Source organism: Chroicocephalus ridibundus, chromosome 3, assembly GCF_963924245.1.
Source record: "Chroicocephalus ridibundus chromosome 3, bChrRid1.1, whole genome shotgun sequence".
NCBI classification, from domain to species: Eukaryota; Metazoa; Chordata; class Aves; order Charadriiformes; family Laridae; genus Chroicocephalus; species Chroicocephalus ridibundus.
Window position 1 is genome coordinate 57,664,075 of NC_086286.1, and position 250,037 is coordinate 57,914,111.

At 41.9% G+C, this 250,037-nt stretch overlaps 1 protein-coding gene across 3 annotated transcripts; it reads left to right on the forward strand.

Moving 5' to 3' along the window:
- The first annotated feature begins 18,066 nt into the window (after window positions 1–18,066).
- Window positions 18,067–181,131, forward strand: UST (uronyl 2-sulfotransferase). Of its 3 annotated transcripts, none has more exons than XM_063329272.1 (9): window positions 18,067–18,695; window positions 81,437–81,480; window positions 95,735–95,890; window positions 103,602–103,681; window positions 119,148–119,301; window positions 144,029–144,126; window positions 146,365–146,522; window positions 177,407–177,686; window positions 180,628–181,131. In XM_063329272.1, the coding sequence occupies exons 1-9, from the start codon at window positions 18,431–18,433 to the stop codon at window positions 180,683–180,685; spliced, it is 1,293 nt and encodes a 430-aa protein (XP_063185342.1). In that variant the 5' UTR covers window positions 18,067–18,430; the 3' UTR covers window positions 180,686–181,131. The 3 variants fall into 3 exon arrangements, with proteins under 3 accessions (XP_063185342.1, XP_063185340.1, XP_063185343.1); XM_063329270.1 differs by lacking the exon at window positions 180,628–181,131 and adding an exon at window positions 178,063–180,621; XM_063329273.1 differs by lacking the exon at window positions 180,628–181,131 and having other exon boundaries at window positions 177,407–180,621.
- The last annotated feature ends 68,906 nt before the right edge of the window (window positions 181,132–250,037 follow it).

A 250,037-nucleotide genomic window follows, 5' to 3' on the forward strand; every position in this document is an offset into this window, starting at 1 on the left:
ACAGGCTGATAGAAATCATTAGCGGGAACAAAACCTCTTTGCATGTCTATCTGGCACCTGAGAGCTCTGAGGAAGTTATTGTCAGTCCACTTTTGTGGCAAGAAAATGGCTATTTATTACAATCCAGTTTAAACCGCACCCACAAACTGTGCATACTGTGACATACTTTTCCCCTAGAAGTATTGGGAGGATTATGTGTGTGAAATTGTATTTGCAAGTAAATAACGCTCCTCAGCTGCTTCTGAGCAAGCCTCATGGGGTATGTCTGTACTGCTAAATAAACCATGGCAGGAAGCAATACCTGGCCGAGTGGTGCAAGACGGGTCCTGTGGGTCCTCCCAGTGCCTGGCTCCCCCTTCCCAAGCGGGAAACACGTTGTAGTACAAAGCCTGCTAGAATAATGTCAGGGAGGGAAACAAACTTTGGGCAGCCGTGTCCATATTGCCCTTCGGGAGCAATCCATGCAGTGAAATATTTCCAAAAATGCTCCCAGTCTTTCTCCTGGAGAAGGTTATCAGGTGTAGCCCACGAAACAGGGAACTGGCTAGCAACTGGGCAATAGAACTCACCTGAGCTGTGGTGCTAAGGCTTGCTGCGTGGCCTTTTTTTTTTTTATTTTAATTTAGTGGTAGGGGTATGCTCAATGAATCTCAGCAGAGGCCAGGAGCTACGATTTCTATCCTTGCAGAGGTGAACTGTAATGAAGGAAAACAGGCTGCAGGAGGAATTTTGCTTCCCAGCTTCTGTCAGGGATGTTTACTTGAGCCATAGGATGCTATTGGGTTGGGAAAAGAGAAACAGAGATGACTCTTGCAACTTTTAAAAAATACGTACATTTAATATGGTTTTAATGGTGAAGAGAATAAAATACATCTGGGGAATATCTGCCTCAAAAAATCAATTAATAAAACCAAAACAAATTGTAACTGGAGCAGGACATACAAAGAAGGATTAGGAAGTAAACGTACATAAAATATGTAAACATACATTAAAAATAAAACTTTTCTTTCTGCTTTTACATTGTCATTTAGGTCTGGGCCACATTTTCAAAAGCATATTTCAAAAAACTAATCTAATTTCTTCATAGATAACGAAGCTCCTAAATCACTCAGATGTTGCAGAAAGTACTCTGCCCCCCTCCCATTTTCAAATTAACTAATTAGCATTCTGAGAAAAGAAAAGCTTAGTTAAAGAACAGCTTAAGCTAAAGGTTTGCACAGTCTGTCATTTCTTGTAGGGAATAAGAAAGGTTTCCGAAGAAGTGAGAACTATGATTAATAACACTGTATCTGTAAGAGAAAAGAATTTAGAATTCTTTTGTTACATTTCAGGGAAAATGCTAGATGAAAGATTATTGGTTGGTGTCCAATTTTTAGAGATAATTCTCTTAATTAGGACTCTCGCTTCATCGCTTTGCCATTCCCATTGTCTGTGAAAATGAGAAGTTTGGGTCCCAGAGAGCGAAAGGTAGAACCACCTGCCCTGGTCCGAGATCAAACCATTGCACTTACTTTTCAGCAGTACACATAAATATATATGCATACACATATATATGTATACATATATACACACACATACACATTTATATGTACATATACGTATAAAAAGGGAATTGAACAACTGAAGAGTCATAGACAGCAGCAGCAGTGAGCGGAGCTTGAGGAAACATGTGACCAGTGACAAAAGTCACAGGAATTTGGTTTGTTTAGCTTGGAGAAAAGGTGACTTAGAAAAATGGTAGTAACAATCCCCCAGAAATGCTGAAGACCGCCGGGAAAAAAAGAGAATAAAACTGTTCTCCCTGGCCTCTGTGAATAGGACAAACAACAATGATCTCAAACTGCATCAAGTGAGATGTAGCTGAGACATCACCGCTCGGAATAGCGAAGGACCGGGGTGAGCTGAGGCGGTAGGCTCTTTGTTGTCAGAAGTTTTAAGAACACCTCTTCAGATTTTTAAGTACAAACATCTGTCAGGGTGGTCTAGGCACAGCCAGTTCTACCTTGGGAGAGGTGGATGTCCTAAATTACCTTCCTTGTTGACCTACTCCGATCATTCTACTGCTCTTCAAACAAATCACAGGACTCTTTAGCTGTACTTTAAAAAAAAAATCCCTTTTTTGTTTTCTAATGCTGTTCTCCCCTGAGGTCACAAATGATATAGAGATCCTCATGCTGTAAGAGTTCCAAGCAATGCTTTAGCCAAATGTTGTCTGAATGCATCATTTCTACCCCTTCCCACTCTCTACGTAGTCCTAGAAAATTGCTTTACATTTGAGGGGGGCAAAAATATTTTGACACTCAATCTTGACCACAGTAACTTGGAAAGAAAGATGTTTTACATGAGCAAAAACATGACTTCCTTTTTGGAAAGTGTTTTTCACGCTTATGATCTTGGCCACAGAAGCAAAAAGTGAATGATATATAGCTGTACCTGCTGCATGCAGGTTTTTTTCACTGAAGGTAATGGCAGAAACCACAACTACAGCACAGCCTTTTTCTGTTATGTCCTTCAGATTCCATAATTGGCTGGGAATGTTTCTGGAGTCAGTCCATGCCACCTTGAAGCTTACTCAAAGGGACGAAAACTTTTCCTACCCCTATAATTAAAGCCATTTGGCCTTTTATGTTGAAGTATATGCGAGAGAAGTTTTTAAAGTAATGAGATGGATATCTAGTCAGCAAAATGTGTACACGTGTTTTTTGGAATCCATTTAGTTCTTGATACCTGAGCACACTCAAGTGTGGGCCTTGCTGAATCATAACTACGATGCTGTTAGACTTTGCGGGTTCCAAACTATGGAGCTGAGAAGCGTAGTGCTCCCTGATAAAACTTGAATACCTCCTAAACGTAGAAAAAAAATGTGAAAATGCACAGTACAGAGAACAGCAGCTTTATTTTCTTCCAATCTACTTACATGTCTGTAGTCTACACTCTTCTCTCTTTCTAATCCTGCTATGCTTCTTGCAGACTGCCTGCTCCAGCTGACTCAGTCGTTTACTTTTGAAGATCTTCTATTAACCGCTGGTGACTTTCAAATCATCATTCAGCACATCATCTCCTCTGCCATACTGTCCCCTGCTTAATTTTGGTGTCCTTGATTTCCCTCCTTGATTCTATGATTCCTTTTCATTTCAGATCATCTTAGATTAAGATCAAAGCTTTTAAATGTCCTCTCTATCTATCTTAGTCCATAACATATCTACAGCTTGCTTCTGTCCCTTGAAATATCTATCCTGTAGGAAGTGTGCAGATAAGCATCCTTTTTACTTTTGTTATTGTTGCTGGTTTTCACTTATGCCTTTGCTGATCAATTTCTTCATTAATATATATCAGATTCACTCATCTTCTCACACTGTTATACTCTCCAGGGTTTTAAATTTGAAGGTTCAGTAGGATCAGAAAACCCCATGCTGAGGGCAAAAGGACATTTAAAAATGTACCAACTCAGATCTTGGCTACAAAAAGGCATAGATCTCCCAGATGCTCTGCTTGGAAGGTGTGACCAGGAAAGATCAACAGCATTATGCACAAGAGTTCTGGCCAGGGTTAAAAACAGTAAATGGGCCATGAAGCTTGTGAGATGAGCCAACTGTACTCCACCTGAGCGTTTCATTAGGACTGCTTAATGCTGATGGGACCCTGGGTCTTCACATGGAGCTCTAGCCAAGCAAAGGGAAGTCTCTTGGGGCAGAGTTCTGCTTGCACTATGACTAAAAGTCTAAATATTTTGCTTTAATAGATTTGATTTCTTGTCTTCTTTCCAAAAGTCCTTTCTTTCCTTGTCTCCCGCTAGTTTATATTTCCAAAGGGACAAAAATGGACTTAACTCCACAGTTAGTGCCCCATTCCATGTTCTGCTTAAGCTGTGATCAGAGAAGGACAGAAAAATAAATATTACCAAAACTGAGATCCAAAATAAGTGCCAGAGCAGTCTAAGCTGAATGAATGGGTACGCAGAGTAGGTTACAGTGAATTGGGAATGTTTAGATACAGCCTGGTTTGTTGAACCCGGAGGTAACACACAGATGTCAGGGCTGAGAGGTTGTCAGGATGGACAAATACATGAAGAAGAAAATAGAAACAGAACATGTAGAGCAAGATTGAGTTCTTTTGTTCTTTTTCTACTACTATATTAACAGCTAAAGATCCATGAAGTGAAAGGGAGATGGGCTGCAACATTAGCTTGGGCAGGAGATGGATCTGAAGTCAACCTGCAAGACGGCAAACTGACAATAACTGTATTTATGTTCATAGTTCATATTGCCCAGAAACAAGGTGTGGAGGGAGAAGAGAATGACAGTACCACGGAAAGCTGGGGGCACAGCAAGGCTTCTCTGAAGGAGTGGGCAGGAGGGAGAGGAAGGAAGCACAGATGGTTGTGGAAGCCGGGGAGGACCTGGCTTTAGGCAGAGTCAGCAGAGCCCACAGCACCTGACAGGTCACTGAGGAGGAAGTTCTGCACCCAGCTTTGGATCAAGGAAACGGGCATCTGGACCCTGCCAAGAGCAGCCTGCTTGTTCCGTAAGAAAGAACCTAGGTTTTCTAAACTTTTAAAGGAAGAGTTAGTGTTTCTAAATCACTTTTAACCCCCACAGGAAAGGCCCTATGTCAAAGCTAAGTATTACAGTTTAATCTGCATCCCTGACTAATGTACAAGACAAGTTTGGCTTATCACCTATTAATTTATTCTTTCTTCCTATGTTCAGAAACCTTTTACGTGAGAGGGGTATCTGTAACATCAAAACACCATAGGAACTGTACTCCTGTAAACTGATACATCTTTAATCAGCTGGATTATATTCAACTATCTATGTATTATCTGAAAGATATCTGATTATCTGAAAGATTATCTGAAAGATCCGAAAGAACTGATAATCTAAAAGGGGATAAACAAGCTACCTTTTCGTAGTGTAGAGGGAATTAAAATGCAATGCATAATATTTATATGTCCATCGTGTATAAAACTGGTCTGCTTCCAAAACACTAACTCTGCAACTTGAGTTAGAAAAATCCATCCAGTCATTCAGCTACATTAATATTATACAATGAATACATGACATAAAACACTATTGTCTTTTCTCTTTGCTTTTTGCTTCTATTACTAATAACAGTAAGAAGTAAGAAAAACTTGTTATGCAAGGTAAGTTGTTTAGTAAGCTAGTTATAATTCATATGGAAAGAGAGTATTGATTTTTACAGAAAGGCTGAAATGAGAAGATATAAAGCATCCTTTTGTCAGACAGGTTTCAGGGGCTAACTACTTCAACCACATTCAGAAACAAAAATGGCGCTTCTAAAAAGAGAAATCTCTTGATAACCAGACTGCAAGACCATGACACATTTATCTAAGTAAAAAAATTTCTCTGACGGAAATGACAATGGATTAAAAAAAGGAACATTTAAAGCAGGCAGAATGATCCACCGGCAGAAAATAATAGATGCAAGTTTCTAACTTATGTTTTTTCAATGGAAAAATCAATGACCTATGGTGTATAGTAAATTAGTTACTTGTGTAAGATGTCAAACTCTGTAAATGATGTAAGATTTGATTTTTTACAAATCAGTTCTGCCTGTGAGAAGTTTTGCAATAGTAACTACTAGTGATTAAAATGTCAGCATGAGGGACCGCTGCAGATTCTACCCCGTAATAACAGAATGTAATAAAGACATGCTTAGAAAGTCCACATAATAACAAAGTTCAAATTATTTTAAAAAGTGGTTTCAACTGAAAATTAAAAAGCAGCACTGAGGTACAGCAAGGTGGTCTCCATATGTGTCCCTTTTTTTAATCAGAACACACTCTACAGCTGGCTTTGCAGCACATTTACCACCCTGCCAGCCATGTTCGGGGACAGTGTCAGATTGTCTGTGCCTGGCTTTTGCAAAAATTGCACATATTCTGAACACGATGCATTAGCAATTTCTTAAAACACTCTCCTATTCTCAGTTATTTGCATTCTTCATTTCCCAGCAAGCCAAATCCCAACAGGACTTGACAGTTTCAATGACAGCGGTTTCTTCTCACTTACTAGAGCATAACATAAAGAAAACACAGCAGGATTCCTATAGGCTTTACCTTACCTCTTAACGTATGACTTGCTTTCAATATAAGATCCAGTCCTTCATTCCTGACAAGTCTAGTACTACTATTTTAAAGTGCAAAAGGAACGTGTGGCTTCACACAGTAGTCAGCTCAAAACTGAACTTTGCAGTGGCAGTTTAGGTTTATCTGATAGGGAACGTCTTCTGTAAAAGATAAAGCGACATTATGTGTATTTCACATTTACCAGAATGCAGACTGTTGGAAAATAGTGGCAATGGAAAATTTTCTGGGGCTTTGAATGTGGCAATTGTCTTACTGTATTTTTGGTTTTGCATTTTTTTCCTTCCTATAGTTTGCTTTCATTCAGCTAGAACTATGTCTGCTTGCAAAAATACGGCTTGTCCCATTTTGTTGTTGTGACAGATGTGTTCTGCACACTTCAAGAGTTCTGATATTTTTTGCATCTTAACTTCCTTGAAAACTTTTTTTTGAAGCATTGCTGTCCCTAAAGCAACTTCTTTAACAATTTCTTCCAGCTGGACGCACTGCCAAAGCAGGTATGCGATTATTCCTTTTGGAGACCAGGTTATGACGCGTGCTCACAGTGCAAACATCTGGCAGCCTCTCTGAAGCAAAGAGCTGAGTTGTACACGGTATGTTCAGCCTCCCATCACAGCTCCTCGCCACAGACATCCCCAAAGCATTAGCACGTTTTCATATTCACCCAGTAAAGGACAGTTGGAGTTCAAATTAGGAGACACTGGACAAACTTTGGGAATGCTCACCTTGCTATCATCAGCTAATCCTTGCCTTAGCGTGCGGTGCCGCAGGAGGGAGTAGATTTCTGCTCACAGTAGAAATCACACTATGAGTAATTTCCCTTGAAAAACATAAGACAATGATGTAAATGCTATAAAATGTTTCACAGTCACTCTGCCAAACTTCTTTGGGATCTTCCAGCCCTGCTTTAATTTACAAAAGTTTTGAGCTATGCAGAAAAACAGCACGTGGGGTACTCGCGTGCCTTCACCGTTTTCCTTTTAGTAGGTCCCACCATTAAGCAATGTTGTCCAAGCTTTTCTGAAATTATATTGATTTTTTTTTTGCTTCTCAGAGTTTTCCCAGACACAAAACTCCAGTAAATGACTACCTTCACCCCCTCCTAGTTTTTGTTGCTTAGTTATAGGCTTGCTAGAGCAAATCTATTCCGTCTATTAGATGGAAAAGACCTTTAAAGCAGAGCTTGGGGATGAGGAGTAGAGGCATCCTAGGGATTGCAGGTAGTGTGGGGGAATTATTTGGATTTTCATTTTGCCACCTTTCATCTATTGAACAAAACCCAGTGGAAGGAACGTCCACCACAGGAAATATGTGGGACTGTCTTCAGGTGAGGTGTGGCTCTGCCCCAACAGCAAACGGGTTCCCCAAGGAAAGGAAAAGACTGGGGAGAGCAGCCTATAAAGCTCGTAAGCCAGGTTTCATTTTTCTATCGAGTTGTAGGAAGGGGATATCCCTTCAAATATATGCAAACAAAGCAAAGACCTGGAGGCTTATACTATGTGGGCATTTGGTAGCTATTTTTGCAGAGGTTGGACAGACATTTACGTGGGAGTATTAATTAATTAATTGTGCCACCCAAGATTTTGGCTTTCTGTATATCACCAGGAGACAGGTGTGGTAATTAGGAGAGGAAGGCCTGTTGCTTCCTTCCAACCTGAGGGCAACAGGGGTCCTGACTTTCAGTATGCAGGGCAATAAATCTGGGCTTCAGAAGGCAAAAGATACAGGAGCAGGGAGGGATACTGTAAGCTGGAAATATTCCAAAAAGGACCCTTAAAGAGCAAGGAGATCACCAGACCAAATCTCTTACTTAATTGACTCATGCTGTAGATGGCACACTAAACTCATGCACCGAATCCTCAGTATTCCTGGTCTTAGATATATAAAAAGTGATATATAAATAATAATACTTACAGCCTGCTGTTTCAACACTATGGGAAATATCTGGGCTTGTAGTTCTCATGCATCCAAACTGCATGGAAAATGGATTTAGACTTCCATGTCCAGAAGCCCAGAGAAGCTGAAATGTCTCAGCTGTAATATAAGAAGAGTTGCAGTTCCAAGAACCTCAGCTGCCTATTAGTATTAGAAAATTCAAATGATAATGAATAGGTAATAACAGTCTTTTACTCATCTTATATTCCCTTAAGAATTCAGAGAACATCAATGAAAAGCCTTTTTAAAAAGAGAAAATACAGTGAGTTGCAAAAGCGATATAGGAGAGAATGTATCCTCTGTAGTAAGAAATGAATGTTTGTCATTAGCTTAATGAAGGGGCCCCAGAAACCTCCTGCAGCCCCCCATTAGTCTAACAGTTAGTCCATTGTATACATATACAATACACACTCACTTGTCCTTGTGGGGGATCATGTCCGGGGTAAGTCTAAAGGCTAAAAATGAAGCCATTTCCGATGCTTAGACTTAAAGTGTCAGGAATTTTTTTTAAAAAAAAAAAAAGGCAACAAACTTTAGATGTCCCTATTTTTCTAAAATAATATCTCATCACTACAACAAACTTTCTCCTTTGGTTTTGGCTGAGGGCTTGGTCTAATAATGATTTCTTTCCATCGAATATCTATGTTTCCGGTTAAAAGGAGACGAATTTTCAAAGCATTACTGTTTGGTTTTGCACCTACCTCCCCTGGCTTGAACAAGCATAGCAGATTTGTGAAGATAGAGACATTTTGGCCACTTGTGCGAGCAATGCATGCAGTAATGAAGAGTAGGAAAATTTTAGCTTTCCCTCTTGAGAAAAGTTAGAGGTACAAGGCTGTCACTTGGAAGGGGAGTTTTAATGAGGATAAAAGGCGCAGTTTATCCTCTATGTGCTCTGATACATAACTATATGGATGCTGATGGTATAACTCTCAAACAAATAACAATTAAAGTAATTGTTAAAATATCCTCTTGGGGTAAAATTCAACTCTTGCGGAGATCAACAAGCCAATCAAGTCTCTGAATTCAGCAGGAGAATCACACTTTTGACCCTGTATCATAATTTCTTCCGCAGCACTTGCATTTCACACATTTGCAGTACAGTGCTGTAGTTTTTTCCTGACCTGGGATCAGACACATGATCGTAAGAGGAATAATTCTTCATCACGCCATGCTTGGCACGAGGAACCTAGGCTGAGGTCCAGAGGAGTGGAGATGCAGCTGGTGCAATGTGCAGATTTTGGAGAGAAAGCCTTGTCGTGCCACCCTTCTCTTGCTATCTGTCCTCAAGGAAAGAGGGATTTGCATACCACGTGACCTCCGTATGTATTTGGGGGTTTCCATTACGCAATTCGGGGTGAGATTTCCTACCCAGATGCACATCTGTCATCTCCCATCCTTCAGCCAAGATAAGACTCTACAAATGTAAGAAGTCTGTAACTCATCTGAGGGTGTAAGCAGGGACTGTCATACGCAGTCCTTGCAACAGCCTTCTGTCCGTGGATAAATGTGGTTGTGAAATAAAAAGGCAAGGCTGGGGAGAAGGCAATATCACCTTTCTTTTACAGTAAATTAACAAAATTTTTTCATAAAGTTACAAACATACAGCCTTTTTGCTTCACGCTGTTTGAATATGAAAAGGCGACACCACTTTAAGCAGATCTTCAAAAGGCATGGTATAATGTTCTCTTAAATGCAAATGGCATATGGTTGAGCCTGCTTGTGTTAATTTGAGATAAAAAGAGAGGGAAAAAAAGGTGTCATCTTTTGAAAGAGCCTCCCATAAGGGCAATAGGAGCTGCCTTTACAAGGTGTGGTGTTGAAGTCTGGTTTAGCTCAATCAGCAGCACTTGCACAGTCCCGCTGAAACAGTGAAGGTCGCTGCAGCAAGAGGCAGGGAAGTAAAATATAGCAGAGACAAAATAGTGTCAGCAGCAGTAATAGAGTCGATTCTTATTTCATCAAGCAACAGAAATCAGACCAGTTGATTGTAATTGTTGCTCTGGTTTTTAAACTGAAGTCTCTCAATCAGGTTACTCAGTTGAAGGCCCAGTATAATGAGAATACATGCTTTCTTTTTCCACAAGAATTGGAAATAGTATGATCTAAGACTGACAACCCCGGCATCTGGGAGTGCTTAAAGCAATTCATAGTTTTGCTCCAGTCACGTGGCTCTGGACAAAGACCGCAGAAAAATCAAATTGGTCCAGAGGAAGCCTTGATGTTGGGCAAAACTCAATAAATTGAGCAAGGAGCCTTTGATTTATTCGCCTTAATTCATTATAAATGAATGACATTCTTTCTCCTCTTGGAGATGCTTGGCTGCTATTTTTGTGTAAACACTCATGACTATGTTAACCGTGTTGCATCTTTTTATATTTGTTTTATAGATTTTATTACTCTACTTTAGAGGTCCTAAATAAGTGATATATATAGTCCACTTTTTCAACAGACATTTTTGTAGGCGTTATCTTCCAGATGTATTTTGCATAGGTTTAAAAGAAACGCTTACTGCATTCCAGAAATACTGTTGCCAAAGAATCTAATTTAAAAGTGGAGGAGAAATAGTTTATGATATGCAGATCTGCTTGCTGCTTTGTGTACTTCACATTTTAATAGCAACATGAAACTGCAAGAGTAACAAGAATGAATTATTTAAATGACAGATACTCTTTATTGAATTACAAAATTAAAAGGTTCCATATTTACCACAGTTGTTCTGCAAGCTGACACTGAATAAAACTCCTAATCTGACTGTATAGAATCAAAATGAAATTTGACATACAACTTAGAAACTTTCAGGTTTATATGTGCATGTGTCAAGGAAATGATGGGAAGCCAAGGTTATATATGTAGCTGTCTGGGAAATGAGTCAAAACTAAGTTAGAAAAAAAACTCTCTGAGCTGTTGCAGTAAGTTGCCTGAACTAGTGTAAGTCAGCATTTTGCACCTATAGCTACTCGTATATGTGTGTGCATACTTGTATACAGGACAGCGTCTCCATCTTTGGTGCATCACTTTTTTCCGGTCCCTCAGATGAGGGGAGAATTATTGGATATCGTTCTAGCAATTTATTGCTAGGATATTACTCTGTTGGCTTGAGGTTTTTAAATTTTGACCTTCCATTTCAGTTCTCAGCGATGTGTCACCACTCTACAGTTAAAAGTTTGCTGATAAAACCGAGTGCCTAGAAGACCAAGTTACCTACACAGCGAAGGCAAACAGTTCTGAAGGACATTCCCTTTGCTGTAGCTCATGATCAAAGTTTGTATCATCTGAAAAACGGTTTACTTCTAGTTTAGGGTTGGAAGCATCAGGGCACTGGTAGCTGCAGGAAGAGCAAAGGCAGTTTCATACAGCACATGCACTGAGGGGCCACCATTCATGTGGGAGGTTAGGAAATGAAGTGGCCTGATTTATAGACTTTACAGTAAATTTTATCTTGTGGGTCAGTCCCTTTTTTGTACATTGCTTTTTCCAAAATTTGACCTAACAGATGTAATGACATCCCTGTGGCAGATTATACAAAAGCAGCCAACGCATAACTCGTTTTTTGGCTAATGCCACTTTACCAAGTGAGGGATCCATGCTAAAGAGCTTGACATTTGCTGGCTTTTTGATACGTGAACAAACAGTTTTTCTGAAATGCTTCGATTACATGCAATCTGTCTGTGAATAATTCAGTACACTAACTTTCACCTTGTGAATTGTTTAATGTATAAGGTCTGAGAAGACCTGAAGAAACATAGGCCCAAATTTACTGAGGGATTTGGACCCCCTGTTGTTCATACAGTTGCTTTTGAAAATCCCACCTGGAGTCTGAGACTGCTAAGGGTTAAATGCACCATATCAGGTGCTGTTTTCCCCACCCCCCTAGGAAGGAATTTCCTTCTTCTCCCCTGTAAGTACAAATCACCTCTCTACCTTGCACGCCACACTAAGGTGTAGGATCTTCTCTGTCTTCACCTTTGGTGCACCACTCTTTTCCAGTCCCTCATAGGAATCTGCTTTGCGCTTCTTTTTTTAACTTCTTTTCACTTTCGCTTTGCGCCTTCCTTCTCTTTCACCATCTCCCCTGCAAAAACCCTAAAACCAAAAATCAAACAAGTTGGAGAGTCTTCTCCCACTGGTTGGAGCCCTCAACGTGTGGGAAAGAGAGACCGCGGTTGTAGGTCTGTCTTATTTTTTGATAAGACAGCAGTGGTGGCATTACTATTAGAATATTAGGAGTTAGAATATTAATGTTAGGAGGGGTTTCAGAGATGTGGATTAAGTTTTCTTATAGGCTAGACTAGATGGCTTTGTCTGACAAGGTCTGTTTCATCCTCCCATGACATCCCCAGCTGCAACATCAACACACCTCTTGGTGTGTTAGCTTACAAAGTTTTTCTCTATGCTACAGAATGTGATGCACTACGGGGAGCTGTAAAATGGCTCTGGGACTGGCTGGAATAAACCAGTGCCGGGATGGCTCTCTGCCCACCCTGGCTAATCCTGCTGAGAGCCCTGCGCTAACCCGGCTCTGCTGCTCCCTGGTATTACAAGGGCATAGCTCTGCATGGGGCTGCATGCACACACCAGCTACTTTGGAGGTAGCTACATGTTTTTAACATATTTTTGCATTTCCTGGATTTAGACATAAGTGCCTAACTGTCTACTTTAATTAATGCCTAATTAGCACCAGTACTGTATTTTCCCCATGTGACTGTCTCCATCTTTACATGTCTAAATCTGTCCGGTACATCATATGGTGTTACTCAGTTAATTGTCTAAACAAATGTAGCTTTTAATGGGTCTGCTGTCTGAAAACTCATGTTTACACATTACAACTTCTGCCTTTCTATTAGTAGTTTCTGCAGACAAATGCAGGAATTAGACTGCTATTGGAAAATCAATACAAAGAGGACACAAAGTCAAAGGGAACTCAGTTGGGGGTTTCTGAGTGGATATTTATGAGAGAAAAGGATTGATCATCAAGACTATACATTATATAACATCTTATTGCCCCTTCTGAATGATATGCATGCTGATTAAAAAGGAAAGTGTCCTGGTTGAATTCTCATGTTACCCATTTTCTGAGAAAATTAAGCAAACAAATAAAAACAGTGGTATCAGGAGTTTGGATAGCCCTGTGGGTAGCACTTTGTTGGAGATAGCCAGCAATGCCAAGCAATTAATATAAATACCTTTTGATAAATCCATCACACATAGAACACGTTCATGTAATTCCAAATACCATTTCAATTGCAAATTATAAATACCTCTTCTGAAGTGAACCTGCTCCATCAGAGTGTCACTAAGTTGTATCCATCTGGCACACAAGCTCAGTTCCCTGTCTTCAGATATTTACTGTCATATTTTTCCCAGCAATATATTCCTGAACTTTCCACAAAGGACAGAAATTAATACAACCAGCCAGCACAGGGCTGCAATACCGGTCAGTCAAGGCAGATGAAACTTGCAAGCATTCTATATGCATGAAATGAAAGGGTAAGGTGCAGCCTTATTTGATCTCCATCGAATTATCAACTGTTGCTGAATCAAGCAAAATAAAGTCTGTGCAGTTGCCATCAATTACTCTGTTACAGTCTCAACCCCTTCTGAATCAGAGGCTGCTGGAGGAATCCAAAGCTGCGATCTTTCATGGTTGCTTCTCAGATGACATTACATTATGTTATTCTGTTATACAAGTGAACCTTTGCTCAGTGAAGCCTTGCATCTAAATTTTCTCTGTCCTTACTGTCTTATGAAAATTAGGGTGCAGGCTATATCTTATCCCTTTCTAGTAGCTTATACCTTTGCAAAGTGCCTATTCTGAAATATCCCCAGCTGGGGAATTTTGCTTAATGAGTATTTATTTAGAGAATTTATTGAGAAAATTTCATCAAATAATGTTCAGATGTTTCTAGGAATAAGGGAAAGATGTTTTGCCTATGTTAGAAACAAAATCCTACCACTGCAAAAATGCGAAACCGTAGTGCATCTGTTCCTTGGAGCGTTGGCATTTTGTTTTTTAGGCGTGTGGTTTTGCTATTCCCATGGAAGACTAGAGATCCCTGCATAACCTCAGTTTATGTGGGCTCATTAAGAGAGAGCTGCAGCACCCCAGCAGCCTGGTGCAGACATTCCCAAACTAAATACTAGCGACATAGACTCAGAATCATGAGTGCACAGCTCAGTTGGCAAGACGTTACACCCAGGCTGGCTGAGCAGCAGAACCGACTAACCAGGGGGTGACCCATGCCGACGTGGCCAAACGAGTATCTCTAATGAGAACTGCCAGACGCACAACCTCCACGCGCTTTTTATCTCCCTCACTGAACATGTTTCTGAATCCATTCATTTGGAGTTGCGAATCAGCTCCGGAATCTCTACCACAGCATCATTATGGACCTGCTTTGAAATTTTCAGCAGCTCTGTTCTCCGCTCTGTTGATTGTACGGAGCATCCTCTTCCAGCCCTGGGGAAAGGCCTCTGTGCTCGCAATGTCCTTCTTGCTGGAAGGAGGGGAAGGGGATTCAGCCTGAGCAAAAGCTGGACCTAGGCTGGGTAGCTTCCTTCATGGAAGGAAACAGATTTGAGCAAAGATCCTGGAGCTGAAACTGGATCTAGGAGAGAAGGAAAAAAAAAAAGGAGTAGGACAAGGTCAAGGCAGAGGCAGAGGCTGAGGACTGCCGCAGTGAATAGCGCTCTGAAAATGATTGATTCTATGTCTGCTAGCACCACGGCACTCCCGTATGATGTCAAGCAGATTACTTGAACTACAGGTGGCCACCGAGTGCTCTTTTTATGCTGGGTGTTTGGTTTGAGAGCCTGGGGTCTGATTTGTAGAAGTAGTTAGCATTCACGACCGCATCTGAAGTCAAAGGGAGCTATGCTTTGAACATACAAAGTGCTGCATAATGCTAACTATTTCACCAAGGCAAACCCCAGTCATCTGAAGGCTGGCAACCAAAATTAATAGATGCATTTAACCTTAATCTCTCTGTGTCTCATTTCGCAATCAGTAAAATGGTGACATGAGCTACATCTCATGAAAGTAATTCATAAGCATTCATCATATGCTCAAGATACTGTAACAATGAATGCTGTAGAAAAGCCTGCTATGACGTTAATAATTCCACACTACAAGCAGGATTTGAATAGCTTTAAATAAAGCCCGAGGACATATGTTGAACAAAGAGATTAAAAATAAACTGAAAAGCTGCACATACAGTGAAGAGCGTCTGTCCCATGCACTGTACGAGGCAGCGGTCCTCTGAGCAAAACAGTATCATCACACAATTAAAGGCTAAATTGTAAGTCATACCCTCTACAAGTCAAACAAGTTTATCGGAAAAAATCTTACCTTTGGATTATCCTAAAGTGTCAACACTTGACGTTTCAACCGTAATATTCCTTTAACGTGGGGTATTGTGTTTTGGATTCTTTGGGGCTTTGTTGTATGAATGGGAATGTAGTAAGTCAAGGATGTATATATGTTTTAAATGCTTTATGCTATGCATGCAAAATCATACTGTTTTCATTAAAGTAGATGAGTAACAGGGGAATTAAAAATAGGAAAACTCTCGCGCTGTATCAAGCTATAGCACAAAGTAAATAGTATTAATTTTCCTGCTTGTTGTCCTAGTCTGATTTTTGGCATTTAAATTGATAGCATAATGTAGGTATGACAGTTCATATATGTGAAAGTAATTAATTTTACAGCTAATTTATACATTTAAGTATATGTTCCAGCAACAAAAATTTCTATTTCTTCTTCCTCCCAAGAGAATTTTTTACCTGTCGATGCTTAGAAATATGACAAGAACTCTCTCAATGGTAGAGTCTTCCCACTTAACTTTTACTCCATTGATTGGCCTGTTTTTCCATCTTTTATTTAAAAAAAAAACAAAACAAATCCTCTTCCTGGAGATCAAAGGCATTCTTTGCAACCAGAAAAATAAAGATTTATTGATTCACCTTACAGGTGTTGTCTGTCTTCTCATCAAAGCATCCATTTTTCTCAAATGTCCAGTGTAAGTGCTTACCTGTTTCTCATGTGCACAGAAACCAGCATCACTAAACAAATCTGCCGTGTGGTCATTACAAACAAGCCAGTGGATATGGAAGTATTCAAAAGAATATAAAACAATGTAAAACATCCATGGCAGCAGTGCAAGACAAAACGTCCATGGCAGCAGCACACGTTAAATAAGCCCCCGATACTTCCTAGGCAACATTAATGAGAATTAAGAAGCGGTAGTTTAACTGTGCAATTACAGCTAGGACTTTATCTGGTGAAAGCTGTTGGATATTTCTGTTTAAAGTGAACTGTAGTCCTAAAGGTTTACCTTTTGCTGTGACTTTTTTTGGTGCTTAAACACTAGCCCGAAGGGGAATTATTTTTTTTGTATCATATTACTTTTCTGTTTTTCACAAGTGAGGTGTCATTCCTAACTTTGTCTTTGCTCCAGGTTCTGTGTAAGATTGCGAAGGATACATGCAGTGATGCTGTAGAACTCTGTGAAACTAAAACCCGAGGGATTCCTCTCCAAACTATCATAGAAGGTCTGCTCTTTCAGCCAGTGTGTGGGTATTTTTTATGAAGGAATGCAGTGGGATTGGTTACTTATTGTCAGATTCTGGCTTTGTGCTCTTGTCCACACCAGCAAGATTAATTTCCATATTTCAGCAGATGCCCTTTGCTGCTGGACGCCAGCAACAAAACAAAGCCAGTAAGTGTAGGTAAGACTCAGGCATTCACCCAAGTCTTTCAGTAAGTGTCAAAACCATCTGAATTCAGTCTCCTGAGCAAAATTTCCAGCTGCAAATGCGCAAAGATTATGAGTCAGCCCCCCTAAATCATGATGCATTTTTTGAAGCCTCAAAAGGAAAAGGGTAATTGCTTTTTAATTTCTGACCTGGCGAGTTGCACTTAGGTCATGATTTCCTACTTTTCTCCCAAACCACGGTGGACAGAACTTGCTATTGCTTAGAAACTAAGAGCCTCGTGTGGCGCCGTGAGCAGGATCTTGGGGAAGCCCCCACCCCACTTCCATCCAGGTCCATAAAACCACACCATGAACTGGCAGAACCACCCCGAGCCCTCCTCCCTCCACTGCTGCGCTGGCAACGCAGCCCCACCAGGGAAGGAAATGTATTTTCTACTCCAGACAATGCCCAAGGACAAGAATAGCTCCAAATAAGCCATAAGGACATATTGGGGACATATGTTGTGTAAAGAGGATGAAGCTATTAAACAGCTCAGTGCTGAGCGAACGCCATTCACCCTCCACACAGTGGGAAGCGGTTCTCTAGGAAAAAACAGCATGATCGAGTAATTAGAGGCTGTATCATAAGCCATATGTGCAAGGGGGTCAAATTAAGGTTGCCTGAGCAATCTTAATTTTGCAATTTCTGTACTTGTCTAAAGCCATGTCCCCAACAGACAACAACCCCCGCTTTAATCATCCCAGCAAAGCCGCGAGGTGAAGAGCCACCCCGCTCTTCCCGCACCAACGAGCGTAAAGGTGCGGGGACCTTCATGCTGCCTTAGACTGGTCTAAATCACCATCATATTAAACCTTCCTACTGCCGTCATGCCTGCATGGGGAAAGGAAGGGCAGTCGTGTGTGGGCCATTGGAGCACTGGCGAGATGAGCCCCCAGGTCCAGCTCCCGGGGGGGTGTCCCGAGGCCTGCCCCGGGGCCGTGCCCGGTTTTGGGGCAACTCAGCCCCGACGGCTGCTGCCCGTGGCCGGGCACAGCGAGAAGCCCCGTCCCAGCCCCCGCCCCACGGGCACCGGCCCCGCACCCCGCGCAGCCCCTCACGGCGGTAGGGGCGGGCCGGGGCAGGTGGGTCGGCTCGGCCGGGGCGGGCCGGGCTCCGCCGCAGCCAGGGGGATGGGGCGGCGGCGCCCGGCGGCGCCCGCAGGGGTCGCTGGCGGGGAGGCAACGGGCGCGTCGCGGGGACCGTGGGCCGGGGCGGGCCGGGGCGGGCCGGGGGCGGCGGGGCCGGGCCGGGCCGGGCGGGGGGCGGCGGGGCCAGGCGGCGCGCACAAGTCGGCCGCGAGTTGCAGGCGGCGGAGCGCTGGCTGTAACTTGACACCGGAGCGAGAGGCCGAGCGGAGAGAGGGAGCGGAGAGCGGCGGAGGAGGAGAGGAGCCCCAGGGAGCGGGATGGTGACCACCTCCTTCCCCTCCCCTTAGCGGCGCTCCGCAGCAGCAGCCGCCGCAGCGCCGGGGACTCTCGCCTTGCCGCGGGGCCGGGGGCAGCCGGCGATGGGGACGGGACGGGTCCCCTGAGCTCCCGGGAACTTTCCCCGCCGCGGGCAGCCGGAGCCGAGCAGGCGGATGGAGGATGCGCTTTCCCGGGCGGGCTGCGTGACCCGGCGGCGGCGAAGGGGAGGATGAAGAAGAAGCAGCAGCACGGCGGCGGGGACTGCCCGGCGCCCCGGCCCCCCGCGACGACGGCGGCGGCGGCGGGAGGGGGCCCGGGCCCGGGCCAGGGCGGGGGCTGGAAGAGGCGGCGGCCCCTCTCGCTGCTGCCCTTCCTCTCGCTGCGCGACTACGGCTTCTGCATGGCCGCCCTGCTGCTCTTCTGCCTGGGCTCCCTCTTCTATCAGCTCAACGGGGGGCCCCCGCACTTTCTGCTGGACCTGCGGCACTATCTGGGTAAGGGCGGCCGGCGGCGGCGACTTGTTGCGGCTCCTCGTCGCCCCCCGTGGCGGCTGGGCTGGGGCCTGCCTCCGCCGCCGGGGGTGGGGGGCGGCCGCGGGGCCCCCCGGCTTCCCGGGCGGCGGGAGCGGGGCCGGGGGCGGTGGGAGGCCGGGGCTGCCCGGCAGGCGTGGGCAGGCGGGCCGGTGAGGTGTGACAGGGAGGCCGGGAAGGGCCGGGGAGCGGAGCGGGGCGGTGGGGGCGCGGCCCTCCCCGAAGTTAATTTGGGCGAAAGGTGGAGCTCCCCCTTGGAGGCTCTTTCTCAGAGCCCAGACGGAGCGGTGGCCGGGGGCGGCTCTTTGTCTGCCCGGTGACCGTGGGGGGAGCGCGGTCGCCCCGCCGCCCCCGGCCAGCAGGTGGGGTGGGGGGGGAGTGGCGGGGCCGGGGGGCAGCGGTCCTGTCAGCGCCGCCCCGGTGCTCCCGGGACGGAGGGAGGGAAGGAGGGTGCCGTGCCCGGTGAGGAGGAACGGGGTGACCGGTGGCTCACGGCAAAAGGTGCTGTTGTGAAGAAGAACAAACAACAACAAAAAAACCCAAACAAACACCCCCAAGCAAACAAAAAACCCGAACACGTGTAACTGGCGAACCAAGCATCCATCCGTGTGCAGCTGGCTGGCTTCTGGGGAGGAAGGTGTGCTGGGAGCAGCGGCGCTCGAAGGCTCGGTCGAGCTCGCTGCGGTGCACTGCCACAGCCTCCGTGAGCCCCAGGGAGGTGTCCCGCTGGAGCGGGTACGAGCTGCGGCCCGTAGCCCTCATCCGCATGATAACCACAAGTTCGCACATGGTTTTTCTTTGTGCCCAGTTTCGACATCGCTGAATGCCGCTTCCCTGCTTTAAGAGAGAAGTTGTGAAAACCAGAGTGTATCGTGAGGTCACATAAGTACGTCAAACTGGCAGGACTGTTCAAACGGGGAACAAAAACTAAGGGTTTCTCCCTGTAGGAGGATTACTACAGAATAATTTGAGGTGTGAGTTTTTACCGCATTAGTTACTCAGCATTACGTGTCTGCGGAGGTAAGCTTGTGGTGGTACACGCTGCAGAAGGGCAATCCATAAGAGACAGCGTTAAGTTGCACAAAAAAAAAAAATAAAAAAAAAATACAGTACTTGTATTTCAGAAAAATAAGCCAAAAATCCATATCTCTGTGTGCTTATTTTGTGAACATCTTGGGAATACAACTCTGTGTATGTCTGTTGCTTGTCTTTATGGGAAAATTATCCCATGTCTTTAGTTAACTGGTGAGAGCGTATGGAGAAGATACAGCCAGGCTCTTCTGGGAGGTGTGCGGCGGTAGGACAAGAGGCAACAGACAAAAGTGGCAACAAGGAAAATTCCGATGAGATATTGGGGAGAAAATTTTCAGCGTGAGGGTGGTCAAATGTTGGAACAGGCTACCCAGGGAGATTGGGATGTCCTTGCAGGTATCCAGGACACAACTGGGCATGGCCCTGAGCACCCCAATTCAATTTTTCCCTGCTTTGGGGGAGGCTGGGGGGAATAGGGGATAGGCAGGTGAGCAGAAGTCCTTTCCGGTTCATGTTGTTCTGTGATTCTCCTGTAACTGGAGAAAAACATAAGTGAAAATTCAAGTGAGAACAGGAGAACATATTGCCTTTTAGGCTGGAATTTTAATGACTTTTTTTTTCTTCTTCTTTAATGTTACAGTTAGGAAGGAATTTCTCCATTGAAGAGGAAAAGGACAAATTTCCCACCAAGGTGGACGCAGATTTTGTTACAATTGTTTGACTCCTTAATTGGATCAAGCACAGATCTCTATTTTTCAAAGCAAAGTTGATGTCAATTTTTTTTTTTTTTTTATTTTAAACTTCATTGGGGGTGAACGTTGCTTGGTTTGTGTGGGAATAGACTGTGAGAAACACTGGGTTATGCAGCCTCTCGCTTTGTGGCCTTTTGACTGTGTTTGAGGGATCTGAGAAATAAAACTAGGATCTGCTACACTAACCGCTCTAGCCAGTAGTTGTGTGTCTGCTGGAAAATCATCTGAGGCCTGCAGATGAAAGGCTTGGAAACCACGGCATTTTGGTGAACGGGTCGTGATCATTTTTGTGCAAGTGCAGAAGAGCCTTTATTGTGTGTGTCTGAACGTGATGAGCCTCTGGGGAAGGAGTGCAGTCGTCTTTGAAAGTGGTTTGGGGTTTTTTTGAAGTGTCGGCTCCTCTCAGGAGAAAGTAGACAGATCTATTAATATCTGTCCATTAACGAAATTCTGCACTTGTTATATCAATTAGTATAGGAATTTCCTCTCTGTGCCTGGGTCACCTGGGATGTTGAGGGCTTGTCTAGCACCCTGCAGCAGGCCAGTGGCTGAGAGGGAAGCAGAGTCCTTGCGGCTGGAGTCCTAGTACCCACTAAGCAAGTTGGGCCGCTGCCTCTGCAGGGAAGTGGAACCTATTTTGTCTGGATGCTAAGGTGCGTGCTTGCATGCTACTTTCTAAAGTTATTTTACATTTCCTTGGTGTACAGTTGCACTTGAGCTGTCAAAGGAGATGCATGTGGGTGACATTGCTAAGGGCTTTTTTTTTTTTTTTTTGATACTGAGCGTAGGTTTTGCAAGAATGGTGCTCACTCCTTGGGGTACTCAATTGGCAAGGTTTGCAAACTCAACATTTTTTTTGTAAGCAGGTAGTCTGCTTGTTTTCTAGGGGACTAACAGCTATTGGACATCCAGTCCAGTGAACTACCAAAGCCCTACATATTTGCATGTGTGTTCCATACAACAGTTGGACTAGTCAAGTCTCATGACAGTAAAAAAAATAAAACTACTTTTTTGCCCCCCTGAAGCCACAGATCCAGTGTACAAGCAAACTCTTTCCTTCTGGTCCTTCCAACCCACAATTTATGGTGCTAAAATTTAAATCCACAAGCAGAGAGGAGCAGTTCATTTGCAAACCATGTTTGCAACGTGTGAATTTTGCAACCGCTCTTACTGCATTTAAATTTACAAGAACCAAGAAGGACTAGACCAAAGGGAAAATTGATTTCTCTGTTTAATTACTTTGTGGCCTCCACAATGTGGGGAGGGGTCATCTTCTCTGGCTTTGAGTTTTTTATGTGCAAGTTTCAGTGCATTGCTCGTGGTTAGTTACGTTACTCTGGAGGGAATGCTTGGATGTTTTTTACTTCAGAACTTGAAAGGATTTTCCTAAGTAACAACACAAAACTTCAATAGCGATCAGGCTAGAAATCACACCTGCATCAGGCAGGTGTGCGCATAAAAGAAAATCTAGGCAGAGTGAAAACACTGGGGCTGAGAGACTTTCATTTTTTTCTTAGCCTGCATCATACAATGTGGAGGAGGAATAAGTTTATTTTCAAAGGAATTAAGTGTGAAGATTTGCTAATTCTATGAACTTTCCTTTGGTGGTGGTGGGGATGAGTGTAATTTTCAGAATATTCAGACTATTAGTAAATTTTTTTTCTCCTGGACTAGTTTCTCTGGTGTCTTGGGCCAGTTTCTGTGGTGTCCTGTGCATATGCGTCTCCCTTTTTGTTTGATTGGCATGCTGATGGGGGACAATCTATTGGAAAAACATGGCAGCTTGTAGGGAAGAAGGTAGCTATATTCAGTATTTCCATTTTGCATTTCCTTCTCTTGTAAAACTCTCGCAGAGTCATATGGAGGAAATGAGTGTAGGTTAGTAGATATGAGGCTGTGCTTTGGTTTTTATCCCATCCTGACTTCAAGTTTATAATAGTTTGGAGGACAGAAAGGTCTGTGGAAAGCTAATGGTTTCTGCTGTCTGTTCTGGCTGTGATTCACAGGGATGCGGCTCAGGTTCCACACTGTGGCTGTCCCATCAGGATAGATCTAGTGCCCTGGTTTTCAGCATGCAATCAGTGGGGGGCATGGGCATTAGTGGGTTATTTCTAAAGAATCTGTGGAAGATACTTAAAAGCACGACTGTTGCCAGTAGGTTTAAATTTGCTGTATGGGGATGCATACCAGTCCTGGACCATCCGTGCGCTCCAAAAAACCAGAAAGTTTAAAAACTGCCAGGCTTTCCAGTAATAAACTGGAGTATTGGGACTTGCACAACATCTATGAGGTCTTGCTTGTTGATTCTGCCAAGGTAATCCTGGCTTGCTAATCAAAACCCAACTCCAGCAGTGGGAGGAAGTGAGAAGAGTCTTCCCTTAGATGAGTAAGACAGAAATCGTAAATCTTGGACAGCTCTGTGGCTTTTGGGGAACACACTGGGGACTCCATTCCCCTGCAACTGCGGTGGTTTTGCATTGCTTTATTCTTCCCTGCTTTGGCTTGTGATGTATACATGCTTCAAAATACAGAAATAAGTATTTCCAAGGGCTGGTAGCAACCCTATAATGGCCAATAAAAAAAATAATCTTTTGATCTTCAGTATTTGCAGTGCAAACGTGTTGTTCATGTCAATTAAAGCATTTCCCCTGTTGAACTTCCCAGAAGCCTGCCAACAACTACCGCTGGTTTGATTTCATGTGGAAGTTGCCTGTGCTGTGGCTTCCTGTGCAAGACAAAAGACTTAAGTGGCCAGTTGTGTTCTTGAGACATCCCTATGCTGCCCCCTACTCTCACTCTTCATGCCACTGGAAGCTCTCAGGTGTTTTGGCCCGATGTGCTCGGTCGTCTGGAAGTCGTCACAACAACAGTTATGTTTATTTTGGACACGCAGAGGAATACAACCATAATGTTGTCAAATAGAAGAAGCAGAAAAAATTGAGTATTTGGGGAGGCTGTAACAAAAATCTCCAAAATATTTAAAACTAAACACAAAGTGATTTTTTTTTTTTTTTAATTGAGGTAATGTGAATTGACTTTATTTCAGTTGGGTGTTTTAGGTTTGTGGCTGGTTGTTTTCTTTTTTTTTTTTTTTTCCCCCCCTTCCCTGAAGTGTCTGGCTTTTTCCTCTTAACATGTTAAGAGAGGGACAAAAAAGAGAAACTGGCTATCAAAAGCAAACAATGAAAGTGACTGTCAGTGTTTTGTACACAAACTTTATTCCTGATCTGTAGGAGTGTGTGTGGGGGGAGCAACAGTTACGGGGGGGTTGGGAGGTTGGTTTGGGTGGTTTTTATTCTGGTAATATTGCATTTATATCTAAAGTGATGGAAAGCACAGAATTCTTCAGGGCAAGCTTTTCTAAACAATAAAGGCACCTAGCATGCTGCATTGTAGGTAGACAGTATGCCGCTTTTGTGTCCAAAAAGAGTTGTCTCATCCAGTTTTGTTTTGCCCGTGGATCATGAATCCTTTACGGTTTTAAAGGCCCTCCAGGTATGTGAGTAGGAGAAACACAGGCAAGGAAAGACAGTCTGGCCTATGGATGAGGTTTACTGTGTGGTGACACAATACCTGTGTGTATTGAAATGGATATGCTTTTAATAAGGCCCTGGTTATTGACAATTTTTTTCTTATTGTTTTCAAGAACATGTAGTGCTCTCAAAAGAGCTCTTCTGTACTCTAAAGCATTTTGATTTTTCTCTGTCTTTTCAGTGGATTGTTAATTCCATTGCACTTGGAATTTATTACGTTTTAAAATTCATTAACATTGTAAAGAAATTAAAGGTCAGTTTAGAAGCTGCTTCCTAAAGCCTTGAAAAGAGATGGTCTGAACCAAAATGAGAAGTCTGTAGCTATATCTTTCTTAATTAACTTTTTTGTCCTCTTTGGACTTCTCATTTTGCTATTGTGAATGTGATATGTGTTATCATTTAAATAAAATACATTTGGACTACTTCTGTTGCTAAGCTTGCAAGTTATAAGTGAGCTTTTCTGGAAGACAAAACACGTGCCTCATCTCCAAGAAGCTTTTGTTAAAAGCCTGCTTGCTCATCACTCACAGCTTGTCCAATTGTAAGATTAACAAAGCTCTACCTAATGCATGATGCTGTCAAGGAATACTCTATGGAGAAACAGAATACCTCGTTTTATGACCGACTTGAGCCTTTTCCTTTCAAAAAGATGAAGTGGTCACGGGATTACATTATCTTGGCTGGCCGTAAACCACTGTCTACAGTGAAGTCATAGCAAAAAATGTTGAAGACGGTGTGAATGTGTTGTGATGATATTCTAAATATATTTGGAAAATTGGACATAATTTATTCAGAGATGTATTTTCTGCTTTCAAAATCAGGCTCCAGTCCGGGAATCAGGTATTGCATATGTACAATGTGTACATTTTTCTGTTTCATATTGTCAGCTTTGTTGGGTGTGCTGGTGGACAGCCAGCTTAACATGAGCCAGCAGTGTGCCCAGGCGGCCAAGAAGGCCAACAGCATTCTGGCTTGTATCAGGATTAGCATGGCCAGCAGGAGCAGGGAAGTGATGGTGCCTCTGTACTCGGCACTGGTGGGGTCTCACCTCGAGTACTGTGTTCAGTTCTGGGCCCCCCTGTACAAGAGGGACATTGAAGTGCTGGAGCGTGTCCAGAGGAGAGCTACCAGGCTGGTGAGGGGTCTGGAGACCAGGTCATATGAGGAGAGGCTGAGGAAGCTGGGCATGTTTAGCTTGGAGAAGAGGAGGCTGAGGGGAGACCTCATTGCCCTCTACAACTACCTGAAAGGAGGCTGTAGAGAGGTGGGTGTTGGCCCCTTCTCCCAGGTGAACAATGACAGGACCAGAGGAAAGGGTCTGAAGTTGCGGCAGGGGAGGTTTAGATTAGATATTAGGAAGAATTACTTTACTGAAAGAGTGGTCAGGCACTGGAACAGCCTGCCCAGGGAGGTGGTTGAGTCACCATCCCTAGAGGTATTTAAGAAACATCTAGATGTGGCACTTCAGGGCATGCTCTAGTGGCAGAGATTGTAGGGGTTTTTTTGTTGTTGTGTGGGGTTTTTTTTGTGTGTGTATGGTTGGACTTGATGATCTCAAAGGTCCTTCCCAACCATGAAGATTCTATGATTCTATGACAAGGGATTTAAAGAATTAATTCAGTTCCTGATGAGAGGGAATATTACTACAGCTTTTTCAAAAATTTATGTGGTTTTGGTTTACTTTCAGGTTATGTGACAGTGGGGTGTATAGACACGTGAGAGGACAAGTTTACTGGCTAAATGGGTTGCTCCTCTTGGGCTTGGGGAGATAAGGGCGGGCTTCAGTTCCCTGCCCTGACAGACTTCATGTGACGTTGGACAAGTTGTGTGTTAATTCTGTCTGCATTTAATCCCCTTTTGTCCAAAGGGCAATTTCAAGATAAATGTACAACAGAGTATGATATTCTCAGATATTACAGTAATCATAGCCGTAGAAATCCTTAAAGGAAAAAGATACTTGTGATAAATTCTGTTGTCATGAAGGGATTTTGGCCATGTCAAAGAGGTAAGACGGATAGAGAGTGTTAGAAGGGAGCTCCTGCATAGGCTGAGACAAAGTCAGTGGTCCAGCTACTTTTCTTTTAAGGATATTGCCACCGGTCATTAACACAGTCTCTGTGCAGTTTTACTTCAGGAGTTATTGCTATAACACGTTTCTAGAGTGTCATCAAAGGGCATCAATTTTTATGTGTGTCCTCATATAGAAGACTTTATGTCCAGGGGAATGTAACCAGGTCAGTTATTTCTTGTTTCCGGTGGTGCTGCGTAGACTTGATTTGCAAAAATGAAAGTAAAAATACAGTTTCTTGAAGTGAATGGCAAGTACCTTGTCCTCTATCAGAGAATATTCAACCAAAATGAACTGTGGCTGTCATGGGACGAAAAAAGTGTTTGATGCATAGGTTCTCATATTTTCATACGGAATTAGGGAGGAGGAAGATTGCTTTTGCTTAGGGCTTGACAAAGAATGATAAGCATTAAAGGCTGCCAGAAAGGGAGACTCTCTAGCAAAAGTAACTCATACAAACGCTTCAACACTTAATGCTCTGTGGGGAAAATAAAGGCTGTGTAATACTTTTTTTTTTTTTTTTCCTTAACTCGAGTAAAGGATCTGAGACTAACATCTATGCTAGCTCTACTGTACTGATTCATGATAAAACTATTTTGAAATCAATAGCGTGTGTGTCAAAATCAGCCGTGACAGTAAGTGGAAGGTTTGCTTTTGTTACTGAAGTGTAGGTCTATATTGTCCAAATTTGTAGAACATATGATGAAGGTGTAATGGAGGGACTTGATTTTGTTGTGATCTTTTGGTGGGAACACTCTGTAAAATGGTCGAACAGGTCAAATAAGATCCTAGGACTGTTCTGACACAAAAGCTTGAAACAGTAAATAAAATGGGATAAAAAGAACAACACATTTATTTTTCATGTATGTTTCCAGTATCCTTTTCTACCCCCTGTTTCTAGCTGGTAACTGATGCTTTCTCCCCCATCCTGTTCTGATCCCATCATTTAAATTCATGTATTAATAACAAGAGAGAATTTCTGATGTCTTTTGCGTCTAGCAAGAAACTGGAATTACTGAAATTGCTTGAGTCTGTTTTGTATGATAATCATCCCATTTTTTTTGACATAAATTTTGGGCACTTAAGAGATCCCTTCTTTCTGGGTTGTTGTCTTAGCCTTGTGTGAAAATACTTGCACATTGTTAGCTTCTGGCTCCCGCAACACATTCAAGCAGAGCACTTATTTCGGTCTCGTAGCTGTCCCTCTGTGCAAAGGCAAGTTTGCAGGTGAGATGTAAGAGTATGTTTTCATCTTGGACCGGAGAAAAAAGTCTGTTTATTGGTTTTGTTGGAAGTTGTGACTTTGCACCTGCTGCTGACCCCCTGCGAGCGCTGTTTTAAATTGCAGCGCTGTGAAAGGAAGCCCTGTGTGCTTCCGCTGTTATAAGTACAGCCAAGGGGGTGAATAGCCACTCTGTGTGCTCATGCGAGTGTGTATCAACACACTTTCCAAAATAAACTACCGCATTGTGATGCAGGGCAGATAGTTTTAAAGGATGCGTGTATAGCCCTTTCTAATTGGATTGTCTTTCCTGAAGAATTGGGTGGATGGGGGAGGTCCCCCTGCCCCGCTTCTGTGCCGTGGTGCTTTTGGAGCAGTAAGTTTTGGAGCCAGGGCTTGCAAGGGTGCAGGGGCTGCTTATTCTTACCATGGGAGCAATAAAGGGATGAGAATCCTTTTGAAATTGGTGAGAATTAGGTTGCTCTTCGGATCTCACTGTAAGATTCATATCACTCTCAGCTATCTGTCTGTATTTCCTGTCTGATCACTGGGGGGGGGAGCCACTTCCAGGTAATTACAGTTTATGGTAGATGTATGATGCAAGTAGGATTTGTCCTTTTCGGAGATGTCAGTTGTCCATATCCTGTTGCCATTAACTTGGAAGGGGACACCAGGCTTGAGTACGCTGCCGCAGCCACTGCTGCCTTTCCCTGGGCAGTGGAGGTGCTTGCCCATAAAACCTAATCTGATTGGTGCAGCAGTGGCTCAAAAGCATAAGCTAAAAGCCGGTGTGTTGTTTTGTTTTGTTAACTTTCAGAAGTTAAAAAATGATGGAAAATGATGACACATGACTTTTCGCCAAGGAAAGTTTCCCCATTGTTATTGGTGAGCAGGCAAGTAGATTTTCAAACACAGCTTATGTTTATATAATGAGGCATTTGTTTTTCTTTGTTTTAGAATCTGGGATAGAGGATGTTTGGAGACTGAAGGGGTGGATGGGAAGTGGAAAGCAATTATTTGACTGAAATTTATTTTACTCTCTTGCTCTTTAGAGCTGTACAGAGGGAAGAGACCCTCTTTTGTGGAAAATACACCTGTGGTTTTGTTTGTAAGCATGGAAGCACAATGATTAGGTTTGTATTACAGTTTCTGAGTGCTAATGCTTTAGAAAAAGACATTTGGATGCTTGCCAAAGCTTTCTTCTTATCACGCTTCATGATTCAGGGTAGAAGTCATTGAGAGACTGGGATGGAGATCATGAAGCCCATGGCAGTTTGAATAAAGAAGCAGTGCATCTCTGCCATACATAAGCAGTATCTTTTAGCACCCCAGAGAATGTTTATTTTAAAAGTCTCTACTGGTCAAGGGCATGGTTGGTTCAGTTTAATGTATCTGCCCCAGAGAGAGGATGCCAACATAACCTTGTACCCATACAAGGTCACCAAACTGCTAGCAAGTGACAGATCTGTGAGATAACCTGCCAGCGGCTGGATTAAAAGCTGCTAGTCAAGGGGATTTGACTCATTGTTTCCTTTTTTTTTTTTTCAACTTAGAAAGTTCTGGACATTTGAGGGGAGAAGGTGCTTCTTACAGCTGTGTTTGTAGTTTAATGTTACATGTTTCTAAAATACATACAGCAAATTTGTAATGAAAAAGTGAATGTTTGGTGCCTTTTGCCTCATTGCTGCTAGGGTCTCTTGTGTAGTCTCTGTTGGTGCTCGGCATTGGATCAGAGTGGCTGGTTACTTTGGAAGAAACTGATGATCTCAAAGATTTTTACATGATATTTCAGCCCCAAATTGAAAGCTTACTCATTAAATCTGAATTCCAGCTCTGTGTCTTTTTACCTTGTAAGATCTCTTAAACTTTCTTTGGGAATTCTTGTGCAGATTAGAATTTGCATTGTTTTTCTGAATAGATTGTTGGGGTTTTTTTAATTGTCTATTCAGAATATGGAGTTGTACACTTTTTGGTCCATGGCAGTGACTTGTGTTGAAACAGGCACAAGACCTGAAGGCGCTGAGGCAGATGGGGGGATGTAAGAAGAAGCCTTATGACGCTTCAGAAAGCGTTTGAAAATTTGTCTCACAGTATACCAGTTTCAGCTTCAATTTCAGATGACACAGTAATTTTGTGAATGCCTGCAGTAATTGATTAGTGTTATTATGACTTTATTTATCTCAAAGCAGTTAGCAGGAGATAATATCAAATATGGCCACTTTTTCCTTTTTTTTTTTTGGTATCAGAAAGGAGTTAAATACAGTACCGATGCAGTCTGTTTCTTCAGTCTCATCTTCTCTCATCTTATTGCCTTCTAAGATGTGAGCACATGCTTTTCCTTCCACTCGTCTTGTATTTGCAGGTAGTTGCTGAGTCCTCTTGTTAATTTGTTCCTGTACAACACCAGACCATGTTTAGCAGCTGGTGGTTTCCAAACCATGTCTTGCTGGTGGTTCTGATTCCTTCAGCCAGATTCTCTTTCCTCAGCAGCTTGCATTATAAAGCAGGTAGTCTTGTCTCTTTTGTCTGACCTGCATCTAGAGAAGAGCCATCTGAATCTCTGCATTGAAAATCAGAAGTAAGTGGGATCTTAGCAGAAGCGTCCCATGAGTAGCCCATGCTTTTGCATTCTTAAAAGGTAAGGAAAAATGCTAATGAGGTACTTTGAAATACACAGAAAGATCTTGGAGCTGGGAAGTTGGCAGACCAAGTTTGTATAAGTTTGATGAGATTACAGGTAGAAATTGCATTCAGATTGGGTATTACAGTGCCAAGGAGAGATTTTTAAGTGGGAACGAACTAGTGGGGGGAACAGGGGACAGACAGGTGTCTTGATGATCAGAAAAAGTTACGTGATATTTAGACTGTCTGCGGTTCCCTCTGAAGTCAGCTGGGAGAGACAGAGGAATCTCCAAAGAGCAACTCAGGCCACTTGTGTCTTTATGGCAGCTGAGGCCCTGACTTGTGAACAGAGAAATGCTTGAAGTTTGGTGAGAAGAACCTGAGTCATCATGGTATTTATTCTTAGAAACATTGGTTGATGACCTGTGTAAGGCTTCCAAAGAGGTGGAGGAGGAGAGGGGAGAGGAGCCTGAAAGTTACACTATCAAGACTTTTAGATGGATAGGTCACTTCATGTCAGTGGGTCTTTGAAACCTGAGTGCTTAGGATGCCTCAAAATAAAGACTACATAAAGTGCTGGAAAAATATCACTGCAGGGAGTATCTATCCCTGCTTGATGAATGGATTTGATGCCGTGTTTGTTTCTCCCTAAGTCTTGCAGTTCCATGAGAAGGGTGTGCGACAACAGCTTTGATATAATCTGAAACGTTGCAGTAGGTATTGTAAGGCAAAGGCTGTGAAATTGCTGACTTCTCAGTTCCTTTCATATTTACAGCTGATTGTTCTTTCCTAGCAGAACTCCCCATTGAAATGTACAGATTTCTTTTGTGTTGCCTGTTGGGAGATATCACAATAAGTAAATTAGGATGAAAAACAAAATAGCAGGGCCAAAGCCCTACCACCTGTGGTTGAGTTTGGGTTTTTTGTTGTTGTTGTTGTGTTTTCTTTTCTTCTCTTTTATTTTTTTCCAGTTGTGTCATTTTGGTTATCATAGCACACAGCATCTGTACAACAGGGAAAGAGAGGTAGCTGTATATATAAGTGAATAGTAGCAAATGTATTGGCTACCATTAGGAACAGGCATGGAGAGACTGAGAGCCGCAGTCTGAGGAAGCGTTGCCGCTTACTGTCTGAGGAAATGTTGAAAAAGGAAGCAATTTGGGAGGAAAGAGAAGTCTGATGTTTTATGTAAGTCAAAGAGTAGCTGCTGTAGATAAACATCTCCTGATTGTTAAGTATTTCCCAACCAATTTAATTTTCTGTCAGAACTAAATGATTTTCAGCCACCCTCAGAGAATCACAGAGTGGTTGAGCTTGGAAGTGACCTGTGGAGGTCATCTGGTCACAACCCCCTATGCTCAAGCAGGGCCACCTAGGGCTGGTTGCCCAAGACCATGCCCAGATAGCTTTTGAATATTTCAAGGGATGGAGATCCCGTAACCTCCATGGGCAATCTGTGCCAGTGCTTGGTCACCCTCACAGTAAAATAGTGTTTCCTGATGTTCAGAGGGAACCTCTGTGTTTCAGTTCGTGCCCATTGCCGCTGGCCCCGTCAGAGGGCACCACTGAAAGGAACCCAGCTCCATCATTTTCTCCCTTCAGGTATTTTTATTCATTGATAAGATCCCTCTGAGCCTTCTTATCTCCAGGCTGAACAGTCCCAGCTCTCTCAGCTTTTCCTCATGTGACGTGCTCCAGTCCCTTTATCATCTTTGCGGCCCTTCACTGGACTATCTCCAGTATGTGCATGTCTCTTGTACTGAGGAGCTCAGAACTGGACACAAGAGTACTGCAGGTGCGGCCTCACTTTCTGTACAAGGGAACGTGATTTGAGAATGTGAGAGGAAAGCCCTTTGCAAAGTAGGGGCTTCTTTGGAGGTCTTTCTCAGCACATATATGAAGGGGAGAGGAATCCAAGTAACCCACATACTTGCATATTGTCTTTCAGTTGCAGATTTATTTCTTAAATCACTTTTGAGCTGATAGAAGTTTGGGTTAAGAACTGGATAACGTTACTGATGTTACCACTGTCTCGCATGTAAAGTAGCCGTTCTCAGAAGTGTGACTAAATGAAAGCTGAAGTAGTAACTACTTCTTTCTCTGAGAGCTCTCTACATTGCCTCGCTAAAAATGAGCAAAACCAATCACTTAATTTCATCCATTCAAAAATATTTTTCTGGCGAATCAGTCAAATTTAGTGTGAGTTATTCAATCTTCTGATAAACAGCCTTACCCTATTAAGCCGGTTGCATTTCCCCCCCTCCTCTAGTTTTGAATCTGATACTTGTCTCATCAATGAGGCAAGTTTTGGCAGAGCTCTGGGATTCTTTATAGCTCAGCGGTCGTCTGTTTTTTGCACTGTGCTACATGGAAACAGCTGACAGCTTCAATTTTTTTTTCCCCTGGAACATTTTGGCTATGAATGTTAGAAGCTGAAAGATTTTTAAATATAATGTAGCGTCTTTCACCATCTGACCCCAGCTCAAATACAGCTGAGGTTGACAGTAGCTGGATCGTATCACTGTGCTGAGGTGTTCAGTGACTCATGTGCTGTAAGTTCATTGTGTAAGTTGTTGTGATGCCATTGCTGGCACTGCCACTCTCCTCTTCACTCTGCTGGCTCAAGGATATGGCACGTCAGGCCAGCGTGGGAACATGTAGTGGCAGTGGAGGATCCAATGGGTTTGATCTGGTGGGGATCCCAATGGGCTGGTGTTCTTCCCTCCCCGTTTCTGCATGCTGTGGTGCTGGCGTATGCGCTGTCCGTGCTTAGTGCAAGAGGGAAATGCAATTCAGAAAGATGTTACTGTGGGTTATAAAGCTTATGGGGGGCATGGAACCAACTGTACCCAAGGTAAGAGCTGTGCCTGTATAGTGGATTACTTTGTACTACCCTGCTCCATAGTTAGAGGTGTTTGTTTGGAGCTATTGTATCAATGATAAATTTATTCCTTACCAAAAAAAAAACCAAACCCAAACAAAAAATCCCAAACCCGAGCTTAGAATTTCCTGCTTAGGTGTCACAGAACAAGAAATCTCAGTCTTCTGCAAAAGAACCTGCTAAGTGTCTTCTTCGCCTCCTCTTCTCTCTCTGTCACTACTGACTGTAGCGTACGACTTCCTGGTTTTTATCCTCATACAGCAATTTCTGTCTAGCAGGTCAAAGAGGAAGGTAAATATTAAAAGGTTGGCTTTTTTTATTTAAAGGGCACAGAGAGGCCACGTGCCTTTCTTGGTGTCATTTAGCTGATCAATAGCAGTATCAAGAATAAGGCCATGATTCCCTGCACCCTTAGAAGGGCAGTGGTTTCCCTGGAAACGTGTGCAGTGTGTCCAGCAAAACACTGATGCTCAGCAACACAGAAGCTGCTGCTTGCCCTTATCCCAGCACTTTCCTGCCTCTCCTGGCTGGGGTGATTTGAATTTGTACAGTCTGTGGGGCTCATATCTGTGCAACGTTCCTGAAGAGTAGTGAGGTTATTTTTCTGATGGGGCTTCTGAAGCACAAGATGGTTCAGGGAAGTGTGAAAGCAGGTCTACCAAGCTGTGGAACAGCTTTTACCCAGCAGAGCCTCTGTCCAGCATAGGTAAGGGAAACTCGCATTTTCCTGTCTGTGAGTGGCAACTTTTTAGAGTCTTTCCTCACCCAGTTCCCATTGGAAGGGAAGTCTGCTACTGCAGAGCTGTACGTCAGGCTTGGGACTCTCAAAATGACAGGGAAGCGTGTGGGAGGGAGTGATAGCTGGGAGAGGAAAAAGTGGGGTGAGAGAAGGACAGGTTGCTGGGTAAAACTTTCCCCATTTAAGCTAGAACAGCATACCTTTTAATGTATTCTGCTTAAAATGAGCCTGCAAGAGACAAGAATAGTACTGGGGGAGCAGATAAGTGATAAACGACATGTTAAGGAGCCTATTCCCACTGTAAAGTATTTCTTGCTTTCTGCAGCTGTCTTCAACACCTCTCTGGAATTTGCTCACCAAAGCCTCTACTGTGGGTGGAAAAAGTTGTATTTGTGACACGAGTAGATGTTAAAACAGCTGCTTTATGTAGCCAACAGAGCGCTTAAAAGCTGTATAGTCAGCTTCAGAAGTGTTTGCTTAACTTATTTATTCTGAAGACAGAAGTGTTTTTAATGCAAAGAGGTTCATAATGTGAGGGAGTCGATGAGAGGCTCGTGCAAATTTTTATCCATCTCTTGGGCCCTCTGGCTATTTTTGGCTAAAATTTTACATCCACAAATTTCCTTAATTCTGAGATAACGGTTGCACTGTATGAGAAAAATGGCCAGATAACTCGTTTTCTCATTCTAACAGAATAATTACCGTGTCATGAACACAATATAATTATAAAACTGTAAGGCAGATCAGTTGAACAGCTCTAGCTCTTCACTCTTGCGGCATGATTGTGTTTTGGCTCACGAAATATGAAATTTTTTTCTTTTCAGGCAGAGTACTCTGTATCCTCATTCAGGCTTGAATTTTCATTTCTGTAAGCAATAAATGTGGTAGTCTCAGACTATTCCTTTGTGAATGTGGCCAACATCAAAGAAAATAAGAAGCCCACAGTGATTCAATATATAGTTGAGTTCAAGTTAAAAATGACAGGTTTGGCTATTCAGTCTTAATGTGGCCCTGGTTAAAAATATTTCCTTACTCATACTCTATAAATAACATCAGAAGTATGGTTTACACTTCTTTTTTTTTCTCTGAACACCCATGCTTCGCTTCTGTTCTAGACCGTTTGCAGTCCTGATCTCTGACTGTGCTGGTCCTGCTCACTGGCCAGGCATCTCTTATTTTCAGTAAATCTCTTTTATTTGTTTTAGTGGCATCCTAGTGCAGGGAATGGTTCATGGATTGCAGAAACAAGGACTTTTAGTTCCTGATGCCGCATGACTAGATTTCTCAGTACATACCTGTATATTGCATTTGGTCATATGGCACAGTGCTGGTCACACTTGTAGTTTGGAAAATGCTCCTGCTCAACTGTGAAAGAAGGTTGGAGGAAAGAACAAGGAAGAGGAAAATTTTAAGCATTCTTTCTCTTTCCTTCATTCGCTGTGCTTTTGGACACTTAGAACAAATTGATGTTAGCACTAATGTGAGACTTAATGTGTTCTGACTCCTACAGCTGTACTTCTTTGTGAAGCACAAAGAACAGTGTATAGAAAGTATAAACTTGTGAAGTGTTCTTTTGTGTGCTTTTGAACACATTGCAGTTTCTTGGGGGGAGGGGGGGGGGGGAAGCCTTATCACCTTAAAAGTCCTGGAAAGAAAAGGAGTTTAGAATTGGAAAAGCTTGTATGAGGCAACTAAAAAGTCAGAGTTTGCATTAATGGTTCTTATGTGAGTTTTTCCAGCTTCAGTCTGTCTGTGACACAAAAGGTAGGTTCCTGCTGAGAATTACAGTTCAGAAGGGCCTGATGTTTATTTTCTTTAACTAGAAATAACATAGAGTGTGTGACCAAAGTAGGTTTATTATACTGGCATATATTGAAATTTCTTAGAATTTACATTTCATTATTTAATATTATTTTATTTATGCAACTCTATCTTCAGTTTGTTTTATTTGGAGTTCAGTCTGTAGTGCCATATTTTCTTTTTTAGGAGGAAGGTCTGCTAGATCTGTTTCTTCAATAGTACTTTTTTTTTTCCCTGCGTGTGTTCTAGTGTAGAGTTGGTGCAAAGCTTAAATGCTGGGTTACAGGACTTTTTCCATTATAGAAATAGGATATAATCTGCTGCTGGAAAAAACAAGGTCAATAATACATGTGTGTGGATATATGTTTGAAAATAGAAAACGTGTTCTAGGTTACGCAGAGTTTAATCAACATGAAAAGGATGCTGCTGTTCATGCACAACATAAAGCTGAAGCATGTGAAATATATTGTTTAAACACGTATTTTCTGCCTTGCCTTACTACTTGTCGGTATTTGTGTCCTCCCTCTGCATTAAAAAAGAGTAAGGAATGGATATAAAGAATGAAAACATTTACTTGGATGTCCTTTATCCCTGATGTTCAGGTGAGAAATGTTTGATGATGTATCTCCTACATCTGTGGTAATAGATCGCTGGTATTAAGCAAGGATTGAAGTGGTTAGTAAGTTTTGTGTATAAGTTTTTGTGTTTAAGTAGATGGATCCTAAGTACTCTATATTTATCCATTTCATACAAATTCTCAGGATTAAAATGGCCAGGTTGCCTGCAGACGTAGATACCAATGTGCCTATGAAGAAATTGGTCTGAGGTGCAGTTGAAAGTAACTTTGGTTTGTCTGGGTGCTCTCCTCTTGGAATTCAGGAGCTTAGACAGCAATGACTGTGTCTTGCTCCTGTAAAAAGTTGGTTTATACTTCAAACTTCTTAAATATTTTCATCAGTTGCTGCACGTGAACTCACTGGTGACTTTCTGAGGAGATCCTAAGAGAAGTATAGAGAAACTGTTTGAGCATGCGGGGATGGGGTTGGGAAAGCCAAAGCCCACCTGCAGGTCAGTCTAGCTAAGGATGAGAAGGGGAACAAGAAGGGCTCCTACAGGCATATCAGCAGCAAAAGCAAGAGCAGGGAAAATGGCAGCCTGCTGCTGAATGAGGGTAAATTTAGACTAGATATAAGGAAGAAATTTTACACACCATGCCGCGAGACTGTGCACCTGGAATCTAACTGTGTGTGCTGTCCTTTCAGAAGCTTGGCTGGGAGTAGGATGGAAAAGTCAGCTCTAGGGTGAAGTGCAGAGAAAATGCTTCCTCTCTGGAACTGGGAAATGAAAGGGCATAGAAAAAGCATTCATCATACTAATCTGTATTTCTTGCTGTAGATGAGATCTTGTAAAATTAAGGTTTTGAACACTATGAGAAGAGAGTCCGGTCCATGTAACCAGTTTTCACTATGGTATTGTACCTTATGTAGAGTTGTTTAGACTCTATAATGTACGCATGTGGACAAGCTAGACATGTTGCTGATAAGTCGCAGGTCTAGGAACAGAGCTTGGGTCCTAGTATCAGCCTCAACCTAAAGGAAATTGATATGTCAAAATTCATTGATACGTCAACATTCATGAATTGCTTTTATGACTTGATTTTTTTTTTTTCAAGACTTGTGAAAATTATTTTCTAGGAATTGATTAAATGAACATGAAAGAATGTAATTTTTCTGCTGCAAAGGGAAGGACAGAACTACTTGACTGCTAACTGCTTAACTTTGGACACTGAATCTTACTTACTCATTCTTTTCAGCTGGAAGGTGGAATATGCTACTGCAGACTTTTCTTAGTCATGGTGTTCCTTGCATGGGTTTCTTCTAGTAGTTGTGTGAAATCTATCTGTCGTCTTGCATTGTGTCATTCTCAAAGGTTATAGCTACTGGTTAAAGAGAAGTATAAGTAGTGACTTTGGTAATAAACTTGCATTTATGTTTTACAGGCAGTTAAATATCCAGTTGGGCTTGAGCCTTGGAATCAAAATAAAATAATTTAGACCTACAATTTATTGTAGCTGAAAAAATTTTGGAAGTATTGTTCGATTAGCTTCTGTATGTATTCTACAAAATTAAGTTTTTTCCAGAAAAGAGTCTTAGATAATGTGTGTGTCTGAGAGGGAGGGAGAGAGAATTTATAGGAAATCCAAGAGAGGGTATATGTAAATGGTCATGTTGTGAATGGAATGGCCTTAGTGATTCCAGCTATCTTTTACTACTTCTAGTGCAATCGCTCTTTTCCCCTTTTCTTCTTACTTTGTGTGTTTTTCCTCTTGGGTCAGTAGGAGAGCAATTTCTTAGAACAGGGAGGTAGTACAGTAAATCCATTGTGCCTCTAGGACATATTAACTTCAAAAGATGGTGCTTCAGTCTCCTCGCTAAAGTCAGGCAAAATCTAGCCTGCTTGTTTTTGTTTCTCTGACTCCAGTGTGATTCTGTCTTGCAAAGGCATGGTCTGATTTCTTTAAAGTGAAAAATATTGAAGCAGATTTGTTTCAATGAAATTGATACCTCTGGCAAGTTGGATCTAATTCAGATGGCTGTGCCAAGGATGGGAGTTTCAAAGTTTAAGGAGACAAAAGAAAACAAAGAATTTTTTCAATTATAGTTTAATTTTAAAAAAATTATAGCAAGCTTAGCTTAAAATTACATGTGGATTGAGAGTGGAATTGCTGTTGTGTTAATTTATTTACCGAGATGAGCAGTAATATTCTGAGATTTTCCTTCACACACATGACATTCATATTTGGCACTGGTAAGCATTCCTATCTGAAAGAATTTTTCTTGTTTGTTGCAGCACTTTTTCTGCTTCTTGGAGTGAAGGAAGAGCAACTTGAGTACTTCTGCATCCCTTTTCCTACAGTCCCCCTGTAATTATGTATGTTAACTAGATCTAGGTAACTGGTTAAGAAATTCTGAGCAAGTTTTAAAGGAAATCTTTAAAGGGTCAAGACAGGAAGGATCGGTGCTGTTTCGTCAGGGCAGGCGCTGATATCTTTGCAGAGGTTTGACAAACGCAGTGATCTTGCAAGTTGACGGAGAATTCATTTGAATAATTCAAGCGATAGAATTGAGGTGTATAATTGCATTTCACTGATGCTTTCTTCCTTTTTTTTTCCCCACTTTCTTTCCCTCAAATGTCTTAATACATCATAGAAGTCTCTCTTCTGATGTTCTCTGTTTAAACAGATACCAAGTACTTCCCCCTTTTAAAAGGCTTTGCTTTCTTTATTCTCTGTAGCTCTCCCCGCTGGGTTGCCTACAGATTGCCTGAAACTCTGGACGTCTGAGTGAGAGTAGCAGGAAAAGGACAAACCAGCTAACAGCGACATCTCAGCCTTTAACGTGGAGCCTGCTACTGAATCACCCTTGGGTGAGAGGTGAAGGATACTTCCAAAAAAAAACCCCAACACCTCAAAACTAGGAAACAAAGGAAAATAAAAGGGATTAAATACTTAAATGATGACTTGTGACCTTTGTGGAAAGGTACCTGTCTGTTAAAATTTTAATTACTCAAGTAGGTAAAACAAGAAGGCAGCAATTCTCAGATAATAGGCCTGTGTAATTGTCCTTTAAAATTGGCAAAGGCTTTGTTACTCTGGGAGTGGGCACGTGCCCTGTTAGTTGCAGGCCATGCAAAAGATCGGTTTCCTTTAGTGTGGTGGGTTGGCTTGTTTAAGAAAGAAATGAAAAGCTTTTCTGCGGTTTCATTGTCAGTTCAGCTGACTCTGGTGTAAACTGGGCTCCGTGACGTTGTTGGTGGGCATGAACACGCAGACTGCAAGCAAGAGCCAGGCGAGAGGGCCTTCTTGAGAGGGAAGGGCGACTGTGGTACTGCACCGCTGACCAGTGCTCGTTTAAAGCTGATGGTTCTCTGTTCTGAGAAAGAAACAGTGGCAATAACGAGAGTTGGGAATACAGATAAGCATTGATACTCTAAAGTGAATATTCAGTCTTGCTTTATTTTGGTAGACTCGTATGCCGTTTTTACAAAGCTATGCTTTGTTGCTCTGTGGAACCGTACATGCTGTTTGTTGCAAGGAACGGGAATTTTCCCTTAAGTAACCTTTGGGGAAGAGTGGTTTCTCAGCCCTTTGTGAGATGGCAACTTGAAGGTACGCTGACAGCCAGCATTCCCTCATCCACAGTGTTTGCTCTTCCAGTCTACCTTTTCTTGGAATTGAAGGAGTGTAAGCAATAGCACAGAGAATTTTTTCTGAAGTGGCACTGGAAATAAAAATTTATCTCTTTAAAATACATATAATACCTTACACTTTGACGTAATTCTGTTTGGAAAAATGATTATGTGATTTCTTGTTCTTACATGTAGGAGTTTCAAGTTTTTTTTAATTTATTTTTTTTAAGTTGTGCCCCAGTTGGATTGTAATTTCCTTACAAACTGAAGGGAGAACGTTTGAAGTTAAATGTAGGTAATCAGAGAGCGGCTGTAGAAACAGTGCCTATCAGAAACCAACACTAAAAACACAGAATAAATATCTTAAGAATGTTTGAGAGCAGAAAGAGGAAACAGTCGAGGAGACCATGTTCATTATTATTAAATACGAAGTAAACTTCACAAAAAACAAACTTTGACAGACAAGAACTTACAAAGAAGGAACCTTTTATAGCTATAGAGAGGAATGAGAAGTTACTTGAGTTTTAAGCTGTTCCCCGCACCACGTGAACAAATATCTAGAAACAATCAGGAATCAGATGATATTCCAGAAAGTTAACAGTGTTTTAAACTTCAAGGAGGAATGTTTGAAACTGCAGGAATTTCTGTATATCTCTTTTGCTTTTCTCTTAAAGAAAGAATTTGGACATGCATTTGAATCTGGCTTTCTGAAAGTGACTATCAGTATATATTTAGAAATGCATTGTAATTGTCCTCACATAGCTAACATTTACTACTAACATTTAAGAAAACCCCATGATCTAGAGAGAACGAATAACCACTGCTTACTGTTGGACATGCATCAAAACCCTTCTCTCTCTCTCTCTCAGAAAAATGCAGCCGGCTGTAGCTGCCAGCTAATGTACAAACAGAACCGAGAGAGGGAACAGCTGCGCTCTGAAAAATAGCATAGCTCAAAGGCAGCAGTGCCCAACTCGCCTCCTCTGGTGTTTGGTTTCAGGCTAGAATTATATATTTTGGGGTAATTTTACATATGGAAGTAGGCTTTTCTAGGTGATCTGTAGGGTTACTGATTTTTTCGACTGTCCGGGGGGGAAATAGTAATGACATGTTGGTTTTAAGACTAACTTCATCCCATTCTTTTCTACCTTTGTGCTTCTGGCATTTCTTATACACTTGTGTGATAGTCACTGTTTGTCGGATAGGGATTGTAGGTCCAGTATTCTGCAATCAGCATCTCTGAAGCTAATTGTTCAGCGCGTGTTGGCCAAAAAGGCCTTATGCCTGGTTCACCTGCATTACGAGGAATATCATCTAGAAATAGGTGGCAGTGGCCTAATAAAATATTCCTACTTGATGGGCTTCTGCATTGCAGGACCCCTTTGTTAAGGAGCAAATAGTGCGTGTCACGTTTCAGTTAAGACTGTAGCTGAATCTGCACATGGTAGACTTAAAACACGAGAGTAAGTTGTGACTAAAATTAGGGAAACTACACTATCAGAAAAAATTAAAGTGGTGAGTATAAAAAGTGATAACTATGAAGATGTGCGTTCATGCAGCTTTTTGTGTGTATCGTGGTGTGCCAAATATCACTCTGTATCTCACTGAAAAGTATGCAGAGCTTGTCATATGGAAGGAAGTTTTTTACAAACTAGAAACCCTTGACTAACCATCTTCTAGTGAATATAAATTCAATACAGCCATAAAATCTGACTTGCAAGGACTCCTTTAAGTGATTCCAAGTTTTTATATAGTATTATGTACCTCAGTTATTACTGAGAACTGACAGCATTTTGCCTCCATTGCAGTTGTGTTTTGTTCCAGATGCCACAGGACACAGTATTTTATTTTCGAACTCCACAAAAATAAGCTTAACGCTTTATTTGCTCCAAGCCAAAAGAGCACATATGTCCTGTTTGTTATATTTTAGCTGATGTGCTGTATTTTAGAAAGGGTGTAACACTGGCATTTTCTAGGTAGCGTGAACATAATTTGTCATACAGGAAAAAAATTTTGTAGATTGTCTTAATTTCTGCGGTGGTGACTTGTTTCTGGGTTTGTGTTACAAAGCACTGGTTTACTGAGGGAGTAGGGTTTACTCCTCCCAGGAGCATATGGTGTTTTGTTTTCTGCATAAAACCCGGTAATTTTCAAGGGCAAGACAATTGCAACTTGTTTGCTGTTTTTAGAAACTTGGGTGCTGCAGTTGCCAAGCATACAAAGTAATGTTTTACATTGGTTTTTGAATGGACACTACCATGCAGCCAGGATCTGTCTGTCTGCTCCTTCCCTGACACAGTGATCCCGGAAAGTCTTTCGTCGCTGGGAGGGTGGCAGGCAGAATCTGTCCCCAGCCTCGCTGCCCTGGGGTCTGTCACCTCATCTGGTCACAGGGCACCCTCTGGTCAGAATAGTGGCCCTCATCACCGTGGGTAGTTTTGAGCACAATTTGTCTGACGTACTAATGTAAATGATCCCCAGTAGATGGAGAAATAGTGCTGACATGGCCCTTGGTAACAAATCTTTTAAAGGACATGGCAAGGTAGGCATCTGAATTTAGTATTGGCTTCTGTGAGCACTATGATACATTAATGCACTTAATTAAAAGTGTGTTTCGCCTGATAGTGTCCTAAGTGATTTGTGTGGGGTCACATTAAGTAGTTTGGGACAAAATGAATACTCAAAGTAAACTTATTTTTAATTAACACCATCTTTGGTGGTTGCAATAACGTTTTTGCAGCATCTCACAGTTAAAGAAGAGAGGGGAAAAAAAACAATAATGGAAGGCATGAAACTATTAATTTGGGTTTAGTTTTATAGCTCATGTGAGATTTGTTCCATAAATACAGAATATGCTTCTCTGAAGAAAGGTGAGTCACTTTTTTCTTCTTTTCTTTTTATTCTGGTCTCCAGGGGGGGAAAAAGAAAAAAGCCTGACGCTGGCCACTTTTAGTTTGTTTTCTGTGAGAAGCATTTAAAAATGTTATAATGGCAAGTGTGATGTTGGTAGTACCCAAGAAAGGTTGAAGAAAAGAGAAGAACATTGGCAGTAGAAAGATAAAGCTTTGAAGGTTTTTCAGGAATTGTAGCATTTTAGCTTTATTCATATTTTAGTTCACAGATTTTTATTTTTTTTGTGTTGCTTCAGAGTTCTGGAACTGTAGTAATTTATGCATTTTGTCTGTGCTTGGGTTTTAGCATACACTCAGTTGTTTTCTTCTGACATTCTGGAAGTCTAATGCATCCTGGGATAGGCACATCTTTGACAAATTAAAAAGCTCTTCAGTTTTGTGAAATGGTATCAAGAATGTAATACAGATTTTTGTATTAAAGCTTCTAGTAATACTGAACAGCTGCAAAAAATTACAGATGTTTAAAAACCAAAATAAACAGAGCAGATGCAGGAGGATATTGTTTTGGACATGCCGTAGCTATGTCTTCTCTCAGTTGCAGGCCATGTCCTGGTCATGTTGGCTGGTGAACATCTCCTGTAGAGCTGGAAGGTGGAGTGAAGGGTGCAAAGGAAAGCCAGCTTCCCTCCGGGTATGCCAATGGTGTGTGTTGGGCTGGGGAGGTTGCCCTGCCGGAGACGTGATATTCTGGTAGTGCCAATGACTTACTTAGGAATAGTGTAGTAAGTATTATCTATTAAAATATTGAATTATATTAGCTGAGAAATACTAGTTGGATGAATGCCGAATCATCCATGCTGACCATTGCAGAATGACAGGAGATGCCATTGTAGGCTGTGTGTAGCTCTTATGCTGTAGAACACTAACATCAACATTGAAAATGGCTTGAAGGTTGTGGGCGTAAACACACAAGGCCTTTGTGGCATATTGACCAAAGGGTGTTGATTCAGTCTTACCATCAGGAGACCTGATGGACGTACAAAATCCTTGCCTCCCTCCAGAAAGCATGAGCCCTGCTCTGCAAGGTTCCCAGTCTGCACTGGGGTCTGACTGAGGGGCTAGGTCGCTAGCCACTACCTTTCGCAATGGCACTGACTGTGTTTGGACCAGTACCCCGTAGCTCTATGTTAGCTTTTTTTGGGGTGTGTTAGAATAAGTTGTCATGTATTGCAGTGGATCTAGAAGCTGTGGACAAGGCTGTGGGGGTGCGGAGGCTGAAGGAGGTGCTGTTTTGTGCAACACCTGGATGCCTGCACTGGTCCCAAAACACACCCGTGGCGTGTGTCCTCTCCTCCCATCCCAAGCCATGGAGTTACCACTGGTGAACTGATAAACAAACTGAACAAATTCACTGGCTTACTTTGTGAGATATGGAAATAAACTGTGTATTGCCTAAATGAAGAATATGTAAACTATATTTGCTTATGTTTATCCTTAACTTTGTCTTTGGATTTAGATGTAAATGCTGGGAGGCTGCACTTGTGAATTTTCTAAGCAATTAATCTCCTGCCTGTCAAAAGGGACACTCTGGCCTTGATTATGATACCAGATCCCATCTGTCTAGCGGATTTCATCATGCTGCTTCAAATTGTGTTAACACTTGAATGGGGAAAGTAAATGTTTGCTTTTTGTGATGGTAATAAAACTGGCAATTGGAAATTCAGGAAATTAGTTGCGTTAAATGACTGAGCCCAGTCTGCAGATCTTGGAGAATGGTATTTACAAAAGCTGGAGCTGATAAACTGGGTTAGATTTTGGAGTAGCAGTAGCTTTGTGGAAACATTTGTAATATAAAGCTAAGACTGAAAACACTGCTCTGTCATGTGCATCTTCCCCAGATGATGAGAACCTTTGCAATACTGTGGTTAAGATGTTTTGTTTCAATATTTTCCTGTATGTTAGAGCTGTTGACATTTTAGGAATTTTTGTGGCAACAGTTCAGCAGAGGAAAACAGATTAGAGGCTTGGGACAGGGGAGACAACCCACATTCTGTATATGCCTCTACTACTGGATATCTTTGGAATGTTGTTTAAAATAGCTTACCTTTATTTTCCCTTTCGATAAGCATATGGGCTAAGCTGTTTGTTTTTGAATAGTAAGCCACACTGTGGTCGTTCTGGATGTGTAATTACTGGAAAGACTCTGAATATAATCAAACCTACTCTTTTGGCATTGTGTGACCAAAATAAGCAGCTTTTAATAGCACATATCAGCAAACCTGCCTGTTTCAGAGTTGTTGACTTTATCTCTTACACTTCAATTTTAAAATTCAACTGAAACTTCAAGATGATGTGGCATAATTTGCTGAAAACATGAGGGTGGATTTTTTTTTCTGTTTGTTAGCTCTTGTTGCGTTGTCAAGAATGGAAAGTTGTAAATAAGCCAAAAAGAAAAAAAAAAATCTGATTTGTATGTTCAGCAGCATAAATGAGGCACCGTGTTTGAAGGGACATTCCACCTTTCTCGTGGGGATGCTGGCCATCAGCAACAGAGTGCGGAAGCTGCTGTTTGCCAGAAGTCCACAGTGAAGAAATTCAGTTCCCCTATTGAGTGTTTGTGGATTAAGCCCAATTACTAGAAGTGTTCTCTTGTTACAAGTGATTATTTTCTTTTAATGCAGATGACCATACATCATTTGCTACAGATTGAAAAGAACAAAGAGGAAGTGCAAGTTAAAGAGAGAAAAAATTGATGGTAAACGTTTTGGAAGTATCTGAAGTAGGTTTTGTTGAAATAAAGACGAGTGTCTCTGGCTCTCTGGTAGCTGTGGCTCCGCAGTGCATTTCAAAGCGATTGATGCCTCTGTGTATTGATTGAGCTGTAAGGTGAGGGACTGGATTTGTGTGGGGGATGATGTGTGCTGAATCCCCGCTCTGTATGTTTAGACATGTTGCTGGAGCAGTAAGCTGTGAACACAAGTGGCAACAGTAATAGTATTGAAACTTTTGGGTGCAGGTGTTTCATCTTCGATGGTTAGCTGAGGTGAGAACTCTCCCCTCCTTCTTAGCAAGTATTTTTTTTTCTAATCATGGATCACTAATTTTTTTTGATGACTGAGCTTACAAATAGGTTTGAAACTGCAGAGGGATGTTTTTAAGGTAATGTACTGAGGCATCCTTAAAGATCCAGCCTTAGGAATGTGAGCTAAGGGATGAGTACCATTCTCGAACATCCTGCTTCAGTGCACTTTCTCCTTCATGTTTTCTATGTCTCCAGGGTCACTCTGAAAGCTTACCTCCTTTTGGAGAGTTCTCGATCCCAACGTGCATACTCTGGCAACAAAATGAGATTATGGAGGGCGTTGGAGGGGATGGGTGTTGCTCAGCAGCTGAAATCCCTGCCCTTGTGTTTTCTTCTAAGAATATGCATTAATCCATAAACAAATAAAGGTTACAGGTTTGTTCATAAATGGCTGTGTTCGAGGACACTTTTATGGACGCCAGCTGTACTGGGGAAAAAATAACCGATAGTATCAGCTAGGTTGTCAGGCTGCCAAACTACGAGGAAAAAATTGTAGACTGCTACCTGAAGAAATCTCTAGTGCTCTTTTCTTTCTCTTGAGCAGAGCTAGAGGCTTGTGAGCTATGTAATACAGATATTAGGAAGGACCCTACAATCCAATCCCCTGCCATTGTAAGCAACTACCTCCTAGAATCCATTTAAAAAAATATTTTAAAACTAGTTAGGTTTGTTTACTTTTGCATTCCTTCTGAAAGCTTGTTACCAAACAACACTGCTCTGATGTTTAGAAAATTCCTCTCATTTCCAGCTGAAACTTTTCACTCTGGCATCTTTATTCATCTTTGTTCTTGTGCTGCAATCTTTTTATAGTTTAAATAGCTCCGGTTCCTCTGAGCCTGCAAAAGCTAATGTAGCCCTTTCACGTGAACAAAAACAGCACTTCTAGTTCCTGGCAGGACTCCCTCCTTCCCTGATGGTGCTAGTAACACTTCTTGCACCTGTTACAGGGTGAATTACTCTTTCTGGAACAAAATGGGCAAGAATGGTACTCGGTGTTTTATGTATAGTTTCATGAAAGACTTTGTTGATTGGTGTTACTACTTCCTTTCCTCCACTGAGCATAACTTTCCTGGTGCACACTGCATTCTTGTTTGCCTTTCCTAACATTCACTGTCATCTTTTTGTAGATATGGACATGGTAATCGATATCTGTTGTTTCCAGGTGAAAAGCTCCTGTCCTGTTAGGGACTGTCCTTCAGTGTGTTGTTTTGTACTAGTTTCATCTCATTTCTGTTATTCTAATCCTCAGCATCACTACGGTTCTCCGTAGATCAAGTTGTAATCCTCCACTGCTGACAGTTTCTTCCAACTTCATGTCACCAGGAAGCTTCATTGTAGCTGTCCTAACCTTTGTCCCAGAGTAATTACCAAAATTATGCCATTCTGATTATAGATTGCAACATGTCCAAAGTCAGGTTTGTGCAACTTTTGGTTCTTATTATACAGTTGCAAACTTACTCTTCTCTCTTTCTCGGGTAGAAATAATTAAGTTCAGAGCAGAGGGCCAAATTGTTGTGTTTTGGTTTGGTGTTGATCTACAGTCATTATGTGAAACTAACAATTCTGCATTTCTTCAAGTATCAGACTAAGATCAAACAAGCCTTCTCTCTGAATGTGCTATTTCAGTTCCTTATAACTTCAAATGTATTTGTAAAATGTAAACACAATTGGAAATTATGTAAGCCTGAGAAGGATGGTAGCAGGAAACACTCTAAGATTAATTATTAGAACTGGAATACTGTTAGTCTTACTTTTCCCCACTATTTTGTGTGTGTGTTCTGAAGATGCTCTGTGGCAGCATACATGTGAAGTCCAGTGCATTCCTTCCACAACTCTGGCAGAGCTTGCAGGAGACCGAATTCAAGATAAAAGGGTGATATTCATGCATGGGTGATTGTTCTGACTGGATCTTAAAAGACTTGACAAGTCATTAGTTATTTATTTCTTGAGTAGTAACGTCAAATATTTGGAAATTCCCAACATTGTTATTTTTTTATTGGAAAAATCTAATAAATCACTGAACTACAGGTATTTAATATTTTATCTTATGCAATTTAAAAAATACTAAGGTGATATTTTTGACAAATCTCTGTTGAAGGGAGCTTAGTTTTGTAGTCCGCATTCTTACAATATCATGATAAAGAATAAGATTGCAAAACTAACTTAATGGAAGTAATTCTTTTCTGTCATGGCAGTTTCTATGTATGTGGTTTGGATTTAGAGTTAGGATTCAAAAGTTTTGTACCGTAGTGTGCTGAAAAGTCGTCTTGGTGGTATGGAGCCATTTCAACAGTTGCTATAAGATCTGTGGACTTGTTGATTTATTTTATGAATAAATACCACAAGTAAAATCTTAGTGTGTTAGGTGTAAGCTGCTTACCTTTCCCTTTCCATGTGGCAGATATAATGCATCTGACTGCGTATTATTGGCTGCCTTCAGAAGACTTCATTTTCAGAAAAACATGTGGAGTCGTTTATGTGAGATATCAAAGTATCTTCCTTTCCGTCATTTAAAAATGTGATATACTTCTAACTGTTGACCTCTGTCTCCTCCTATATTTTTTGTATGTCTGCTAAAGCAAATGAACTATCACAATGAGGATAGATGTTTCTACCCTGTAAAACCTGTGAGATCTGTTCTACTGAGCAGAAGAAGGACTGCACAGCTGCAAGAGAAACTTTGTGTAGAGCTTTAACGTATGGGTTGTCTGTTTTCCCTCTTGAAGTTTTCCAAGGTACTTGAGCATTTTCTTGCAAAGGAAAGATTTCTGATGTTTTCTTGTGCTGGAAATAGGTAGCGTTTGCCCCTGAATTTGGAGGTAGAGGGAGAACTATGATAAGTTTCATGCTGGGGCACGACAGCCCTGCTAAAAAGACTTGCAAATAGGTTAGGCAGGACTGGCCTAAATCTCCCTAATCGGGATGTAGCCCTCGAGTGGCTGTATCTGCTCTTACTCCTTCTGTTGAATCAGGCAATTGATAACATGGCAATGGCCTGCTTGGAAGGTAACATCTGCTGTTTGAAAACTTTTTAAAATGCCTTAAGTATATTGGTTTTGCTTTCTTAGAGCAGTTATTTATATCCATTAGACAATAAAAAGGTTGTCTGGATGCTGAGAAGTGCGCTAAGGCTTTTGAAGTACTCAAGCAGTCTGCTCAGTACTGCTGAAACTGAGCTGCAGGTTTGTCTGATCAGGTGCTCCCGCTCTCAGTCCTGAATAGGCGGTTAAACCAGCTGGTAGTGTCTTACCTGATGCAGGGAATTTTGTTAGGAAGGCAGTTTAGGCCATTTCGAAAGTAGTAGCTTACATGAACAATTGGTATTCCTAATGTGATCATGGATATGTAGGAAAGTGAATGTTAGACAGATGTTTTTTGGCAGATACAGAATTCAAGAAGCAACTTCTTTGTGAGACTCTAATTGCAATGGAACCTGTACATACATCCAGTGTGATGGATGGCGCTTGGTGTATTTAGTCCCTGGAAATCCAGTCCTCATTTGCCAGGAGTTTCAGTGAGTGCATTCCTACTGCAGTTCTGTACTGTTCCCCCTCACTGATGAGGGCTGGAGGGGATTTGGGTTTGGTTTTCCTCTGATGCCCTGGGTTTTGATTATGTTGCCTTTGTGTTCTGCTGCTGCCATGCCAGAACTCCCTCTAAGAGGCTGAGTGAAATAAAGCAAGTCCACAAAGTAAAGGGAGGATAGCGTGTATTAATACCATGGCCTGTTTGTTCTCTCTGGTCATCTTCTCAACTGTTGGTGTATGTGGATAGCCATTGGGCGCCTGCCTTGAACAGAAAGGGTGGCAGATCAAGACTCAAGGTGGAATAGAAATTGGAAGAGTGACACTGCCCTACAGTGAGCTTCCTTAGCATTGGTGGGTTTTGCTGAAACTCATGGGTAGATGTATTTTCAGCTAAAATGGCTTAATATGTAGTTGTCTTTGCTAAGCAATGCAAGAGAGGCCAGCCATCTTGTATCTGAAATTCTTCATTTTATTCGAGCCTGAAACTGATAGAGCCAAGCAAACTGTGAAAAATGACACTGTGCCATACTTCAGACTATTTAATTTGAAGTTGCAGTGAAGTGGAATTGCAATAACTTTCATGATACTTCTCAAAGCTCGGAGCTGAGGGGAGTAAAACTGTTACAGTTCTTCACTAAGAAACCCCACTGACATTTTTGCCGCTCAGTACAGCACTGGAGGACAAGTCAGCTTCTTGCCTCTTCTCCTAACCTTATGAAAAGTATAGTTTATTCCCCAAAAATGTACCTGAGTAATTGGTCTGTTCAGGATTAAGATGCAGTGGGATATCAAGAAATTAAACAGAGGCAGCCCTTTCTCGAGGAGAGTCATGAGGAAGCATTGCTCAAAATGTGTGGTAAGGTTAATAGAAAATGGTAACTGGAAAAATATTTGGAAAATTTTTCCTCAGCTAAGTTGGTAAAAACAATGAAGAACCCTGTATTTTCCTTTGTATTTAAATTCTGCTTTGGGGGTTTAAAGGGGAGTGATATGAACCAATTTGTGTTACACAACAGAACTTCAGGACTACGAGACAGTGGAGATGGCTTAAACCATAAGAACCAGGGAGAGTCACTGCTGTAGTAATTAACTGGCAGGACAGATGGACGAAAATAGTGGTTTTATTGCATTTAGTTTCGTATCCCAACCCAGAAGTAAGAACGCTAAACTGAAAAAGGTTAGAGAGCAGACAACCCTGTTTGTATGTATCTTTCAGGATGCATCTGAACCTGTTCATCTTTAATGCTTAAGGTTAACAAAAATGACTGAAACAGTAGGAAATTCAGGATAGGATCTTCTGGTTTTTTAGATCTCATATTATCATGTGTATGCCATAAGATTCAGGTGATTAGATACATCTCAAACTCAACATGTATGGATGGATTTTGAGGAATTGCCAAGACGCCCTTCCTTAGGCAGTGGTGACTGCAGTTTTAGCTCATGGGGAAATGGATAATTTTGTTTTGATTGATGAAGCTGGATGGAAGACTTTTTCCGGTATTTGCAGGTACTGTGGTGTCTAAACTTGCAAGTTCAGACAGAAATATTGTAAAGCTGTGTGGCTCATACCATGTTGCAAGGAAGACTTAGGCATGCAGTGAAAGTGAGAAAAAGTAATAACAAGATCTTGGGTTTTAAGGGTCTCCAAGGGGATCCACTGTTATTCAGAAAAGGGAAAAAACATGGCTGTACTATGGGCAAGTACATTTGTCATACAAAAAGCTTACTAAAGTGGCAGAATGCTACAATTCTACTGAAGATGAGAAGAATCAGAGAATAATCTGTAGTCTCCTTAAGCTTTCTTTAGTTAATTTAGTAATTCGTGTACTAATCAGGCTAATGAACTCGAACAGAGTACACTGCTAGTGGAATGAGACTGATGCAATATCAGTGTGGCTCGTTTCCAGGACTAGCTGGATGTCTCCTGCAGGACTTCGCTGGGCAGTGCAAGTGTGACCTAAGAGCTTTCTGCTCGTCTGGCCAGGCTACATCTCAGTTCTGGTGAATGCAGCAATCACCGTGTAGGGAAAAACATTCTTGTGTTTGGTTTGTCCTAGGTACAGTCTGCCTTTCTTTGGCTGTATGTTTGATTTTGCTGGAATGAGCAATATCTTTATCATGGCCATAGTCTGCAAATCCAGCCTTCATGATGGGTAATGGGAGTGGCTCTTCGGGTCTCTCCGAGTAATTCATTCGATAAAGGGAATGGTGGAAAGCGGTTGAGTTCTTTTAGCATTTATCCACTGCTTGTCCTTGGAAAGAGCCTTCTCCCTCCCATCAAATAGTTCTCCCTCAGACCAGATAGCACTTCTTGTGCAAAAAAACTTGAAAGGTTTCCATATCTGTATTCATGACACGTACAAATTAATGTTTATCAATTAGTATAGTGGAGTTACTCATATTTGCACGAATTGGTACTCCAGTAGGTAGAGAGCACAGTAGAGATTTAGTCCTCTTTGTAACAATCTTTAAAGTGTCTGAGCGTATGCAACTGCTGCTTTTGCATTCTTGCTTCCTTACATGCAGGGAGAAGGATTTCAACAGCAGGGAATCTGCATCAGAGGTGTGATGCTTCTGTCAAACAGGTGGAGGCCTCCTCTCTTGAAACAAGATACGTTCTTTTTGAGAGTTGTTATTTCTTCATAATTAGTTTTTCTTGTTTCAAGTGACATGTTTATACCAGAAAATGGGTGGGCTTTGGGTGCAATTACCTTTACTGCTGTTTCTCTGGAAATTATTACTGTATGAAGCAGCAGAAAGCTTTTCTGCTGTTAGCATGGTGGTTGCAGTTGTTTGTGAAGTAGGTCAAAGGGGTTTGAAGATATGCAAAAAGATGAGACACATATGTTGGGCTTTTCATAGTTAGGTGGTTGAGTAAGACAGTTACAATAGCAACAAAGAAGCAATAAACTGTGCTGCATGCTGGAATCCCCAGGCTGCAGGATTTCATGCATGTGCTTGAAGATCTTACTGTTGATTCAAATAACTTGCCTAAAACATCCTTCGTTATTATACAATCCCTATATTACTTCAGTTAATGTTTCCTAGAAGGAAAAATAATTTGGATCCTTTATTTAGGGAATGCCTGTCTCAATAATAATGCTGTCAAACTCTTGTATTCGGGAGGCGGAGGGAAGAAGGGGTTGAATTGGCTGTTGGGGGAGAGAGCTCACACAGATGTGGAAGGAGATGCCAGGAGACCGAGCAGTGGAGAATGTGATACTTGCAGTTGTGGCAGGCCCCTCCTGGGGGGTGTAATACCTTCCTTCCCTTCCCACACCTCCTGCCTACGCTCTGTTTACACAAGTAATTTTATTCACAGTGACAGAGTTTGAGGGCTGCAGTGGTGGTTATCTCATGGCCACTGCTCTGCTAGAGGTACTTGCTGGGGAAGCATGGGAGTGTTTTTAGCCATTGGAAATGGTTAGGAATAGTTATAAAACAGGGACTTCCGGTTTGGAGGGATGGAAAAGGAGATGGTAGTTAATAACCTGAGAAACAGAGAGGGAAGAGAAGCCTTTATGCTTGTCCCATCCTTTCTTGTATAAACCAAAAGACGAGAGAAGAGAATGAAGTCAAGAAATAAATGACCTTTTGAACTTTATTATTTTGCCATCTTCACAAATGAAAAAAAAAAATCTTGGAAAAGTGATTGGTAGGTTTGCAAATGAAGACAAGTTGAGCCTTTTGATATTTTCACCATAGGTAGCTCAAGTCTCTTGTCTGGGGGGTGCTGAGAGTTTTCTGCGTGCACTCCAGTCAGCTCTGCAGGCAGTGAGAGCCTCTCGATGCAGGCTGGAAAATGCTGTGGTGAGCAGGAGCTGGGTACGTTTTTCACCCTGGCTTCTGGTTACGGCCTTTGAGTTGCTTGTCTTGTTAAAGATATGCCTTTGCAGTTTCTTTAAAAGGATACGCATGTTTGTAATGGTTAGAAAAGGGTGCTCGGGGTTGTAACACAGATTTAGATACTGCTTGGTTTTAAGTTTTACTTTCTGTGCTAGATGCTTCATGTGTACACACGTTCTTGTTAGACTTCAGAGACGGAATGCTTATATTAAAAAATAAAAATGCAAATGCATTAAGTATTGACTTTATTATTGTTTGCAAATCCAAAAAGTTAGTGTGTCTCATGTCTTGGACTGTCTTAACTGTGGATGCTGTATCAGAGAGGGTCGCCCTGAAAATGAAAGGGGTGAAATCCATAGTGCTCTACTGAGTATTGATGTCAGGTAGAAGCCATGTGTTTGTGCATCGGTGGCACTTCTGCCATGTTCAGGCAGAAGTACCGGAACTGTTCTGGGTTCAAGTGGTGAAAAATGTGTTCCATTTCTGCCATAGGACTGATGAAGCTGAGCATTATGGAAAGAGGGCTAAGGTTTGTTCTTATTTAGACAACAGGTACAACTTCGGGGGGGCGGGAAATGAACTTCTGTGTTTAAAAAAAACAAAACAAAAAAAAAAAAACCCAACCCAAAACCAACGAAACAAAAAAACCCCAAAATAACCCAAACCAAAAAAACAGTGTTTGCTAGCTGAGATGACTAGTTTGTGAGAGCAGGATTTCTTATTAGCTCTTCAGATGTACTCAATATTTCTCTTCTCCAGTATCTCAAACATCCTGTTTTCTTTTCTGTGCAGCTTGTACATACCCCCCTGCTATTTAACCCACAGGGTCAGTAGGGTACCACACTAAACAGTATTTTCTGGCTTGCTCTCATGAAGTGTGCGTACACCTCAGTGAGATTTATGCCACCTACCACTGGCAATTCTTCACAACGAGATAAAACAAGTACTTTCTCTCTCAGGTAGTCATTAATTGCTATTGCTTGGGTATTTGGTAAGAGAAGACTTCCTTTTTGCATGTGTCAGGTGTTACTTCCTGAAAGCCTACAGCACAAGACAAAGGTTTGATATGTAAAATGCCGGTCGACATGATCAAAGATCTTTCAGTTTCTAAGCAAGTGGGAATGGGACCTGAGGACAGGAGGTGAGTGCCGCCGTTGGTCGTAGGTGCAGCTCACCGCCTGTCCCCAGCTGCCGTCGCTGCGAGGCTGAGGGAGACCAGCTGAAGGCCATGTGGCAGCCTCCTCCGGTCAGACCCAAGCGGTGGTACAAGGCCACACCTGCAGTGCTGGGACACCACGGAGCACACAGAGATGTCCAAGTCTGGCAAGGGCAGGTATTGCCCGCATGTGGGACCGTGGCAGCAGGAACGTGTCACTGGACAAGGCTGTCGCATCGGCAGTGCAGCACACCCTGGTGCACTCCGGCTCTATAGCGTTTTAGTGCCAGTGCCCGCCTGCCGTTGAGGTGATATGCTCTATCTGTTCCCAGGTGTGGCTTTGCTGTCTGTACCACCCACTGTGGGTCACAGAGGTGTCCTCAGTTTCCTGCTTTCATATTGTCATCAGTGCGTATTTTGGCAAAATCTAGAAATGAATATGTTTAAGTGTTTTCTTGCTTTCCACCAGCTTTATGGCCAGCTCTAATGATGCTCATCATTTATTATGAGAGCAACGTGTCAACAAGAGGGTGGTTCAACAGATGCAGGAAAAAAATGCTGTTCTAGAGGAAGAACTTCTAATGGAAATGGAATGTGAAAAAGAACTAATGGAAACCTCTGGAAAAAATGTTTTTCTTGTTTCTGGTTGAAGCAGAGCTGCAAGATTTAAAGGTCTGCCAGCAGATCAGTGAGGAATTGGTGCTTGCAGAGGCATATGCTAATATTTGGGGAGATGTAGATGTGAAATTGCTAGTTCAGTCCACTTGATCTGTATTTAAGAATAATCCGAAATATAAAATCTGTGATACTTGAATACAAAGGGGGAACCCAAAGACCTAAGAACCTTCTAAAAATTCTCTGGGCATCGTCTTTGTTGTTTATGTGTTGAAAGGGCAGATGCTAAGTATTTGTATTTCTTGCATCGTTTTAAAGGCTAAGTCCAGGCAGGAAGTGCCTGTGCACTTCTGTGTACATCTGTCTAAATCATCACGATAGCATAGGAAATTGACTCTACTTATGGAAAAAAAGAGGGGAAAAATCTACAGAATGCTCAAAAAAATTAAAGACAACAAAGAATGTCTTTTTGGCAATGTCCAGTCAAATATTTCTTCCACGAGAAAGGAAGACTCTTCAAAAGTAGTGAAAATATATTCTGCAGAAACATATGTATGTATATACACACACACACATATATATGTATGAGGGGGGAAGACACATTGTCATCCAGTCCTTCTGTAAAATATTGTTTTCATGCAAAACGTGACCAAAGATAACAGATTTCATTACAAAGACACACTTTGACTTCTGCTCCTGTAGACTTAATTTTTGGAATGCAAGATGTGCTATTTGGCTTTGGAAATACTTAGTGACAGTGACCGACATTTGGTATGGTTCAATGGCTATTGACAAAATAGCAGTTTTAAGTTATAGCTATTATTAACTTGCTACAGACATACGTTGCTGGTGTCTATTTAGAATCAGTCAGTACTTGCTGTCTTTTTGACTAAAATATTTGATGTACTCTGTCTGTCACCAAATGGAAGTTAGTCCCAATCCACAGGTCGAAGGCAGAATTTTTAAAGACTAATTCTGAAAATGAGTTGGACAAGTAATACTTGTAAACTCTAATAAACGGTGTTGTCCTTGCTGCTGTTCAGTTTTTCTTGGCTATTAGTATTGCCGGTATCTAGTCATTTTAGGAGTAAAACTTGTTTTAGTTGTTAAAATCTGAAAAGTCCTCTCAGTCTTGCAAAGATAGGCTGGTATTTTATATATTTAAATACCTGTTCATTTTGGCCTAAGCAGCAGTCGCTACATCACTAGTATAGTGTGTGTGCCATCCAGATTTAGAATCCTTGCAAATACTTAAATACATAAAATTACTCACTTGTGTAGGTCAATATTCAAGTTTAAGCTTGTGTTATATGTAATTTTCTGTTTCCTATATATCAATATGCCCTTCAGACTGAAGCTGTGGTAATAAAGGAATAGAACAGTGAGATGACACTTATAGTCTTGTAGTATAGTCTTGAACAGCCATGTTTTTTAGGAGGAAAAAATAAACTGGAGAGTGTACCAGAAAAAAACAGAAAACAAAAAACCACCGACAACAAAAAACAAAGAAAACGCCACAAAAATTATTTGAGGGCTGGAAAAAATACCTTGCAGGTGAAACTTGGTATAGTTTTAGCATAAAGAAGTCTGGGGCATAACTTGATCACAGTGGTCAAGTACCTTTGCAGGGAGAAAATATCAAGGAAATTACAGTACGTGAGAAAGTCATAACAGGAAGCAATAGCTGGAAGCTGCAGTCAGATAAATTTGAACTGGAAATAGCAACAATAATGAGATTATGTGGAGAACTGGGACAATCATAAGATATGTGAAGAGAAAAATCTGTTGTAGAGAATCTGTCTGTAACAAGGTCAGTATCAGTAGCAAGTTCTTCATTAAGAGTTACATTATGAGAAACATTTTGGCTTTCCTGTGCTGTTTGTGTAGAAGCTATGTAAAAAAACCCCACATTTTTTAATTAGGGGAGGAGAAAAATGTTCTGGGAGGTTATAAAAAACATAGGACAAAAACATTTCTTGTGGCAAGGACTCAAAGATATGTCTTTTCTGGAAAAAAAAATAAAAAATGTCCTGCTGATTTCTTCAGTGAATGCTAGAGTTGTAATACTCAGCACTCCAAAAATAAGTTAGTGTTTTACAACTTCATTGTGGCACTTCAGTTTTGAAATAAAACTGGCTGTAACAGTCTTTGACAAAGTGGACCGTTGAGCTGTTTTGAGTGGTATCAACTGCTTTGCTTCTGCCTTCAAAAATGGCAGCTCTCACTGAAAGCAGGCAAACTCTGTAAATACTTTGCAAATACTCTACGGATGGAAGAACTGGGCAGTAATTGAGGGGTAAAATTTCCTAACCTGTTGTATGAGAATAACCTCTCCTGGCCTTTGGGAGGGGAGAGAAGGAAGATGCTTTCCGATTTCAGGAAAGAATCTGAACTTTATGTGGGATTTTTGGCTGTGTTTGTTCACTATACGTACTTTGCCCAAGGGTTAAATTCTCTGTGCTTGAGCTGGGTACTTGTCCCTTTACAAAATGCAGGCGCTGCAAGGCTTGATATTATAAACAACTGTGGATAATAGTTTACTCGTGACATGGCCTTGAAAAAGCAGCTTGTGTGGGAGCCAGAGAGAGGAGAACTCCTGGGTCACCAGCAGACCTACAAAGCTGTCATGGAAAGGAGTTCCCCGTGAGCTCTCTGAACAAGCTCTGTAAGTTTTCACCAAGCAAGTGTTTCAACAAGAACGGTTTCCTATCTGTTTTTTCTCCCACGTGATCCCCCTTTAGGATCATCATCTGTTTTGACTGCAAGGGAAGAAGAGAGGTTGCGGGCGCAATGTGGCTTGGGAGACACGGGGGCAAGGGAGAATGCTTCATTGAGACACAACCTGATGGAGCCGGGTTGCATTTTGCAGATACAGGCAGAGAGAAGGGAACAGGGGAGGAGGCAAGGAGAGCCAGGGAGGCTGGCAGAGGCGCTGCAGAGCACGGCCAGCAAGTGAGGGCTGCCTTCGGCCACACCAGCCGGCCAGGTCTCGCAGCTGACAGCGGCAATGGAGCAGGACTGTCCCAGAAGCAGAGCCAAGCGACCAGTGAAACAATCGTAGCTGCTCCTGGGAAGTTTTCCTACATGCCAGGAGAATGCTGTGCTTGTGCTTTTCTTGGATCTCTGTCTTGAGCTTTTCGTAGAAAACAGCAAGAGGGTTAGCATCAGACTGAATTTGGAGTTTGACCTCCTGGAAAAGTGTAGTTGGAAATCAAAAAGCAAAGCATGTGAATTCTTGTGGTTTAAGAGCAGATGTCCAGTTTAATATTATATACCTCCCCAAAACACTGCATGTTTCCAGACGGTTCTAAACCAGTGCCAGATATCAACATCAGTGTTAGTACCCTGTATCTGCATTGGCCTTGCAATACTTCTGATCTCTTCAAATGGATGGCAGCCAGTCTTTTCTCCTAATGGTAGCTGAGCCTTTTATACTGCTGTTCTTAATGTTTTGAACCTCAGGACTAAAAATGCTGAGTCTTTCCACCTATATTCCTTAGTGTAACATAGCAGGAAAAGTAGGAGACTAGCCCCCTGTTGTAACTGAATAATCCCAGCTGTTCTTCCTCGGTGTTGCTGTCAGTCCTGGGCTTTCACATGTCAGGAGTACCGGTGTTAGCTGTGAGCTGGTAATTTGCTTGAAGGCAGACTAGAAGAGTGCTTTTGCTTGGGATCACCACCAAAATGTCACTAAACAAGCTAATTGTGTATGTAGAATGGTTTTAGAAAAACAAACATACTTGTTCTTGTGAATGTGCTCTTAGGTCAGATGTGTTAGGTAACAATTTGGAAATAAATGTTTTGTCATTGGAAACCATGTGACCTGAGGCACAGAAATTATTTTTATGAACTTAGAGATGACAGTTGCTTCTCACCAAACGTCCCAAAAGACATGGTATTGCGTCTCTTCTCAGCTTTACATGGAAGTTAATGATGTTCTGTAGTGCTCGATCGTCTCATTCGAATGTGCATGCCTTTGTTACAGAGCATGAGCTAGTTTCTCAAATTTTGAATCTGCTTATTTTGAAACCAACATTTGCTACTTTGGAGAAAAAATAACGCCCTAAAATTAGGGTTGGGTTTACCATGGCTGATGGGTATTGTGATATTGTGTGGTTTGAGTATTTTATTTTTTTTTGTAGGCTTTGTGATACGTTTACAACTTCACAGAGGATTCACAGGTCACAAGATACGCATCCCCACCCTTGTAATAAGCCAGCCTTTTGTTGCCATAAAGCTGGAGATCTAATAGGACGACCAGTTTATTAATCCAGGGAAACTTGCCATGTTAAAGCTGGAGGAGAGGCGTAAATGCCTGCATTTAAATAATGGGTACTACAAATGAGGCTGGATTTAGTTACTTTTATTGGACAGTGTAGAGACAACAAAAGAAGCTAATGGGCTCAAGCTGTGCAAAGGAAAGTATTCACGTGGACAGTGCTGGAAGGCTTCTTGCTCTCACCCTCTGCTTGCTGAGATCTGTACTTCAGTCTCAGCCCTTGTTTTTGAACAAACATTTCTGGAAAAGATGTTGGATATGGTGCAAACATCTTTGGGTATATTTTTGTCAGAAAGGAGAATGGTGATTTTCCTAATTATTTTTTTTTTCCTTTTTGCAAGAAAAGTAAAGTCATGGCTCCTGTGCAAGGAACAACAGCCCGAGGTATCTCAGAATGTACAGCCTCTGGAAAAGGAAAGATTTCATGATGCAAAATCTTAAGTACCACGTCAGCCAGGGTAGCACCCCTAAAGAGGCTGGGAAAATAGTCTGTTGTCATCTGTTAGCAAACTAATCGGTGTCGGAAAACGTCTTAAATGGATATTTTATCTGTATTGGATGGCTTGACTGTGTCAGCAGCTAAAATCCCCCCCTCTGCCCTCCCCAAACTACTTCTCTCTCTCAGTGGTAGTAGCAGCCTGCCTCCATTTTAATATCTTTTAGCAAGACTGTTCCATCACCCTCCCATGTGCTGTATCTAATACTACTGTGGCTTTTTGTGGGTGTTCAGCATTTCATGGCTTTCAGTGCATGTTCTCGCAGGCCTCATAGACCACTCTGCTCCTCAGCGTCTTTTAACAGCAACACTCTGTCCCAGGTGGGATTGGGATCCCTCGGGATCGTGGCAGGTTTTGGAGGGGGAGTTGTGTAACTTTTGGTGGTCATTCACACCTCTTAAAGGAAGGCAGGGTCCTTTGGTCTTTGTTCCTGTTGGTCAAGTCCATCCTATAGGTTGTTTATGAGACATACTTCAAATAAAAATAGAGGAGTTGATGCCAGGGCTGTGCTTCCAGAGAAATCCAAATTGTTCATCAGTGACGGCAGAAAGAAGCTACTGACTATTTTTGTGTTGTTGCATCAGAACTTTGTGTATCAATCTCCACCTATCAGGTGCAAAACAATATCTGGAAATGTTAGGCAAAAAAAAATTCTTAATTACATGCATTTTTCAAGTTTATTGATTTGAGTGGCCTTTATATTACCAGGACTAAAAAGAACCTTAATCTATCTTCTGAAGAAAAGTCATTAAAATGAGACAGTTGGGAACAAATTAGCACATCATCTGCATGCTCAAGACTTTGAGGATAAACAACTACCGAAATTCAGAATGTATGAAATAGTAATGGCATGACTGTTGCATATATCACTGCAGTATTTCAATGAGATCTCATTCCATGTTTATTGTGCACACAACTTTTCCTAAGGAGCTATTCAAAACTTGGATTACACTTTTACCATCCCGTGATCCTGACATTCGGCAATAATGAGTTCACATAGTTAAATTTTCAGTACTTAAAATAACAAAACAAAACCACTAAAAAAAAAAAAATGCAACCCCCAAAACAAAACTTCTGTGAATTGAATTCAGATGTCTTGTCTGGAGAACACTCAATTAAACACAAAAATAGGATACTTTTTGGTTCAGCAAAAAGGGTTTTTTTTATGTTTTGTTTCTTGTTTTATAATTTTGTTTCTTACATGTACTGAAAACTGGGTATCTCAGTATCAAGCTTTTGTCTTGCTTTCCTTTTTTCCTGCTCAGTAAAAAAAAAAGAGGTGGTGTTTCCAGCTGTAATTTCTGTGTCTAGCTTGAGAGTCTGTTTCAAAATAGATGTTCACTGTTTTTATGAGTCTTTGTAAATTATAAGACTTCAGAAGGAAAACGTTTAAAGTTGTTCACACATTCTGCAGTCTTTAAATTGCAGAAAATCATGTCATCTTTAAAAATTCACATTAACCTTGTTTTCAACATGACTTGATGCCAGAAATTATATCATATTATGAAAATAATGATTTGGCTGGGGGAAGAAGGCAAGTAAAAGTGAACGTGTTTAGTTGTAACAGTGCCATGTGAAGCTGCAGACATCTGATTGATAGTTAAAATATTGGTGATGTTTCCCTCACCATTTTCATGAAAAGTAGTCACCCTTCTTAATTAGTTCTTCTGTTGTCAACCTGGGAAGGTCAACAAGAGCAGGAGATCTCCTGTGGCCACCAGGCAGTCACTGGGCAGCGTGGTGTGCCGTCAGGACCGCTGCCAAGGACGGAAAATCGGGAGGCAGCATATATTGAAAGTGTCGGTGATAGGTGCCAAGGAGCATAAGTAGAGAAGCCGGAGAATAGGTGCAGGACTCTGTGTTGCCTCAGTGATGCAGGGAGGCAGGCTGCCCTCGGCTTCATCAGGTGCCAGCGTAAGACTGGTCCCAAATGAGGCAGAAAATGGCAGCGTGGGAGAGGAAAACCTCCCACTAGAGGCTGGCATTTGTTGTCTCTGCAGCGGGTGCTCCGGTGGCCAGCTCGGTTTGGTGAACATGTTTGCAGGTGATTGCAAACTGAGTATTCCTTGTCTTCTGGACACCAAGAGGAAAATGTTTCAGTCAGATTTCTGGAAGCTTTAGGTGTGTGAATGGTACGGCTGCGGTTCAGGCAGGATGATTCTCTGCCCTGTGCGTGGGGAGATTGTTTAATGGACTGCTCCACAGCTCCAGCAGCTGCTGTGTACATGTGTACAAGCATTACATGCTTGCGAGTGCTCTTCAGTGGCATGTGTAGCTTGGCCTGTCCTACTAGCAAGAGGGCTTTTTGCCCTGAAGAGCCTTCCTCAGATTAATTACTCCTGTGGCTGCCCTGTGTGGCCGTGGCAAACTCACCGTGGCCACAGGTCTGAGAGTTACTGTAGGACTGCGGTACCTCTGTGTGAGGCAGAAATTCCTGCCGGGTGCCTGTGGGCGTGGGGAACATGAGGTTTTCCATGGTGGCCTTGCACAAGGGTCCCTCACGGCCACGCTTGCAAAACGCTGCTGTGGGGCTGACAGATGGGGCCCTGCGGGGTTTGGCTCTCCCAGGAGCCGGTGGGGAAGCTGTAACAGGCCCTTGGGAGGAGAGAGAGCGTGATGGCTTGGCTCAGCCAAGGACTTCAGGTTGCAGTCTCAGCCGAGTCCCCTCAACTCAGCTGGGGACTCAGCACAGTTTCTGTGTTGAGCAGGGTGGCAGCCGAAGTGCTGGTGGGACTGTAAGGCTGAATCCATGCCCACCTGGCTTGCCCTGTACGCTTGCCATGACTTGTGGCAAGAGGCTGTCAGGAGGTTTAGTTTGATTCATATCGCAAGTGAAGGGCATCTGTAGCGCTTGAGCAAAAGCTGTCATTCTTGTATGCTTGGGGTTGTGGTTGAGGGCCTGCCTTTGTTGTCGTTGCATTAAAACAGCATTCCTAGCAGTTGAAGAAGGTGCAGGATTGTCATGGTTAAAATGTTTACAGGAAATGTAAACATATGATGGAGTATACTGGAAGAGCAATTTAGCTGGTCTTCTGTTTAATTTGGCAAAATCTCAAATATCATTGAGTAGTAGTGGGTTATTCAGCCGTGGCTTTGAATGTTTTTTTTTCTCTGTACTTTTTTCCCCTGTTGTTGCTGATCAGATGAATGACCAAATCGGGAGGAGTTCAGGAAGAAGCGGATCAGCAGCAGTAGTACAGCTCTCCCACTGTTCCATACGGGATGCTCTCGTTGCACCAGAAGTATTTTTTTTTTAATTTTTATTTTTTAAGTATTTTGGAGAGTGGGGATTTTTGCTAAAGTAAAAGCAAGAGATTAAAAGAAAGTGTCAATGTACTTGAGTTTTTTCTAAAAGTGGCAATAGGAAGATAAAGCAAACAGGTTTCAGTTTCCATAGAAACAGAGGAATATCTCAAAACAGCTTGTAATTCCTGTGTCTCCTTTGTTGCTTTAACACTTAACCAGAAGTCTCCAAAGTAACCAGCACGTTGGGAGTCCTACTTCCAAAATATGTGGTTTCAATTCAGGGCTGCTAGGAATGAAAATAGAGTAAAGAATTGTATCTCAATGAATAATTTCACATGTGCCACATTGTAGTTTTGGAGCAAAGCTGCATTTGCAGATTCAGTCATAAACTAATTCAAAACACCATCGTGTGTAGTGTCACACAGTTTGCTATCAGCCAGAAGAACGTTGCTGTTCAAGCGCTTTACACAATACCTGGAGAGGCTGGAGGGCGGCTGCTGCGTGGTGGGAGCAACAGTCTCACCGCAGTGGTTCAGCGCTCGGAGGTGGTGTTGAAAGCCTCTCACGGAGCGGGTGGTGTCACACTTCCCGGTCCCCCTCGGAAGGGACAGTGTCACCACAGAGGTGCAGCTCGGGTCTGGCCACCACGGCTGGGTGAGGTGGAGGGAGGCTGACGCCGGAGGGCACTGGGGGCTCAGTGATGCAGGTGCCACATTTGTGCCCAGGTACAGCTCAGGGCAGGTTTGCAGAAGGCAGGGGGATGAACATGTGCTGGTCGCCACAGTCTCTTGCAGTGCTGAGGGTGCTGCTGGTTTGGAATAAGGTCTGGTTGCTACATGTGGTTGTGTATCATTTAGGGTGTCCTATAGCGCAACACTGCAATTATAATCAGAAACCTGATAATATTTTATAGAAGCAAATTTTCTTTACTTCACTTAACCTGCATTCTCCATTAGCACATACTCTTTATTGATGAGAATAATAGTAATGAGTAAAATATATTTCATATACCATGGTGCTAAGCTATAATGGCAGGTACATATTTAAGGAAGGCGTCTACTAAGGATCGGTACTCTGGTTTTGTGCAACGTCTGCTTTAATGCTTAGGAAGTGGGGAGTTAACATTTTGATTATATTTGCAGATGATTCTGCAATAAAGATATTGTAAAAGCCAGTAAGGGCAGAGATACATTTCAGAACAATCTAGAAAAATTATGTTGACAGTAAATAACAGGTCAGTTGTGGAAAAATATGGAACGGGCATAATTGCAGAAAAACAGTTAAAATGCCAAAATTGCATAATGTTCTAAGTACTAAATAGCGTACTAACAACGGAAGTCAAGTTAAAAACAGGTTGCATGCCAGATTGCAAAGAAATAACTATAATTTCAGCTATGTGAAGACAGTGTTATGTTAGATGTGAAGATATTCTTCCATTTGTAATGGCAGAATTTTTCTAATCATCGAAGACATAGTAATTGGGTTTCTGACATTTCTGTGCTGCCTTTATGAGTTTCCTGAAAAGTGTGAACTGCCTTCGCTTATTTCAGTGCTGAAAACAAATTCTGAAACTGTGAAGTGCCTGTTCCTGTGTGATCGTTTTAACAGAAACCATAGCTCCTCCAGGATATTGGTCAGCGTCTGGGAGAAGTAGAACTGCTTTCCCCTTTGTGATCTTTGAATGACTAAATTATTCCTAGATCTTAGGTATACTATGCAATCACATTTCCCAACCTATCCAAACTACTTCTGACATACAGTGCTGTCCTGTTCTGTCTGGGTGAAGCCGTTGCTGACTAGCAATGTGTCATATAGAGTAATATAAACATGTTAAAGTTCTTGAAGCTTCAGAGTCGCTTTTTATTTGCGTGTTGTGCGCTTATGGATGCATGTATGCTTTGGAAAAGGGTGCCTTGACTGTCTGGTATTTTTATGTTAATATTGTCAGAATATTGCATGGAAAGTGAAGTGTCAGAAATGTCCACCTTATAACAGCTCAGGCCTGTGCAGGAAATCCCTCTTTCCTTCAGGGGAGAAACCATTCTGTGTAACCAAAACTTAGGTAGCTGGAAGTTTTTCCACTGACTTCAGCACGGGCTTCCAACAGAAATAATTTTAAAAATTCATTTGGGTTCTCATGACCCAACTATGTGTTCTGCAAAATGGTTGAGAAATGAACATTAGGAGTCTTTACGTAAATGGTGGATTTGTTTTGGTTTGTCTTTTTAGGTTTTTTCTTGTCATTTGTGGCTAGAGCACCATTATCAAATGTGAAGATATAACCTGTTTGCTTCTCGTGCATCATCTGCCTTAGCCCCAGCAATGGTCCTGATCTCAGTCAATGTGTATAGTCGGCTCTGTTGAATCCTCAAATTGGAGAAACAACTACATAAGTCCAAAAACTCCTTAACAACTGTTCAGCTTACTAATATTTGTTTTCCAGTTCATTTTTGGTAAAAGAGGAGAGGAATCCACCTGATGCTGTAATGTTTCACTCCACGTTTCTTGGGACTCATCCACACTGCCCTTTTTCTGTGTTTGCTACCACAGTAACTTTGAATGTGTTTACATTCAAATGTGTCCAAATTACATGTCCAAAGAAGAGCAATGAAGCTGGTGAAGGGTCTACGGAACAAATCTTATGAGGAGTGGCTGAAGGAACTGGTGTTGTTTAGCCTGGAAAAAGGAGGCTGAGGGGAGACCTTATCACAGTCTACAACTACCTGAAAGGAGGCTGTAACGAGGTGGCTGTCGGTCTCTTCTCCCATATAACAAGCATTAGGACAAGAAGAAGTTGCCTCGGTTTACACCAGGGGATATTTAGATTGGACATTAGGAAAAAATTCTTCACTGAAAGGGTTGTCAAGCCCTGGAACAGGCTGCCCAGGGAAGTGGTTGAGTCACCATCCCTGGAGGTTTTTAAAAGACATGTAGATGTGGCATTTAGGGACATGGTTTAGTGGTGGTTTTGTCAGTGTTAGGTTAACGGTTGGACTTGATGATCTTAAAGGTCTTTTCCAACCTAACAGATTGTATGATTCTACAGTATAAACCAAGACTTGTGATTCCCAGGAGCTGTGGATGTTGCCAGTTGTGAACATTGTCTCTCAGACTCTGTAGAATTTTAACTTAAAAGAAGTGGTCCCGCTGTTGCTGGTAGCGCTCCCAGATTCAGCAGTGATGATGGAGGAGGTTGAGGACACGGCCCAACCCCCTGAAGCAAGGCTGTCATTTGGCAGTGGGGTCTGGGCTTCTCCTTGGGTCCGTGTACCTGCAGCAGCCCAGCTGCCAGAGCAGCCCAGGAGGCTGCAGCATGGGGCTGAGGCTTTGCAATGTCAGTGACAAGGTGCTGATATCCGTGTTTCTGTTTGTTTGTTTTTTTCTTTTCCCGGGGAATTCATAAGGGATGACTTCTCATAGTTAATAGCTTTCAGTCGTAGTACTTAAAATTTGACTAAACATTCAGCAAGTGCCATGAGAATAAGTGGTGAAATTGTATCCTGTCATTCGGCTGCATTATGAAAAAGGAGAATATCATCAGAGCTACGGTTTGTTGAGTGCTAGAAAGAAGCAGTAGGCCTTGAAATCTTTTCCTTGATGGAAGGTAGTGGAAGAGGGTATGCTGAGCCTGCTGGCATCCTTCCCAGCGCAAGCAGAAATATAGTAGCTTAATATGACATGATAAATTGAGTGCAAAGTTGCTTTTCTTCCCATGGAGATTATATGTAGAATAATCTACGATTGCATTACAATAAAGACACGCTTCTAAAATAGCGTGTGAAGGGGGAAGAGAGAAGCAATAAACAAATCAAAACTAAAAAAGATACATGAGGGCAAAGCTGGCCTTCCTGGTTCTGCTGTCAAGCTTTAGGCTTTTTGGTTTTATTTTGGGGGGTGGGGAGATGAGTGCACTGGTTTCCTGCTGTGATTCGTGTTGTAGGCCATTTGTTTTAAAAAAAAAAATAAAATACAAAAGCAATTCAACTACCCTGGTTTCCACCTAGGGTGGTATATGGGAGTCTCTGTCTTGCTGTAAAAATTTGTAATTTTTTATGAGCCTCATATAGCTGCCTGCGCAAAATCCTGTTAATGCTCATTGGCTGCATGTTCCAGCTGATGACATCGTATTTATGCCTCTTCCTTTAAGTTTCCATGAACTAAAATGGCAGCGTATGTCAGGGTTTCTTAGCAGCTAAATGCAAAACTTGTTTACATTTAAGAGTAAGACGCTAAGACAGAGTACACTAAGACAGAGTACAAAGTGTAAGAGAGTGTAAAATCATAACTGTATAAGAAACTCTTGGGGACATTGAAAACTTGATGTGTTTTAGTTAATTGTGAGGTTAGTGAGTGCTGGGCCCTACATGAGCATGTCAGAAGGCTGCATCCTCTTTCCAAAGCGGTGCTAATCTGAAGGCTCAATCCTGCAAGCATTACTGGTGTAAAATTTATTTCATCAGTTGCTCTTATGGGTTTCCAATAACTGCCGTACTAAAGTAACCCTTTGCAGGGCTTTTAGATCTGTTTATTTCTGTAACGTCTCTTACAAAATATATCAAACAATGATTTGGATTTTAAGATGAATCTGAAGGAAAAAATATTTGTGATGTTTGAGGTGACACTGTTTTGTCTTACTTTAAGGAAGAATTGGAAAGCAGTGAGGAGAACTGCCTGGCATGGGAGTAGGAGTTCTAGGCCCTGTTGAGTCATTTGAAGCACTTTATTGCTTGTGCCTTGGCTGCGACCTCACATTTCAGCCTGAATAAATACACTGGTGTCTTCTGAAATACGAGTATTGGTAATCCCAGTGCCATGGCATTTTGTCAAAGTTTCTACCCCAGTTTTACCTCCTTAAGGTCCCATTTTCAGCTTCCTAATTTTCAGCAGGTTGGGCTGGTATATTTTCAGTGCCAGAAGTCTGTTTCAGGCTGACTTCTTTTTTTTTTTTTTTTTTTCTTAACTAGTTGTTGTACTATTTTTGAGAAGGCAACTAGGGGAATTACATTGTTTCTTAGTGTTTGACAAAAATAAGATCTGGAGGGCTCTTGATTGGTAAATAATGTAATACAGTGGAAACTGCTGTGGGAAACGAGAAGAAAACAGTGGAGACCTCTTAAACAGCTTGTGTGAAGTTGCAGCGGCAGCAGAGAGGAGGTATTTTTACAGCTGTATTTTGTTTGGAGTTAGGGGAGCTGAGGAGCTGACACTCTGGCTGACCATAGCATGAGAGCTGCTCATAGTGGATCCATAAGGATGTCAAGATCTGTAACAAAATGACTTGTGGTAGGAAGTCTGAGATGAATTTTTGAGGGCTAGAGAGGAAAATAACATCACAAAAGTCCTGACGTGTCCCAAAGCCTAGAGTCCTGCAGGGTAAAGACACTGAAGCCCTGAGCAATCTGCTATAACCATTGCCGAAAGGTTATTTCCCCTTCATCACAGGGTGGCAAATTGAGCATGCCTGCTGTGTAGTGCAGTCGAATGCACTCCCTTAAAATGTGAAGGCTGCATTCAGATTGAAACAAACTTGGTGTTGGCATTATATGGATTTTTGGATGTTGTTTGAAATAGAATCCCTTTCCCACAAGAGTCCATTTGAAGGACAGTTCGGTATTCATCAGAGAGTACCCCTCTGTCTTTGGATCAGAGGTCAGGACAATCCACGGAAGTGGTAAATTCTCCGTGAGTAACTTACATCGGTACTGCAGGCACCATCCATGTAATTGTCTGTCTGTCCTGATGATTTTTACACTGCAGACCATTGTTTCTGTGTCTGAAGATGTTAGGTTCCTTAATTTTTAGGTACCTGGCTTCAGAAAAATTGGAGCATTTAACCTCTGAAAATGGATTCTTTCAAGATGCGAGGTATCTAGTCTGTTAGATGGCTTTAAAACATAAGCATCCAGAAAAAAAAAAGGCAACACCAAACACAAAGCAAAAAGTGTGAGCAGTGAACACTTCTGTACATGGAATGAGATTTGATTTTTTGTTTCTGTGATGCTTGTATGAACACATCATTACACGTCTCCTGAGTAAAGACTGCCAGTCATGCTAAATGGGGCTCACTTAGGAAAAGTGTGTTTTGCAATATGTTGCTGACTGGAGAACTCAATAATTTAACTTCAAAATTACTGTACTTAGAGAACCTCTGCTGTGAACGGACAGAAATCCAACATGAAGAAAGACAAAGCCATAAGACAATCAATGAGCGACATCTGGGTGGTCTTGCCTTGTAAGAATGTTTTCACTTAAGGCAGCATATAGCGCATAAAAGTAAACCGAGCTATAATTGTATGTAAGTTAATATTTAAGCTTCCAGTACACAGAAAACCACAACGGTACACACTTTTTAATATTCTTGCTTTCTCAGGTATAAGAAAATGAGAAGAACCCATGTTTAGTAGTTAATCATGAACTTTTCATAAAATTCTATTAACAAGTGCTACTGTTGGCGGTTAGATAACATTAAACAGTAGTCTGGCTTAGCTCTAGAGAGTCTTCAGGCTTTCTTTTATGTAAAATAATAAATAATTATCTAGATTAGATTTCTTTAGGTAGATTTCTCTATCACGATTGGTGACCAAATGTCATCTTTCTGAGAAACGTAGAATCTAATACAGAATAAAGAACGAAGAATTGCATTTTTCGTGTATCTGAACGCTGATTTCAGTATGCTGCAATTTCTTTACTCTGTATCTCAGCCAAGCTCAATGGAAATTTGTAGAAATGAAATACTGTCGCTGAAATGACCCTGTGAAATGTTGTAGTATTACACCACTCTGCCTGCTATACGATTAGAACAAAAAGCCTATTCTTGCCTTTCAGCAAAAGTTTAAAAGTACTGCCATAAAGCCGTGGCATTAAAGAAGCATTATTACTCTTACAAAGAAGGCTGACAGTCACGTCGTAAAAATAATACACCACCTAGTAGCATAATGCAATAATACATCTAAGTTATACTGTCCTGTAGTATGTGCCAATATGAATTGCTTTGTTTTAACTTTTTTAAACAACTAATTTCATATTGGTTAGGAGTCTCACAACCATTCAGGTAAAGCAGAGATTGCTGCTGATATATATTTAGAGTAAAAAAATTCTCTTAATGCATGTGTACACTGAGAAGCTGAATTTAGACAATGGCTACTATATTGCGATAGTCTACAAGGCACAGATGTTTTTCATATATTTTAAGATGTCTCTTGTAAGAAGCATGGTCTGCAGGAGGGCTGGTGAGTGGCAGTTAGAGACATATTAAACTACCGCATCTTGGTGGGGACATCCTGATGTGGTTCTCCAAGCTAAATAAAACACAGGAAAATGATATAAAAAGAAAGAGCACGCCTAGGTAATTGTTACCAGTAGTGAGTGTTTGCATCTCAGAGTTCATAAGTGCGGTCAAAGCACCCAAGAGCAGTCCTAAATAAACAGTTATCCAAATGAGTCGAAATGCATTTTAGACCTTCTTGGTAACTTCATTGAGTTGAATTCTTCACCAGTTAGTTAGATTAGTAGTATATATAAAAATGCAAATCTTTCTGGGACAGGCAGAGAGCATGAGAGAAATAATGCCAATTTGAAGACTTCTGCTAAGGTTGATGAAACTTGGACTGCTTGTGTGGTTGTATGACACTGCATCCAGTCTATTTACCTTTTTATCATAAAGATGTTAATGCCGAGCCTGTCATTGCTGACGTTTTTGAGACACTCTTTTAGTCGTTGGAGAGAGCTTAAGGTTGCAAGAAGTAATCAATACAGCTGAAGACTCTTCATGTGTCTGTTGCCTTCCAAATGTTTTTACTCAAACTGTTGAAAATTGAAAGCATACTAAATGCCTGCTAATTGATATCCCTATCTTCGCTGTTTACAATCTGGGAAAAACTGTCAGTACGTATTTGTATTTACTGCTGGATAAATTTATGAGTTGATGAAAGTCACGAGGGTTGTGTTGTCTCTTTTGTACAGGGAAGCCTTGTGTATGTGTTGTGGGTCTTGGGCTTCAGTAATAAGGACAGCATTAGATTTTGAACAGCAAAAGTTTTTATAACAATACGTTCAGTTATTTTTTCATAGGGCATCCAATGTTTACGAATCAATCTAACAAATCGTGCGGTCATACAAAAATGGGGTACGAATCTTGTTTAAAATCGTGAGAAATGAGGCAGAAGGCAGGAGAAGTCATCTTTCTAGAAATGACAGTGTTTGTGCTGGGCACTTGCAGTGCTTTGTAGAAGATGATTCTTTTAGAAACATTGGATTTTAAGTTACCTATTCCATGTACTAAAATTAATCTTTTCTCAGTAAAGGCTGAAATCTGAAGTAGAAGATATGTATTGCAAGGGGTTGGAATGACAGGAACGGGGTTAATCGCATCCTTTTCCCGTTGCAGGAGATACAAAGGTACTGAAATGGAAAGGCAGGTTTAAGCCAAGTCCCAACACTCCGTGGTTGCTAAATCTTGCCTCTTATTTTTAAACATGCTATTTCTATATAGGCGTTCCTAAAATACAGAATGCTTGCACTGAGGAGTCTTTTCATCACTCAAATGCATCTGCTTAAGACAGGGCAGAAAGGAGTTAAAAGGAGTTCATGAACAGAAGCCAGTAGCTGGATAGTGTGAAAATTGAGCAGTTTGGCCAAAGCATTTATAGTAATGGAAAATATTTGTATTAAATCATATTGAAGTCTAGAAAACCATCTCAAGCTTTAGTATTTTTTTGTAATAGAGATTAATAAAACTATGTTAATGTGTCATAAAGAAGAAATAGCTCATTTAGGTACAGTATGTTCCTTATCTGACCTACTTAATATATTCTGTTTTGCAGTTACCGGCTTCTAACTTAGCTTGGCAAGAAATGCTACTTCCAATTTTGTGCCTGTTAAGCCTTTTGAGGATTGGAAGCTAATAATGGTTAAAGAATTTGTAATTTTTTTTAAATTTTATCTTCAGAAAAGAAAGCAATACAAAGATAGCCACTTCTTACATATACTGCTCTTGCTTTTCAAAGGTATATAAATATATGTAAGAGTTTAACAATGATTCCCGTGTGGCACAAAAACGGTAGAGGGGAGGAAAAGGAGACAGACTTGTAAAAAGGCTCTGGTTTTGTTTTCAGTCATACTTTTTGAGATCAGATAGAAAGAGAACCTGAGCTGTGAAGAAAGTGGAAAACTGTACAGACATACAGCTTGATCCTGCAGACTACCTTGTATGGGGGGTCCATTATCCTAAACGCAGCTGCCTTTGTAAAGAAGTGTGACAAAATCATAGCAACCCTATGACTCGAGAGATGTTGTGAAAAGCACACACAAGGAAAACTCATTTGGCTTTAGCACGATAAAAATATGAATAATTCTTTCGAGCTTTATGTAACCAATTGTCTGGGAAGCGTGTTCTTTTCTTCTCCGCTAGGAAGGTGGCGCTGGGGTCAGACCACAGACCTATGCAGCTTCTCGGAAATGTGCCTCCAGGGACACAAACTTCAAACTAAACGCCCAACAAACAAGCCATTCTGGACAGCATTTGGAGTGTAGTACTTAATAATACCAATAATAGTAATAAAAGTCTTCCTTGAATAACTGGTGACTTGCCAGCTGGGTGTTTTCCAAAATTCATTGACTTGCTGTTTTCCAAGATTGCCTGTGCAGGGGGAAGAGAGGTATATTTGAAAATATCTGCATAAATGTAATGGACAGGAATAAAGCTTGCAAGTTGGGTGTTAAGTTTAAATAATAAAATCCTTGTCTCTGGAAAAACGTCACGCGAAAGAACAGAGCTGATGTCTGGCATTGGTGTAATAGGAAACTCCTGAGACTGGTATCATCTGAGAAGGTATCTGGTTAGATACAGAGTCCCTGGAGCTTCTAGCCTGAATGGCAGAGTGAAGTGAGACTAAGAGGCCTCACACGTGACAGGGTCTTCATTGAAGCCTCATCATTATGTCCTTTGTCCAGCCCTCAACCCCACCTTTAAATTGTCGTCACTTCGGTAAGGGGAGCCTTGGAGAGAAAAGGTTTGTCTGTGGAGTTGCAGTCCTGTACTTCAGATGTGCAGGGGGAAGTCTCCTGTGTTTGGTGGGCTGCTCTCCATGCAGGGGAGAGCGTGCGTGTTGAGAGGGGAAGTGCCACCGCCCTGCCGCCATCTTTTGTCCCACAGAGCTTCTTCCTATGCGTCACGCATTCTGCAGGGGAGAGGTAAAAAAGTTTTCTCTGATGAAGGCAAATGGCCTGCAAATATTCTTGCACCTGTCTATCGCTCAGGAGGAAAAGGAGGAAATGGAGTAACCTTAATAATTTCTTCATATGACAATCAATTAAACAGGCTTCTTGCTATACTAGTGAAACTATCACTGAACATTCAGCTGGAGTGGAAAGATCTTCCTGAAAAATTACCATGGAGTGCTCAAAGAGATCCAAAGGAAGTGAATTGGTATTCACATCCCATCATCTCTCCCCATGCTCTTTTCTGCAATTTCCCCTTTGTTTCCATTCTGCTTTTATGAAGATGTTGCTCTTATCCAAGTTGAAATTTTTATGCATGTTTTTTTTTTTTTTACTGAATTGCATCTTGTGTTTTCAGACCATTTCTTTAACTGATCAGTATCTTTCTGTGTTCGCCCCGGAGTTTCAGCAGAGGTCAAATCCCTTCATTTGGTATTGTTACCAAATTTAATACCAGTGCTCTTTAATGCATTTTTTCAAGTCATTAATGAGTGATAAGATCAAGAGGGGGAAGTTTGCTTGATTTAAAAAAAAAAAACAACAAACAAAACAAAACAAAAAAAACCAACAAAAACCAAAACAACCACCAAAACAAAACCAAACAAACCAAAACCAACTATTAAACAGAAATAGGGCTGGAATTGGAGCTGGTTTAATTTGCCTGTCAGTTCTAAAGCAGTGTGGCAACACCTGGGTCGTTCCTGGCAGATGTCTGCCTAATCTGCTCTTGGAGACCTCCAGTGGTGGCCAGTCTGCTTCCCCCTCGCTTACTGCAGAATTTTTCTATTTCCAATCTAAGAGTGTTGGGTTTTGATAAATACTTTCAGAGTATGGTCTTTCAGACAGATTTTAACTCATTCATTCTCTGTTAATTCTCAAAGATAGTTGTTAATGCAGCCTGCCACAGGCAGTTTCCTAGGTATGCTACCTGAGTGTCATTAATTCTAGCTCATGTCCAAATGTCAGATGTTTCTAACTACTCTCTAACTTGCTAGTGTCTGTGCTGCACTGATCCTTTTTGTATTCAGCCATAGTAATTTGACAGTTTCCACTATTCTTCTCATGTTAGCCAGTTAGGAAATGAAGTAGGAGACGAGTCTTTGTGTGATTTCAGTGGGTGGCAGTTTAGCAGACAAACTGTGACCTTTTCCCAACTTGTCCCTTAAATTTTGAACAGCCTTTTTTGTAGTTGCCTAGCTTTAAGTATTGCTTGACCACATGTTTTGGGAGGAGAATTTTTCCCAGGGATACCCCAAAAGGCACCAAGAAACATAGTACTGCGTATATTTATAGAACTGACTCTGCATTTTTGTTAAGGAAATTAAGAAAAGAAGAAAAGAATGCAAGTCATTATAAAATATCTGGCACACTTTGTGACAGCAGGTCGGATAAAAATCTTCTTTGGGGGAAAACAAAAAAAAGGCTCCATATTTAATCAGTGTCTACTTGCGATGTGATACCGGAACAGAATTTGAGAACCAGCGGAAAAGTAGAGTGAAGATGAAGAACAGATTAATGAGGCTTTGAAGTGCTTTTAGTAAAGAACTATCTGGCTGCAGAGATAGGTCACAGTCTTTGTTCTCGTAGCAAAATGCATTCAAATAAAATTGAAATTGTTTAGCTTAATTACACCTTACTGTTTTGGTCATTAGTTTTTTTTCCTGCACTGTCTTGATAGAGAGCTACATATCTGCTTTTCCTTTGAGTGCAGGAAAATACCTGTTGGGACTGGGTTTATTACCTGATTTTATTTTATTTTTCCCTCTCCCTGCCCCCAGTAGTAATAAAGCAGTTTATTGACAAAACAATAAAATGAACGCTTGTCTGTACATCATGAAATGCTTGTTACCTTTCCGTATTAGGTGTGCTGAAGCAAGGCTTAACCACACAGTTCGGAGGGGAGTTGTGATTTTGGAGTAGCTTTGCCTTCTGGGGTCTCCTCTCTTTGCAGGAGGAGGGCCATGCCTGACGCGCACCTTCCCCTGTCCCGCCCGCATCTCTACTGCATATGCTGAAGCCAGGAGGACATCAGTCTCAGCCTCTCAACTAGGGGTAGCTGGACAGGTGGTGCACTGCTGTCAGGTGCAAAAAGGGTGATTGAACCTGCAGAGATCTCAGAGAAGGCTCCTCAGAGGAGTAGAAAGGGGCTGAGAACCAGCAATGCAGAGGATGAGACTGCTGTTTGTAGGTATTTTGGGCTGGGGCCGGTATATGCTGGGCTATGAAGTCTCCTGGGTGCTAAAGGTCAGTACAAGGAAAAAGTTGGTGTGAAATGGTCATATAAGACTTCCAGAGTGAAGATTAGGTACAGGTGTCTAACAGCTGGGGGTTAGGAAAAGTCTCCCAGTAAAAGTCTTGGAGCAAAATACTCAACTGTTTGATATTTATATAGGACAAATACACAATGCGGGTGCTTGTAGTAGGAAACTTAAGAACTTTCTGATGTTGGAAAGTCTGTGAGTTTGTAAGATGGAGGGATTTTTCTCCTTGTTTGAGAGCAGTTTTAGCCAAGAGTTTTCATTATTGAATATTCAGATTCAGTTTCATCTTGCCAACGTTTCTAAACGTTCATTGAAATGGGTCTTTCATCTTGCAGAATTATAGGCTGGAAAGTCTGTCATTAGAGGGTAGAAGCGAAAGCAAAAAGCACCAGGAAATACCACCAATAAACGCAATGTCTGTGATATTTCCATCGTAGTGCTTGCTGTAGATCACATAATTTGGATAGATGGGGTCATATCATAACTTTGACTATTATTTTTTTATTTGAGCTTAACCACTGAAAGTTTTTAATTTCTTATTGATGAATTATAATTATACATTTTAGTAAGTCTGAATGTAACAAATACAGTTAATGTGGACATTGTTCCATAGATCAGTTTCTTAGGAAAAAGTTATCACTGTAGTTTTGAGTATGTTAAAAGGCAAGTGTATTAATGTAAACACTAATAGATTTGAACAAACTGATGCGTATACAGGAAGTCAGTATTCTTTGTTTTCGTAAAGGTATTTTTCGTCATTTAGAATCTTTCTCTGATGTATACTCTGCATTGGTTTAGAACCTGTTATCCAAACCTGTATCTGTGTTCCAGTGATACTTTTATACATACATTACACATGCAGAATTACCAGTAAGTTTTCAGAAACTGTGCTTATGTGTGTCAGTTTCTCTCCTAATTGTGTTAGAAGTATAAAACTGGTAGGTAAACAAATCTGAATTATATCTTAACGAAGTTTCCCAGGTTCAGTTGACTGGGTAATAAAGCCAAATAGGTTTTCTTTTACCGTGTTCCAGGTTCTTTGCTTCATTGCGTGCAGCGATGTAGACTGAATTAAATGTATGGGTTTGGGGTTGGGATTTTTTGTTATTTATAATTCTAAAAATGAGGAATAACCAAAATGTTTTGAAAGGCAAGAAAGGAAGCAGAAAAATCCATTTCAGAATGTTTTTTAAAAAAATAATGCTTACTCTACATTTTTTTTCATGGTCAAAATGAAAATTTCAACAGGATGTTAGTCTTGCACAGAGGAAACCAATTGTAGGTACAGAGCCTTTTACGTATGATGGAAGAAATTGCAATAAGTCATTTTGTATTCCAGTGCAGACTGGTCAGTGGGGTTTTGCTGTTTTGCTATGTTAATCTTCTCTGCACACCTCTGAAAAAGTTCCCTCTGTTAAAGCTGGTATGGCTCTGCTGACCTCAGCAATAGCAGAGTTTTCCTTTTAGGTTGGATTTGACCTGGGCAACATCGTCCTACTGAGCTGGTGGTTTTCAAGTTGTAGTCCCTAGCCCCCTTCCTTCAGGGGCTCCATGACACGATGACTAAGAATATCTTATTATGTCAGATGTGTAAAAATCTATGAGATTTCTAAGGATGTCTACTGCTCCATTAAGAAGAAAAAAAAAATAAGGAAGAAAAAAAAAAGACACCTATAAAACGTAGGAGGTTGAGAATAAACCGCAGAAACTAGCCCCCATCTATTGTTTCTGGCAGTTCTGTCTGGCCTGGGTGTGTGCTGCTGGCCATGGGCATCCTGTTCGAGTTAACGCTCCTGCTGGTGGAGCCTACCCAGTATTTTCTCTACCGGGAAATTTTTATGGTGGAAAGAAAAGAGTGAGGAAATTTCATAGAATAGAATGATAACTGGGACTGGGGATTTTACTCACTGTCACTCTTCATTTATTTTGAAGGTGCAGTTCCTAATGATTAGGAGTGCCTGGGGGGGGGAGTTGTTCTTCAAAGTCTTGATTTCCAGACCAGAAGACTCATCAGGCAACTATTAAACAGTTCCTTTCCTTTAGATGTCAGATGATCTAAGGGATGGTATGCCAGTAAAGGTTGTATTGGCGCCTGGAATTTTGAGACGGTGACCAAGTGAAAAGAACAAAGCAGGATTTTCACAAGACACGTTAAATTTGGCGGTAGCTGGATCCCAGCTCCCTTAGACTGCTGCTTGTGATTCCCAACAAGGGAAAACCCTGCTCCAAGAAAATAGTCAAAACTCCACATTTTCCATGTTGGCTTTCTCCCTTCATCTCTACTCATTCTTTCCGCATGATATCTAAGTTGTTCAAATTGTCCTGTTTCAGTTGTTATCGAAGGGGTCTTCAGTTCATACATAAGCCCATTCACTGCCTCTTCCCTTACTCCCCGGTCATTTTTTTGAAAGGTTTTTTCCAGGGTTGCAGTTATTCTTGTTTTCTGTTGTTCTGGGCTGGACACAGTAATATTTGACCTTAATCCTGGTGACTGACCATCTTTCTCTGTATAAACTTGGCTTGCTTCAAGCAAAACCCCCACACTTCGGTGATTCCAAGAAAAAAGGAACATAACCACAAGGTTTCCCCGTAGATTTTGCATACGCTGATTCACTTAACCTCAAAGATAATAAATTATGGAAAAATTTGGACTGCTTCTGCATATTCACCATGTTCTGTAATAAAGCCGAGGTTTTTTTTATTTTTTTTTTTTCTGACGGACACTGGAGGAGACTGTGTTCCATCAGCTCAAGCGTGCTGTTGAGCATATTTGTGGAATGCATAATCCCACTGTTTTGAGACTTGATTATTCTGTCTGACTTGTTTCTAATGCCTTATACTTTCACGCTATTACAGGAAGGCAGAATATATTGTAAGGCAGAAAAAATTGGTTTTGAAGAATACTCTTCTCCAGGCAAAAAAAAATATCTACAAATGTCTCATTGGGCAACAGACAAGAGCAATGATGTTTTTAGTAAAGCTTTATTAAAGGACTTCAGAGAAGTCATCCTAATAATTTAGTGACATGGGTTGCTTTGGGACAATGGACTAGATTCTTAATGAGGAAAGATGACCTCCTCTTTTATCACTCTGTCATTTCCACCATAGAAAGTCTCTTCTCTTCTTGTTGCACTTAACGCATGCTGTCTCTGCTAGAGCGTATAAAAGCTGCATAATAATGTTCTCCATGTTAGATAAGCTTGTCGTGTTGATGTAGTTACAGTAAACACTTGAGATTATGAACAGTGGTTTCAGTGTTGATGGTATTCATTACCATGTCCCTGATTTTTACTGCGCAGTTCTCCTTTTTGTACTACTTTGTCGGCTCTTAGTAGAAGATATTTCATAGATCGGCTTTACTTGGTATTTCTCCATTGTTGCAATATTTATAATGCTGAATTTTTCTTTTGTTTTTAAGCTAACCTGGTCTGATGTGTATTCTCTGAAAAGCGGCCATACATATGAAAGCAGCATCCTGTCATAAGTTCATAAAATTTGTAAATATCCAACTCTGGAGTCATGCTTAATATGCTTTTCATGGCCTCTTCTCATGTTAGAAAGTCATCGTCTTTCCTGCAGGTTTTCTGCAGAAATACTCTGATCTAGGTGCGTATTTTTTAGGATATTTCTGCCAGCATCAAGGCTCCTGTAGTGTGGCCCCTGTTTGGCAAGCAGAATGGCAGCAAGCCCAATTCTATGATAGGACGATCAATTGAGAGCACGTGCAGGGCTTTGCGGGGTTAACAAACTGGCTGGTGAACCCCAGAGCCTGCCCGCTCCACTCCCCTGCGGCTGGATTTGTGGCATTATTTTAGTGCTTTTTACTTAGGCTATGGTATGAATCATACAGCAAAAGGTTTCGCTTTTATTACTGAAAACAAATACTCGTTTTAAACTCGAACCCAAAAGAATTCAGACTATTGAATTGCTGTCGCATGCTGTGGATGCTGAGGTTGGCTCTGGTTCATGTGCCTGAGGAGCAGAAACAGGAGATGGGGCAGGGGAAGGGAACTGGCTCAGCACGTGGCGCTTGGGGCAGCGTGAGGGAGTGGGGAACGTCTACAGTTTTCCTTTCTCTGCTCTTCGTTTGTAAGCTATTCCAACAAGATTTCAGATCAGTGCTGTTAATTTCCTTGATCATTTATGTTTGTCTGGCAATTAGTTTCTATTGCTGTTCGTTGCTTCTAGGTTTGAGCAAGCAACTGCCATGAAAAAGACCTTTATAAAATGGGCCAAAATTGCACTGTTGTCTTTTAAGTGGATATAGTAGTAGCTAGACTGTGCTGTAAAAAAAAAAATAAAAAATCATTAAAATTACAAAGAAAGGTAAATGCAGCATGCACACTAAGAACATAGATTACTGACACAGAAAGGTGAAATTAGTTGCTATTGGCTCCTTAATTTTAAAGAATATATCAAAAAGATTTCTATAATATAGCTCAGACACTCTTGACACTACTTCATAAGATACTGTATAAACTATGGCTGTAATGATCTGTTCTCTCAAGAGAAGGTGGTAATTCAAATCCTTCCCTACAGCAAAATGGGCCGTGATAGGGGATTGCTGAAGATATAGTTAATATATATGTCGTTAATATTCCTTTTTATTTGGGTAAGCATAGACTGCCTATGTTTTGTGGAGACAAGAAATATATATGTCTATTGATGTGTCTTTCCTAATATCAATTATAAAACTAAAAGTTTTGTTACTCTTTTTAAAAAATCAGTAGTTTTCATATGTTTGTGGCATTTCTAATGTGTTAAGTTGTTTAGAGAACAAAAATGCTTTTTAGCAAACAACACTTGTTTTAGCATGGATCAAGACGAAACGATTTTCCTGACACAATGAGAAAAACATAAGTTATTTTTGTCCACAGTGTCAGTCTTTCAGGTTAATTCATTGCGAAGAGGAGACAGTTGGTATGACCTACATGGTAACAGCCTGATCCTATAGAAAACTTAAATCCCGAATGAGTGTGAAAGAGAGGCACTAACAGAGCTTTGTTTGCTCCCCTTCCAGGGGGATTTCCCTGAAATGCTTCTTCTCAAGTCCATCCCTCTGTGTATGGAGTAGCTATTTTATTGGAAAACCATATACACCTCTGTTAGCAGTCTGCGAACTGAATTACTTCCCTGGCAATTAGAATTGTATCGGAGGACTGGATAGTAGAAATTATCCCAAATATAGGGAATCAGCCATATTATCTATGGCATTAAAATAATCAGTTGGGTTGTTTGAAGGACATGTATTTGTGTCACATGTATAGAAAGATGAGTTTCTGATATGGTTCAGAAGATGATTCAGGATTTCAGATGACCATCGAAAAGTTACTGTTCAGGCTTTAGTAGTTGTGTGAATTCTTGTAAGATCAAGGTACATACATCTGTAAAAGAAAGAGTTTGGGGTATTGGGACTTACCTTTAGATGAGTTGGAGCCTTTTGACTCAAGTTTTCATTACTTCATAACCTGTGCTAGAAAAGTATAGAAGAAACAGGAAGCAAAATACTTCTGCAAAGTAATCCTGACTTTTTATTGTACGTGGAAATTCATCACACTCACTCACACACAAACTTCTCCTTCCTGCCTGTGGGTGTCTGTGGGAGGGTATATTTTATATATCAGTATATTTGTAAGTAATGGTAAAACGTCTGAAATTGTTGCTTTTTATTGTTGCTAACTAAGAAAGGAACCCTTAAAAATTTTAGAAGTTGAGGGTTTTTTTCTGAAGCTTTTAATCTGAATTGAAAGAGCATCTTGAAAGGGCAGGTGTAATTACATCAGAATACAGTTGCCATTCAATCGATACTGTTCAGGAACAAAAAAAGTAGCTTGGAGGTTGGGGAAAATCCCTGTTAGAATAGAGATAGTGCATGCTTGTCAACTCCGTCAGACCAAAGTCTGATGAAGGCCTTTGATACTTTATTATGTAAGAAATCTTTTTGAGGTTAACTGTGCTCACTTGCTTAAAATGTACAAGGATGCATCTGACAGTTTTTATCATGCAAATAATTGAATGCTGTGATTATTTAATTAAAGCTACCTTGGCCTATTTAGTTTTTTCCTAAAATGACAATATGCATCTAATCTTCTATCACAGATGTAGCCAAAAGAAACTAGTTTGGGGTTTATTTCTTGTTAATCAAAAATTAAGGCAGAGGGTATTTATTTTCCTTTAATTATTTGATGCCACAGAACCAGTGGGATAGAACCGTTGGTTCCGTGAATTGGCAAGTTTTGAAGTTGCGTTGGATGACTTTTGTTTATCTTCATCCTTCTTCTTTTTGTAGGAAATTCCACTTATTTGGATGACCACGGACCACCCCCTCAAAAGGTGAGCTGCTGTTATTTTTCATTTGCTTTCTTCTTGCTTTTTTGGTTTTGGGTTTTAACTAATTGTATATTTACTTGTGTGCAAAGCAACTCTGCTGAGTTTACGTCAACAACACTTCCCCCCCCCCTCCCCCCCCCAAGTGTTTTCAGGCATTTGTAAGTAACTTGTGTTAAGTCTCTGTGTGAGTAAACTAACAGACTTTTTGTCAGTGAATAAAGGGGAGGCAGGGTTTCAGTGGTGTTGTGTCCGTCAGCACATTCATGTGAAAACAAGGCACTGCAGTTGGAGCTAATAAGGCAAGTGAGGGTGGCTTTTTGCTGGCAGCAGTTCCTAGAACATGAGCTCTGCTGCAGGTGCAATGTTTTCAAGCGGAGCAGTAGGATACATTTAATGAATGTGTAATGAGTCCTTTTATAGGGATAGGGTACACTGTTCCCGTCACACATAATTGTGCAGCATTGAGTTTTCCCCTGTGACATCATGGCGCCCTGTGACGTTTCAGGTAAGGACCAGCATTGTGATGGTTTCTTGAAGAGGAAAAAGTAGAAGCAGGCATTTAGGGTCTCTTGTTTTCTTTTCCTTTTTTTTTACCCTGTGTTGGTTTATTCTCTAAAATGTATTTTTGGGTACTGTCTTCTGTCTGTCTTTCGAGACAAGAAGGCTATTATAACTCCTTTTCTATAGTAGCTATTAAAAAAAAAAAAGTTAACAGTTCTCTTGCCAAGTTCTAATTTCTCCAGATTCACTTTATTTCGGTAGGTACAGTGTTGTATATTATTGAGGTAAAGGCAGAGACGGGGTGGAGGTAAAGAGCCACTAATCTCTGATAGTAGTCCTCACTCCTCTCTGTTCAAACTGACCATGAAATCACATCCTGAGCCACCAGGCTTTGAGTTTAAATGCTCAGCCACATGAGTGCATCAGTGTGGTGAAACAGTTAGTTTTTAGTCAGTGGAAGGAGGGTAATGTGGAAGGCAATTTGACTTAGTTATCAGTGAAAGCAAACTCCAGTAATCTGCGTTTCTTCACCTTTTTGCTGCAAACTCTGTGGGCAGATAAGATCTGGAATTTTCAGCTGATGTGTGGAAATTTGTTACACTCTTAAAGTTCAGACAGCTCACTTAGAGGGATGATGTACATCTGATTTTCTTCCTCTCAACAAAAATTACGCAGTTTTTCTGCATGCACAGTTACAAAAACAAATGGATGTAGACAGAAGTGACAAAATCTACTGTTAAGTTCATCATCACTAACTGAGATAGAATGGGGGGAATCTAAGGCTAAACAAATGTTTCACACTTAAAATTTATTTATTACCCTCTTGTGCTCTTGAAAGATTTATTTTATTTTATTTTTTTAATTTGGGTACCATCTGCTTCTCTTGCCCAGAAGTACAGCAGCTTGCATGGGTAAAGCATTATGTTTTCAGGTCTCCACAGAGAGCACTGAGCTCAGTAGGGTAAAGCAATGCTTATTCTGGACCTGTATTTTCCATGCTTGCGTTAGCATTCAGAAGTGTCTCGCTGTGCCAGTATGGAAAAGGCTGTAATCTAGGTAAGAGCTTTATTCAGATTTTGGTCCTTTCACTTCAGGAATTTTGCATTACCAATTAATGGTGCTGTGGGTGGGAACTATACTCCAGTGGGCAGTAGCAGTTGGACAGATTTATCCAACCCAGACCCTTTCCTGTTTACATCATGAAAATTACTTTTTCCTATCTAAACATGTAATTTTGGGCTGTGTTCAGACAGCTTCATCCAGCTGCAGCTCAGCCGTCTGTAGAAAGGCCAGCCGATTAGATACCTACACAATGGACTGATTGGTTGGGTAGGTACTCTTTGATTAGCTGCTTACAATCGGTAAAGTTTTTGGGCTTCCTCTGTAATCATCCTCCCTCCCAAAAGCTTGTTGAATAGCTCAGTGGAATAACAGGCTCTGTAGCCTTCTGTAAGTTACAGGTATTTTGCTTTTTGAAGTACTTGCCTGTGTTTAGAAACATTGATGAGTGGACACATTTTGATCATCCCTTGAACGACACGTGGGCAAGCCTCCTTGTTCTTGGGTGGATTTTTGTTTTGTTTTTCATTCTTCTAATCAAAACATGGAGGGGGATTGGTAGATAATTCCTGGTATTTGCTTAGGGTCATGTTTTGCACGAAGATGCTCTTGCTTTGTAAGTCTCATGCATTGCATTATTGGCTAAGTGCAATTATTTACTGTCCTACAGCTTCAGCTCTGAATTCTGAACTCTGCCTGCGTGAGTGAAACTAAATTCACTGTAATCGTCATTATCTTTCAGGTAGCCTCTATTCATATGACATTTAAACAAATAGATGATTAAGGTCAATGAATGGTTTAATTTGACATTTAAAAAGGTGTCAGAAGACGTTAATCCTGAATCCAACACTGAAAATATTTCATTACAAATAGTATTTTCAGTTGTGGTCCTCACAAAGCACAGATAACATGATGCATCTTTCTTTAGTAGCATGTGTAATGCACAGATGAAAAAGCCCTCGATTTGTTTCTTTCAATCCTGGGAGTCACTTAACCCTGGAAAGCGCACTTGTGCCCTGCTGCATTTAACTGTGGCCAGTCCTTCATGGCACTACTACGTGAAGCTCTCCGGCGTTTTCCTAATGCCTGCCGTATTCATCAGAGGGAATTACAGCATGCCCTGGATGAAATGAAAACATGAGAGGGGGATTTGGTAGGTTTAGGAAGTAAGTTTTGGAGTCAAAAGGATTCTAATTTTATATGTTTGCTTAAAAACGCTCAAAACCTAGAAATTGAGATAACGAACAACAGTCCGTTGCCGAGGGTTGAAATGAGTGATAGCTAATATCAGCGGTATGTAGTTAGCTGTAGTGGAAGGCCACCAACAGTTGATATGCACCGGACTGTAGCTATTTTGCAGAGTACATTCCAGTGTTTCGTTGGAAATTGTATTAGTTTTGGCTTTTCGTCATGGCTAGGTGCCAAAAGTTTGGGTTTTTTAAATACTATGTGGAGTTTTTTTTCCCAGTGGAAGAACTGAAAATAGCACTTGTTCTCTGAATAAGGAATAACATCATCATGTTTCAGGAGATCGGGGTACTGGGCTGTTTTTTCAAATGAAGGTGGCAGAGGCAATTTTCTCAGCACAAGCAGAGAAGGAAAGCTTTGCTTACTGCTGTACATGAACATTGCTGGTGTGGTTCTGGTTCTCCCTTTAAGGCCAGTTTGGCCAGCTTTTCAAGTCTTCCCGCTGTAAAGGGTTTACTTGACTGTTAAAGATTAGCAGTGGTTACCCTTAGCAGTGGTATGCATGTTACCATGTCAGTGGTATGAAGGTAATGTGTCTGGCATAGGTCACTCTTCTTTGGTCCTTAGACACCAAAGACTTGACCAGAGATTGACTAATCCTAGATTTTCACGAGTTCTGTGTGTGCTTCTCTGCAGGTAGGTGCAACCCCCAGAAGCGCTAGCACACCTCTGGACTTGCTGGTGTTAGTATGTGACACATAAAAAGGGAATGTAGTTGAGCTAAATGTGCCGTCCTACTCTGTCAGTAAAAATTAACTCTTCAAGTTAAAGTACTTGAATTTCCTAGTTCAAATCTCTGTCTTGCTACCTCCTGGGGTTCTTTATGTGCATCTGAAAACTCAATTTTAAAGCTTTTGCAAAGTGAACATTTGTTTATCCTTTCTCTGTAGGTTGTAGTCTGTGATGCCTATAGACGATGCTAGCTTTTTAAAAAAACACCTGTGAAATTGGTGTTCATTAGTGACTGATGGTGTTCAGTTGATGTATTTCATGTCTGAGCATTTTAGTGAATAAACCGGGTGTATTTTGTTCCAGTATTTGGGTTAGCCATTTCCTTAGCAAAACTTCCTGAGATTTTTTTCCTCCATCCAAGGTGGTGAAGCTGACCTTTGAGGGCAAATGACGTGATCTTTATCAGACCTACTGTTGTTATTGATTGAAAGCTTTTCCCCTGAGAACTTGGCAAGAGCATCAGGATATGTCCCTCTTTTGGTGCAACCGATATATATGTGTAAAGGACCTTTGCACATAGATGACAGATAAATTACATTCAAATGCTCTATTCTCCTTTTCTTGATGGTTTTCCCATGGGATGCCTGTCATGGACCCAGTGTCTTTTGGCAGCTGTTTAGGTGTCAGCAAAGCCCTATGCTTAGGACATGTGTGGCAGTGCTTCAAAGCTTTTAAGTGAAGAAAAAATGCATGTGGGTCAGGATAAGGTCAAAATGAAAAGAAAGAAAATGCATACGCAAAATAAGTTTGATCTGATTTTATTGGTTTGAAGCTGGAAAGTGGTTAAATTCCCTTTTCACCATTCTTTCAGTTGTTACGTAGTACTTATGTGATAATCACGGAATCTTCAGAGTTGGAAGGGACCTCTAGAGATGATCTAGTCCAACTCCCCTGCTAGAGCAGGATTGCCTAAAGCACATCCCTCAGGACTGCATCCAGGCGGGTCTTGAAAATCTCCAGGGAAGGGGACTCCACAACCTCCCTGGGCAGCCTGTTCCAGTGCTCTGTCACCCCCACCGTAAAGAAGTTTTTCTGTGTATTTGAACGGAACTTCCTATGTTCTAGCTTGTGCCCATTGCCCCTTGTCCTGTCGCTGGGAACCATTGAAAAGAGCCTGGCTCCGTCCTCCTTAAACCCACCCTTTAGATACTTGTAAACATTAATCAGGTCCCCCCTCAACCTTCTCTTCTCCAGGCTAAAGAGTCCCAGCTCTTTCAGCCTTTCCTCATAAGGGAGGTGCTCCAGTCCCATAATCATCTTGGTTGCCCTACGCTGGACTCTGTCCAGTAGTTCCCTGTCCCTCTTGAACTGGGGAGCCCAAAACTGGACACAGTACTCCAGTTGTGGCCTCACCAGTGCAGAGTAGAGGGGAAGAATGACCTCCCTCGACCTACTGGCCACAGTCTTCCCTATGCAGCCCAGGATGCCATTGGCCTTCTTGGCGACAAGGGCACACTGCTGGCTCATGGATAATTTGCTGTCTAGCAGGACCCCCAGGTCCTTCTCCTCAGAGCTGCTTCCCAGCATGTCCGCCCCTAACATATACTGGTGTTTGGCATTCTTCCTTCCCAGGTGCAGGATCCTACACTTGCTTTTGTTGAACCTCATTAGGTTCTTCTCTGCCCAGCTCTCCAGCCTGTCCAGGTCACGCTGGATGGCAGCCTTATTTCCTGCTGTCCAATACATTCCCCTCTTCTTCCCCTTCTTTCTGTGATAGGAAGGTATTCATAAACTAACATAGCACAGGAGGAGGCCATAACCACTCATTCATATCCATTCAGTCATGGCCACCTTGTTTATCTTTCTATTAGGAAGTGCTCTATTGTAATACTGAAGTCCAGTTACAGCTGTGTCTTGGTGACCTAAACCTTCAGTGGAAAAATAAAAATCTGCCATTCTGGATAGAGGTAGCATGACAGGGTGTCTTTTGAAAGTGACAAACTGATTTGGTTGATGTTGCTAAGCCTTGTGACTCAGTTGAGTAACACTCGTGGTTTTACCACAAGTCTTGTGTTTGTTGATGCTGTTCTTAAATCCTAAACTGCTACCTTTAAATAGTTATGAAAGAATCTCAATTGGCTTGCAAAAAAGGGGGTGTTTTCTAGCTACGATGTTTGAAAAAAAAAAAAAAAAAGGCACACCAAGTTTAAAACCTGGAACTTGGGATGCTGTGAAGGCTTGCAAAACTGAAAAAAAACTCCATCACCCAAAAAAACCAAATAAGAATTCTAGTATTATTGTGAAAGCCTCATGATTTTGAAGATGAGGGGGTAGGTCCTGACAGTCTTCTACTTGGGCTTTACAAAACTATAAAGTATAGTTCAGGAAATAGTAAATAGTTAATAAGGGCCATGAGCTTTAATGAAAAATGAGATTGTGAACTCGCCTAGCGGTCAACAGTAGAATCAAGACATCAGGCAAAGAGGACAGCGTGTCTTGACTGCACCGAAGGGCTCTGTGTGAGAGTGGCGGTATCGTAATTCAGGGGAAGGAGGAGTTTGGGCAAGGAGGAGTTTGGGCGAGTAATCTAAGGACAGGGCAGGTGAGTATGAATAGGTAGTTCTTAGGACAGCACCCATGACACGCCCCCCATGACACCCTGGTGCCCTAGGGGAGTGTGGAGGCCTTTGCTGCTGGCACTTGGGGATTTTGAGTAGCTGCAGGGAGAAGCTCCCTCCATTGAAATGGAAGAGTCCCTCCATTGAAATGGAAATAGAATTGGTCAGCAAGAATGACGTTTCATTTGCCTGAGCAAACCAGATTAGTCATTTCAGATTGCAGAAGGGTGAAATGGGAGTGCTTGATGCTGGGCCTTGTCCATTATTGCCTCCAGCATGTGGCATCTCCGACACCACAGGATCCCCTTGTGCCTCAGACATGGACCGTGATCAGCTGGGGAAGGTATTCTGGGTCTTTGAGTAATTTTAGGTGACACTGGGATTTCTGCTATGTTCTGGCTCTGCTGGAAGAGTTGGCCAGCAGCGTGTTGACCTTCCTGTAGTTGCTTCTTGGTGTCGCTCCTTTCAGGTGGTGACATTGTCATAAACTAGATTTGAATCTGTTGCCTGCAGAAGCTATGTTGGAAATTCAGTCCCTTTGAGTTCCTCTGAGCATGCAGAGCGAGAGCACCTCGGAGCCAGCTCATCAGTAACGAGCGTGTGGGTTACAGTCCAGCAGAACTGGCCTGTTTTACAAATTAAAATCCAGTTACGGCTATAAACAACCTTTATTTCATACTGCAATTGACTTATAAAGTGCCTGCACAAAGTGCAGTGGAAAAGACAAGCATGCTGGAGACATTAAAATAAAATGTGAAACTGCTGAAGGGAGCCTAAAGTAAAGTGCAGGAGGGCAAACTGAAACACAGTGTGACAGATCCTTGGCAATGGTGAAACTGTAAGTTGTTGCACTGGCTGCAGCAGAATAGATAGGCAACCACAACAGGTACAAAAGGGTTAAACCTTAATGTGCAGAAAGACAAGTGCATACAGAGGAATAAATTATTTAGTCTACCTCTCGCCACATTCAAATCCAGTATTATTGGTTCCCAGGGTGAATTTGTGAATATTGCATTGGAAGGATAGAAACTACTATAAGGTTACTTAAGGGAACACCAGTGCTGTGATGTAGTATAAAAAGTTTTAAAACCAGGCTTAGCTACTTAATATCTCTCATTTTCTAAGTATCCAATATAAACATGTGGGATGGATGTGATAGGATTTATTACTTAAACAGAGAATAACTGTGCCAGTGTGTTCTGAGCACATCCCAGTGTACAAACCCCTGGGCTCAGGAGGAAAACCAGCAGTTTTAAACTTTGCTGTTTCAAGATACATAGACATATAATGTGAAGCTGCTCTGGAGTTAAATCTGGCTTGCACAAATTCTGCAGCTTAAGGGGTTTTTGGTATTACGTGGAAAACCTTCCAGTGGAAAACTGTGTAATTAAAGTGACACCAGAATTCTTAATCTACCTGAACTCATGCTAGTTCCCTCAACAAGTACCAGCGTCAGTGAACCACATCCTTGCATCATTTATCTCCTTTATCTTGTTATGAGGTAGGTGCATACCAGTAAAACGATTTCCACAATGTGATGAACTTTAGAAGTAAGAGATGAAAATACTTATTTTTGCAAGAAAACTAATGAGGGTCTTCCTGTTTTTTTCCTGTTGTGATCTGCATGCGCTTATATAGGGTAAAGAAGAAAAAGAATGGTTGGCTTTACGTTCTGCACTCCTCTCTATACCAGCGACCATATGCTTTGATTCTTCTAAATGTCATCCTGAGATGTTTTAAAAAGGGATGTCTGCAAGGTATGAAGGATAACTGTTCAGTTCTCTCTGGCACTAGGGTGATGATACAGCACTATATCTAATTTTGGTTCCAGAAGAGGTGAACAAGTTGCAAACTGCAGAGGAAAGCAAGAAGAATGAAGAGGAGGTTGAAAAGCATGCTATGTTAAGAAAAGGTGCGGGGGGGAAGATTTGGTTAATCTAGCAGGTGTTGCTTGTGCCCCGTCCCTAAGCAATTATCTGTTTGGTAGGGTGGTTCCCTCTCACCTCCTTCATCCCTGAGAGGAGCCAGAGCTGCCATCGCTGGCGTACAGCGAGTGTTGCTGAATTATTAGAGCCAGGAGTCCTGCTCTCAGCTCCAGAGGCTGCCTAACATCAGTGACCACCTGAAACCACTAGGTGAACAGAGCATCTGCTCTTTACCAACAAGTTTGACTCTTTGTATACGTGTGCTGAATTTGAACGTTGTTGTAACTTCACATACCTAAAATAAACCTGGTTCTGGGCTCTCTTTTGCAGGGAATCCTGTGCAGCAGATTGCAGAAGTAGAGGCTTTGCTCACCTGTGAGCTGCCGTTGTAGGAAGGTAAATCAGGTATACAATATAAAAGGAGCAAAATGAAATGTGTTGACAGGACGCAACCAAAACTTTGAAAACCTGAGCTTTGACCTTTTCTTTGTAATTTTCCCAGGTTGCTATTCATGTTATCATAGTTTCATTTTATAGCCATAGTATCATGTAATAGGACGTGATCTGAGACTCAACACAGAGATTTTACTATGCTTTGGACTGAGCTCTTTTTAGATTTGTAAGGTGCAGTACTTCGTAGAAAAATTATTGGAAGTTTTGATATTGGTTATACAGATCAGTTTTGGGGACACATCAGGAACCATGAGCTTTGGCAGACATTTAATAGTTATGCTTTTCTTAAGTCTTTGTAAGTTTGAGGACTGTGTCTACAACCAGTCCCCTTTTGCTACTTGTGCTCCATGCTTATGTTTTCAATTTATTTTGGTACTTAGGGATGTTGAATCATTAGAGAACACATTTTAACTTATTCTTCCAAATACGTCAGCTGCAAAACAGATGAAATGCATTGCTTAGGGCCGGGGCAGGGGGGGGAAGTCAAGTCATCTTTTTTCAATTAAATTAGTTGCTTCATGAAAATGCAACAGAAGAATCTTCTCTTTCTTCTTCTGCCTTATTTTCAGTGCTCTACTACAGCTATATGACTTTCAAACTTCAAAACCAAACAAACTTCACCCTTACCTTTCTTGTGGTTTCTAGTGTGTTTTCGGTGACCCATAGAGAGGATGATGCTGTCTGCTCTGCTTTAGAGTTGGTTAATTCCAAAAGCTTGTCTCAGTCCAGAGGCATTACACTCTACAGGTGGATCTTGACATAACTGGATCTGTGTGGTTTAGCTGTGGAAGAAGGAGGGTAGCTAGTAATTTATTTATTTTTTCTCTTTTTCATCTTTCAGTCATGTTTTCTGCTGACATATCTTTGTATTAGCAATTCTTTGTTGTAATTGCTTTAAAAGTGAGTAAGAATAAGTTGATACTTGTTTGGAATGAGATTTTGTGCAGCAATTAATGAAGTTAGGTTTGGAACATGTTGTCTCTTAGTGGCCTTAGAGTTTGTCTTTAAATAGGCCGTGTCAGGCTTGTGACAAACCTCAATTAAAAGGAGAGGCATCCAGTGGATCTAAGAAGATCTCAAAGCTGGTGACTGAATACCTGATCTATCTTCGTGAAACTCACAGTGTGAGAATGGATATTCTCTGGAAATGGTAGAAGATGAGATAAAAATTAAATGCACGACAAGTAACAAAATTCTGGAATTTGTTGGTATAGCAGGTGGTGTAAGAAATTCTTCAGGCAACAGGCAAGGATGTGCCTTCTAACATCCCATGTGCAATCTTTGGGAGCACTGAAGGAGGAGAGACACCGGAGGGAAGTGGACTGTTGACAGTGCTGAGGTTTGCAGGTGCCTAACGAGCATCTTCCAGCACTAATGAGCCAAACGGGCCATGGCTTTGACCCAGTAAGCCATTTTTTAAATTCTTATAATTCTGTGTGAGTTGGACAGGGGAAAAATGAAGAAGTTGCACTGGGAAGACGTGATGCTATATAGAGATGTGTGACATCAGCAAATGTTTCATTGCTTTCACAATCTTACCAGTTTTGTCTGTTGGTTGGCCTCATTCATGTGATAAACATGGAGCGCTACGTGACCACAGGTTAGTGTCTGCTCAGAAAGGAGAAGCCAGTTCTGGCACCCACTTCTGGCCCCTCTCATGAGTAAGGACAGGGATCACTTACTTGCAGAGTTGTGAAGATAATGGATTGCTTTCTGGGAATGTGTATTTCTGACATGAGTTATTAGGCTGGGCAAATTGTACCTGGGCTGGGAAATTTTTGGCAAGTGGGCAAAATTATACTGGATCTGGCTTAGTAAAAGTAGAGTAATTCAGGTCTTTGAGTGGATCCCTAAATTGCTGACACTGCAAGTAATTATCCAGCCTAATCCTTTTTAAATGGTGCAAAGGTTTACCTGGAGACAAAGCCACCACTGAAGATGGAAGCCTGGGCTTTTGTCAGACTATCTGAACATTTGCTCTCCTCCTGAGACTGGCAGACCTAGCCTGCAGAGCTGCTTGAGAGTCGTCATCTGTAATGCAAATTCATTTTGGGTTAAACTTGCTTTTTCTTCTCCTCGGTTTCATTCGCAATGGTTCTTGACATCTTATTTAACTGTGGAACAAAAGAAAAAAAACCCTCAGTTTGAACTGACAAGTAAATTGTTATAAAAGTTTCCAAACCCTTGGAGAGAGCTATTTTAATTATACTGTGGGTTTTACTTTTTTTGTAGTCCTAAGTACTAATTAATATAAATCCAAAATGAATTACATGTTTGAATTGTTTATATTACCTCTGGGCTTTGATGCAGTGCTCAATAAAGTTACTCTGTAATTATTTTTAAGTTGCGTATATTGTTACATGAATATCATGTTGCCAGAGCATCACCTCAGCAGTTAGTCAGTCTACATGATACATACTCTCATTGTAAAATAACATGTAATCCAATTAGCATTTTGTAAACCTCCAACTGCTGTTTTCCAGCTTGTTTCTGCTAATATAATAGGAGCCTTCTTTTCAAGTGCCGTCTCTGCCACCATCTCTTACATTGTTGGAGTCTGTTGTGAGTATCGTGAGGGGGGAAAAGAAAGAAGTTCCTCTCTGGAAAAAGTTTTCAATTTCTTGCATTTCTAGATCTGCCTGGTAGAAACTCAGGTTCCTGGAAGAAGTATTTCTTCTTCTAAGAAATTCATCATTTTCTAAAATGCAGAAAGCAGATTTGCAGTGTCCTAAGGGAAGTGGTCACATCAAACAAATACTTGCTTATATACCAAAAGCCTGTGTATTGCATGTCTTCGTGTACTGGGCACACCTTCTGGTGCATTTAGGTGTGTGAGTGCAGTGGTGACGTAAACAGATGAAACACCAGCAAAGCTTCAGCAGTGAATCCCTAAAGCTGGCCACGTTCAGCAGTGCTGCAAGTCAAGTTTTGATTACTGGTAAGGACTGTGCTCTTTTGAAGTGAGCTTTGAGCTGTAGCACTTATCTTGAATCTTGTCTGATTTTACCCAAGTGTATTCAGATTTTACTGAATCAAGGCATTGATATATCGGCCTCTTCTAACCCAAACAGTTGTCTGAAAATAATAGCCCTTCATTTCAGTTTTCTCTATCTGCAGTGAGTATTTGCTTATGTTTTCTTTTTGGGGGTTGCCGTGGTTATCGTCTGTGTGCAGAACAGAATTGTGCTACGTAGGAAGGTGAGTTTCAGAAACAATGGTGAGAACTGGCCGAACTTGGTAGCAGCTGCCACTTTTTTAGCTCGTAAAGTTGTTTGCACTTAGAATAGAGACTTTACAAAGGCCTGCTTTAATTTTACTTCATTTTTAAAGGATGCTATTAATAAGATTCACACAAAGTTACTGGCTAATCATCAGGGATTTAATTATAACTTGAATGTAATCTGGGTGCAGCAAAATTCCACTTGAAATGAGTGAAGTACTAACGAAGAAAAAATTTTGCTCGCTGTGTTGCAAAGTGCAACTCTGCTATGAAAATCAAAGCAGTAAATAATTATGGAGCATTTTTAACTGTTTCCGTAGGCCTAGAAACTCATCATTTCTCACATTTCCAGGACGCTAGGCAAGCACATGCTGTATGTGCTCTTGCTCCTTCACTGGCACTTGTCAGCATCTACTTAACATTTCTCTTGAAGACTTTCACATACTTGCACAGCAAAGTGTGCCAAAAGTGTAGGTCTGAGCAGAGGAGAAACTCCCATTCCACAAGTTAGAGTGGTGGTGTGTGGATAGTGCTGCGGGGCAGTGGCAAATACCTATGCTGGCTTTTGTTACGCAAATAAATGAATCAAAAAGGGGACAATCCAGAATATGGTTCCTGTTCTTGCATAAGAAAAACTTGCATTGTGGTGACCCTGGTGTTACAATCAACATAATAAAATGTGTTCAAATGTTAACCTTTCTGACATCATTAGCAGTTGTTTTGTAAAAGTTTAGCTACGGCTGTAACATAGAGATGTTAAATTCATCACCTTTGGAGTTCCCTCATCATTGAGGCTGGGATTTTGCATTTCACAGGAAGCAAGGCTTCTAAGGAGTAAGGGGCTAGGTTTCTCATTGAAAACTTTAGATAAACATTACAAAATAGTAAGGTTTGGCATGTTATGTGGGTTTTATATGAGCCTCGGGAGGCCCATGTTTACTTGCTGAATTGGCGGATGCGATGTCCTGGAACTTGGAAAGCTTAACTGAGGCCATGAATACCAAATACCTACCCCTTCCCCAGGTAAAGTGGAGAATGACAGCTTCCATATTTATGTTGCAGTGAAGGATATCCTAAACATTGCAACCAGTAAAAACAGTTATGTTCTTTTGGGCATGGAGTGTAATGTTGATAGCAAAGTGCCAGTGTGTTCCCATTATGTATAAGGGAATCCAGATTTTTTTCTTTCATTTTTTTGTTCCAGTTTGCAGTCCTCTTTGAAAGTAATCTGAAGGGTTGCCTGAGGAATCATTTTGCTTCCCTGATGAAGATCTATTAGCTGTTCAGATACTGAGAGAAGTGCCAGAAGTCCATATGCCTCATCTGACTGCTTTTATGTTAGAAATACTCCTGCTGGGAGAACATGATTGCATCAGCAGCATAAGTAACTATAGGTTGAGATAGACCATCACTTTGGCACGTGAGCCATTCCTTGTGCTGAACACATGTCACCTGGAACCAGGGTGCAGACCCCATGTCGGGAAACATTTTGTGCAGTCATTTTAATAGAAAAATGAGCTTTTCATAAGTGAGTGCCATATATGCACTGCTGTGGATAGAACTGTGAGCTCCTGACTATGTTAGGCAATTTAAAAGGCTTGAAAACAGATGCTTCTTGGCCTGTATTATCAGATGTTGCTGCTATATGCTATACGCCAAATATTGTCTATGGCAATAGTGTGACTTCAGAATGCCTTTTACTGAAAGAATTGCCCTTGGACATCATCCAGGAACAGAACAAGCCTGCATCCAGTGTACTTCAGGACAGTGAGTTACTACTCGTTTGTTCTGGTTTCCTGAGAAGGAGAGCATGGTGCAAGAATTCGTGTGGGATGGAGACTGTTCCCAGTGGGCAGGTTGCATGTGACTGTTCTGTTTTGAGGTTTAGTGAATGTTACCTGTACACTGGTGATTAGATTATGCCAGTTGGCCTCCAGGTCACCTGTGGCTGCAGCGTAGTTTATTCCACAAGTACATACCTAGCCAGTGACATGATTTCTTCTCTGAGTCTCTTTGGAAGATTCATGTTTATATATGAAATTGAAACAGTTGGTTAATTTTAGCTCTATACAACTGGTGGTTGGTTGGGTTTTTTTTTCTTTTCAAGCTGAAGTTTTGCAATTCCAGCATTCCTCTTGTGTTATGTCAACTTCATTTTGAGTTGCCAAACTGTTGTGCAAATTCACTTCTGTTCTTTGTATGGGAGGCAGTCAACTAAAGCTGACTATTTGCAATGAGGTTACAAGCAGCAAGCTTAAGTCCATCATCATCTTCACTAGAAGACATCAGCAGTGGCTAAGTGTTTCTGGACTAGCTACCAATCTGCACTTTTACATTAAACTGGATCACGAGGGGAAAATCTTGGCTTGCCACCTCCTGAGCCATGCGTTTCTATTCTAAATCGCTTCTAGCTTGCTCATGGAAGTGAATGCTTCTGACCTGGGCAGGGCCCTAGAAATTCTCCTGTATGTATCTGTTGGCTTACAGTCAAAACATGGTGTGATTCAGAGGTACACAGAAACAAAAATACTGACTCCATTTTTTTTTCAATCTTTATTTAGGTACTTCCTTTCCCCAGCCAGGTGGTCTACAACAGAGTTGGAAAGTGTGGGAGTCGAACTGTGGTTTTACTTTTGAGAATTTTATCAGAGAAACATGGATTCAACCTGGTTACTTCTGACATCCATAACAAAACAAGACTGACCAAAAATGAACAGGTAAGTTACTCCTGTTCATCTTAGATCCTGTTTTCGTATTATGTTCGTGAAACTGAGAAACGAAGGCATATGCTAGCAAGAATCGTATTGAAAAGGTGTACTACTACTTTGACCTGAGTAATCAGCCAGAATTCATCATCCCCTGAGTGGCTTCAGTTAATAGGAGAAATGGGTAGTAGAGCCAAGAGCAACATGATGTGGAAGCTAACCAGAAAAACTGACTTACAGTGAGCCAGCTGTTGAATTCAGTCAGCACAGCAGTTAGCCCGGCAGTGAGAAGGGTTAGTACAAATGAAGTTAGGTGCTAACAGCTTCTGGGACCTGTATTAATGTATCTGCAGGGCACAGCCATTTATCATGTAAGCAGGCCAGCTTGTTCAAACCTAGCTTGGGTCTCCTTAAGCAGAGCAGGAGTACTTAATAGGCAACGGGGAGGGGGGGGATTGCTCACTTTCTTAATTCACTTCTAGTGATCACTTGCTTCAGAAAGTTGTTTCCCAGGACCGTACTAACCCATGTTGCTATGATCTGACATGTCCTTGATCCTATCTCAGCCTCTTGCTCATACGTCTTTTTCACGGTATTGCATAACCCTCACTAAGGCAAGTGAAAATACCACATGAAACTTTTTTACCCGGACGCCCCTTTTCATGTTCCCTTAAAGTTATAGAGGGCATTGTTTTGCAGCTTTGATTCCACAAAAGAACCAGTTATTTAAATTCCCTTGTATGTAGGGTAACCACGTGCCCTCTGTGAGTATCACTGCCATCACTAGATACTGATGCAAGTAATACAAAAAACCTCAGACTCCCAAGCGTACAGATGTAGTCAGATGCTGTACACACGACTGTTGCACACACTGCCCACAGCTGCTATTTTGATCTGCTGATCAGGTAAATGCTGCAATAACTGCCTGCGTCACTCCTAGGAATAGCAGCCTGCAAACCACAAAAGGATGTGCACGATGATGAAAATACGCATGTGGGCCTGCCAGTGGCATTGTGCTGTGATTGGGGATAACTTATTTGTAGTCTGTTTATGAGCATAAGTTTGTGATTTTTAGATACAGCAGTTCATTCCAAATGGAAATTTGGGAGCAGATGCTGCTCCCGCAGGTCCCACCTTCCTCCCTTCCAAGGTGGCCGTCGGGGTCCCACCAGCAGCTGGCTTACCTAACCCCACATGGTGCTCAAACCAGCCCAAGGTGGGGACCAGCTTGCCAGGGCTGCAGCAAAGCCCAAAGGCTTCTGTGCATGGCTGGGTGCAAACCCCCAGTGGAAGGCTGTGCGGGAGGCCAGTGTACCCACTCCCACTGCCCCCGCCTGTGGCCGGGGGAAGGGGCAGAGCCCTGGGCTGCAGCTACTGCAGCATCCTTGTCTGTATCCCACCGGCAGCACCACAGAGCCTGGGGAGTTCGTAAAACGGTCCCATCAGGTCAGGGTCAAACTATTCTATGCTACAGAGCCTGCCTGGGTAGTTTTTCTGCTTAACTGTAGGACATGGGATAGGGGATTTCCATGGGTATGACTGCTTTTGTGTTTTGGGTTGTTTGGGTTTTGTTTTGACTATGTACTTCATTGAGTTTCATCGCTGATTGGAAGATGCATCATAAAACCTAAAAACCTTTCAGGTATTAATAATAACCAGCTTTCACCCTCACCAGCTACTTGGTTTAAGTTCTCTTCTGCCCTTCTCTGGTAGGCGGATTGTCCTTTGTTAAATGTGATGGAAGATCACATCTCAACAGTCTTCTATGCTTTAGTCCAGCATGTGGAGATTCCAGAGAGGCGCACGCTAATTTTTGATGCAACCAATACACAGCCAGAAGATAGATACCTGCATTACTTCTTGCACTGCAGAGGCTGTTAGGTTACTAGACAGCGAATGTACTGGAACACCGATGGTGCTGGATGTATTGCTACAGAGCTGATGATTTACTCTATGGATTGCTCTACTATAACTTGAGTCTCTTTATTTTAATTTATGGCTTATTTACATAGTTACAATAGGTTCATAATTTAATGAGTACTTTTGCTGAAAAGTACCTTAGATGGCCAGGAAACATGCCTGGAGACAGTAACTGTTCTGTTGTTCAGGGTATTTTTAGTTGTCTTCTAATTTTTTTATGAGCAGAATATGAAAACATAAATTATTTCTCCCACCTTTAATGTGGTGTACACAAGAGGAAGTTAAGAGAATGGATGGTCTCAGGCTCCAGGCATTGGAACAAAAGAAAAGACGGCTGGGCTGTAGGCTCCCAGCGTGAGCATGGGCTTCTCGCTGGAGATGATACATCTCTCTTCCTTCTGTCATTTGTCTGTCCTGTGTTTGGTTAAAGCCCTGATCCAGCTAAGACTTTTCTGTAAATATTTAGCTTATGCAGTCTGCTGTTGTTAAATAAATTTAAGCACGTAGGTGTTCTTAATGACTGTGGAGATTGCACGTAACTGGAATCCATATTCTCATTGCCTCTTCCAGTTTCCTTCCTACTAAGAAATTTTCCCAAATTATGTGTGCCTGCCAGCAATTAGAAGTGTAGCCTTTGAACATCTATGGGCATAAGGGAGTGAGTTCTGGAAACAGATGAGTTAATCTGTGCCTTACCATTTGCTATAATGTTTCCAAGTAAATTAAATACAGAAAATAGCATGTAGTATTCATGTATACAAAATCAATCTAATTGATGTGGCTTCAAAATGACACAAGAACTGTTGCTAAATGAATTCTTCCCCTTCCCTGGCTTCTTCCCCCACCCCCATTTTTTTGCATTTGGAAAAGTAAGAATGAGTATGCTTGTAGATATACAAATACCAATCAATCACATGCAAGAGTAATTGATAGTTTGCCCTCACGTTGTTTCCTTCTGCCACCTATCCTTTTGGCCGTGCAGCCAGCCTTATATATAATTCCACACTAAAAATCCATCACTAGCTTTTCTTAAATGCTTTTAAAGACAGAAAATTGGTCATAGCAGCTCGGGGAGATGAAGAAATTCTTGAAACCAATCCAAATTTTTGAGAGTTGAAAATGAAGATCTAGTCTCATTCCTGTGAGTTGTTTATGGAAATGAATACCGAGATGAAAGTGATATACCAAATACCTGTAGATACTTGTGCTTCCTGGACCCTATCTGCCTTCAGTAGAGACTGAAAACAGTAGAAGAAGGTAAAGAACTCACAAGAAAGACAGATACACAGAGATTTTTTTTTTTTTTTGTCCTATTTGGTAGTGGAGACCATAGTGTTACCCAGCTGACCCCACCTGGAAAATCCCAATTGCCTCAGCATACATTTTGACCTTGGATTCTCCCAGTGAAATTCATCAGCTTAAAAAAAGTAATAACATTTTGGCTGTTGCCTGGGCAGGATTATTATCTGATTATTTCTTCTTGTTCCCAGTAGAATTTACCTATTGCAAATCTAGAACTAAATGGGACTGCTCTGAGCAGCCAGTGCATGGAGATGGCCATTTCCAGAAGAAGGAAAAAAGGTGTCCTCTCTCGCAAGCCTGAGTTGAGTTTTTGTGTGGGAACAATGCTGTGGCTGGAGCAAAGCCATCCTCCACGTTTCTCCCCTTTCCGGGAGGGCCCCATCCAGTCTCTCAGTGTCATTTCACTGTGCCATCTGCTGGATTGTTATTTACAATGCAGCAACAGCTGAGTACAAATACACGGATGATGCTGAGCCACTATGGTTTGATTGCTTCAGTATGGCCAACTAAGATCCTACAGTGGTAGTGTAGGACAGCAGACAAGGAAAAACCTTCCCCCTTGGAGTATTGCCTCTTGGTGTTCTTACTCAGATGGGCTTTAAGATTCAAAAGTAGCTTGAGATTTACAGGATTGCCTCTGTTTCTGGGTCTGCTCTTCTTTAAAGATCCTGTTTAAAAGTCAGAGCGGAAAATGAGTTTTGGAGAAAAATTTTGAGTAGAAGCTTAAGCAAGGAGTCACAGTGGTAGAGAGCAAATCAGCATTTAGGCTAAAGACTCCTTCCAATTAATTGGAGTTTGTGGCAGAGGGGTGGAATTGACAGCAAATGAGTGTTGACCACACCACAGAGGTCTTTGCAAGTGCTTCCTGTGGTTTAGCATCTCTGCGGACTCCTGCCGTGCGGTGTGCATGCTCCCGTCTGCTGGGGGAGCACAGAGCACCCAGTGCTTTTGGTTCGCTTTTGCCCAGCAGTCGAGCTGCGCTGATGAGGCTGGGCCGTGCCGTGGGCTCTGCTGGAGGATGTGAGCACAGGGCACGGCGTGCCACCACCTGCCTCTGCCCACACACTCATCGTGTCCTGGCACTTCCCTCCCCCTGGGTCCTTGTTCAGCAGCAGTATCTCTGGTGCGATTTACTTCATTTCAAAAGCAAATTACTATCTTTTCAGCACTGTTTCGCTGAAACAGCCTAACCCCTGCAGAACTCGGGGCAGCAGCACGCAAAAGGAATGGCTCTTTATGGGCCCTTATCCTGGCAGGCATGTGCTCCTTTCAGGCTTCCTCCGGGTATTTTTACAGTTTCTCCCTCCAAACATGGATGTATTCTGGTTCATCTCTCCCCTAGCGGTGTTTGCCAGTGAGGTTTATCTTCTGCTGCTTGTGCCTTTTCATCTCTTTTCAAACTTAGGTTGGTTGAAGACAATCTCCTAGATCATCTGTGCATGTATGTCTCTCTCTCCTTCATCACTCATTCCATCCAAAGGTACTTGCTTTCCTCACCTCTCATCCTCTGCTCGCTTTTACTCTCTGCCTGCCCTCTACACTAACCATCTTATACGAAAACAAAACAAAACAAAAAAATACACTAGAGACCTTACTCTTCTGGGAGACATTGGAAGATTTTTCTTTGCTTTGCTTTTTCTTTTCCGTAACATCCTCTTAAAAGGAAGAGCGGATCACTAGGTATTCCTGAGCAACACGTTTGGTTTGTTAGACTGAAATCAGTTCAGCACAGTGGGATCAGAGAGGCCCAAGAGAAATATGGCCACAATTTGCATGTGGCCATGAGCCATTACAGTTATTTATTTTTCCCTCCTGACATCTGCGTGTTGTTTCTGTTGAGCTTTGCTTACCCTTTTGGCTGGGTTTTTGAAAGAATGTTTTTTGCTTGTTTGTTCATGTGCACATTGCAGCTTTATCCACATCTGCTTACATGTCCAGTGGATCATTAAGCATCTAGATATGAAGGTACTTTAAGTCAAAACAAAATTCTCCATCTCCTTTGGAGTAAGCTATTATCATAGCTCAAGAGACTGAGTTTGGTAGCAAGAGATTTAAAAAAAAAAAAAAAAAAAAAGCCGGGAGCCAGATGCTGTCCTGCTCCCTGTGCATCTTTCCAGACTCCCTTTGCTCCTGAGGCAGACGTGCCTCCGCTAGTCCAGCAGCAGGTCGACACCAGCCTGACACTGACATGGAGCGAAGCGCAATGGGAAACACAGGGGTGGTGGTGTGTGAACCCACCCGGCACTAGCAAATTGGTACCAACCCCAGGGGCCGTACTTTGTAACACTGACATATGCAGCCCCCTGCCCATGTTTATCTAGTGGTATTGGATTAAAGCTGCCTGTCTTTTTGAACTTCGTGGGATTACTTTGTATGGGTATACTATCTTTACATCTCCATATTTATACTCTAATGATGGTATTTCGTTTATTCTAAAATGGAATTACAGTGGTGACAGCAGTGGCATGAATCAAGTTTTTATCCCGTATCAGTAACTTCCTTCTGCCATCTTCCTTCCGTCATTTATGCAGCTAAAGTAACGCAGGTAAAATGCCAATATGTCATAAAGCTTCATACAGTTCTGAGAAATTCACTTCTCCTGTAACTTCTAACAAAAATAGAAGCCAGTTGAGACATTGGATACCCAGCCTCTAGAGTATCCCTTTGTTTCATACTGCAAGGTGAATTAATATAATTTTTTGGCAGAGTTACTGGTCCTGTAGAAATGTCAGCTTGGTTTGCGAGGAAAGCCTTTGTCTCTTCAGAGCATTAACAAACAATACTCAATTACTTTGTGCCAATTATTGCAAAGTTTTCTGGGCTTTCTAATTCTGGTCTGGGCAAGCTCTGCTCCTCAGGTTTATTAATTTCTTGCTCATAGCATTTATATTGTACTGAAGGAGCTATATGAAGACCTGTTTGTACTTGAATCAAACAGTCCAGAGTCCAGATATGACTAATTAAAGCAGGGGGGCTATTCCCTTCCGCTGCTTTTTTCTTTTTTTCTACTTTTTACATACACCTCTGTTTTCTCTTGTTTCTCTTTTCCTTTCATATTGTCTTTCTTTTGGTGGTCTCCTCTTCTTTTTGTTCCGTTCCCTTGGGTTTACAGCCTTTCTCAGACCTAGTATACCTTGATATACAACGTCTGTACCTACTATGCCTTCATGTACTCAGACTAGTTTGACAGGAAAAGGCCCGTCCTGAGGTGATGGACAAACTGAACTGTCTGCTTCAGTGCTCATCGTACATGTATGCGTATAAAAGTGTTAAGTGTTGAAGGCAGAGCAAAAGTAGGGGAAAGCGCATTAGTGTGTGCACTTCTGTATTTGGTCCTGGAAGTTAAAGTGCGTATGAACAAACAGCTTGTGTTGTCTGAAAGAAGGCAGGTTACATGTCCTAGTTAAAAATGGAGAATGAAAGATGGATGAGAAGCAGTACAATGTGACACACAGTGTAAAAAACCATGGCAAAATATCAGTATATCAAAACTGGGATATAGAAGGAAAAAAACTGACAATTGCTGTCCCTTAAACGTAGTTCAATATTTGTTATGTCATAGACATGATTTTCTGCCATGCTTTTGGGGCTTTTAGTGCCTCATACCTATAATTTCAAATGCATTTGTGTTCAGTGTCCATTATATAGCCTGCATTTGAGCACAGAACAGAAAATCTGAAAATAAATCTTAGGAAATTAATAGTAAGGAGGCAAAATATGCGAGGATGTCTCGACTCTCTAGCATGATGCTCCACTAGACATTTTCAGTTTCCTCTAGATCATAGCTAGAGCTCAGTTTACACAGCATTGATATTATATCTGTGGTGTGCGGTCTTCAATATATGCTGGTTATATTATTCCATTTTAATGATCTGAAAATTTAAATAATTTCTTTTTTTAAAAAAAATTAAAATGTTGTGAACATGCCTGAACTAGAACTTAGCCTCATCTTTCTAAAAGTTCCCGTTTAATTTGTACTCTTAATTTGCTATAATAGTAAAAGGAACAGCAAGTGCTGATTTCTGTATTGAAACAGGTGAATCAATCAGTGTTTCGGCAACGTTGGTGGGTTTTATTGTTACATGAAAATGGTCATTGGCTCAGCTCTCACTTTCTGTGACAGTTTCAGGCGTTTTCCATTTTGGCATTCTGGTGAATAGAGCCAGTGTCTTCAGAGGGCAGCTGCCACTTGCAAAGCTCTGGTGCAGATTTAGGCAGGGTTTAGATTTTTCCTTTAGTTTACGCCTTTCCTTAAACTGATACTCCCTTTTGGATAAGCTGCATAATAGCAGGATGGTGTCGGCAGCTTAACCTCTCTTGCTTGGACGTGATATAGTAGCCGTGCTATCTTGATGACAGTGTTCGGGAGGGATAGTGGGGAAGGAGTTCCTGAGTAATTCACACTTGAAAATTACATCATCATATGTTGTTTGAGAGTTAGATTTGTCTCAAAACATGCATTGATGTAACATGGAAAATTTGATTTGTTAATTCTTTTTAGATGGAATTGATTAAAAACATAAGCACTGCGGAGCAGCCCTATTTATTCACTAGACATGTTCATTTCCTCAACTTCTCAAGGTAAGGCATTTTTTCAGTTAAAAGTCTTTTGCATTGATTTCTATTAATTGTAATACATAAACCATTTTCGCCTCCTTTTTTACGTATAAACAATATGATGTACTCTTTTTTTCCCCCCTCCTTTCTGGCGCTGGAAGTCGCATTCAGAAGTTGAGGGTTTTTTTTTTCCTGCGCTCTCTTTGCTACAGAATAGTTCTGTACGGCATGTTTGTGAAAAGCCAGGATGTTATTGCATGCCTTTACCTCCGAGATGATCTTGATTTACAATGTTTCCAGCCGACACGCATGAGATGGTAATTTGGGTCTTCAAACTGTGCACTGATGTTTTAAAAGTGGCAGCACACTGTTGTGAATGTTTCATCTCTGTGTAGCCAGATACTCATACAAGACTGAAAACTCCACTGAGTTCATTAATTTGGTACCTGGAATGACCCTTCGCCAATTTAACCGATTTAATTTTGTTCTGACAAAATAGTTCCAGTTCCACAAGATAGGGAAGTATTTATGAACCATGGCAGAGAGATTATGCTCTGTATCATGGGAGTGCAGTCCCTTCTGGCAGCAATTTAAAAGCATGCAGCAAGACTTTAGAGACATTTATAGTATGGAATGTGAAGAAAATTGAATTTGGATGAAACTTCTGAGGAATTTTTGGAAGGATGCGAATGAGTGATGCCAGTGAGCATTTAGCCAGGACACAGAGGTTGAAGCTGACTGCAGATGGTTATTGCCCAGGCTGTAAATTTAATTTGGAAATTATATTGGGGAATCATGCCATCTGTGCCACTAGGTTGGACTTCGCACATTTAGATAGAACAAATTTGTAAAGTGTGAGTTTTCTGCAGATCTTTGCAAGATCTTGCCTAACTTCACAGCATTTTCTTTACATGATAATGTTCAACGCATGTCCTTTGAATGTATGGCTTCAGGCGTGGGTAGAAAGTGTAGTAAGAAATTACACAATTGGAGGGAGGCAGGGGCTGTTGTTTTGGTTTGTTTTTTTAGAAAATAAAACATTTTGAGCAATTGGAAATTCACTTGCTATATAACTTAACTATGGGCATGATTTTGTTAGGTGAAAACAGCAGGCGTTAAAGAAAATTTTGATCTGTGTTCTCTATTCTGATTACATGAGAGTTCCATTTCTAATGTATTATTTTTAAAGAATAAAACTCATTAGAATAGGACTTCACATATTTCATAAATGATCTCTTCTCTCTGCTGAAATGCAAGATAAAACAAGTAGCAACTCCTGACAGTCAAAGAGATGTTTCTTATTTAAATTGATTTTTCAGAGGTGGTACACAACGTTAGGTAAATGAGAAAAAGGTGAACATGGTAACCTGTTCCTCCTCCCAAGATCCCATTTTCTATACATACGGTTTATCCTTGACACATAGGTAACATCTTTCTTCTGTAGTGTATCCTTGAGATAAAATCTCCCTACATTTTTCTTCCAATACAAATTTGTGAAAATATATAAAAATTATATAAGAGGTATAAAAGTATTTGCAGCTTCCTTTTTGGCTGTTTCTTGCAAACACGAAAAATTTATTTTTTGATTTATTGAAGGACGCTTGGTTTAACTAGTAGCTGTAGAGTAGTGAATAGGCCGATGAGTCTTTTAAAGAGAGACACCATTGAAGTGCATCAACATTGCTTACTATTGGTTTAGCGTTTCCTAGTGTTTTCTGATAAATAAAACGTTTTTGAGAGTTTGTCTTTTGTTTCAAAATTTATTGGCGGTGTTATGACTGACAGTGAAGTACCATGTTGAATATTTTCTCTGTTCCTTAATTCTAGGGTGATTTTTTTAAAAACTGAATTTCATTGGGAACTGGAGTGTCAAGTACCTGATTTTGCAGAAATTTCAAGAGTGTGATTTAAATACACATTATAAATATTACAATATTGTGAAAGCATTTTAGTTTTGCTTGATTTTTTTTTTTTTGCAACTGTTCCTTTGTAGACCATCTCTAGATGATTAGCTGAACTCAAATTGTGTATGGAACACGGTTCTTCTCGTTTGCCCCAGCTTTTCTGCCAACTCCACATAAAAGTCATGTTATACCCCAGAAACTAAAAGAATGAGGGTCAAAGTATCGATGCGGTGTTTCCTGGCTGACAGCTGAAGACCTTAGACAGCAGCTCACCGTGAGCAGCCAGCACGGTGGGGTGCAGGATGGATGCACAGGGACGGGTAGGAGACAGCCGACTCCTGGCCGCAGGCTTAGGGCAGCTTCAGATCTGTGAAAGGCTCAAAAAACAGCTTGAAGATTGAAGTACCCTGCTTTGGTGAAACCCCTTGCTCCTTCCCAAGGAAAGGGATGAGGTTTTCTACATGCCATTGTAGCAGAGCTGTGGAAATCATGAATTTTTGCAAGGGCAGCTATCCTGGGCATTATTAGTCCAGTGACCAAACTTGCTTCTCATTTGGCGTTTTATACCTTTAGAAACCAAGCTTTTGTTTGCAGGAAGGGATAAGGAAGGCTTTATTCTCCTTCCTCCTGCATGTATCGAGCTGGCAGACAGGTAGGAGATAGAAGGCATGTTATCTTTGCTGCCCTTTTGGTAAGCTCGAAGGTCACCGTTGGGGGAAAAAGGAGTCTCTTCCACTTGCCTGGCACTTCTCTGCTTGAGGGCTTTCAAGATCTGTAGGGATTGCATTAAGCCGTTTAAAGCATATCACCAAGGTACTAGGGAAACAGAGAAAATGTAAGCAGAGTCATGCAAAATGTGAGTCTGCTTTGCTTTTGCTTATTGGTACTTCTCAGCTTCCCAAACAGTAGTAAGAAAAATAAACTTGACTGTTGTTTAACATCACTGATGTGAATAGCCGCAAGGACAAATCACTTGGATTTTTACCCTTTGCACCCCGCACCTGCTTATAAACCTGTCAGCACTTAAAGCTCTCTGATGATTCAGAAAAGCATCATGGGATTTACTTATGATGGTTTCCAACTGAAAAAAAGGGGGCTATATCTTCTTTCCAGAAGAAATCTCTAGTGGAAGTGAGCTAAGCCTTCAGTGGTGAATTTGAGCTCATGCATGTTTCTGAGGCACCATTAGTTTTGCTGAACAAAGTTCTGAAAACTTGAAAACCTCATCCTGACCTCAGTGCTTGCCAGGGACATTTTCCCCTCATTTTTGAACAGTGTTTTGGGAGTGCCTGCTGGTTCAGCTGAGTAAATGAATCCTCATTTTACTCTCCTACATCTTTATCTTTTACTTCAGTACCATCTTTTCTCAATCCAAAGTAGTGCAAAGAGGCAGACAAAAAGGCAAATCTTAAAAGGATGCATTAAATCTTCTCTGAATTTTTACAGACATAAATCTAATTAATTGCAGCTTCAAAGAGAAGATAAAAAACTAAGTTTCTCACTCTTCTTTGGTGTGAGTGAATTTCTACATAGCGCTTGTCACAGGAGAAGCTTTTGTTTCCAGTGGTTTGCAGGTTCTATTCCCAGTCTCTCCAGTGCAGCTAGGGCTAGGTTTAGGAGATGGCCCAGTGCGTTGGGAGGGTGGCTACTCCATCCAGTTCATCTTGGGACTGTTTCTTGTGGTGCTGTTTATTGAATTCTGCTTTACTTGTGGGTGAGGCTTTTCATTATGACTCTGGGGTCATTGTCCTGCTCATTTCATCCGAAATGCTGGACTGACCTCTCCATACCTGGCTTTCTTTTAATAACCCCACTTGGAAATGTTCTTATATGCAGAGGTAAATGTTTCGGTGCTTTTTCATTTCATACTGGCTGTTGCTACTGGGGCTAGCCCAGCATGGGATTTTCTTGCTCTTGATTGGAAAAAGAATGTATTTCTCAGAAGTATTCCATGAAAGCGTCCAGGCTGCATTTGAGGGCATTGAGTTACACCGCTTCTGACACTTCCTCGGGCACTTGGTTCCAGTTGTCTATCAACTTTGCTGTCAAATTATTGTGGCTAATTTCTAATGTGAACTTCTCTGGCTTTTGCTGCTTATTGCATGAAATGCTTTTTTTGTTTCCTGATGTTTCTCCCCATGAATCTATCTGCTGCTGCTGTCTCCAAACACCTTTCACTCTTCCAGCAGGTGTTTTCCTCATCCATTTAATAACTCTGTGACTCTTCTCTGAAATTTCTCCAGTAGCTCCATAGTCTTTATTAAGTGGAAGCATCAAAACTGTACTCTGGACCTGGATCAGCTTCACTAATGCTTTATATGGTAGACTAAAACCCCACTTTGTAGTCACCATGCAAAAGCTGTGGTTGCGCCAGAGCAATCTGGGCTTCCAGGGCAAATTGTTTTTCCAGTGTCTTTCCTAGATCCTTTCCTAGTCACTGTTTACCAGGCTGCCATTTCCCATTCTGTAGGAAAGGCCTTTATTCCTTATTCTTAAGTGTATTAACCAAGGGGAAAGAAATGAGTGACATGAAGTGTGCAAAATTACCAGCTGCTGTCCTGCTGCAGTGGATGTTGTGAAGCAGAAAATACTTTGAATAAAAAAAGGAAATCTCACTTGATATGTATGTGTTTTCTCAGAACGCTGAGATCTGTTGTCCTATGTTAAAAAAAAGAAAAAGCAACTTTTTTCTCACATGCCCAAGGAGCTCTAGAAGTTGTCAATCATAACTGCACTGTGGTCTGTAGCGCACGGGGCAGAGGCACCCACCTCCACTTGTGCAGAACTCAGGAATTCAGGAGTTTGCCTCCACGCAGGGATGTGCGCCCGAAAAGGGCGCATTGCAGGACCAGGATGACAGCTATCATTTACCTCTGTCATATTCCATTTACTTTTCAAAGTCAATGTGCATGCATTTAAAAAGATTTGTAGGAGCCATTAAATTAGTAAAAATACTGATACATTTTTTTGTCTCTTTCTGAATTGAAGTTTATATATTAATGTTGGTGGGAAAAGCATCCAAAATGTTAATCAGAAGTAAATATTAAAGAATGTCTCTACTCTAAACAGGTAAAGGATTACATGCTGATACATTTGCTGAGACTGCAAGTCTTGTTGGTAGGTCCAAGCAGTACAGTGAATAGCCTGCAGAGAGACAAAAAGCTATTTCAGGGTAGGTGCAGGTTTTTTGCTGTGTTTCATCATATATGCCACTTGTCATCTCTTTATTTAGCCTGAGAAAAAATGAAGCAGGAAGAAGCTTCACGTTCATGGAAAAGCCCCACTTGACCTCCGAGTAATCTACTGCTGAATTAAGTGACTGTAACGTTCTTTGGGCAGCTACTCAAGATGCTCAGCGTGTGCTCCAAGTGTCAAAGGTTTCAGAGAGGCAGAAAGAATGTTTGCAGGAACGCGCTGGGGGTGGTGGGGCCATGGGTTTGGGTCAGGATGAGTCAGGGATGGGGAGAATTGTGCAACTCCTGTTTTGGACACAGGAAGGCAGCTTTCCTCCCTCCCCAAACTGTTCTCTTCAGAGCACGCGCTCGTGGACACCAGTTTGGGCAGAGCAGAAAGCTTGGTCACTCCCTTCTGTCTTGGGGTAAAAGAATGTTACTGGGGAATGCGTAAAAGCCTAAAGATGCGCCTCTGTCATTGACTGGTAAGTGGCTTTTGCTTGTTTAAAGGCTGGCTGATTAGGTCAGGGTAAATTCATACGAGGGAGAAGCATTAAAAAGACCACCCAGAGAGAGAAACAGGCTCTTTCATGTCTCACTGGAGCCATGAATTCTTTCATTTCTGCAGTAGTCATAGGCCACTGGGGAATGATCTCCTTTAAAATTTCCTATGATGTGGTAAGGAGATGCAGAGATAAAGCATGGACTCAATTTAATCTTACATTTTAATTAGCCCTTATAATTCAGTTCATTATATCTTATTTGTTTGAAGCCAGGATGGATTATCACCCAGCATTAGCATGTGAGGAGTCGCGGTGCTGTCGGGCTGCTGCCCTCTTCTTCCTTGCAGCTGCAGTTTAGTATCTGCGGTGTGTATTTAGGATGTGCTCGAGGGGAGGGGACAACGCTTTCCTTTTAGCATAATTTTCTGAGGAAGTAAGACTCGTACAGCAGCTCCAGCTGTTCCCTGTGTCTTTCCAGTTTCCTCTCACACCTAACTCCTAAATAATTTCTGAACCTGTGGGCCAGTTTCAAACCAAATTTGGAAGGCTGGTAGGAGACCCGGAGGCAACCACAGTGCTGCAGGTACATCTGCTGAGGAGAAAGCCAGGCAAAACAGAGCTGCTGGACCTTCTGCTGGGCCACAGCCAGCAGCCACCTCCCTGTGCCCTGCTTGGGTGCCAGCCCCAGCTCTGCCGTGTTCCTCCTGCTTGGTGCATTGAGGGATGTGGGAGGACAGGTTTTGGGGGAGGAGGGAAAGGTATGTTGGGTCTTCTGCTTGGGAAGGTCCTTGCCTTTAGTCCCCGGAATCAACAGAAGAAATATTTCTGGTTTTCTGTTATTCATTAGCAGAGTTAATGTGTAAAGTTCTTGTTTTTCTTGAAAAACGTTTTTGGTAGACAGTCTGTATCAGCATTACTGATTTTTATTTTTTTTTAATATTACTTTTTTAAACAGACACAATGGCCAACATTAGCTAATAAAAATAAGTAAATCGGGCTGCGATAGCAGCAGACAGTGTCACATGCTGTAGTGCTGATCAGTTTGGACGCTTTCCTTCAACTCTGATCTGAATTCTGATTTACGGGTAGCAGTAAATCACATGCTTTATGAAGGCAGAGATAGACAGAGATTCAGTCAGGATATGCCCAAAACTAAACTTAGTTTCTGAATATTGTTCAGGGTTTTTTGTTACTTCTCAGTTTTGTGTTTTTTCTGATCCAGAAGCAGCTCTAAAAATTACAGTTTAACACAGTACTTTGACATTACAGCATTCCCTGTTCTTAGGCTCCGTAAAATGTGTCCAACAAACAAAAAGGAGGTAAATCTTTAAGATTGTGAATAAGCTGCGTATTTGAAAGCAGAAGCACATTCTGTGCTGACAGTATGGTGTTTGAAAGCCGTGCATGTTAGCTTGTTGATCGTTTGTAAGGGTTGGATGATAAATTTGCAATTTTTTATGGAAAATAAATATCTTGTTTTACCATGACTTAACCTATGTATGCGTCTTTGGTCCATTGACTTGGAAATAGAATTTCACTTTTAATTTTTTTTTATAGACTGGTAAGAGGTCGGTAAAACCAGGGTGATTCTGTGATGCTGTTTTTATTGACTTAAAACACAGTCATGGGATATTTGTCACAACACTCAGATTTATTAATAACTTGAGCATTCTTGTTTCTCCCTTTCTCTGGAACAAGTAATACCACACAGAGTGTAGATGTTTTGCAGGACGTGCCTATTATGTGTTTTAACCGTGCTCCACTAGCTTTTGAAAATAGTGTGCTGGGCAAATGCGTGGAGCTGGAATAACAAGATGCTGAATGCCCATGACCCTTTGAATGCAGAGTCAAGTGTACTTTGTATGGCAGTGGTTCAGTCATCGCGCACTGATTCTATACAGCTCAGCTGTGGGAGGGATTGGGCTCTTTGAATGCCTTCTTGAATCAACATCTTGAAACAATGATCACAGCCTCAGATTATCTACTAAAGTAGTTTCATGTTGTGGATTTTTTCTCCTTAAAAAAAAACAAAAAAACAAACCCTACACACCTAGGAAATGTCATTGAAAATATGGTAACAAGAAAATTATTACGTTCTGGGTAAGCTCTTAAAAGTAGGGAAATGTCAGCTAAACTTATGTGCATGGCCTTAACACTGTGTCTTTATGTGTGTTCATTATAATCTATATTTTTTGCTAACACATCATGAAACACTTTCTACCATCATGTGAGGTCTGCCTTGTAAAGTACACATTTCATGAATGGCCACATGGTGCTGTAATCCCTCCTACATCTTTTTTCCTTTTTTATACTACATTTTTTTAATGATGTGAGTGTGTAATGATGTTTTTTAACTGTGACTTGAGGAAAGGCTAAGCACAAATCTAACGTGCAGTTTGACCTTTGTATGGTCTAAGGATTTTTTTCGCGTTTATTTTTTTAAAAAACATTGCTCTATGGTGATTTTTTCTACAGTTTTTAAGATTATCTTATTTAAAATCTATTTCTCAAGATTTCCCACGTTCTTTGCATGATAAACTTTTTAGCTTTCATTCAGCTGGTAATACAATATTCTCAGAATGGACATCATTGATTGAAATTTAATTACTGAAGATGGGATCAGGCATAACACCTAAATTATCCTATTTTTACTGTTGTTTGGTTTCTGTGCACACATTCACACTGTAGATTATGTTACCAGTTCAGGAATAACTTAATTTAAGAAAGGTGTTGATTACTCCGAAAGAGTCCAGAAGAGAATAAAGAGAATGATCAGAGATATAAAAAATTGACCTGTGGGGAAAGACTGAAAGGGCAGAGAAAAGAAAAAAAATAGAGAAGACTGGGAAAGGGGGGATTGTGATAACACTTTAGAATTTTATATTAAAAGGTTCTGCAGAGATAAAGGGACTATATGGCTCTTTATGAGTAACGGTAGCAGAAGTGGTGGTCTTAAATTGCATTAACAGAGTTCTAGATCAGATATTTAGGAAAAGGCTTGAAAAACAAGGGCAATGAAGCAACAGAATAGATTATACTTGAGTATTTTGGAGCTGGTAGTGGCAATTGCGTAGCTGATCCTGCCTTCAGGCAAAAAGATGGATTGTGGCAGTCCCAAGTCATTTCTTGTCTTTCTCACCCTTGTGTAATGCACAATACAGACTATTTAGGTTTGAACCCAAAACCTTCATCTTTCAAGAAGGAAATTTTAAGTCTTGATTCCAAATCACCAGTAATGGAGCATTTGCTGCCTTTGGCAAATTCTTCTAATACTGCATTGTTCTCTCGGGTTGTAAATAGTGACAAATAGTGAGATTTTTCTGAGAAATCCAATTGACTCCTTTTCCTTGGAACTCAAAGTACATTTTTGCCCACTATGTAAAGATTCCTTCTATCAATTTTTTTTCCCTATGTAAATTCTAATGTGTAATTTCTTACACACTGTGGTGTAGTCACCTCTCGGTCTTCTCTGTGTTTTTCTTCCCTTCTCATTTTCTTTTCAAGCTGAAGATTTTCAGCTTCTTGACATTTTTCCATTGCAAGGCATTTGTCTTCATCCTTGTGACTCTGCAGCGAACTTTGTGCGTGCTTTGCTTAAAATGGACTCTCTTCGTGGTCACATCAGTGCTGTGACGGGTGTTTGCTCTTCTCTGCTCCTGCTTCTCGGCAAAAAGGGAAACTAGGGCTATTCTGGCCTGTAAGGTCTCACACGCTGCTGATAATCTGTAGAGGCGTGCAAGCCCTTGCCAGATGTTGTGGTTTAGGCAACAGGATACCTCAAACCAGGACACCAGAACTGCTCCTTCCCTGTGAGCATCCTCTGCTTTTGGTTCTAGATGCGTTGGGGTTTATTTGCCGTGCTGCAGTGCATGATGTTTGCTTCTGCCTGTCTTGCCCTGTGGCTCAAGTGGCTCCCTATCAGCAAACCGCTCCTTTCATTATTCTCACCTTTTGCAACTTTGTTATCTGAAAATGTTATCGGTAGTTTTGCACTTATCTTCTGAATCACGCATTATCGTGTACGTTCAAAGCCTCAAGCATGATGATATCCACAGTTCCCTCTATTTCGTGGTGATTACGTAGAATTTCACACCTGCAACAGGGCAGCCATATTTTCACTTTCAGTTACATTGATTTTTATATTCTATACATTTTATACATGATATATACCACCAAGTTACAGTGATTTTTTTATTATACCGAATTTACTGTATTTTGTTTTCCTTACGGCCATTTCTAGCATTATCTTGAGTAGCTCTCTGTGACAGCCATTTGCATAGGGCAGCTGGAATCATTTGTGACACTCTTGATAAATGTATTCGTAAAAGAAGTTGAATATGCAGTACCGAGTGCACTGCAACATCCTTTGCATTATAACTTTCCTAAGAAGTCGAGCCCCGAGACTTTATGTGAGCATAACTATCTCAGACAAATCTGTGGTCTCATCCAATTTTGATGATATATCTTTTCTACATACCATGTTTGTTGATGTAATACTTTCCAAAGAACTGTATCAGCTGTTCTGCTATTGCTGGGAATTTATTGTAATCATTTGTAATTAGTTTTTCTGCTCCTCTACATAATGTGCAACATTTGCATCTCTGAATTATAATGAAATGTTAATCAGAGGTCCAGAGAGATCCTGAGCCAGACATTTGGGAAGTCTTGAATACAAGGTATCTGGAATTAAGTGATTTTTAAATAATGCAGAGTTTGACTATAGCTGCTGTGGAGACTTAATGTTTTCTCTCTTACTTGTTTCTAGCTGTAACTTTGCATTACATAAATGAAAACCCAATTAGTATTTCCTTCTCAAGTGTTGTCTTTACTTGGGTTGGGCAACACAGACCCAGGCAGGATTTGTATCAGCGTTGGTGCTGTTCATTATGAATTTATATATTAAACTCCTTTGATATCCTCAGCATAATGAAAGGCGTAGGAAAAAAAAAAACCCTCATTGTTTAGCATGCGTGAATGTAAAAAGCTGACAGAAATACAACATTATATCCTCTAGGATATTTACAGGATAGTGAAATAGAGAAATAGAAGGCTTTCTAGTGTAATCTTTTAGCTATTCACTGGTCTGAGGCAGTTTACTAAGCAATTCCCAGAGGACTCAGTTGTGACTTTTACAATGACATTACCCAGACACATCACTTCAGAAGCTGAAATTTTTACTATTGAAATCACAGCTCCAGAAAGGGTAATTAACGAGTGGAGTGTTGCCAGTTTGCACTATTTTACTGTTAACCTTGAGCCACTGGGAATTTTGGATCCCCGCACACGTGTCCCATTCAAGGCCAGGCCAGCCGAAGGTGCAGTTTTGAAACGAAAAGATTTGTCTCAACTCACTTTCCTCTTTCCCCCCCTCCTAATTCCAAAGAAAAGCTTGAACACATGGCCACAGCATAGAATGAAGGCGCAAAAGCTGTAAGCAAGGCACTACAGACAACAGCAAGAAGATAAATTCCTTGATTTTGGAGGCTGACGATACTATGTAGTCCTAGGGAGGCAGAACTTCAGCCCACTCCTCTGGGAATCTTTGCAGAAAGCGTAGCAGCTAGTCGTTGTCAATGATTCTTGGAGCATCCGAGATGTTCCTGCTGCCTTGTGTGCAGAATAGGGTTGTTTTGCCACAAGTGCATGCTAATATAAGACTTTTTAATAACTTTTGATTTCAAGATACCTTTTTCAGAAGATAGATTTTGATGTAACTGCATCATATTTTAAGTCCTAAAAAGGTGAAAGTTGTACATTAGTGTTTTTATGTGATGTCCCCGCAAAGCCATATGAAGCCATAAGAATTGATGTGTAAAGCTCGCTGGGCCGTTCTGCCCGCAGCCTGTGATTCTCAGTTCCATGAAGCTGTGAAAGGAAACCGTGCTTCCTTTCTAAGAAGGACACAGTATGCCTGTCCCTATTAATATTAGGTGACTGTCTGTTCTTGATTACCTCCGTGATATTGAACTTCTAGCAACCAACTCATTTGTTTAAGGGGAGACATTTTACATTAGAAGAGTAAGAGGCAGCCAAAGTCCTTACGGAGAATAAGTAGGGAGTCTTCTCTTCCTGGAGGAATGTGGTTTGCCTGCAGGGATGAAGCAGCCGGCTTCTGCTTGTGCAGAGAGTTTTGTGCTGAACGGAAACGCAGCTGCCTTCTGAAGTGAAGTGACAGGACTACCTTTATATTTTACGTTTCTTAAAAGTAATTGAAATGAAAAATAATAGGTGCTGAGAGATCCTCCATTTTACAGCCAAGCAAATCACTTTGGCAGATTTTTTTTTTAATTTCTTGTATTGTTTGGGGTTTTTTTAACTCATCTTATAAAGGGTTTGTAAACGGTTTTGAACAAAGATTTTGCTCTTGTAAATAATAAAATTGGAATTCATCAGAAACATTCTTCTAAGGGGCAGACTTGCAACACCTGGCATACCTCTCAGGCCTTTTTTTTCCCTTTTATTAAAAAAAGGATGGGGGGAAATATTATTAATGAACCTAAGTATCATTGATTGAAGCCTGCAAATATGCCAGTTATTTTGATGAGGACTCCAGAAACATACCTGTCACAACACAGCAGTTAAAACTAATGGGATTTAATAATAGACACTAAATAAATCAGGAAAAGCACTGCAGAGGATCGGTGTGTATATTTTCAGCGCGCTGCTGGAGTGGTGGTGTCGTGGCCCACTCCACCCAGTTGCAGTGATGTGCTGGACATGAGAATGATCAAGTACCTTTATCCTGCAGGATCCAATCTTGATCACGCTCAGAGAAAGCAAGCCTTCTGCTCAGGCCTACAAAAATATGACTGTGTCCCTTTTTGCATCTTTCACAATAGATACTTGAGTATAAATAAGATGACATGATGTATAATGAGAGCACAATGTGTTATTGTTTGCAAGAGCATTTTCATGTGGGTGTTGTTAATTTGAAAAGTTTCACTCTGAAGAGCTAAGCAATATTTAATATGTAGTGATTGATGGGTACCTAAAAATATGCAGCGCATACTTGAACAAATGGAGTATTGATTTCCCTTCTTTTCCTCTAAATAGCTTAAGGTTATTGATTTTTAACCAGTAGGATTTTTTGTGCGATGTTGAGTGCTGCATAGCTTCCGTAAAAGAGTCTCAGTATGGACCATAGAAACAAATGGTTGGAATTTGAAGTATTATGAACTATGTTTAAAAAAAAATGCAGATTTGAATAAGAGCCAGAACAGACTTAATTTTTCTAAAAATTCTCTGCTTGTTGCCTGGTGGAGCAAGTGCAGCTGGGTGTAGACCAGGCTGGTTACGGTGTGTAGGAAATCAGAAATTTGAGCTGTTTGCGGGGGAGCGAGGGGGACACAGTCTCCATTTCAGAAATGAGAAGTTCCTCTGGAGGTCTTTGTGAAAGAGTGACCTCCCATCTCAGCTGTCCTCTTGGGACAGACAAGTTTGCATGCGCCTCTTCTCCCAGAGCTATTGGTACTAAATTTACAGTTCACGTGTTCAGGGAGATGACCTTACCAGCAAAAGGATGGGCTTTGACACTTTGGTGGATTAGTTACGCAATCCGGCCCCTCCTTTTACTTCAGAAAAGATAATATGTGTTGAATATTTCCATCTAGATAACTAATAGCTGCCTGCTTTTGATTTTTCTCTCTTCTGTGGGGCGTTTCAGTTTAGCGTCCTCTACAAAACCCGGGCAGGATAACCCTGCTCTCTTGCTTCTTGGAATCTTGTAATCTTTCTGTCTCTATCTTAAGACAACTTGCTGCTGCTGTCATTGCTTCTTGTTGTCTTCATTGCTTCCCCTTTTCTTTGATCTTCTCCGTTCCCTTCTGTCTTTAGATTGCTGCTGATCTGCATCACGGAGCAGGAAAATAACGTGTTCAGTAATTTGGGTGCAACCTCCTCTTGCCAGCAATTTCGTTTGAAAAATGTAGTTTTCATGGCCACCAGCCATTGCATTCACCAAAAGCTTTCTGTTTGAATAAATATTGTCAAAGCTTAATGCTCTCCTTGTCCTATGGTATTTGCAGGAATGCCTTTTTTTAATGTAGGTTTTATTTCTGTGTAAGGACAAGCTCAGAGAAGAATTCAGGATACTGAATTTGGGATACTTCCCTTGCATACCCATGTCCAAACTGGGCTGTGCACTAATCAGGAAGCAAGGAGCATCTGCCTTTTAATTGGACTGTTTTAAAATTTTATGCTGTCTGTGCAATTTCAAATTATGGCAGCGATCCTACAACACTGAGGTCAATGAGATTACTGATATGCATAGTTATTCATGAGACAAGCCTTTGCAGACTGTATTTAGTGGTCTGGGGAATCATGCAGAATAAAAATCAGGTTGAAATTGTATGGGATTTTTCTCTTGTCCTTTACTAGAATTCATATTTTTAAACAATTTGGCTGGCTATTTAATATTTATGAGGAGCCCTGATCTTTTATTATACATAGTCAATTATTCATCTGACTTAAAATATGAAGAGAAGCTGACATGATTTTTTTTTTTAATCTAAAGGGTGTCTTCAGTTTTCTCTCTTCTAATCTAATATTTTACATTTTAAAAGAAAATACATAAATTGTGACTCATAAAATCATCAGAACGGCATTTAAATACTTAAATATGGCTATATCATCAAGCTCCCAAAAATAAAACATAAGCTAGTGCTGCAGTAAGAGTTGTTCTCCTAAATTGTGGAAACAGAAGGGAGAAAGACAATTTGTGTCCTTAGATCACGGAAATTCCCAGTTGAATTTATCCTATGAACTTCTCAATCCAAAAAGGTTTTATTTTATTCTTTATCTCACAGCATTTGTAGACGGTAAGTCTGTTCTGTAGCATAAATGTCCATTCTTCAGTTTTGTCCACAGAAGAGTGTAAACTACTTTAGTTTTTACACTCTTCCAGTTAGGCCTGTTCTCCTGATGCAGTGTATTGATGTAAAATGGCCAGTCAATACTGTGAAAATAATCACAGACCCCTCAAGCTCCCTTTTCCCCTTTACTCTTTTCGTATCCCAGCTATTCAACTGAGGATGTTTGTTGTTAACACCAGGCGGAGGCATACAAGAGGGTAAATTGGAGCTGAGGAGGCTATTCTGGTTTATCTGCTTGTCTTTAAGTTGCAGGTACCTGTGATGCATTTTGGTTTTGTGCAGGGCCTGGTCACAGCTGGTTTTACCCTTTCCTTTTCCTTGGGCTTGTGTGTACTTGAAATTGATACTTAATTTCCTTTTTGAAGCTGCTTTTTTTGAAAAGATCTTCATGAAGTGCAGTACAAGGATAAGGCATTGCATAACCACGAAATAACCTCAGATGCAGCCGGAGCCAGCGGTGCAGGCTGAGGGTGAGGGAGGAAGATCTGCACAAGTTCCGGCAAATATAAAGATGGAAATACCATTCATATCTGTTCATCCAAAGGAAAGAGTTTGAAAAATGCTTGAATGTTGCAAAATCCTGTGCAGGTTACTACGCTTACTGTACAGGTGAAGGTGGTGCAAGGTGCAGTTAGTGTTAGGCGGTGCCTGCTCTCACATAACTTCCCTAGGTGGGAAATGTGTGTTGAGAAGAAGAAAATGCTCATCCTCGGATTCAGCTGCAGAAGGTTCTTCATCTGAAAACAGCAAGGACAAATCTCAAGAAGCAAAACTACTGACACAGTGGAAAAAAATGGTCTTAAACTAAAATGTTTGTAGTACGCGTGTAGCTTTTAACGAGATATCATATTTACCATTCAGCCTACAGAGATCTTACGTGCTTTTACAAAGTTTTGGGAACTACTTGTGAGCTTCTTAGTTTCACTCTTAACCTTGTAAAAGCTCTGAACTTCTGTAGAGGGTAATTTGAAAACATTCAAATGAAAGATGTGCCTGTGTGGAACCTTCTGATGAGATTCACCCATTTTTCTTCCCACCAGGTTTGGAGGAGACCAGCCAGTGTACATCAATATTATTAGAGATCCTGTCAATCGATTTTTATCCAATTATTTTTTTCGACGTTTTGGAGACTGGAGAGGAGAGCAGAATCACATGATCCGTACCCCCAGCATGAGGCAGGAGGAAAGATATCTGGTATGTGTAAATAAAAGGCTCTGGTTACCTACTTCCCAGCATCAGTAGGTAATGCTGATGTTCGAACTGGATGCTTGAAAAGTGGGAGACTGAGGCATCTTGTGTCTTGTGTTTTTTCCTCTGCCTTTGTCTTGCCTGGTCCTTACTTCGGTCAGCTTTAGTATGTAGAGTGTTGCTGATAAATTCAGTGATCCAGTTTGATCTTGTATAAGATGACAGAAAGTCCCCGATCGCCACCGTTGAATTATGGTCCTTTCCCTGAGTTAGATTTGCAGTGTATAGTGGTTAGGCATAATAATTTTGCCTGTATTTATCACTGTGAATATTCAGACAGATTTTTAGGTTGGAACTATGTCTATAACTGCGCAGCCCCAGAGGAAAATTGGGAAATGGAGCAATTCAGTGAGTGCAAGCCCCTAATGTTCTTGCTGGTAAGTTGTGCAGAGTGTTCTTTATACCAGGTCTCTGATCTCAGTTCTTGGTTTGGTGTTGTTGCCTTCTTTTGGATTAAGAAGGTGGCAATAATGCTGGATAAGCTGTTTGTAATAATTTCTAATTTTGCACAACTGCTGAACTGTCATAACGCCTGTCAGCCTTGCTCACAGACCAAGGTCCCATGGCAGTAGTTGTTCTATGAGAATGAGAAATACAGGAGCTAGGAAGGTGGTCAGTTTGCTTCTTAGTGATCTCTGCATGCACACTGGCACCTCCGTAAGAAGACAAAAAGGTCAAATTAATTCTTACTCTCTCTATAAAGGAGATACGGTTTGATTGGACTCCGCCTTCAGCCACACTTGAACCTGAAGAAGGTTCAGTGACACGGTGGTGACAGGACAGCTTGATAGTGTTCTATGAGAAGTAGCAGGCCAGACCTAACTTCAAAACAAGAGAGGGCTGTGGCTTCTGGAGAGCAGAGAGGATGTTTTGTGGGTGTTTTGGGGGGGCAGTGGAGTACAGGATGTGGATGAGCCATGAAGAGCATGGCTCTGAATGACTGCCACACAACACGTTTCAGTCCTAGCTGATGTCAGGTGGATTCAAGAAGGGCCAGAGTTTTTTCTGGATGACAGGGCTGTGCTGATTTCTTTTGTACTTGACTACTGTTGTTTGTCATGTAAAGCCCTGTGAACAGATAAGCCTGTAAATTATGAATGAACGAAGGGGGGGAGTATCAATGTAACCATGTATAGCCTTAAACTTCAGTGACATCTGCTGTACAGATGTAAACTCATTTCAGTAACGTTGCAAAGAGTTTCCTGTTTGCTGTATGCCTAGAGATACCAAAGAGGTCCCTGCATCATCTGAGCAGGTTTTGGCCTCCTGGTGTGCAGAGCTGGAAGGCAGTCCCAACAGCTTTGCATGCTGCGCGCATGGAGTTTTCCTGGGTCCCCGCCGGCGAATGGGAAGGGGCGTTTGCAGAAATGAATGCGGGGTGGGTTTTTTAATACATTATTATTTTCTTAGCGCTGTCGTGTTTTCTTTTCTGAAAATGTTAAAAATGAGCGGTACAGTCTGTACTTCACTCTGAGTGCCTAGGCTTCTCATTTGAAGTGGAACATGCAAGGATTGGCACCTCTCATGACTGACTGACTGACTCTGTAAAAGCTGGTATTAATTGAGTACTGCCTGTGCAGTTTAAGATGTGATATGTACAGCCAGTGAAAGTTTACTTCAAGCAGAACTGAAATGAATAGATCTAATTCCTGTTGTGTTGGTTTAAAAGCTAATAGAAAGAAATCACCTTGCATTTTCATTTGTGTTGGGATGTTCTTTGAGAAATTAATTATTTATGAGCACACGCACGTGAGTACACATATACAGATCAGTACAAAAGCTGTAATGAAAAGGAAATAAAAAATGGCCATCTGAGGTCAGTAGTCATTTTTTTCAAAAGGCAGTTTGTCGGTCTGAGGCACCATCAGCATCCTTCATAACAACTATTTATGCTTTTTTGTTTTGATCTTCTCTGTTGGTAATTCAGTGTTAGAAGCCTGGAAACATTTTTGGAATCTGTCCTCCATCCCTCCTTGGCAGACTTTGGCTGTCACTTGCGCCGCTCTAAGAGGACAGTTGCTCCTGTCACAGTAACATATAGGCCACTCGCCAGTGAAATTCATTTTAACAAAAACCACTCATTCCGAATGTTAAGCATTTTTAAGACTTGGGCTATCCAACCACATAATATATTGCATGACTGCATTTTAATCTTTTCCTCAGTGGTGCAAGGAAATCTGCTGGCATATGTTTTAAAACTCAGGTTGATGGATTTTGTGGAATGGTAGCTTCAGAAGTCTGCTAAATCAATTGCCTGATCTAGCTGTGAAGAAAGCGAGCAGCCGGTTTTACCTCTGAGCATGAGCCGGTGTGGCCCTTTAGCTGATGGCTGGCCGGATTGCTGGCCTCAGACCTTTTGCAATTCTTCCCTCATATTTTTTTCTTTTATTTTAATTGAAAACTCATCATAAAGCATTGCTTTTTTACAGGGGACTATTTGAAGGATAAGCTTAGATGTAGCATACAAAATAGTTTCTCTATTGATGACAGTATTAAACCCAAGTCATTTGGGATGAGGTGTGCCTGACTGCGAGCAGATACGTGAAAGTGGAGGGGAGGATACGAGAAGCTTTTATTTTTCTTCTTCCATCATGCCTCAGATCGTAAGCTAGGAAAATACAAAACTACTGAATGCTCCACAAGGTTGAGCTCATTGCTGAAGAGTGTGAGAAAGCTTTGGGTTGACAGTAGTTATAGATTTACGAAATGGACTAGAAAAGCTGTAAATGTAACTCCTCTCTCTTACCAGGAGAGACAGGTTTGCCTGAGGAAAGGTGTCTTTTGAAACTGGGGTATTAGGGGCTAATTGTGCTTTTCTCAACCATGGTGTTCCTGGCTTCCTATCTCTTGGAAAGTGTTGCGGGCTACTGGGAACCTTTCCAGGCCATCCTGGCGTCTTGATCAATAGCTGCCAGCACTGGCCTCCTCCCTTGAAAAGCTGAAGGCAGTGTGCGTTTTCTCTTAGAAACTGCTGTGTAAAAGAGTGGGAGCTCCGCACCTCTATAAAGCGGGCTCTGAAGGGAGAAAGAGCATTTTAAAATCATGTGTTGTATCTGATGAAGTCCTGCTTGGCCATCGGGTTGTAATATCCTTAATGGAGGCATTCCCCCCCCCCCCAGTTCTGATCCTTAAGAAAAAAAGGGGGGTGAAGTCTCTGGGTGCTGGTTTTTTTAACTTTGAAAATCTGAACTGCTGACATCGCAAAGATGAGAAACGGAGACAGAAATTTTCACCGTTCGCTGATCATTTGAAATTTTCTCTGAAGGGAGCTTCAGGCTTTGACTCTTGTTCCAGAGAAAACAACCATTCATTCAGGAGTCAGGTAAATTCTTTTAAATGTTTTGGTAAATGTCCGTGTTTGCCAAAATTTAGTTGAAAGCCAGGATGGAAAACAAGCCCTTTATTCAGGAGTCAGATATGGCAGAGCTGCTGCAATGTGAGGCTTTCCACCCACATCAGCTACCTCCTGGCCCTGGCCCACCGCTTTCTCTGCTGGCGTGAGTTACTGTCAGTGACCTGCAGAGATCAGTGCCAAGCTTCCCCAAAATAAATAGTGGCAACGCGTTAGTGTGGAATATGTCAGAGAGGTAATGGTCTGAAATGGCGGCGAGCACCTTGGGTCGAGTCTCAAGCACACACTCATGTGAGAGTCACCCTACCCTATGGTCCTGTCAGATGAGATAAAATTCACAAAAGTGAACTTAAATCCAACATAGCGAATGTGTTTCAGGGTGAGCTAGAGTTCTTAGAGTCAGTACGCTTCAATAAAGCAAGTAACCCCTTATCGGTGCAGCTGTGAGTGCTGCCGGTACCAAGCAAAAGAAGAATATGCACCAGATGGTTTAGTTTAAGGCCTGAGAGTGCAGAAGGTAGGAAGCGTACCTGATAAAGAGAGAGGACGACCATAAATATTTCAAAGCTTTGTATTAAAATTGTCATTTCTAGAAGGTTTGTTAGTAATTACCTGGTATTTATTACAACTGCAACGTGAGACATCAAATATGAAAGGTACGTATGGGTCTTCCATCTTTCCTTAATACTTGCTAAAACAAGTATTGCTTGTTTTAGCAACAAAACTTGCTAAACAAATACTTGCTAAGACAGCTACGGCCAAAATGAGTGTGTGAAGCAGTCCAGGCTGTGTATTGTTGACTAAATTGCAGGAAATCTGGTTATATGCAATTCTGATCCCTGTTAGGCTCACAAATAGCATGGCTCCTAACTCACTCAAGTACAAGACCTAAACACCTTTGAGCTAATTTTTCAGAAGAGAGAGGTTTTGTGTAAAAAAGATTGTTTCAGTAAATTAAGAACTTGTCACCTTCCTATAGGGCGTTTCAGATTTTCATTATAATTAGGGGTTAAGTTTGCACCGCATCTCTGTCAGGCTCAGCATAGTCTTTCAACTTCATCTCTGAAAATAAATACGCTTTTCTCAGCAAAAAGTAAAAATATTCTAACAATATTCAGCCTCAGTTATGCTAAAGATTACTCATGCAAGTAATCCCATAAAGGAGCATCTGTCTCTTTGTGTTTTAAATTAAATGTTTAAGTATTTGTAAGAAGTATGTTAGGATTACTGCAAAGGAGGGAAGTAAAATTCAGAGGAAGTCAGGAAACTTTAAAGTCAGATTTCTTAAAATAGGGACCTCTCCTGTGACAAAGATTGGCTTTTCTTGCCAAATATTTAAATCAATGTTGTTTAGGTTATTTCATAAAGTTCTGACAAAATTATAGAAAAAGCTGAACAGTTAAACTCCATAGAATAATTTTTTGTATTCATGAATTTTGAGAATTTCCTGTTATGACTATGTAGTTTTTCATTAACGTAAGAATATTCGCCAAATACATTTAGCCAGTTTTATTATTTATATCCCCAAATCTCTATCTACAATGAAAAATATTCTTTTACCAGTTGCCTTGGTTTTCTGACAGCAGCTAGCTGTTTTAGTTACTGTCTTTATCTGGATAATAGAAGTATTTAACCATGGCTAGTTGTATTGTGGGTTGTCAGCAGTAGTAACACATTGAACTTTCTCCTTCGTGACTTTAGATATGTTTCTTGAAGCTTTTCAGTCTGCCAGGGACATGGCCACAAAGGAGAGACCACGGTGTGGAGCCCATGCCTCCACCTTCTGACTGTCACTCTCATGAGTGTGTTTCTGTATAAAAAAGGCAGTGGGAGAGTTGCCTGTCTGCAGGTTTGGTGGAGGGGGGTTAATTTCTATATGGGATTTTTCCGCTGAGGACCTCACAAGGGGCTACACCTCTCCGCTGATGGAACCTTGGAACTTTTGGGGAGGGTCTGGTGAACTTGGTTAACATTGTTTAGGTTGGAAATCTGAGGCATGCAGGGGTTAAAATGATTTGCCCAAGTCTGTCCGGTGCATATCAGGCGTTAGGGAGTTTAATATATAAATAAAAAAGTACACTTTTCAGTTACTGGGTTCTGAGCTGTAGTTAAGTGACTAAACGTTTTAAGCACCTTCAGTGTTTTCCCTAACCTACCCCCATACGTACAGTAGTCATTTTTGCTCCCTGTGTCACATATCGGTGCTGAGATGGTTTGAATCGGTCATTGGAGGTCCTGAGCTGCAGCGCAGCTTTGCAGCTGTAGGTCTGGTTCCAGGATCACACAGTAGCATCAATCTCTGCGGCTGGGACTGGGCTGCCGGGAGGGCTCTGCTGAAGCGCGGCCACCTGTCAGCTGACCCAATTAGAACAGTTTGCTGCTTCTTCCCTCTAATGAGTGCTTTTAATAGTCTCCAGCTGTTCCCTTTTACTGCATTAACTCTTCACAGCGAAATTTCTGGACCGTTTTTGTAACTCTTCGTCTGTTGTGTATGCTCTAAAGCACCATCTTTCCCTTAGATTCTCCCATTTTGTATTAATAATTCATTGAACCACGAAGTTAATGATAATTCAGGCGTCAGATGGATGATGGACTGGTGAAACAATTTATAAAATGGAATATTAAAGGAAATATTTTCACGGCTGACATCTACTTTTCAGTGACTTTAATTTACAAACCAATATTTTTTAATGTTCCCCTGTGGAGTTTGCATTCCAAACATTGCAGCATTATGCAATTATACGAGAGCAGGAAAATGTGCCGCCTTAATCTGTTTTCATTTACTACTCTGAGTCAATTGCATGTAGTAAATAAGCAGTATACTATTGATTAGGATTGCAGCACTAAAATATTTTATGTAATTCATAGTACATACTTACATTAACAGCAAAAGTAAAAAGATTTGAATTTTATTAGTACCGTGCTTTTATTTTAATGATACCATTCTGTATTGCGTTCCTTTTTGTGGAGGCAGGATATAGGATAACGGCAATATTTTGCTTCAGAATGTAAAAACGTGAGGTATTTTTTCATGCATTGTTGTACTAGTCTGAAAATTTCTGGCTGTTGCTCATGTTAAGAAACTACACAAGAAACCAGAAGCCAAGTAGCAGAAGAGTCCCAAGTGCTAAGTACCCACAATCTTGTTTAAACTTAACATTAGTACAGGGTCTAAGCATCACCAATAAGCAGTATATGGTATTTAAGACACTTGTATATATAGTAATTTATGTTCTTTTATTTATTCTCTTTACCTAGCTGTATTAAGTTGAGAATGACAAATCTTTATTTTTATGGCGATTTTGACAAGTTTGTTATTTGTGCCTTTCTGAACATGACTACCGGATAGCTCTTGATGTTCTCTTTTGTGTTCTTTTCTGGGTTTTGTGTCTTGTGGTAGCCTGGGGAACTAGTTTTCTACATCTTCTCTATAGGAAGCTATTGTTTGTAGAGTGGAAAATCCCAAACACAGAACAATGAGTCTAATGTATTGATGCTGGCCTTCTACAGCCATATAAACTGTATAAGAGAAGAGGGTATGTCCCTGTTGTATTTTCAGGAGATGTATTTTTGGTGGTTGAAACAGAAAGAGCATTCTTGTGTAGCCCGGGCATAAAAGCCAGACTTGCCTTCAGCGAAGGCAGAAAGGCAGTTTGCTGGGGATAATCCTTATTTCACATAGAAAACACTGGATTCTCAACGGACTGTTACCAGTCAGAAATGAGATTGTGTGGTGGATGGTTCTACTATAGCATCAGCTCGGTTCTCAGTAGCAGTCAAAAAAAGGCAAATCAAAAGCAACAGAGAATAAAACAGAGAACTTCATTGTGTATAAATCTGTAGTATGGTTGCATTCGACTTCCGTCATTTGACATTTGTGACCACCAGTTCCCAAAACGGGTTTGGAAGAACTAGAAAATACTCAGAAATGGGTAGGAGCAATGATGAAAGGATGGAATAATTTCCAGACGACTAATGATGAAGATTAGGACTCTTCAGATGAGGAAGTAGTAGACAAGTGGAAGGATATGAGAAGACAAATTCGCAGGAGGCATGGAAAAGTTGTGTCAAGGATGATTGCTTGTGGGCTGTTTCAGTGTGATACCTAGAAGATCCCAGCTGGAAAGGGCAGTTGCCAGATCCAGTTGTGGATCTGGCAAAGAGCAGACAGATGTGATGGTTTGCACAACATACGATTAAGCCATGGAAGTCGTTGCTGGACATTGTTGTGGATAACAGAAGATTATATGTGTTTAAAAAGGAAACATTTTAGGAAACATTTCTTTACAGAGGGGGTGCTAAAACACTGGAACAAGCTTCCTAGAGCGATGGTCGATGCCTCAAACGTGTCAGTGTTTAAGAGGCGTTTGGACAATGCCTTTAATAACGTGCTTTAACTTGGTCAGCCCTGAATTGTTCAGGCAGTTGTAGATGATCGTTGTAGGTCCATTCCAACTGAAATAGTCTCTTCTACCCTACTCTGTTCCACCCCACTCTGTTCTATCCTACTCTACTCTATTCTGTTCAGTTTAAAAAGAGTAAATATGTAGCCCTCAAGGGCTATTAATTACCAAGGCAAGATCTCTTCATCAGAAAATCTCTGATAAGTACATAGCCAGAACCTCAGGGGTACCCAGAAAAGGGTCCTGGGCATACTGTAGATGTTCATAGCCTATACTGATTTTCTGAAATTAGTGACTGCTCTGGGTAACTCAAAAGCAAATTTCGTAATTACATGCTTGCAAATGAATTCTACTACTAGGTGATTTATGTAAGATAGTTACCATTATAGTCATCTCCAGTTAAATATGTTGTATCTTGACTTCAAGGTGATTGAGTGTTCTTGGGTTTATGCCACAGTGGTTAAGGTTTTGTTGTCTTACAGCTCTGCCGATCAAATGAATTTTTGTCATTTCCAAACTGGCACTGAAGCTCTTAATTGTTAACGCTCTCATGACTATTTTTAAATTTATCTTAAAAAGCTAAGATACGAATACATTTAAAGTATGAAATGCATCCATAACCATTATACATTGTCATTAGTAAGGGTACCAAACCAGAAGATGTGAAAATCATGAAGATAGTGGGTATAAACGTGTTTTTTTCAGTGCATGCATTCCAGAAAGTAGAAGTCTCTTAGTTTTGATGTGCAGTAATTTTATGATGGAGTAGTTTCAGGTGTTTTGATAATTTTTGTAAGTCTCGATTTGAGTATTCATGTTTTCAGTTCTCATGTATTTTGTTAATGTGAAAGCACCAGGAAGATTCATCTAAGGAGGCAACACTTAAACGGTTCCCAGTAAGTGATGACTTGGCAATAATTAGCTGCAAGTAACCATTGCAGGTGAATGGAAAACAAGAGAATCTCTGTGTGTTATGAATGTTATGTTCAGTGCATAGTCTCACATTTTGTGCATTGTGAAGGTGAAGAGTAGTCTTTAGTAGTCATCAATTAAAACTAATTATTGATTGATATTTTGTTTGAACTTGGAACAGAATGATTTTTAGAACTGCAATGTTTTATCATCCAGAAGAAAAGAGTGCGTCCAATTTCCATTTCTGTTAGTATAGATTTTAAAATTAATCCTTTTAAAGGATTATACATGGCCTAAGTAACAGAGATGGGGCACTGACCACCAAATAGTCTGTTCTTTAAAAGACGATGTAATCATATATATGTGTGTGTGTGTGTGTTTAGAAGTCTGACTTTTTAAAATGTTTGGTACTATATTCGTGTTTAATTAAAAAATGTTTTGAAGTCTTGTCTAATGAAATCATGGTAACCTTCCCTAGAAAACCTACTAAATACTCTCCTAAGTACGCTCCTTGCTCGGAGTAGACCTGTTGCCTTTTTCTGGTTGCTTTACACTCTCACCACCTTAAATGAAAACTGTTTTATTGGCAGCGTGGTGGGGAAGGAAACTGCAGAACCTCTTAGTCCTCTTGATAGAGGAAAGGCAGAGAGAGGCAGCCCTCCCCTTACTGCCAATGCATTGAACGTGTTCAGGCTGTGGTGTGATAATGTAATTTCAAGCAGTCAGATATTCACTTCACTCTGTAGGTGTCAAAACCTGCAGGAACTGACAAGCCCTGAGAATAAAACTGAATTTATTAGCCCATTTTATTCCTTGTCTGTCATTCTCCTTCCTCTTTCCTTTTTGTGGTTCATACATAAGTTTTCTGGCTGTCAGCACTGCCAGCGAAGTGAAATAAACTGAAATCCGGATCTCTAAAACTTATTAGCTAAAGCAAAGCTGAAGCTCTGAGGTGGTGGATGGCAGGGAGAATTCCCGGTGGTGGGGTTACGAGCAGTGCCTGGCCGTGGTTCATGGCTGACGTGGTGAGGGATAGCGGTGTTTTTATAAAAGCATCCAAGTCTGTCCTGGGCTTAGGTGTCGTCAACAAAATATTTTCCTATCGTGTAATTTTGTTGTTGGTGGTGTGGACTCTTCTGTTGACTGCAGAATGACTGGGTCACACTTGTGAATTCTGTATTTTTAAGACTCTGAAGTAGTTTATGCTGAAACCACATGGAAGCAGAGATGGCATGTTGCAGGAAAAAAAGGGGAATTCAGTGCCCAGGCATACTCAAGACTTAGTTTATCCTAGTTCTTCTGAAGTCTGTAGGGTTCATTCTAGGCTACAGACTAAAATCCTGTGCCTGCCCGCATGGACCCCGGGGCCTGTTGGAGCACAGGGTGCTCCTTTCTGGTCAGCATCCAGGCTCACATCCCTGGAGCTGGGGCGCACGTGGGGTCCCTGAATGTCTCTTGGGACACAGCCGGGGTGAATGTCCACGCCGGGGGTGAATGTCCACTGGGCAGAGCCTGATGAACCTCCACAGCTTCTTGCCTTGCTGCCTTCCCCAGTGACTGCTCAGTGTCTCAGCTGCCTCCGCACACACCCTCACAGCAAGTACTGGTGCTGAAGGGTCACTGCTGAGTTTTCTTTCAGGTGGTAAAGCATCTGAAAGTTAACGATATTGTGGACTCAATATTGTGTCAAATGCTAAAGCATCTAAAGTTCACAATACTGTCAACACAACGCGTTGCATGCTGGGTAGTGTCTCTTTTTTCTTTCCATTTAAAAATGAAAATGACTGTAATTCTCCACCAACCAAACACACATAAATAAAGGAAAGAGCCTTTCACAGAATGAACAGGTACAAACTGGGGAATAGTTTTCCCAAAAAAATAGGTGTTGGCTGTTTAGTCTTGCTATGTTTGCTTCAGTATGCTCCTGTGAAGTAGAAATATGCATTTGTGTCTCTACAAAACAGCAACCAAATGCCATAGGTTTTTGTTGGCAACTGGATTGGGATGTTCTCTCCGGTTGCTTGGCCCTGCCTGGCAAGCGGCTGGTGTGCTTTCCCACAGGATTGCACTTCAGGTGTAAGATATTCCAGAAATTAGATTTTCCATCTTGGCATAAAAGATATTGCTACAGATGCTTTTTGTTTTGGTTTGGTTTTTTTTAGAGAGATTTTTTTTTTCCAAGAGTATAAGTTGTGTTATGAGATTATCAGCACACTAGTAGCTTCAGTTAAATGAACTTTTTAGTATGGAGGCTACAGACTCATATTAGGTGTCCTCCCTTCTCATTGTTTTTCCCCAAAGGGATATGAAAGGATGAGGGGCTTCAGACAGTGAGGAGACAGATTGACGACTTTGCTGGACCGATAAGCAATTGCAATCAGAAGAGCAGTTGGCAAGTTTTGCTGCTTACTGCAGTAATTTTGGGAAGACTAATCGTTTCTGTGCCCTGATACGAGGACTGATTCAAACCACATGCTCTAAGGCACCTTGGCACCATAATGAAATGGAAACTCAATGGAAATAAACCCAGGCACCTGAAGGATACTGATGGTTACAGGGAGTCCTTCAGAAAGCTATGCGCACCCTGATTCCTTCAGCCTTTTTGTTGTGAATTTTACCTGAATTTAAAAGAAAAAATAAAAGCAGTTGTTCATAACGTGGTGAGATGATGATGTCAGAAGAAAACGTGAGGGAACAGACCGTGACAAATTGCAAACCTGTATTTGTTGACGTTGAGTTGGGGTTTGGGGCATTGGTCATTGTTTTCTTATAGTCAGTCAAGTAAGGCAGGGTATGGGACTGCCAGGAAATCGTTCATTTATTTTTTTTCTTTCTTATAATTCCACCTTATTTAAAGAAAGAAATCAGAGAAAACAAGAATGAGGTGTCAGCTGTTTCAAATGAGCTTTTTTTTGTTTTCCTAAGATGACTATTTAACGTCAGATAACCTTATTCAGAAATTCACGTGTCCCTCACCAGTTGGCTGATGATGTTGCATGGTCGTGAGCTATCCCAGGGATGGTGGGGGCCTGTCTGGAATGAAAAGGTGATTCCATCTTTCAGAATAAGCAGCGGACCTTCCATGTTAGTTGAGAAAATATGTTGCCCATGAACAAGGCAGGGAAATGCGCCTTTGAAATAAAAGCAGTGTTTGCTTTTTCTGTTCTTTATTTTAAGTGTTCTTTTCTTTTTTTTTTTTCTTGTTGACTAGTATTTTCAAAGCTCCTCTATCCCTTGTAACTATAGTTGCTTTACGTAAAATCAAAATCAAGACACCAAAGAATCCCCAGCAGAGAGGTGTTTAGCTGATTATTTGTTGTTCCGGGCTCTGGAAAATGGAGTGCCATTGTTTCAGCAAAGCTGCCTACTGCACAGGGAATTACTGAAATGCAGTCTAGTCAGGTTGCCTTGAACACAGCTTTTTCCTACGAACTCTGATCCAAGCAAAGCCAGCCACTATTCATAACTGAGCTTGTCAAAAGTAATTTCCTTTTTCTTGGGGAAAAATCCACTAACTGGTGGCAAATAGGAAACTTTCCGTGGTGAATATGGGTTGCTAAATGAGATAAATTTTTTTTAGAAATTAATTTTCTGTTCTCTTTAAAAAGGAAAAACAAAAATAAACTACCCATCAATGGTTGAAGGAAAAAAAAAATTTTTTTCAGAATGTAATCCAAAGAGATGTTGTCTTTGACAAATGGGAAGAAAAAAAAAGCAAATTTTACACTTTTCCCCTCCTTCCAACAGACATCTTAACCTCTGTGATTTTAGAGTTGATCTTGTTACTTGCTTTACATTTTGCAGCCGTAGCACCTGAAAGGAGGGATTGAGAGTTTCTGGGTTTCCATGTGGGGCGGAGGGAAGCATGGTTTTGTTTTTCATAGTTGTAGTAAAGAGCTTCAGCAGATGACTCAAGGTTCAAAAATAAAAAGGGGGCAAATAGGAACATTTATTATGCCTCCAAATCTTGTAATTTTAGGAGCTTTAAAATACTTGGTGTTATCAATACAGTCAATAGTCTTGTCAAACTGAGAAGTGGAATCAATATGTTTGTTCTGGTTTGTGGCTGCAGTTCGAAATGGCAGTGCTACGAATGATGCAACGTATTAGTACTTTTCCAGTAAAGCATTAAAGCTGTTCAGCAGGGGGAAGATTATTAATAGGGAAATGAGATAGGGGCAGCAGAGCAGACACCACCCCCAGTTGCAGCAGCAGGGAAGCCAGATGCAGCAGCAGCGTGGTATTCGTCCCTCCTCTGCAGCTCCTTTTGCACCTCAGCCCTGAGAGATGAAGGGAGAGTTTCAAAGTCAGTCAACGCTGGGCAGAAGACTGATAAGAAAGCAGAATTAGCACACAACTCACACTTCTAGTGCTTTTCTCGCCATTCGGGAGGCTTGCGGGGGAGTGCCACCACAGGTGTGGTAGGTCCAGGGGACATTAAAGACATTTAGACCTTGCTGCTATGAGGAACCTGGTTATTTTTTCTTAGAAGTCAGTACTGTGCTGTTAAGATGTATCATCTAGCTTAAGAAAATGGGCAAAAAAAATTTGTAATCTGTACTGTATGATGATCATCATATATTTTCTCTTTTTTAATGGAGAGGTCAGCAACAGGATTGTGGTTTGTTTTTTTTCTTTTTTGCTAGGCAGTGTACTTGATGTGACTGGATTATTTCAGGTGCACATCATGAGCTGTTGGATGCAGTCCCTCTCCCTTTAGCATCAGTGAAAGGGAATTGTATCGCTGGAATTCACAACAGCAGATAGTCTAAGCTGTAACTGAGTAGTGTGTTGAAATAAAACTTTTAAGATGCATCAGCTAGCCAGGGAAAATTTTGCTACATCTGCAGATGAGAGAAACTTAATTAAAAGAAATACTGCTTTCCTGAAGCCTTCAATAGTTTTCTTAAATATATTGTGGCATGTCTTTCCTTCTCCATGTATACACTCTTTTATTTTGGAGATTTATACTGAAGAAAGCAAGCATTTTCCTCCCTAATTCTTGTCACGTGAAGTTCTGTAAAAAATATATGGTAATGGAATGATCTCTCTTGCTTGTTCTGCCTCTGTGTTGATGGGATGTACGAAATCAATAATATTCAATGCTCATTATCAGTGAAATTAATTTCCTTTTGGCTTGTGGATTGCTTCTCTTTGATAAAATCTTCAACATTTGGAAGTCTGATGTTTATTTTAATAAGCCTCTTTTAAACTTTCATACTTTTAAAACTATTTTTGTGGGCCTCTACTAAAAACAGTGTAATGCTAGCTTCAAGATGTTGTGACATTCATAGAACTTAAATGTGTTTCTGTTAATATATGCGTTTCTGAGCTTTGGGCTAAAATCTGCTAAGCGTAATTTCTGTGCATGCAGTCATGCTTTAAAGGAATGAGAACATTTGAGCTGGGAAAGAAGGCATGGGAAAAAATGTGAAACTCTAGAAATGTCTCGTTATTAAAATAGATTTTCCTGTATCGTAGCAAGGAAGCAATATTTTGAAACATGTAAATTGCGTGGTATCTGTGTAAGTGATACTGTGTCGTATGTAAAGGTGTGGACTTTCTGCATTAAGGCCTTCTTGAGACGTGAGCACCATCCAGCCCAGCCAAGGAAGACGGTACAAGCTGGGGAGAGGCTAAAGTGTTGCTTCACCTCCGATGTCTTCCCAGCCTTTGATGTTCTTCAGCTTACCAATATCCTGAGCCAGACATTGCTTCCATATCTGTGTTTACTAGCCCTTGATAGACCTTTCTTCTTTGAATATATATATTATTATTATTTGTTTCTTGGTTTTTTTTAAACCCAGTTACATCTTTGTCTTCCAGAGTATCCTGTTGCAAGGACTTGTGCATTTACCAGCACTGAATTTATCCCAGCATTTTATTGCCTAATCAGCGTTATGGGCTCCTTCTATAACCCCTTGAGGTTGGCGTTCTTACCTGCTTTCATTAGTATTCCCTGAAAAATGTGCTACTTTGCTGTTAACCGTTCTTTGCTATGCATGAGAGATGTCTCAGCGCAGATGCTGTGCGGCCCTACTCTGTGTCTTGTTTCACTAAGAAAACTAGTCATTTTATTCCTGTCCTTAGCGTCCTGTCCTTTATCAGCCCCTTTTCTATGTTTTTTTTTCCCCTGAGAACTTAGGAACACAGGACTGCCTTTATCATGTCTTTAGTGACTGAATCAAAGACCTGTTACAAGTTGGAGAGGCACAGCTTTCTCTGCTGATGTTGATTCTTCCCCTTGCTGGTTGTGTTCTTCGTTATACTGTCTTCTAATACTAGCTGGTTCTGGCAATCTTCTGTTCATTTTATCTATTTTTTTTTAAAGCATCTTTGACTGTCACTTCAGTTTGAGACTGTTTTTTTTTTCCTGACTTACGCCCTCTCTAGAGGGCCCTTTTCTGTGTGTGAAAGCATCCCAGATCTCCTATGGTATTTTTTGTGACACGATTTTTCATTCTGAGCAATCTGTAATGCATATCGCTGCTCAGTTGTGGACAGGACTTGCTCTCAATCCAGGACACACTGAGTCTTAAAGTTATAATGTGCTTGGCTGGACAGCAAGGCTTTTGACATTAACAGAGTGGTATGTTGGAGAGGTGATGATGTGCAGCGTATACAATGATTTTCTCCGTATCTTCTCCAATTAGTTTTTTAAAAAATATGTTGCACGAATGGTTTCTAGGATCCAGCATTTCAAGTCAAACAGAAGATGTTGGGTTCCAGGAGCCAGAGACATGAAATTATTCATTAATTTTCTCCCTGGCGCTCTCTAGTTCAGATGGGAATTCACGTAAAGTATCAGCAGGGTCTTTTCTGGTTTACTTGGAGCTGAAAAAGCCCAAGTTAAAAGTGTTCTGGTTTAGGACTTCTAAGAAATTGAAGAGAGTCCAGAAGATGGGCTTAAAAAGGAGATACTGTAGGAAAATATAAATCTTCAGATGAATAAAAATGTGCTGTGAAGCAGATATCCTGCTGTTACTCCTTGTGTTCATCAAGATCAAGACAAAAAGGAGTTTCCCTAAATTACATTGCGGTGTTTTCGTATCAGATGCCAGTAAAGGTTTTCTGACAGTAGGAGCAGTAAAGCACTGTTATGAGTTAGAGTGGATGTGAACATATTTATGAACAGATTGGACAAATGACGGCCCTAGTTCAGATAAACTTGGTTCTGCCTTAGCAAAGGATGGAGTGAAATGCTTCTCAACACCTTGGGTCTTCTGTAGCAGCCTTTCTTGCTGGGACGGGCAGCAGCCAGGGCTGCGCCGCATCCCCAGGTACGGTGAGACCTGGCCAGGAGGACCCTCACCCACCAGCTGCATCTCTGTCCGCTTGCAGCCCACTGACTTCAGCCCTGCAGTCAGCTCCAGGCTGAGGCTGTCGTCTGTCAAAAAATAACTTTGTCTGTGCTCCGGAACTACCTTTTGTGAGCGTAAATTGCTGGAGGTATCTGTTGACTTGCTGCTTTTCTCACAGGCATCTGTTGGGTAGGGTCCAGCAGCGCTGCATTAGGGAGAGCTGAGAAATCCTTGAGTTGGGGGGTATTTCCTGCTCAGCCTTTGCAGAATTGAATATATGCCCTCCCTAATTGACTTTATTAAGGGTCGTCATCTGAGCAGGCTAATTTTCCAGGTTCTTTTATGAAGAGGTGTTAGTAAACAGAATTAACAGATGTACTGTCTCCCTGCTGTTAGTTGCCACTGGGATTCATTCTTGATTGCAGTATAATGGTCTATATTTTTGGTCTTCCCTGGATCTGTGCCCTCTGTAACAGGATGGTTATTTAATGCTTATACACTTCTTCCAGCTGGCAGACGCTCTCCCATTTTTTGCCATATTTTTTTTCTATTTTTTTTTCACGTATTTCCCTTACTAAGACAGTTTGAAGTGAAAAATACAAAAGCAATGGAAAAAAAAGATATGAGAAGATGCCTACTTACAACTATGAAGTGATGCCATTCTAATTGGTAAAACTGGTCTTTGACAAATTGTTAATGTGGTTTCTGATAACAGGAAAGAGAGAAATATATCCACCTACATATTTTCTAAATGTTGTACGTCATTATGAGGTAGAAAATTGGCATCTGCAAATGTGTTTAATGTTTGTTACATCGAAATAGTAGCGTTGTGGGCATCGTTCATCAGCTCTGCTATGTTAATGCCAGCAAAAGTTTGTATGTGATAGAATAATTTATGCCTGCACTAAATGAAAATATAGAGGGCTAGCAGAAGACACTGTTTTGTTAGCTGCTGCTTCACTTGCTAAGATGTCAGGAAGAAGAACTGAATACATTGTTGGCAGAAAAGACAGGCAAATTAGGCCAGCCAAGAGTCCATAAAACAAAAAAAAAAAGGTGGGAATTAAACTTGGCAGCCTATTTGCTTATGTGGTCTGGGGGAGAAAATGAAAAACACGTATTTTGCCAGAAAAAAGTGGAAAGTCAATTCAAAGAAAATCCAGAGTCATCCAAAAAAGAACAAAATCAAGGAAATCTGTGCTGATGTAATGACAGCACAAACTGAATCTAAGCAAGCCATAGGTTACCCTAGGCTAGCTTTAAAAAGTCACGTTTCCTCATTAGAGCACAATTAAAAGAAGACTTCACTGAATCAGCTTTCATATCCTAACATTTGAAAATACTTCTGTCTTTTTCTCTAGATTTTCATAGTAGAATTTTCTCTTGAATAATTGTGCTCTTACAGTACAGGTGTTTTTAATTAAAGAAAAATATCTCATACTGTGAAACAAAATGAAGTTTCATTAACTTGCAAGTATAAATGTCTAGCCTGCTGATGCAGTTACTTGGGAAAAGTATCAAGCTTTGAGGAGAGGAATAGAAGATGTATATATTCTTTGCTATATTATCGCTTGCTGATATTTAGGTTTGATCTCAAGTCATCAGTAGTTGCCAAGGGTTCTGTAAGCTTCCCATGCCCTCTCGCAAATGCAGCATTAAAGTGCTACCTGGGAGCCTGTGAAATAGAAATATTTAGTGTAAGTCTGTAAGCTGTCCTTGGAACCATAGGTAAAGAAGGCTTAGCAGAAAGCTCTAGGGAGTTACGGTGTTGCTGGGCTCAGTGGTGCAGTGCGCTGGTGTGCTTTGCACATCCCAAAGAAATGGGGCAGCGAGGAGGTGGCCATACGTGTTGTCTAGATTAAAGCCATTTTTGTCTGTGAGAACAGCAGAATACTACACATAGATAACAGCAGACATATCCACTCAGACCTTTAAGTTTGGATGCTGCTTTGGGTATGGAGGTAAGTTCAGTTTCGATCTATACATGTCAATTAGTAAAAACTCATTCCCTGGATATGAAACTGCAAAAAGAAACAAAACAAAAAAACAGCTGTTCCCAGGCTTTCCAGGGTTTTATCACAAGTACCAGAAATACTTTTAAATTTTATTTTCTCAAGTCAACTAAGCACTTGCAGGCAGCTCCCTCCACCCAAGATGGCTGGTGGACTTCCCCCTGCCTGGAGGGAAGAAGAACTGTCTGGCCTGTCTTCTCCAGCCATCAGGTCTCTGAGCTGGAGACTCAGAAGAGGAAAGTGTAGCAGTCCTGATCATGAGAGAGTGTGCCATGCTAGAGAAAGAACAAAAATGCTTCTTTTCCTTTAATTTTATTTAGGTTAGACGTTGGAGAACTACGGATTATTTTTTTCAAGTTTCTAAAGTGCATTGTTCTTTAAAGAAAGATTTTTCAAAGCAGAGACCTTTATGTTCCCCACTTTTTTAAATTTTTTTTTTTTTTTTTTTAATACATGGTTGACTGGCTTCAAGCCAACATATTGGTGTGACTTACTACCCAAACCAGTAGTGCCAGAGAGGGAGCTCGTTCTCAGAGAGGGAGCAAAATGTCTTTGGAGCCCTTTGGCTTGCAGTAGCCCAGCTAGACGGCTGATACGGAGAAGAGCTGAAGTGGGGGCACTTGAAGACTGCCTCTGTCCGTAGCTGTCTGTTGTTTCACCAGGACAACTGTGTATGTGGTAATGTTTCGTAAGAGTCCTTTCAGAACCACCCCAGTGAATAATCAGGAAAACCTAGCAGGGTCCAATCCTCCCAGTTGTCCTCATTGTTTCCCGGAGACTCCCCGGGGGCGTTCTGCAAGAGGCTGGGTTGGCCTTGGTAGCCCCTGGCTACTGACAGCATGCTGCCACCGCCCCTCTTTCCCCGGGACTTCTGTCTGCCTGTTGGAAAGCCAGTCATCTGCAAGAGAGAGACTTTCTTGTAGCTCGTAGGTAAACACCCCCACGTGTCAAAGCGAGTGGTTGACTAATGACGTGCTGACAGAAGTGTTGGTTATAGGAAGCATCTGAAGAACTGGAAAAGAGGAGAAGGGAAGAGAGTCTGTTTCCAGATAATAATAAGTGAAAAATTATTTGGTGGGGAGAACCCAATACGTTTGTAAGAGCACATCGCTTTGTTTTACAGGACAGCCTCTGTTTTGAACTAACCTTTAAATAAGATGGCTGGAGGACAGCAGCTTGAATCAAATGAGCTGGCTCTATGGGGTGCTTTTTGTCATCCAACACACTGCTGCTAGGAGTCCTTGAGACTTTCTAAAGGATATTCTTCTGATCTCCTGCGCGGGCTGTTGCACTGCCTCCTTCTCTAGCAGCGCACTGGGCCTTACAGAAGTACAGGTGATAAGAGGGCTTTTTTCTTTTCTTCATTCTCCAGTTGCTTTTGCTGCTGCTTTTTATCAAATATATGATTTAGCTAAAGGCAAAAGCAGTTTGTTGAAGAAATGATAATGAGGGTTTTCTGGGAATTAAAGAGATCAAGGATTATTTTTTAAAAAAAAACAAACGTATTTCAACTCCTGACAAATATGTGGAGGAAAGGAACCTGAATACCTGCAAAGGTGTGAAATGTCTGTGAAGCCTTTCAAGTACTGTACAAAAGCATTCAGAAGTGTATGTCTTCAAAACCAGATGTGCCAAGCAAGAGTTGAAAGGAATGTTATCCGTGACTGAAGACTAGTTTTAAAATGCAAACCTTAGCTCAGCTTTCAAATGTACTATTTGTCAAAGATAAAGTGACATACATCTTGAACTTTAAGCAGGAGAGCGGTGGTTAAAGCCAACGAGAAGTCGTCTTCGGGGATTACAGCCCAAGCTGTTTGGTACCCTGGGCCCTTAGCATAGACAAGGAACAAGTACCAAATGCCTTCAGAATCTGAAAGAAACAGGTCATCTTTCTGCTGTGTGGCTCTAGTTATCCAAATACTTGGTTGAGATTGAATAGGAACATGAAATATCACCCAATGAAGTAAAAACCTCTCTAATTAGGGTTAAAAATGTGTTGCATTGTAATTTATTTTCTATTAAAATCTGTAAATAACTTGTGCTCCTAAATGAGATTTAGCAAGTCATGTGACATTTATATTTGAAAACCTTCATGCCAACTATACCTTGACTTTTCACTGTCGTTCTGCAGCCTTACAAAGTAGGAAGTTGTGCTTTTCCTTCTTTCGTTTCATGGTTATACTCACGAGCCCTTTTCTGAGCTGTCATGTTCACATTTTTTTTTCCCCATCACTCTGCAGCCACCCAGACCTCCCCAGCTGGGGTCAGAGAAAGCAGCAGGTTATTTATTTATTTATTTATTTATAGCGTGGTTGTACTTAGTTCGTATGATGCAACATTGTCCTCAGGATGGAACGGTCAGTTTGACCTCTTTATAAACACCAAGCAAATGTGTGAGAGAATGTTTTATAAGCCGCAAGAGGATTCTTGGGGGCTCTCAGCAGAGCAGAACAATTTTCCTTGGCCGGCCGTGGTGAGGACTCGACTGCACCGCTGACTGCAGCGGCGTATGAAGAACAAACAACCTTGTAAGCAGGAGAGGTCACCGTAGACTGGGCTCACTCACTGGTTTTCCACATCGTTCTATTTCGTTTCCTTTTATGGAAACTTGAGAGGTATTTATTTAGGTCACTGCTTCCTCTGTAGTCTTCGTGACACACCTCAACTTCACATCGGCAACCTTCAGACTTCAGTAAGGAGCGTGCACCGGGGCTGGGCTGTAAGCAGGGCCTCCTGCTTTCACAGAAGTTGCCGTATCCCACAAGGGCAGGGCATGCAAAGACCGTCATATTTTTTGTTTTGATTTTGAGAAAAGGAAAGGCCATTTCTTTGGCTTCCCATAGATTAATGGATGATTAATGGGAAAATATTTGCAAGGCATGTGTGTATTTGAGTTATGATTCCTCATTTAATATTCTTAGGGATACTAAGAATTGCTGTACATCCATGTCAGAATCTCGTGTTTCTGTAATTTTTGGTTGAGACACTGAGGATCAAGTAAAAGGGAATGCTTTGAAGCCCACTAATTATTTATTTAAAGAAAAAACAAAAACGTAGGTGTTCCTTCTACTGGACAAAAAAGGTTATTATTTCCCCCAGTACTCTTAGGATTTTATATTAGAAGGAAAAAAAAAATCAAACTCTCGAATCTACAGTCACATCTTTTTGTATCTAGTACAGTATTTGCAATGAGTTAAAGACATTAAGTAAATTCTTAATTGTTCTAAAAAAAAAAAACTTTAAGGTTTGCTCTTTTGTGATAGCATTAAAATGCCCAAAGGAATTTTGTATCCTTGAAATACTTTTAATCATGTGCTGACTTGTTCCTATGACCTGTATGAACTCACTATGGCAAATAAAACAGTTTGTTTATTATTAAATTCAAAAATACATTAATAACACAGCTTCGATATATTTCTGATAGATCAGTAGTCGAGGTCATTGACTGATTAGGTCGCAGTGTGATTTTCATACGAAAGACAATTTTACAGAAGAAGGAAGTAGACATTACCAATTTACCATTTCAGCCAAAATTGTAACAATAGAAAAATATGGTACTATTAAAAAGAAAGATGGTTTCTGTTGTTACTTGCAGCCCCAGGGCTGGTTCCTGGGCGTCCCCCTGCCCTGCTGGAGACAGAAGCCCAGCAGGACATGAGCAGTGTGGATTGTAGCCAGGAGCTGAGGAATAAAATAAAATTCCTCTTTCTTTATTGTGGAGGTGTGTGATCAAAGTAGCTCTGTTTTTCTTTCTATATCTTTCTTGGCTGTGTTTGAATAATTTTTTTTACAAGGCTCCTCCAGTGATTTAAATGAGCAAGGCTGTCATCTGTCACCTTGCCATTTTTTGTCTCACATAAAAACCTTTCTGCCCTGAAAGATCTGTGTCCTGCTGGGAGAACATGCTCGCACTGGGAAATGTGGCATTAATGTTGCTTGGGCTAACAGAATAACATTGCCTAGAATAATGTAATTTCACCTTAGCTTTTGTGCTCAGAAAAAAAATAGAAATGCCTGTAAGTCCTGCCAGCAACCGAGGAGCAGCTTCCTTCAGCTGTGTTGAACTTTCATACTGACTAGCACACCTCAGGCCAAGCTTTTTTTTGCCCCACCTCTTTCTTAAAAACTCTGATTTCACATCTCATGGAGCTGCATAATTATCATCAAGTAAAATCTCCTCTGAGGGGACGGATGGTGGCTGGTGATTTATTTCCCAAATGGCGAATACATTAAAATAGGAAAGGCGAGCAGGTGTTGCAAATGCGGCGGGACACTCCAGGAGCTGTATTGCTGAGCACAGAGCTGGTGGTAAACAGAGACTGGAAAGGGGCAATGCTCTTATCACGGAGTAAACCAGATGCTTCCGATGTCAGGAAAGCGAAATGTGTGCCATTGTGTGGCAAAAATATAGTAGGTTCCTATGAAAGCATGCCTGGCCTTTATCTTAAACCTTGAGTGCATCAATGAGGAGGGGGGAGATTTTTCTCTCTCATCCTTTTGCATTCCTTCCACAAATCAAATTTGAAGGGAATTGCCCTCGATAGTGCAGGATTTTCCACATGAATTTACATTGCTTTTATTTTCTGGATGTTTCTCCAGCCATATTAATCAAATATTGCTTTCAGAAGGACAAGAAGGTCCCTGTTACACTTCTGGATCAGGGTATTGATACTTATTTATCTCGCAATCTCACTGTGTTCCTTGTTCTTGCAAAGAAACAATAAGGTTCTTTGTTGTGAGTTAATGTCCCTTCACCTTTGTATGGTAGCGAGAAAGGAGGAATAGTTCTTGGTTGAGTGACACTAATGGTTTTTAAATCTTACATAATAATGCAAACACATAATCTTTTTCTGTCTTATAGTTAATCGATTAATTGAGTGGAAGCCAGCTTGGATAAAATTTCAAGTATTGTCAGGATAGTATTTCCAATTTTTTTAAATCCAAGCAATTCATTAATTCGTTGCAGATCTCTGCAGGTTCTTAGGAAAACTGAAAATATGTATCCCTGAAAACATCTCTGGTTGTGTCTGGTGGAGCACAGTAAACCTTTTAAGAACTGCAATTTTTAATTCATGTTAAAAACAACCAACTATTGGGATGATAGGAGGGACACACTGTCTGTGCCGTCACTAGATTTCTTAGTAATATTTGTAGCATTGAGAATGGGGGGCTGATTAGCTTCAGCTCGGAGCCTTGAATGTCAAAATTCAGGTCTTGACCATAAATCTTCTGGTATGTATTTAAGGCAAGCCCTTCTCAGTATGCTTGAATACACTGCGGGGAGCAGGGGAGACGGGTTGTTTGTATCCCAATTGGGAATTTTTATGTTGTTTTATTTGATGGTTCCTCACCCTGTGATTTACTTCCCAGCCCAGCATCTTCTGATGTGCCTATAAAGTCAGATTTACATAAGCGTAAGACAGAGGAGAAAACAGGAATGTACTTTAAAAAGCTTACAGACCCAAATATGACACTAACAAAGTTATGCATGAGGGCTGAAGTTCTGGGAAGAGCTTTTCTGCGCTGAGGTGCCAGAAGCACATGCTGCAGCCAGAAGCCTGTACCCCATGCTGCCTCGGGAGATCAGGGGATGGTCTCCATGTCTCCCACGCTGCTGAGCGCTTCTGTCTTGCAGAGGACACATTGCCCACTGAAGCGTTTTCTATCGCATTTTATTTACTTGACGAAGTATGGATTCGATTAGTCATTGGTTTGATATTGATGTGTATCAAGTCTATTGCATTATAAAAGCACGTGTGTTTAAAGAAGAATGAAGATTGAGTTTGCAAAGATGAGATCCTTTCGTCTTTGCTTGTGTTGTCTTGCACTAGGGGTTTTTTTGCCCTGTACACCTCTTTGGAGTCAGTGGGTCTGCTTGCAGAATAAGGGTCTATTAGACTACATAAGGATAGTGGAATTCAATCGCACTTGCAGGTGTGTTTATTACTGCACTACAGTAAAGCTAGAAATGGAATACGGTTCCTCAGGGTTCAGTAGCTATCCCTAGTCTTTAAAAAATGGTAAACAGCTCCTAATTAGATGAACAATAAATCAGGAAAATTATAAATATTTTCCAATAAGCCCTTTACTCAGTGAAAGTTTACACAAGAGGCTCAGTTCCGAACAAATGAGGAACGTACAGAATTGTAATCAAAAGTGATGTATGTTTTTATATCAAGAGGAAGCTGTGCGAGTTACAGCTTACGTTTATTCATTCCAGTTATTAAATGAAGCAGAATAAAAAAAAAAAAAAAGAAAATAATTGTTGTCTCAATTTGATTTATTCTGACTACTTCAGGTTTCCCCCCAGGGTGTATTTAGAAGAAAGAAGAGTCTGAAAATAATCTCCTGAATATTTTAAATATAAGTCAATATGAAAGTTGATCCACGTGTCCCGCTTTGAATCATGCAGTAATCTTAATATAATAATTGTGTTATTTGCAGCAAGAAGAAGAATGTGAGTTTTGCATTCTAGAACAAAATCACTTTTTTTTTCCCCCTCCTGAAACTTTCTCATGCTATTTAGAATTAGATAAATTGACCAGTCGATGACTTTTACGGTATTTGGTATAGCCTCAGCACAATTCTTTGACTCTGAAATGACCATATAAAGTATGACATAAAGAAAACGCTTGTTAATAGAGAAAAGAAAATGCAGTGTTTAACCCTCTTCTTTTGTTTCCTCCCCCACAGGACATTAACGTATGTATCCTTGAAAACTACCCTGAATGTTCCAATCCCAGGTTATTTTACATCATACCATATTTCTGTGGACAACATCCAAGATGCAGGTAAATATATGCAAGGTATCCCAATTTGGTCAGCAATAGCTATTGCCAACGTTTTGTCAGAAGCTGCTAATAACGAGGCAACGGGTATTTGAAATACAAGAGAAAAGCGTAGTACACTACAGTACACTGTAGTGCCGTTCATGGTAACCATACGCATATCTTTTGGAGGGTAATAAAAATGGACTACTACTCTTCTTTCTTGATGTAATACTCGAATAATTCATCAAATCTGGATGTATTTGTGTGGATTTTTCTTTTCTGATTTGGCAAGGTGATAATAGCAGTGACCGTATGTGCTCTTTACTCATTTTACCTGCGCTGTAATTTTGTAATACGTATTTTAGCTCTGCTCAGGTGCTCATATTAGGTCTATATCTCAGGTTTCTGTGTCCATGTAAGAAATAGTAATCATGCTTAAAACTATGTAAAGTACAGCCTTCTACTGTTCTCATTGAGCTAGCTCATTTTTAGTGTGTCTATTTATGTTATTCTCATATTGCTGTATAATTGATACTGCTTAGTAAACTTTTATGCAATAATATATGAACAATTTTAAATACCTTCTTGTTTTCAAATACTTTTGTATTGTTGGTCACAGCATGTTCTTTATTTGTGTTTTTTTCAACTTCAAGGTATTCCGTTTATGTATTGTCACCGCTTCTCCATAGTGGAACAACTGCACAAGTCATCAAAAATGTCTTTCAAAAGCCATACCTTTTTGTAGCAGTAATAACAAGTGAAAATGTGTTAATTTTTATGTCTCAGTTTTTAAGTATCTTTGCTGTAAAATATTGCTTTAGTTTTTTGGCATAATCGAAGGTATGATTAACAAACAAAACAATTCATGACTTAATTTTCATTACGCCTCTTTTTTTTTTTTTTATTGAATTTATTTCGGCCTCATTTGCAAATGCTTATCTTTGCACACTTAACTTGTATATATGAGTAATCCCATGAGCAACAGTGATATGCCTGAATACTTTCACAGCATATCTCTATGAGATTCCCAGGTAGTATATTGAAATACTGCTTTGTAGCTTATTATAGATCTGTCTCCTATCGTCCTCGTGCACTTCCTTCAGCTACTTCCCAGCCTCACAAGGAGCTGCAAGAAGGAGGATAGTAGTATTTATTAGGACACTCTGCTCTTCCAGAACACGGACCAATGCGAAGAAGGTGGTAGGGAATGAAAAACCTTCTCCAGGTCTGCTCTAGTGGGAATGTAGTGCAATGAGCTTTTCTGTGTGTCATGAGGAGAGCTTCTGACAAATGTTGGAAGTTCGCTATTGCATAGAATGTGCACTAGGCTAATGGGCTCGGGGAAGAGGTGTGATCTCCAGCCCCTGTGAGGTAGCCTGTGTGACTCAAGATGTTCATCATACTGTCTGGACCCTGGGAAAAAGCTGATTTCCTTTAGTTTAGGACACTGGCATTATATCCCTTATCAATATGAATGCTGACTGCTGTTCCCAGGATATAAATTAATACGAGTTCATCCAAGGGACTTAAGTTTCCTATGCTTATCGAACCTAACTGTGCTTCCATGAAGCTATGAGACAAGCTACTGGTGCCCTGCCAGCTTCTCCTGGTGGGGAAAACCCTAAAGTGATCTTCAAAACCAGTATCAGTCAGAGCAAACATAAGCAAATGCTGTGACAGAGCTGCGGGGCAGTCGGGGATAATGGCAGGGAAAGGGAAGCTCCTGGAGCCTTTGGCAGGAGTTAAAATGAAGGACAGGGTGTGAAACAGGCCGGTGGCCTCCTGTGCAGTATTCACTGGGTAACAGCAGGCAGTGGTCACTCACAGCCGTTCTCCTGATGTGGCTTAGGGACCCCGCCACACCTTAGCACCCTTCGTCACCCAGGGAAGTCGTTCTTCTTGTGAGATGGACCATGATTCTGAGTCAAAATATTGAAATATTCAGAAGTGTGAGCTTTTAAACAACTTGGTGAAAGATGTCTATTGAACCAAGTACTTCCATGGAGTGATTAACCTCCTTTTAACGTGATCATGTTTTTACATGCCAAACAAAGTCTAGCTGTTGTGCAGAAAGGCTCGGTAAACCGCTCAAGTTTGATGGGGTTTTTTTTAATGCTCTGTTGGAAGTACAACACTGAATATTTTTTTAATTCAGTTGTGTTCTTGGCTTGAATTTCTGAAGTAAATGCATATTTAAACTCTTTTTTTTTTTTTTTTTTCCCCCCCCTCTCCTCTTTCTCCCTGCTTAATTTCATACAGGGAGCCTGGTGAATGGGCCCTTGAAAGAGCAAAGCTGAATGTTAATGAAAATTTTCTGCTTGTGGGCATTCTGGAGGAGTTGGAGGATGTGCTGCTTTTATTAGAAAGATTCTTACCTCATTATTTCAAGGATGTGCTTAGCATCTACAAAAACCCAGGTAACTTTTTCCATTAAAAAGCTATTCGTATAGAAACTTTGACAAAACCTGCATGGCTGCTGAAAGGTAAGTGTTTATGTCTTACCGAGTCAATGAAGAGATTTATCTCCCTTTTAGGGAGCAGATTTGATTGATGGGAAAGGGTACATATTCTGCTTTTATTCTTAGTGTTACTGTGTGGTTTTCATTCCTGGGAAAGCACTTGGTGCGCCAGTGATCTTGCCACATGCCAGAAAGCTTCCCGTTTACCACTGGAGTGGCTTTTTCTTTTTTTAGTTCTGTCGTGCTCAGCTCTCAAATAATATTGTCAAAATACTCTCAAAATGGTGTCAGCAATATCTACCTAAGTAAACTTTCAAGAAATCGTTTGGGGTGCTGTACACTTTGGGGGATTCTCCAGTACCAGGATATTTATTTTCCCTCAACCTTGACTAAGAGTTGCTGTGAATATTAACAAATTACAATGAAATGAATCCTCCAGTTAAGGTGAGTTTAGGTAAAGTACAAATAGGAACGCGTATTTATAGCACTTAAAGTACAAAGCGTGCTCAGGAGAAAGACTTAGGTGGACTTGAGTAGAGAAGTTAAAACAGAGAGCACTTAATCTAGGCCTTAATTTGCAGCCCCCAGTCACTCTGAAAGGGTTCTCTCTTCTCTGTGTCAGTCCATCCCTCACAATGCTTATATATTGCTGACCTCTTTAGAAGACAGTCTCGCGTGCTATGCCTAAACCAAGAAATACGATGCTTCTGTGGGGCTGTGCATGTCGTTCCAGCAGAACTGATTTCCTTCTTACATTTGGCTGGGCCATCAATATCGTATCAACCAAGGAGGGGTGAAACTTCCCTTCTTGCTTGTTGACTCGTTTGCATTCATGTCAGTGTGAAATGCCTACAGCCACTGAAATGAGTGTTTTATACCAAGTTGTATATCAAAAACACATGGGTCAAAGATCGAATTTTGTTTGTAATCCATGCAGCTGATGACTGGCTTTTGACTGGGAGCAGCTATCACAGTAATCAGTCACTTTGGAGAAATTATGGGTTTCTGTCCATAACCAGGAATTATGGGTGACTGTCCACCAATCCCTGCTTCCAGGATGCATCTTTGAAAATTTTGTATTTAGCAATGATACAGCTATTACAAGGAAAGTGTGGCATTCCTCCTCTGAACATGATTTCAGTGGGTCTTTATCTGTTTGCAGCCGTAGAGTTATTTTGCTCAATAACAGACATAAAGAGAGCATGGTATGGTATTGACATGAAAGCAGTGCCCAGTTTTGGACCAGTTATTTCTCTTTTCTTTGTAAATTAAAAAATAAAAAGACCTATGTTTGTAGTATGTGGAAATCTTCTTAAAGGTTTGCACACTTCAGTCTCCAAGGTTTTCCCATGGGGATGTTAGACAAGAGGGGGGCGGAGGATCAATAGAAGGATGCTCCTTTGCAATGATCAGACTTTTCTTTGGGAATCAATAGGATTTCCTCAGCTGTTCTGAGCACCACAGATTTTCACTTCTCTTACAATGGGGGAAGCTAACAAAGAGCGCATAGGGTCTCGATTTTCATCAGGGTGCCTTAGAAATCGTCACATGTGAAATAAGCAATCTCCCAGAATCATTAAGCGCTGGATAAACTTTCTCTTCTCTGTGTATATTCCAGTATCTGGGGGAGATTTGATCCCCTATTTCAGGACAGTGATTTCCTTTGGGATTTCATGCATAAGACTGGTTTTGTGTCATGTCTGACGTTTCATTTCTTCAGTATTCCCCATGCAGATTACACTTTTGGCTTATTTTTCCCATTCTCTTACTGACAAGGAACAATAGAAAGGAAACAGTTTCCTTGTGTTAACTCTCTCTTCCTCTTTTCATACATGCATGTGTTTGGGGTTTTTTTCCAGTCATAATTATTTTCAGGTTATTTCTGAGTTGGTGCTAATGCTCACAAGAAACTTAACAGAATCAGCCAGAAAGGAAGAAAGGAAAAAAAAATAATAATAATAAAAAAAAATAATCTAAGTGCTATGTAAGAAATCCTACATCGTTCTCCTCAGGGCACCTTAGACCTGATCTGCAACACCCTCTGCTGTTGCATCATGAAGTCCTGGGAAGAAGAGATGTTATTCTGCCTGGCTGTGTGGTGATCCCACAAAGCAGCAGATACTCTGGGCCAAAAGTGACTTTTTTGTTGCATCTAACACTTATGCAATTTATAGTTTTCTGTGCTCACCTGCTGCTCCACCTGAGATACTCTTATGGCAGTCTTTCCTCTTTTTTGTATAAAGAAAGTAAAGCTTTTCCAGAACTTATCTTTTGTCAGTTGAATATATTGAGACAAGAAAAACACAGTGAAGGACCATGTACAGAAAGGTGATTCGCTTCCAGGTCAGTGAATCTCTGCACCAGAGTCCACTGCAATAAGTGGTTCTGGATTAGACACAATTCAAAAATTGGATTTGTAGAGCTGCTTGGAAGCAGAAAGTAACTGAAGGAAAGCAATTTCCATCCAACACTAAAGCATTGCTTTAGTGGATTACATAGATTGGAAAGCAGAGTAGGAAATTGGTGATTGCTGTCCCACCAACATCATAATATAAACCAAATTAAAAGCACCTAAACTCTTCCTGTAGGAAGCAAACTGTTGGATGTTATCAAACCCATAAAGTCACGTGTGCATTTAAGATATGTCTGCGAGAGTTCTGGGTTAAAACCCTTATTCTTCCCAAAGTTGGGACCCTCCTCCCTTGTTACAGATGCTTTGAGCAGGCACCAGATCACTACAGCTCCCATCCAAGCAACCAGCTTCTTATCGGGAACCTTCAATGTACGTTGATGCTAACAGAAATCAGGAAATCTGGAAACTTTTCCTCACCTCTATTTCTTGGAACCATGCAAGCCATATTCAAGCTTCTTTGTTTCTTCTGTGTCTGTAGTAAAATTTCTCATCAGAGACACCGTGTAACAACATTTATTAAGGAACTGTTGCTCAGTGTCTTTCTCCTAGGTGGACAACAAAGCCTGTAGCCGTTTTACCTTCAAAAATACTTTGCTGCTGTTGCTCTGAAGTGGAAGATCAGTAAAACTTTGGCTCTACTGATCAGATAGATAGTGGGTCGTTTACATCAGAGAGCACAGAAGCGTGAGTGCGGGTGTCTGTCTCTATATGTAATGACACGGATAACTGCTTAATGCAGTATGACTTGAGTGCTGTTGTCGGTGATCCTAATGATCTGCTTCACATAAGCTGGCAGAATGAAACTGCGAAGAAAGGAAAAATATAAAAAATTTAAATGAATTAAATGCAGTTGACTTGTTCAGACGTTATCACTAATAGTTGGTTATTGAGATTTTTAATATCTTTTGCTTGCCAGCTGCTGTGTATTTGTTCTGCGCTGACTTTCTTCTCTTTTTGACAATGTCTCATTTTGAAGTGCGCACGAATTTTTCTCAAATTTTGTGAGTTTAAAAAAGTTGGCAATTCTGCATTACAGGAAATTATAGTGTCAGAGGACAGTAGGAGGATAATTTTTTCTCATTAAACTTTATTTTTATTCATAAAAAATGTTGCCTTCAGCTAATCCATACGTCAGATATTTTGACTTACTTGTTTCATAGCAATGTGCAACAAAATGTGAAAGCTTGTTGTGGTGCTAAAGTTTTCATTGGAACCAGTCTGGTTTTATCATGTAGAATACTTTAGAGCTGCAGGCTTCCTGTTTTTCTCCTTTTCCACTCTCTCCTTGAAATTAAGTGTTTTCTTAATGTTGGTATCAAGTCAAGAATTGCGAAAGGGCTCTCTTTTTCGCTGCCTGTCTTGTCCAAAATGACAAACTCTTCCTGCCTTGACAGCCAGAACTGCCTTTGACAAGAGATCGGGGCAGAAGGGGTGGAGGCTGGGGCAGATTATTGGATAGACAGATGGATTAATAGATGGGTAGAATAAATAAATAAATAGTGCGTTTATTAGATTTCTTTGCTAACACAGTAAAATTTGCTCAGAATTTTGTCTTTCTTTTTTCCCCCAGCATTGAAGCAGATAGGGTCCAATTGCAGAGCCTTGGATTATATTTACTTCAAAACTTGGAAGTATTCCTTAACTCTTTGAAAGGCCTGAAATAGTTACAGCATAACTTTACGTGTAAAATCTGTCCTCACTCTCGGGAGCTCAACTGAAGGAAAAACAATTGGTCAGTGCTGTTCATTTTTGCTGGCTGTACCTCACTTGCCTAGCCTGGCTGGTAGCCAGAAAGTGGAAAATAATTACCGTTTCTTTTGAAATGGGCACGTGTGGGTTTTGTATCTTTGGTGTTTTTAAGAGGCAGAAAACAGACGCTATACACAGCAAAACATAGAATTTTCTTCTGCCCTGTCAACTTCTGTGACATGGGGTAGAAGTTAACAGCATCTAATGTAAAAGAATAGGCAATAAAATAGTTTTTATCACCTCAGAAATAGCCCGTATCCTCTCACCTTTCTGCAGGAGTTCATAAATTTTCTTTGGCACCAGAAGCCCTATAAAAACACTTCTTCCCAATACCAAAAAAACCCCGTTGTTTCTTGAGTGTTATATTTTGCATGGAGAATGTATAGATCTTACTCTAAAGCAAGTACTTACTCAAGACTGACTTAAGCTTTTCAAACAGTGAATTTTATTGAGTGCAATGAAATCACTCATGCTGTCAGCTGGAAGAAAATATATTGTTCAGGTAAACTGTAAAATGTGTTTTTTTCAAAAATGCAATACAAATGTGATTCTCCTTAAGAAATGCATTTTCAGGGGGTGTTTTTAACAGTAGTGGTAGTATTATCCAGGGTAATATAAACTTGCTGATTTTCTAAATCCATCTTGTTCATGAATACTGGTGACACAGTCTTGACACTTTCTATTTATGAGCTTCCCCTTCTCTTTAAACCCAGTAAGGAGGGAGATGCTGCCATTTGTCGTTATTGCAAGGCTGGGGTCTTGTAAGGCAGACGATAAAGCCGCCTTTGATGGAGTTAGGAAAAGGGCGGGAAACCTTTGCACCGTGTTGAAGATTGCTCCTGTGCAAGGGCAGCACTGAAGGTGGCGTATGCCTTCAGATGATTCCTGCGATGGAAGCGGAAAAGAGCATTTTCCCGCTCCTTGTCAAAATGAAACTCTTTGCAAGTGGAGAAGGTTGGGAGAGGTTTTTCTTTCTTTCCTTATCCCCCCTTCCCAGCCCATCACTTTCTTCGCAGTGCTCCCCATAGTCTGACTGATACCTTTAGTACCAAATTCTCGTGGCAGCCTTTCTCCCACCCTGTTCTTGGGCTGCTCTGGCAAGACGTGGATGCTATGCATTGGGAAATGTTCCGGAACTGAGAGCCATTGCTGGAAAAGTTGCTGTGATATGAAGAAAGCAAAGGGAGGACGGGAAGATCCTACTGTTCTTTTTTCGCTCTGAGAAACTGGAATGGAAGTCTTTGCAGGCACAACCTCCAAGAGCAAACACTCTGGGTAAGAAATGTTGAAAGAAGTCTGATGGAAGGAGACAGCGCGTTTTGTGCAGTGTCCTTAAATAGTGATCATCTTGTATTCTGCCTTTGTTCAGCACAAAATGAAAGGAAAGAAAAAATATTAGGGCAAGTGATCAGCAGCTTCTAATAGTCTGCCTGCTTCGCCTGAGCTCTGCTTTCTGGAGAGGGTTGTGACTGATCTGTGGAAAGGGAATATCTTGGCTCATCTCTGGTGCACAAATGTACAACCTTTCGCTTTCCTACAAGCATCTGCACTCTTGATGTGAGAATAAAAGCAGCTTGGATTAGATTCAGTTTAAATGCTGGGACTTTTTTGCATCACTTCTTTGCATCTGTTACTTTCTTAAAACAGAATTTGGGAAACCTTTGAACACATTCAAATGTTCAAAAACTTTAGAGACTCCAAACATGCTATCTTTTTTTTTTTTTTTTTTTTTTTTTTGCCTCACACTCTAAAAACAGCTTTGTGCTTTCCCTAGATAATACTCTCAAGAGAAATCACTGTTTATGAAAGTCTTCTACAGAAGAGGAAAATTCTAAATTTCATGTGGAGGTAAAACATGAGGCTGGACTTGGGAAGTAACTTAACTGCATAACACTTTCCATGGCACGTTCCCATCCGTTATGTGAAGCGAGCTGTATGTGCGACTTAAAAATTTGTCCAGAAGGTGGTGTAATCTCCCTGCTTTTTCAGGGCTTTCAGAGGACTTGAACATCGTGCCAGTGGTAATAGCACATGTGAATTTACATTCTGCCTGGGTGGCGTTTTCTTCTTTATCACCCAACATCCTGTTCTGAAAATAGAAAATAAAAATAGGAAATGTGAACAAACCATTCCTTTCTTCTCTCTCTGAAGTCTAAACTTCCAAAATTACATAGAAGAATGCTCTAAAAGAATGTGTATGCTAAAATAGGCAGTTGAAGCTCTAGGAAGAGTGTTAATTGTGGTTTTGTTTCTTGTAAAACAAATTCCCAGTTCTCTGTGTGCAAGAAAGGCAGGGAAAGAGGGAGAGCCACAGCGCGTATCCCCAAAGACATTTGTTCCCAATTAGGTTGAAAGCATCTGGGACATTCTGCACAACTTATCTGCTCCTTAGTTTGTTTTATAAAGCTAAAGGTAGCGTCAAAAGCTGTAGATACGTTATTTAGCTTTTCAGCCATGAAAGTACAAGGTTTGGAGAGCAGGGACAAAACCGGACTCCTGATCTGGGATGCCTTGAAGTTAATGGATGCAGCAATCAGTGATAAGCACAATCAGTGGAAATACCCTGTCTTTATCCAATTTCGTAAAAGGAAAATATGCTGTTTTCTGTCTTTCAGAGTTTTCAAATCCCATTGTGACTAAACTAAGCAGTTTTAAGAATAGGAGCTCTTGGAAGGATTTGAGCACTTCTGGACTTTCTCATGACTCTGTATTTTTCAAAAGGTCTGCTAGGTCTTTGGAAGATTTGTCTCAGAAGCTGAACTTCTCTGTGGCCGCAAAGATTGGCAGCTCGTAACAGCTGCAGTTCTTGTTCTGCTGAGGAAGGTGAAACCACTCCAGACTACGAGTGTGTTGCATGAGAGACATTAACTGTGGCACCAAAAGATTTATCCAAGATAGTATCAGTCTCATTGCTAAAATTCAAGCAACAGTAAAGGTGCGGCAAGAGAGTTTGGCTTAGCTTTCCAAGCCCACATGGAGCTTGTATGCATCCAGGCTCAAGGCTGCTGTATTTAGTGTTCCCTGCTAGCATGTATGTGTTAGATGGGAGTTAGCACGTACGTGCGTGGTTACACAGCAGAGCGTTTGCCTATAAATACATCTTGTGACCCAAAGTGAATGGCACATTTTGAGACACAAAGCGAGGTAGCTGACAGCCTGACATGACAATGGTACTCACTCCAGGCAAACCTGCTCCCTGAGCTTACGGTGCAGTGAAATGCGATTTACAGGTCCATCTGACAAACGTATCACTATGATTCTGCTTTCTCCCAGAGTCAAGATGAGTGGTTGACTTTGTAAGTACAGCAGCACCAACCGTAGTCACTTAGATCAGGTGAGAAATCGATGCATTTCATATCGGCAGGTTGGGATGGTGGGCATGGTTCATCAGCTGGAGGAATGAGGAGGGACAGTGTGGATCCACAGCACCCCTGCCCAGAGCTTATGGCATTCGAGGCGGTTGGCTGCCTTCCAGGTCTCACCAGTGAATATGGCAAAGAAGAATATGGTTTCTCTGCTTGCCACTTACAGTGCAGATCTTTAAATCCGCATTTTAGGCTTGGATTTCCGTGGGACTTGAATTTGTAAAGGCTCTGCTCAGAATGAGCTGTAGAGGAAGGTGAAGTCCATGTTCCCTTAAGTCATCCTTTGAAAAACCTAAATCAAATGTTTCTCTTCTACTGAAGTTTCTGGACATGTGAGCTCATAGACCAGCTCTAACAGCCTACAATGTATTGTAGAGATAGGCTAAGTATTTTTTCATAGAATTACTGAATCTTTCCTTTTTTTGTGCTAAAATGCACGTATATACAGAGCGTGTGCTCTGCAGTCTGCCACTTTTTCCTGTTCTTCTCCACCACCTTTTTCATATTGCTCTTTCCCATCATCTGGCAAGGTCTTTACCTGAAGCCAACACACACTTTATTATTTGCATGCTCTTGTCTGAACCTCTCTGTCACGAGCAGAGTTTCTCGTCCCTAAACTTTCTGTATAATGTGTTTATACCTATAGGGTTATGAAGGCTGAGACCACCTACAGCATCATCTTTGTCTTTTAGTGCAGTTCCAAAGACTTCAGCTTCCAGATTTTGCATTTCATCCCACAGCTTCACGATGCTTGCATTGTTTCAATTTCCTTTCATCAGATCTATTGATGGGCTGTCTGGTTTTGGACTAAACCCACACAGATGTAATTTCATACTTTGTTGCAGTAAAAACAAAACTTATTTGTGGTCTAAATCCCGAGGGGTCAGTCAGCCAAACCCTTGCATCCCACATATCAAGAATTCATGCGTATTTTTTGTGTGTGTCGCAAGATCATTTTGAAGGGTTGGTGCTGGTATCTTTCAAGCAACTGTCGTGTTTATCTAATGAGCATATCAGTCACTAGAGATGTTATGGTTTATAACAGTGCTCCTGCTCTTTATCTGAGTTTGATTCCCTGATGCATCTTTTGAACGTTTCCTGTTCCTAGGATTACAAACTGAAAAACCCAGGGACAAGCAGCTTTGTTAAAGCTCTGGCACAGAGACAAAGCTGCATTCAGATATAGCATTAGCGATATCTCATAAATAATCCGGGGTCACTGATGACAAAACACCACAAACTTTTTAACGACTGACAATTAAAGCTTGCAACAACAGTTCATTCCTTCTTGACTAACTTACTAAATAAAATCGTAATGCTATTTTAATCAGTAACATTCCAGCTAAACCTCTTGTTACTGCTTCTGCTTTATAAATAGCATTTGAATAAGAAGTATAGCAGTAACAGGTTATGCAAATTGCTTCTTTGACAACTTTGACCTCTGATTCAGGCGACAGAAGGCATAGAGGAGGAGGCGGAGGGCCATTAAATCCCATTTAATCTGCCTACTTCTGTTCCCAGCTGCAGCTTCAGTGCATTTGCATAGGTCTTCATTTCACCTATATGGAAACAAGCAAGTTGCATGAGGTGTCTGAGGCTGGAATTTGAAAAACTTTTATTAATAAAATAGGACAAAAGAAACTGAGAATTTTGCTTGATTATCATTGTGTCCCATGGTATGTTTTCAGGGTCAGTGTTTGGGGAAAAACATCTTTTAACCGAGCATATTTGGCATTGAAGGCACAGGAACACTATGGAGCAGATCTCAGAGCTGACTATTCACTTTGCTTTTATAATCGTATTTTCAGTCTTCAAAGAAGGCTACTTTGTTTTTCCCTAGACTAATGGTAAGTCCTGCCCATTGTATCAGTGATAGAATAGGCTACAGGTTAAACTGATCATTCTTATCCCTGAGGCATCTTTCAGGAGCCATGCGAGTACCATGAGACAGTATCTTCAGTGGCTCAGAAATGTTTTGAAAAATATTAAAGGTAAAATAATGTCAGAAATTAAATTTAATTATAAAAAAGCTCTTACCTGTAATTTTCGTACAGTAGAGACAAGCAGCCATTCCTAAGGAATCACTTGGGTTTTCACATAAACATTGCAATTTGAAATCAAGTTTTTACAGTGATACAAATGAGCTGCTATAATAATTAAAATGCTGTAATAATTAAAATAAGGAAAACATGAAAGAGCATAAAGTCTGACAAGTTAGGTGTGAAATTACAGCAAGGCGCTTTCTGGCATGCAGCTTGCTAAAGGCATTAAGTTAATACCGAAAGGTTTTTTTCGACCACGTCAGAACTAGGTGGCCCACCAGAGAGTTGGGGAGAGGGAGAGAGTGGTGGGTGGTGGCACGGAGGCACTCTCAGGGAAGAGACATCCCCAGAGTACATCTGTAAATAGACCGGTGACTCCCAGAGAACACAGTGCATTGTGCTCTCAGTCATCTTGAGACCACTGTTATTATTATTAGAAAAGAAGGGGAAAAATTAGTAGAATAAATTCCAGCAAAGTGCAAGAGTTGGCCCTTGATTACAAAGTTATAAGAATTAAAACGAAGGAAATAGATTAGCAGTGTAGCTCTCAGCTGCTACATAGGAGTCCTTCTGGTACGTCTCCCAGCCATCACTCCCGAGGGGAAACCTGCTCACTTGATGCACAGCCTCACACCATGCCTGTGCTCCTTCTGATGAGCCCCTTTGCTTTACCTGCCCTGGGGGCAGTTTGTGGTGCTGGAGGGCTGACCCCTTGCTCTTCCAAGAGTGAGTCTTTCTTGGAGTTTATGTTCCGTACTTCCTTTCCCAGTTGGAATTTCCCAGCCTTTTTATCTGTCCCTCATGAAAGCTTGCTCTCCAAGAAGCTATAGCAAGAGAAGAGGTTTTTTACTAAATATGGCTAGGAAGATTCCTTTTTTCTTGTTTTTTTTCTGTTCTTGGAGTGGAATCACAAATTTACAAATGTAGTAAGAAAGAGCATCCTCCCCTCCGCTGCTCTCTAGGCTCATCTTCCATCTCCTCCCTTTCTTACAAATTGCATTCCCATTGTGTTCTTTAATTAGTATCTTCTTTCCAGTTGGGCTGCTTTTTCTATCTCCAGCATTTGCACAATTGTTACTGCACTTTATGAATCTCCTCTTTTGAGTTGTGCTTGTGCTGTTTGGACTCAATTTGAATAATTTTTCAGTTACTTGCAGATGCCATCTGTAATACAGATAGCAGATTTGGTGTTAGGGTGTGGCCTTTTTTTCTCCTCAGCTACCTTTCCTCCTTGGCAGTGTCAGAGGAGTGCTGCTGTCAGAGCTAGTATTCACCAAGGATCTTTTTGGATCTGAAATTGCCAACTCTGCTGTTCAATCAGCAGCTGTTTTGGAAGAACGGAAGGCAGTTAACGTGACCCCAAGCTTTTAAAGGGGTGCATTGGTCACCTGGACAGCAGCAGATGAAAGAATCCAATTTACGTACCGGTAGGAACTATAATAAAGAATGGGTTTAATAGACACTTGGGAAAAGTCAGTTTGTAGAGCCTCACAAATCAACCAGTTCCTTGAAGGAGTCAGCAAGCACAGGGATGTGAGATGGTACGGGTGTGATTTTCAGCGGGATCTCTGTCCGAAAGCTCTTCAAGAAAGTAAGTTGTCAGGATATGAGAGAACATTCTTCTGCAGGATAAAATTGGTTAAAGAGGTATGCATTAATTGTTTGGTAGTCTCCCCTTACTTCAAACAAGCCGGGGAGTCCCGCAGGGACTGTGCACCAGCCTGGGATAATTGTTCTTTTAAAAAGATGAGACTGAGGTGAGAGAGGTCACTGCCGATATGAAATTGCCAGGAAGCAACAAGAACAGCACTGAAGTGTTTTAGTAGTCGTAACAAAGCAATGCATTAAAATGCAGCTTACGTGCAGTTCAGGAGGTCTGTCCTCAGCACTCGGGACTGCAGTCCGCTGATGCTCCGGGTCCTGGTCTGTGTCCAGGCTGGTAGGAAAGTGCACAGATTGTCAGATGGGTGGGTATTTTTTTAATGCGTGGGAAAGCAGATCGCCCTCACCACTGGGCAGCAGCATTTCTATGGCAAAGACATTTTTATGCAAAGCTAGATCAAGCCATGGCTCCGTTTTTCCAGATGGCAGAAAATGATGACGCAGGACAGAAAGGCTAAATCCTGGCTAAATCTCAAGAGCAGCTGAAGGAAAGACATTCACATTTGAGGTGCTGCCCCTGCTACAAAGCAGGGAGTTCATACAGCTGTGGTTCTGATCTACATTTAGTTGTAGGGTGGTAGGGAGCATCAGCCCCTGCTCTTGCTCTGATTGATCCTTTCTCTTTCAAATCCATGTTCTGGGTAGCCAAAGGTGGCAAGGATGATAGTGAAGCCAAACAAAGGTAATTTTTCTGTAGAAACAGCAGGCCTCATTTGCCAGCTAGACTTACCAGAAGAAGAAAGAAACTGTTGAGTTGGTCTCTGGTTTTGTAGCAGCGAGCAGCAGCTGTTTTGGTAGCAGTAGCAGCAGCTCATATAACAAATGTTTCATGATGAATGCAAACAAAAGCCAGCCCTGAAATTCCAGCTCCACTATGTACGCATAAAATATAAACCCAGTTCAAAATAACATAACTACTCAACTTAAGGGATTTTTCCCCCCTCTAAATAAATTCCATATGAGCATTAGTGTTTGGTCTGCTTGGTTCTCCAGGGCTCACCCAGAAAACATTTTTATTGAGGGCAAAAAGTAAACATAAAAACAGACCAAGAAAAAAATATTTTTAAAAAAAGTGCACATGCAAAGAGGTGTGTGGTTTGGGGGAAGGTTTTGAGAATACTGGATTGAAATTACTGCTGACGTTTGTGAGTTGGCTGAATTCACTTGCTTCCAAAATAGGTCTTGGAGGAATTCTTCGTGCACCTCCGTGCAATTTGGTTTCTGAAGATGACTTGTGGTTGTAAAGGCATCTACATGTTAGGAGAGTGTTATGCCCTCTAGCATGAATCTCTTCCCAGATAGCTAGTGGGAGGACTTTTGGGGAATCCAAGTTGCTGATGAGTGCATACTCAGGGGAAATGAGGGTATTGAAGAGAAAGAAAAAAATCGTAAATGGAGACTCAGGAGAAATAGCAGCACTATCCAGGGGGCAGTGCCTTAAATTGTCATCTTCCTCCAATTGCTCAAGTTAAAACAACAAGTAAACCCCAGCATTTACCCCTCCCTCCCTGCTTTGCTGCTTGCTGAAAGCCTGGAGCAGCATCTGTTGTCTGCCTACGCAAGTGCTCCCGCTCTGTTCTCAGGCCCTGAAATACTCTCTCTCCACAACCCATTTGCTTCCCCGTGGCTTTCTTTGACTCCTCTGGTCTGGCTTCCCTGTAGCTATGGGATTAATCAGCTCTGGGCACCCACCATAGGAAGAAGCCTTATTTCTTGTGTTCTGCCATATCAATGATAAAACAGTATACCCTATTCTGGTGCCTTTTGCAGCATGATTCCGTCTAATACTTTTTCTGTGGTGAAAATCTTAAATGAGGTAATTGTAGTGGTCTGTCTTCTTCCATAGTGTTTCTTTCAATTGAGTTTCGGAGGGTCTGTGCAGTTGTGTTGCTGTGCGATGTATTGCTGTGCTAAGGGTACATGCGTACCTGTAAGTCATTATGAGCGTTACATTTTTGGTATTACAAAGCATGCAAACACAGGGCTTAGAACGAAATCTGTATACTTGTTTTGGTCTTTGCGCCTTCTGCTGCTTGACTGCTTTGATTCGTTTCCAAATGGTCAGCTACGTTATTTGATTTCTTGCTTTCTGTGGAGCGGAAGGGAGAAAAGGAGATGGATAAAGTGCACCGCCGGACCTAGCAAAAAAAGAGGGGGCTGGGGGTGTTTCATTGTTTGCTTGTTTCTAGTCATAAAGAAGTGCAACACAAGTTACTGGGAGAGCCCGGTGGTGGGTTGTGTTGAGGGAAGACGTGGAGCGCGCTGGTTTTGCTGCAGCAGAGCATTTGGTGCTTGCCTGCCTTGCAAGGAGCACCTGTGGGCCAGAGCCCCCAGCGCTTTGCGGAGCTGCACTCTCGGGGCTTTTGGGATGTTAGGAAGTTTGGAGGTTTACTGCTTGGGCAAGAACATGTGCTTTTTCTGTTACATAAAATGAGAGTGTGGGATTAATGTGTGGCTGTTATATAATATACATCTCCTAAAAGCTGGTGGAAATTGGACATGACAGGAATGAGAGCGTAGCCAAAGCAAATGTATTTAAAATGTTGAATGAAAATATTCACAGAAAACTCTGTTTTAACCTAAAGACCACTAAATATTTTGCTGGGCATTGAAGTCTTATTTTTATTTTTCAAGTTTTCTTCCGCTCTCCACTGTCCTTGTAAGAGCTCTGCCAATTTCACAGTAGCCGTGACTGATCTTTGAAGGGTCTTCAGGCAGCTGACAAACCTGGTTTACTTCGCTGGGTATTGACATTACTTAATGTCAGGTGCTTAAATTATGTACCAGGGAAACTGAACTCTCAGCATGATCAGCGAAGAGAGGTGAATGGCTGTTTATCTCTCTCGGGGTTGGTTTGATGCCCTGAGCACTGCCTGGAGTTCAGCAGCAGGAATATTTCTCACTCGTGCTGTATACTGGTGTACAGTTGGGTAGAGATGGATGTTGGCAAGGAGTTGGCACGCAATAGCGTTTGTAGGAGCAAGGATGAAGTATGCGTATAAAAACAAAGTTTATATCATGCCGCCTTAGTGCTCTCCTTGTCTATCCAGTAGATAGATCTGTGCATCATTGAGTGCTATTTGAGCTAAGCTTTTGGTGGAATTGTTGGGGTGGTTTTGTGGGGTTCATTTGGGTTTTTTAGCACCCTTGGTAGTATCTTTTCCTGCAGTGTTTCCAGGAGCAATGTCTGTGACCTGGTTCCCTGTGGGGCAAAGAAACACAGCAGAAGCCCAGGACTTCCTTGCCAAGAGCAAAGGAGATGAATGAAGCAGAAGATCTATTCTAGTCAACTCTGAGAAACCCCTGTGTGGTGACCAAAGCAGCTGCCAGGAAGAGTGCTTAGCATGAATGAACTGCAGAAGACAGGGAACCTGGGGAAGGAGTTTGGATAGTAAAACTATGAAGGCATCTTGAAGAGGGTGAAGCATGGCAGGATCAGCTGGATTAAGGGACGATGGTCAAACCAAGCTGCTCAGGTACTTGGCAGTGAGATAATTTCACTGTTTGCTTCCTCCATGTTCTCTCCAAGGTTTTTTGGATGCAGCACGTGAGATGTGTCTCGGGTCTTGCACTGTCCACGGCTTATGTTTCAGTGTTTGAGAAGTCCTCAATCTGTTTTTCTGCACTGAATCCTGGTTCACAGGGACTAGTGTTTGTCCATTTTCACCATAGAGGTATCAGGTAATAATGCTTTCCATGTCTTCCTTAGGGTTATTATTTCAATATTTGTGGATCCTTCAGGTGTGGGGGTTTCTTCCCTCTAGATTCTTATCCTGTCCATTCCCATTCTTAATTTAGTTTAGTAAGTTGTAAATTCAGTGGTAAATTTTGAGTGCCTGTGATGGCAATTAAAAGGCATTAGGGACAGGGTGTAATCTGGGAATCCTGGATGCTAGATAGCACTTTGAAGAGGTCATGGGCTTTCCTGGTTTTGGGTGCTTAGTTTAGCCCATGATTTTGTGTGTTAAACCAGTCAATTTTCTTTAACAACCAGGTGAGATGCTTAGTGTGGAGGATGTATATCCTTTTTAAGAACAATGAAACAGATTTCTGTTGTTAAGATTATTTTGGTCTGTTTGCAAATGGCAAGTTTTCTTTCCAGTCGTCATGGCGAAAAAGGGTGAGATGAGTGCTGCTGGTGTCCAGACCCTTGGGAGAAAGACATTATCCTGATAGGCATATAGATGTATGCACATATGTACAGACATCCTGATATATGTATATATTCTGATATACCAAGAATAGCTCCCATAGGACTGCAAACCCTTTTCAAAATCAACCATTTTCAGCTCTTAGTAGCTGAAAATAAGAGGAACAAATTGCAGCTCATACAACTTCGCCTGTTTGGTGCAGCTATACCAATGCAGGTGGCTAATAGCAAGAAACCTCAGTCTGTTGTCATACTTTAGCCAACAGCTTACCAAAAATGTCAGTCTGGTTCATCTAGAACTCTTACTAACAGAAGAGCGGTGAAGTTACAAAGCATGTTTGTGTGTATATTGAATTTCAGCATTTACTTATTTTAGAAGCGCTGTCTTCTGCTGCTGGTGCAATATGGCATCTGGTCCCTAGTAGGCTCCGGTCCTTTGTGCAGTTGTGGAACACACTATTTAGCCTATTTTAAGGGCAGACTCACCACTTAGCCGAAGGTTCTTTGAATTGCTGAAAATAATTTTCCTTGGTGCATGTTTTTGCAAGCTACTTGTAGAAATCAATGGTTTGAGTTCCTGCTTAATTCAGCTATTCAGTTCACAGGCTGCTTCTGTTATCCTTCCAGACCACATCTTGGTGTACATCCCACTTGTTCAACAGGTTTTGTTTTAACAGAAATAAAGTTAGTGCATAGACATTTTGTATCTCATGTGCAGAAAGGGAAAAATTCCAAGTCCCACACATCTTTTCATATTGTATACACATGTGTGAGTAATTTTGTGAAGAAATGGCATATGATACATTGGTATATTTTATTAGCAATTGGCAATGCCAGACCAACATTTTGATTTCAAAGTAGTGGCAGAACTTACATAGATTGCCACTAAAATCAAAGGCTGAATCTTGCACCGCATCCCTGTTTCTAAGTCTTAGCAGACGGACTGGATAATCAAAGGCAAAAGAGATACAACAAAAGTATTTTAATAAACAGATGTCACCCACTTTAAAGTGTTGAATCTCAGTTTAATTTTTCCCATGCTACATAAATAGTCCCTTCACTTCCTTCAGCCTTGTGGTTTTTCATTTCCCACTGTTATTCAGACCAAATGAAAAAAATTTAAAAAAAAGCAGTTATATTTATGAAGACTCTATATTTGCTCAGTTTAGGGGCTTTCGTTTCTTCAGTAAATGTACTTAAGAAAATTAAATGCTCTGTGAATGTGCCAGAAATGCTGTCAAGCAGTGTGGCAAGCAGAGGGATGAAGCGTCAGCTGAACGTGATGTGCCGGGGTTACCATGTTTGTTTAGAAACTGATGACCATAGTCACTGGCCACACCAGAGTAGCCTGTGAGGAACGTATTTTTAAAGAGCTCAGAGTCACAATTTCGTATTCCCAGCACCCGCGGGCTTACAGGAGAACTTGGCCTCCATCTAGACGCTGAACTGGGTTCTGTGACCCATATACTCAGCACTAAGACCAAACCTGGTTACATGCGTTGGTCTCCCAATGAGCGCTGAGCCTAGGACAAAACATGTGCCGTGTGCAAGTGCATATACACATCCAACGTGATAAGTGTCCCTTCTATGAAAACGTACGCCAAGCCTCCCAGAGATGAATTTTTTATGTTTTTGGACAGGCCTTTGCGAAGCTCCCTTGACTTTAACTTTTTTTTTCTCGTTGTTTTTGTTACTATGGAAACCCTGAATGTACCATTCTCTCAGATAACTTTTTCATCATGTTTTCCACAGAACTTTGTTAAAATATTCTGTTTAAAAATATATGTACATATTCAGTGGTGCATTCTGTCTGTAGATTTTAAAAAGCCGAACATTTATGGTTTCAGGATTTCTTTGAAGTGTTGGGCAGGAGTGAAATGTAAGCATTTATTCTTCTGGTAAGCTAGGCAAATTGAATAGGATTTCATAGATTCAGAATCAGATTTGTTGTTTTGAGGAATTTCTGTTGAAATTGGGCACTGAAATTTTAACTCTTGGTTCTTAATGATATTTTCTGTTACTTTACCATGCAACTTAAATTTACGTATAGGTTTCCCTCGTGCTCTTAGAATTAGCCTATGAAGTTGAAGAATTCTCTTGCCCTTTTTTTTGTTAAAGAAGTATTCTCAACCTGTTCTTTGGAACAAGCAACATTTCAAATCTGTGGTAAAGGCACATAGGGTATAATTTACTTCTGATTCTTAAATATGAAAAAGTTAAAATTAGTTATGTTTTATGGCTTTTTAACCACAAATTGCAGTGTTTTCCATTAATTATTTGTATTTCTAATTACACCACCTCAAAAAGGATCTAACAGATTTAGAAAAGGTACAAAGCAGGAGCGAGGGAGATGGTCAGGAACATGGCGTGGCTTTCATAGGAAAACAAATTTAATAGACAGACCTCTGAGTTTGGAAAAGGGACAACCGAAGTGGGAAGTGCTAGAAACAAAAAATGAACTGTGCAAAGAGATTGAATGCAGAATGATTAGTCTTGATTTCTTAGGGAGAATCAGTTTTTAAAAGTTTAAAACAGTTATGGAATCACTTAGGTTGGAAAAGACCTTTAAGGTCATCAAGTCCAACCGTTAACCTAACACTGCCAAGTCCACCACTAAACCATGTCCCTAAATGCCACATCTACACGTCTTTTAAAAACCTCCAGGCATGGTGATTCAACCACTTCCCTGGGCAGCCTGTTCCAATGTTTGATAACCCTTTCAGTGAAGAAATTTTTCCTAAGATCCATTCTAAACCTCCCTGGTGCAACTTGAGGCCATTTCCTCTCGTCCTATCGCTTGTTACTTGGGAGAAGAGACCAACCCTCACCTCACAGGTAGTCCAGAGAGCGACAAGATCTCCCCTCAGCTTCCGTTTCTCCAGGCTGAACAAGCCAGCAGCAGAAGCTGCGAGACAGCACTGGGGGAAGACACGGTCTGTGCCTCTGCCACTCCTCCTGCAAGCATCCACTGCTAGTCACCACTCATTTGAATTAATTTGAACTCACTATAGTGACTAAGTGGGTACTTCAGCTGATCCGTTGTGCCTGCTATATGCATTAGGTATGTATTTTGTGTGTATTTTAAATTTCCTCAGTGTGCCAGGTTTGCCCACACCTGACAGCAGCCATTTTTACTCTGCTGGCTCTGAATGGGTTCGAGCTAACTTTCTTGATAGCAGCCCAGATAGTGCTGTGCTTTGGATCTGTGGTATTTTGGCTGCTGCTGAGCAGAGCTCACACGGCGTCAAGGCCTGCTCTGCTTCTCGCTCTGCCGCCTCCGTCAGTAGGCTGGGGGTGGGCAAGAGGCTGGGAGGGGAAGACAGCCAGGACAACTGACCCAAATTGGTCAAAGGGCTAGTCCATAACATATAATGCCATGCTCAGCAATAAAAGCAGGGGCGGAGGAGGAAGAAGGGGAGGTTTTGGCTTCCAAGGTGGCCTTTGCTCAGAGACTGGCTGGGCATTGGTCTGTCTGTGGGAGGTGGTGAGGGATTTCCTTTGCATCGCTTTTTTTTTTTCCCCGCCTGTTAAACTGTCCTTATCTCTACCCACAAGTTTGCTCGCTTTCATTCTTCCTGTTCTCTTCCTCATCCCATTGTAGGGATGGTGGGGGGTGGAGCAAGTGGCCACGTGGGTTCTTGGGGGCTGGCTGGGGTCAACCCACCACAACAGGGTTTCTCTCTTTATCTTGATACAACTCTTAACGCGTGTCTCATGAATAATGTTGGGGGCCTTTATTTTGCCACTCCTGACGATCACAATGTATAAAATGTCAATATTCTTCAACAAAAGCCTGGTTTGTTGCAGGTTTAGGGCTCTTTTTAGTAACCTTGCTTCCTTCCAAAATTGCTTTTTCTTGAAGAGTTCTTCCTAATTCCTGTCACATCCTTCCTGGTTTCTGTTCCATTTTATCCTCATTCAGAGGTGTTAATGTTTACATGTGCCCATAAATACCAGAACGGAAAAAGACAGCAGGTCGTTTTATCTCCTGTTTTCTTAAGCACAAGGGAAAGTTTTGTGCAGTATAACCTTGAAGCGCGGTATTCATTAAGTCAGGGCTAGTATTGTCATTAAATCAAAACAGTGCAGCCATCCTGAAAACTTTGATACTAGCCAGTCTCTCTAAGACTGGAATGAAATTACTGATTGAAACACTGCAGACATAAGACAATTTACAGGACTAAGTGCAGGAGCAGTGGATTTTCGTACCCTGTAAATCTCCTGTTCTGATTCATAGCTGTTTTCACAGTACTCAGCTAATTCCTTTAACCTGCAATAGAGTTAAGGCTACTGGGAATATATGTCCTGTAAACAAGGTGATAGATGGCAGAATGATGTGTCTCTTCCCTGTCAGCACAGTAATGCTAAATGTGAGTTGAATTAAAAAGGATCATTGAGCAAATACTGTTTCCTCAATGGATTGCTCTTGGCACTGACACACGAGCGGGAACAGTCAAGGTGTGCTGGAGCTGGTCACATAAATCATTGAAGACAGATGAGAGGTACTCCGGGGGGGCTGTCTTTGCTGCTGGCTGGTGCAGATGCACAGGGTGCGAAGGGAGGCCTTCATCTGCAAAGATCTCGGTCTTATGTGTCAGAAATGCCATTTCCCCCCTTCTTCAGGAGGAAAATCTATTGCCTGGACTACAGAGCGAGCACGTGCAGGTGTAAATGTCTGTGGTATTTGAACAGCATCTAAATACGTCCTGTATTCATTTATATTAACCTGAGCAGATTGAAATCACACTTCTCCTTGAATTGGGGCCTGCTTCTGAAAACTCTCAGACATATAAATAATTGCTAGGGGAAGTCTGCCACAGCTCATGTGAGTCACTACGTCCTGTGATACAGCCTCTGAGGTAGCTCACCCACCCAGGCGCCCTGGCCCTCAGAATCAAATGGGTCACGCCAGACCTAGGGATTTTCTGCTACCTTTTTCAAGTCCTCGTCCCTCACCTGTGGCTGCACTGATAAAGAAGTGCTGAGATTGGCACGAAGAGCCACCACGTGCGTCTCTGTGTAACTTCTGCAACAGCATCTGCCTGGGAGGTTTCAGGGAGGGCCAGAACCTCTCGACTTGCAGCGAACTCCAAGTGTTCCAAGCTCCCCATCTCAGAGCAGGGCTGCGGGCTCTCTTACAGAGACAGCAAAAAGCCCAGGTGTGAATTCACCTTGACTTGGCTTTAATGACTTTGTGAAATCCAGAGGAGCATCGGTCACTGTGAAGTCCTGAGATGGCTAAACGTTTGGCTTATTTATCTGTCTTCAAGGTCTGCAAGGTCTTTTTATGAGTGAGGACACTCACCCTTCATGTGAGCTTATTAGTGCAGGCATGGAGGGGAGCAGTGCATCGCCTAGGGGTTCCTGGAAGGAGGGAAAGATGCATTCTTGTTTCTGGTTCATTGTAACCTTGGGGGACATGAAGACCCTGGCAGCCTTAGAGCTTTAGCCCTGTTGAGACATTTTACTTTGCCTTCTAGCCTGAACGGTAGAGGATCAAGACGTTCCCTCTGCAGGAAAAGCATGGGGTGGGAATTGCATTAGCCACACCAGGAGATTACTCTCCTCTCCCAGGACTTCCAGTTAATATAATTCCCCTTCTTTTTAGTTTTTTTTTTCTCTTGCTGAAACAAGTCTGCCTGTGTTAAACAACGGACCCTTTTCCTCGGTTTTGGCCAGAGGAGGAAGCCTTTGTCCTGATAGCCTGGCGGCTGGCCAAGGCAGTCGGGCTGTGGGCCAGGAGGGGGTGAACTTGAAAGGAACAGTGTGTTGTTTCTGCTCTGGTAGCATTCTTCCTTCTTCACCAGTGCCTCAGCCCCTGGCTGCCTTCAGTCGCTCATTATACACAAAAGAACCTAAGGGCAAAAGAGAGAATTTTCTCTTGACCGCCTGTAACTTGCAATAATAAGAAATAGAGCAATTTCGGGGCTTTCAGCTGTCTGTGTACAGACATAGTTGGGAGAAAATCTTCTTAGAACTGGCAACTTTCTCACAAGGGAGAAGAGAACTGATATCTTTTTCTTTTTTCCTCCATTTTAATAGCAGCTTTAAAAGCGTTAATTTTGTACAGTAATGTGCATCTTCCAGTCCTGTATACCTTATCAGTAGTGGGTTTACCTTGGCAGTGCATAAATTTTATTATTGGCCATTACTTTAGTCCTAGTTAGTATTTTTGCTTTTGTTTCTCATTTCAGTAGTTATTGTTATATAAAGCAATAAGCAGTCATATGTATGCTCTAGGAAGACAGGAAGAGGCAGCACTTAGAAATAATAATTTTAAGGCCGTATTCTCAAACTTTTTTAAAAAAAATGTAGCGTTAGTTCACATTCCTGCAAGGCCTGATGCTGCAGGGTGGTGACCGCTAGGTTTGAACAGCCAGCGACTGGAAAAGGTAGCAAATTAGGGGTTCAGACATCTTCCAAAAATGACATTCACGGTGAGGTATCTCAAAGGCACTGACAAAAAGGCTTCCACAGGTGATGCTCCGGACTTGGAAGCTGACACGTGCAAGACGTTCGGAACTTGCATCTCTGAAAGACTTAAATGGACCATGGGGTTGTTCAGTTTGGCTTCCTGTGTGCTACAAGTCATGTAGTTTCTCTTCCTTCTGCACAGAGATCAGTAACTGGAGTTGGTTAAGTTATCCAGCGTTGATGTAAAAATATCAAGTGATAGCAAATCAACTTTTTTTGGTTTGTTCTTGTGATTAATCACCTTCACCACTTTAAAAAGCTGTGCCTTGCTTCCAATCCACATTTCTCCGGTTTCTGCTTCCAACCCTTCAGTATCCATAGTTTTCTCACCATGAAAATATGCAGATGCTGTAAACAAGTCACCTCTCCATCTTCTTTTTTTTGGTAAGCTGACCAGAATGAATTTATCATCTTTCTCTAAGGTGTCCCTTCCAACCCCAGTATTCATTCTGAGGCTGTTTTCATACCCTATCTGATTTAGGATGTGGTTACCAAACTGGATGCTGTATGCCAGTGTTGCACTTGTCAATACTATATATGGAAATAAAGGCACCTCCACCTCCTTCCATCCCTCTTAGACATCTTAAGCTTGCACAGCACGTCTCCTCTATTGCTTCCTTTTTGTGGACAAAAATCACAGATAGCAGCCTACTGTGACTCAAAGCACAAAGGCAAGATGCCTGCTCTAGGTTCTTAAGTCCCAGGCTATACCTCTGCAGATTTTCTGCATAACATACCTGTGGTGAAGCTTTTCCTGCTCGTGACCACTGCTGAAATTCATCTCAATCACTGCAACTTTCTCTGGAAAAAGAAGTCATAATGCTGGTATCTGCATAACCTACTATGCAACACTGTTCACAAGCGATCTGTAAGAACCTATTTTTAAATTGTGGTTTTGTCAGATCCAGATTTGACTGAATCCATTCAATAATACTTACACGGCTATAAAAGAGACATTAGGAATTGCATATGAACTGCAAACATAGCAATTCTTTCAGGAACTCGAACTAGAGAATCCTGGCATTTCCTCTGCAGATGACTTTGGTTTTGGCACCTCCAATTCTGTCTAGTTAAACTTAGAAGTTGCTTAACAGCAATAAAAGTACCTGACCACATTATCATAAGAATCTGCCTTTTCGCTCTACCAGTGGGCGTTAATTTTCAGCTTTTTTTTCCTTCTGTGTTAACTTACCTTAACTGGGAATGCAACATTAAAGTGCACCAAATAAAGGTGTCTCTTAGAAGATCCTGTTGAGATCTGTTATCTGATCATGTGTGAGATACAGCACATTTCCAGGCCAGGGCAGCAGCAGTGGTAGTGTGTGGTACAGGAGGGTTGGCTGAGGTGTCCCATGCAGCTGGAAATCTGCATTGTTGGATCCCCAGCTCTGAACTGGTAGGAGCAAAGGCGTAACACCGTGAAGTTTCCAAGAGGAGAGTTGGAGATTTCATGGTAAATACTTTGTGGCTGGAGAAGAGAGCTCAGAGAGTGGTAGCTGTTTACAAAGTATGGAGGAAGTTATATGTTTGCACTGCTGAGTGTGTTGTAAGGCAAGTGTTTCATAATGGTGATATAATGCCTTTAATAGCTTAAGTAGTATTTCAGAGCACTGTTGGATGCATATCACTCTTACAGTTGACAGCCAGACCAGTGCACTGATGACCTCTGCGCTATATTCCCAATATGTGTTACTTGCATACAGTAGGAAGGTGTTTCTTTTGTTATTTTCAGCCTTATTGGCCCGCAGTACCTTTTGCATTTATCACTAACGTTTTTCTTTCTTTTTTTTTTTTCTTTTTTTTTCATGCTTCTTCCTTGTTCTGATTTTGTGCCATGCCTCCTCAGCATTTACATCCTGGAGCATTAGTAGTTGTTTGATTATGTGTCTTTCGGATTATCTTTGTGAGCTCTCCCTGGCTAATCTCTGTTTTGGCATCCCTCTGTTTTCCTCTGCCAGGTTATCATTCTCTGAGCTCCCTGCATTTTGTCCATGGTAATGTCAATAATGAAATTGTATTAGGTTAAAAGTGACGTTATTCTTCGCTCTGGTTTCCTTATTCATTATAGTGGTAAGAAAGAAGAAAGCATTGCTGTAACTGTCTCACGCATTTCAGTCTTTGTCATTGGCAGCCATCGTTTTGCAGTGTCTGTGCTAATTACAGTCTGGTGTATTTGCTCCCAAGATCCCTGTTTGATAAATAGGACATCCAATTTGCCTAGGATTTGTCTCTGGAATTCTGGGTGTTTCTGTGCCCCCTGGAAGGCAGTCCTTTCAGAGAGATCCATATCTGACCTTTAGGAGATGGGACATTGCTCTTTGCCAGTGGGCTAGAGTTCTCCTAATCCCCTAGGGTTAGGAGTTGTTCCATGTCATCAAAGCAACACAATAATTCAGGACAGAAACGCTAAAACAAAGCAAACATTGCCAGTGAGCCTAGCTTAACTGTCCTCAGTATGCACGAGTGTCTCATCTTTATTTACATGTTGTTAAAAATTACACCTTATTTTGTTGATGTGAATAACTGAGAAGACAGTAAACTAGCAGTAAGGAGGTTAATAATTGGGCTTTGTAGTATTTCAGACAAAGCTAGTAGATGCTATGGGACAAATTACAGCCTACTTTTTCATCAACTTTGGGTTTTAATACACTTCTTCCTGGTTGGTGACTCTGTTAGGTTTTCTCCACCATCCCTGCTTTCCTTTAGCTAACATGAGCCTACACAAGGCGCTTGGTCACACAGTATGGCCGTGGTGCACCACATCCCTCCTCCAGACCTGGGATCTGGGACCGGCCCGTGAGCCAAGCACATCGGCGTCTCATCTGTTCTCCCAAAACCACCTTTTCCCAGATATCCGGCAAGAGCCCAGCTAAAAATTTCGAGTTTGAAAAGTGGATGAGTTGTGACAGAAAATTTTCTGCTGAGCTGCAGTTAGATATTCCAGGGGGGAGATCATTTCTAGCATAGCCATCAGAGCCCTGTTTTAGCGCCGCAGCGATCGTTTGAGTGGCATATCAAGCAGAGGCCCTCGCCGATCCATACGTCACATCTAACCACAGTGACATACATGTATTTCCATTTAAAACTGTGGAGAAGTAGGTATGTGCCGCAGCTCAGCTGCGTACGATTGAAACGCGGGGCCTCCCCGTGTAGTTGCAGGAAATGAATTTACTCTCTCTGTGACAGCCGTCGTGTTCCCACAGCCTTACAGCAGCACAGCTCGGCGTGGGGTTTTTCCACCACAAATGTTAGCCAGGCGAGTTGCCTGCAGCCCTCCTGCGCTGGCTCCAGCCTGGCTCAGCTCTAGCCTGGCTCACCTCTCCCCGACAGGTCCCCCAGGGCCCCGGGCTCCCTGCGGCTTCACCCAGGAGCAGCGCTGGGGGACAAGCTTCTGCCCTCACACCCGCCGAAATGATTTGGGGCTGGAGAGAGCGTCACCCTGAAATTCTCTTTTGAGGTGGAGAATGCCTTCAGGATCATTTTGCCTAAATATGGCAATCCAAGGGGTTTTGAGCCACAAAGTATAAAAAACCACTTTTCCCTATGGTGTGGATCGCTGCAGTGCCTAACGCTGATTTCTTAGTTTAAAAAAAAAAAAAATGAGAGTGGGGAAAGTAATAGTAAATATTCATCACCTGTAACCCAAAAGAGTTTAATTTTCTTCCTCCGTATCTACATACCAATTTAGTCTTAGTTCAAGGCATGAGCAGGCTGCAGTGGGAGGCTGGGTTACTGCATAGTACATTCTTTTTAGTAATTTAAAAGAATGCCAAAGTAAACACAGTTTAAAAAAAATAACCCTAAAAAGTAAATGGTGTAGTTTGTTGCCCTCCATATGGTTAGCTGTCTCAAAGGTCATAAAATAGGGGTCCTTTGGTGGGACAGCTGGGTTTATGCAGCATATGCAGATTGTTATTTTGGCTTTAAGCCAGATCTGCCTAATTTTTCCATTTTGCTTCTATGATGAGGAAAGGTGGTTAAGGTGACTTCAAGGGGCAGTTCTGTGATTTCATTCATGTTTGTATTAAAGAGCCTTTTAAGAGTATTTAAGATTAGAAACCAGTCTAAATAAAATTCAAGTGCAAAAAAAAAGAGAAAAAAAAAAAAAAGCGAAGTTCACTTGTTTTATCAAAAGGCTGAGCCTGGAGCCAGGCACAGCCCCAACTTTCGCCATCTGACAACCAGCACCTCACAGCTATTTATGCACTGCAGTTACTGATGATTATACTGTGAAGCAAACCAGCAGAAGCCAGAAAAACTACCAGAAAAGCCTTCCAGAGTGCAAGTGTTTCTATCAGAACGTATGTATGCATCTATAGACGTAGGTGCGTGCACAGAGCAAAGAATAATTGCATGCATCCAGGAATCCTCTCTGCTGTGACTACTGCAAATTCAGAGGAGGGGTGTATTTTGCTGCGAGGGTGGGATGCAGCGCCCAGCTGCTTCAGCAGAGCGGGTGCCGACGGGCTGCTCCCTGCCTAGCACACCACCAGTAAATTCCCCTTTGGCTGGTCCTGCCCCGCACTGACTGACCCCCCAGGGAAGCAGTCCGGCGCTTTTCACCTTGTCATCGTTGGCAGTGCTCCTGGGCCGAGCACAAGTGGCCCTCTCTGCTGGGAGGAGCAGCCACCAAGGGCAGCTGGAGCTGTAAGAAGCGGCTTTTCCCGCTTAGAGTCCTGGAGGGACCGTATAAGTAAAGAGCTTTTTCCAGCGAGGTAAATGGAGGTTTCTGTAACAGAAATAACCTATGTAAAATAAAAATGAAGTTGGCAAGCAGTATAAAGGCTTAGGCTTAATAAATGCAATATTTAGTAGTGTATATTTGCTGCTGAGTTTGTAAAGAAAACCAGACTGCAAAGCTGGCGGGAGCTACCAGCTAAGCACCGGAGAGGGGAAGGTCTTGAAGTGCTCAGTAAGCATAAGGCAGCAGTTGCCTTCTCACCCCAGGAGAGACTGAGTACAGCGTCCTGCCTGGAGGGTATTCACCTAATACCCCTCAATGGCAACTTGAACAACTGACTGAGAATTTTAAAAGAAGAGACATTTGTTCATCTGTTCCGGCCTATGGGCAAAGGCGGGCTGGAAGAGAATAAGCTCTTGGGGAAGCCAAATGTTTTCACCAAAAATATTTCCCACCATTCGCTAGCTACAGGTAGTGCTCTTATGCTAACGTCTGTTTTAAATGCAAGGATTTCATGATCCTTCTTCTACACATTTTCTTAGTTAGACAGCTCGTTGAAAATCACTTCTTTAATTTTAAATCAGTTTGTGTATATTTTAATCATTTTACTCCTATCTAAATAAAACTATGCAAATTGATAAACTGTGAACAGTCAGTAAGTATAGTGCATATATCACCATATATCGCTGTAATTAAAGAACAAAGAACTCTTTGTACTGAGTTGTTTAATTACTTAGATATATGAGTAGAGACAGAGATTTCAGCGTAAAGAACTGCAAACTTTGGTTTAAAAATGCCATTTAATTACAGAACGGCATGTTTTAATTGTTACCAACTAATGAAAACCATTCTTCCTTTAGAGAAGGAATTAAAAGTACAAATGTAAAATAGAATGCATGCTTTAAATATTATTTTTTTTGTAATTTAGAACAGCCTTATGTTTGGTAAGCTAGTCAACTTATTCTCTCTTTCTATCATGTTCTTCCTACATTTCAAATTACTCTGTTGTAATTGGTAAGCAAAACTGAGACGGAAAATACCTCTTTCAGATATAATTATTTTCTTCTGCACCAGATGTGTGTGATGCAATGAAGTGAAATGAATATGAGAACGTCCAGCCCAGCAGCACTTGCTGTCTCATGTAGTGTTATTAAAATGAACAGTTCTCAGTTGTTTTTCTTTAATTCCTTTACTCTGAAATAGGAAAGTATGTGTCCGTTGTCTGAAAATGAAAATGCGTTTGTCGGTGTGGATACCCTAAGCTGTATGAACATTGATCATTTAAAATGTAAAGAAAGCAGTTCATGTTCACATGGCTGTGCTCTTTTTTGTCTAAAGATCATTGCTGTTGTGTTTGCTAGCTGGACTTACTCATCTTTTATTACCTCCTGAAATAAATGAGTTTGCTTTTGCTTAAAATTCTTCTCTTCCCTAAAAAGTTATTCTTGATTATTTCTCTTGGCTGAATGTATTGCTTGTGGAATCCCAGGAACAACTCACTTTTCCTACCAGGAACCGTTGATCCATCCCTTAGCCTTACGTGTTGGCGATTGTGAAAACGTGTTTTGATTTGATTTTGATTGAGGGGCTCCCTCTGGAAGGGAGGGTGGTCGCTGCCGCTGGGACTAGGTTGGAATCATCAAACGTTGTTTGTTGTCACCTTCCTCCGTTTAAATTTTTTCTTTGCCATGTTTCATGGCCCAACCCTCTTGAATTCCTCCAACTTGCAGAACTGCTGTTACAATAAGAATTAGGTTTTCGTATCAAAATCCAGCTCTTCTTCACTGCAACAGTTTATCTATGTAGTCATGTAGAATATGGGGGTTTCTGTTTGGCCTTTGAGGCAGCGCAAATAGAGAATGTAAAGGAAAGAATGAGCAGCAGAAGCCAAGGCACTATCCTGGAACAAAAAAAAGAAAGGAGCTCTCATGCAGACCTTGCTGTTGTAGCAAAAAGCAAGGAAATGGAGTAAGGATTGACAAGATTAAAATTAATCTATTGGGTTTAGAGTCATGGAGAATTGCCTTAAGTTGTCCCCTAGTCAAGTGGCTTTCCTCAGGAGAGAATCAATTAATCTGCTCTTACAGTCTTTCAGAGGTACAGCTTTTGTAACTTGTGTGCCCTACTGCACTGCCTAACTATCCTTGCCATCAAAAGGGCTTTTTACCAATGTCTGACTTGTCATGTCCTTGCTTCTGTGCAAGCCCATTCATCTTGCCGTGTCTGGACCCGGGTGTATTCTGAGGCCATTACAGTCATTTCCTTGGGCATCTCTCAGAGTAACACATGAGGCTTACTGTATTGGAGCACTGAGCTTTCAGAAAACCTAATTATAGAAGCTAGTGCTTCATCATATTGAAGAGGACTGGGTCAGTACTGGGTCCAGTCCTCTTCAATATATTCATCAATGACCTGGACGAGGGGATAGAGTGCACCCTCAGCAAGTTTGCTGATGACACAAAGCTGGGGCGGGTGGCTGACACACCAGAAGGCTGTGCCGCCATACAGAGAGACCTGGACAGGTTGGAGATCTGGGCAAAGAGGAACCTTATGAAATTCAATAAGGGCAAGTGTAGGGTGCTGCACCTGGGGAGGAACAACCCCCTGCACCAGGACAGGTTGGGGGCTGACCTGCTGGAGAGCAGCTCAGTGGAAAGAGACCTGGGAGTCCTGGTGGACAACAGGATGACCATGAGCCAGCAATGTGCCCTTGTGGCCAGAAAGGCCAATGGCATCCTGGGGTGCATCAAGAAGAGTGTGGCCAGCAGGTGGAGGGAGGTCATCCTCCCCCTCTACTCTGCCTTGGTGAGGCCGCACCTGGAGTACTGTGTCCAGTTCTGGGCTCCCCGGTTCAAGAGGGACAGGGAACTGCTGGAGAGGGTGCAGCAAAGGGCTACCAAGATGATTAGGGGACTGGAACACCTCTCTTATGAAGAAACCTGAGGGATTTGGGTCTGTTCAGTCTGGAAAAAAGACGGCTGAGGGGGGACCTTATCAACACTTATAAATACTTAAAGGGTGGGTCTCAGGAGGATGGGGCCAGGCTCTTTTCAGTGGTGCCCGGGGACAGGACAAGAGGTAACGGGCACAAACTTGAGCATAGGAAGTTCCACCTGAACATGAGGAGGAACTTCTTTCCTTTGAGGGTGGCAGAGCACTGGCACAGGCTGCCCAGAGAGGTGGTGGAGTCTCTGTCTCTGGAGACATTCAAAACCCGCCTGGACACGTTCCTGTGCAACCTGCTCTAGGTGACCCTGCTGTGGCAGGGGGATTGGACTAGATGATCTCTAGAGGTCCCTTCCAACCCTATGATTCTATGATCAGTGTAACATTCGTCTCCACTTTTCCTGAAGAAAGTCGCAGTTGTTTGGTGGGGATACGGTGATGTGACAGGTCAGTACTTCCAGTTTTTTCTGTTCTCCTCTTCACAGTTGACTTTCCATTACGTTTCTGTCTTGGAGAAGAAGGAAATAGTTAGGATACTCTGGCAGCCTGTTGCTATCTGGTAGAAAACAGCAAAACGATTGCCTTAGGAGTTTGCTTTACACCTTGTTCAAATACATTAATCTCCAATGGTAGAATAATTTACTGAGAGAGGAGGCAAAGAGGCAATTCAGTATTTTTGCTAGTAATTCTAATTCTTTGTCAACAATAGAGGTGTTTTATTTCAGTTTTCCAACGCAGAAGTTGTCAGGTAAAGAAAAACATACTGAAATCTTCCAGTCCCAGGGCACAACAGGAAGATGAGTCTAGTTTAATTAGCAGGTGTAACAGGATGAGAAAGTCAACAGGCACGTATGGTCTTGAGGCGTCACGTGGTAGCCTGAGATGGATTCAGGTTGATAAATATCTGTTTAGATTTGATGAAGCACAACTGAGACATGACATAGTATGCCACATAGGAAATAATTGATTAGTTCCTCTCAGCTGTATGCTGGATGTATAATCCACATGCATCAGGCAAAATTTCCAAAGCTAGGCAAAATTATGGGTTTCTCTACGTCTAGTTTTTGCTCATAATTGGTATGATTTGCATTTTCAGATAACTATTGCCAATTGAGATGCTCGTTGACTACACGCAATGCCAAATGCTGCGCGTGAGCTAGCCATATTTAAACATGCAAGTCTAACTTCAGACATCTATATTTTTTATCTCTTGTTAAAAGTAAATCCATTATTAAGGAGACAGATTGAGCTCATTTGTATCAGTAATGCAGTCGGGCCATGCCATAATCTTTAAAAAAAAGTTTAGGTCTGGTCTTATTAATCAGCACCCACCATGTTGCTTGTTTGGCTTTTTTTACAGAACATAGGAAACTTGGCAATCTGACTGTGACAGTGAAGAAGACCGTCCCCTCTCCAGAAGCAATACAGATCCTCTACCAACGCATGAGATATGAATATGAGTTTTATTACTATGTCAAAGAACAGTTTCACCTGCTGAAGCGCAAGTTTGGACTGAAATCTCATAGCAGGAAACCACGTCCCAGACCCGAGTTCTTCATTCCTTCTCCCCTGGAAACAGAGGAACCGATAGACGATGAGGAAGAAGATGATGAAAAGTGGCTAGAGGATATCTATAAAAGGTGATGGATGGAAGAACTATCCTTTCTCTTCTGGTGACCCCTTCAGCTTTCTTAAGATTTTTTTAATTATTGTTAAAAGTAATTCCTTGAGGAACTGAGTTAACGCGCAGCAGCATTTGAAACAGAACGGAAGAGACCATTCCCACATGCTGGGGCCATCGGGAGATACCTGGTTTTGCAGGTTTGGTTCATTATACGGTGTTGGCTCTATAGCATCTTTGCTGTGACATAGTTCAAGAGAGAAGTATCTATTGTCTATCACAAAATAACTTTTGGAGCATATGATAGTCCTCTGAGAACCTGCAAAACATAAAAGAATAGATTAGGCGGTCTTGAAAAGTAAATTTTACAGACTCTTATCTCTCTCTTTCTCCAGAAACAAGTCTTCGTTGCATAACACTGCGGCATTAACTACCGGCAATGTGAACTACGGGCAATGAGCCGTTTGGGAAGAGTGCCTCTTTCTGCCCAGAGCACACGTACCCAGTGGTACGGCCAGAGTCATTGCCACGTGTGTGCACATCCAAGGATAACAGGCACAGAAAGGGGCTAGATAACAGCTTCTGAATTACCCTGTGTGGGAGGAGCAAGGCTGCTATTCTGGCAAATTAATACTAGTGGACGTAAGGCAAGTTAAAGAAACCAGGTGGTTTTGGTAAACCCTTCTAGTTCATAGAGTGGAAAAAGTTACCAGGTCAGTGAACGGCAATAGCAGATGAAAAGTGTAAGGCAGGGTTACCTAAACAGTGGAGTTTTGTTCTGTTCCTGCAGTTGAGTACATTTCTATGAGACTCTGAAGGAAAAGGTGCAGCATACAGTTTTTATGTTCAGAAAAGGTATTAGTAAGTTTTTATTATTGTTATGGGTCACAAATCCAAAGAGATACAGAAAAAGTCACTTATTAAAAAACTTAGGTGATCTGGAACTCCTATTAAGCATGACTGGCGTTTCTGTGATTGCAGAATTTAGTTGTTCACGTCTGAAGGTGAGCGCAGCTGCCCCATCAGCGCAAACACCAGACGCCTGCTTTTAGCATGGGTAGAAGTAAAATTAACAATACAGACATACACAACTTCTCTAGTTGAAATATTTCGGAATGATAAAAGAGACAAAAGAAGGTACGCTCTGTGAAACCAAAGCCAATTCAGTGATACGTTGTTAAGAGAGTCACTGTGAAAGTTGCCCTTTTTATCACTACAAGTATTATCAGCAAACACTAGAAAGGGGATGGGTGGAAGCTGGGGGAGAAAGGGGAGCAGCTCCAATATGTGACGTGCTCCTGTCTTTAATGTGGGTGTCCCCAGGATTCCCTGTGACCTGTGGGCTTGACGGCTATTTGACAGCCTGCCAGGACCGGTGGTGCAGAAGTGACAGACCTGCAGGCAGCAGTGGGCAGAGCCATTTGGCCATCTGCTCCATAGCAGCATAGGGGGGATTTGGGGGTCTTGATGAGGCCTTGGCCTCTTGTGCACCGTCGTTGCCGGAGGAAGCTGGACTAGTAGAGGATAACAGCAATAAATTCCTGTCCTAGATCACAGGAAGGAAGCAGGGCTGAGGACTTGCAGCTCCCTGACAGGATGAGTCCCAGTAACACTCCAGGGGCAACGCACCTCTTGTCTCTCTCACGTCCTTTCTCAAACATCTGCCTGGAAATTTTTGCTTCCTGTTCTGCGGCTGCCTCAGCAGCGTGTCTGCCGTCTGCAAGGTTGTACGTCGGTTTGCAATAACAAGCAAAAGTTATTTTGTGATGGACGAGGCATATAAACTCGGGCTAAGCTCGAATGTGCTTTCCAAGGGTTTCCTCTTCCATGAGCCTGCTGAGAGCCAATAAACTCTGTCTTCATCACCAGTCGGTCTTCACTGTACCTACACACAGAGAACAAAAATAAAGCAGCATAATCGTGTTAAGACAAGATGCTAACTTACAGAAATATTACGTAGAAGATTCTGTTCTCGTTATTAACATCCCGGGTTGGTGGTGGCAATGCACTACCGTGGGGGAGCACATTAAAGAAAGCTGAAAATGGCACAGATAACAACTAACGTATTAGCTAAAATATGAATCTGCTGCATTGTATATTTTAAGTGGTTTCTATGAAATTACATTGAGAGAGTAATGATTAGTTTACACACTGTGGAGTTGTTGTATTTTGGAAAGAAAACCAATGTTCTCACCTTTCTGAAATTCTGTTTGAATTCTTCTTGCCAACGTTGTAACAGAATAATCAGTCACTTAACACATTCACCCTTCCTGCAAGTTCACTGCCGCTTACCTTAAGGTCTATTTTTATCTGTTTATTTAATGGTATCTTCAGCCATCACTACTTATAACCTAAATACAAAACCTGTTTAATGATTTACTCGCTAGGTTTTAATGTTGTTGTATTTTTCATAACAATCAACCTGGCCTCTCCTCCTTGAATGGTACTTCATAAATTTATCTGGCACATAGCATCTGAGGTTCCTGGTCGTACGGCCTGTGTCTGTCATGAAATATATTTTACTTAATTGTTAAAAGGTACGTTTTAAGCTGGTTAATCTTTGACTTATTTATTGAAACTTTTCAGCACATTCCAAATTCTAAGTTGCTCAGGAAGAAGTTGATTTAAATGATTTTATTTTGGTCTGATGAATATTTCGTATTCCAAAAAAAAAAAAAAATCATTGTTTGTAAGCCTTTAGCCCACGACAGCTTTGTAGGAAGTGCCATGCATGTACTTGTAAATCTTTGTGGGGGGGAAAAAGGTGGGTGCTTGACATTTATGAAAAAAAGAAAACATATGTGTACATTAGCTTAGCTATAAATGAAAGCAACGTATGTTTTGGGATGAATATTCTTTAACTTATTCACTACCATCTCCTGAATTATAAATAAGCCATATGACTCTTTATTTTTCAGTCCAGTGATGTTTAAAAATAAAACTTGTACATTTCTTCCTAGCGTCATAGTCCACTTGCTTACGCTGGTTTTCTTGCCTGGGTACAGCGGCGGTGGGTGAGATGTTGGAGTTGCACATGGCAGAACAACACTGGATACGGCACAGTTTATCATCTGAAAGTCATACTTCAGCAGCGAGACTGGGGCGGGTTGGTCCTGGGCTGTTCTGTGTCCTGAACTGCCTGGAGGTGTGAGGGTGAAGGCAGAATTATTTTATTCACCTGAGATGTGCAGTGAGTACCCCGAAGTACATTATCTCATCGTGCTTTGTGGCTGCTAAGTAGAAAGAAGTTTTATCCAGGAGAGAAACAGCTGCATTTTACTAGATGTGATATTTGATGGCCAGGCGTAAAAGCTCCAATAGTCCAGTGTGATGTTGTAATATAAGTGAAACATCCGTGCTTTCACACTAAAGAGAGAATCAACTGTTGTTAAAGTGCAGCATTCTGGAAAAAATAAATTTTAGTCTCAAGTTTCAAGTGACAGTGACAAATGGTGCGGGTGTTTCTTCCTGTTTAATTTACTTCTCCTCTGTACAAATTGTGCTGATGATGCAAGGCTAAGTCTGAAATGTTCTCTACTTACGCGTTGCGAAGTAGCTCAGCAGAACTGAAGGTATCTGAAACTGATGGTGTATTTGAAACATTTCAATTTCTTTGCCATTCTTTATCATTGGACTTTTGATGAATTGTTTGAATGTTATAATATAGAATGGTACGTAGTATCATAAAGACACAAACAAAACCACAAATTTTAAACACCGAAGAACAGATCCGTGGATTCCAGCCATTGAATTCTTCCTCCTTTCGATACTTGATGTAATAAAAATATTTAATGTAAAGGTAGATTTTTTGACTAACAAAGGAAACCACACTGCATGCCAACTTGTGTCCCCTTATCAAATGGCAAGACATCATCATCCACGAAAGAATGGAACTCTACATCCTCTTAAAAAATAAAAGTCTGTAATTCCCAGTTAAAGGTAATGGTGCTCTGATCTTTCCCTCCATTTTAAGAAAGGGAACTTCTGTGACATTAGGCCATAGCCTAAAAGAACACAGCAACATTTTTGAGAGCTAGAATACTGTAATACAATACCACAGCATTCCTTCTGTTTTATTTTTAAGGAATCTGCCTTTATTGCAGAGTTCAACAAACATCTAAAGCACTGTTGATCAGTCTGCTTGCATGAGCCAAGACCAGAGAAAAGAACTGAACGTTGTTACATATAGACCTCCGTACACAGACTCCATGAGAAGAAGAGGAAACCTAGCCTTGGAAGGCCCTGTCCGGTGGCGATGCAATCACCAGGACCACTTTTGCAGGGTCTGTCCCAAGGGAGTGTTTGCGAGGTCAGGCTCTGCTTACGTGCCCACAGGTATGGTGGGAAGCATGCTGGAAGGCAGCTCCGTGAGAAACAGCCATTGAGGGGGTGAAAAAATCCCCTGTGAAATGTTAGAAGTGGATGGAAGTGATCTCTCTTTGAAAGTTGAAAGTTAAATCTCAACCAGCATAAATCAGTTGCTGATGTCTCACAACTAAAAAACTCATCCATTTTCTTCGGTTTGCCCAGAAATGGCATTGCATGCCAAGCTGCAGCACAAAGCGAACTTCAAAGCTCAGTTGTAAGCTTTTAAAAGTAGGTGTGTGTGTGTAATGGAAGCACCGGCACACCGTAACGGTTGTGTCCCAGCACCGATGTCTGATACTGTCACATTGGAAGAGCCTTGAGGTGAGGTGGGAGGTTGTTCTGGCGGCAACAGGGGATGGGGAAGGGGGGAGGCTTTCTGCGAGCACATATTTGGCCTTTCAGACGCCGTTAAGATGGTAAGATTTGACCAGTGGTATATTTGAATGTGGATTTTGAATATAAACTTGTGGATTTCCTTTTCTGAGTATGTAAAGGAAGAATGTAAGTCTGGTTTTGTATTTTAACTGATTGTGGCTGAAAGGGTAAGTTAAGAACACTGCTGTCAGACAGGCATGGTAGGAGTGTGCTTTATGCAAACTTTTGCTATCCTTCTGTTCCCTTCTTTGGATCTGATGGGCAAAAAGGGCAATAGCAAAGCATTCTGCCACACTGCGAGGGAATTGGTCCTGTGAAAAGTAGACATTAGCAGGAATATATGAAGGCGATGCTATTCAGGGTTAAGAATAATGGTCTAAACACGAGGATGGAGCACCCAGCAGAAGTGTTACACAAACTCCTCGTTCTCTTTATGGCTTTGACTCATCTCAAAAATGTGAGACCATGCTCCAAAATCAAATGCTTCTTCAGATTTGTGATTTGTATTAAGTAAGTAAATTAGCTTTTTTTTTCTTTTTTTGTTTTTTCCATGCACTTCCGAATTGCCACTCTACCTCAGACACCTGGCAGAGTATAAGCACGCAGCCTATCCCTGTGTCTGATGTGCAGGAGCTGATCAGAGACATAGATGTGATCCTTCAGCAAACCTCTCTCTAGGTTGAGTGCAAGTAATGAGCGGAGTGAAACACATCCTTCTCAGCACAGTGGTGCTGCTAGTGAGCAGAGAAATATTTAGTTACTGTGCCACGAGGGAAAGTATTCCTGCAGTTTTCTGGATTTTACCGGGCTTTACCAGGCTAGGATGATATGGGAGTCTTTAGATAACCTCAGGGCTGCCAGGATCATTGTCAAGTAGCAAAGGGGAATTGCATCTCCCAGTTTTGAACTCGTGATCATCTCCAGTTTGGGTGCAGCAAAAAAACAGAGGCTGTTACAGTCCGTGGCAGACACAAGAGGGACAGTCCAGGCTATGGCTTCCCATGGCACACGGGAATTTCTCTTCCAGGAGCCTCCAATCCAGATTGTATAAACTGAGGGAGGGGAAATCAACTGCAGTTGTTAGTCTCAGGTTCCCCAAAGAAGACAAGGTTGCCAAGATCGTGCTGGAGAGCTGTGCTAGAAGCAGCAGCAATGAGGCACCTGCACCCCACCGAATTGCTGTGAGCCCTTTCCATTTTCACTTTCTCCATTTGTTTGTATTTGAACAAACCATAGGCTGTATTTGGTGTATTTCCAAAGGTCAGTCTGTGTAGGGTATTTCTGCATTAAGCTTGTCTGAGCATCTTGGAAAATGATTAATATCTTTATCCTTTTGATCCACAGTGGAGGTAAAGACGTGCTGTTATCCCCATTTCATACACTGGGAATGGATACAGCAAGTAAGTGATATTCTTAATGTCACACAGGAAGGCTGTGAAAAAGCACTGAATATAATGTAGCCAAGTATCTTAATCCCTGAATTTTCTTTCCTGCTCTAAAATCAGTCCTAGATTTCAGAAGGCAAAACAAGCACCATGGAAAATTTTAGTTACATGGAGTTGTCTCACCTTATCTTTTCCTTAAAACGCTGCAAACTTTTCAGGTAACTGCCTAAATATGAATGACTTTTTAGCCTTCAGTAGACCATTTATGTCCTTTTGGTACACAGATTAATCCCTAGTCTTATCTATTTAGTTGCATAACGAACACCTGCAGAAATTAAATGGCTGTAAGGTAGCTTTATGTTGGGGAAGGGTGATCCTGTAGCAGTAAGAGCAAATAAGCAGACAGATAGGTGGCTGAAGTCACATCCTGCAAATTTAGCTGTTTGCAAGAATACGGTCGTGTTTTCTCCTGAAATATGTGGCGCCTGTAGCCTACCTGAAAAGTCATCAGGCCTGTCTTTGTGTATGTAGTCTAAGTTGTGTTTTCCTTTGGTTTTCCACAGTATTTAGAAACCCAGTACACGAAGCGACGGCTTACTGTTCAGCAACGAACACCAACATGGAGTGAAAAGACAGTTCTCACTCAGCTCAGCGAGTAGTTGGTTTTGTCTGGTGTATCCATAAACCAGAAAGCATCTCCAGCTATCAGACAGGGGTATATGCTTCTCAGCTGAGAGATCTGGTGCTTCAGCTCATCTCCTCCCGGTCCCTCCCTTACCTGGACAGACCACATCGTTAAAGCTTTTGCCTACGTCTTCTGGGGAGCATCTTGAGGAAGCGTGAGCAATCGGGGACGTAATACAAACTCTTCTGTCCACTTTGTGGAGGAGCATGAGCTGCTGAGCCTTGCTCTAAACTTTGATACTGGGAGAAGGCGGCCCTTGAGGTTGAGCCCACCTTGTAGGTGTCAGCTTCATTCCTGCTCCAGATCTAGTTTCTGCTCCAAGTATTAGGGCGAGTCCTGGCCTGTCCCTGTTGAAATAACTGAGGCTTAGCAATGCCAAACCCATCCCCTTTGGCTTCGGGCCGCGAAGCTGAAATGCGCTGGCAGGTGAGCGCATCAGGGTGCAAAGAAGTCTCCGCCGTGTCAGTCCTGCGACGTGAGCAGAGACACTCGGTGTCGGCGGCAGCCCTGCAGGCTGGCGTTTGAGCGGGGAGAGGGAAACGGAGCCAGTTTCTCAGTCGTAGCTAGCTGGTGGGCATTTCTGCCAAATCTCCCTTGGACAAGTTAGCGCTAGTCCTGTCAGCACTTGCTGTGGGGAAAACCTTTCTTCCTGCACTTCTTGGGACAGAAAGCTGGCAAGGAGAGCCCGGCAGCGCCTCTCTTCCAAGGAGCCTGCAGGGATCCTGGGGAGATGTGAGGGTGCAGGGGAGGGAGGGCAGCAGCCTCCTGCCTGCCCGCCCCACGGGGGGCTGAACTCCAGGTTGTTTCTCGCCAGACTGGGGCAGCACGGTGCTGATAGAGGACAGTGTTTGCTCCTCGAAGCATGAAAACCCGGCTCCTCACAATGGGGGTTCTTGTCAGAAACTCTGCTGTGAAAACTCCCTGGAGTCTCCGCGTAATTGTAGCTTTCCAGCAGGTTTTGCCCCAAAGAACGTGATTTGGCCCATCAGCATTGGCTGGAAACTGAGCTTTCTAGTGACTCCACAATCCAGCCCTTGTCAGTCACGCCACTTGGGTCCGTGCATGGGGCTCTTTGTGATAAACCTCACTGGAATTTGGAAACCGTTCAGCAAATTTGACCTCTACTTTGTCTTATAAATATCACAGTGTCAAGCAGCATCGCGCATGTCTTATCACTCCAAAACTGGGAGAAGGAGATGGAATTATTATGTGGTCAGCTCTGATTTTCCAAAACAATATCCTTTGAGTCAAAGGAAAAAGCTTTTTGCTTCTCAGAAAGAAAAGAGAATGTCCTCTTTTTTGCCTGGGGGAAGGGGGCTCTTCTCAAACTTGCTCTGATCCCTGGTGAGCGTGTACTGGTCACCGCAAAGGAGCCTCAAGCATTTTCGCCTTTTGTACGTAGAGCACCGTGGCAGCCAGCTCCTGCGAGGAAGGTGAGACGAGACCCAACCCGTTTCTCTGTTTTCACCACGGGAAAGGGAACGGAGGCGGTGGCAAAACCTTGGCCAAGAGCAGCTCTGAGCAAAGTTAAGAGCTTCTCACTTCTCTGCAAAATAGATAGGAAAGGTCAAAATAGATAGCAAAGCTTACAGTGCCGCAATCCAGGGCAAACAGGGAAAATGCGTTTGGCCACAGGTCAGCATCTTATAAGAAAGCTGCTGCTCCTCGCTAACATGAGAAAGGTCAGGCCCTTCCTTTCCTTAAAAAATGTATGTGGTCCCAGGGTGCCCCCTCCCCGTCCCATCCCCCATGGCAGCGGCGGCTGTGCCGGTGCTGTCGCAGGAGGGGATGCAGCGGCACGGCCGCTTTGGGAGCCCCGCACAGCTGGCGGCCCGGCTTGCAGCCGAATCGCTGTGTGGCCTGGCCTAATTGCTTAAAGCTTTCCTTTCCCCCTCGCCGCGAAGGCTGGAGTGCGGTATTTATCTACTCTGCAAAACTTTTTATGAGAATTGGTACGGTTTTGTAGAATTCCTGAATAACAGGGATCACAATAGCTGCGGTGGAGCCAGACTTCGCAAACCCCGACGCCTGCGCCGTTTGCCTTCTCTGCGTGCAGCCTCTGCAGGCGGGAATCGTGCTCCTCTGCCTCCCGCCGATCCCGGCGGCAAGTGCCCCACACCCCTCAAAATCCAGCTGAGGTGCCACTGCCCAGCGAGCCCTAGGCGCTCCGGCCTCCGCTTGCCTCCTCCTCCATCAGTCCCGGGATGGGAAAGGAGCCCGGGCGCCACTGGAAGGCAGCTGAATGGAGCTCTCTCAACCACTCGGCGACTTTGCCCTGATTTATATTCCTCCGGAAATAAAAAGGAGGCACTGAGAATTTCCCTGGGGAAATTTTCCATGGGGGGGAAAAAACCTCCTCATTTTCCTGCCAGATAGTGAGGTGGGAAAAGTAATTGGAAAGAGGACCGGTAATCCCCACCTCCCCCCAAATATCCCTTCACGTTTTGTCCAGCCCTTACGTACTGTGAAGCCAGCAGTGTCACATCATATCCTTGAAGATGCCTCTTACAGGCAACATTTAGGATCAAATAGTAATAGTAATGATTGATAATAATACTGTGCTTACCTCACAGTGTTAAATGTTCAACTGAACAGTAGTTGCTGCAAATTGAAAATGACCAAAAAACCGCTTGGTGCGCAGAGGAAGCCTTATGCAGGAGGTGGCTGAGTGCAGGTTAAACTGCAGGAGTCTCTTGCTGAGGGGGCCTGGACTGCAGTGCTCGATGCCTGGGGCATAGATAGCTTTTCCTTCCCCCCTCCCCACCCCCTGCCTCTGTGCATGCCAGTCATTTCAGTTTAGATGAAACAGCCTTTTAGAAAAAACTAGCAAGCCAAGCCAAACCCAAATATCCATTGTTTTCTCCAGCTTGTCCCTCCAAAAGCGGTTTGCTTTAGTCCGGTGAGTCAAAAGGTATTGCTCTCTTTCTTACTCATCGTTACCATTTGCGTTTCTCAAGAGGAGACCTGGCAGAGAAATGGTGTGGACAAGCCCTGAAGACTGCACTGGGACCCTGCAGCTCATTCTCAGGGAAGCGCCACATTATCTGTTGGGACTGCAGGCTTGGAGACTGTCTAAATGGTTGTGGTTACTTGCTCGGGGCCAATGGAGCCTGCGTGAAGGTGCCACCCTAAAGGGAACCGCAGTCTGAAATAACCAAGTGGAGCAAAACCGGGCTGGCACACGCAGCAACGGCAGGTACCCACTGTGGCACTGCAGTTAGGTGGTTAGCATGTGTCAGGTTTCTGCACTTTATAGGAACATAAGCAGGTATATGTGTATAGCTTCAACACACTAGCTACAGCCCTCTGGAGCTCCACAGGGTTTGTTTTTTTTTTTTAAAATGAAAGACAATAGTGTTTTGCTTCTGTAAAGTTTGAAAGAAGCTTGGAGACCAGAGCAGAGAAACCAGAAAAGAGGTGAGATGTGTGGTGAGGTGTAAGGAGCAGAACCCTGTACAAGGAGAGACAAGGAAAGATACCCCAGTGCCGGTATTAAGCAGCTGGATGTGCATAAGGGAGCTGGCAGAAAGGCCAGTCACAGCCTCTCTGGCTCCACTCTTCCTGCCCCTGCTGCTGAGGGCATAGTTTGTGAAAAGCCCACACCTGATGGAAGACAAGAACACATGGTAACAAGGAAAGGATTCAGCCTGGGTCCAGGTGTAACTGCTTAATTACCCTGGAAGTCACTGGCTTTCAGGTGCTAGACCCAACCCAAGAGGAAGTGAGTAGAGACAGGATCCGTTCTTCCTTTTGGTTGCCATCAGTGAAGGCTGCTGCTGGTGCAAATTGACTAATACTGCACATTTATAAAAGGAAGCAAGGCTGCCTATAATACTGTTCCGAGCTTTCTTCTAGCAACCGGCCAATATCAGCTTTGTTTAAAGGTTTTCTTCACATCTCAATCTCAATTCTGTGCCCTCTGCTTCTCAAAAAAAAAAAAAAAGTGCTAAAGTCAAGGGAGGCTCTGGGCTGACTCATTTTTCGCAGAGGAAGGGTTTTTCCTCCTGCTGCCGCCGTCCCTTGTTCCCACACCTCATGGGTCTCTGCATTTCAATGAAGAGCCTGTGCTCCGCAAAAATGCGCTGAGAGCTTTCAAAGAATGCATCTGTTTATATTACCTCTCCCTGGCCCAACGGCCTGTTTTGGGAAAAATAGCTTCTATAATGAGAAGCTGAGGCGGGGGGGTGGGGGGGGAAGCGAACAAATTATTCTTCATGCAGGCCGTGGAGGTCTTCCTTTCCCCCTTAGCTGCTGCTTCTATTTTGGGGGTGGACTCAATTCTTTTTTTATCCCCCACCCCGCACCCCCGCACAGTGATAGCCTGGAGAAAACAGCGGATAAACCCAGCAATCCTCGGTGCCCTCTGCCTCCGGAGCTGCAGCCCGAAAGAAGGAAGGCCAGGCTGTCATCCCGCCGCTCGGAGGAGCCGCCCGGGCAGCGGCGGGGGCTGCGGCCGGGCCTTTTCCCGCCGCCCGGCGCTAGAGGGAGCGCGGCCGCAGCCCTGCCCGCCCCGCCGCCGGCCCCCGGGCGGGGGGAGCAGCAGCGGCGCCGGCTCCCCAGCGCAAAACAAACCCCGAAAGGTGCCATCCGAGCTGGCTCCGTGGTTTCGCTTTGGGTCCTCACTGGCTGCGGCACCCCCGGCTCGCTTCGCTCCTCCGCCACGGCTCCATCTGCCGGGCCCCGGGTACCTGCGGGCCCTCGGCGAGGAGGAGGAGGAGGAGGAGGAGGAGGAGAACTGGCTTTTTGGGAATAGAAGGGAGCTGCGAGAGAGAGAGCCGGAGCGGAGCCAGGGCTGCCAAACGGTTCTGGAAGGCAGTGAGCGTCCAGGCACCGAGAAAAGCAAGAGATTACAGCCGGGGGGTGGTGTGGAACGCGGCGGGGTATTAGAAGAGGAAAACCGGGGAGCGGCCACATCTCTGGGGAGCACAGCAAGGACAGGCTCGCTCGAGGAGAAAGGAAGCGCCTTGCTGCCTGCTGAAACGATAATATATGGCTTACTTTCAAGAGCCAACCAAAGAAACCAACTGTGTGAAAAGTCCTTTCCAGGCAGGGGCTATAACAATCTTTGCTGAACAAACGTAAAACCTGCAAAAGCATACTCCCGTTGACTTTTGGCAGTAGGAAGAAGAAGTTAAACTTCTGCACGGATGGTACCTTTCTTCTGGCAAAATCAACGCCCAGAAAAGATGAATAGTCTAAACTTTATCGCTCTCGAGAGAGAGATACAATCTGGTACAATCCCAGCTTCGCAGGGCACGTTTAGAAGCACGTGGCTCACCCAGTCTCGCGCTTCAGGGAAGGGAGCCTCCGTCTCTGCCTACCACCTCGCTTTAAACAGGAGCCTTCCCTCCCCCTATACCGTCCCCCTTCCCACTACCTCTTCTCCAGCAGCACCACACGGGGCATGGGCAATTATCATTAGGTGAACTCACCCGTGGTTCCTTGTTAGCTATTTTGGTCCGGACGGAACATAGATCCTGGGACACGGGCACAGAGAGAGATTAGGTGGTTTAAATCTTATGCCTCGGGCCCCTCTCCAAGGAAAAGCTGTTGCTAACTTACAGCTGTCTCGTGCTCTCTGTGGAATGAGAGGGAAGTCCATTCAGTCTGGTGAAAATAAACCCACCATCATAGCTGGCATTCTCGTTGGTAGTCTCAGCGCAGAGGCCAAGGATTTGAGGGCTATGACACATGAGGCAGCTCGCTCCTAAAGAGCTTGATCTGGGTTGAAACGTGTCATCAGAAAAGCATGAGGAGCCTTGTGCTCCCGCTGTCAATACAGTACTTGCCCTCTTCACACAGACCGGCTTTCCTTTTCTGTCCTGCCAGTCTGGCACACAGCATGGGGACCGTTTACTGTACATTCACTTTAAAGGAGAAAGACACCCCGTTTCCTCTCACTAAGCTCAAGGGCTCAACCATCAATCCTACAGCTTGCTATCCATTTTGCCATCACCGTTTGCCGCTCTCTCCTCCTGAATAAAGGGTTGTGTCCTGTCCTGCCTGCTACCTGGCAGGCACCCTTTCTCCTCTGCCTGTTCACCCCCCTCTCTTGTTCCCCGGCTCCTCCTTCCTGGGCATGAAGCTGAGTGCCCAGGCACTACCTGGGTGGAGTGACACACAGCTGGGCAGACTCTCAAGCACATGAGCAGGGAGAAATGGGCTGTTTCACAGACATTGTTCTGCCAGCGTCCTGACGAGGAGGAACTGGGAGTCCTGGAACTCCCAAACTGGGAAAGTTTGCAGACACAACTGCACCATGCTGCACCCCAGGGAAAGCCAGAGGTCCCGGGCAGCAGCCATGATTTTTGTCAAGGGACTTGAGAAACTCCTTTTGAGTTTGCCAGCCCGGCAACATCATCTCTTTGAGCATCCTCTAGCAGCTGGACTTCCATGAAGAAAAGTCCCTCTGCTTTGTGAAGCACTGTTGGCTGGAGCGTCACGAGAATGGTGCTCATGTGTTTTATTTGTCACTCTTCACGTCACTTAAAATGAAGTTACTACAAGACGTTGCAAAGGGGGGCGTTAAACAGGGGAATTGAATCTCGGCAAAGAATTGTTCGTCTCACTGACTCGCCACAGGTGCAGCACTAAGAATAAAGCAGTTGTCAGGATCTCTTCCAGGAGCATGGCAGCGTTGTAGCTGCGTACATGCTCTGCCCTTGTCAGCCTTCCCCTCCAGTTTAGGACCAAGAGCAAGTCTAGGGCTGTGCAAAAGGCTATCGCAGGCAAGAAGTGTTAACTTTAATAAGGCTATTTATCATACAATAAGAGAAAGCAGAAGCTTTCATCGTAGAGGCCTGGAGTCTTTTTCTTTGCTATTTTATCAACAGGTCTGAGAGTTTATACAGGCTCCTCCTAAGGCGTGAAATCTCTGTTGAAGTGGGTTTCGTCATCTTCCCAGCTGAATTCATTTAATAGGGTAAACGTAAGCATAGGAGACAGCAAATAGGCCAGAACAACGCTGAGACAAGAAGGTGCAGTGAGCAAGACAGACGTGGTGGGGGGATACACCACCAGCAGAAACCAAAAGGCAAAGAAAAGCCTTCTAGAAGAGTCATCACCCATCAAAACTGCCTTGCTACCTTACATTGCCACTGTAATGGTCTCACATTTCACAAGCTTTTCCTCATGGAGCCTAGCCCAACGGCCACTGACTCTGTGGGTGAAATTAAGGAGGTGAATCACCCTGAAGATGACCTGTGGGCTTTTCAAATGAAAGAACAATTAAAAAAAAAAAAAGGCAAAGAAAAAAAAAAGCTTAAAAAAAAAAAATCTGTCCTAAGTCTCCAAGCTTTCCCAGGCAATTCTGGGTGGCCTGGCTTGATCTCTTCCCTGCCATCACTGACATAGGTGTTTTCTTGACACAACTTCCACACACTCACTCTGAGTCCTCCTCAGAGCTCAGTGTGTTATGTGCTCATTCTCCAACTTCAAAAAAAAAACTAAACCCAAACCAAAAAAGGCTGGAAAAATGTAAGCGAGGGGTGCTCCATCGAGGCCGTGTGGACAGCTCTGCAGCCTCTGCAGCGCCCGGCTCCTCCACACCTTCCTCTGAAGGCTATGGAGAGGGTTTTAAATTATTTGGTGCCAAGAGAAAGGGAGGCCTGCAGCTGGTTTTAGTCCTGGGGTGAGGAAGTTAAAAGAATCAAAGAATTAGAGGCAGTTCTTTCACGTAGGTGATTAGTGCAAAGGAATGTCAGATTCGGCAAAGAAAGTTTGCTTATCAAGCTGCAGATTTATTAAATGCGTTCCAGACCTGCATTGCTTCATTCAAGTTTAACAGAGCTGTAATACTTAATATGCCCTTTAGCAATTTAATACTCTCTTGTACAAATCATTGGAAAATTTAAAATAGAAAAATATGTCCAGGCTTAACTGTAAGAAGAAGGGGAACTCTGTACAAAAACAGAGGAGAAAGAATGCATGGGTAAAGCTGAATATTACTGAATATCTTACCACATGTATTATTCTGCTGAGTTATTAGTACGTGCACTCTCGTCTGCAGGCTAAAGGAGGAACTAGCAGTAATAAGTTACAGAACAACAATTTTGAGCATCAAGGCTTGAGACTGGCATCACATCATGCCCAGAAATTACGCCTCACAAAACACGTTTTATACATTTTTTTGCTTTCAGAGAGCACAAATGTGGGTTTCTTCTTTAAGGAAATTAAAATCAGTTGTTGGTGCTGCTTATAACAGACAGGAAACATTGCTGTCAAACATTTTACAATTGCTTTCCCAATAAAACGGGATGTAAACATTGAACTGGTACATCACTGAAACATTAAAGACAATCTTTGTCGGAGACAGAGGGAGGACAAGCCTGTAAAATGCCTCGCTGCTGAATAATTACGTGTGACTATAAACACATCCATATAAACATATTTCTGCATTTTGTGTCCCATACCCTGTGTGAGAAAGCTCCTTTGAGGCTCTGTATGCCCAAGGTGTGCAGGGCTCTCTCTCAGTTTGGACAGGAGGATGTTATTTAATGTTGGACAGGCATGTGGGAAAGGAGGCAAGGGCTTTATTTTGTGGTAGTCTATTAGACTGCTTGACTTTTTTGTTTTTTTAAAGGAGTAAAGGCTCTTAAAGCAGCCTTCCCAACCAATTACCTGCATTATACAAGCATACTCCTGATTCTCTAAGTGCCCTGCAGAGGGTTGGACCAGAAGATGCGATAGTGCCTGTTGCATACTACAAGGAGACATTCCCAGGACAGAATCGGGATGCAGGAAAGGGATAGTTATGTACGTGACAAGTACATCCATCTCCATCGAGGTGCAACTGACACAAAACTGTACGTAGTGCAACACGCTATACTGGCCACTTCTAATGACACTGAGTCATTCTGTCAGTCAGTCAGTGTGTTGCTGCTGACCCAGACTGGCTGCCAGTAGCCAGCATGAGTCAAGGATACACACAGATCACAGGGCCTTACAGAGGCTAGGAAGAGCCTTCGCTCCCAGGGGACAAACTTACTCGGAACATAAAGGACAGCAGGATTAAAGATTTGCAAAAACTCACGAATTGTGTTAAGCAACAGCTAGGACCAGACTCTTCCCCACTCCTGCCCTAGTCACACACTACCAGGCTCTGAGCCGTTTTTAACAATTATCCTTGCCTTCTACTGGCAACCTCAGACTAACTCTTTCCATGCTATTTAAGGGCTGCAGGACTGGAAGTGACCTCCTGAATCACCGATCCCAGTGCCTCCTAATTGGAGGCAACCACATCATATGAGCCTAGTCAGAAATGCCTCAAAGTGAGCGGGGTGGTGGGACGTGTGATGATTTCATCCTTCCAAATTCCAGAGGCAACACCCAAGCAGTTGTGGCAGTGATTTTTCTCTTGCTCAGACATTACGGGAAGACTACGGTCGCCTGTTAACAAAAGGAATTTGTGCTGAAAGGTGTTTTGTTTTGCTTTGTAATTTTCCTGACGTGGCTATGGAAATGCAAGTGAGGTGGGATCTGAGCAGAGCAGCCACTCGTTTCTCCCACCATGCTAAGTAGCAATGGCACCGAGTACTAAAAAGCAACTTGCCAGCATCTGAGACACTAGGGGAGTTTCTCAGACCTCAGAAAGGCCTATTGAAGCAGAAGCTGGTACAACATATTGAATATCAGCACGATCTGGTGCATGGTAGTGAGGCCTAATTCAGGCATGAATGTGTTGTCAATGTCTGCCTTTGAAAGGCACATAATGCATGGCCTCTGGGATACACAGAATTTATTTCCTGAGCAGGGGGAGAGGGCTTTGATTCTCTTTCTCCGTTAGCCTCCACCTCCCACTTCTCTGCTGTGGCTTTGGCGTGTGGCAGCCTGTCTCTGCGCCTGCAGGAACGACAGTGGGGAGGACCTGGGCAGACAGTGGTTCTGCCTCTGCAGGGCACAGGTCTTAGAGAGAATTTTTTTGTTAAATTTCTTGTCATCTGGTCCACTTGGAGGAAGGGATGCCCTGTGGGATCAGCTTGCTCTCGCTGAGGAACGCACCCTGCAAAGCACTTCTCCTACCAGTCCTTTCAGAAGCCATGAGCTAGGGAGCGGCGTGGAAACAGCTTGATGTCCCTGAGATGGGGATTAGTGACTACCAGAAAGAGAGGAGTGAGCAGGATTGCTTAGATTTTGAAGGTGAGATAGAGAAACAACTAAAATAAGAGGTGTAGGGCTGTCACACCAGCCCCTCTACAGACCTGAGAGGCAGCTGGGTGTCTGGTCCCATGGATGCTGCTTAAAAAGTGCTGTTGGGCATAGGCAATGTATGAGGGAGTCTGAATATGGCCCAGAAGCACAGGGGGAAAAGGGATGGAAAGGACTTTAGAAAGAAGGGAGTGGATGCTTGCAGCGGCTCCTGGATAGAAAGCCAGAGCTCCTAGCACGTGTCGGATTCACCAAGGCATGGCAAGGCCCAATAACACCTTCCACCATGGCATGGCAGAAACAAGCAGCAGGAACTCCGGACTTCAGGCCTTCCACAGAAACAAGCCTCGTGTGCTGGTGTCCAAAGAAGCTGCCAAAGTACATTGGCAAAGAGCTATGTGTTAAAGGACAAAGGCCCCTAAAATATCAAACAGTGTTTTAATTTGCTCCAAAATGCAGGGATGAAACTGAGTTTCGTGTCACCACTGACCTGTGACAAGCTACTAACAATACCTACTTTGGAGAAGCTGGCATGGTTTCCATAGCTGATATCCAAAGGCTACATAGAATTATCCACCGCAACAAAGTGAGGGTAACAAGCAAATGAGTTCTGTTGTCAGGAGCAGGAAAGGGGAACCACATAGCTCAGATGCACTGAGGCAGATGATCCAAATAGCTCAGGTTTGGTTTTCAGTCTCATCTTCAACAAAAACCTAACAGAAGAACTCAGTAAAGCTGCTTTCTCTGGAAGCAGGAGACAGATGAATTCTATGCAGTGTGTGTGTACGCTCACTCACATACCATTAATAAGCTGCTAATATAACGTTAACTCAAATACAGCTTATTTCACTTAAATTTAAATTTTTAAATTTAAAAGTAACACTCTTGTGAGTCCTGCTATTTAGGATACAGTAAATTACTGTAGGCTAGGAGTCAAGATTTGGGATTTGGGTTAGAAAGAAGTAGTTTTAACCCTTGCAGGAAAATAGTGCAGTCCTGCACCTAGAGGCTCAAGAGGTCGGTCATTCACAGCAAGTGGAACGTATCTGACAGGTACGGAGAAATTCAGCACATTCCCAAGGATTTAAAGCCATCATTCACCGTGAGGAGCTACAGTGGCCAGGGGCTTGGGCATTCTCGATGCATCAGAGTGTGCCCACGGGCAGCCAACATATTCTGAGCATTAATCTCTTTTCATAAGATGCTGGTATACCTCTGGGCATTAAGGTCAGGCAAAATCTTTCAAGACACTAAAAAATATACAGAAAGCTTCATCCATTTTGCTGGAGATTTATCTGGTTATTTCTACATGTGGTTGTGTGAAATTTCTTGGCAAAGTTCAGCTTCTAGGAAGGATGTTATACAATAGAGATTGTGCTGCATCAGCATTGTGTGAAGAGATATTAAAAATAGACATAAATAGGAATGGCAGGTGTTGGTAGCATCAGTCTTTAAGTCAATTGCATGTGTTTTCCATAAAGTCCTTTCCTTATGAAAATCAGTGCTAAGAAAATACGATAACTTCTGCACCTCCTCTGGAAAAAAAGAGTCCACTATGCAGGACCTGAGGAAGAGACCTCCCCATGTGAAAATGATGCAGCATGCTGGCGGCTCCCATTGCTCTCCCCTGTGCCCTCAGCCCACTGCTAACCCTGGCACAGGAGCAGTGGTACAGCAGCATTCCATCTCACCTGAACAATTCTCCACTTGCGGCTACTTTTACAGTGTGCTTCCAGAAGCAGAAGGGTAAAATTCTGGCCTCGCTGATGTGATCCCACAATGGCCCCTTCAGAAAAGGCAGGATTTGTGCCTAGTTAGAAGGAAGACACAAAGTCCTTCCTTCCACCAAGCTGCACGCTCCAGGTAATCCAGGAGCCAGGATGTCAGCTCCTGCTGATCATCCTTACCTTGCCATGATTTCTCCCAAAGCTGATGAAAAAATACATGGTGTGACCACAGGCTTGGGTGGGGGTGATAAGGAGGACTTAAAGAGAAAAAAATTCACGTCAGAACCAATTCGACATGTGGCCAGCTGGAGGGGTAGTGGCTGGCAGTGGAGTGACAAAGCCATTCAGTACCTGTGGCAGGTCAGTTCTTAAAGCCCATAAGGTGCTGTGGTAAACGGCCAGTTTTTCCTAGTAGTTTATGTTGCTACACGGACAAATCGAAGCTACCTCTGCAGCTCAGAACATCCGTACTCATCGCAGGCTGACAGACCCAGATGTCTCTCTCAGGCTTCAGGTTCACAAGCACATCTCTCTGACAAGAGCAGTAGGTTCAGGGCACTGCAGGCCTCTCCCTCCTCCCCGGATCTCTCCAGAACAAATGGTCTGCTAGCACTGGGACAAGGTGAGCTTTCACCCGTGCCTGGGAAGCTCTGGTCAGGAGGTGGCACTACACCAGACTGTAGAAAGGCCACCCAAGGTAAAGGTGGATTACAGGAGTCCAGCCTCTGGGATGTTAGAGAGCGAAGACTCTCCAAATCTTTAACAGGGAATTTTTCACTACTCTAAGGAAAATCCTGAGCCTATATCGCCAAGAAAATATTAGCAATCCAGAAAGACCTTCAGTGTCACAATGGGTCTATTACAGCTGTGGAAAAAGGTTCCCCCATCTAAATCAGAGACTCACTAAGCCTTCCCACTCTGAGAATACTGATAGAGATATCAGAAGGTGACTGTGGACTGCCACTTTCCTAAGGAATTGTTTCATTTATTACAGTATATGAAATGTAAGATCCTGAGATAATGGCTTAAGGATTGCTCAAGAGGATAGGATGCAACCTCTCTGAAAAGCCTCTTTCTGCTCTGTTGTTGGTAAGATAGCTAATAAACATCTTCTGAAATGGGGCTCTGGTGCACATTGCCAAAATTCAGTCTGTGCGTTTGTTCCCCTGAGGCAGAGATGTTGAGTGACGAAAACCAAATTGCCAGTGTCAGCTGGGTAAAACCAGTTAATATTCTGCAGCCTGGAATAAAGTTCCTGTACCTGCATTCCTCCTAGGTGCAGTTCACAGGCATTTCAAATATCCACTGAGTGAATACTTTGGGGTTTGGAGGTCAGCAGTGGTTAAACCAGAAGTGCCGGAAGGCTACTTTGCAGAACAAGCTCTTTGGCTGGAGAAAATGAGATATAAACCAGCACTTTTTCCTGGGGCATGAAAGAGAGAGGATAACTCAAGAGGTTGAACAGTTTGCCTTCTGTTAAAATCGACACACTTCTGTTAGGTGGCTCAGTGGCCAGGGTTCAGCAGCGTGCCCTAGCAAGTGGGCTCCCCAGCACAGAACACCTACAATTTACAGCAGCATAGAAGAGGTCTTCATCTATTGCACTGTGCACCTCACAGTAGCAACAGTGGTACCACTACTACAAGACAGAAATAGCTAATGACAGGATAACCGATCTTGACCAGTAGGTTAGTCACAGTTAAGTCCTTTGGGGAGTTTTTAACATTCTGAACCTAAGCATAGTTAAAGGGTGCTTCTTCAGTTTAGTGTTTCCATATGAGAACTAATGCTGTTTTTTTAGCCGTGGATCCATGCACGTGTGAGTACATGAATGTGTCCACTGAACACAAAGGTTTAACCTGGACATTCTATGTTTTGAGGTTGCTTTGGGTGAGACTGCATACCCCCTCTGGATATGAAACACCATACCTCTGGCTTTGTCTCTAGGATCGTGGAACCTTTTCATTCAGGTGCTGCATGTCGGGGCTTCCACTTGATAGCTCAACCAAAAGTTCCAGCTGGCACCGACACAGTCATCAGTAGGTGCAAATGCAAAGGAGACGGAGGCTCTATTGGCATCCTGTTCCACTGATCACCCTTGGATTTTGCTGATATGGACAAGACTTTGTCCCTCAGACCAGAATGCTCCCCAGCCTCCTGAGTGGAGTGCAGGCAAATCCACTTGGATTGTTGGACTGTGCCATGGATTGTTAAAAAGCCTTTCAGATCTGCTTGTAACAAAAAGCTACTTGAGACAGGTAGCAAAACAATTGTAGAGGAGCAAAGAATGACATTTGCAAAGCCTGCTGTTTTAACTCAGAGGTGACAGTGGTACTAACATGACTTGTGAGCTTCTTCTCTTTGTAAAGAGTTGATTTCTGGGAGTCTCTTGATGGGACATTTGGATCCATCACAAACCATCCAGATAGATGTGTTTGCTACAGAACTTCTTCAAGAAAGATGGGAGGAAGGTTGAGAGGATGAGGATGGCAGATTTCTGGCCTCCTCTTGCCTTGATCCAGTGTGTTTTTCTCTGCTGAAAAATGAAAGCATCTCCCTTCTGAATACCTGAACATTCCGGTGAGACAGTAACTACTGAGATGAGGACCACTATTATGAACTTACAGAGCAAATACTACCCAGAGGAAGGAGCTAATGCTGCCAGGGCACCTGCCTGTTTGTGACCATCACTTTCAGTAAGCAGCCTCTGGCCTGGCAGCTGAAGGATGGTGGAGACTCAGTCATACCAGGGCCTGGCAGTCACCCGTGCAGCTCCATGCAGTCCCCGGTGTTACAAACCATCGACAATGTGTCATCAGGAGCAAAGTCAGTCCCATGCTTTCTTGTACTAAAATCTTGAGGAGAAGAGATCCACAACAGGCAGGCTAAGGGGAATCAACCATAGGTCAGGTAGATCAGTGGGTCTTTCCACAGGAAAGAGGTTTTTCTGTGGGTCCTCCCCAAAAGCCACAAGAAAGCTGTAGCATGAAATGGATATCTCAGTCAGAGATGACAACTTTCAGCGTATGAACTTGACAACCTAAGCTGACATGAGGTACTATGGAAGGCACATGTCAGTTTTAACTAGTTCAGGGTTAGCAGGCTGAAACCCTGCCTAGCCATCTGCCTGTTTCCACTCCAAGTTCCTTTGCACAGCACAGCAGCAAGGGGAGAGCCGTGGTACTGACCAAACCGGGGGAAAACAGCAGGGCATTTGACCTGCCGTATAGAGATGTTGGTCCCAGTAAGCTCTGTCCCTGCTCTGCAAATTGGTTTTGAACTCACAAGAGGCTTGATAAGTGATACAGAAGTGGCATGGAAAGTTGAAGCATTCAAAAGCAAAATGAAATAATGCACAGTAAGTACCTCTCCTGCAAAGCCTGAAGCTTGCCTGGCTTTTATCCTTACCCCATCACTGTTAGAAATACTCCAAGCTCCCCCTTCCTCTTCTTTCAAAAGATTAAACCCTGACCGTGCTCTGGGGAGGAGAAGGTGGCTCAAACCATAAATAAAGATGTGAGTCTAAAGGTCAGGCAAGCCAAACTGATGTTTCACTTCCCAGTTCATACTGGGCTGTACACTCAGTTGGCCCCTGTGTCCAGTAGATATTTATAAAAATTTACCTTAATTAGTCTTGTTAGCCCTGTTTTGTAGCTGGGCTTCAGAGTCAGTGAGAAGGAGCCCAGGTAAGAGCTAACGCTCCACCCATGGTGCAGTGTTCTCCAATTTGTCAGAGGTTACTGGGGCCATTGCAGAAGGTCGCAGCAAGGTTATGATGGGCAAGCATGTGGTCAGATGAAAGAATTTTGTTTCCTTAATTCATGGTCAGCTCTCCAATGATCACTGGAAGCAGGAGGGGATAAATGCAGATGCAGAAACCAAAGTACTTGCAATTTTGTGCTGAAGCAAGCTTGCATCTCAGGGGTTTGTTTTCAAGGGTAGGCGTCACACTCACTGAGTTGAGCACAAAGTGTCTGTCTCTAGGTTTGAATCTGTCCTGTGGGATTAGAGTCACTGGATTTGAAGCCAACCAGCCTGTTATTTGGGGAGGGTGAGGAGGTGGCTGTGACTGAGCTGCCCACCCGATCTTGCCAACGCTTCAGTGACCTTTCTCTTGAAGCGGAGAGCTGGAGTCCAGTGGGAGCACAACCATCACTTTAGAAAGGAAAGAAGTGGAGGCAGCTTCTGATTTTGGCAGCGTAAGCCCACCTGTTTCAGGGATGCAGCAGCTTCAGACCTCACACCAGTGAATCTGAGCTGGGAATGTGGTTTCCCCTTCTCAGTGAAAACAAATTTGTGCCGGCTCAATAAGTATCTAAGGAGATGCGTATGTATGTCTTTAATTGCTGGAGAGCTATGGCCTAGAATGCCAACGTGCTCAAGCACCCTGCTCCCTTAATCATTTAAAGTGCTGTGCATGCTGCTTGGATACCTCCTAACACTGTTTGCTAGATCAGATATCAAACAGGAATGTTAAACTTTGAAAGCGGGGCAGCGGTATGCCTTCGTAATTGCCCTTCTCTCTGAATAATGGAAGCCTGCTGGACAGGACAGTGATTTATTAACATTACCTCTCCTGCCTTCTCACTTCTCCATGCACCATCTCAAGCAATTCAGTCAATAATTTTTTATTGCTGTATTTTATCGTGGCATGCTTATCCTAGAAGACTAACAAATTTATGCTTCTAGAAAACTCATATTCTCATAGTTGTTCCTTGAATCCAAAATATTTTTCTACCATTGTTGTGTGAACATTTTTCTCATTCTCAGAGCCACAATGGTTTGTGTTGCTGCTCTGGATCCTATTCCCTTTGCTTCCATCAGTAACAAGAAATTGCTGGAAGTCAGAAGCAGTCCTAGGGCTCGAATCTGGCCTGTGAGCTCTTCACTGCTGTGATGGTTAGGACATATCGTACATGCCAGTAAACCAGGTGTGACAGAGCGGGATTTGGACAGGAGCCCTCCAAACGCTATCCAAATTGCAGAATCTGCTACGGCCAAGGGCTGCTTTCTACCCCACAGACACTACTGCTTGCGTTTCATTTCTAGCTAGTCTAGGACATTCATCATATTTCACCTGCTCATTGGCTTCGTTTGCTGAGCTGTTAAATTAGTATCAGGAAAAAAAAATCTCACTGTGCACATTGGTTGAAAGCCAGCTTCTAACGACTGGCGAAGCTTTTCCCTCCATTGCTCCAGGGACTCTATTTGCCCGCCAGCACCATGTTTAGCTCAGAAAAACCCAATTAGCAGAGGAGACAGACTGATACCGGCCCATGGTCATCTGCAGCTGATCTCTCTGCTGAGCAGATGGAGGTGTGTGTCCCCTCCTGGCGTGTGTGGTGCACCCTTTTCTCGCTCGTGCTCCAGTGCCTGCAACCCCCTTGCCTCTGGAGCCCCGTGGGTGCAGGTGGCCTGCTCTGCCTGCCCAACCTACGCTGCTCCCACCGCACGCCGCTGATTGATGCTCCAGACTAGCACACACTTGCTGTCTCCTCAAAGCTATTATCTCAGAACCTGGAAATAATAGCCCAGTAGGGCTACTTGGGCATGCCTGCAAGACTGAGCGACAGAACTGCTTCTAAGAATCATGAAAATTGCTGTTCTTTGTAACAGGGCAAATTTAGCCCCTTCTGTGCTGCCAATGGCACTTAGAAGGCCTTATTCACACAACTGCCACTCTTCTCAAGAGAGTGCAATAAAACTTCCCGGACTGGAATGGAAGCAATTGACATTTGCCAAGTTCCTGTGTAAATGATCGGTTTTTTTGTAGCGAGCCAAATAAGCCACTGGAGCAAGCTATCCAAAGAAAGTTTTCAGAAATAGCTGACTCCTGATGAAGCAGGTCAAATCTATCTCTTTCAACTTGAAATTATGGTGAATCACAGGAAAGCACTCAAATAGCCCTTCTTTCACTGCAAACAAGATACACAAGATACACAACCACTGTCAGTCTTACTGTTAATATACACCAGTTAAATCTCCCATCTCCTTAAAGCCTTCCCCTTGTTGCTCCCTGATGGACAACATGACTGCACTAATCTTGAAAAGAGATTTTTAAGTTTGTTTTTTTTCCACGTGTTGACTGAGCCGTGGGAAGCAAACTGTGTCAGAACCAACCCCTACGTTGGATAGATACATCTTTAGCAACTTACAGAAAACATGATAGATGTGCCCCTATAAAAATTGTTACCAAGAAAAACTCAGTTCATGTTTGCAAAGCAGTGTCCCTTGCTTTGGCCAAAACGTCATCTTTTTGCACATACTTTGCTAATAAGAATTAGTATTTTATCCTTAAAGGGGAGACAAATGTATTTTTCACTCCTTTACAGTGCAAGCATCTTTCCCTCCTTGTGGATGGTAGCCTGCAGGTGGACCATGTTCCCCCAGGAATGGCTGGATTTGGCCTGTGAGCCAGGGGATTCATAGGCACTTTGGGATTCAGCCACAGCAGACATGGGAGGAGGCTGACATGATGCCTGTGGGGCAGCGTCTCCAGTGCAGGTCCTGTCCATGTGCCCAGTATCGGACTGTCTCTACGAGCACAGCCGGGGCTCGCTGGCTCACCCACACAAGGTGGAAGTAAACAAGGCTAATACTGAAAGTGGTCACGTTGCCTCCCTTTACAGGTAGCCTAGATATAGCCACGTGCCCGTCACCATGTTTCTTCTTTCCATGCATGTCTTGGCCAGCGATTGTTTACACTCAGCTGAGGGACTGGCCAAATTAAAGCACCAAGGAAAGGTGTGTCTGTGTGCCTGCCCATCTTTCTCCCTCCCTATTCAATGGGCAAAATCATGCCCAAAGTGCAGCATGGAGAGGTCTTCTCACCAGGGTCTAGGGACCCCCCTTAGGACCACCCTGTGACTGGGATCTAAGAGAGCAGCTTCATGTGAAACGAGGAGAGAGAGTTGTTGTTCCCACATCGACTTTGCTTCAGGATGCGATGAAGAGGTTTATATTGAGAAAAGCATATCAACATTAATGGCACCAGTCTTTCCAGTGTTGCTTATGCTTATTGTGCCTTCATAAATATTTTTTAAAAGCAGCCTGTGTCGATGGAAAACAGCTCCCTTGTATCAGGAGGCCTCAACTCAATTGTTTTTGTGGAGCTAGGCATTCAGTCCAGTCACTTGTGCAGAACAACTCAGCAGAAAATATGGTATCACGTCAAAAATTCATTTCCTGGTAACGTGGCATCTTCTTTGGCAAAAGCTTCTTAAAACAAACAAAAAAAGGCACAACAGATAAATTTCTCAATTCCAGGCTTGGTTTAGACCATATCTGCCAGACAGCAAGCACTGTTGGTCACACAGTAAGTGACTTTCCCTTCCTTCCTTATTCCTGCTCCGAGGCCCTGCACACACTCTATGTGTGTTTTCGGATACAGCTCTGTGATTACTTTGGAAGTGCAAAATACTTGGCGTAAGGGACTGTGACAGAGTTTCCTTGGCTCTGACAAGTCTCCTCAGTGCCTTTAGCTTTGGCTAGCCCAAAACAAAATCTTTGCTTCAAAATACCATTCAGTATTTCAGCAATAAAACAGCCATCTCAGATGGCACACTCTAGTGACACTAGTCGCCTGACCGTCCGACCTGCTGCCTTTGGGATTTAGGAAGGAGGCTGGGGGAAGAACGCAAATGTACCTCTGGAATTGGCATTGGGATTCCTGGCTTTGATTGCTCCTTTGTGGAGTCCTGTCAACGAGCCAGCTGTCTGTCTGGGTGTGAGTGTTTGAGTGGCCTTCCCCGGCCATTTCAGTGTGAACCGTTAATCAGCAAGTGTGTGGGATACAGCCCGCTCCGTTAGAGGTGACCTCGTGCTAGGATTTAAGGTTATTTGTTGCTTTGTATGTTTTGCACTGCCTCCCTTCCCTTTTCTGCTACCTACCCATTCCTGCTTCTTCTGGCTCCAGCTAAACCTGTGTGGGATGACTCAAGCTTATGCTTGTTACTGAGCTCAGGACCGCTCAGGGCTTTTGCAAGAGAACCACACGATGTGTGCATGGCGTTGGTGAATGAAGAGTTTTGTATTGGAACATTAATTACCAAGGGGCCTGGTGCAGAACAGGAAATACAAGTCCTTTTCTTAAATAAACATTTTCAGTTTGGGTTGGCTGAATATCTGGATACCAATTCTCTATGGGTTGGGATCCTTTAGGTTTATTTATCCAGTTGTGTTCCTGTTTTCAAATTTAATGACTCCCTAACTATCATCACCATGGTAGAAAAAATATTGATACACAAGGTACAGGAGACAATTTTATGTTCAATTTCAACAGAAGTAAGGAAACTATTCAGCCTGAGGCATCACTGAACAGCTCTGTCTATTCACACAAGAAATGGATAAACTAGATTTGTCATTTCTTGCCATCAAACAGCATTTTCTATTTCTTCTGCTTTCCAGAATGGGGACTTAAAACTCAGACACAAGTAAACAGCAACTTTTTTTTCAGTTCTCCCCATTCTGATAAGAATGTTTTGTTATGGGAAAAACAAAACCAAAAACCCTACGCATAGGGAAATCAGGGGGGTGGTGGGTGGTGGTGGTGTTATAATCCAAATACTGCATCCCACATGGTGTCTAATTGCACAAATATCAGAGATTTGTACAATGGAAGAAATATTGTCAACACTGAAAATAGCCTAAGCAATACTGCTTCAAGTTTTTAATAACATGGAGTCTCAAATAAACAGGGTTCAGGGTAAATACATGTTAATTAGTTAATTACGTCTCATTAAGTAGAAAATAGGCAGAGGCATTCCAGAGATTAAAATAAAGTATACTGTTTAATACAGTGGAAATAGATTATGTTTGAGAAGAATGTCCATGAAGTTCACTGATTTGTCTGCCCTCAGTTAGCCTTACTCTGTCTGTCTGCCTCTACTCCTCCTCCCATTTTGCTCTCGTTTCCAGCACAAGGCCACATGGAGGCTTTGGAAGGCTGGGGAGGAGATATGTCTATCTATCTGCTTTATTTTTAAAAACATTCAGAAGAGAAAAGATTCCCTTACAAGATAATCCTTGTCTGAAAAGAATTTCTAACAAAAGGGTATTGTGCCCATAGAGGTAAATCTTTTGCTTTTCTTTATACTAGATAAAGATAATTAGTTACTGGACTGAAACTTGATCGTAGGCTGCCTGTAGCAGCATGACAGTCAGTAGGGGCAAATGGAAGACACTGCTGACAAGTCATAGATGTATTTTCATAAAAACAGTTTCCTGGAACTGGGAGAAGTTGGGAGAAAAAAAGCAGGTAGAAGAATAATGATTATTAAGTTAGAGACAAACATATTCAACAGTCGTATAAAACTGATGTAGTAAGCTTGAATTAAAAGGAAGGAAAATGGGACCAAAAGCTGATCTGAAGTGATCCACACAGTTGCAACACTCACCCTCATTCAAGTTTTCAAAATTTAGTGAAATTCAGAGCACATCACAAAAGAGCTTGAATTGCCTGCTGAAGGAAGTAGATTCTCCTAGAGAATGACCCAGATGGCAAAACTTCAGACTGTGTGAATATTTTAGTGTCTCTCAGAAAATTGTTTCCAGTCATAAGGAGCAATATTAAAGTGAAATTAACTATGTATTAATAAGAGAGAGAGAAAAGTTTGGAGCTTTAGTAACTTGGAAGATGTAAAAAGCAGCTGAAGACAGGTAAGAATGGGGCAGCTATATTTGTGTCCTAAGAACGATATGACTACTTTGACACAAGGGATACTACAAGAGGGAAATGGCCCCTTGATAGATAAAAATGATAAAATGGTCAATGGTAATATAGAAAAGATAGACTTACTCCATTCTTAGCTGTATTTGGAAGCCAGAAAGCTAGTGAACATAAATGCCTTCTTTCCACTCATAAAAGAGGACTATATTAAATGACACTGACTCAGAATGAATATTCTGAAAATCAGCAGACCTAGGAAACTTGCAGTCAAGAGACCTACAGAGATGATGGAGAAGATCCTGGCCTAGAAATACTCATTTTTAGTGAATCTTGAAACACCAGAAGGACACTAGAACAATGCAGAGTGTTCAGCCAACGTCACAGTAGGTCACCACCACACTTGACAGCACTGCAGCTTAGTTTGCCTGACAAGGGATCCCAGGCAGCAGAAAAATGAATTGTTAATGAAATTAGATGGGAAAACAGTCACTAGAAGTCTACACTGTTTTACAACATAGCATTCTTGTAAGAAACTAATGATATACAATGTCTGTGTGGGTTCTTCCAAAGGGATTAACATACGGCTTGAAGCCACTCCAAAGAGTTCATTAGCTGGTTCCCTTCAGATGGCCATCCGTATGCAGAAGGTTATTCAGTGCTGCTTAGATATGACCAGACTGAACTAACAAGCGGTTTGCCCAAAGCGCCTCAGTCATCAGCTGCGGGTCACAGGTAAGACCAAAGCAGAATCGATCTTGCCACATTGGCAAAGAACTTGTCAGGCAAGAGATGCATGACTGATCTTTGCTGTAAAAAGAGGTGAAAACTTCACAAAGGCCCTTGATGATTTTACCTTTCAAAGCCAAGTCAGGTGATCAATATGACTTTGAGCATGTAAGCAAAAGACACCAGCAAAGCACCTAAGGGAGTGGGACCTCATTAGTGACTGGAATCCAGGTCAGCTTCTGATAGCGACTGAAAAAAATCACCTCGGAATAAGAAACTGAAAATTTTACTACCCCAATCCAGTTTGAGCAGGGATGTGCTTTTATCCCTGTGTGTAGTATTGGGGAGATTGTTTCAACACCCACAGTTTTAGAAGGTTGTTGAAATATTGGAGTGGGTGCAGAAAACAGCCACAAAAATTACGCAAGGTCTAGAGAAAAAAGCCATAGCAAAGACTTGGAGAACTCAGTCTTTTGAGTTTAATAAAGACTTGTAAAAAATGAGGGACGACTCGATTACAGGGGATGGTTCCCTCCTGGGGAAAAATGTCATGGACTAAAGAGCTCTTAATCTAGCAGACAAATGTGCAACAAAGGCCAATAGCTGAAAGTGGAAGCCTGGCAAATTCAAATGAGAAAATAATCAGAAATGTTTAGCAGTGAGAGTACGCATTAAAACAAATTGCCAAAGAAAGTGCTTGGTTCTTCATGTCGAGCTATCGTCACATCAAAGCTCCAGGCCTTTCTAAATGATGAGTTTCTGTTAGACAAGCCATTGGGCTCCTTATGAGAATGACTGGCCAAAACCTAATGGCCCATCCCAAGGGCTGAAACTTAACTGGCTTCAGGAGGCTCAGATCAGATGAGTTATTGACCTCTCTAGCCCTCATTCTGTGGGTCTAAGAGAATGGTATATGTCATTTTAAATTTTTTAACTCTTATCTACCAGCCGTATTTGTCATCTCTCTTGTAAGCAAAGACTTCCTGCAGCTTTTGCCTGTCTGGACTCTATGGACGAGCAAAGAACTGTCTCTGCATCTCTGGAGACGCAAACCCTCTGCTAAGTGAATCTCTCCTTGTAGCTAAGTAACCTGCAATAGCAGGGGCTTTTCTTTTCTCAGACTTTTCCATTTTTCCTGGAAAAAGGGCAGTTTCTCTCTATCCATCTCTCTCTTTCTCTCTTTATCCATCTCAAGCCACAATTGCCAAGTCTCCTGGAAAATATTTTCTAGCTTCTGGAATGGATTAGTATCCCTGCTCGGTGCAGATCTTCTGTACTGTATTTCTCTGGGTGGTTTTTAGAGCCTCTTGGGGCCCACTACTTCCCATGGTCTGGCAAAATCCCTGACCACCACTTGGGACCTCGGTTTGTTTATTTTAACATTTATAGTGCAAAAAAACTGAAACCAATTGATGCCAACCACTGGTACATAACAAAAAAAGTAATATAGACCAAATACATTTCTATCCACTAAAGAAAGATGTAGAATAAAGGCCTCACCCAGTGTCGAATTAAATAAAGGCCAGAGTTAAAAGTTTTGTCTTGCGACATGTTCTACAACTGTCCAAACTGCGTGGCAAGAAGCAATAAATACTGGAGCCAAGGGCTTGGGGGACAAATCCTCCTGCCTGGTCCCAGCAGCTCAGGCCCAGAGACAGACAGCAGGAGCATTCTGGTTCATTTCAACTATTGTAAAAATTGAACAGCCCCAGGGCAGATCCCAGCTCCTGTTGGAGACGACAAGGCTGACAAGCTCTAGGAAAGCTGGTGTCTTAAATAAGCACACGTGGCAGAGGCCTCAGAGGAGCCCTTGCCTCTCACCTAGGGCCCTACTCTTCTGACACTCCTGTTTTCTTACTTCTCTCCTGCTCTGCGCAGGAGGTGGGCTGTGGGACTGACTTACTCCATGGTCTTTACTTCAATCTTTGCACCTCTCCCCACAGTCTTCCCAGTTTGGGGGATTTCTCTGCTCTGTTAAAAGGAAAAAGGAGGTGAAGGAATTAAGTATCATTGAGACATCTGGAAAAAGCTGTCTTACACTTTTTCGTGGCATGCATGCCCAGGTTGAAAATGACGATCTGCCTCTACTCCCTTTCCTAGGTCCCTGGCGTTGCTGCTCACCCCAGTAGGGCTCCTGAGTTTCCAGCCCTTAGTTCCTTGGCTCAGATAGTGCCAAAGCCATTGTTTTTTGTGCTGGAGCTATGTGGTTTCTATGCCAGAATTATAAGTAAACCATGAAAAAATATTAACATTTTTCTGTAGACTTATGCAACTTTTTCCATGAAGACCCTAAAAAATGGCTAAAGTCTTGCCTTGTCATTAGGGATAGGGAAGCGCACGGTGCATTTGTGTCTGAAAGGAGCAATAGTTTGTCCAGAAAGAGCATGCTTGCAGACCAGAGATGTTCTGAAGGACATCACTTATACAACCCCAACAAAAAGGCCTCTGCAAAGGCCCAGATGAGCAGATGGATATGAAATCTGCTTTCCAGCCAAACTTCAGTCTACAAGCACAGTTGCTATTGCTCTTGAGCAGGCACAAAGCATGGCTACAGTGTCAATTATGTTGGGGACAAAGTCCTACAAAAAGACCCAGCATCCCCTAGGTTCCAACATGGCACCACAACCAGCAGTGGTTATCTTTTTCCATCCTGGGGTGAGAATGGTAGTCATCACCATCACCATCACCATCATGTGTGCATACTTGGGCCTGCTGGCTTCACCACTGCCTTTCACCTAGGGTGCCAGCAATGTTCCCTTGGTCTTCTACCAGGAAACACTACTGTACGTGACATCCCAAACACTTTATAAAGTGCTTTCAGCCTTAACATGTATATCAGCAGTTTGTAAAACACACAGGGGTGGAAACATGCATGCCAAATTCTTCGAGCAGTGAGACTGATTAGTGGTTCAAGGATTGTCCAGAGAAAATGCTTGTAAAATGGCGGACTCATGTTTGAGCAGCCTTCATTGCTCGGGAGCTCAGATACATCCTGTGAAATCTGCACGTTTTTGAGGTTGGTGGGTGGACATATGCCCATTACAGAGACTAGCTATACAGATGCTCAACAATCAAGCTGTTAGTGGACTCCTACACACTTGTAAGGTACACAGGGCTCATGGAGTGCCTGCCAAGTTCCTCAAGTAGTAACAGTTCATGACACTCTTGAGATATCTGCCAAATGCCGACACAGTGTTCCAAAGTTGCTATTTCAGGGCATAATTTTAAAAATACTTCTAGCTCAGGATTTAGATGCAGAAAAGCATTTGTGTATGAATTGTAATGTAACCCATTAAACCCAACAGGAAACATCAGAGCCTTCTCCTTTTGTAGATACAATGTGACTAAAGAACATTAGGAAAACGTTCCTTTATTGGCAAGAAAACAAATACATTTTACTGTCCCATATGTGCAAAATGAAACAACCAATTAACATATATCTGGCAAAGAAAGAATATTTTTACCTTCCAGCATTGCCCACACATCCCAAATTGTGTATGGATTGCAACATTTATGAGTACTGCACGGGAGGCAGATGGTGAACACTCTACTAAGCACCGAGCTTGGCTGAGAAGGAGGCACTGAATCAGCAATTCAGCTCAGCCTGAATTTGCTCACGTTTCTGGAGCTCACGCTGCGAATGCTCAGCGGCCTAGCAAAAGCTTTCACATGGTCACTTTCATATCATCAGCAGGCCAGCATAATCACTCTCATAGTACCAATACAATTCTTATCCTTTCCGTAGATGCCAAATTTAATTGCAACAGAAAAGCAGTCCCAAGAAAAGACACTTGTCTGCTTTGCCTGACATAAGATCTACATTTGTAGCTATAAGTTCAACAAAGAGGGAGCGCATGTGTATGTTGTGTGTATGTTTTCAGCACATCGGCCCTTTGAACATTACTTCTTTTTCTTTTTTTTTTTCTCAATTAACATTCAGGCGGGTATGAGGAAGTCTTAAAGCTAACAAGATGCTAGCCCTGTTTTTCCCAGTATGTTTTTACAGGGGAAATGCAAAGACAGCAACAACAACAGTGTGAACAACGGAATGCAAGTCCCACCTCTGTGGCAAGCCATCCTCAGTGCACACTTTTAGCCTGGCCACACCGGCCTCTGGATAAGAATAAAATATGCATTTGTTATTTCCAATATTGTTACTGGGCCTTTGTAACTGCTAAGTAGATTGAAATATCCCATCCCACCATTTTGAGCCACTCCCCATTTTCTTTATCAAGTTTGTCTATGTCAGGCCCTTGAGTGCACTAATAAGCCTTAATGGCCTTGATTAGCCTCAACTGGGGCTTCCACCCACACCCATGGGCCCAGGAGCTCTATTTCAGCTCAGCCCAGGGCGTGATAACCCTGGTCTGCGCTGAGCTGTGTTGGATGAGTGTTGCTCTCCAGCTTGTCTGTATCTGCATCTTTGTTCTGCTAGAGGCCTCCAGACCTCAACCTGCAGATTGACATCCTGGCTAGACCTCAGCCTAGCCTTGTTGTTGCAGACCTTTCCAGCCATTGCTAGATCTGATCTTAACCCTGACCTACAGATGGAATTTCCAGCTTGACCTCAGACCTGTCTTATTGCTATGGTATTGCCTTATGATTTGGACTATCAGCTGGTTCTGCCCATCATCTCCAGGTTTGTCCTGCTCACCGCATTCAGTTACTGTGGATGGGCTCTGGCTGGGGAGGTTGGGCCCTGATGGCCCTGGGTTCCCATCACCTCCTGGCTCACCTTCTTTTAGGGAACAGCTGGCCTAGGGGGTGCTGTGACAGCGGGACCTGCATTTAGGTTTATAGGAGCATAAAAATGGCCAAGAGGGTCTGAAGAAGAGTCCCCCAGTGCAGTATCCCTGTTGCACAGTAGCTGGTAGGCAATGCTTATGAAAGAGTGTAAGTGGCCTATGCTGCCAAATTTTGTTAGTTGGTGGCCGAGGAACCTCATGCGCCAGAGGTGATGATACCTGTATGCTAAAGCTCACAGTCTAGGCACACCAGTCCTTGCCACTGTTGACCTTTATGGTCAGTCTGTGGTCTGGTGACCAGCTCTGCCAGGAGTCCTTGGGCTTGCTACTGGCAATAACCTGGATCACCTTGGAAGCTCCGCAGTTTCCTCACATTGTTGCTAAAACTTACTTCCCAGTGTGTATCCACTGATAACTGTTGGCCTTGATGTTGTCAGCAGCAGTCCCTTTGTATTGCCCTCTCATTCCTTTTTCACCATGCTACTTTCAGAGGCCCAGTGCTCATCAGGAAAGGCAAATACCCCTTAGACAGATTTCTAGAGCGATTCTGGTTTGCAAATGAGGCCCACCGTGTGGATAGTTTGGGTTGGACAATGCAGTATGATGGGGTGAAGAACTGCAGCTTGGGCTATTTGGGCTGGTTAAATGTATATTAAGGCCAAGCCTCTGTGTCAGTGTTGTTACATATATAGGTCTAGCTTTGGAAATCAGTCCCATTTCTAAGACGTTGAAATGCAATATGAGCGATAGCTTTGAATCCTTTCTACTGAAAGCTTTGGACCTCATAAAAGCAATCCCCGGTCTTGTGTAGCATGTTAGTATACTCCATGCTGATCCATAAGAGGTATAAGTAGGGAGCTCTGGTTTTCCATGTATCTGCATTCCCTGTCTCCTATGGTCTCCACCAAAATAATCCCATCTTCTTCTTGGTCTCTTAAGGCTTCCCCATAACAATATCCCCAGGCTCTTCCCACGTCCCCATAGCTATTCCTTCTCTGTTTCTCTTAAGCCTCTGCTTCATCCCATGTCCTCAGCGTTTTCCCTTACAGTGATAACTCCACTTCATCCTGCTCCTCAACTCAAATATTTCCTCCTGTTTTCACCATCTACCATTTTTGCCTGGTAGGTGAGCAAGAGGCAGCGTGTGTGAGGACAAGGCTAGAGCCGAGTGCCCACCAAAGCCACAGGTAATGGCTGGTTTCTACTTGCCTTTCCCTTGGGAAGGGCACTAGTTTGAGCATCTCTCTCTCCGCCCTTCCTCTTCCCTCATGGATTTCTGTGAAATATGAGATTAGTTTTAAGAGGCTGCTGCCCTCTCAAACATGATTGAATCTGGCCACCGGGTTCAAGAGTACCTGGGAAAGGGCTGATAGACAGATGGGCTTTGCATAAGCCCTCATTCCTCTGAACTCTTGCACTATTAGGTGAGAATAAAGTGCTCAGGGAGTGGAGTTATTTTGCCTCCCTCATTGTTTAGTTCAAATTAATCCAACAACTGTAATAGCATAGTAAGTGTTTTTAAAAATATTTTAAAACAACAGTTTTCTATCTTCTGCATTCAGAACTGCTGTGCAAGATCAGCATTTTACACTGGCTTGTGATAAGAAAGGACTTTCAAACAGCCATTATGCTGCACAGTATGTGGGGAACTGCTCATCATTAATTTAGAACAGAGGGAACTTTGCAATTCTGGAAGAAAGACTAGTAAGTGTAGTTTAAGTGTGCCTCTCTCCTTTTCTCTTTTCACTGTTCCCTTACCAGCCTGATGTGTAACCAGATAGTTTTCCAAGAGCTCTGTTAGCAAGCACAGTTTAGTGTGCAGGCACCAATCCTAATATTATGGGAGCTTAGAGGCCTTTGAGTGTGGAACAAATTGGTTTTAAAAGCAATAGCAATTGCTAAAAGGATCGTATTACAATAATAGATTTGAAAGCTTATAGTGTGAGCAATGCGGCAGATGAGAGACGATGATATGGATGAAGTACTTTGTGAGCTTCTGGGAGGAAAGCAGGTCCAGATTATTGCACTGACAGAGGTGGGTTGTGAGGGCAGCTGGCACCTCATTAATGTCAGGGGTTTCAATCCATCCATGACTACCGTGGGACTTGGGAAGGGTACGGGAGCAGCACTATCAGTCACGGGCCCGATGAGGGGAGAAGGAGAGTCTGTATCTGTATATTCAGTAGAGCTCTGCACTGACTAACCTAAATGCTGCTGCGATAAACATAATAGTAATTAACTCTAATAGGAAATGAAGAAGGAAAAAAAAAAAAAAGAAAAAGGGGAGCCTGAGTAAAGGGAACTCTAAAGAGATCTGCATTAACCTGACAGAAGACACCAAGGCCCAGACCCCCAAAGCTCGAATAAGAGTCAGGTGGCTGAAAAACTTTTAAGATCTCGGCCACGGTCTGGAGAGACAGAAAAGGAGCTGGCAGTCTACTAAGCTGCTTCGGGACAGACTGCTTTTCATCCACTTTGGAAGGAAGCATGAAAGGCCGAGCTGTCAATATTTTTCAGAATGTTCATGCCGTTGGGAATTTCTCATGCTTTTATTTACTGTATCGTAATATTTGCACTCAGGTTTACATGTGGCATATGTATCAGAAGTAACTTGAAATTCTAGAGTTTTCTTTGTCTGGCTGCCTAAATACAGTGACATCTTGTTTGGCAGACTGAAGAAAAGATCAAAAGTGTTTTTGCTATAACTCCCTGCCATGGTCAAATCAAGACCTTGATTTCCTCAAACACAAACTCCTCGTTAGGACCACACTTTAGCAGCAATGGTTTATGTCTCTAAAATAGAACAGTTATTATTAGCTAAAGCCAAAACATATTCAGTCAATCAGATTCTGGTTTGGGTATGCTATGGATGGCATGTAAAATGAAGTACTAATGACTGACAAAATAGCACAGCAATGAAATTCTATTCATAAATTCATGCTCACTAGTTTCCAAACTATTGTTAATGGCAACTTCTTTCTGGATGTCAACAAGGCAGGAATGGGAAGGCAGAAAACCAAGAATCACTAAACTAAACTTCAGTGTGTGTACACATACAAGCATATGTGCACGCACATACATATAGACACGTGTGTTTATTCTTACAAGTGAGATGCTATGCCCATTCTAAGTGTTGCTTTTCCGCTGTTCCATCTGTACAAAGGGTTCTTAAAGCAATTATAAAAAGATACAGAAGACGAAGGGAGGAGCAAGAGAGTATATGACCCAAGAGAAGCATACAAATCATGTGGACACATACTGTGTGGGCAGTTTGAGCTGGCTCACAGACAGCACAAGATGAGTCTGTCTCACTGAGGATGCTACTTTGTGCTCTGTCCCCTGGCTTTAATATTTTACAAACATCCTGCTGGCCCTCAAATGGCTGTAAGGATGGTTCTGAAGATATAAGCCAAAGATAAGCAATACAAAGGTGTCCACAGGCTGGTGGTGAAGATCTTCAAAGATCTGAACTTTTCCCATTCATCTTAATGGCATGTTATTGCTTAAGCTGTGCAGCAATATACAGTTTAGTATTGTTAACGATTTCATTGCTGGGTAAAGCTTGCCAGGAAAAACTAGAATGACGAGTAATAGGAAGATATACACTAGTCACTCTCACGGGCATCTCATTTTGGCCTCACATCACAGTAACATCTCTATCTGAGCTTCATATTTGCATTATAAAGGATAGAGATGAAACTATTTGCTCTTGAATAGGCTGATATTCTGACTGTTCTGCTGTTTACTTTACAACCTGCCTTTACATCACAATTTGGCACTACTGTGACCGTGAGATGATAAAATTTAAGCTCCAAAGGAAAGGAAGGAAGGCAGGGTAATAAACCTGGATTTAAAGAGAGCAGATTCCATCTTCTTCAGGATACCATGGGAGGCTGCCATGGAGCAGTGTGAAGGAGGTTCACATGTGTTTGATCTTCAAGAAGAGTCTCCTTGGAGCACCGGAATGGTCCATTGCAGTGTGATGGGATTCCAAGTTGACTAGTACGTTGAGGCAGATCTGCCTAACTTTTTTCCTTAAATTGGGCCCTCCCAAGACTGCAAAAGAGCTTTTAAACTCAAACCCAAGTTTTATTTTAAGAGAAACTCGATCCTGTAGCTTTTAAAACAGATAAAACTTAAGAGCGAGACAAAACAGAAATGGAAGTGTTTGGAAACTGAATTCCTTCTTGCCCACTATGCCCTGGCAGGAAGGGTCCTTTTTTCAGGCTTCCTCACAGTTCAGCAGCTCAGGAACTTTCTGTATTGCAACAAAATCTCCTCTGAGAAGCTCTTCTTTGAAACTCCGGGAATTATCTTTCACCCCATCACTGAGGCCTGGCTGTGTGCCTGCTCTTCTGAGAAGTTTGCCAGCCTCTGCTCTGTGCTTTCTGAGTTCTCCTCACACCCTCAACATAGGTTCTTACATTTTTACTCAGTGATAGAGTGTTATAATTTGATTGCTATTTAATTGGATTCTTAGATTGTATGGTATCTCAAAAAAATCACCCAAAAAATTGAAGAGGCTGATAAGAGAAGAGCTATCTGGTGGGGGTGGGGGAGAGGTTGGAGGATATAAACTGTCGAAGGTATTTTATTTTAAGACCAGCTTGGCACTGAACATATATGGTGAAAGAACACCATGTAAAGAGATGTCTCTGGCTGCACTTTAAGGGTTGGTTTCTGCATTGTGTTTTTTTTCTTTAGCTGTAATCCTTAATAGTATATAAATTGCACATGGCATGATTGGAAGAATTGGCCCACAGAGGAGATTGCTGTGGTTGTCAGAGAAGGACGGAATAATGAAGATCTTCAGAAAGCGCTATAGGAGACAAGGTAAGAAACGCTACAAGAGGTAGAGAAGCATCAAGCACTGTCAGAAAGAGAAACTGAAATGGAGAGATGATTTTACCGTATGATAAAATGTTGTATTGTAGTAATATTGTAAATACCGTAAGACATTTCAATCTATGTTGTACATAGACTCTTTTAGAAAGGCAAGTTGCATGTAGGAAAAAAATTACCTGGTAAATATACGTTAAATGAGAAAGTAGCTTTGCTCACAGGCATTTTTTCTTTTTAATGGAATACTGCAAGAGGCATACAAGTGCTTTTCAAAAACTTAGTTCATTCAGTTTAATGCCATGTAATACCACTGGTTGGCATAAGGCTGTTCTAGCCCCTAGTTTTGGCTCTTGTGAAATTAAACTATCAAAGAGTCTAACAGTACCTATTTAAAGCCATGGTTCCCAGATGAACAGAGAGAGAGAACACTATACAAATACCTTTCATTTCTTTGGCTTTTAGAAGGGCTGAATGCATAGAAAATGGTGTAGATATCTGGGTCATTCCACTCTGAGACACGGACAGCCATGCAAAGGAGAACCCAGGCTCATCCCTGAGTCCACTAGCAATAACAGCTGTGTGGCCGTGCAGCTGGCCAGAATAGGTGCCACAGCACCAGTGGCTCTGGTGGCAAGACAAAGACCTGGTCAGGATAGGGAGATGGTGGGTTCCTGGCAGTTCATACCGGGAGGAAGGTCTGGGTGTGAGGGGAAAGCACTAGTCACAGCGGCGGGCTGGAGTCCCAGGAAGGGCAATGTCAGGCAGCAGGTATGCACGTGGGAAGCTCAGAGAGCTATTCCTTAATGGGTCTGCAGCACGCCAGTCTTTAGGTTGGCATGGGTCAACCGTTTAGTTTTAATCTCTTCCTCTGCATGCATAGTGACTATTCATGAGAGGCTTACTATGAAGTGCCCTGAAACTAAACGGCATGTTTAGGAATCTCGTGGCTACATGAATAAAAGTCACAGGCAAGCTTGGATAGCACAAGCAAGATGCAGCCTTGTTCCCATTCTCCAAAAAGAAACTTAAAAGATCTAACTACTCAGTGTCACACTCTTACTCACATTTATCCAAACTTGTAATGCAGCATCAGCTCTAAAATTCGACTGCTGTTGCCAGTAAGTAAATTAAATACCTCAAATGGGTGTCACCTCTTCAGGATCACCTCGTTCTTACTGCTCAAGAAGTCAAGCAATGGGAGCAGGTGATCACATCAGCTGAGAAAGTAGACAAGCCAGTATCTTCTGCAGATGTAATTTTTTAAAATGTTCTAAACAAGCATGTGCCTGCCTGGATTTACCCTGTAAAACAATATAATACCCAGCTGTGTAACTACAGGGTTACTGCTTGCCAAAATAAGACTCCTGTAAAGATGAAGTTTTATGTAGATCCAGGTAATTCCGGCTCACCCCCATCTCCAGAGCACATTTTGCAATGCTTCACGGTTAAAGTTACACACATATGCTCAGCAAAACAAGATCCCTTCTACTAGGGGTGAGTGGAACAGGGGCATGGCAGCTAACTACCAGCCTAAACAAAGAGGAAAATGAGTCACAGTCATTAAATAGGTCACTTCCACTTTGTGTAAAAGTGATCTTCTAGCAGGCAGGTTAGCCTCTGAAATAAGGAACTGTCTGGGCTCAAGTTTCCTTCTGTGCTTGCTGTTTCTGCTCCAGATAAGTTGGGAAAAGGAAGGAAAAAAATCCCTGTATAAAAATTGGTGTTTTCAGCTGATGGATGTATGATTGTGGATTCTAGTGAAATTATTCTAACTCCCACTGATTGAACATGTGGTTTAGTTTTGTTTCATGCATCTATGTAGCTTCTTTAAAAAAAAAAAAACCTCTGTAGCAGCTGCATTGGCTTCTGCTAATATTTGCTTCCCTTACAGAAAAACCTAACCAGTTCAGCAAAAGATGAAAACACTTTCTTTATTTTTATTTCAAATCATGTCTTTGAAATATGAGTTTCTGCTGGAAGACGGAACACAAGCTTATCTGTAGTGAGGGGGAGGTTGTAGCATTAGATCTTCTTTCAGGAAGCCTCTTTGACCCCAAACAGGGAGTCAAAGCGTTTTGGTCATCAAACCCCCCAAACAAGGGGTTTTACAGCACTGGAAGATTTAGAGATAACAATGTTATTTTAAAAAAATTTCTCAAACAAGAGGAAGGGGTATTACTGTTTTTGTTATTTTGTTGTAGCAGATAGACCGCTATCTGGAGACACTCTCCTTGATGGAAAATTGATTACGGTTCAGTTTTGAAAAGTGGGTGTTTCCTCTGCTTTTAGCTACCATATTAGGTTTTCATAAGAAAAAAAAAAAAACCAAACAAAAAAAAAAACCCAAACCAAAAAACAGCCTCACTTCTCATGTTCCTGTTACTTCCCTGAGAGCTCTGTGTCACAACGACTTAGTGAACGTGAAGCAAGCTGCTGCAGCTTTTTTTTTTTCCCTCCCCCTCTAGGAAACAGTTGCTTTAGGACTGATTCTGGTAACCTGATACCACTTGATGTATTTTTGCTGGAATATGGAGCCTACATAAATTGCACCATAAGCAAATTTCTCTATAATGGAAGGATCGGGAAGCTGCAGCTTGGCAGGCCGTTTCATTGGTGTGGTTTTTTTAAGGTGGATTTTCCAGACGCTTTTTAACAGATGATATTGGAGTCTTTTGCAAAAGGCATTAGGAATATGCAGTTGTCACTGTTTGTAGAGCATCCCACCTGTAGACAAAATGCTATGCTTTTGGAAAAGATGCTACCTGCCTGACAGATACCACTCTACAACCTGAAAGAAAAACTGCTGTTATTTGCCCTTCACTGTGTGCCTAATTATTTATTATTAGTGTTACATGAGCCCAGAGGCTCCTGCTGAAATCAAGTCTAATTTCTGCACAGCCTCAAACACAGATGAAAAGTTAGTCATCCCCCCCCCGCAGTGGTGAGCTGACAAAAAAATCTGCAGAGAGTAATAAAAACTTATGCATTCATTAAACCAAAACATCATTCCTTTCTGGCAGGGACACAGTAGGTGACACAGGGACTTTTTAAGATACAAGCTGGGCAGATGTAAGTGACTCTGCAGTGTGGCGTGATGAAGGCAGGGGCTCTTCCAGTGCCGGTCACGCAAAGTAGCTGGAACAGAGCTTCAAGCAGGAGAGTTTCCTCCCAGCTGAGCAAAAGCTCCTGTAGGTTATGGCCAGAGTGAGATCAACCAAGCGGGTGCATGCAGAGTGCATCCCGCGACTTCACTTCCATTTGAGCATGTTGTTCCTCCCCAGTAAGCTGAGCCCGCACTCCAAAACTTTTTCTTTTAAATTGTTTGCGTTGGAAGTAATGTTTACTAAAGGAGCCACAGGGAGACTGAAATTCTTTGGGCATCCCCAGGGCACGTGTAGCAAGCGTAGCTGTGAGCGAAGCTTCCCCAGACTGCCCTGCCAGCGGATATTTGGGTCTTGCAGGGCTTCACCTCTGAGAGAAAAGTAGTAAAGTTTCAAGGTGCCTTTATTTCCTTATTTCCCCTCGGGACACTGTGAACAAGGGTGCCAAGTGAACCAGACAGGTGCTGATAACACTAAAGCCATAACTGCTAACGAAATTCACCCAGGTGACAAGGCAGCATCCTGGCCATGGGTCCCCATGGTCACGGGCTGTGCTTCAGCTGGTGACAGCCTTCCTGTCCTCTTACTGGTGTCCTGAGGCACTCGGCCCCCAGCACCTCCTGCACCACGAGGGGCTGGCACTGCCTGTCTGAACACTTAGCAGCAGCATGGCCTTTGCCCCAGGCCTTTCCAGGGCACCACGCTGCTGATGCCTTTGCTAGGATTTCCTGATAGCTTTGAGAAAAACAATTCCTCATAAGGCCAAGATTTATTCCTGCTATCAGTGGGAGCTGCCATCCCTTCCTGCATTCAAACAGTAGAGCAGGAAACCCTGGCTGGTGACTTTGACATGGGAAGCACTTTCCAGAGAGTTTAAAACTTGCGTTGTTTGCCTGGCACAGGCCGAGGTACTGGGGAATGCTCTGAACTATGCGGGCCATGCAACCTCTGTCACCACATCATCCCAACGGGAGAGCTCGGTTACAACCCATTAGAGCTCCCAGACCATTCAGACTTGATCACGGTTGTCATTAGAGTATTATCTGTCCCCAGGATACTGCAGAGCAGTGCACCTTCCCCCAGCTCGTCCTCCTGCGGCAGCGCGCAAAGGCTGAGCCGCAGCAAAGTGCATGCAGCTGAGCTGTTTGTCCGTCTGTGCCCCATGGCAATTTCTCCTGATAAGGTAAACCCTCACGCTCTGCCTTCAAATGGAGCCTGGCCCTCCAGAAAGAAGGAAAGAAAGAAGGGAGATACCCACTTTATTCCTTTCACTGGAAAGAATGCTGCCCAGTGATCAGATTGAAGTAAACATGAGATAGGAGGCTGGAATGCAACGCTTGCCTTATCAGCTCCTGGCCCCTGCCTCAGGAACCCTTTGTCATCCCAGAGCATTTATTATGGGTTTACCAACCACCAGAAAGGCTTCTGGGTTTTGGGCTTCTGCTGCTAAATAACTTGTCTGATGATGAACGAGTACTTAAAACTTACAGCACATTGCTTCATTCATCTCCAGAACTCTTAACAGGAATTTCACTGGGCTCCCTGGAAACATAATGTTCATAAATTGCTTTAAGAGCCTTTCCTGAAAGGCTGTAACGACACAAAACATATCTCCTTGTTATGTGCAAATAGTGTAATAACCCTAACTCCAGATTATAACTCCACAGCCAAGTGGTAAAGACCAGCTCAAACTCACACTGCTCGGCATTTATCTGCCCTGGAGCAGGGTGCCTGCATCCACGCTGAGCTAATTTCATTCACCCAGGTTTCCTTTAGGTCCAGTGTAGCACAATTGTGGCTGTGAAACTTAGCTTTTCTTTTAGGGGTAACCTTTTTGAGGTCAAAGTCTCTAAAATAATCTGATCTCCTGATAACTTCCCCACTGAGGAAGTCCTTCAGAAAGAGTCTCAGAGGCTCCTGTTCAAATAAATGGTTACAAGAAACTAAGCCATGCATCATTACATAATAATTATGATAATTAGGTCCTATCCCTATGCTTTAACTATTCAAAAAAGAGGGCATAGCCTTTAAAAAGCCCTTTTTAAAATATATGTTTAGAATATGTGGCAACCCGGTTTCCCTAAGATCATCTGTACTGCTTCCTAACTGCTAAGGAGGAGCTGGTCTGTGCCTGCAGGAGGGATTTCCCCAAAACTCAGCACCTGGGGATCCCAGCCCTCAGACACTGACGCTTTGCATACACCTCCAGCTCTGGGGGGTGTCCCGCATCATTTCAGCTAGAAGGTATGCATAGTCACCAGTTCTGGGATTTTTATCTTTTTTTAATCTCATTTGTATTTTAATAACGTGTAATAAAGAGGGAGGTGGTTTTTGAAACCAGTTTTCCAGATCATGCTTATTTGTTTCCCCAACTTCTTAAGTACTAGCTACTGAGATGACACTTCTTCCCTCACAGGGGCCTTATGCTTTACAAGGGCCAAAAACTAGACATGAGGCAAGAGGTGTAACTGAGGGGTGAAGTAAATTTTTTCTTTGTGTGAAGAATTCTGAATAAGACTTGTTACCCCACAGGGACACACAAAGGAAAGACAAGGACAGAATGAAACTAGGAAGAGTGCTTTGCTAGAAAACATGGTATATCTAACAGAAAACTGGTCATGTGGGATTTTTCTGGTGAAGACCTTCCAAACAAGGCTCAGACGCAAGCTGAAATTGTAACCTAAGGGTGCTATGAGATTTATGTGCTGATGATAGCCTGTGGGGAAAGCATTCAAATGGGGTGAAGTCTATGCCCAGTACTTCAACTGGTCAGTTCCCCATGAATAAATGATTATTGTTCTTGTTGGACATTACATGGAACAGGTATCCAGCACTGACGTTTTCAAAATACAGAATAAAAAGCAGATCATCATGATATAGATCTCATAACTCTAAGATGATGTTAAAAATTGTACATTATTTGCCTATGATAACACGTCCAAGTCTTACCTGTTCCAGATGGAAAATTCACTGAGCAATGTTAATCAGAATGTACCAGACATTTTCTGTCCTATCAATAAAATATCAGTACAGATATTCAAACAATAGGTTACTTCCCAGACAGAATAAACAGAAGGTGTCCATAGTAGAGCTTGTAACGTGCTGTGCAGTCAATACTGCCACAAAACAAAGCAGTTCCTTCTGGTTTGGGGATGGCAGTGAGAGGTCAGCACAGCTTTGTTAGCAAAGGGGGGACTACGTTGTTCAAACAGAGTGAGAAAGAATTAAAAGACAAGATGCACGCATGCATACATCAGAAATGCATGTAATATTTGCTTTTTCCCATGCCCCATATTCAAGTTTAACTCTTTCCTGTACAGAGTGCACTGGAAGGTGAGGGTAAAGTGGCAGATGAAATTCAGTGGTGACAAATACAACCCGGGGGACGCAGGGAACAAGAGAAATCAAGCTACTTATGCAGAATGCAGGGTACTAAATTACTGCCTGCTGCTTAGGAAGGGGACCTTGGAGTCACTGTGGCTAATTCTCTGAAAAGGAATTAGACCCAGAAAGAGTCAAAAAGTCTCTAAGAAAGGAAAGGAGAGCGAAACAGAAAATATCATTGTTTCACTGGGTAACTTTATTGTCCAGATACACTGGTTATTGCAGGCAGTTGTGTTCTCAGAAAGAGCTGGTCAAATGCGAGAAGAGATGGGATGCTCAGAGGTATGCAGTGTGAGAGCAAACTAAAGAGGTTGCAATTTTTTGGCCTGAAAAAATGAGATAATTGTGGGGAGATATGATAGCTATAAAACAAAGGTAGCAAGGGACAAGATATATAGGAAGCGTTTATTCATTGCGTCTCATATCAGAAAAGCTAGGTGTCACCTGAAAGAATAATCAGGCATCAGCTTGAAATCAATACACACAAAGCATAATTATGCTGTGGAGTTCATTCCCACAGGATGCCATGGCAACCAAAAGAATAAATAAATTAATAAGAAAATATTATGCAATTTATAGGGAATAGCTTTATCAAGACCTATTAATGCAGCAATCCAGATGCCATCTCCTGCTCTGGAAATCCCCTACTTGCTCATTGCTGATTACTGGAAGGGTGGATCAGAGAAAAGATCACCCCATCCACGCTATTTCTACTCTGTCTCTGGGCATTCTCTATGGTCCACGATAAGAAATAGGATACTGGATCAAACCGACTGGTACAGATACTCATACAGTCCAAGCCTGCACTGATTATGTGAGCTAAGTAACGCTCCACAATGCAATCAGAAAGTGAACATTATTTGTAAGAATGAAGTTTTCCAAAGGCCTTAACATTGTGTTAAGTTGACCAGCAGTGTCAGGAATAATAAAATTAAACACAGAAGCACAGGTCATGTTTTTTAAAATCTTTAGAAATAATAGTAACCTCATTCAATCAACAGAAGAGTAATTCATTGGATATCTGTTTTCCTTACCAGGTTCTTTTTTTCCTTTGGGGATGCAGGACAAATATTAGAAACTAATCATCAGGGTCCTTAATTTACACCCAAATTACAATGACATTATTTATAACAAGGAAAAGTTCCCACTCAAGGTGGGAACGTGAAAGGTTTTAAAGCCGGTGACCTATCGCACTTCGGGAGCGAAAGCACCGCTGGAACAGAGCAGAGGCTGGGCTGCTGGGTGGCCCTCACTGGGGTTTGCTGCAAGAAAAGCTCCTCAGCAAAGGAGGCTGAGGCACTTTCAGAAACAGAGTGAAAAAAACAGCAGCTTTTTTTTCAATGGAGCATTTCCTATTTCCATTTCAAGACAGATAAACTTCTAACAAATAACAACGTTTCTGGGCTCTGTACACCCCCGGATAGCCGTAGTGCGAGTGCCTGTCAGGTGCTGTCTTTCCAGATACTTTGCTTCAGAGCAAGGGCAGTGAATGTCAGCACCTGAGAGGGTCATGACATTTTTCTAAGGCCATGAAACAGTTAAGTGCATATACGTATTTGTACACCCATAAGAATGCATGGACACACATTTATCTGTTCAATATTATCAAATAGGTAGCAATTTTTTAGCAGAAATTGTGCAACTGGACCTGTGGGACAGTATTAAAAATTATTAATTTTCGAGGTTTCTTCAACATTACCGTCATTCTTATTAAATATTTTAAAGAGTCCTCTTTGAATTCCTATCAAATGTTGGCATTTGCGCCGAAAATGATTTGTTTCAGTAAATGAACATATCTGTCAATCAAGTAAAATTAACTATGGTGGTGTAGAAACTTTTGTGTCTCTGATGGTCAGTTTTCTGCCTGGATGAAAAAAAAAAAAAAAGAGGCATTTTCTGCTGGAAAAGACTTCTCATATACAAATTTTTTAGTAACTTTGATAAAAAGTCAAAGAAAAGAAAACATTCAGGTCTCTTGGCTTGTGCCAGCTCCTGATATATTTTTTTACAGTTTATTCCCTTATTTTTATTATTACCGACCATTTATTAATACTGTCATGGTGCCCAGAGCCCCCCCGCAACGATCACAACTATGCTTCGCAGCCTGATTTGCAAACAGATGAGCTGATACCATTTCTCCCACCAAGACCTTGCGTTCCCAGCACACAGTCAACCCACCTGGAGCCAGGAAGAGCCGTACCATGAAATCACATCCAGGCTTTGGGGAAGACGTTACCAGGGAGGATTTTGAACAGCTGCAGGCAGAGAGAGTTTGGGGGACTGAGGTCTGCATGCCATGGACACCGGTATATCCATCCTTCTTAGAAGAGGAAGGGGCATTCCTCAGACAAAATAAAAAAGGCTTTTTTTCATCCTCCAGAAATGGCCAGTAACTGGATTCTGGAGAAGGTTTATCCTGTACCTTCAGACTGCGGGTCTAGGGTGTGTGAGCAGTTCTCCAGCTGGGCACACAGTTTGGGGCCTGGCAGCTGCAGGTGCTGAGTTTGGTGGCCACCCGACAGCGTGTCACCCCCTCTCCAGGGAGAGGGCTCTCAGCTGGCAGAACAAGGTACAGCTGCCATGCTGGGAGCCTGGGTGCACTTCTTCCCGACTGAGGGCTTCAGCAGGAGTCACCAAGAGGGGGGAGCACAAGACCCTTGATAAGGGAGAGGGTTTGTGAAGGCAAGAACTCATCTGGATTTGAAGCCGAAACACAAAAAAAACCAGAGAGGGGTTAGATAACCCATTACGGCAGTGGTTAAAGTTTGGGAGGATTTGGGAGGGCTTTGAGAAGGAGAGAAGTGTGTGGTCTTGTACCGTTTTGAGAGTGCAGAGGGATTGAGAGAGGACTGATAAAATTTAGGGAAAGGCGGGAAGACATCAAGTCATCTGAGGCTGGGAAAAGATATTTCCTCACCTACTCGATCCTTCCGTGTGAGACAGACTAGTCACTCAGAGATAAAATCACCTCAGATGATAGTACGCCAGAAATTAAATCTGTGGGTTTTTTAAATACGCAAAGGTTGGGAGAAAGATATTAAGGGGCTGCAGACACCCGCTATTAGAAGACAGTCGCTAAAATGTTATAAAGTTGTCAAGTGGAAGGAATGCAGGTGGAATCCTTGAGGACTGAGTAGCACAGAGGGGATCAATGACTTTGCAGTAAAAGATGTGCTGGGCAGGACTGGGAGGGCTCAGCTGGTAGCACCCGAACCAACAATAAGGGGAGGAAGCCAGAAATAAGCCTGAAGTAGGAGAAAATGAAGGAGTAAAGAGTCTAAGGCTGCTGGGGCACTGGAGTGAGACATGTCTGTCAGGATGCGGCAGGAAGGTAGAGCTCACTAAGCCCGGCCGTCTCCTGCTATAAATAAAAGTAATTCCCTTGAAGCTAATGGACTTGGCTTGACATTCATTAGGTGAGGACAGTGAGGGGATGAAAGAAGACGATGATGATGATGCAAAAGAGAGCTTTGGAACATAATTCATCTCTAAACCTGCTGGATAATGTCTGGCTTGGGCAGGGCCCTGCAGTCAGAGATACCAGCAGCAGGAGAATAACTCTGTGCCTGACACAGTGGTGAGGCTGAAGGGAATTATGTGAATTATTAACTGTAGTTTTATGTCAACAATGGCATAACATTAATCCTGTAACGAGCTAAACTGATAATAACTCGTAAGAACTGTTTATGGCTTATTCAACGTAAATTAAGCCAACAATGAGTAAAACATAATCAGATAGGCAATAAATGTTAATTAACAAGTTAGAGACATGGAGACAATCGTTGGCAAGCAAGATTATAAATGTTTAAATAATGCAGTAGTTGCAGAGCAAGACATAAGTTAAATGGATAGTCTCAGTGACAGAGAAGATATATTTAACAGATAATAAAATCAGCAAGCAAAAACATATTCTGCAGTGGACTCAGAGGATAATACAGGGACTAGGAGAGCAGTATTGCATTGCCATATATCAGATGTTTTGTTTATAACATAACCATGATTTCTGCCTCTTTACGAGAAAAATTAAAAATGAAACATCCATGTTCAGTTTGTGAAATAAACCATATCTGGGAAATTCACCAAGGTGAGTCTGAAAGAGCATGGAAAGTTATTCTTTTTGATTCGATAATCTGGAGATACTTGCCTTGGGAAGGTATTAAATACATTATTTGCGACAACTATTAATACTATATTAAGGATGAAATAGCTCAGCAACTTACTGCAAGCAAGGGTAAGTTGGTATGTTAAACCTATAGTTTGCTTGCAGTGTTTATATTAGCAGCCTCATACCGTGAAAAATGCAATTTGTTGGAATACATTTTGTTATGGTGTGTTTCTTTTGGCTGTTGGGAATTGTCCTGTAACTCAGATCATGCCGCTAAAGAAAAAAGACTCTACCTGAAGTATTGCTGGTGTCACATGATATTCGTGCTGCTGATAAACAGGAAAACGTTTGCTCGGCCTCTTGTTGTAAGGCCGTCGTGAAGCAACAAGTGGTTTCTGAAACGGAACTAAGTTGCTGTAAGCCTGTATTTTAAGGCTAAAATCGTAAAAATCGTGTGTGAGAGGAGTCTTTGTGTTCACTCTCTCATCCGCTCCTGGCAGGACCAAGCCTCTGTGTGGGAGCTACGATGCCAAAGTCTGGAGCTTCGTACTTATCCCTCTCTTCTGGCTGGGGAGAGCTGTACCCTCTCACCACCCGACTGAGACAGGTTTTCATGTGGCCCCTGCAAATCTATTGTCTTTCTGCTTTCTGCCATACCCAAATATTAAATTTCTAGATTATACACTCATGGGACATCAGTCAGGGTCTTTTTTAAAAACTCCCAAAAGAAAGGAGAAAGTTCTCTTCCTTCCATAGAACATGGCGTATTCATTTTCCAGAATAAGCTCTTTCTGTGTATAGTTTGGTTAAAAAGAAAAAAATCTCTTCTGAAGACAGAATTAGTTAAGGTTCCTGGTTTGAAAAATGCATTTTGTATTCTCTGGTTTTGGAGAGATTTTTATTGTTCTTTTTTCCTGTTTGATTGTTTTGTTTTTGTTAGTGAAGAAGAATTCAAGGGAAGGAAATTAAGCCTATGAACTAGTACCAGTAATCACGTTAAACAGGGGAGAACTGAACTAGCAATTTCCCCCAGCTGTAGGCAGTTTGTGAACTGCCAGACAGTAAATCCACTGCCATCTACCACAGAAAGAACTGTTGCCTGGTTTCCCTTCCCTCTGCCTTGGGATTTACTTTGCTTTCAGTAGATTGTTTCAAATCCTTGCCTGCATTCGTTCAAAGGCTGCGGTCCAAGAGCAGCCGAGGGCTTCCTCCTTTGCAGTTGCTGACCAGGGCCAGGCCTTTCAGTATTAAACATGCTTCAGGGGACAGGCACAAAGAAGCGATCAGGTGCTGGGGAGCCTCTTGTGCTGCAGAACTCAGAAAATAGGTCAGCTGTCCCACAGCTGCCTTTTAAAAAAAAAAAAAAAAAGAAAAGAAAAAAAAAGGGCCGGGGGGGGGAAGGAATAAGGAATAAACTTGTTTTTCTTTTCTTCCTATCAAAGTTGTTCCAAACACAGAGGGGGGGAAAATCCATCTCCTACAAGCTGCACAACTGTTGATGTTCAGATTGTTGGTTGTTTCACCTTTTCTCCACTGCGAGTTCTCCGCTCCTTGGGCTGTTAAGGGATGTGGGTGCCTGAGCCGTGCCGTGGCAAGCAGGGATGCTCCCAAGGCAGATCTCCTCCTGCTCATCTCTCGGAGCACGATGGTGTCGGGGCACTGCAGTGCTCTGCTCCTACCTCCTTTCTAAGCAGAATCACAGCTCTGTAGAAAGACCTCCTTTCTCTACCCTGGCTTTAATTTCCTCACTAATCCTGCAAAGAGAGTGGGGTTTTTTTTTCTTTTCTTCCCCACCCTGTACAAAGAAAAACCTCTCTATGAAAAAGAGGGCTTGTACTTGGCATGTAGCATGGTAACACGAGCATAATAAACAAGAGTGGCTGTCCCCATAAATAATAAAAGGAATGTTTCTCCTCACATGGCAGCTTTTCAGAGGAGAAAAGGCAGGGAATAGGTAGTCCTGCTCTAATGCGCACGTCGCAAGCTCTAATCCCCACTTCTGTTGTTTTCTTTGGCAAGCCACCAGCCGGTGAAGCGGGGGGTACCTCTCTGCTCTGCATTCCCCTGTAACTTTTATTTTGTTTCTTATCTCTTGTGCCTTGTGCCTGCTGGAAACTAGCAGGCTCCTTAAAAAAGCCTGCTGTATTTCTTCGCTTTGTCAGCGCGGCGTTTTGCATTCTCACAGCGATGGAGCCACGCTCTGCTGGTGATGAACTTGGAACCATAACACCAGCTCGGAGGTGAAAATAGACCATTCCCAGCTTCACATCCTCCTGATTTATGTTACTGCAGCGAAGGTGATGAGCTTTTGATACAAGTGAATAACTGTATCATTGGAGAATGTTTCTGATGTTGTTTCAGCTGCTTACGTAAAAATGTTAAGCTTTCTCACTCTTAGGGACATGATTTACTGGCATGTCAAAATTTCCTTTTTCTGGCCACTCATTTCAAACTTTGAATATATTGTAGTTGGCTTCGGTCTTCAGAGCCATGTGTGAGCTACTGCAGTAGCTGCAAACACATGCAAATTATCCTTTTATTCTGGCTGAGATTACAACATTAAAACAACAACAACAGAGAAAGGCCTGTGCAGAGAGTATCATAAATAATTTAGCTTAAGTGAATGCTGAAATTAGTCAAGGCACCGCATTGCTTGGCTCCAAGCAGTCTATTTGCAGCCAGATATGTAGAGTACCCTCTGGCCAAAGCCTAGCCTTTCAAAAATGGAAAGCAGGAAAAACAATATGATCTTCTTTTAAAGAAGCATGTTGGAATGATCGGCGGGTTTAAATATACCTAGACAGTCCTCCGTGCCACAGCTCCAGTGATCCCGGGAGAAAACAGACCGTTTATAAAGAGCCCTGAGCTGGGGAAGGAGATAATGAAATGTGCTGGTGTATTATTGGCAAGTGCCCTGAATGGTACAGGCGAGCTAAGTGCATACAGTATTATCTTGCATAATTATTGGGTCACTGTACTGTAAACTAAGTGGTTACTATACTTAGCTATACTACCGCGCTCGCTGCCTGATTAAGGACTAGATCCAGCTCTCGCTCAAACCGGGTTCTATTTACACTGAGCTCAAAGGACTGAATCAGCGCCTGGCGATTCTTCTTGGGGTGGCCTTCTTTTCTGAATAGCTGAGATGAACGTGGTGACAAAATAGTGAGGGGCATTTCTAATCATAGCAGTAAGGATGCTCCCACTGCGGGGGTGTCTGGGGAGCTCCCAGGGTTTGGGAGCTGGTTGTGGTGCGGCCTTTCCCAGGGAATCCAGGGCTTGAAGACACAGTGAGACGGCAGGTGGACAAACCCAAAGAGACGGCTTGGAGGATTTCAAAGAGAGGGAGAAAACTGATGTGAACTATGAACTAGACTGTTTTGCGGCTACTGCTTAGTCTGCATGGATCAGGAACCCCAGATAATCTCAGCTGGGGACAAGGGTGTGTTTCTCATATGCTCCTCTGCATGTGGGTATCATGTGCAGGTAGCATTTGAGGAGAAACTTCTACCAGCATCGTACAGGAGATCAGAGAGCAGGCTTTCTGGGCACTCACAGATTTAAAGACAGCTCTGAGAGACAAAAACGGTGTTCTGTGGAAGGGGAAAAGCTGAAGGAGTTTTTTATTATGGGCACTTTCAGACCAGCCTCCTTAGCAGATTTAAGAGTCCCAAAGTGACTGCGCAGTTGAATCAGTCATGAAGAATGGGGGAGACCCCCAGGATAGCCCAAGGCAATTAGTTAAGCAATGAAGTGTGTGTGTGTGTCCTCATGCAAAACCACACAGCTACCAAGAGTTTAGGAGGCTATTTGTAGTGCCACAGGACTGCACTAACGTCAAGAAGAGAGGCTGTGAAAACAAGGGGTGAGAGAAGGAAAAGAAGACAAGATTACAGACCGAGACGAGTCAGAAGCAAAGGCCAGGAACTGAGATACAGAAATAGGAAGTAGAAAACGCAGCAGCAAGAAATGAATTTGTGAACAGAAGACAAATGGAGAGAGAATAAAAAATGAAAAGAAAACGAACATTTCTGTTGGTTAAAGAAAGAATAAACAGCTTGAGCCTTGGGAAATATATCAGGTGAGAGAATAAATGAAACAGAAATCTTATGTAAAGAAAGTAGCGCGAGAAATCACTGAACAACACTAACATGGCAAAGGAGACGAGAAATCTGTCCCAAAATGCTAGTGGTAGCATTTTCTCTTAGCTGACAGGTGAAAAATGGGTTAGATTTTGTATTCTTATTACCCTTAACCAATGCTGCCACTTTTTCTAAGTGGGTGTGCTGCACTGTGGCAGGCCCCTGCCAGTCCTTACTCTGAAAAGTTTGCAGTATGAGAATGAACATAGAGATAAGTAAAAGTGTAGGATTTATTTCTATATCTGCATTGCCTGATGTATTGCTAATGCTTTTCAAGTCCCAGAGAAACACTTTGAATTACTAGATCATAAGGTCAACTTAAAAAGGCTCCTGACAACTGGGGCTTCTTCTGGTTCTGATTTCATGGGAAAATGTAATGACAAACCTTAAACGCTAAGGATTTCTTGTGCGCACAGCCATCCTCCCCAAGGCAATCACTGGGTGTGTTGCATCCAGTGACTGCTGTAACAGAATTTCCTCTGCCAGTCACATCTGCCCTGCCAATGATGTCCACCATCCAAACAACTGGATTTGAGGAAGGAATGGTACTGCTCTCCTTGGAGATAGAGGAGATCATTAATGTGCTTTAGGTAGTAGATAAAGGATCTTTAACACCTCTTCACATCTAATGCATCCCCAATGCTACTTTCACAGAGGGAAGAAAAGGCAAAGAGCCTGCCTTTACCAGTTCCATGTGAAAAGAGTCTTCTAACCATGTGTGTTTTAAGCTCTATTAAAATATCTTTTCCAAAGATTTAATTCTGTTTGTAAACAACATAAAAAAAAATAATAAAAAAAAAAAGGCAAGATCTGACCTTAGAAAAACTTCATTAAGACATTATTCAGCCTTCATATGACCTGAAGAGTGGCAGTGGAAATAGAGGCTTAGCCCATTGACCTTCCTTCCTATGCAAGCTGGGACAGGGCTCGCTGCAGGAGAAGCAGCTGGCCCAGCCGCGGGCATGCACATGGGGAAGCGGCCTTTGCTGCGTGACAATGCAGAGCACGCTACAGCTCACCCCTTATCATCGGGCTTGGACTGGCTATGAACCTTGCATATGGATATGGTGTTGTGAAATACTGTGGTAAGGGTGCTTCTATTTCTTCCTTTCTCTCTCTCTCTTTTTTTTTGCTTTTTTTAAGCTGAAGACTGCTGGTGTAGTCCTTGGGAGCCTCAAAGTATATCATTTTTATGGCACAAAAATTCATCTTTCAACTAGAGTGAACCGGTCCACTTATGGTAACTGGCAGGTGGTTTTAATTCCTTGGATGTGTTTACCTGCTTCAGAGATGGCTAGTTATGAAAAAAGTAGCTTGGTTTTTGAGACTGAGAGGTGTGGATTTGTGACACTGTAAGTGATGCCTGAGATACACAAGCAAAAAGCATTTCCAAAGCAACTCTTTCATGGCAGCTGTTTGGTTTTTTCACTTTTAAAGACATGAAGTCTGCCTTACATATTTAAGATTAGTAAAAAAACCTTACCTTAGGGCACAGGACTATTTGCCTTATTAAGTCATTTTCACCCCACACATATAATCAGAGCACTGAACAAGATGCCGTTAGGGCTAGGTATGGTTATTAGAAACCGTGTGGTATGGTTACGTATGATTAGGTATCGTTATTAGAAAATCTCACAAGAAGATGAACTAGTTGTTTCTCATCAGCAATCTTCACATTTTTCCTTGTGGATGGGTCAGAATGCACAGGAGCCCCTCTTGAACATTCAGGTGAGGACTACATGAATGTTCCAACAAACAGAAATAATTTTTGGAAGTTTTTGGTCTTCAGTAAGCTCACACATGAAAAAAGTTGCCATGACTCAATAATCTTTTTTTCTGAATCGTTACAGGGTTGGTTTGGTGTGGTTTGTTTTGAGGGGATTAAATTATGCTTGCGATTTAAACCTGCAGTGTAACATGCAAGGTAGAAGGAGGTTGCTCGGAGGGAAAGGGTTATACGTTCAGTAACCTTTGTATATTTATTTGTTCAGCATGCTAGCTCTTGTGCTATTTGCTGGGAAGGAATGCCTGCACAAAAACGCTACGAGGTGGCTCAAATAAAAAAGCCTAGAATGTTTTGAAAGCCTCCCCCTTGACTTCTGATTGAAGGGATCTGTAGAGGTTTTGGCACATTATAAATCTGTGTTTACTGAAAAGAAAAAAAAGGCAACCCAGCAGCCCCACTCCAATTCTGGGTTTATGTCTGTGAAAGTCTATGCCAGCCCCAATTTATAGAATGTCAAGTGCTAATAAGTCAGAATAGATCCAAGACAAAAGAAGACTCTAACTACATTTTGGGTCAAAACATGTACAGTATTAAAGTCTAAAAATACTGTGCAATTCGATCTTAAGGGAACAAGAAGATCCAAGCTTACTCCACATTGTTCCAACTCTTCTCCTAGAAACTTGAATGTAAACTTTGTGTTTAAATATAAACCCACCTCTGGATTTGGCCTATTCTCTTTATTTATTTTATTTGCCATGCTGCTGAAAAGGTCATGTGCACAAAAAGAATGCCCTTCTCCTAATCTTTTTAAGCTATTGATGGTGTAGCTCATGCAAACCACTTAGTTTCGTTGTGCCTCAAGAAATGAAAAGCAAACTCTTTCTAATTCCTAAGTCCCTTTTTTTTCCTCACTGCTGGATGCTTTTTTTCTCTCTTAAATACCCATTCCGGCCTTTGGTTAGACACACACATTCAGTGTGGGATATAGATATGTTTCACAGTTTATAATGTGAATTGGAGCTCTGAAGATGAAATCCAGCACTCAGGCACGTTGGGTTTGTCTCATTTTCTGCACGGTGCCTTCTCATTTTTCCTGAACTTCTGTCTTCTGAATTTTCTTGGACATTTTCAGATCTCACCTTGCATATGTGTCTGTCCCTCATCACTTGCACCCTGGAAAAGGTAGAGCTGTCTGCTTATAATAGCGATGTTTGGCTACACTGTGGTGAACACCTTTTGTGAGGAACTGGATGAATTAAGAGGTTCAGCCCTTTGCTTTCACACCCACCCCAGCCACCCCCAATTTTAAAAACTCGTGTTTGATCAGTCAAATTAAGAGCAGAAAATATAACGAACAGAAGCTTTACTACATAAGCATAGGGGCTGAATAAATCGTTTAGAGCTAGCTTTTCTTACAGTTTCAGGAAGGTTTCTCTTGCAAAGGGGAAGGTTTTCCACCAAATGTCAGCATCAGAATACAAGTACTGTGATGGATTTCAGAGGCAGAAGAAATCTCTCAGACAGAGAGGTTTATTGGCATTACAAATGATGATGATTTCTTTCACTGACACCCAGAAGCTTATAAGCAGTCAGCAGTAAGCAGAGGTGCTGTATCTGAGATGTCTGCCCTCCCTGAGGCATCTCGATGTGTTCTGTTCGCGTTGATGCCTCTATGCCAACGGTTACACCAAAGTCCCAAGGACAGGCTTAAAATGACCTGCGAGGTTTCTGCGCTTGTTGCTAGTTACTAATTTAGCTGTGGGTCAGAACTGAAGTATCACATTCCTCTTTGGAAGAGCTGAGTTTAGAGTATCCACTAGGGACTGGAGTGCAGCACTTGTGGCATGACCTCTGGCTAAAATCCCCACTGAGTCCACAGCAATGAATGACCTGCAAGGCAGGAGAAGCCAGAGTGATGCTACCACTTTCTACCTCACCTCTCTTCTGCACTTCCCAGACTAGGTAAAACTGCTACTCCTTTGGAACAGTACTGCATACAAAAAGAAAAATCTAAAATACCACTGAAGTGGAAATTAATGAGCCATCCGCAAAACACACCTTGCTTTTTAGCACCTGAGGAGCCCTAGGCATTTCTAGTTTTCTGTACACCCTCGAGTTCTGCTGCCCCCTGCTCAGGACAGCTGCCCCTTGGCGCAGCTGAGCATCTCCACTGCTGCTTCCACCTAACCTTACCCTGAATTCACAGAGTGGGTATCCCTGGCCACCTGAGGACCTTGTTTTCATAAGGTTACACTGAATTCAGCACACCACTGCCGTGGTCAGCTTTCCTTGTGGATCTTATGGTCTGTGGCCAGGAATGCGTCTAGTACAGTGCTAAAACTGACCTCTACCAGGAATGAAAGACTGTGAGAAGTCTCCTTCATGAAAGCAACAGCCCTGGAAATCTTTCTCATGTATGTTAGAGCATGTCTGCCCTGCTGATGCTGCATTTAAATCCTTTGGACTCTCATCCCCTGTTCTAATGTGACCAGACAACTGGGAAAAGAAGGGGACCATAAAGCCTTGTTATCTCAGGCAATGTCGGGAAAGGAATGCCCAGCTGGTTCATTAAATTGACTTCCCAGAGCATTACAGAGAGGGAGCAAGTACTGCCAGTGGTCACCTTGTAGCGAGGTGAATGGAGGTCTTTCTCTCTTTGTTTCTTTTTAGACACAATTTTTTTTGAAGCAGATGGAGCTATTTACAGGCGATAAACTGAGATGTGTTGTATTTTGTGAGGAAACATCCAGAAAGCTGATTCTGCATACAGCATCAGGAACATGGCATGCGTTAAGGAAGGGGAGGGCAGGGGGAGGAATGGAGATTGCAGGCCTGTAAATGAGCATAAAGATAGTAACAAAAATTTCCAGATTTAGAAGTTTGGGAGCTTCACTGATAACCAGAGCTTTACAAAGTTGCTTAAACAGAAAGCTTATGAGCTGCTAGTGGAATACAGAGGGTTATTTTGTACTTGCTGGACTTTTTTATACATTTATTTTGTGTGGATGAAGCAAAGGAAACGCTCAAATGAAGAGCAGGATTAAATCTTTAAAGCATGCTACAATGTTTTGTTTACTCCTGTACTTTATCTTTAAAGACTCCACAGTTGCTCTACTCTCAGCACTGCCTGATGACAGGAGATTTGTGAAAATGCCTCTGTGCAAAAGAGAAGAGGGTGGACAGAAACCAACTTTTCACAGTGACCTAGAATTATCTCACTGGTAAGTTTAGAGAGAAACAGCTTTTTAAAAGCTCCTGCTGCCTTTGGAACAAATTGTGAGGGGTGGAAAGAGTATTCATTCACATCGTGAAGTGTTCATTTTTAAACAGAGAGGAAGAAAGAGGTATTTAAGGGAGGAGGGGGGTGGAATCATGTGTTTTTCATAGCAACATTTCGCTTTCTACCAGTAGTTCTAGAATTTCCATTAGGCAGAAAAACAAAAAACAAGGCTGCCAACCACAGAGATGAAAGAAGAAGCCAATGGAGAGAAACAGATTTTTACAAATAGTGCAGCGATGACAAAATACCAAGGGTCATTGACAGCATTGTCAAAGCTTAAAATTATAGTTAATGATACAGTAGTGGCTCTCTGACATTTTAAAACGCCATGGCACATGGATTTCTCACTGTATTTGTGGTTTCCTCCTTCTCTAGAGAGCAACAAACTTAAACTGATCCTGCTGCTAGGTGATAACAGACAGTGTAAAACAATTATTTTCTTGGGCTATAGCATAAATTGCATCAGGCGCTCCTCTGTACACTTTGTTATCAGCCTGCTGGGAGCAAATATAGCACTGTAGTATCAAGAGTCGTTAGTTCAAGTCAGGACTTGGGTGACTGAGCAGGTGGAAGTTTTACATGTCAGATGGAGGAAGCTTACTGCAATATTGAGTAGCAGTTACATAAACGCTGCGAGGGTGTTACCGCTCCTTTACAGACGGGCGAGCCGCAGAAGTTAGGGAGTTTAAAGTGGTTAGTGAAGTCAGGTAGTCCACAGCCATAAAGCTTCTTTTTAATTTCTTGTTGGACTCAGGTTTTATCAGCAAATTGTTGATAAAGAAGTAACTTTGCAAGCACTGAAGTGCTTCCATTTGGTTTAAAGTGGAATTTAGGTGCCTAACCGTAGCCATGCGACTTGCAAAACACCCAGACAGCTTCCTTACCTGCTTCTCCATCTGGGGGCAGGTTTCTCTCTCCCACACCATCCGTAGGCACTGAGATGTGAACGAGGCACAGGATTTCCCATTCACCCAGGCTGATTTTGTTGTCAGTCTTACGTTGGAGCACCCACCTCCCTGCAGCTGATGCATGGAGAGCTGGTATGGACAGCCAGCGTATGGACAACCACCTCCGAGTGAAACGCACTAACAGCCTGGGAACTACACCTCAGGTGTCACATCCGTCCAAAACCCTGACACTGGGCTGTAGACACAAGCTTTTTCTTCCTCCTTCCACTTTTGGCCGCAGGAAGTTTTTTTTTTATTTGAACTGTGGAGTAACTTGGGCTAACAGATGGGATGCCGGAGGCCCTACATGAGAATCGACCTGTAGTGAGTGGGTGCGCAGAGCGTGCATGTAGAAATGACTTGGACCCTCTCTGGTCAAGGAGGGCTCCACATCCTAGCTGCCTCCTTTCTGGTGAGTGTGTGGGCTACCACGCAAAATGTAGCTCATGAGAATATTGACTGGTGTCCTCTGGTTTAAATAAGTGCTGATAACCAACATATGAGGAAAGAGAGAGCATGGAAACAAGTAAAAGAAATGAAGCTATAAGTAAAAAATGGTATTGCCTCTAAGTTACTGAGGAATACACAGTTTCAGGAGAAGGGTGTTTAACACCAAGAAATGGAAATGAGCACACCTGAGATGGCAGCAAAGTTGAAAGACCTGTATGTGCTCTTTTGAACGGCGGGACAGAGATAATACATTAAAATAACCAACATATTGAAAGAAATAGCATGTGAAATGGAATCCAGAAGTAAAGATTTTGAATAAATAGCTGACACTTGGTCAGATAGTAAGGAAAGGACATAAATAACAAAGACTGTGCCTATGATTAAGATGAAGATAGACTATAACATAAGCAGCTGGGTCCATTGATCGTATCTCAATCCTATGCAAGGCTTGTAAATATTGAAGGAAATAGAACTGAAAATATTGGGGAAGAATTAAAAATAAGATAAACCACAACATATTCTTTAGGAGTAGATTATGATATGCTGATGAGGTACACATCTTTACCAACTGATCTTCTTGCTGACAAGGAAGCATTGGATCCAGTCCATCCAGATGTCAAAGAAACACATCAAGGAAAATAAAAGTTAACATAGCAAAGATGAAAATTAGTAGGAGAAAATGAAGGGTGGCTAAGGGTGAAAGGTGGCTAAAGAAGAGAGGAGAAAGAAGAGGAGAAAATGACAGATGTCTAAAGAAGAGACAAAAAAACCCCAACCTAAAAATAAAAAAAGAGGGCAGGATTGTTGTCATGGGGGAGAGAAAGGAGATATTTAAGGTAAACATCAATGGTGGCACTGTGAAGTGCTGGCAAGAGTGAAGCAGTATAAACTGTCCTAACTAAACTTACGTTGAAAACTTAAGAAGTTTTGAAACATCAGAGGACAGAGGTCTGGAACAGCCACCCAGTCAGTATAATGGAAGCAGCGTTTTAAGACAGACCTTTGCAAACAAATTGAAGCTTGATAAATTACAGGCTGCAGGGCTGACTCTGATAACAGGGACCTGGGTTTGATGACCCAGGAGATCCTTTCCAGTTCTTTGTATATAAATTGGAATACAGGAGCTGGAATACTTGTGGACCAGTCTTCTTACTGATAATGCATGAGATGAGAATTTCTAATACCATTCTAATAGCATTAAAGAATAAAACGACTTGTTCCTTTGTCACCTGTTAGTCTGAGGGGAGAGGTAAAGAAGAGAGGTATGCCCTTTTGTGAACTGTAAGACTTTCTAAAAATGCAGATCTTTTTCTGTTTACATTGAACAACATTTTCTTGCATGTATCTAACATGGTAGTGTTTTACATTGATAAAGTTTATCACGACAGTAAAAAACTGTGATAAGCTAACAAAAATGTTTACGTCTTAATTACAAATTTTTATTGTATAACCAGAATTGTGTATAATAGAAATAGGCCTGCGGAGAGATTTAAAGAAGTAATTTAATCCATCCCCTGTGGGATGAACTATACCTACAGCATTCCTGACAGATGCTAACCTGCTCATAGAAATCTCCAAAGGTGGAACTGTGTGAATTCCCCAATGCTTTTGTTGCACTCAGTCTTTAGAAAGGTTCACTTAAGGTCTAGGCAGAAACCTTACAGCAACTGAAACCCTTTTCTTTTTTTTTTTAAGCAACTGTTCCGTATTTGAAGATTGTTATTTTATCTGCCTTCAGCCTTTTCTTCTCCTGATCAAACAGCACCAGTCCTTTCAATCTTTTCCTCATAGGTTGCATTTTTCTGACTTCTAATCCTTCCCTGTTGCTCTTCTCTGGTTTCAATAAAACAGATCTAAGGCCATACCGAACTCTGAAAGCCAGTTCTGAGTAGGGCAAGATTACTTTCTGTATCTTGCTGACTTCAATCTTGTTTATAAAGCCTAATATGACATTGTTTACTCGGAAGTTCTTCCTGTTTTAAAAATGGATCATTTCATGAAGGTGAGAACACGTGTCAGCCAGGCACTTTCAAAAAAAAAGAACTGAAACAAACTAATGTGAATGATGACCAAGAACCGGCCTTGTGTAGAAATGTTTTTAATAAGTTGTGAAGAAGAAAAAAAAAAAAAAAAGCCCTGCACAATTAAACGGCATAGGTTTTGAGTTTTAAAAGGAAACACAGAAGCACAAATAACAAGGAGAGTTGCTTGTTCATAAGTTTAAATCTAAGGATTGTATATCTTTGCTAAGGGAGATTACACTAGTAGAAATGAACCAGTAAACATCAGTAGAAATTTTAATTTCTTTTGGTTTAAGCATGTTGGAAACTAAAGGAATTCTAATAATGGTTAGAATTTAATCTAATACAAGGCAGAAATGTTACGTAGAGAGTATCATGAAAGAGAAAAAATGTTCATATAACGGAACTGTTTTGTAGTTTGAAATAATTCAGTGATGCATTTGACCTATTTCCCAGTTTTTCCTGTTGAGGGGTTTCTGTGTCTTCAGGTTGTTTTGTGTTGTATGCATGCCACATGCCAGTGACTCCACGCTCCCAGTGTGCCTCCATTCAGCCTGGGTTTCCTGCATGTGTGCCAAGGAACCTGGCCTGCACTAGGGGGAAGGACCCATCCTTTGCCCAGGTAATTCTGCTGCCCTTTCTGGTACTGGAGACGTTTTTCTACATGTACATTTGTTTGTTACAACTCTGTTGCCATGCTGTCTTACGTGCTTTCCTTTTAATTAAGACATTTGTAATGTCTCCAGAGTTAGGTGGACAGCACATTATTTATATTTTTTTCTTACCACAAAAAGAAATAACTATTTTACAGGTGAGCATCTTCCTACAGAATTAAAATGTTAGGAATTATAGTGCTCAACAAAAATCTTTATTAACAGTGTTTCAGGCATTACTCCTGGCAGGAGCCTCTTGCTCACTTCTTATTCTCTTTCCCATCAAAATAAGACAACAACATTACCTGTTCCCCCAACATGCAACCCTTTAAGTTTGCCAGAGCAGCAACATAAACAATACTTGGTTTAGATCACATGCAAGCAATTGCTCTGTATTATGCAATGTGATTAAAAGACACACTGTACTGTTTTCTGTATGTGTTGATTAAGCACTCTTAAGCAGGGTATTTTTAAGGCATGTGTTGTCACCATGGTCCAGGTACTGTGTGTCAAGCAGTGACATGAGAGAACTCTGCTCATAAAATTATCTTGATTAATAAGGGGTCTATTTCGAGATGGGCTGCAGAGCCAGCTGGGGTTGTAGCTGTGCACCACAAACCGCTGCCTGGTACTTCCTGCAGCCTCCTGTTCCTGCCTCCACTTCTGCATATAAGCCAGATGGGAGAGTTTCTGCTCGCACAGGGTGATTTGACGCAGTATGCATTGCTGCCGGTACGATGCTCTGAACAGTTTTGCCTAATACTACCTGGAGTTATGCCACAAACACAGGACATCATGACAATCTACACCAGTCAGCTCCACAAGGTCAATGACCAAAAGCCTTCAGGTTTACATTTGAAATGTTCTCCTAGCTAGTACTAAACCAGGAATTAATGCTCACAGCACCATAGACTTCGTGGAGTTTAAAATCTTTATTATTTGTACCAAAAACACAGTAATGAGGCCTCTTAAAATACATAACTGATTTGTTAAACAAGTTCTGATTTTTTCAACTGATTTTGATTAAATCAACTACTGATTTTTTCCTTAAATTCAAAGATTAAAAGCTGTGTTAACTTAATGCTTGGCCAGGTAACCGGAACAGAAAGTATCTCTGCTAGCTACATTACGGCGACACTGGAGCTGTGCTCAGCAAAATGTTTTAAGTGTACATTTGAACACTCTGATTATCCGATCTGCATATATAAAGGCAGGGCACTGGATTATCTCAAGACGACATAAACTGATACACGGATACTGCAACTCTCCTATACTTCAATAGCTATTTTCAGCCTAATTTCAGTGCCTAGAAGTGGTACCACCACAATACTGCTAGAAGTACTTCCTAAAGTAATATACACATTTTCTATTAAAAGTTGTATCCAATTATTGCTGTTTCAAAATTATCTACTTTTTACTGTTTCTCTAAGATGGTTAGAGCAACTTCTAGGAATTGTTACAAATCAATATGAATAAAAGGGAATGTTTGCCCCAAAACATCCACAAAAGACTTCATTTTAGTGAGACAACTGCAATATGAGACACTTTCCAAGAAACGTAGGTGTACTATCTGCAAGCCAACTCCTTTATTGCAATGCACTGTGTTTTAATATTGTACACTATTATTTTATTGCATCACCTATGACAGTGTGTCCTTTCATTTCAGCAGAAAATTACACAATGTGCTGCAACTTTTTTTTCCCTCCCTTTAACAACGTTTCTATTTGATTCCAGTCTGAAATGATAGCAGGTACTGCTTTTTCATTGCTACATTGCTTCAGGGTGACTACATATATATAATTTTCCTGTACAACTCATCATACCTCTAAAAGAAACAGCAAGCGCTTGCAGTTACATTGCCCAGTTACACGGCCACACGGTCCGTGTCATTCCTCTTTTGAAGTTGCATTATCTAAGCTGCAAATGACAAATTTACTTATGCTACAGGTATGAGAAATAAAGGCTGTAGATTGAAGTAGGTGGAATTGTGACTCAAAATGAATGGCTTATACATTCTTAAACTAAAAGTTGGAGGGATTAAATTAATGATTTCTTACCTGTTACTTAGCGCATCTTAACTTAGACACTTTAAAAATCACTTCTGTCCTCCTGCCGTGCAGCATGCTGTGTTATTTGTTCTTTATACAGGTACCTTATGAGTCTCAGCTGCAGCAGCGTAATATCATGTCTTAATTGTTTTCCACATCTTTTTTTCTTTCATCATGATATTTTTTTTTTCCAAGGGTAGGATAACTATAATTGAAATAATAACCAAAACCTAACTTTCTTTTCTGGATCCTTTGTTGTATGTTATTTGGGGTTTTTTTCTCTCCTATGTAAACTGATGGGTAGAAGCCAGTTTAGATGTAAAAGTACTGATTTGTAACCCCAGTTCCTAAGAAGACTAATCATACTTGAAACACGCTTACTACTTGAATATTTATTGTCTTGGGAATGTAGAGATGCTTTTGTAATTTAATATATGCATTGCCTTTGTAGACCTCCATTTGGAACAAAAATTTTTGCATAGTACTGTAGCGAGATTTTTGGATAAAAATATCACTCCAAAAATAAAACTGAAACTCTCTAAATTAAAAACAAAGTCTGTTTATGCTGTTGGGCATCAGGTATTTACAAGTGAGCTGACAAGTGATTTATTATTAAAAAAACCCAGTTACTAACAGTGGTTTAAATATTCTGTTTTTCTGAGGGTGATGGTCTCATTAAAATAAATAGTCAGTGACAATTATTTCAATCGGTAACAGTTCAATGCATGTACAAATTTCAGATGACTACCAGGTATTGAATTTTGGTAGCTAGGAAATTGAATGGGATGAGACCTCTATGGTTCACTGAACATAGCTAAATGAAGTTCAATTGAACACAGTTCAATGAAGCTGCAATAATACATTTTTATTCCATTTTGAAACTGGTTTTCACTCCCCATTACTGTAGCAAGACTATTTCAGAACTTAATTTCTATGATTAGAAACTTGTTTTTAATTTACACTTTAACTGCAGCCTGTTACCCAGTACCAGGACTGACTCTGACAAAGATTAACTGGAATGGGTAGGAGTTTTGCTTGGAGAAGGGCTGATGATTAAGCTTTAAAATATGTAGTACATTAGGAAAAAGCTCCCAAACTGGAGAGCTCAACCTGGTGGGAGTTTTTATGGTTCCATTACTACAGCTGTTTCAAAACACAGCACTGAGTTAACTGTTGGTGATACTGAACTGTCATTCTGGCCATCTCATGTCTTAGCCTGGTGTATGGGGCTGGTTTCTGCGTACAGGTTAGCACATCCTGCTTAGCTGGACAGCTTGACGTAGCCCCAACCTTGCTGCTATTGCCAATAAATCAAACTTTCCTTTCTGCCACACTTCTGGTCCATGTGCAGGTGAGCGTTAAGGCTTCTTTGCAGCACTGTCTCGACACAAAACGTGCAGCACAACACAATTTCAATTTGTGCTCAGGTGTCCTGCCCGTCGGCAGAAGATGACAGGCATATGATGGAAGTGGGACGTGACTGGTATGTGCTATGGGTTCCACAGTGCTTATTTTTCCAGCTGAACAGGTAGCACAGTGGTTTACTAGAAGTCTGCAATTTTAAAAATGATTAAAAACTTTAACTTCATTAATGGTATCTGTACGAATCACTGCCATTACTGTAGAAATCAAAATGGGACCTCAGAAGTGGCAGTAAAGGGGTGAATTTTGAAGAAAAGGCAACCTCTGAAAGCAGGAAGAAGAACAGATTTATTTTTTTTGACAAACCCTGCTAATTAGAGTTCCATAAGTGTCCATAAGGATTACCAGAGAGAACATTCTCTTGGAACCATTTTTCTTCCCATCTGTGATCTCAGAAGTTTTATGCAGTCAATAAATTTCCTGTTTAATGTTTGTTTGTACTGTAGGGCATTGGGACCCTGAACAGGTCTTCACTGAGCAGTGGACTGTGCAAATAAGATATAAAAAGAGGACCGAGGATCCCAGTGAAATCAGGAATTTGGTAAAGTGGAGTCATGAAACCTCTTTTTTCTGTGCCTCAAAGCTGGGGTTTCCAGTGGAATCTCTCATGTGACATAAGGATGAGGGAAGACCCATCATTATTCTTCCCTTTTGCAGGGACAGTACTGTCTCTCTTTGCACCCCAGACACTTATTTTCTGAAAAACTTGAGAATTACAAATGTGTCTGTCTGGAACTGTCCCATGGGCTCAGAGGCTGTGGCTGGGAGTGAGGGATGAGCACAAAGACCTACAGGCTGCATACTCAGCGGCCTTATCCCCTTCGGAAAATTGGCTGTAAGGAGAGGGCTACTAAAGATGGGAGAAAAAGCTAACTCAAAAACAAACGATTGTGTCTTGTCTTTTGAATGAAAGATTTTCCTCTTGAAAAAGCAGAAAATACAATGCACGTGCGTTGCCTGGTGATTCAGGTGTGATGTAACGCTAAAAGACTAAATGATGCTGTTATTGTGAAACAGTTTGACACGTTTTCTGTGTAAGGCTATTAGTGAGAGGACTGCCCATTGGTACAGCTCCGCTGCTACTGGGAAGAGGCAAAGCGCTCGGGCAGAGTAAGCTGCTGTGACCACTGGCATCTTGATACAGAGATGTTCTGAACAGGGCCAGATAGCACTGCACTTGAAACGCCAAAGGAACTACATCTACACCAGAATTCATACTTTGCCGCACTGTTGTTAGCAACAGAAAGTTTCTGCTGGAAAGAATAAAATTAATATAGACACTGTCTAGTAGAATTGTATCCATTCTGGTTTTGCAAATGATGTAAGTTCTCTTAAATGCTAGATGTACAATACCAAATATTTAGAGAGGTTCTTAGCGTTAAAAATAAATGCACATCAGTGCACAATGCATACAAGAGAATTAGTCAGCTGACATTTATTGCATCTATGCAATTATATACAAGTATGTACACTCAAATGAGCAAATTCAGGTGCGTGTGTGTCAAGACGCTCAGTGTTTAAAAAGCTTGGCCTCCTGTCTGTCCTCTTCTCCAGGGAATGCAATGGTATCTCTGGAACAGCCAGGCTGTTACTAAACAGTGGGAAAATTGCTTTTGAAGCTTGTGCTTGCAAAACAGTTTTTTTCCTTGATGCGTACATCAATTTGCTTTTGGGGACGCAAGGATGCAAAAAAATGTTTTTCATCAAATTAAGAAAAGGTGCTTCTGTAGCAGACTAATTAGATAGCTATCTAAAAGAAATGTTTTGTTTAACGCCTGATTTCTTCTTTAAATATATAAATACCAGCTAGTGTTTTAAAGCTTCTGTAGCTGTGAATGGCTCTGCTGTCCCTCACTGCAAGCTACGTTTTTATTACTTCTTCCCAATAAATTTATTTTGCTGACATGGGCCCTAATCCAGCAAAGTGTTAGAACATATTCTTAATTTTAAGCGTGTGAGTAAAGCTGATATAGAACTTTCCTATGCCTAAATTTAAGCGCAAATTTGTGTTTGGCTTAGCTGGGGTTATAGTTTCTGTGGGTTATATTCTGGAGGATTGTGTGTATTTTGCAGAATGGGTGCCCTCCTGATGGAAGAACAGACTTAAGCTATTTTGTTATTTAACAGAAGATCTTGAGAAGAAAAAAGTACCAACAATACATATGTTCATTATGCAACTCCTAACAAACTTCCCACAATTTGCTCTTCTACCTCTGCGTAATATTGTAGTAGCTGAAAACAGCTGAGATACTAGCTGGTTGTTTTCATGAATGACCACCATATTTTCTGTATCGGTTTTCCTAGTTGTATTGAGCATTTTAGCTTAGAGACGAGATGATCTTTCTTACTTCTAGTGAGCTGATGGGCTAGAAGTTCAGGATTTCTTAATATTTGATTCTGTGATACTGAAACATTTTTAACTGTGGGCATATGCAAGTGATCTTTTCCCACAGAAAAGGTAAAACCTTGAGAAATGATGACTGCAACATAGCTCAACTTGGAACTTGAAAGTCACACAGGTGGAACAGGAACTTGGTGATTTTGACACAGTAGCTAGAGAGTAGCTGCTCACATAGTGAAATGTATTGCTGCAATTTCCGTTCCTGCTGGCAATCTCAGACAGACCTCGGACAGAGTGGACCTGGAATCTGAACCGCCTTCTCCAACAAGGGCTTGCATGAGATCCAGGAGGAAACAAACCAGTAGAGTGCTTACATAAGCTTACAGGATTAATTCTGTTTGGTTACACCAGTAAGTTTTCTACAGAAATAAAGAATCTGGTATCGCTTTTCATCAAAATTTACTGTTTCTAGTACATATCAGCATTAGAAAGCTCTGAGTTACTTTTTTTTTTTAATATGGGATGGTTTAAAGGCTTTATGTGTTTCATTTGTACCATGCAAGCTGTCAAGCACCACAGATGATGAGAAGAAAAAATGCAGAGAATCTGTACTAAGCTCTAATTTTACTTAATAGCAGGCACAGGATTTATTCAGAGAGTTTTATTATTAAGTGAGGAGTTAAGGTAATTACAGCAGTGGGGCAGAAGGCCAGAAGATGATGGAGAAATCTAATACCATGAACCATTTAGGTTTAGAGGGTACTTTGGGTTATTTTTTAAAATATGCTAGCCACCTACCAGTAACATCCTCCACATTTGGGGGAATTTAAACACAATATAATTACTGTACCTTGTGTGTTAACATATATAATAAGATTAAGTATATTGCAGTTTGCACTCTCACTCTCACATTTACAAAGTGTGTAAAGGAAGGGGGTTTGGCTGCAGTCAATGAGAGAGAAGAAGTTAAAATCAGTAGCTGGAAAATCAAAGAGCTGTAAGACGTTCTGCAAGGGTTTTTACTATGAAAACAGTCATGCCTGATTTGCATCTGGAACAGGAAAGTCATTTGTTTGGACTTCAAGGTATGTTTCCTGTCTCAAATCAGCAAGTTATACCTGTGCAGAAAAACACTTAAGCCCATTCTTTGCCTCAGGTTTCAACACAGCATAAAGTTTAAGGAAGTGGTTGAAAGGTACCCTGAAGAAAGACGGACCTTAGCAAGAGACTAGGTGTTTTGCTGAAGACCCTAAAGACACGCAGTGACTATATAACAATATTATATAAATCTTAAGAAAAGCGGAGTTTTTTTTATCATTACTTTCTACTGAATTTTCCACAAAGCATAGGAAAGAGTAGATTTGGGAAGAAACAGAACCAGTATTTTTTCTGAAGTATCTTGGAGCCTCAGATGGTCTTGGCTTTCTATATTTTATGTCACGAATTATCAAAAAATAATTTCATAAAAGAGACATATGGTAGCATTAAATAAGATTAAATTTGTCTCCCTAGTAGGTATGGACTCATGTATGTCATGTGAACATATATTCATACATTTTTAATTCTCTTATTCAGAGCACTGAAAGATCTGTAAATTGTTGATGCTATCAAGGACGCACTTTTTCCAACTTAGTCAAAAAATTGATTTAATATGGCAGTCTTTCCCAGTTTTAAAACAATTATTTAAAAAACTTCAGAATTGCTTTGGCTAGACTAAGATATTTTCCTTTAAGTGTAAACGTTCTTCTAAGACACTCATGATCAATATAAATGAATAGGTTTTTTAATAGGTTATTGAAAAGGAAAAAAAAAAAAGTCTTACCAATTCTCCAAAGACGTATTATTTCAGGATATAAGATCAATACATAGCCTACAATAATGCTCCACTGTAACACAGCTCACTATGCTTTTAAAATTTAAATGCCAGGGTGGGCTGTCTCTCTCAATGGATTTCTGTTATGGAAAGGCCTTATCCAAATCTTGCAAGGCTGCTAGAACTCATGAACCACTAAGGCACCTCTTATTCATATCCTTATCTCAAATGTCATGTTTGCTCTCTGCTCCTAAATAGACGAGCTGTTAGGAAGTAAAAAAGCTGGTGCTATCTTGAAGAAAGGAAGGGAACAACCTGGAAAACCAGGGGAGTCTCAACACTGATAGCGGAGCTGTTTGTGTTCTGTGGATTGAAAAGAAAAACATCAGGGCACAACAGCTTTTCGTAACTGCACTCATGTGCAAGCTAAGCAACCCGAGTTCACTATAGTCTTTGAAGAATTTGACCTGAAACTCATTTTGTTACCAATATATTTTCTTCTACTTGAATGATTATACTTGTTTGTTATTTTAGGATTGTTCATAAATTCTGAGCTCCCAGAGCTGATGTTTCTGATTAAAGAAGAGTGTTTTGGGTTCGGTTTGTTTTTTAAACCAGACTTGGAGTTACGCTGGCATTTAAAACAGAAGGAAAAGATAGTAAACTAGAATATTGACACTACAGTTTCCAACACGCTCCTCCAAATAAACATGAATAGCTGGACTACTATACTGGAAACAAAAAGGGTTTTTTTAAAGCTATTACATAGTATAAGCACTCATAGCGGTGTGGGGGACACAAGTGCTGAGAACCTTCACTTGAGCAAAGCCATGTTGTGTACTGATCACAGCTTTGGCTTTATGCTGAGGCTCTGCAGTGGAATTTACTTCCAAATCCAGCATTGTCCACCTCTTTACATCTGGCTGCTGAAATTATTGTACTATGGCACACAGCTGGTAACTTTGAGAAAGAACAGGAAAAGTACAATGCATGAAGCTCGTGAAATAAGGTGAATTTCTGTATTTCCTTGTCACGTTATTAATCTAAATTCTAATTGTTTTTATAGGAAAAGCTATGGGTGTAAGCTCAGACTGGGAGCTCCCAAGGACTGTCCTTTGGCCAGTGAATGCTACCTCTGTTTTTGCCAACCTGAAGACTGACAGACCTTCTGTCTAGAAAAATAAAAAAGAAATTGCCAGGTGAATGTTTTATGGAAAAGTGGTGTTTTTAAAGCTGCCGATGACACTGTTTTCCCCTGCGGAAAATTGATTTTAAACTCAATTTCAGAAATAATTATGCCAGCTGTTGTGGATTGGTTTTAACTGGACTTGATCTCTTATCTTTTCTAAAAAGCATTCTCAGGAAATTTCAGCATCAGAAACGTCAGTACCAAGCTGACAAAATCGACTGCCCTTTGCAGAAATGATTTTCCTGTACAATATGTTTAGAATAATCCCCCATTCCTATTTATAATTTCACTTTCTAGCAGTGAAGAATATAAACAGTCTGATGAAGGTTTTAAAACACGAACTCATACCTTGTATGGCCAAAATAATGGGTAATATCTAAATCACAGGGAAAGGGGCAAGGCTCTGACTCGACCAGACCGCCGGGTGCCCCGCTGGTGACTGAAGCCTTGATTTGCACTGCGGTAAGACGTACACCCAGATTTTAACATTAGATAGATCCTCCTAGTTCTTGTTACAGATACATAGTTCTTTTCTGGACCTCAGTACACAGAACTATTTTCCTAAATACATCGCTCTTCGATTTCGGGCAGGTGTTAAAAAATTATTCCAAATTGGCTGCTATAGGGGAGAGATGAGTAACTTTGACAACGGACAGACATAGACATAGAGGCAGCGTGGAGAGTCTGGGAGAGGGGGGAAAGGATCGTGCAGCTCCCTCACATGATCCCAGCACTTAAGCACTGCAGTAAATACTGCTGATGGAGCCGCCGGAGATGGTCTTTCACTTTCCTGTGGCAAATCCCTGTTTTAGCAACTGTAGGCAAAAGGGTCAAATATTTAACTTGGTATTAAACTTAGCAAAATAAACTCAGTTTCTAGTGCACAAAATGTATTCATGTAAGTATACTATCCTGTCTGTCTGAAAGGTCACGTATGGCTTAGCAAAGTTTGAAACAGTTGTGCTGGAGGAGTCGAACAGCATTGTGCTTGAGCGGACGACTGAGCACATCATGAATTGTCTACAGCACGGGTCGCAAAAGAGAACGGTTTGATTAATGTACCTGAACAATTACAGTGGAGC

Bases quoted from the DNA above. Each gene is read 5' to 3' on its own strand.
- UST (XM_063329270.1), top strand. From the start codon at position 18,431: ATGAAGAAGAAGCAGCAGCACGGCGGCGGGGACTGCCCGGCGCCCCGG. The intron at 81,481-95,734 runs GTGAGCTGCTGT...ATCTTTATTTAG, and splicing joins ACGGACCACCCCCTCAAAAG to GTACTTCCTTTCCCCAGCCA. The intron at 146,523-177,406 runs GTAACTTTTTCC...CTTTTTTTACAG, and splicing joins TAGCATCTACAAAAACCCAG to AACATAGGAAACTTGGCAAT.